This window comes from Chionomys nivalis, chromosome 1 (genome assembly GCF_950005125.1).
Source record: "Chionomys nivalis chromosome 1, mChiNiv1.1, whole genome shotgun sequence".
NCBI lineage: Eukaryota > Metazoa > Chordata > Mammalia > Rodentia > Cricetidae > Chionomys > Chionomys nivalis.
This window is the reverse complement of record NC_080086.1, coordinates 66,614,904-66,887,671: the sequence shown is the minus strand read 5'-3', so window position 1 is coordinate 66,887,671 and position 272,768 is coordinate 66,614,904. Positions and strand designations below refer to the sequence as shown.

The 272,768-nt window shown below is 49.0% G+C and overlaps 5 protein-coding genes and 1 long non-coding RNA gene across 11 annotated transcripts; 3 read left to right on the top strand and 3 right to left on the bottom strand.

The window, feature by feature from the left end:
- Positions 1-2,968: 2,968 nt before the first annotated feature.
- Noto (notochord homeobox) lies at positions 2,969-8,107 on the bottom strand. Its single transcript, XM_057793111.1, has 3 exons — positions 7,726-8,107; positions 6,151-6,365; positions 2,969-3,115 (listed from the first exon to the last, which is right to left on the bottom strand). The coding sequence occupies exons 1-3, from the start codon at positions 8,105-8,107 to the stop codon at positions 2,969-2,971; spliced, it is 744 nt and encodes a 247-aa protein (XP_057649094.1).
- Positions 8,108-65,242: 57,135 nt separating this feature from the next.
- Rab11fip5 (RAB11 family interacting protein 5) lies at positions 65,243-105,821 on the top strand. 3 transcript variants are annotated; one of them, XM_057774119.1, is made up of 6 exons: positions 65,243-65,772; positions 92,022-92,458; positions 92,567-93,254; positions 98,540-100,237; positions 103,150-103,339; positions 103,560-105,821. In XM_057774119.1, exons 1-6 carry the CDS (start codon positions 65,342-65,344, stop codon positions 103,761-103,763), a joined length of 3,648 nt encoding a protein of 1,215 aa, XP_057630102.1. In that variant the 5' UTR covers positions 65,243-65,341; the 3' UTR covers positions 103,764-105,821. The 3 variants fall into 3 exon arrangements, with proteins under 3 accessions (XP_057630102.1, XP_057630095.1, XP_057630111.1); XM_057774112.1 differs by having other exon boundaries at positions 98,234-100,237; XM_057774128.1 differs by lacking the exon at positions 98,540-100,237.
- Positions 105,822-107,164: 1,343 nt separating this feature from the next.
- Sfxn5 (sideroflexin 5) lies at positions 107,165-228,379 on the top strand. 2 transcript variants are annotated; one of them, XM_057778260.1, is made up of 14 exons: positions 107,165-107,324; positions 122,885-122,953; positions 142,247-142,324; positions 151,067-151,093; positions 151,569-151,623; positions 153,808-153,833; positions 170,514-170,567; positions 171,248-171,304; positions 172,434-172,499; positions 182,947-183,037; positions 202,404-202,519; positions 204,569-204,654; positions 210,480-210,597; positions 225,644-228,379. In XM_057778260.1, the coding sequence occupies exons 1-14, from the start codon at positions 107,223-107,225 to the stop codon at positions 225,719-225,721; spliced, it is 1,023 nt and encodes a 340-aa protein (XP_057634243.1). In that variant the 5' UTR covers positions 107,165-107,222; the 3' UTR covers positions 225,722-228,379. The 2 variants fall into 2 exon arrangements, with proteins under 2 accessions (XP_057634243.1, XP_057635007.1); XM_057779024.1 differs by lacking the exons at positions 202,404-202,519; positions 210,480-210,597.
- On the bottom strand, positions 205,593-222,099 carry LOC130880674 (uncharacterized). 3 transcript variants are annotated; one of them, XM_057781765.1, is made up of 5 exons: positions 221,742-222,099; positions 210,912-210,962; positions 210,157-210,313; positions 208,645-208,710; positions 205,593-207,522 (listed from the first exon to the last, which is right to left on the bottom strand). In XM_057781765.1, exons 1-5 carry the CDS (start codon positions 221,813-221,815, stop codon positions 207,331-207,333), a joined length of 540 nt encoding a protein of 179 aa, XP_057637748.1. In that variant the 5' UTR covers positions 221,816-222,099; the 3' UTR covers positions 205,593-207,330. The 3 variants fall into 3 exon arrangements, with proteins under 3 accessions (XP_057637748.1, XP_057636142.1, XP_057636964.1); XM_057780159.1 differs by lacking the exon at positions 208,645-208,710 and having other exon boundaries at positions 205,593-207,303; XM_057780981.1 differs by lacking the exons at positions 208,645-208,710; positions 210,912-210,962 and having other exon boundaries at positions 205,593-207,303.
- Positions 228,380-235,276: 6,897 nt separating the features above from the next.
- On the bottom strand, positions 235,277-252,988 carry Emx1 (empty spiracles homeobox 1). The gene is made up of 3 exons (XM_057789484.1): positions 252,452-252,988; positions 246,988-247,172; positions 235,277-237,236 (listed from the first exon to the last, which is right to left on the bottom strand). The coding sequence occupies exons 1-3, from the start codon at positions 252,969-252,971 to the stop codon at positions 237,069-237,071; spliced, it is 873 nt and encodes a 290-aa protein (XP_057645467.1). The 5' UTR covers positions 252,972-252,988; the 3' UTR covers positions 235,277-237,068.
- A 1,661-nt stretch (positions 252,989-254,649) lies between these two features.
- LOC130887191 (uncharacterized) lies at positions 254,650-262,065 on the top strand. Its single transcript, XR_009058355.1, has 3 exons — positions 254,650-254,782; positions 258,128-258,442; positions 260,915-262,065. It is a non-coding gene; the product is annotated as an uncharacterized LOC130887191 (long non-coding RNA).
- Positions 262,066-272,768: the final 10,703 nt, after the last annotated feature.

The following is a 272,768-nucleotide window of genomic DNA, read 5'->3' as shown; positions in this document are numbered from 1 at the left end:
CACAAGCAGGCAAAACAATCATACACATAAATTTAAACAAAAAGAAAAAAAATTTCCTTTTTCTATAAACCCTCCTGCCGTTGTCAGACTATTTTATTTTAACCAGGTTGAACCAGTGCCTCTGAGTTGACAGGGACTTTCTTGACTTTGCGGAGTGGGGTTATGGAGCAGGAGTCAGGTGTGAGGAACCCTTAACTAGCTGCAGAAATGAATGCACACAGGCATTGTCCTGAGACCGGAAGAGGGCTGCTCCTGTTCCTGCAGCTAGACCTGACCATACCTTATTTTGTAGTTTTGTGCCTCAGTTGACTATGTAGTCCTTGACAGCTCAGCTATGGTTTCATGGTGACACTTGAGGATTAGGTAACAGCCTAGTAATTATTTCATAAGTGATGTTTTTTACTTTTTGTTTATTTTGAGACAAAGTCTTTATGTAGACCATGCTGGCCTGAAACCCACAGAGATCCACTTGCCTCTGCCTCCCGAGTGCTGGGATTAAAGGCGTGTGCCACCACCGCCTGGCTAATTTTGGTTTCCTTCCAGTTACTGTGTAAGTGTGTCTGTCTCTGTGTGGGTGTGTGCACTGGGGGAGATTGTTATCTCCTTCCATTACGTAGGTTCCAGGGATCAAACTCAGATCTTCAGGTGTGGCAGCAAGAGTCTTTACTGTTGAGCCTTCTAGCAGCCCTTGTTTTTGACATACTAGCATCTCACTATTTACTCTAGGCTGGCCTCGTAGCTCTGGTTGACTTCAAGTTCACCATCCTTCTGCCTATGCCTGCCTAGTGCTAACACCTAGGTTTGCACCACCCTGCTCAGCTCCAAAGGATGGTTTCTCAGGTCACAAGGCTCTCATTCCCTCTAGCCTGCCATTTAATGCCTGCAAGTCCACTGTTCTCTTTTGGTTTTGGGGTTTTTTTGTTTTTTGTTTTTGTTTTTTTAAATGGTTTTTCGAGACAAGATTTCTGTGTGTACCAGCCCTGGCTGTCCTGGAACTCACTTTGTAGGTCAGGCTGGCCTCGAACTCACAAAGATCCGTCTGCCTCTGCCTCCTGAGTGCTGGGATTAAAAGATGTGTGCCACCACCCGCTTCTTTTTTTGTTTTTGCTTTTGTTTTTGGTTTGGGTTTTTTATGACAGGGTTTCTCTATGTTGCCCTGCCTGTCCTGGAACTCACAGGTTAGCCTCGAGATCTACCTGCCTCTGCCTCCTGAGTGCTGGGATTAAAATCATACACTATTGCTCCTTGCTAAAGTCCACTGTCTTGTGTGCTGGTTACTTTCAAAGCTCAGTTCCCACCACCCTCCTCCCTTCCTCTTTCCCCAGAAAATTGGGCCCTGAGAACAAGCTAGTAAAGGAAGATCAGGCCTTCTTTCACCCCATCACCTCACCTCAGCCCAGGAGCTATGGCTGGACTGTCTGCACTACAGAAATCAGTTATTAATGTTGGAAGCTGACTTCATGAGAAAAGGCTCTCAGCAGGCTTCCTGGCAAGAAATCAAACAGGGTGAGAGGGTCATTCAGGGAGGAATGGTATTGTCAGTGCTGGGTGAAAAGAAGCTATGACAAAATGAGGTCAACATAAATTTAGGAGGAAAAGGTAGGCGCTTCAGAGAAAAAGATGGTGCACAAAGTAGTGTCTTGCTCCAAAGGAAACCATTACAATATCCGTGAGCTTATACTGAAACTGGTAACAGAGAAAACAAGAAAATGTTGGGCAAAACATTGAGGCTTTCATCTGTTATCTTAGCACTAAAGAGGCCGAGGCAGGAGAACTTCCACGAGTGTGAGGTCAGTCTGTGCAACATAATATAAATCTGTATATATAAAAAAAAGTTGTCGCCAGGCCGTGGTGGCGCATGCCTTTAACCCCAGCACTTGGGAGGCAGAGGCAAGTGAATCTCTGTGAGTTTGAGGTCAGCCTGGTCTACAAGAGCTAGTTCCAGGACAGGTTCCAAAGCTACAGAGAAATCCTGTCTTAAAAACCTTAAAAAAAAAAAAAATTTAAATTTAAAAAAAGGTGTCATCCCACATTCCAGCATGTGAGAAGTAGAGGCAGGACAGCCAGGAAGGCACACTCATCCTCAGATACAGAGTGCTGTGGGACTATGGTCTTGTACCCTGTAAAGGTTTGTCACTTGTATTGGTTTAATAAAATGCCGATTGGTCAGTAGCCAGGCAGGAAGTGTAGGTGGGGCAACCAGAACAGGAGAATTCTGGAAAGAAGAAAGGCTCAGTCTGTAGTCATCACCTAGACACAGAGGTCGAAAGATGAGAATGCCTCAATGATAAAAGGTACCAAGCCACGTGGCTAAACAGACAAGTATTATGGGCTAATTTAAGATGTAAGAGTTAATAAGAAGCCTGAGCTAATCCAGTTTATAATTAATGTAGACCTCTGTGTGTTTCTTTGGGGCTGAATGGGATCGGGCAGGACAGAAACCTCTGTCAACAACAGAGGGGGGTGGAGAAGATGAAGAGGAGCAGGATTGAAATGTGGAAAATTAGTGCCAAGTGTACTAAGCAATACGCTTCCCTCCAGACTGCAGGAAGTCTGTCACACCCAGATGTTCATTCAAGGGGTCCCTTCTCCACAGCAAGGCCAGGAAGGAGTTGATGAGTCCGTCCTCAGGGCAGAGCTGGGGCAGGTGCTTCCATTCCCTAGGTGAGAGGACCTGTAATCCTCACCCGTTCCACCCTGACCTCTGGGCTTGCACTCTGAAGTGCATTACAGACCTCATCTCCCTCCCGGAGAGATGTGTAAGTCCTCAGTATACCTGCTATCCTAGCCGAGGACATAGATCATTCCAGTAGTCCGCTCCAGGGAGCTCCTGCTTGATTGTCCATTGCTTGATTGACATTTGGTGTCCTTGAACCTTAAGGAAACTCTTTGTTGAGATGTGGGATTGGGAGGTCCAATCGGTGTCCCTGAAAACACTAGCACGTGTAGCATGCCTCTGGCTCAGTCCTTAACTGCCAGCTCCTGATTCAGCATCTTCACTCCGGATGCTGCCATCTGAGCTGCTAGAGGGCTCTTCCATGGCAGAGGAGGAAGGTGATTTCAGTTTTTGCTGCTTCTGATACTTCACCCTGCGATTTTGGAACCAGATCCTCACCTGCAATTGGGGGCAGTGGAAAAGCATCAGAATTTGGCCAGCAGGTCCCTTTTACCCTCCACTCACTTGCAAAAGTGCCTAACTCTTGCCGTCTGGACAAAATTTGTTTTTCCTGATGAGCTAAGCATCTCCTCTAAAATGTCATTTTTGTCACCACCCATTCATCCCAGTGTGTACCTTTGTTCTTTTGAGATGATAGCTCATATCACCCAGGCTAGCATCAGACTCACTATGTAGCTCAGGATGATCTTGAACTCCTGGTCCCCCTGCTTCCGCCCCCCAAGTGCTAGGATTGCAGGTGTATGCCACTATGCCCATTTTATGTGGTGCTGGAAATTGAACCCAGTGCTTTGTGCATTTGAGACAAGCACTCTACCAGCTGAGCTATGCTCTAGCCCCCTGTGATTACTTGTGAGTACACTGTACTGTGCTGTACTAGGTGACAGTGGCAAGTAAGAGAGGCCGGTCCCTGTGCTCTGGAGTTCACTATCTAGTAGAAGAAACCACAACAGAAATAAGTAATAATTAGAAGGTATAAGTGGAGGCACAAACAGAGGCTTGGGTTGGGTGATCCTGGTAGGGACAGAGAGAAGCAGACTGCGTAGAACAGGGAGACAGCTGATAGAATGGCTCTCAGTTGACCTCAAACTCAAGGTGAGGGCCAGAAAGGAGAACACGGCTGCAAGGAAGAAAAGGCAGGGAAGGGAGAGTCAGAAGAGCCAGGACACCCAGGATCTTGAAGGCCCAAGGAGGGAAAGTCCCTTTCGAGGCTTGCGAATGGGATGTAGCATTGTCCTGAAGTGAACTGCACAGCTGACTCATCTGTGCGGGCTTGATGGAGGCAAAGGCAAGAAGACAGTCAGGAGGTCATAGCAGTACCCAGGGAGGGCTGGGATATGTCGGGATATAAAGCAGGGGCAATGGGAAGTGAAGCAATTCCATTAGCAGGTCAGAGGTAGAGGGACAAGGCTTGCTGAGGGTTAGAAGTCGGAGGACGAAGAACAATCTAGGATGACTTCATTTTCAAGTAACTGGCTGGGTGGTCTGACCGTGGAAGAGGAAAGAGATTTGGGGAAGAAAAACAATTAAGAATTGAGGTCTTGTAGACAGGTGGTGGCATACCTTTAATCCCAGCATTTGGGAGGCAGAGGTAGGCGGATTCCTGCGAGTTCAAAGTCAGCCTGGTCTACAGAGCTAGTTCCAGGGCACATAGAGAAACCCTGTCTTGGAAAAAAAAAAAAAAAGAACTGAAGTTTTGTAAAGTTTGCAATGCCTCCCCAGAGACATCTAAGTGGAGATTTTAAGAAAGTGGTTAGGGGCTGAGGATGTAATTTTGTGGTAGACTGTAGCAAGATTAATCAAAACCTAGAACCAGATTTTGGGGTTCAACCTGAAGGTCAGAAAAGCAAACAGCTTGCCATTGGCTCTTACCTCTACCTCAGTATGTAATGGTAATCTTGCCTCCAGGAATCTCAGAATGAGACTGTGTCTGAGAGCTGTCTCCTCCCGTCTTATATTCCTCTCTAGTGCTGGGATTAAAGGCGTGCACCATTACTGCCTGGTTTCTATGGCAAACTAGTGTAGCTACTGGGATTAAAAGTGTGTGTCACCACTGCTTTGTCTGTAAGGCTGACCAGTAGGGCTGTTTTACTCTCTGATCTTCAGGCAAGCTTTATTTATTAAGATATAAATGAAATATCACTACTATAGAGAACTTACATAAGATGAGGTTCAATTCCTAGCAGAGAAGGTTGGACCAGGAATATAAATTTGGGCCATCAGCTTAGAGATGGTTTTTAAAACCATGCTATAGATGAGACCAGATAGCATGAAGTCTCACATGGAAGAGTAGCCTAGAGGGAGACAATGATGCTGGGGAAGTTGGAGGCAGGTCAAGAGGGGGTGTGTCTAAGCTGGGGGGTGTGGTTAACCATACAGAGAGCTGTGCAGCTCAGGAGTCAGCTGAGGGGAGAAGCATGCTGGCTGGCTTTGACAATTTGGATGTTTTGATGAAACAGAGGGAAAATCATCCTGTTGCGATGAATTCAAGAGAACACAGAGAGCCGGGATTTGATCAGTTGGCAGAACACGGGTCTAACACACATAAATCTCTGGATTTGACGTTCAGCACCATGGTAAACGTGTGTCACCTTAGTGCTTGGGAGGTGAGGCAAGAGGATTAGAAGTTCAAGATTATCTTTGGCTAGCTAGTTCAAGACAAGCCTGAGATACATAAGAACCTGTTTCAGCACACACACACATACATGCATGTTCGCGCGCACACACACAGAAAAACAAGAGTGAATGGAAGCGAGGACAGGATGAGTGAGCTTAGCAAACTCCTGAGGCGTCTGCCTACAAGTGGGATGGTGCAGTAATACAGTAACCACAGAGTTTGGGGGCAAGGGAACAGTCACTACTTAAATATTGAGCCTCTTGAATACCTACTTGGTTTTGCTGACAGCCCCTTCCTTAGCATGGAAACAATCAGAAGGTACCAGAGGGGACTGGGGAAATGGCCCAGATGGCTCAAGTCTCAGGCTTGCTAAGAAAGCCTGAAGAGCAGAGTTCAGATCTCCAGAAACTCACCTGTAACTCCAGCCTCAGCAAACAGAGGCAGGATCCCCAGAGCAAGCAGGTCCAAAGAGACCGACCATAAAATCCCAGCTCTGGGTTGGACAGAGATTCTGACCCAGCGAACAAAGTGGAAGAACAACTGAGAATGAGTCCTGACATTAACCTTGGGCCTCCTCCACATGCACACACACTGGCACACGTGTGTGCCTGCACACACGCAGAAACATGCACATACATACGCAAAACACACGAAAAATAAAAAGGAGCTAGTACTAGAGGAATGTGACTCCATGTTGGAATATTATGTGACATACGGAATGTGTCAACAATTAGGCCTGCCTCCCCAGCATCCTAGTCCAGAGAAAAGATGTCATGGCTTCCTCCCAACCCTTACTAATAGCCTATCAGAAGATGGTGACGGTCCTCACACAGCCTGAGCCTCAGGTCCCTGTTCTCACTTGGTTTTCTGTCAAGTGCAGCCTGGCAGCCAGCTGGGCTCTCTTCTTCCCCACCAGGTTGTGCTGCTTCGCAAACACCTTCTCCAACTCTTCCAGCTGCTGAAGGTTAAACATCGTGCGGACCCTCTTTTGCTGTCTCTCTGTGTCGTGAAGGTCCACGGAAGGTGCCCAGTCCAGAGGGCTCCAGAGGCCTGGACAGTAAGGCAGCTCCGAGCCTAGAGAACAACCAACAGCAGAGGAAGTCAGCCGGCAGCCATCTGCCTACTCCCCTGACTCCCCCCCAACACACACACACACACACACACACACACGGAGGAGAGAAAAAACTTAGAGGCTCCCAATCTCTCCCATCCCCTTGGCCAGGTAACATGGGGAAGTAGAAGATGCTATATAGAAATAACCGCAAAAGAGCTGGGCAGATGCCTCAGTCAGTAAACCAGAATGGCACAAGACTGAGGGCCTGTGTTCCATTCCCCAGCACAAGGGAAAAAAAATTACAGGATTGAGCTTATGGAGACCAGGAGGGTGCTTGGGGAGCTTTTTACTCAGCCAGTCCAGCCAACTGGAGAACCTCAGATTAAGTGAGAGGTCCTGTTTTAAAATTAAGATGGAAAAGGAATAGAAAGACAGATGGCTTGGCAATTACAAGCAATTGCTGCTCTTCCGGAGGCCTCAGGTGTGGTTCCCAGCACCCATGCCCAATGGCTTACAACCACTTGTACTTGTAACTGGCTCCAGGGAACCCAAGGTTTTCTTCTGGCCACCTCAGGTGTACATTCACATACACACATAAGTAAAAGTAAAAATATCATTAAACAATAAGGTGGATAAGTGCCCCTTGACGGAAGAATGGATAAGGAAAATGTGGTACATTTACACAAAGGAGTACTACACAGCAAAAACAAAACAACAACAACAAAAAAACAATGACATATTGAAATTTGCGGGCAAATGGATGGATCTAGAAAACATCATATTGAGTGAGGAAACCCAGACCCAGAAAGACAAATATCATATGTATTCACTTGTAAGTGGCTTTTAGACATAAAGCAAAGAAAACCAGCCTACAAATCACAATCCCAGAGAACCTAGGCAACAATGAGGACCCTAAGAGAGACATACATGGATCTAAACTACATGGAACATTAGAAAAAGACAAGATCTCCTGAGTAAATTGGGAGCATGGGGACCATAGGAGAGGGTAGAAGGGGAGGGGAGAGAAAGGGAGGAGGGTGGAGAAAAATATATAGCTCAATAAAAACTATAAAAAGCTAAAAAAAAAAAAAAAAGCTAAGGTGTAAAGGTATTGAGAACACCTGATAGTGACCTCTGACTTCCACACCTATGTGCACTCACCTGCATACATATGAATATACATAAACAATAAGCCAGAGGTGTTAAAGAGCCAGCAGAATAGGAAAAAAATGTGTGAAAAGCTGTCTTCTGGACGTGACACGACATGGTTGTTACAGCTGTGAAATCACAGCAGCTGTGATTACAGGCATACACCATCGCCCCTGGCTCACCCTAGGATTCCCCTTTGATGCCATCTGCTACCAAGCTCCATCCCGGTACCTGTGAGGCTGAGGCCCTGCTGGCAGAAGAGTTGAGCCACATTGAGTCCGGGTAAGCAGGGCATGGAGCAAAGCGGGTGGACGCCCAAGCTCAGGTAGGCGGGCAGCCAAGTCGCTGCAGAGCACACCCAAGGCAGGACCGGGTACTGTGACACGGAGCACAGGTTCAGACTTGTGTAGGTTGAGAGCGGCGGTGGGGTGACCACTCTCTTATGGGTCTCGGGTCTGGCCAGGATGGCTTCAACAGAAAAGGAGGACTCCAGGCGTCCCTGAGGTAGGCGGCGCGGGACCACTGGGGACACAGCCAAGGGACAGGGCTCCAAGTGCCCCGGCTGGACCTGAGCGCCTGAGAGAGCAAGCTGCTGAGGCTCTGGGCAGGACATGGCGAGACCCCTGAGAGGACCTACTCTGGAGAAGAGCGAGAGGATCTCCAGGGCTGTGCAAGGAGCTCAATAAGAAAGAGAGAGGCCACCCTACTAAAGGGACCGGAGATTGGTGAATCACGATCCCAGGGATCAGTTGTTTGCAAGGGCTCTTAAACTTAGCGGGTGGGAGGAGGCGGGGCGAAGGCCGGACTTAATCTTCCTAGAGTGAGGCCAGGCCTCTAAAGCAGTAGCTGCAGGTTGCATCCCACCAGGGCGGAGGGTAGGGGGTGGAGGCGGAAAGGAAACTTCCTCTACCCTGGTGCTTTGGGGGAAGGACCATAAGAGAGTTGCCACCCCTCTGCCGCTCTCTAGTGCACCCTCCTTCTCCCCGCTTCTACTTTTATTTTATAGTCTTACTGTGTAACTCTAGCTATCCTAGAACAGGCAATGTAGATCAGGCTGGCCTTGAAATCACGGAGATCCCTTCATCTGTTTCTGCCTTGTGAGTGCTGGGCTTGAAGGCACGCTCCACCACACCACCACCACCCCCAATCTGTAGTCCAGGCTGACCTCCAAAGCGTGAATCATAGCAGAATCATGGCAGTCCTGCTTCAGCCCCCCAAGGACTAGGATTACAGGCATGTGCCCCTGTGCCTGGTTTCACCGTGGCTCTCTGGTGACCCTGGATAAAAGCTCTCTGCCCCTGCTTCTGCTAAGATGCCAGTCTCCCCTGCTGATACGGGAAGAGTGATCTCAGGAGGATGGGGCAGTGCCTGCCGTCCCGTTTTCCCAACTTTCACCTTTTTCCCCAAATAATTTTGGGCACTGCCTCACTGCAACTGGGACTTGGCCTCGCTCTGGCTAAGCAAAGGCTCTGCCACTGAGCTCCCAGGAGAGCCCTTTTCAAAGCAGAAGCCCTGGTTAGATTCACATAAGGACTGGAATTTTAGAGTGTGCAAGCATTTTATCCATAAACACAGTGAAAAATAAAGTTCATAGACTCTTCCTCCTCCTCCTCCTGCTGCTGCTGCTGTCAGTTTCTTTTAGATCTTTTCAGGAATCTCCTTACCCTCAACACAGGGTCTTGCTAGCAAGGTCTTTCCTGCTGGCCATGCTGGCACTTGGGATGCTGAAAAAGGAGGATCTAGAGTTCAAGGCCAAGTCTACTCTAAAAAGCAAAACTGTCAGAACAAGAAAAAAGGGAAAGTAAACAAGGGGACATGGTGACATTCTCCAGTGATCCCAGCACTTGGGAGGTGGGGACAACAGCACCAGGAGGACAAGGCCATTCTTAGTCACACAGTGAGTGTGGGGCCAACCTGGGCTACGTGAGACACTGTCTCAAAAACATGAACAGAGGCCTGGACAGATTGTTCAGAGGTTAAAACTTCTTTCTGCTCTTGTAGAGGATCTGGGTTAGAATCCCAATATCCACTTGATGGATCACATGTAATTCCATTACTCAGGAGGCAGAAGCAGGTGGATCTCTAAATTTGAGACCAGCTTGGTGAGTTCCATGCTATCCAGGTCTATATAGTGAAACTCTTTCTTTCTTTCTTTCTTTCTTTCTTTCCTTCTTTCTTTCTTTCTTTCTTTCTTTCTTTCTTTCTTTTTTCTTTCTTCCTTTCTTTCTTTTTAAAAATTAGACTGGTGCCAGGGGAAATGGCACAGTAGGTAAAGCACTTGCCCAGCAAGTGTGAAGGGCCTGAGTTCAAGTTTCCAGAATCACATAAAATCAGATGTGCCAGCAAGTATCTGTCATCTTCAAGCTCCTATGGGGAAATAGGAGTCAAAGAGGGTAAAGTCCCCAGAAGCTGCAGGGCCAGGTAGCCTATGAGAGAAGGAGAAAGAGGGAGATATGAGTGGCGGGAGAAACCTTGTTTCAGACAAGGTAGAAGGGGAGAAAAGACAGCCAAGTTTGTCTTCTGAGCCCCACCATGCATGTACCATGGCACTCATATACACAGGTGTACACATACATGCACACATACACAAACATGCATATTTTAAAAAAGAGAAGGGGAAGGGAGGGAGGGATGAGAGGAAGACAGAAGGGAAGGAAGGGAAGTGGGCAGGAATTAGTTCTCTGTAGGCAGTAAAGAGAAAATGGAAAAAAAAAAAAAGAGAAAATGGCCCATGGTAAAAGGTGAGAACAAAAACAGCACATATAATTTAATTAACATCAGGCCAGCAAAACACTAGCCAGAGTCAACAGATACAAATCACAGATGGACAGAGGGGCTTCAGCATGTGATCCTCTCTGAACTGGACAAACAGTGCATGGACATCTCCTGATTGTCTACCTGGTGACCCTGGGAGCATGCCAAGGACAGGTGGACCCCCACTGCTTTGGCCTGTGATAAGCCCAGAGAATTAACCAGTCTGTAGAAATTACCTCAGTCTTTCCAGTTTCTTCTGGAGGCCCTAGAAAAAGCCCCTACAAAGTAACTCTATAGTTTTCTCTCTTGCAACCCCTCCTAATCTTAGGAATGTCTCTCATCCACCACCACCCCTTATTTTCTCATTTTCCTCAATATTCTCTAATAAACTTTGTTTACTTTATTTTGCTTATTCCCATGAGCCCCAGTATTTAATCATCATTGGCCTCAGACTGAGACCAGAAGCTCAAGAGCCATTGTTTCAGGGCTGGGCAGTGGTGGTGCACAGCTTTAATCCCAGCATTTGGGAGGCAGAGGCAGGCAGATCTCTGAGAGTTTGAGGAAGAAAGGACCATTCCTTGATAGGGAAGCTCAGCCAATCACATTTGGCTAGGGTGTGGCCCCCGGGGGCCAGGGAAGAAGGAAGGGGAATCAAGATGCCTGCCCTTGCATAGGACCAGAGTTCAATTCCCAGCACCCATATTGAGCTGTTCATAATTACCAGAAAAATATTTCGAGCTAGAAGAAATAGATATACAATGGAAGAGAACTGTGAAGTTGTGAGGTTGGGGATATAATTTGTCTCACAGGATAGACTTGACCCTTTTAGGGCCTTTCTCTGTTTCTTGAAATGGATTTTTTCTTTTCTCTCTCTCTCTCTCTCTCTCTCTCTCTTTCTTTCTTTCTTTTTGAGACAGAGTCTCAGGTAGCTGAAGCTGGCCTCAAACTTGTTGTATAGTTGGGAATGACCTTAAGCTCCCAATCCTTCTGCCTCTCCCTCCAAAGTACTGACATAAACCGCCACTCCCAGTTTTATTCAAAGCTAGAAATTGAACCCAGGACGTGATGCATGCTGACCAGCACTGTACCAGCTGAGCTCCACCCAAAGACCTATTTCCTGCTTTGGGTGCAGGATGTTAATACCAGGGTGATGTGGTCTGCCTTTCTGTATACTGTGAATATGTTTTATTACCATTGGTTTATAAAGAAGCTGATTTGACCAATAGCCATACAGAATAGAACCAAGCAGGAAATTCAAACAGATATAAGGAGAAAAGGGCGGAGCCAGAAAGATGCCAGCAGCTGCTGGAGAAGCAAGATGTGATGTAACAATTCACGAGGCTCATGGTAAAATATAGAATAATAGAAATGGGTTAAGTTGTAAGAGCTAGTTAATAATAAGCTTGATGCTGGGCAGTGGTGGCGCACGCCTTTAATCCCAGCACTTGGGAGGCAGAGGCAGGTGGATCTCTGTGAGTTCGAGACCAGCCTGGTCTACAGAGCTAGTTCCAGGACAGGCTCCAAAACCACAGAGAAACCCTGTCTCGAAAAACAAAAACAAAAAAACAAAAAATAATAAGCTTGAGCTAATAGGCCAAAGAGTTTGTAATTAATATTAAGCCTCAGAGTGGTTATTCAGGAGTTGGTGGGCGGAAGAGAAACCTCCAGGGACACCAGGGCCTCCTGTATATGAAACAAGTAATCCACTGACTTACGTCTCGAGCCAGTTCTAATTTTTTAGAAGATAATTTATAGTAACTACTAAAACATTTCAAACATCCTTTAAGGAGTTTTGCATAAGGCTGTTCATTGTCACGCATTTTGTAACACCTAACCGGATGGAAGGCAGCTGGAGATGCAACTCAATGGTAAAGTGTTTGCCCAGCATTACGAAGGCCCTGGGTTCAGTGTGCAGCACCACAAACCAAAACCTGGCACCAGGGTCTAGGGAGATGGCTCAGTACCCAAGGCACTCGCTGGGCAAGAGTAAGCTTAGATAGGAGTTCAAGTTTGGACCTCCAGGCCAGGTAACAGCCAGGTGGGTGTGGTTCCTGTGATTCCAGCCTCAGAGGGTAGAGATGGGATCCTCAGAGCAAGCTGCCCAAGAGAGTGGCCCTATCGGCCAGCTCTAGATTTGATTGAGAGACCCTGCCTCAGTGAATAATGTGGAAGGCCAACCGAGGATGATGTGTTCTAACATTAAATTCAGGCTTCTACATGTATATATAGCTGGACACATGTGTGCCCACATGCGTGCAAACATACATACACACATGCATACCACATACACACACAAACATGAAAATGGAAAAAAGAAAAAAACCCACACTTGGAGTCAGCTTATGAATTCCCCAGATGTATAATACCTGCCTAGAAGATTCTGCAGCCCAGAGGTTTCTGAAGAAGCTAATTTTTGCCATTCACCACCGAGGAGCAATCAGTTTTCTTTTCCTCACTCAATGGCGAACACCCTCCCCCATCATCATCGTGTTTAGAACTCTCACTCTAGTGAGGGGCAGCACTCTATGTTATCAGTACTAACTAGCTAATTCATTGGTTAATCTTATTTTTAAAGATAGGGGCTCACAGTGTAGACCAGGCTGGACTCAAACTCACAGAGTCACCTCTCCGCCTCCAAGGGCTGGAACTAAAGGTGTGCAGTGTTGTGTCCAGCCCTCCCTCCATTTCACTTTTTCCCCCCTTTCTGCCTCTTTATTTTTCAGTTTTTAAATTCCAAGTATAAAAAACATCATTTAGAATTTTAATTGAAATAATTACCTCTATTTATGCAATTGTTATTTTTTAGTTTATTCTCTCATCTATGACTGCAGTTTCCCCTCCCTCTTCTCCTCCCAGTCCTCCCCCCCCCCATCTACTCCTCCTCTGTTTCCCTTAAAAAGGGCGGGCTTCCCAGGAATATCAACCAAAGATGGCATATCAAGTTGCAATAAGACTAGGCACATCCCCTCATATTAAGGCTGGATGAGGCAACCCAGTAGGAGAAAAAGGGTCCCAAAAGAAGGCAAAAATGTCAGAGATAGTAATCACTCCCTGTTAGGAGTTCCACAAGAACACTAAGCTACATAACGGTCACATACATGTAGAGAGTCTAAGTCAGTCCCATGCAGGCTCCCTGGTTGTCGGTTCAGTCTCTGTGAGTCCCTAGGAGCCCAGGTCAGTTGATCCTGTGGGTTTTCTTGTGGTGTCCTTGACCCCTCTGGCTCCTAGAGTCCCCTCCCCTTCTTCTGAGGGATTCACAGAGCTCTCCCCTGTCTTTGATCTGTCTCCATCAGTTGCTGGACGGAGCCTCTCTGATGATAATAGGCTAGGCTCTTGTCTGGCTTCTCCCAGTCTGTGTCCTCTCATTTTTGAGACTAGGTCACTAAATTTTACAAGTCTTGAACTGGCATTCTTCCTGTTCCGGTCACTCTACCCAAGCATTGGCCATAACTTGTTCTGTAACAGCTGCATCAGGCCCCATGATGCAGGTAAACCGCAATAACTCAACCTTTCCTTTGCTGAAGGACATCCTATGGCTTCCTAACTTCTGCCTCTACAAACAAAATATATTTTCAATATTTAACACACAACTGGTAGTCTTATTTCTGTACAACAAATTCTGCAAATAGGATCAATAGGCTTAAATTTATCTGAATTTATATTTTATGTCACATTGATCTCCAAACTAGTCTTTAATAATTCAACCTTTGCTATACTTGCTATATCCAGAGATCCAGCACAATGCCAAGAACTCAACTGGACAAATAAACAATATAAATATTTAAAACTTGGAGTGATGGTGCATGTCTATAATCCCAGCATCAGGAGGTGAGGGCAGGGTGATCAGGAGTTCAAAGCCATCCTCAACCAATAGTTTGAGACCAGCTCCTGTTTAGAACCTGCCTCAAATACACACACACACACACACACACACGAGGGGGGCGCTGGTATATAACTCATCTGGTAGAGTGCTTGCCTTGCATGTATAAAATCCTGCACTCAACCCACAGCACTCCATAAAACTGGGCATAGAGACACAGGCCTGAAACCTAGCAAGGGGACCTGAAAGTAGGAAGATTAGGAAATCAAGAAGATCAAGGTCATCCTCAACGTCATAGCAAGTTCAAGGCCAAGCTGGGCAACGTGAGTCTCCCCTCAAAGATAAAAACACAGGGGCTGGAGAGATGGTTCAGAGGTTAAGAGCACTGGCTGCTCTTCCAGAGGTCCTGAGTTCAATTCCCAGCAACCACATGGTGGCTTACAACCATCTGTACTGAGATCTGGCGCCCTGCTCTGGCGTGTGGGCATACATCGAGGCAAAATGTTGTATACATAATAAATAAATAAGTCTTTAAAAAAAAAAAGATAAAAACACAGGCTGGCAAGATGGTTCCGTGGGTAAAGCACTTGCCACCAGCACTGTCAGCCTAAATTCACTGCCCCGGGGCCTACAGAATGGGGAGAGAACTGGCTTCTGAAAACTATCCTCTGACTTTCATACGTGTGCTGTGAGCTGCACATGCACGCACACACACATACTCACACACATAAATACAAACAAGTATAAAATTTAACTTTAAAAAACAAAACAAGAGGCTGGAGAGATGGTTCAGAGGTTAAGAGCACTGGTTGCTCTTCCAGAGGACCTGAGTTCAATTCCCAGCAACTGTATGGTGGCTCACAACCATCGATAGTGGAATCTGGTGCCCTCTCCTGAAGTAAAGGAGTGCATGCAGATAGAGCACTCATATAGTTAAAATAAATAAATAAAATCTTAAAAAAAAATGAGGGCTGGAGAGATGGCTCAGTGGTTAAGAACACTGGGCAATGGTGGCGTATGTCTTTACCCCAGCACTCAGGAGGCAGAGGCAGGTGGATCTCTGTGAGTTCAAGGGCAGCCTGATCTTATAAGAGCTAGTTCCAGGAAAGACTCCAAAGCTACAGAGAAACCCTGTCTCGAAAAAACAAACAAACAAACAAACAAACAAACAAACAAACAAACACTGACTGCTCTTCCAGAGGTCCTCAGTTCAATTCCCAGCAACCACATGATGGCTCACAACCATCTGTAATGAGGTCTGGTGCCCTCTTCTGGCCTGCAAGCATACATACAGGCAGAACACTGTATACATAATAAATAAGCTTTTAAAAAGTTTAAAGCAAAACAAAACAAAAATAGCTAGGCTTGGTGGCATACACCTTTGAATCAAGCATCTAGGAGGCAGAAACAGGTGGATCTCTGAGAGTTCAAGGCCAGCTTGGTCTTCATACTGAGTTCTAGAACAGTCCAGCTTACATAGGAAACCCTGTCTTAAAAACCAACAACGCAAACAAAAACAAAAAAGTAGTGGTGCACACATTTAATCCCAATACTTGGGAGGCAGAAGCAGGCAGATGTCTGGATCTCTAGAAGTTCAAGAAGAGCCTGGTCTACATAATGAGTTCTAGGACATTCACAGCTACACAGTGAGACTCTGTCTTGGGGGGAGGGGGGGAGAAAAGGAAACAAATACACACAATATTGTGTGTATAGATGTTTTACCTATATGTATGTTTGTACACCGTATGTGTGCAGTGTTCACAGAGCCTCTGGAACTGGTGTTGCAAGTTGTCATGTGGGTCTTGGGAACCAAGCTCTGGTCATTTGCAAAAGCAACAGTGCTCTTGACTCTGAGCCATCTCTCAGCAGCCAATGCGGTGTGTGGCAGGAAGAGAGCGTGATGCCCGCAATTGGTTGTTATGCATCACTGAGCTTTGCTTGGCTACCTCCCTTAAGTCGAGAGCAGGTTTCTTCCACTGGATCGAGAGGTGCCCTCGCCGAGATTTAGAGCCGCTGGGGAGCTGAGAACTGGGAAGATAGTTGCAGAGACCCTTGCCACCCTTTTCCCCAACATCCCTGTTTCCTGTTTTCTTTCTTGACTGTCCTTTTTACAATGGTCCCACCCCACCCCCCGCACTCCCAAAGGGAATCATCTCCTTCCTAAGGCCACATGCTTGGTGATAACCATGACGCTCTATGGAGCTAAAGCCCACAGCCCACAGCCCACACCATAGGCTTCTAGTGGAGCACAGCCTATAGAGTGAGCTTGTCTGAAGGCACCCTGGAGGAGCCCCTCCCTTTTCCCCCTGCCAGGCTTCCAGCCCACACCTGCTCCTCTTTCTCTGCCCCTCCTCCCATTCTGCACCTGACCAAGAGCAAAGAGCAAACAAGATTGTTTGTTCCTCCCTCCCTGGAATGCTCTGGCAAATGAGGTGCTGTGTTGACTCACATGCACTTAGGCAGTTTCCAAGGGTCTTCTAACTTCTTCTTATGTATGTTGCTTTTAAGACCCTCTGAAGTTCTATGCTCTTTAATTAGACCGAAGTTAACAAACATGTATTTGTTTGCGCTCTTTTTTAGTGAGTTGGATTTTACGAGGGGTACAAAGAGCTACGGGCATGTATGTGTTACAGTTTCTGCCTTGAGAACTACCGGTCTCATGGAGGGGTGGGAGATGAGACGGAGAGACCTGTCTACAACTCGCTAATCCAGCTGCCAAGCCAGGGGCAGAGTCTATTGGAGGATGAAAGAGCGGTTAGGGAAACTTATTTGATTATTATTATTATTAACTTTTCTTTTTCAGCACTGGGGAATAGAACATGGGGTCTCGGTGAATGCTAGGCTAGCTTTCTGCCATTAAACTATATCCCAGCACACTTTTTACTTGCAGACAGCCTAAAGTGTTTAGGCTCACCTTGAACTCACTCTATAGCCCAGACAGACCTGCACTATCAGAGATGTGTAAAGGTTTCCCAGAGACTTCCCTCTGTAGTTAAGTCCAAAATGAGCAAAGCCCACCAAAGTACCAGACTCTGGGTGAGGCCCAGCAGAGGAGGAATTCTGTAGAAGGAAGAAGAGCTGGTCTGCACCTTGGAGACTTTAAGAGTGAGTAAGACAAAGGAGGATTGGACAGAGAGGAGGGCAAGGATGTAGCCCAGGCTGCCCTTGCTATGCAGACTTTGAATTGGATGACTTTGAATTCTCAGCCTCCTGCCTCAGTCTCCCAGGTGCTGTGCACATGCCACAATGCCAGGCTTGAGACAGTCCATGTCCTAGCCACTTGGAACACCCTGGTGCTGGGATTTGGCAGCAAAAGAAAGCCCTTTGATGTGTTGAAAAGGACACCGAGGATCCACCAAGGGAGGACACTGCTCCAAAGGCAAATCTTGGTTCATGCTCTGAATGTCCAGGTCACTTTTCTTGGCAGCCGTAGGACAACACAAGGCCCAGTCAGCTCCTCACCCGGTCTTTATCCACAGGCCACGTGGAGCTCAGTGCAGATATGCTAAGTTTCGGTTCTCTTTCTCTCTTTTTCCCCCGACTCAGTTTCTGAAGAAAGAGACTAGAAAGAGGGATGCCCCTGAAACTATTATTGCTGCAACACCACAAGGTGTGCAGGCATTCCCCAGCCCCCACCCCTCTCCCATTTCACATGTAGAAAATAGAAGCTGAACAACTAAAGGACTGGTTCTGTGACAGGGTTTGAACTTTAAGAATGATCTCAAACTTCTATCTCCACTTCCCAAGTGCTGGGATTAAAGGTGTGCCTCACCATGCCCTGTTCATGCAGTGCTGACATTGAAGGCGTGCCTCACCATGCCCTGTTCATGCAGTGCTGGCATTGAAGGTGGGTACCACCATGCTCTCTTCGTGTAGTGTTGAGATTGAAACTAGGGGTCTGTGCATGCCAGGCAGTAGTCCAACTGAGCTACATCTCCAGCCCCATGACTTCTTTCATAGCTAGTAATATCTAAATTCAATCTGGATTTGTCCAACTCTAATTTCAATAAATTCTAGGAATGTGACTCATTTGCTTCATATTTTTGAGACCCTGGATTGGAACCCCAGCACTAAAGAGAAAAAAAAGCATGGTGGCTTATGTGTGAAATGCCAAGGCAAGAGGATGACCTTGAGGGCTGCTGAGATGGCTCAGTGGGTTAAATCTCCAAGGACAAACACAGTGAGAGGAGAGAACCGACTTCACAATTTGTCCTCTTACCTCCACATGTGTTTTGACCTACACATGCCCACACCTAAACACATACAGTTGCTTAAAATACAATGTAATTAAAAGTTAAAAATAAAAGCATTATGGCACATGCCTTTAATCCCAACATGCAGGAGGCACATCTCTGTGAGTTTGAGGACAGCTTGGTCTACACAGCAAGTTCCAGGCCAGTTAGTACTACTTAGTAGGACCATGTCTCCAACCAACCAACCAAACAACCAAACAACCAACCAATCAACCAACCAACAAAAACCAATAGTAACAACAACAAAAACAAAAAAACATTTTTTAAAAAGTCAGACTTGGTAGGACCTATCTTCAGTCTAGCACTTAGGGGAAGAAGCCAGACTGGTTACTGAGAGTCTGCCTAAAACAAAAAAACAAAACCCGGGGCTGAAGAGATTGCTCAGTGGTTAGAATGGAGAACTGCTGCTCTTGCCAAGAGGTAGACCAGATGGCTCTAGGCCATCCAATGCCCCAGGCTTCCCCAAGTCTTTCATATCTCTCTATTAAGAGAAAATCTTAAAACAACAAACAAAGAACAACAACAAAGAACAAACTAAAAATTTGAACTTCAATTGGGTTAACTTCTCTGTACTCACAGCCATTAGAGGGAAAGGTAATTTTTTTCTTTAGAGATTGGGAGATGGGGTTAATAAAAGTTGGGGTGGGGTGTAAATTTCCTTCTGGGCTATTTTTTTCTTTCTCTTTTGAACAGTATCCATGTAGCCCAGGTTGACTTCTAACTCTCAGCAATCCTTCTGCTTTTGCCTCAGGAGAGCTGGGACACCAGGTATGTGCTACCAAATTTCCTAACTCTCCTTTCTTTCCAAAGATCACACAGTGGTACCCAGATTGGTCTGGAATTGCATGTAGACCAAGCTAACCTACAGAGTACCGTCTGCCTCTGTCTCCCAAGTGATACAATTACAGAAATGTACCACCATGTCCAGCTCTAATGGCTCTTTTTTAAAAAGGTCCTGCTGGTCGTGATGGAGCTGGTCTTGAATCCCAGTACTTGAAGGCAGAGGCAGAGACATCAGGGTCTCTGTGGGTTTTAGGCCAGGCAGAGCTAAATAGTGAGACCTCTTGTAACCTTAGTACTTCAGAGGCTGAGGCAGGAAGGTTGCTTCTAGTTCAAGGTCAAACTGGGCTACTGAAGGAGACCCCATCTCAACACTGCCCTTGTCATCCTTGTCTACTCTGAGGATGAGAAGCACCATTGAAATGATGGCGAGAATTGAGCTACGATGCCTTGAAAGCCCAGAGGGTCAGAGAGGAGAGTGTGATTGAACCACCCAGAAGTGTCTGTTCTCAAAGGAAAGAAAAACAGAGGCTGTCGATGGTGTGCCCTGCAGATGCCAGGTACATTCGCACCAGGGGACAAGGACAGATGTCACCGGACTATTGATGAGCTCGGATGGTCTCTCATGCCATGGAACTTTTCAAGCTCGTCTGTGGGGGCTGAGCCTAAGGGGGCAGGCTGCGAGGGCTTTGGGGGGAGGGGTGCTGGAGGTCCTGGGAAAGCTCATTTCCCAGGCCAGGTGCAAAGCCTGACCGGGCCTGCTGGGGGTCTCCTAGTGGGATGGTGGCCTGACTGACTGTTTGCTCAGCACAGTCCTGTGAGGAAGTTTGTGTCCAGACTGATTTGTTTGCTGTTCACACTTGCACAAAGGGCTGCCCCTTGGGGTGGCGGCCTAGGAAGGAGTATAGCCTGAACTCAGAGTCCCCAGCATCCAGAGAATAGCTTGGAAAAGCCACTGTCTCCATGCTACTGGAGGGAGAAGAGAAGGTTGAGCTCGGTGGGAAGCTGTAAGAGATGTGTGGGGTTTGGGCTTTGCAGGGACTACCTAGCAAGGAACAAATGATCTATTCTGATGTCCTACCTAGGAGGCTCTGACTTGATTGGTCTTAACCTATAGCTATGTTTGGAGGTCGAGGAGGCTAGCTGCTCCCTAATCCTTAACTGGAACATGAACCAGTGGGGCTGTGTCCCTACCTACTCAACAAGTCTAGCTTGGGCCCTTAAGATCCTTCTTTATTACCTAGTGCATGTATGCATGTGTGTGCATGTGCCCATGGAAGCAAGAGGCGTCTTCCCCAATCACTCTCCACTGTTTTGTTTTGGTTTTGAGACAAGATCTCACTAGGAAGCCCTGGCTGGCTTAGAACTGTATAGACCAGGCTGTCCTTGAACTCACAGAAATCCATCTGCCTTCCAAACACCGGGATTACAAACCTTCAACACCGTACTCTGCTTTCCTCCTTGTATTCTGAGGCAGGATCTCTCACTGAGATGGATTTCATCTCCCATGGCCAGCAGTGCTGGCTCACAGCATGGCACCAGGCTTTTTCACATGGGGTCTGGGCAGATGAGCTCGGTGTAACTTGTTTATGTCAACAGTGTGGAATCAGTGGTGTGTTATAACTTCTGAGGTCAGGCATCATGATCTGGAGCCTTCCCTCACTGTTGCAATGTTTGGTCTTTGGGTCTAGTGGCTCTGTGAAGATGCTCAAAAAATAATAGAGAGAGAAGAAGACAGACTGGGTGGGGTGGGGCAGGGAGAGACTGAAGTTCATTTAAGATAATTTCTTTGGTTAAGAGTATTGGCTGGCCAGGCGGTGGTGGCGCACGCCTTTAATCCCAGCACTCGGGAGGCAGAGGCAGGCGGATCTCTGGGAGTTCGAGGCCAGCCTGGTCTACAAGAGCTAGTTCCGGGACGGGCACCAAAGCTACAGAGAAACCCTGTCTCGAAAAACCAAAAAAAAAAAAAAAAAAAAAGAGTATTGGCTGTTCTTCCACAGGTCCTGAGTTCAATTTTCAGCAGGCACACAGTTCACAACCATCTAAGATATGGTGCCCTTTCTGTTATGCAGACACACATGCAGGCAGAACACTGTGCACATAATAAATAAATAAATCTTTTTAAAAAAACCCAAAAAGATAATTGGGGGGGGGTGCTGGAGAGATAGATAATTTAGTGGTTAAGATCACTTAACTACTTCTTCCAAAGGACCCAGGTTCAACTCCCAGAACCACATGACAGTTCTCAACTGTCTGTAGCTCCAGTTCCAGGGGATCTGGCACCCTCACACAGACATATATACAGGCAAAACCTTAGTGTACATAAAAAAATAAATATAATCTTTTTTAAAAATATAATTTCTTTTTGTGCATGAGTGATTTGCCTGCAGGCATGTCTGTGTACATGTATGTGTGCCTGGTGCCTACAGAGGCCAGAAGTGGGCATCTGGTTTCCTGGAATTGTAATTAAAGACAATTGTAAGCAACCTTGTAAGTCCTGGGAACTGAACCCAGGTCTCCAATTCAAAGTTAGTGTTATTTATCATCGAGCCATCTCTCCAGCCCCAGTTGGGTTATATTTTCTGGAGAAATGTCTACTCATCCTAGATCAGCCACCCATGACAAACCAAAGCAGCAGTTCCATCCACGTCCAGCTTGGCAGACCAATGAGTTCATTAGACTTGCACATATCTGAGGGCATGGGTGATCCCAAACACTGTATCACCCCAGTGTGTACAAACAACCTCACAAACGCTGCAGAGATGTAGCCCCTCTGCATTCAGTCCACCACCTCAGCAGCTTCTGAGACCTCAGACCGCTGGGGTAGATTGCCTCTGTCTGGGGACCAGGAAGGGGTGTGTGGCTGAAATCTCAGGTGGAGCCTAGGACCACCTGAGGCTCTGCCTTCTAGTGAGGGCATGTTAAAAGACTTGATCTTGTGAAGGCCTCAAGCTGGTAGTCACTGCTGCTCTGCTTTCATGACTTTAATAGTCGTGTCCTTCCCAGACAACAGCATGGACCCATTGCCCAGGCCACCCAGCCAGGACCCTAGATTTATGAATGCAGTTATTATCCTAGACAGTCTAGTTCTAGTTACTGTGTGATCATAGCCAAGACTACAAAACTTGTGGGAGACAGTGCACAATGAAAACGGATTGTGGTTCTAAAAAATCATTGAGGATTCAAGATAGCAATGGCAGAGCATTGACTGAAACTCAAGGTCCCTCTAAGCTTGGGCCTGTGCACCTATAAGGTGCACACCAGAAAAGCCCACTTTCTGCAGCCTTGTAAGACCGACCTGGGCTAGGGCTGTCCTTCAGTTGGTACAGTGCTTGCCTTAGATGTCCAAACCCTGGGTTTGAATCCCAGCAATGCACTGACCAACTGGGGATGGTGGCACTCACATGTGACCACAGCACTCAGGAGGTAGAAGCAGGAGGATCAGTATTTTAAGGTCACTCTTGGCTACATAGTTTTCAGCCAGCAGTGGTTATATAAGACCATGTCTCAAAAAATAGCAAAAAGGACAGGCATGGTAGTATGTATACCTATAACTTTTTAGGGGTTAAATCTACCTCAGGAGGTAGAGGAAGGCATGTCTTTGTGAGTTCAAGGCCAGCCTCATCTACATAATGATTTTCATGACAGTTGGGGCTACAAAGAGAAACTCTCTGTCTCAAAAATCAATCAAACAAAAATTATATTTATTCATTATATTCATATTTATTCACCTCTCTCTCTCTGTTGAATAATGGCAAGTCAGAGGGGCAATTTGTGGAAATTGGTTTTCTGCTTCTATCATGTGAGTCCATGGCCATCTCAGGTTATCAGGTTTGGCAGCAAATGCCTTTACCTGCTGAGTCGTCCTGCTTGCCCTCATTCTCAAATTTCAAGCAAAGAAAGCTTTTGCCACTAAAACCACAGTGTTTAGGGGTGGTTTGTTATATAACCACAGAAAACCAAAACACAGCCCACGAGTCTGAGTCTTTTACGACACAGGAGGTACTTGAGGGGAGATATACTAGGGTGTGACAGTTCATCTAGTTACTTTTGTCTGGTTTTGAGACAGGGTCTTTCTATGTAGCCTAGAACTTGCCACTCTCCTACCTCAGCCTCCTCAGTGCTGGGATTACAGGTATACTTGAATGGATTGAGAAATACCTAGGAGATTTGTTAGGCACACTTCTGAGAATATCTTCGAGGGTTTTCCAGGACATTAGCTAAGGGAGAAAGACCTGCCCTGAGCATTGATATCATCCAGTGAGCTGGGAGGCCAGATGGAACAAATGGGAGAGGAAAGCCACCTAATGCGGGCCCTCCCCCTGCTAGCGCAGACCCTCCCCCTGTTAACTCAGGCCCTCCCCCTGCTAGTGCAGACCCTCCCCCTGTTAACTCGGGCCCTCCCCCTGCTAGCGTAGACCCTCCCCCTGCTAGTGCAGACCCTCCTCCTGCTAGCGCAGACCCTCCCCCTGTTAACTCAGGCCCTCCCCCTGCTAGCGCAGACCCTCCCCGTGCTAGTGCAGACCCTCCCCCTGCTAGCGCAGACCCTCCCCCTGTTAACTCGGGCCCTCCCCCTGCTAGCGTAGACCCTCCCCCTGCTAGTGCAGACCCTCCCCCTGCTCGTACAGACCCTCCCCCTGCTAGTGCAGACCCTCCCCCTGCCAACTCAGGCCTTCCCCCTGCTAACTCAGGCCCTCCCCCTGCTAGTGCAGGCCCTTCCTCTCCGCTTATCTCTCCCTGTCTCCCCTCTTCCTCTCCTTCCTGGCTGCCCCAGAGAAGTAGCTCTGCTCCTCACACCCTTCCACCATGACACTCTTCTTCAACATAGGTCCAGCAACAATAGAGCTGTGACCAGGGACAGTAACCTCTAAAGCCATGACTCTGCTCCTTCATCCTTCTTAGTTGTTAGCACATGCTATTTCATTGCATGAATGAGAAGCTAACTGTCACATGGGTCACTGAGTTTGGAATCTCTTGGGTTAGGATCTGAGCCAGGCCTCTAGGGAAGGAAAATTCCTGCTCACTAAATCCCAGTTCAGACAATAGAGAAGCTCTGTAGACTGCAAGTCAAGGACTAAGTTCAGGCTGGAGAGATGCCTCAGTGGTTAATGACACTTGGTGTGGGATGTCCTTCTGTATATGTGTTGCTTTTATTGGTTGATGAGTAAAGCTGTTAAAGCCAATGGCTTAGCAGAGTAAAGTCAGGTGGGAAATCTGAACAGAGATAGAGAGTAGGCAGAGTGGGGGAAACAATATAGCCACTGAAGGAGAAACATGCCAGAACATTACCTGTAAGCCACAGTCTCATTGTGATACATAGATTAATAAAAACGAATTAATTTCAGATGTAAGAGCTAGCTAGGAATATGCCTAAGCCACTGGCCAAACTGTGTTGTAATTAATATAGTTTCTGTGTGATTATTTGGGTCTGGGTGGCCATGAAACAAAACCACAGTCTCTGTATATATATCCCTGCTTCATAGAAAAGTCTGTCAGATATTCTAGGCCTGTAGGCTGAAGATGGATGCCCCAACATTGCAGAGGAACTTTGGGTGACTGCCCAGGCAGCCACCTGTTTCTGTCATTTGCACAAGGTTTGGAAGTCGTTTGCTAGCACTTCTTGCTTACTCAGTATTATTTCCTTCTTGGGTCTCTGAGAGAGTTGAAGACTAGAGAGTTAGAGTTTTCCTTGTTTACCTGATGCAGAAAGCAAGTTATGATAGAAAATAAATTATGTTTAAGACTTTGGACTCACCAAGATGAGATAGATATGGAATATTTTCTCTGAATTTGTCAAATGCAAATGGACTAGACATAGTCAATGTATTTATTGCCTGTATATATTGTATATAGTCATTATACTTATTATATATAGTTTTTTTTTTTGAGACAGGGTTTCTCTGTGGCTTTGGAGCCTGTCCTGGAACTAGCTCTTGTAGACCAGGCTGGCCTCGAATTCACAGAGATCCGCCTGCCTCTGCCTCCCGAGTGCTGGGATTAAAGGCGTGTGCCACCATCGCCCGGCTATAGTTTTTCTTATATTAGTTACAGCCTTATTTTTTATTTTAGGCAAAAAAGGGGAAACATAGTGTTATTTCATTTGTATTTTAATGAATAAATGAAGTTCAGATAGTAAAACAGCCCAGCTGGTCAGCCTTCCAGATCAGGCAGTGGTGTCACACAACTTTAATCCCAGTAGCCACACTGGTTAGCCATAGAAGCCGGGCAGTAGTGGTGCATCTCTTTAATCCCAGCACTAGAGAGGATTATAAAACAAGAGGAGATAGGTCTCAGCTCAGTTTCATTCTGAGGATTCATGGAGGTGGTATCATTGGGGAGGCAGGATTTTGGTCTGAGGTAGAGGTAAGAGTCAGTGACTGGCTGCTTTGCTTTTCTGATCCTCAACATCTGACTCTAGGTTTTTATTGCTTGTGCTATAGACACTTGCTACCCTTGCAGGGTAACCCTAACGCTATGGTATCTGAGACCCACTTCTGGCTTCCTCAAATCCCCCTTCCCACATTCACATACATACACAGATACACAAACATACACAGTAAAAACACCTGTGTGTGTGTGTGTTTTTAAAAGAACTAAGATGGTGGGCCAGTGAGATGTCTCATCTGCTAAAGGCACTTGCTGATAAGCCAGACAATCTGAGGTGAGTCCCTGGAGTCCACACAGGGGAGAGAGAGAGCCGCTATTACCACTGAACCATCTTGTTAGCCCTCTTTTATTTTATTTCAGACAGGGTCTCACTAAGTAGCCATAGCTAGCCTGGAACTCCCTATGTAAAACAGGGAGGCCTCAAACTCACAGAGATCTGCCTGTCTCTGAGCGCTGGGACTCAAAGCATATGCTACCATGATAGGCTATTTTGTGTTTGAGACAAGATCTCATGTAGCCCAGGCTAGCCTCAAACTAGCCAAGGATGACTCCTGATCTTTCTGCCTCCACCTGCCTAGTGGCAGAATTATAGGCCAATAACAGCCACCACATAGGCTTTTGTAGGCTTTGGGTATTATTTTTCTTTCTCATTATGCTCTGGGCACCTAATATACTAGTGCATTTTTCCTCAGCTAATATGCCTTCCTTCCTTCCTTCCTTCCTTCCTTCCTTCCTTCCTTCCTTCCTTCCTTCCTTCCTTTCTTTTGAAGCAGGGTTTCTCTGTAGCTTTGGGGCCTGTCCTGGAACTAACTCTCGTAGACCAGGCTGGCCTCGAACTCACAGAGGTCCGCCTGCCACTGCCTCCCGAGTTCTGGGATTAAAGGTGTGCACCACTACCGCCTGGTTGCTGGCCTTTATTTCAAACCCTGGAGTGAGGGCATTTTCTTTTCTCCTCTTCTCTACAGTACCACCAGGTGGTACTGAACCCTTTAAACCCTTTAAACTAAACCCTTTAAACCCTTTAAACTATTTTGTTTTGGGAATATCTGCTCTCCTAGGCTATGTCCCAGCCAGGACTCAAGAAAGCACCCAGTAATGGGCCCAGCCGGTAGGTGCTAAAACAAAGACTTGCAGGGCCAGGCCTATGAAGAGCGTCATCGCTCTCTCATAATGAGCAGCAGAGGGCGCTCGCAGACTGTTCGATGGCGGCGCCCAAATTTCTGCAGCGGCCGCTGGGGACGCGACTGCGCTGTCCCAGTGATCCAGACTAGGGATGAGACCCTTACAGAGCAGCCTGGGACCATTTTGGCTCACAGGTCCCTCCAAAGATAGGGAAAATGAAGCTGGCACGGGGGAGGAGAGACAGGGAGGGCCCCGTGCCCAGAAGGCAGCAGAGGGCGGGAGGAAATAGGGATACAACCTCATTCATTCCCAAATGAGGGAGCTCAGAAGCATTCAGTTCCAGAAGCTCTGTAAGTAACTTAGAAGGCAGTGAGATCAGAGAGCACCGAGCCGGGTAGGGACTTATTTGGTCAGTTCACAAGTGTCTGGATAGCAGGAGAAAAGGCTTCTCAAGGGCTGGAGAGATGGCTCAGAGTTTAAGAGCACTGACTGCTCTTCCAGAACACCCGGGTTCAATTCCCAGCACCCACATGGCAGCTCAGAACTGTCTGCAACTCCAGGGCCTAACACCCACACACAAAATATACATGCAAGCAAAACACTCATATAAATAATTAAAAAAAAAAAAGGCTTCTCAACTCCAAGGAGAGGGGACTGATTACAACGGTTGTCCTGTCTCCCAAAGGTGGGGTCAGAGTGAGCAAGGGCAAGCGTCCCTGTGTGACTCCTGAAACGGGAATATATGGCCTGAAGGAAAGGGAGAAGGCTGACACCTCATTGGTGGACAGCTGAGGTGGACGGACGTTTGTGTCTTTGATCTCTGAGATGAAGACGACCTGGAGGGCTTCCTGCGGGAACAGGTTGGGAGGCAACAGTGGCAGGGCAGCTGGGGGAATTATCAGTTTACACGGGGCAGGCGCAGAGAGGGAGGAACACAGTGAGCAGGCGTGGGGATACAGCTGCAGACATGGCTTCTGTGCGAGTCCCATAGCATCCAGAAGTATGCGAGACTGCCTCTCCCGCCTCTGAGATCTCTGAGAAATTTAAGACTTACAAACACACCCCTGGCCAGGACCAAAGGAAGCTGAAAGCTTCAGGGCACCAAGTACTCAGAACTGGGCTGGGGACAAGCCAGGTCTTCTGGACACCATGAATGCCTGTGCCAGGGACCTGCCCTGGTAGCCTGGGGACTGAGGGTGAGAGCAAGAAAGAGCCGTCCTGGAAATAGTGAACTAGGGAGATGGGAGCAGAAAGGGGACCCTTGACTCCCTCTTCTTCCTCCTCTGTCTTTTCTTGTCCCCCCAGCCCACTCTCTCTTCCTCTACTTTCCCCTCCTTTCTCCTCTCTTTCTCTCCCCCTCTCCCATCCTCCTCCTCCAGCTTTTTGAAACAGGACGGCATGTAGCCCAGGCTAGCCTTGCATTCACAGTGTAGTCAAGGCTGATCTTGAATCTGATCCTCCTGCCTCCACCTGCCCACTGCTGGGTTGCAAGCATATGCCACCACCTCTTGCGGCAGTGACCATCTCCTTCATACCTCTTCCTCTCTTTTCCTCTCATTCCCTTATCTTGATATTTGAACCAACCCTGTTTTTACCAGGAGTTGCCCGCTGCCTCCATGTTCGAACTTTAGAAGATAGACAAGCTGCAGGTTTCGTGGCCTTGAAAGAAGAAAGATTTCCCTGGTCCTCAGTGGGCGCCCCTCGGCGTCTCCCCTGGGTGCCCCCCCCACCCCACCCCCGTACCAGTGGTTACACGGTTGATGCCCGCGGGCGGAATCACGGCTGGGGGATTGAGGCGGCCCCCTAATCTCCAAAACACTTGCAAGTCGGCTTCCCGCCCGGGGCTTGCTTTGCGAGCAAACAGGCGGGCGCACACCGCATCCCAAATGCGGCATTTGAGCTGCGGGCAGAGGACGCAGTTGCCTCAGGCTGGTCAGCGCCCTTCTCGGCCTAATCCCCGCAAGGCCCAGTCAGCTGCGGCCGGAGGATTAGCGCACCGGCCTCTCCACTGGCTCCCAAGGGCTGCTGGCTGGTGCTCCCCACCCCCTCCATTCATTTCAGCTGAGACCCTCTGTTCCTGGGAAGGACAGCAAGGTTGTCAGCAGGGAGGTGGGGACACCCTCTGACTTGACTTGAAAAGGAAGCGGGTGGGGGTGGGGGCGCAGAGGCTCCTCCCAGGTTGGGGAGGACAAGCCTGACCACACTGTCCGCCGCCGAGGTGTACAGGCTACAGGGACCCATTGGTGCCGGTGGGTTACACACCCTGTGAGCTCACTGTGGGCTGGGGGCCAAAACCACCATCAGGGCCTCAGCACACTAGCAATAACCAGGCCTGCTCGGTCAGGTCGACCATGAGCCCTCACTCAGTCTTATGGTGGAAGGCAGGGTGTTCAGGGGCTCCAAGGTAGAAAGACACAGGCTGCTCCACAAACAGTTAATGAGAAAGGGCATGCCAGGAGGAGAGAGATGGGCTCGTGGGAGTCTCGAGAGCTGGATGGCATTGCAGAGCTAGACCTGTCCTACCTGAGTGAGTTTTGTCTGGTGGCTCTCACCTTCCTGTCTGTCTCACTCCCAACCCAGGCCAGGAAACCTGAGCACAGCCTCTCTGGTCCGAGCTGACAGTGTGGTTTTTAGAGACAGAGCAAACTTGGTGCTGTGGCCTCCTCTTGCCATCTGTGTGGGTGACAGAGACCCGATTCCCCACCACTGCCCTCAACAGCCTGAGGAGTTAGTTCCCTTGGAGTTTTAGAAACCTCAGCTTAGCTGAAACAAGGTTAGTCGCTTTGGCTCAGCTAATGACTTCAAGACTAGGCAGTTTTATGAAGGAGAGTAGGAGATTTTATTGAAGATATTTTAATATAGGCTTAAGCATGAGGATTAGGAGGAAATGGGCACCCAGAAGAAAGGAAGGCAGATCAAAGAGCCTAGACGGGGGCTTCTCAGAGTTCTCATCATTGTTTTTTACAGTATCACTGGGTGGTTCCTGAAGGGCAAATGGCAGGATTACCAGAGGTAAGGGGAAAGTCTAGCCCACAGGAATGCAGTCAACGGTTTTGTCTGAGAATCTTAGGAGATGGCTGGGCAGAGCAATAAGACCTTTCCCCAGGTCATAAGCCTGAAACCTGGGTCACTGTTTTTTTTTTTTAAAGCTTTTTTATATTTATTATTTATTTATTATGTATACAATATTCTGTCTGTGTGTATGCCTGTAGGCCAGAAGAGGGCACCAGACCCCATTACAGATGGTTGTGAGCCACCATGTGGTTGCTGGGAATTGAACTCAGGACCTTTGGAAGAACAGTCAGTGCTCTTAACCTCTGAGCCATCTCTCCAGCCCCCAGCCTGGGTCACTGTTATTTTAACATAAACTATCTATATATGAAAGGAATATTGCAGTGGTTTAATAGAAAATGACCCCAAAGGGAGTGGCACTATCAGGAGGTGTCGCCTCTGTCAGAGTAGGTGTGGTCTTGTTGAAGAAAGTATCACTGTGGAGGTAGGCTTTGAGGTCTCATAGACTCAAGCCAAGCCCAGTGTCTCGGGCCACTTCCTGTTACCTGTGAGTCAAGATGTAAGAACTCTCAGCTCCTTCTCTAGCACCATGATGCCAAGCTTCCCGCCATGATGATCATGGACTATGCCTCTGAACTGTGAGTGAGTCGCCACAATTAAATGTTTTCCTTTATAAGCGTTGTTGTGGTCACGGTGTCTCTTCACAGTAATAGAAAACTAAGACAATTATCAGCTTCGTGTTGGCAGCCTTTACAGCACATGCTGTTTTATAGAAGTTGTCATTGTTAGCTGGCTGGAGACTTTCATTAGCCATCATGTCCCTGTCTGTGTAACACTCCTGGAAGGGAAGCCCCAGCTGGGAGCAGGGATATGCTGGGACAGAAACACCAGGACAGATAGAGGAGGACTCAACAGCAAGCTGACCCCATCTCTCGCTAAGAGGCCAGCAAGGCCTCTTACAAGTCCCACTTACAAGGTAGCGTGAGCCCCTGAGAGGGAGTACCTCCTTTCCTCACCATAGTCTCAGGCCCAGAGAAACCCTTTCTGCCTCAGACAGTCGTCACCTATCCACCACCAGCGGGTCTGTCTCAGCACCCCCACCCTGCCTCAGCCACTTGGCTGGTATGACCAGAGGACTATGCCCCAGTGAGACAGCCCACGGCAGAGGCCTCATCTTGTGTCCTTACTGTGAAGAGCAGTACTGGCTCAGGACTTAGTAATTCCCCTGACGCCACCAATGCCCTCCAGCCACCAGATGCAGCAGCTGCACCGCCACATCTGACTCACTTGTTCTCTGCAGGCAGGTTTCTTCTCCTCTGACACCAAGTCCAGCTTTGAGATCCTGTAGCACTTAATAGAATGGGCCTCGCTCACACTTGCTGATCTGGCGCCTTAACCCCCACTTTTTGTTTTGTTCTGTTTGTTTTTTGGATTTTTTGAGACAGAATTTCTCTGTAGTTTTGGAGTCTGTCCTGGAACTAGCTCTGTAGGCCAGACTGGTCTCAAACTCACAGAGATCCACCTGCCTCTGCCTCTGAGTGCTGGGATTAAAGGTGTGTGCCACCACTGCCCAGATCCTAACCCCCACTTGTGTGTGTGTGTGGGGGGGGTGAGACAGGATCTCTTTACATAGCGTTGGCTTTCCTGGAATTCACTATGTAGACCAGGCAGGCCTCTGTAGTCGTATGGGAGGAGTTAAAGGAGGGACAATTTCTAGGTCTCATGTAGGTAGATTGGCTGGTGAAGGTTTCTCAGCTGTGTTTCTGTTTTTTGAGACAGGGTTTCAAAAACCCTGTGTAAGAGGGTTGATAGTCCTGGAACTCACTTTGCAGACCAGGTAGGCCTTGAAGTCACAGAGATCCACCTGCTTCTGTCTCCCAAGTGCTGGGATTAAAGGTGTGTGCCACCACACCCAGCTGGCGTCTGAATTCTTATAGCCAGTAGCTTCAGTGAGTGAAGCAGCATACATGTGTGTATGAGAGCATTGGAGTGTGTATGTATGTAATCTCCTGGATGTGTGGGTTTCTGTTTCAGTTGATGCGGTCTTTGGATTCTGTAGGTGAGTGTAGGCTTACAAGGGTCGCCTTAGGGATCTACCTGTGAGGCTTTGGTGTGCATGCGGTATGTCCTGAGTTGTCGGTTTTGTCATGTTTGTGGAAGGTGAGGGGAAGCAGTGTCAATGGAATGCACACACAACGTGTGCAGGTCTAGGAATATACTCGTGTCTCGAGACATCTGTGTGTGGGGGTAGGTAAAGGTGCCTGCTGGCTGCCTCAGGATGCTAAGGACTTGCTGAGATGTCCCCACCACTGGCTCCGGTTCTTCCAGGCAAGCAGTCAGGGTCTGTGAGACCAGGCACTGAGGGAAAGCAGTAGCTGCCATAACCAAGGCTTGGGACTTAGTGACAGGCAGCAGCTGCAGAAGCAGGCGGAGGCCATAGCCGGGGTGTTTAGACCTTGCTAAACCACATGGTTCTAGGTGTAGTGGCTTATGTCTGTGATCTCAGCACTCAGGAGGCAGAGGTAGGAAGATGGTGAAATCAAGGCCCCTGCCGGCCTACATAGTAAGACCCTATCTCAAAAAACAAAAACTATCAAACAAGCAAGGAAGCAAACAAACAAAATCCCCAAAACAAAACAAAACAAAACGAAAAACCTAGCTGGGCATGGTGCTAGATGCACAGTAAGTCAGTGCTCAGGAGGCAGAGGCAGGAGGGTCAGAAGTTTCAAAACCATCTTAACCTACGTAGTGAGACCCAAGCTGGGCTACAAGAGACTGTCTCAAACAACAAGATATCAAGGCCCCATGTATCACATACCCCAGAGATTCCAGGCTAGGAGATGATAAATAATAAAGTTTGTGTCTCAATCCAGACATCACACTGAGACTCAGGAGAGGAAGTCTCCTAGAAGCCTGAGCCCAGGTGGTTGGAGAAGGAGAGACAGTAAGCCAGTTCTGCAGGCCCAGGCTTGTCTGTGCACCATCCTCCTGGGCAAAGACAGCCCCACACCACGGCACAGGACTCTGAAGAGGAGCCGGACCTGGATCCCAGCCCTTTACCCTCTAGCCAGGTGCTCCTGTGCAGCCTGCATCCTGCCTGACAGAGGCTGGCGAGCAGCTCAGTAGACAGCTCACACTGTGGAGGAGGGGAAGGTCTGGAGGACCAAAGGTGGCTGCAGGGTAGTAGAGACCTAGTGCCTGAGGCCTGGGGAGATGGCACAGAACCCAAGGACTTCCTAAGAGGGTCAAAATGGCTGCTCACTGGTCACAGAACTGTGACTGTGGAGGAGACTTATAACTGATGGTGACCTGTGGCTGTGCCTACTGTCTGGCCATGGCCTTGCCATTGCAGAGAGGGTTGTGATGAGAATTGCCCTTTCCCAGGCCACATCCTTATTCCCAAGATGAGCTGGGAGAGGGTGGAGAGGGGAGAGAGGGGAGAGAGGAGGGAGAGGGAGGAGAGGGGGGAGAGGGGGGAAAGGGGGGAGAGGGGGGAGAGGGCAGCCTCTCTCCAGGCTGAAAACCAGCTTGTGGCTGTATCTGATGGGATAAAATCTGAGGCTCCTGTGTGAAGACAAATGTGTGGCTCTTGCAGTGTTTCTGCTCCAAGAAAGGCCTCTCATCCTTCCTTCTCCACCGTCCCTCCTTACCTCCCTCCCTCTCCCTTTTTTCCTTCCAATAGTGTCTCACTATGTCCACCAGGTTGGTCTCAAACTCTTAGTCTTCTGAGCACTGGGATTAAAGGCATGAACCACCTCACCCAGCTAGACCTCCGATCTTTCTTTCTTTCTTTCTTTCTTTCTTTCTTTCTTTCTTTCTTTCTTTCCTTCTTCATTTCTTTTTTTTGGGGGGTGGGTGGGTGGGGATTGGTTTTTAGAGACAGGGTTTCACTGTGTAGCTTTGGTTGTCCTGAAACTCACTATGTAGACCAGGCTGACCTTGAACTCAGAGATCCACCTGCTTCTACCTTCAGAGTACTGGGACTAAAGATGTAGGATACCATGCCTGCTTTTTTTTTTTTTTTTTTTTTTTTGTCTTTCCTAACCCTAAATAAAGTTTAGGGCTTGCCTTGGTGGCACATAGTGTCACGTGATCCCAGCACTCAAGAAGTAGAGGCAGAAAGAATGGACATTTGAGGCTATCCTCAGGAATGTCAGCTTCTTGGCCATCCTGGGCTACTTTCCAGTGATGGGGTTATTTATCTGCCATCCAGGGCTCAGAGGACACAGAAGGGCAAGAGGCAGAGAATCCCAGGCCTTTGGAGGTCATGGAGAGCATGAAAGAGGAGAGAGCTGGCTGCTTCTTTTGTTTTTTTTTTTTTTTTTTTTTTTTTTTTTTTTGGTTTTTCGAGGAAGGGCAAGTGATGGGAAAGATTTTTCATTCCTCAGTGAAACAACAAAAATTTATTTCTCCCATTTCCTTCTCTGAGATTAATGATAAACTGTCTGTCCCCTAAAGAAAATGATAACGACTTTAATTTTACTTGCAGGCTTAGAAATGCCATTTCCACGCAAAACAGGGAGCCGTAATCAGAGCTGAGCCTGGCATCACTTTGATAGAAAATGGTTTCCTTTCTCTCTATTGCTTCCCTCCTTTCCCATGCAAACCAAGATGCCCGACAGCTAAGAACAATGCTCAATAAAGTGAAATCATATTTTAGTCAAAATAGGCTGAGACTGCTTCCAGCCAACTGTAAATTAGCATTTTGAGGGCAAATATGCAGACAATTTGAGATAATGAAGGCTGATTATTCAATCCAATGAATGTTAACTAGGAAGCAGGGCCTCAGCAGCCTTATCTCGCTCTCTTCGATTTATTTTTTTAATCGTTTCACATTTGAACTCTTTATTTGTTTCTGTTTTCTGTGCAGCACGCACACATACACACACACACACACACATGTCCCTCCCTCCTCATTTTGCCCAGGTTGTAGCACAGTGTCATTCAGGGGGTTGTCCGTTTGTCTATACTGACCTTAGGAAGGATCAACAGTCCTCACTGAGCCCCTGCAGTGTTTTGGATCCTTTGGGGGGAATCGGAGGGGGCCTGAGGTCTGTTGATGTTGTTAAACACAGCCTTTGTTTCTCTGGGCTCAGAGCAGCAGGCATTGTGCAGGACCTGGAAACCTGATTCTTGTTTATAAAAGAGGATGCCAGGGTGTGCAGGCTTAGGGAGTATATGTGTCCTTGAAATCCAAAACAGTGAGAGGAATACAATCCTCCAAGGCCTTGAGGAGGCTCCTCTGCCCCCATCCCAGACATGAAAAACTTCCTCAAAATGGTTTTAGCTGTAGTCAGGACAGACTTCACAATCTGTGGGCCATGGGTACAAAGCCAGAGTTCATAGAACCTTGCTGAAAATGGTTGTAAAAGTTGGTGATGCGTGCCTTTAATTCCAGCACTAGGGGGTTAAAGGAGGGCGGAAGCCAGACTGGTCTACAGAGTGAGTCCCAGGTCAGCTAGACTACATAGAAAGACTGAGGATTTTAAGACAGCCAAAACAGAATACAGGGCACACACCCAAGCAGCTGAGTGTGGCTCTTATAGCCAAAGAGGCATCAAGTGGAGGCTCAAGGCACGCAGGTATATACCTGCATTCTCCATGTTCTGGAGGCAGAGGCAGGAGGGTCATTATCAGTTACACAGCCAGTCTGAGGCCTCCCTGACTCCGCCCCAAACAATGCAGGTGGAAGGGCTGGGTTTGGTGGTGCACACTGCACACCTGCAGTCCCCAATTCAGAAGGCGGAAGCAGGAGGCTTGCCATAAATCTGAGGCAAGCCTGGTCTATGAAGTGAGACCTTGTTCAAAATAAACAGGGCTACTTCTCATTCTCAGTGGGTAAGAACAAGACAGCCTGAGTTCAGACCTACCTTAATACCCTGGTGTGGCCATCATGGTAGGCCTGTACCCCACTGCTGGGAGCGTGCAGAAGGAGGATCACTGGGGCTGACTGGTCACCAGCCTTGCTGGTGAAAACAGCAAGCTCTGGGTTCACTGAAAAAGTGTTTCAAGAAAATAAGGCAGACCTACAGAAGAAAATACCTGAGTTCTTCCCTGGCCTCAACATGCATGTACACACATATGCAGATACCATACATGTTCCTCACTATACACACAAAAGGACACAAAGCCAAGCGAGCAGAAAGTCTGCACGAGAGTCAGTGCACCCCTCCCCCCAGGTCCTGTGTGCCACCATCATATTCCTATGTCTCTGCTCGTCCTGGGCCCTCACTGAGTCTTCCTACAGCCTCTCCTCCCTGCCCTTGTTGTTCCACACCTACCCCAGGGCTCTGTCCCAGCCTCAGTTGTCCCACTTGTAAATGGGATTGTGGTGGGTGGGACCTGCTTGACGCGGTCGTGGGAAGCTGGAGTGTTTGATACAGGTAACGAAGTCTCATCTAGGCTAGCCTCAGGAAAGTGCCCACAATGCTCACTGCTCTGGGAAGCCTCTCATACTGCAGCCCATGGAACCAACTGCCCTCTTGTCTTGGATTTCCACATTTCGAAGTCCCCTTTCCTCAGCTTAAGGTTATAGAATTTTCTGGAACTCTCTCCTAAATGTCTAGGTGTTCAGCTGATATCTCACTTTTATGTCTTGCTTACTCTTCTTGCTTTGTCTTTCTTTTTAAGGAAGTCCTAGTTTATGGGTGTGGGTGTTTCGCCTACATGTATGTACCACGTGTATTCCTGGTGCCCTCAGAGGTCAGAAGAGGGCATCGGATCCTCTAGAACTAGAGCTATAAGAGGTTGTGAGCCACCATGCTGAAAACTGAACAGGCACCTCTGGAAGCTTTATTTACTTATTTTACATAAGTCTATGTAGGTGTTGTGCAGGCATGGGGCTCATGCATAGCAAGCACCTGTGGGGAGGCCAGAGATTAACACTGAGTGTCTTTCTTAGTTGATATCCACTTTATTTTACAGAGGGTCTCTTGTTGAACCCAGAGCTCGAACATTTGGAGCCAACATACTCTAGGGATTTGGTCTCCATCTCCTGAACCCTGCGTGCAGGAATTACAGTCAGGGAGTCATGGAACATGGCTTTTCTTTTAAATTTCCTTCCTTCCTTCCTTTCTTCTTTCTTTTCTTTCTTTCTTTCTTTCTTTCTTTCTTTCTTTCTTTCTTTCTTTCTTTCTTTCTTTCTTTCTTTCTCCTCCTCCTCCTCCTCCTCCTCCTCCTCCTCTTCCTCCTCCTCCTCCTCCTTCTTCTTATTTTTCCTGAGACAAGAGTTTTCTGTAGCTTTTGGAGCCTGTCCTGGAACTCGCTCTATAGACCAGGCTGGTCTTGAACTCACAGAGATCCACCTGTCTCTGCTTCCTGAATGCTGGGATTAAAGGTGTGCACTACCACTGCCTGGTTTGCTTGCTATCTATCTATCTATCTATCTATCTATCTATCTATCTATCTATCTATCTATCTTCCTTTTTTTGAGCCAGAGTTTGTGTAACAGTCTTGGCTGTTCTGGAACTTGCTTTGTAGACCAGTTTGGCTTCGAACTCACAGAGATCTGCCTGCCTCTACCTCCCGAGTGCTGGGATTAAAGGTGTGCACCACCACTGCCCAGCTTATTTTCATTTTTTAATGTGGATGCTGGGTACCCTGAACTCTGGTTTTTATGATTATGGTGCAATCCCTTTATCCATGGAATCATCTTCCTAGTGTCTTTTTTTTTTTTTTAAACAAAGCCTTGAACTCACTACTGCGAACTCACTTTGTAGACCAGGCTGGCATCAAACTGCTGATAATCCTGCTTCAACTTCCCACATGTTGGAATTTCAGGGTGTGAATCTACTATGCCTAGCTACACTTTTAGAAATATCTGTTTTTTCCATCACATCTTTCCTTGGGGATTGGAGAGATGGCTCAGCAGTTAAGAGTGCTGATAGCTTTAGTAGGGGTTTTGTGAGGTTCTCAGCACCTACTTTGGGCCACTCACAACTGCTTTTAACCCCAGCTCCAGGGGCCCCAATGCCTCTGTTCTCTTCAAACACCTTTACTCAAATGCAAATACCCACACAGATATGCATAATTTTAAAAGATAAAAATAAATTTTATAAATAAGTTGGGTGTAGTGACAGATGACTTGTTTGTTTTATTTGTTGAGACAGGGTTTCTCTGTATAGTCTGGAACTCTGTAGACCAGGCTGACATCAAATCAGATATCCACCTGCCTCTGCCTCCAGAATGCTGGGAGAAGAGGCAGCCTTCCCCATGCCTTTCTAGCATCTGTCTTGAATCCCAGCACTCACTCAGGAGGGATAGGTGCATCTCTGGAAATTTTCGAGGTCAGCCTGGTCTATACAGCAAGTTCCAGATCAGTGAAGTACACAGTGAGAATCTGTCTCAAAAATACCAAAGAATTAAATTAAAATAAACAAATCTTTGCGTTGTAAAAATGCTCAGTAGAGTTTTCTATACTGAACCCTGACAGGCAAAGCACAGAATAAGACAGATATCTTCTTCAATTCCCTGACACTGCATACAAGGTGGATGCTTCCTCTCCTGAAGAAGCCTTGTCCTGTGCACAAACTCCCTGACTCCATCTTGACTTCCTTCACCTCCTGCTGTCCCTACAGGGCTCTGTGCTCCACAGCTGGTCAGGGAAGCTCCTGTACTCCTTAAACATTGTCCTTGGAGATCTCAGGAGAGCCTGTATGTATATATGTGGAGTATGTGTTCATGAGTGTGTACACATGTGCTTGCAAGGGGTGCACATGTGTGTGCATCTAGAGGTCCGAGGTTGATGTTCTATGCCTCCCTCAATCACTTTCCACTTTATATTTTGAGCGTTGGTCTCTCTGAACCCAGAGCTCATCAATTTAGCTAGACTAGTTGGACAGCAAGCTCCAGGGATCCACTTGTCCCTACCTCCCCCAGAGAAAAGGTGGGAGGTAACAGCAACACCCCTCATGTCCACTTCTTTAGCTTTATTTTACTGTTGTTGTTTTTGAGACAGGCAATCACTATGCAACTCTATGTAGATCAGGCTGGCCTGGAATGCACAGAAATCTGCCTGCCTCTGTCTCCCAAGTGCTGAGACTAAAGATGTGTGCCACTGTGTCTGCCTTAGTTTTGTTTATTTTAGATTTGTGTGTGAGTGTGCGTGTGTGGGCGTGCGTGCGCGTGTGAGCATGTGTGTGTGTGTATATAAGTGTTTCTGCCTTCGTGCGTATGTGCACCATGTGACTGGTGGCTGTGGAAGTCGTAAGAGGACACTGGATCAGCTGGGTGGTAACTCACGCTTTTAATTCCAGCACTTGGACCATCCTGGTCTACAGAGCCAGTTCCAGGACAGCCAGAGCAACACAAAGAAACCCTGTCTCAAAAACCAAAACAGGGCTGGAGAGATGACTCAGAGGTTAAGAGCATTGCCTGCTCTTCCAAAGGTCCTGAGTTCAATTCCCAGCAACCACATGGTGGCTCACAACCATCTGGAATGAAGTCTGATGCCCTCTTCTGGCCTGCAGACATACACACAGATAGAATATTGTATACATAAATAAATAAATAAATAAATATTTAAAAAAAATTAAAAAAAAAAAACCAAAACAAAACAAAAAAGTGGGCATTGGATCCGATGGAACTGGAGTAGCAGGCAGTTGTGAGCTGCCATGTGAGTGCTGGAAACCAAACCCAGGTCCTTTGCAAGAGCATCAACTCCTCTTAACTACTGAGTCATCGCTCCAGTTCTGGCTCATTTATTTAGAAACAGGGCCTCACTTTTTAACCCTGGCTGTCCCAGAATTCACTAGCTAGACTAGGCTGGTCTGGGAACTCACAGAGATCCTCCTGCCTCTGCCTCCTGAGTGCTGTGATGAAAGGCGTGCGCCATGAGTCTAGATTTATGTCTGTCTCTTACACGGGTGTAGGAGAGTGAACCAAGGTTCTGACGTTTGTACAGCTGTCACTGTACCATGACGCCATCTCCCCAGCCTCAGATGCTCACTTTTGAGGGGTGAGCACCCTGCTCCCAGCTCTCTGAACACAGTTAAGGGTCCAGATTCATTTCTTTTTCTTGGCATTCCTGAGAGCTCCTTACCTCCCGCTACAAGGCCAGCTCAGGTCCCTGCCACAGCCTCCCACCTTCTGGCCACAGTCTGTCTCAGAGGCTGCTTGGCCAGCCTCGCCTGGTCCTGCCTGCAGAAACATCTGGGCAGAATCCACCAGGGTCTCCTCCTCAGCTGGAGAATGGGAGCGGAGCGGGAGTGGGAGCGGGGGGAGGAGCCAGGGTGAGTGGCAGCTTTCAGGGACACCTCACTCTTCTTGACATGTTTACTCACAGGCTGTCTGGGAAAGTGAGAATCCTCTCTAATGGGTGTTTCACCCAATTAAATAATTAACTCTGAGTGTTGCTAAGCATTCTGGGCTCAGGCTCCCCTTCCTGGAGGGGCCCTCCTGTCAGGCGGAGGCTGCTGCCAACCAGGGCCTGGCCTAGGCCAGGAGGAAGCTGCCCGGAGGGGCTGGGAGAGTGCCCAGCTCCTGGGAGCTCACTAGACAGGGAAAGAATGGTGAGGAGTTCAGATAGGGAACGAGAGTCACAAAGGGATGGCAGAACCTTCTAGAGATTTTCCATTGGCTTTCTAAGTTTTACCCTCCCTGCCCCCATCCTACCCATACCCCACTACAGGAAAAAGAAGAGGAAACTCCCCTCTACATGTATTTAGGAGAAAAGGCACTCTCCCTGCTGGGCAACCAGGCTAGAAGTCTACAGGGAGAAGCTAAATGCATTTGGCTCATTCATGCTATAGAATATCACTCAGCCCTCAAAAAGAATGGATTGCTAAGCATGGGTGCCACATGTGTACGGTCCCAGCACTTGAGAAGGGGAAGTAGAGGCAGGAGACTTAGAAATTCAAGGTTATCCTTGGCTATATATGAATTTTGAAGTCAGTCTGAGCTACATGATACTTTATTTCAAAACAAAAACAAACAAACAAAGAGATCATTTATGTGTGGATGTGATTGATGATTTGAAAGAATATAGACCCATAAGGAATGGCACTACTAGTAAGTTTGGTTTTGTTGGAGTAGGTGTGGCCTTGTTGGAAGAAGTGTGTCCCTATGGGGGTGGACTTGAGGTCTCCTATGCTCAAGCTATGCCCAGTGCGGCACACAGTTGCTTCTGCTGCTTGTGGGTCAAGATGTAGAACTGTCAGCTCCTTCTCTAGCACGTCTGTCTGTCTGCCACCATGCCACCAACCATGCCAATAATGAACTAAACTCCTGAACTGTAAGGCAGTCCCAATTTAAAGTTCTCCTTTTTAAGAGTTGCTGTGGTCATGGTGTCTCTTCACAGCAGCAGAAATCCTAAGATGGTGGACAAGCAAAAAAAAAAAAAAATCCCTTTTTGTAAAGGGATTACAAAGAGATTGTAAAGAAGAGGAAGAAAGGAAGCTGGACTGGAGAGATGCTTGAAGGGTAAAGCAGCGGTGGCGGGTGTGCATTCATGCACACACATGCTGTGAGATAATGCTCTTGTGCCCTGTAAAGATTTGTCATGTGTATTAGTTTAATAAAACACTGATTGGCAAGTATCCAGGCAGGAAGTATAGGCGGGGAAACCAGACTAAGAGAATTCTGGGAAGAGGAAAGGCAGAGAGGCAGTCACTAGCCAGACACAGAGGAAGCAAGATGAAAATGTCTCACCGAGAAAAGGCACCAAACCATGTAGCTAAACATAGATAAGAATTAAGGAGTTAATTTAAGTTGTAAGAGCTAGTTAATAATAAGCCTGAGCTAATAGGTCAAACAGTTTATAATTAATATAAGCCTCTTTGTGTTTCATTGGTACTGAATGGCTGTGGAACTGGGTGGGACAGGAACTTCAGTCTGTACACATGTAGATAATGTATTTAAAAAAACAAAAATAAAGTTTAAAAAAGCAGTGAAGAATTATTGAGAAAAATAGAATGACATAAGATAACTTAGAAAACAGGTTCTTGGGCAGGAGAGACAGCTCAATGGTTAGAGCATTGGCTGCTCTTGCAGAGGACCTGGGTTCATTTCCAAGCATATACAGGGCATCTCATAATCTTATAATCCCAGTCCCAGGAGATCTGACAACCTCTTTTGGTATCTATGAGTACCGAATGCTCATGGCATACATAATACATATAAGCAAAACCACTCATGCACATAAAATAAGAAAAAAAAGAAAGAAAATAAGATTCCTAACCTAGGGAGTTAAGGGTATTTTTAAAAAATATTTTTTAAACGTTTTGTTTATTTATTTATTTATTTATTTATTTTGTATACAGTGTTCTGTCTATATGCTTGCTGTCCAGAAGAGGGCACCAGATCTCATTACAGATGGCTGTGAGCCACCATGTGACTGCTGGGAATTGAATTCAAGACCTCTGGAAGAGCAGTCAGTGCTCTTAACCTCTGAGCCATCTCTCCAGCCCCCAACGGTATTTTTTTTTTTTTTTTGTCTTGTTTGAGACAGGGTTTCTCTTTGTAACAGTCTTGACTGTCCTGGAACTTGCTTTTAGATCAGGCTGGCCTCAAACTCACAGAGATCTGCCTGGTTCTGCCTACTGAGTGCTGGGATTAAAATTGTACACCATGACCAGCCAAGTTAAGGTTTTTGGTTCTTGAATCTGCATTTATCTCTCTCTCTCTCTCTCTCTCTCTCTCTCTCTCTCTCTCTCTCTCTCTCTCTCTCATTTGGAGACAAGGTTTCTACATATAATAACCCTGGCTGTTCCATGTTCCAGAGCGTATTCTGTAGACCAGGCTGGCCTTGAATTTACTGAGATCCACCTACCTCTGACTCCCAAGTACTGGGATTACAGGCATGAGCCACCACTGCCCTGCTGAATCTGTATTTTTTTTAAATATTTTTTCGATTTATTTATGTATACAATGTTCCTCCTGCATGTACACCTCTATGCCAGAAGAGGGCACCAGACCTCATTACAGATGTTTGTGAGCCACCATATGGTTGCTGGGAATTGAACTCAGGACCTCTGGAAGAACAGCCAGTGTTCTTAACCTCTAAGACATCTCTCCAGCCCCTGAATCTGCATTTTTTAGTAATATTTGTTTCAACTCAAAGTAAGATACGAACACTACAGTCCTGTGTTCGGTGACTCAAAATATCAAGTTTCTATCTTGTATGGGCAGACCATGACCCTGGTATTTATTTTCATTTCTTTTTCCTTGTTTATGAGACAGAGTTTCATGTATCTCAGGCTGTCCCTGACGTGTGCTACCATGGTAGTTCCGATCACTTCTTCCTTTAAATTTCGTTTTTATTATTTCATTTTAAAAAATGTGTTGGGGTGTTTTACCAGAATGGACGTCAAATTCCCTGTAGCTGGATGGTTGTGAACGGTCATGTGGGTGCTGGGACTTGAGCCTGGGTCCTCCACAAGATCTGTAGTACTGTCATCTTAACCCCCGGCTACCTCTCCAGCCCCCGGTTTCTCATTTCTAATCTTCCCTTTGAAAATACTGTTTGCCTGGCAGAGTGCATATCTTTAATTCCAGTTCTTGGGAAGTAAAGACAGGAGGATCAGAAATACAAAGTCATCCTTGGCTACCAATAGTTTGGTGTTAATTGTCTTTGGACAGACTCTAGAGCAGTGGTTCTCAACCTGGGGGTCACTAGCTTCTCAAGGGGTTACTTAAGATCATCAGAAAACACAGATAGTTACATTGTGATTCATAATTGCAGCAAAATTGCATTATGAAGAAATAACAAAGATAATCTTATGGTGGGGATGGGGGTTCACCACGTCATGAGGAACTATATCAAAAGATCACAGCATTAAGAAGGTTAAGAACCTCTGCTCTAGAGGCTGGGCCTCTGGATGTGTGATCTTTTGGGGGGTGATCTCAATTGCACTAATTGATGGGGAGAAATCCATCTTGACTGTGGGAAGGACCGTTGCCTGGGCAGAGAATCCTTGTTTTCACAACATGGAAAAAGCCCACTGAGTGCTAGCATGCATTGGCTTGTCTCTGATCCGGCTCCCACACTGTAACCTCCCCACTATGACACACAGGAACCTGAACTGTGAGCCTTAATAAACTTTCTCCCTTGAGCTGCTTTTGCTAGGGAATTATTACTGCAGCAGAGAAGAAACTAAGACAGCAACATAGAGAGTTTGAGTCCAGTCTGGGCTACAGACTGAAACCTGGTCTCAAAAGACCCGAATGAATGAATGAATCAATCAATCAATCAAGCAAGCAAGCAAGCAAGCCTGGTTGTGACCTTCTCTATAGATCCAATCTTTACACAAGTCCCAAAATGAGCAAGGAGCTGTCCTTTAGGACTCGGCCACTGGATGGCATCCTCGATACACTTGCCACCACTGCAGGGTCAGCCCAGATGATGATGATGATAATCATCGTGATTTGAGACAGCCTAGGGCTTGGAAGCCAAGACTGGCTCAGCCTCCCCAGTTTACGAGCGTGCTTCACAATGCTCAGGGAGGTTATCTTTTAAACCATGTAGGAACCAAAATTGAACTATTGCTTACCTCCCGCTCTGCAAGTCCCAGAGGTTCCTGAAATGAGAGATGTTGTTGTACCCAAATAGAATGGGACTGGGAAGCAGAGGGTGAGGTCAAAAGAACTCAAAAGTAATTTAAAGAGAGCCTGGATCTCTCCCACTGCTATAGCGGGCTGAAATGGAAGCAGAGGGTACCTAGTTTCAAAACTCAAAACCTGCACCAGCTGTGTGGCCTTAGGCAAGTTCTGTATCCTCTCGGTACGTGGTTCCTCAGCTGTGAACGGACTTAGGCAATGGCGGCAGCTCTTTCCTTTGAGGAAATGTGTTTAAAAAGTACAAACAGCAGTGAATACAGAGCTACACCCCACAGGCAGACAGCACTTGGAACTGTTACTAACTCTGCTCCCTGCTCTGGAAGTAGAGAAGTGTGGTTACAGGCCCATTAACTGCGGAGTAAATGAAGCTGGGTCTTGTTCCCACGCTCCCTGGGGCAGGCAGCCGGCTGAAGCTGGGGTTGGGCAAGTAGAAGGGGGCCCTTTGAGGGGATGATAAGTCATGGCTGGTGAGGTACCCTGCATTCCATTCCCTCTACCACACCTCCACCAAAGCTACCTCCCCCTCCTGGAAGTCCCCAGCTTCTCTCCTTTCTCAAATCTGACTGAAGGCCTTCTCTGAAAGCCTGTTTCTGGAAGTCCTTGACTAATTAAGGTTTCTGCTACACAGCTATACCCCAGACATATTAAGACATGATGGTATCTACCTGGATGCCTGACCTGAAAACTGCCTCTTAAACATTAACAGTACAGCTTTATAAGGGCCTCAGGACGTCTTCTGAAATTGTTTCAATGAATGTGAAAGACCCTACAGACCTCCTCCTCAGAACCCGCAGCTAGCAGGCTCCTGGGAGAATGTCCTGTTTGCTTGAAAGATTCTCAGGATCAGCAGCTAGCCTGCTCTCGTGAGAGGAAAACAAGATATCTATAAGATAGGACATCTACAAAGCAGGATGACTGCAAAGTAGGATATCTGTAAGATAAGAACAGGATGTCTGCTGCCAGACATCCATGCTGGGAGAGGAAAACCATTCATGCCCCCCCCGCCCCCGCCTCATTCCGATAACCACGGTTCTGCTTCTGTAAAACTTGCTTTTGCTGCCCTCTTTCCTATAAAAAGACCTCCTCCCAGTCTGCAGGTGCGCAAGTCCTCCGAAAGACTTTGCTGCCCGCAGGTACCTGGGTCTATCTAATAAACCTCTTGCAGTTTGCATCCAACCCGTGGTCTCGGCCTGGTCTTTGGGTCCGGGGGTCTCCACCTGAGGGAAGGTCCCTGCTGGGGTCTTTCAAATGGAAGCACAACAGTGGAAAGCCGACTCAGAGAAGTAGGCCTTTGTTTAAATGTGAACCCTACCTGTCATTTTTTTTTTTTTTAAATACTGGGCTGGAGACTTGGCTCAGTGGTTAAGAGAAGTTGCTGTTGCTGCAAGGGATCTGTTGTAATAGGAGCGGCGGGCTGCGTTCTGGCACCTGGCCGCCCGCATGGCTAGCTTATACCCCGAAATAATTACACAGAAACTGTATTCTTTTAAACACTGTCTGGCCCATTAGTTCCAGCCTCTTATTGGCTAACTCTCACATCTCGATTAACCCATTTCCAATAATCTGTGTAGCACTATGAGGTGGTGGCTTACCAGGAAAGATCTTAACCTGTGTCTGTCTTGGAGAGGAGAATCATGACGACTGCCTGACTCGGCTTCTTTCTCCCAGCATTCTGTTCTATTTACGCCGCCTACCTAATTTTCTGTCCTATTAAAGGGCCAAGGCAGTTTCTTTATTTAACCAATGAAATCAACACAAAACAGAAGACTCGCACATCAGGGATCAGGGTTCAACTCCAGCACCCACATGGAGTCTCACTATCTCCTCGGGCACCAGGCATGAATGTGGCACACAGATATACATGTAGGCAAAACACTCATATACATGAAATAATAAAAATAAATGAAAAATTAAAAAAAAAGTTCCCAGTAGAACACAAACCCCACATACTCATGAGAGAAGCCATTGTCATTTTGTAGCTTTTGTAGGATTTGGTAGCACAGCTAGGTAGTAGGCTGGTCCAGAGCCTACTCACTGAGGTGACCTTATAATGGGCTGCATGGCCCCCAGACCATAACAAATTCAACTGCTCTCACCTCATATTGACCTTCCCAGAGTGTTGGCCCAGTGAGATCCAAGCTGATCCAAAAGTCCCTCCCCGCAATAAAACCACTTCTGGTGTCATGCCTGCCATTCTAGCACCTGGGGACATTGGGCCCAACTCACTGCCATCTGCACCCTACCGCACTGTCCCTGTGTGTCCTCATCATTCCCTTCCTGGAGGGCCAGTGCCCCTCCTTTAGGTCAGCTTAGGCTAAATGCCACCTTCGTGGTTCAGCTAAATGTCACTTCTTCCATAAAGCTTCCTTTCCTGAGGAACTTGCCAGCCATTCATAGTGATACATGCCTATCATTCCAGCAACTGGAAGGCTGAGGCAGGAGGATTGCTTCCAGATAGAGGCCAGCCTGAGTTACATAGTAAGTTACAGGTCAATCTGTGATCATATCAAGATGTTTAGCCAGGCAGTGGTGGCTCTCACCTTTAATCCCAGCACTAGGGAGGCAGAGGGAGGTAGATCTCTGTGAGTTCTAGGCCAACCTGATCTACAGAGTAAGATTAGGACAGACTCCAAAGCTACAGAGAAACTCTGTCTCGAAAAAACAAAACAAAACAAAAGATGTTAAAAAAAATAAAAGGTAGGGTTGCTGGAGAGATAGCTTAGCTTAGCAGTTAAGAGCACTGGCTACTCTTCCAGAGGGCACAGTTCCCAGCAACCACATGACAGCTTACAACTGTCTGTAACTCCAGTTCCAGAGGATCTTATACCCTCTTCTGGCTCCTTCAGGTACTGCACACACATGGTGCTCTTAAATTCAGGCAAACACATGATAATAAATAAAATCTCAGCAGCAACATAAAAAACCAGGCATGATTGTACAGGGAAAGAAATGCAAAGTTTCCTCCTGTGTTCTTGCTAAGGGCATATCAGCTTTAACTAGAATTTGATCTTCCTGATGGAGAATCCCATGAAAAATCACCCAACTCTGTTTTAGAACCTGAGGTCAAAATGCCCCAACTAGCTTAGCTTCTGTTAAATCACCTATTTGTGCAGCCTCCTCCTGCAGCTGCTAAGTGAGACAGCAGGATATGGCTTTTGCCTTTAAAGCCCCACAGTCTGAATGCTCAGGGATACCCTAGTGTCATCCCATCCATCTGGAATAAAGACTTTCAATGGCTATAAACTGTGTCTGAGTGGGCTCTGATGGGCTCTCTCTATCACCTGTAATCCTAGAACACAGCCAGATGTACATGGAGCAGGACCATGTACAAAATGAGGTAACAAGCCATGAACCACGTGGAAGCACATAGATTAATAGAAATGGGCTAATTGAGATTTTAAGAGCTAGTTAAAAATAAGTCTGAGCTATTGGCTGAGCATTTATAAGTAATATTAAGCCTCTGAGTGGTTATTTGGGCACTGTCAGGAGGGAGAGTTGCATTTGTGCTTGCTAGGTAAGCCCTCTATTAACTGAGCTATATTCCCAGCCCACATAGCTCGGGCGCATGTGTGCTTGTGTTTGAACATACCTTATTTAAGTCATATAGTAGTTTTTCTTCTCACTCATTTATTTATTTACATGTGTGTAAGTGCAAGAGTGGTGCCACAGCATACAGAGGTCAAACTAGAGGAGGTTGGTTCCCCCTTCCACCATGTGGGTCCTGGGGATTGAACTCAGGTCATCAGGCTTTGTAGCACTCACTTTTGCCTGCTGAGCCATCTTGTCTCCCCTATGTGGCAGAATCTTAACACTAAACTCACTGTGGACAGTGGGTGAAACAGGAGGCTATGCTGTTACTGATAGAATTCTGTTCAGTGGTAGCCCCAAAAGATTGCATATCCTATTGGGGCATTGTTGTGGGATAATCTTGTTGCACACTGTGAAAATGTGTCTTTGCCAAGGCACCTTATGATTGGTTTAATAAAGAGCTGAATGGCCAATAGCTAGGCAGGAGAGGATGGGCGGGACTTCAGGGAAGAGATAGGAACTCTGGGAAGAAGAGAAGTAGAAGACACCAAGGAGACACTGAGGAAGTCTGACATACAGTATGGAGGAGAGGTAATGAGCCATGTGGCAGAAAGTAGATTAATATAAACAGGTTAATTTAAGTTATAAGAGCTAGTTATAAACAGGCCTAAGCTAAAGCCAAGCTTTCATAATCAATAAGAAGTCTCCATATCATTATTTGGGAGTTGGAGTCCATAGAAAGGCTGGCCCTAGGACATGGCAACACAAGTTTTAATCCCAGCATCAGGAAGCTGAAGTGGCAAGATCCTTTGAAACTCAAGGTCAGCTTAGGCAACATAGTGAGTTCCAGCTCACCCAGGGCTACACAGCAAGATCCTGTGGTAATAATTTTAAAAAATCTATAGCTTAGCCTAGTGATGATGTGGTTTTCTTGGTTAGTGTAAGTATACTCTGAGATGTTCACAGCATCTAAAAGCGTCCCCCAACCATGTTTCTCAGAATGCATACCCACAGTTAAGCAACATATGACTGCTTTCTCTGCAAGGTGACGGCTGTCTTGTGCTTAGGAACACTAGACAGCATGTTAGCAAGGCACTTGCAGGCTTTGAACATCAAAGGCAAGCCTGTAGGGTGGCGCACACCTTTAATACCAGTGCTTGAGAGGCAGAAGCAGATCTCTGTGATTTCCAGGCAAGTTTGGTTTATACACTGAGTTCTAGGCCAGTCGGGTCTACATAGACAGAGCAGTGGTTCTCAACCTGTGGGTCACTGCCCCTTTGGGGGTCTAATGACCTTTCACAGGGGTCGCATATCAGATATTCACATTATGATTCATGACAGAAGAAAAATTACAGTTATGAAGTAACAACAAAATAATTTTATAGTTGGGGTCACCACACCGTGAGGAACTAAATTAGAGGTCACAGCATTAGGAAGACTGAGAACCAATGACACAGAGGGACCCCGTCTCAAAAAAAAAAAAATACTATAGGACTCCCAGTTACAGGTTTCAGGGACCTGTCACAAGTCTGTGACCTTGTCAGGGTCTCTCTTACCTCCAGGAGAAGGAGGGATGTCTCTTCATGGCATGTGCTGGGCCTCGTCATAAGGGCCATGTCTTTCTGTTTTTTCTTTTTTTAAAGATTTATTTATTATATATACAACATTCTGCCTCTATGTATGCCTGCACCAGAAAAGGGCATCCACTCTCATTACAGATGGTTGTGAGCCACCATGTGGGTGCTGGGAATTGAACTCAGGACTTCTGGAAGAGCAGCCAGTGCTCTTAATCTCTGAGCCATCTCTCCAGCCCCATGTCTTTCTTTTTGAAAAAGCTGTGTTTATTTACTCTCTCTCTCCCTCTCCCCGACCCCTCTCTGTGTATATACAACTTTTTGGAACTGGTTCTCTCCTTCCATCCTGTGGGTTCCAGGAATCAGGCTTGGTGGCTGGCAATTGCTTTATCCACTGAGTCATCTTAATATGCCCATAGGGCCCTGTGGCAATTTGAAAGAAAATGGCCCCCCAAAGGGAGTGGCACTATTAGGAGGTGTGGCTTTGTTGGACTGGGTGTGACTTGTTGGAGGAAATACATCACTGTGGAGGTCTCATATATGCCCAAGCCACACCCCGTGTCCCAGTTCACTTCTTGTTGCCTGCTGATCAAGATGTAGCCAGCACCATGTCTTCCTGCATGCCACTATGTCCTGCCATGGTGATAATGGACTAATCTCTGAAACTGTAAGTTAGCCCCAATTAAATGTTTTCCCTTTAAGAGTCGCCATGGTCACTGTGTCTCTTTACAGCAATAGGAACCATCTCCTTCTAAAGCCTGAAAGCCCAACTCTCATTCTGACTCCACCAGGTTGAACTCAAGGAAAGGTGGTTCCTGTGAGCCAGAAGGAGATGGGTCAGCAAGGCATGGGGCAACTCCGTGCTGCCTGGAGCACTTTAGGCAGAGGAACCGGCCAGGGATCAAGAGGAGAGATGGTCGGTGTCTTGGTTAGGACTTCTACTGCTGTGACAAAACCCTATGACCAAAAGGAAGTTGAGAAGGAAAGGGTTTGTGTGACTTTCACTTACTTCCAAATTGTAGTTCCTCATTTAAGAAAGCCAGGACAGGAACTCAAACAGAGCTGGAAGCTGGAGGCAGGAGCTTATGCAGAGGTCATGGAGGAGTGTTGCTTACTGGCTTGCTTCTCATGGCTTGCTCAGCCTGCTTTCTTATAGAATCCAGAACCACCAACCCAGGTGGCAGCACCCACAATGGACTGAACCTTCTCCATCAATACCTAATTAAAAAAAAATGCCTTATAGGGGATCTTACGGAGGCATTTTCTCAATTGAAGTTCCCTCCTTCAGATAACTAACTCTACTATGTGTGTCAAATTGACATAAGACTAGCCAGCACAGCCGGTTTGCTCAAAGTGCACAGACCCTGCTGGGTGTAGCCTTGCAAGCCAAGGCAAAGAGTTTTATTCCCTTGGAGAGATGGGGAAGGGGTAGGGTGGGACTCCAAACCTTGTTCAGGCTGGCAAGTGCTGTCCATAGAAATTGCAGTTCTCTATATGAGCAGTAGAGGGCGGACCCAGCTAAGTGCAGAGTGAAGGAGGGCAATGGGCCTGGAAAGAGCTATGCTTTGGTCCTGAGCAGAACTTTGGGCGTGGACTCTACAGTTTCTGATAACCAAGCGGTGAGAAGCTGGCCTTGGTGATGCAGGTTGTCTTGTCAGCACTTGGAGGAGGAAGCAGGGGAATCAGGAGTTCAAGGTCATCAAGGTCTTCCTTGGCCAATCTGGGCTATGTGAAATTTTGTTCCAAGAGTAGAAAAAACAAACATATATGAAAGCTACATAAGTGGCTATAATCCCAATACTTGGCAGGTTAAAGCAGGAGGATCTCAAATTCAAGACTAAGGCAGGTGTGGTGGTATTGCCCTGGTCTACTTAGTGAGTTCTCCTATCTCAAAAAAAAAAAAAAAAAAAAAAAAAAAAAAAAAAAAAAAAGAAAGAAAGAAAGAAAAAATATCAAGGCTAACCTGGTCTACACAGTGTAACCTTGTCTTTAGAAGAGGGGGTGGGGTGTGTGGAGAAGGAGGAGTGCCCTCCCACCCGTGGGAGCTCTCTAACAAACCCTTTGCCTGCCTTGTCTCCCTTGTCTCAGTTTTTTGTTTGTTTGTTTGGTTTTATAAGAAATGGACCAGAGAATTCAAAGACAGAGATAAATCAAGAGGCTGGATGGAAGACTGCACCTTTACCCTGAGAAGCTAAAATCATCAGGGTTGCAAAAAACTTAAAACAAACAAACAAACAAACAGGTCAGAGGGGCTGGTAGACTGCAGGGAGAAACCCAATCATTTGCAGACAAACAATCCCAACAAAACAAAGCATGAAGGTCACATTATACAGTGGTGGAATGGCGGGAGCACCACTTAGCTATACATTTGTTTGCTCATTATTTTTTTCTTGGATCTTTTCTGTCCTCCTGAAGAATACTCCTTAGCAGGGTTTTGCACCTGCTTACCGGCTAAGCACAGCTTTTGTTTATTATGACTGAATCCTCAATTCACCTCACTCTTCAAGGCTAGTTATGCTGAATATTTAATTCTAACATGGCAGTTGTTTTCTTTCCATCCTTTGAGGATATTATTCTATTATGGTCTGTTTACCCTTGCCAGCAAGAGATTTGTCAGTTCAGTGGTTGTTTCTTTGTAGATGATATGACTTTACTCTCTAATTGCCTGGGGGGGGGAATCCTTTTTGTTGTGGAAATTTTCAAATACCTTAAAACAGGTAGAATAGTACAATAAATGTCTTCATTTCCAATATCTAGTTTCAAAAGTTGTCAACATGTCTCTGTTCTGCCCATCTCCCCACAGACCTTCCCCAGACAGAGTTTCACATAGCCCAGGCTAGCCTTAAACCCCAGATGTAGCTGGGAATGATCCTGTATTTCCCATCCTTGTGCCTTTATCTCCCATGGGTTGGGATTAAGGGCAAATACTGCCATGCCTGGTTTACGAGTTTCTGGGACTCAAACCTGGGCCAGGCAAACACTCTACCACCTGAGCGACAGCCCTCGCCCACCCCAGGCCACATCACAAGCCAGAACTGTGCCCTGTAACTGCCATTCTCTAAAGGCTGAGTTAGGAGGATTGTTAGGAGGTCAAGGCGGGGGTCCAGGACGGCCAGAGATGAACGCGTAGCAAGACCATGAAACAAACTAGACTGAGCCTGACTGTGGAGCCAGGTGTCAGGGAACCCGTCTGCCTTTCAGCTTAGAGAGAAGCGTCTTGTCCCAGACGGAGGAGAAGAATCCATTCCCACTCCCCTTGGAAGAAAAAAGGCACCAGCTTCGATGCCCTGAGTTTAGTTATCTGAAGCCAACTTGGATCCTGAAATATTAAATAGAAAATGTATGGGGGAAATGGTGAGACGGGAGATGGTTCAGCGGGTAAAGGCACCTGGCCCCAAGCCTGAAGGCCCGAGTTCCATCCCCCAGAGCCAATCAATGAGAAGAGAGAGCTCTCTCTCATCTTCACACGTGTGTGCAATACACCCTAGCTTTCCCCTTCCCACGTGTTTCTTTATATTTTCCTTGTCTTCCTTTCCTTCTTCACTTTGGGTCTTACTATGTAGCTCTGCTGGCCTAGAATTCACAATGTGGATCTACCAGCCTCTGCCTCACAGTGCTGGGACTGAAGACATGCTCTCCCACACATGGCTTTAAAGATATTTAAATAAAATAGTTTTCGCTAATGGCAAAGCTTGGGAGACTTTATAAATGCTGTAAGATATAGTATAACACATTTCTCTAAGAATTTCAGAATAATGAATGATGAAAAAGTTCAAACCTATCTCTAAAACAGAACAGCGACAGAGTTGGCTTGTCAACACCTTGATGAAATACACGAGACAATCAACTCAAAGGAGGAAAATATATTGGGGTTGAAGGTTTTGAAGGTTTCAATTCATGACCACTTGGCTCTGCTGTTTCTAGGACAGTTAGGGAGGATGTGGTGGACAAAGCTACTTACCTCCTAGGGGCCAGGATGAGTTACAGTCCTTCCACGGATCAAGACCCTCAGCTGGGTGCAGACCCCTAAGTCTTCATGGCCTCCCTCCAATAGCGTATCCAATTAGGACTCTGTCCAAAGATCAGTCCCCTGATGGCATCAGAGCCTTGCCCTTGAACACTCTGCTACAGTGGCAGCTGAATCCTCAATAAATACATAAGCCTTGAGGAGACACTTCAGATCCAAACCATAACAGGAGGCAGAGTAGGTTTCATCTTGTGAGCTTTCCCTGGGGAGATTTAAAAAAAAAAAAAAGTCTAGTCACCGCAGGCACAAACAGCAGGACAAAGTATTTAGTGATTCCAAAGTCCAGCTCAGTGAACCAATGATTTTACTGGGTTTTCTTACAGAGCATGGGTGAGGGGTTACTTAACAGAATTGCGGGTGATCTCTCGCCCCAACAACCATGCCACTAGAAAGTCTTACCCCAGCTGGGATGATGTTTTCCCCACAGCTGCGTGGGTGTCACCTCCCCTCCACAAGCAAACATCCACCATCCGTGCTGTCCTTTGGTGTGTTGTTTTTATTATTCCTAAAGTATTTTGAAACAAAGTCTACACTCAGTGTCTCTCTAGTGGGTAGCCATTGTCTTATATTATCCCTATGTGTTGAGGACAGCTAACAACACCCCTTCATACTCGCTACTTCTGGGTCACATTCAAATTTCCCTAATAGGCTCAAAAATGGCTTTTATCTCCAGTCTGTTGGCATTGGGGTACACATATTTTGCATTTAGTAATTATGGCTTATAAATTTCTTTTAACCCAGAGTAGTCTTCCCTTTCTTTAATTTCCTGCGATAATGACACGTTGGAAAACTGGATCAGTCACTCTGTGGACTGCCCTCATTTCTGGTTTTGTCTCTCACCTTCCTCATGGTACCACTTAACCTGCTTTTCTCTCCCCTCTCTTGCTGCTACCCAGAGCGCAGCTCTCGGGGCTTGATCAGACAGACTTCTCGTGTCGGGAGACCACCAGCATAGGTTCTTTAAGGTTAATTTTTATTTTATGTGTATGAGAGTTTTTTTTTTCTTTTTTTTTTTTTTTTTTTTGGTTTTTTCGAGACAGGGTTTCTCTGTGGTTTTGGAGCCTGTCCTGGAACTAGCGCTGTAGACCAGGCTGGTCTCGAACTTACAGAGATCCGCCTGCCTCTGCCTCCCGAGTGCTGGGATTAAAGGTGTGCGCCACCACTGCCCGGCTGAGAGTTTTCTTACACAAATGCATGTGCACAGTGTGTGTGCCTGGTGCCAGAGGTACCTGGCAGGAGGAAGTGTCAGTCCTCAGAGTCTGGGGTTACAGGCAGTTAGTTATGAGACTCCCTATGGGTGCTTGGAACTGGACCTGGGTCCCTTCAACAGCAACTAGTACTCTTACCTACTGAGTCCACAGGGTAGTTTTTTTATTTGTTTTGAGTCGGAATCTTGCTACAAATTTGTCTTGGTTTCTCTCCATGTTTCTGTGATAAAATGCTCAGACAAAAGTAGCTTGAAGGAGGAAAGGGAATATTCGGGCTCACACACAGTCCGTCGTGGTGGGGAAGTCAAGAGTGTAGAGATTCAAGCAGTGGGGCACATCACATCCACATCGGGAGGCAGAGATCTAGGAATGGATGCAGCTGCTCAGCTAGCTTTCTCTGCTTATACAGGATCCAGCCGAGGAAGGGTGCTCCCCACAGTGGAGAGGCCCCACCTCAATGAGCTTAGTCAAGATAATTCTCCACCCAAAAGCACTGAGGCCCACTCGCAGGTGATTCTAGGCCTTATCAAGTCGACAGTGGAGGTTAGCCATTATGGGGATAATTCTGAACCACCCTTAAGGGTAACTACAAGAACCTTTATGGTAGGAAGAGGGAGGGCAGAGGGGACGATGGGTCATGACGCTTGCCGTGAAAGCCTGGCAACCCGAGTTCAATCCCTGAAGCCCACATGAAGGTGGAAAGAAGGAGCCAACTCTGGAAAGCCGCCCTCTGACCTCCACAAGGGTCTGCTGTGTGCACGCTCCTTCCCATTCCCAGGTAACAGTAAAATTAACACTTTACAAGGAAAGAGATGGAAATTAGGAGCGGGAAGCTGGAGGGGCTGGAAGAAAGGGTCACAAAGAGAAGGTAAAGAAACAGACCCTCTCCGGGGCTTCCAACAGACACAATCCTGTCTTCACTGGCCTGGGCCCGGTGAAAATGATTCTAGATTTCCATTTCCACCAGAAGAAGAGAATACATTTGTGGTGGTTTTTTTTTTCTTTCTTTCTTGTCTTTTCTTTTTTAGACAGGTTTCTCTATGTAGCCCTGACTGTACTGGAATTCAATGTGTAGACCAGGCCAGTCTCAAACTCAGAGATCTGCCTGCCTCTGCCTCACAAGTGCTGGGATCTGAGGTGTGTGCCACCATGCCTGGCTTAAATTTGTGGTGTTTTAAGCCACTGTTCATTAAACACAATAAGAAACTAACACTAAGTTCTCAAAGGTGTTTTATTTAGCTAGGTGCTATGGCACATGTTTATAAACCTAGCACTAGGAGTCTGAAGCAGGAGAATCACAGGTTCGAGACCACCATAGGCTCCATACTGAAACCTTATCTCAAAAGGAAGAAAACTTAGGGGCATGAGACATGAGAGCACCCTACCCTATCTCAAAAAAAAAAAAAAAAAAAAAGACAAGAAAAGGAAAAACAAAATGAACCCTTACCAATATCCAAGTTTTATTTATATTTTATTTTCCTTTAGGGAACAGAATCCAAGGCTTTGGGATGCTGGGCAAACATTTTACTTGCACTGAATACACTTCAGTCCGGATATATTTTAGAAATTTTTGAGATTATAATTTAATTGTATCATTTACCCTCCCCTTTCTTCCTTCTCAACCCTCCTGTATACCCTTCCTTGCTCTCCTTCAGATTTGTGGCATCTTTTCTCATCAACTGTTACTGTCAATATAGCTTTTGAAATAACAGAAACCGCATAAACTCTTTTGGATTTCCCATTAAGAATGGATTTATGGCTTCACTGATGTTTTACTGGAAGACTGAGTGGCCCAGGTTGCCCTCATGAGTAGGGCATTCTAGTTGGGCCTTAGTTCTAGTGCCTGTCCTTCCTTGTGTGAGAGCCAGCTGCTTCTCTTTGGTGTCTGTGGCTCCTATTTTCTGACTGGCTATTGGAGGCTTTCTGCAGCCATGTTTGCATCTGGGTGGGAGGATGTGGCTCAGGCCCTTTGCATGACTGTGACATCGCTTTTGCCAGCACAGGTTATAACTGTCCACTTTTTTTAAAAAAAGATTTTATTTATTTATCATGTATACAACATTCTGCCTCTGTGTATGCCCGCATGCCAGAAGAGGGCGCCAGATCTCATTACAGATGGTTGTGAGCCACCATATGGTTGCTGGGAATTGAACTCAGGACCTCTGGGAGAGCAGCCAGTGCTCTTAATCACTGAGCCATCTCTCCAGCCCCTAACTGTCCACTTTTTGAGATGTCTTTTTGCAGGTTTATTTCCTGTACTGAACTCAGGACTCCATGAATGCCAGGCAAGCATTCTGCCACAGAGCTACCGCAGGAGTCTCTGCGACCTCCACAGCCAGCAGAGTGACATCCGAGGGAGGCGAGGAGGCAGTTTGTTTCATGATGGCCAGTATTGGTTCAAACTCCAGGAGTTTCACCGTGAGTGGCTTATTTTTAAGCATATTTAAGCACAGCACAATTTGGTGAACTTTCTTGGTGATAACTCAACCCTGCGTGCACAACAAAGCAAATTAAATAAAGATTGGATGTGACTACATCAAAACTCTTTGTAAAGTCCATAAAGAGAGGTTCTACAGACTGACTGAGAAAAACAAGCTTAAGATAAGAATCTGGGGGAGGATCCAGAGTGGTTTCTGGCCACTCGGACATCACAGGGATCAACAGGCCAGTATGCAGGTCTTCTCCCAGCCTCTTGAGTGTACTGTATTCCTTTCTCTTGAAGGAACAACCCTGTGTGCTAACATCCCAGGTTCCCCTAGTGCTTATCTGTTAGCACAAAGACCTCTGGCCCTCCTCCAAGCCCTTTTAGAGGTTCTAAATTGGGAACAGAAAGGCTACCTCCCAGGCTGTGTTACTATTGTTACTATTATTTATTGGACAGGGCCTTATGTAGCCCAGACTGGTTGCTATGTAGCTGATGACCTTGAACCTCAAACCTGCCTGCTTCCACACCTGGAGTGTTGGGATTACAGGCATGCACGAACACTACTCATTTATCCAGGGATTCTTGCATGCTGGGCAAGTGCTCTTCAAATCAAGCCACATCCCCAGCCCGTCTGAGTATTCTGTCCCATCAGCTGCACATCTGGCTGAAAATCCCCCATGGAGGTAATCAATCAGGAGGGTCATTCCCTCTGTCATGTTTCTGGCCTCTCTAGGATATTTGGGAGTCAGTAGTCTCTCATGTGTGGCCTCTCTAGGATATTTGGGAGTCAGTAGTCTCTCATGTGTGGCCTCTCTAGGATATTTGGGAGTCAGTAGTCTCTCATGTGTGGATCTTGCTGTTTTTAACACGGCACTGATAGCCTCTGGGAGCCCAGAGCCTCCATTCACTTCTGCAACCCCGTCACTTTGAGGGTGGAGAACGTTGTTCTGTGTCTGGAACATGAACAACACACCTGTCTAGTTCACTTCAGCACTGGTGGGAGAGCATCTGCTCAGCCGATGAGGTACAATACACAGTAAAGATACCTTAAAAGTCTGTGTTGGAGCCGGGCGGTGGTGGCGCACGCCTTTAATCCCAGCACTTGGGAGGCAGAGGCAGGCGGATCTCTGTGAGTTCGAGACCAGCCTGGTCTACAAGAGCTAGTTCCAGGACAGGCTCCAAAACCACAGAGAAACCCTGTCTCGAAAAACCAAAAAAAAAAAAAAAAAAAAAAAAAAAAAAAGTCTGTGTTGGAGCTGAGTTTGTGATCCATGCCTGAAATCCCAGAACTCTAGGGGTGGAGATAAAAGTGCCACAGGTTACATAGAGGTCAGCCTGGTCTCAGGGTGACCTCCAGGTCAGTAAGGGTTACATAGTGAGACACTTACCCTCCCCACGAATAAAAGAAAAAAAATATTCAAAAGTCAGGTGTGATGGTGCACACCTATCATCGTAGTAGTTGGGAGGTATAGACAGGAGAGGTTCAGTCACCCCTGGCTCCACGGTTTGAGGCCAAATGACACTGGGAGGAAGAGGAAGAAGGGGAGGAGAAAGAAAGAGAAGGAGGAGAAGAAGAAAAGGGTGGAGGAGGAGGAGAAGGAGGGGGGAGGAGAAGAGGGAGTTGAGGGAGGGACACGTTTATCACTCAGAGGCTAAGTCCTCAGGACCCCTTCTATTGTCCCTTGATAAGTAGTACCCATTGCAAGGCTGTCCACCACTTAGCATTTCCTGCAGTGCTTGTCTCAGGTCGGCTTCTCACACTCTGTCCCATCCCCATCCCCATCCCAAATGACCAATAGTTTTGCATAATCTTACCCACTGTCTGCCTTCCCACCTTCACCAAAGCATCCCGCCAGTGCGCCTCCCCGCCAATGTGCCTGCCTCCCCACTAGTGGCCTCCCCGCCAGGGGCCAGTGCGCCTGCCTCTCTGCCAGGGCACCTCCCTGCCAGTGCGCCTCCCCTAATTATCACCTTGACAGCTGTGCCACTGCTCTTCCAGGAGAGTGACTTAGAGTCCCTTGCTGCCTTATGGCTGCCTTCCTAATCTCTATGGGTAACTGCTTGCACCAGGACACACCCACAGTCTTGCCCAGAGCACAGCTGCAGAAACTCTGAGGGCTGAACAATATTTTTAGGAAGTATCCCCCTCCCACTATTGGGAAATAATTAGAATCACCCTTAGAAAATCCCAAATTCTGTTGGGTATGGTGGCATACACCTGTCACCCCAAAATTCAGAAGGCAGAGGCAAGAGGATTGTAAGTTCCAGGTCAGCCTGGGCAACAGAGTAAAACTGCTTCAAAACAAACAAAAAACAACAAACAAGAAGCCCCAAATGAACAAAAAAATAAAGGAATCACTCTGAGTGAAATGTAGCAGTACAGAGAACTGGACACTCAGAGGCCATAGCTTGCCCTTATTTATTCATTCAAGCATTTACTGCTATCTTTACAGACACGTAGAGTTTTTGTTTTGTTTTGAATGGGTTAAAATCCAATTCTGTTGAGACATATTTCTGGCTCTACTGCACCAGCTCTGGGCACCTCTAGTCCTTCCTGGTTGGTTCCTTTGTTTTTCTGGCATCCCCCAGACCTCTTCCCCTAAGGACATCCTTATTTTCCACGATTACAAAACGATTCGGGCTCATCCTGTTTTCCTTCCTCTGGTTCTAGAAGCAGGGATTTCTCCAGGTCTGCAGTGGGTGTGGTGGGTGGTCTCAACTTCTAATCTAGAGGAAGAGGCCCTCTGGAGGGTCAACTCATGCCAGGGCACAGATAGCAAGTTGGCAGACTCTTTCCTCTTCGGGTCACCAGGCAAGCACTGCCAAGCTCCATGGCCCTTTTATGGCCTCAGTCCTGAGCCAGCAGGAAGCCCAAACTTGCCAACTGTTTAGGCCAGGGCGGAGGAAGAAGGGTAGGGGGCAGGGGTAGTACATCTGGGCTCCCTTTGCCCTTTCCTGGAGGCTGCCTACAACTGTGGGGAAGTAAGAGGGCAGGAGGTGGGGGCGGCTCTGCGGCCAGCATGAAACAGACTCTAATGGAGCATAACAGATTCTTGGTAGTTGAAAGTTAAGAAAGAACTTTCATTTGAAAAACTCTGGGAGTGTACTGTTAAAAAATGGGAACTTCAGCTCAGCAAAGGGCGTGTGTGTGTGTGTGTGTGTGTGTGTGTGTGTGAGAGAGAGAGAGAGAGAGAGAGAGAGAGAGAGAGAGAGAGAGAGAGAGAGAGAGAGACTGGTGGTCAGTGTGAAAGGCCAGTGAGTTAGTGTGAGGAGTGGAGTGGGGACTTCCGAGTCTGTAACCTTGGGCCAGTCAGCTGACCTGTTCATACCTCAGCTCCTTCTCCAGCACCACGTCTATCTGTACGTCACCATGCTTCCCACCATGATGACAATGGACTAAACCTCTGAAACTGTAAGCCAGCCCCAGTAAATGTTTTCTTTCATGACAGTTGCCTTAGCCAGGCATGATGCTAAGTCCCAGGACTTGGGAGGCAGAGGTAAGTGGATCTACACTGAGTTTGAGGCCAGCCTGGCTTATTAGTAAGTTCAAGGACAATCAGGGCTGTACAGAGGAACCCTGCCTCCCTGTCTAGAAAACTAAACCAAAATAAAACAAAAAGTTGCCTTGGCCATTGTGTCTCTTCACAGCAACAGAACATTGATTAAGACTCCACTGGATCCTGTTTCAAAAAATTAAAAGAAAACAACTAAGCCTACACAAGTTTATAGTGTGTAGATGGCTAAGAAGCCAGTGTGAAGGCAGAGTGACATAGGCAAGAAAATCACTACAACTCTTTTTTTTTTTTTCTTTTGTTTTTCAAGACAGGGTCTATCTGCAGCTCTGGAGCCTATCCCGGAACTAGCTCTTGTAGACCAGGTTGTCCTCAAACTCACAGAGATCCGCCTGCCTCTGCCCCCCAAGTGCTGGGATTAAAGACGTCGCCATCACCACCACCCGGCTCACTACAACTCTTTTAACTTCAGTTTGCAGTTTTCCAGTTGGTGACTTCGGAGAAATGGCGTAAGCTCTCTGCTTGGGTTTCCCTCCTTGTTGAACTGAGGGTAGCAAGAGAACACTACTTCACTCCTGTGGTTGACTTTGGGATCAAATGAGATAACACAGAATGTAAACAGGAGGTTCCCAAACCCACAGGTTTAACCTTTACTCTTTAGGGCTCTCAAATTATATGCAGACAGTGTTAAGATTAGAAAGACAACAAATTGCTGGCACTGTTGATTCTGGGTGGTACTTTTATTTTTCTTTATAGTTTATGTTTTTTCCAAATAGCTTAAAAGGTTTTTTTGTTTGGTTTTTTTTGGACAAGGTCTCCTGTAACTTAGGTTGGACTTAAGTTCACTTTGTAGCCAAGGATGACCATGGACTTCTCTTTTGTTTTTTTCAAGACAGGATTTCTCTGTAGCTCTGGAGCCTGTCCTGGAACTAGCTCTTGTAGACCAGGATGGCCTCGAACTCACACAGATCCTCCTGCCTCTGCTTCCCGAGTGCTGGGATCCGCCTGCCTCTACCTGCTGGGATTAAAGGCATGAGCCACCACCACCCGGCTTGATCATGGACTTCTGACCCTGCTGCTGCTTCCATCTTCCAAGTGCTGGAATAAAGGCATGTTCCCCTCCGCCCGACCCAGTATATGTGGTGTTGGAGATAGAAACTAGGGCTTCATGTATGGTAAGCAAGCTGTCCACCCCAACTCCAACAGTGGAGATGGCCCTGAGTCTGAATCCCTAGGACCCACGTAAAGTTGGGTGTGGTGCAAAGCATACATTCGTACTTCCAGTGAGTGCCCTTACCGTGAGAAGAAAGGTAGAAAAAGGAGACTCCCAGGGAGCTCAAGGTCCAGCTAGCTCAGTGTACTCATGTCTAGGAGAAAACAGCAGGGCCCCTATCCAAAATGTGGTGTGAGGAATGACACTGGAGGTCACACACACACACACACACACACACACACACACACCCTACTGTGGGATTCTGACCAAATGGGTTGTGGTGGAGTGCTCCCAAGAGTTTCTTTCCCCTGCCAATCCTCCCTGTGCCCCCATAGCTTTTGCGTTCCTGTTGAGTATTTGGCCTGGCAAGTAGAAATTTGTGTGCTAGCACACAAATTCTTTCCTAATAAATAAAGGAAAACAATAGTAGAACTAAGAAGATTGAGGGAGGAGAGCGGTTATTAGCCAGATAAAGTTTGTATCTATCTTAGCAGGAAGGCAACAGATTACAGCCAGTGCCAAATTTAGATATAAGCACAGAAGCGATTTATGCAGCTAGGTGGGGTCAACCTCAGGCCTGGAAACACAAATGGGTCTATGAGGTATATTCTCCGAGGTGGGTCGCTCTTGTAGAGAGCCTGAGTGAGGCCCTGGGATTGATCTCCAGCATATCATGGGAGGTGGTGGCTCAAGCCTCTAACTCCAGCCTTAGGAAGAGGAAGGCAGAAGGACTAGGGGTTAAAGGTTATTCTTGGCTACATTTCATATGCGGGGCCACCCTGAGGTAGATGAGATCCTGTTTTAAAGAAACAAACATAAGTATGTCTGGATTGAAGCTGAGCGTGGTGGTGTTCATCTGGAATCCCACCCAGTAGGAGAATTGGGAGTTTAAGGCCAGTTGATGGTAATTTCAAGGCCAGCTGGGCTACCAAGGGAGGACTCTATCTCAAAATAAAAATAAGTTGATAAAGAGCATGGTGGGAAACACCTTTAATCCCAGCACTTGGGAAGCAGAAGCAGGCTAATTCTTGTGAGTTTGAGGCCAACCAGGGTTATGTTAAGACCTTGGCTCAAATGAAAAAATTTTTTTTTGTTTTGTTTTTTTTGAGACAGGGTTTCTCTGTAGCTTTGGAGCCTGTCCTGGAACTAGCTCTTGTAGATCAGGCTGGCCCTCGAATTCACAGAGATCCACCTGCCTCTGCCTCTCAAGTGCTGGGATTAAAGGCACGTGCCACCACCGCCAGCAAAAATTTAAAAATATGATTGGGCAGGATGATTCGGCCAGGGAAGCAAGTGCTTGCTGTGGCCCCTGATGACCTGGTTGGCCCTGGGAGGAGAACTGAGTGAATTGTCCTCTGACTGCTACACACGTGGGTGCATGTGCGCACACAGAGACAGCTAGACAGACAGACTGGGCGGGGGAGATAAAGTAAACTAAAAGAGATAGCCCAGGATATGGGAAGCTTTCTAAATCTCTTCCGATACTTTTAAAATTTGATTGTGTTTGGTGGGAGAGGGTGTGCTGCAGCCAGTGTGCATGTGGAAGTTTGAGAACAATTTGCTGGAGTTGGCCCTCTCCTATCATGTGGTGCTTAAGGATCAAACTCAAGTCATCAAGTTTGGTGGAGCCTCCTGATTTGTTTGGGTTTTTTGATCTGAGTATATTATGTACACATATTTGAAAAATATTCTAAGTCAGGTGGTGGTGGCGCATGCCTTTAATAACAGCACGTGGGAGGCAGAAGCAGGGGCAGGCGGGTGTCTGTGAGTTCAAGGCCAGCATGGTCTACACACACACACACACACACACACACACACACACACACAGAGAGAGAGAGAGAGAGAGAGAGAGAGAGAGAGAGATCCAAGGGTAGACAGAGAACTCTGTCTCAAAAACAAACAAACAAAAAACGAATCTGTGTAGGCTCTGAAAGTTAACAACAGCAAAAAGTAAAGGCTCACCAAGCAGCCCCGGCTGGTGTAGCCCGGCTGGCCTTGGATTTGCCTCTGGAGCCCTAGGATTACAGGCTGTGCTGCCATGACTTCTTGGCTACGAATCCTAGGCAAATTTCTCTAGTCTATAATTCTGTCTTCTGGGAAACTAAATTCACATACAGGATGGCTCTGAAGATGAAATGAGGTTGTACACATACAACTCATGAGTGAGTGTTGGCCAACTCCTGCCATAATTTAGCATCCAAAATTATTAATCATCATCTTCAACCAAGCGTGCTGGCAGTACTCAGGACACTGCACAGCAGGCATGTACGAATGGATTCAGATGCTGAAGATTAGCTCTGGAGAAGGCTTGCCTACTACAAGAAAGACCCTGTGTGAAATATAACTCTAACATAAAGTTTGTGAGTTTTGTTTTGTTTTTTGGACAAGTCTCACCATGCAACTTTGCTGGCCTGGAACTCACTATATAGACCAGGCTGGCCTCAAACTCAAAGGATCTGCCTGCTTCTGCCTCTCAAGAGCAAGTGCTTGAGTTTTTGACAGGATCTCACATGGCAGTCCTGGTTGATCTAGAACTCCCGTCTGGTTCTATTTCCAAAGGGCTAGGATTAAAAGTATGCACCACCACACCCGGCCACACAAAAAAGTTTTAAAGACGGTTGGGCACGAGTTAGAGCATGTGCAGGGCTACCATGTGAGCCCCAGGTCTAAAAAAAAAAAAAAAAAATCAAAACAGTGTGGAAATAAATTAAAAAAAATCCTGTCGTGGGGAGCATGGAGGCAGGAGAATCTGTGAGATCGAGCCCTAGTCTATATATATAGCGAATTCCAGGACAGCCAGGACTACATAAAAAAAAACTCCGTCTCGAAAAAAAATGGTTGTTGGTAGCCCCACTCCAAGAGACTTCTCAGCACACAGTTGGCTGCTCCAAGTCATCACAGATCCTCAACTGCAGTGTCAGCGAAGGCTGTGATGCCGGGTAGTCACGTGGAGCGGCGGGATGAAGGATGGGAGAGCATTTGTGATTTAGGGGTTCTCCGGAGTCGGCATCTACCCTCAAACCCACGCTGAGTGGGGTCTTCGGAACAGCGAGGGTTTTCGGGAGTGGAGGAGCTCGCAGGAACACCTGGGACTGCCCATGCAGAGCGCCGCGAGTAGTAATGCAGAAGTCGGGTTTTCCAGCTTGAGGGTCGCTGCCAACACGGGGCGGGGCCCAAGGATAGTCACGCCTACCTCTCTGCAGAGGCTGTTAGCAGCCTTCACCCGTTACCCCTCCGTTTCTTCTCTTGCAGATCCTCACATGCACACGCGAATCTCGTCGTGAATAAGGCGTGGCCAGCTCCCAATCCCCACTTCAAATTCGTGCCCGTGCTCCTTCCGCTGCGGTCGGTCACCTTTTAGTACCGCAGTACTAGCTTGAGGGTCGGCGAGAGGGGCTGGGCCCGTGAGGGTGCCCCGCCCACATCTTTGCAGAGACCGCGCCCCTCTCTGGGCTTCTAAAGCTCCAAGACAGCTATAGGCTGGTGGAGCCAGGGGGCGGGGACTGGGCGGGGCCTAGGTGGGGCGTGACGTCGCTGGGCGGGCGGCCGCCCGGGAGGCGGGGCGGCAGGGAGGCGGCGGCCCTCTCGGCCCAGGCCAGCCGGCAGCTGAGGTGGTCGGTGCGCTGCAGGCGCACCTCCTAACAACATCCCGCGGTGTCACTCGGTCCCGGGGTCAGATATGGCCCTGGTGCGCGACGCCGAGCCCGCGGCCGGGTCCTCCCGTTGGCTGCCCACGCACGTCCAGGTGACTGTGCTGCGAGCCAGCGGGTTGAGGGGCAAGAGCTCAGGCGCTGGCAGCACCAGCGACGCGTACACGGTGATCCAGGTGGGCCGCGAGAAGTACAGCACCTCGGTGGTGGAGAAGACGCAAGGCTGCCCGGAATGGTGCGAGGAGTGCTCGTTCGAGCTGCCGCCCGGTGCCCTGGACGGCCTGCTGCGGGCACAGGAGGCAGATGGGTCCCCTGCGCCCTGGGCCTCGGGCCCCAACGCCGCCTGCGAGCTGGTGCTCACCACCATGCACCGCTCGCTCATCGGTGTGGACAAGTTTCTGGGCCGGGCCACCGTGGCTCTGGATGAGGTCTTCCGCGCAGGCCGCGCCCAGCACACGCAGTGAGTCTGGGGCGCTGGGAGGGGGTACCAAACGGTTGAAGGCCTAACCGAGCAGGGTTGGTGGTACATCGGGACCCCAACCTCGCGCTCTAGGACATAAACCGACCCATTAGTTATTACTTTGTGTTATTATTATTATTTTGGGGTCCCCCCGCGACTGCTTCCCAAACAGCCTGGTGGGCCTGGAAGGCCTGATGGAGTTGGCTTAGTGACCAAGCGTTAGGAGTAGTACATGGCCAAAGAAAGTTCGGAATGGGATTCTGAGACTGAGAATTCAAGAAGGGAAGTTTCGGGCTTCAGGGCCTGCCTTTCTGTTCTCAAAGAGGTGTCCAAGCCCGTAGGTGAGTGGAGGGACTGTCTCACCTTGTAGACGCATCAAGGTGAGTTGTTGTTACCTTCTAGGGAGATTGAAGTGAGACGCCCCAGCAAAACCTAGAGGTTACACAGAACAAGTGCCTCTTGAATGTACAGGGATGCCCTTCACCATCTGGACATTCTCCCTGACTCTGCCCAGGGTACCAGAACTGAGAGAATTGGTCGACCTCCTTAGAGTAGGAAGGAAATGCCTGGGTCAGCTTGCCTCCAGTGAGGCAGTGGCGTGGTTATAATGCCCAGCCGTTCTCCAGGATGTTTTTTTCCCTGAAAAGGTTGGAGGGGTTTTTGTTGTTATTTTGTTTTGTTTTGAGACAGGGTCTTTTTTTGTAGCCCAGACTGTCCTGCAATTTGTTATGTAGACCAGGCTCCCCTTGAATTCAAAGAAATCCTGCCTCTGCTTCCCCAAGGCTGGTCTCCAAGGTGTGTGCCACTAAAACCTGGCTGTAAGGATAGGGTATTTTAATCATTTATTTTGACAGGGTTTGGCCTTCCTAAAGTCAAGATCTAAGACTTAGCTGAGCAGTGTTTTTTTTTTTGTTTGTTTGTTTTTGTTTTTGTTTTTCCTCAACACTTGGGAGGCAGAGACAGGCTGATCTCTTTGAGTTTGAGGCCAGCCTTGTCTACTAGTGAGTTCCAGGCCAGCCTGGGCTACACAGAAAAACCCTGTGCCGGGCGGTGGAGGCATAAGCATTTAATCTCCTCAGCACTCTGGGAGGCAGAGGCAGGCAGATCTCTGAGTTCAAGGCCAGCCTGGTTTACAAGAGCTAGTTCCAGGACAGACTCCAAAGCTACAGAGAAACTCAATCTTGGAAACCCCCCTCCAAAGGAAAAACAAAAGAAAGAAAAAGAAAAACAGGCCATAAGACTTGGAGCACCTTTTCCTGTTTGAGCCTGTGCTCATCTGGAAGAGTTGGTCTCCAGGGCTGACCACCTCCTGTGGCTTGCTGGAGCAGTTTATTTCTAAGCCTCCGGGGTGGGGGCTGTAAGGGAATGGGAGAGCGGCTGGAAAACCTTGCTGGGTTTGAGTAAATCAAGGAAGGCTTGCTCTCTGGAGGGGTGAGCCTTGAGCCAGGTACAGACAAGAGGGAAGCAGGATTTGGATATAAAAAGGGCCCGACTTTGAATGATTTTTTTCCCCCTAAAGGGAAGGGCTTTCCTGGCTGGCCTGCTGCGACTGGGCTGGGATAGAACCCGGCACATTCCAGGCAGGGCTCTGACCTGACTTCACCCCCCCCCCCATGACGTGCCCACCTCCTTCCCTCCTGACTTGCTGTTTGACTGCTGGGTGTGGAGTCACGTGGTACAGCTTGGTCCCTGTTTTGTTCTTTTCCTTCTCTCTTCCGTGTGCTTTCCCTCCTTCCTGGTCCAGGCAGACCAGGGTACTGGGTGTGGGATGGAAGGCTCTCCCTTGACCTCTTAGTTCCTTCCTTTTCCCATTCCCGTCATCCCTTTGCCATTTGGCTATTCCAACCAGGATGGTAATTACATATGGAATATGTTTTAGGGGGAGGGTGAACTAAGGGTACAGATTAAAACAAACCAACTCAAAAAACAAAAACAGCAACAACAAACAAGTTTGCAGGGAAGCGTCTTTGATTTTTTCCCCCCTTTCTTTCCAATTCATGCCCTTGCTTCTCTCTTGGCCTTGAATCTTGCTTTGTGGAGCTGGCCCAGCCTGCAAGTCCAGGTGGGCCTGTTTTCTGCCAAGAACAGTGCTCCCGGGAGACTTTGACGTGCTATTCCTTGATCTGAATAGGAGCCTTAATTTACTTTCAGAAGTCATCTTTTCCACAAGCCTTCTTCACGCCCACCTGGCTGCCTTTCTGCTGATGCACTGACCCGGCTTATTTATAGAGTTGGAGAGGGCGGGAAGGGGGGCACTTAGGGCGGGCAAAGGAAAAGTCCACACTGTTGGCCCGCTCTGTACCTTTAGTCCCTGGACCTCACAGCATGCTCACTGACAGAGAACCAGGGCAGCCACTCCTGCTCCATGTCCCAAAGTCTCTAATGGCCACTCCTGGAGGCATTTCCTGACCTCACCCTGGCCTGAGCCACTGAGGCAGTGAAGTCTGTGCAAAGCCCAGGTGGTGAAGTGGAGATTAGGGGTAGCATCCTCAATTTTGGATACTGGTGGGAAAGTACTGTGTTCACATTAGTTCTAGGAGGCAGGGGTGAGGAGAGCAGGTGGTGGGCTCCTGGTAGCTAGAGAATCTGACTTGAGAGGAGGCGGCTGAGAAGTTGCATGGAGCAGAGCCCTTTCTCAATTTCTGAGTGTCTCAGTTTACTAGTCCTTAAAATGGGGTAACTTCTACCTCTCCAGGGTTGATGTGGGAGACGAGATGCAGGTCCCAGGCACACACGCGCGCGAGTGTGTGTGTGTGTGTGTGGTCAGTGAATGGGAGAGATGATGAAAGGACATGTCAGCAACACCATGGAAGAAGTCCTCTGCCTTGGAAGAACTGCTCCAGAACTCAGAACTTTTAAGTCTGGGAAAGCCTCATGACCATGGGTGGTGACAGGATGAGTGTCAGAATTCCCAGCTGCCCTCTGGAGGCCCAAGAACTTTAGTTGCACCTGGGAAGCATCCATGCTCATTAAGCCAAGCTTAGGTCACCCAGTGGCTCTGCAGCTTTCCCTGTCAGCCTTGCTTGGCACTGCCCATGCCCTGGAGGAAGGAACGCTGGCACAGTGTTGGTTCCTTAACCTTTTCACCACATCTCTGCAAGGGTCATAATGATAGAGATCAGCTATATAGGTTGGTATGATGATGCCATCTGTGAAGGCTTGGTGTAATTCTAGATGGCTGCTTTCCTAAGGGTAGGGTTGGAGTTGCTGTGGGATCTTGCTTCCTGTGCTGTGGCTTTAGCTACCCCAGGGACCCCTGAAAGTTACTTCTCTGTGAGGCACTCTTCACTGTGAGAGGCTTTACTAGAGGCTTTCGAAATACCCCAAGAGGAAATCTACCCTTACCCCTCCCGCACCAGGGATGGAACTCGGTGGCTGGTGTGTGCTAGGCAAGCACAGTATTGCTGAGCTGTGTTTCCAGCCGTCAGAGAGGAAGCTCTCCAAACAAAAAACATGGTGCATATGACATTTGATCAGAGCTACTTCCCATCTGGAGCACCATCTTCCTGCGTGACACCAGTGTAGTGTAGCTGGGACAATTCCAAGGTGCTACCCACTTCTGTCTTTTACCACCACTGCTCCCTGTCCTGGAATGCCCAGTGGGTGCCAGGCTTGCTATTCTGCCTCCTAGGACCTAGATGGGACATGGGATAATGACAGTTCTCTTTGTTACCTGGGGGGTCAGATGGGAACACTTGAACTTTTCTGGATGTCCTGCTTTGAATGTGACTTGTACCTCAGGGGAATGATCCCAAATAACTTGAAAGAGGAAAGCAAAAGCGGCAAGAATTTTTGAATGAGGTTCGGGAGTCTGTCACAGAGATTTTTGGGAGGGGAGACATGCTTTTGGCTTCCTAAGAGTGTTGGTTGGTCTGTACTGGGAAAGGAGAAGACATAGCACCATCTTGTGTGGAGCCCCACATTTGCCTTCACCCTGACTTGGTCCCAGCCTTGAAGTCTGTGGTACAGAAATAAATAGGGCTGGTCCTCTGGTAGAGCCGTGGCTGTGTGTGTCGGCTGGGACCAATTGTTTTCTCTCCTTTAGTCTAAAACTGTTTGTGACCATGACCAGGCTAACTGCCCCTTGAGAGGCTTCATCAGTTCCCACCCAGCCTGTGCCACTGTTAAATTATCTTTTAATTTTTGGAGAGAGCAGGCCCAGGGAAGCTGGTGGGTGTGGAGGTCTGAGGGCAGAGGGTCTTCCTGGCTGCTCATGGCCATTTAAACTCCTGGTTCTCCTGCCTCTGCCCCCAGGAGCTTGACTGTTGGGGGTCTCTGGGGCTTTTCATCCCACAGCCCAACAACCGTCTCTCTACTGACTTCTAAGTGTGACCTGGTTTCAAGAAGCAGCCGAGACCCATTGAGGCCCCTGTTTCTGCCCCTGTGTGAACCCCAGGTCTGGAGTGGAGTCTGGGGAGGGGTGTGACCACACTCAGAAGGTGTCATTAGGATGAACAAGCTTCATCTCTCAATTGTGGTCTGGTGGCCTACCCCTATTTGGGGTTGTTTGAGCAGCATCGTGGTGGTGGTAGGGGGGGTCAGAGAAGGTGTAACTCCTCCCTGGCACAGTGGCTTCCCCTTTCCTTTGAATCTGCCCTTGGCCCTGGGCCAGACCCAAGCAGTTACCGGAGGTCTGTCCCCTCCCCACTGTACTGGGCAGATGGGGACAAGGTGTAAGCCAGCAGAGCCACTATCCTGGTTGACCTTGAGGCCTGGTTTTGCTTTAATTTTATTTTCTTTGCAATGGTGTTTTCACTGCATACTTGAGGCTGACCTGGAACTTGCTGTGTATCCAGGCTGCAGCTGGCCGCTCCTTGTTATTGCAGTCACCCTGGCGCTGTGACGCTTTCCTTGCCGCTAAACTGCTGGTCTGGCCTTCTCCAGATGTTTCCCTTGTCCTTCCCACCCTGTTCGGGATAGATGACTAACACAATGACAGGGGTGGCTGTTGCTCTGTGGAAATCAGCCCCCGCACTTTACTTCCCTGTTTGGAGTGTGAGCTCAGGCCGGATCCTGGAAGCCCAAGACTGAAAGACTGGTCACTTTGTTCCTTTTGAGCTGGCTACCTTATGGATGCGAGAGGTCCTGATACATGGTCGAGAGGCCCTGCAGGGGTTAGGCCCAGTGTCTCCTCAGTCAGCAGTTGTAGAGAGGAGTTCTAGCAGGGCACTGCCCTTCAGCCTCACCTTTGGTCTCCTTCCTACGCAGTGGGGCAGTGGGTTTTTACTCAGGAAATTCCAACCCAGAGCTGGAGGAGGCTGGAACGTGTGGAGACTGGCTGGGGATAAGAAGAGCACCCAGGAGCTATCCAGTAGTCAGGGAGAGCCTGGCTCTCTGTGACGTCTGTTCAGCTCTGGCAGCCGGAAGAGTTCCCAGTGAGCAAGAGCTGGCATTTGGGGGTCCTATGTGCATTGATGGGTTTCTGTGAGTTGGGAAGCAGAGGGGTCTCTGAGTTCTCTGCAGTTCTGGAGGGCAGTTTTCTCTAGAGGCATCCCTGGAGCACATGCAAAGTTCAAGACTGGTCTCTAGAGGGGAGGAACTCCAGATGTAGGGACATGGTCATCTCTCTGCATTGGGAGGGAACACTTTAGTTAAAAGCTGTGTTTAGGGGCCCAGACAGAATCCTGGATGTGTTCTGGCAGATGGGTCGCTGGGTTTGCTGTAGTCAAGGCCAGCCTTCTTGAGGAGGTGACACACACTAGAGACCAGTTGGGTGGACATCAGAGCGCCTCTGCCTCCCAGCCCCACATCAATGGACATTTTGTTCTAGAGAGTCAGTTACTAAATCCCTTCTAAGACTTCCCTTACCTCAGAGCAAGCTTGTGAGCTTTCATTGCTGTTACCTCGCTTCATGGCACACAGAGGTGAATTGACTTTGACACAACACTTGACAGAATTAGGACTTGAACCTGGCTGGGCTCTTGACCACACACCATAGGAACATTGGTCCACCTCCATTTCCCTACTCCCACCTTGCATAGGTCCAGGTGTTTGGGACGGGCCTGGTTGAGGCTTCCTCTCACTCTCCCGTATAGATCTCCAGATCTTGGGGTTGGCCTTGGGGACCTGTTTCTCCTGGCAGAGCCCTGAGTTTATGAGCTAAGCAGTTTATGGGTGTCTGTGGTTCTAGCTGGTCATGTTCATCCCAGGGGTTGAGTGTTGCTGCTACCTAGTGAATCACAAGGGTGGGGTGAGTGAGGCCTGGGCTACTGCTCAGACTTGGATGCCCGTCCTAATCTCCGCAACTTCTCCCAAGGTATGGCATGCCTATTTGATGTGACAGAAGGCTGCTAGGCCTCCTTCCTCTCAGAGATGCAGCCGTTTGCTGTTTGTCTCCCACTTTTCAATATCTGGGAAGCCTTTCCTGAGGTCCCCCTGTAACCACTGTGCCTAGGCAATGCTGGGGAGGAAATGATGGAAGGAAAATGGGGTGCCCCTTCAGGAAAGGGAAAGCAGTGTGTTTGCGAGGAAACTTCTCAGAAAGCTTTTGCCCACAGTCAGCAGACACCCCCAGAGGAGAGTCAGGAAAAGATGTGTTCACAGGATTAGAGGAACCATGCTTGGCTTCCTGGGGGATGCAGAAGAGACCTGATGTGGCCTGGTGAGGAGAAGGCAGGGAAGGGACCACTTCAAAAGTATGGGGAGGCAGGAAGGGGAGCTGAGCAGAGTTTGGGTACATCTTGCCCCCCACCCTGAGTCACCTGCTCCCTTTCTCAGGCAGCGAGTTTTTCCAGCTCTGGGGTGAACTTCCAAACTTCCTGCATTACAAGCAAGTGAACTGCATATTTTCTCCTTCCTCCCTGTTTGCCCACGTGCAACATTCTCGAATGCAGCTCTGCACCCATGACCCTGCTTCACCTTCCCACACGGGAACAATTATTGGTGTCTATCTATGCTGGGGTTCAAACAGAGGCTCCTGAGAAGGACAGTCACCACTTGGCTAAGGTTCCTGGAGCAAGAGAGGTCAGCACCCCAGAAGCCTGGTAAAAGGCCTTCCATAGACAATAAACCCAAAGCTTTTATATGTGGTTGACCTATTTCTCAGCATGCTTTTCTGGAATTATCTCATTTTACTCCCTGCTGAGGGTAGCGAAGTGACCCCTATTTCCACAGACATGGACGACTAGGGTCTCAGGACATGGAATGACCTGTCCAAGGTTTCAGGGCTTGTTAGGGGTAGACAGGTTCCTTACCTCGAGCCCAGTGCACTTTCCACTGCCTTTGCTCTGGGCCCTGCACCCTGAGTATCTGCCCTTGTTGCTTGGTGGTTAGACTTGCCTTCTGGCATTTTTATAGCACGGGGCTCCCAGCCCCTGCTGAGGCCAGCTGACATGCAGACCTTTGGAGCTTCAGGCAGTGGGACAAGTACTAGAGGAGATGTTTATATGAAGGAAGTGGGGGTGGAGGCTAAGCCTGGCTGGGGTGTGAAGTGACACAGGGGTAACCACAGGGGTAACCAGTGAATGCTAGTCTGGGTCTCCCCAAGGGGTGTGGCTGCCAGGCCTGGCATGATGCCAGAGGAGACGATAAGATTAGTCCTTGGGCCTGATAAAAGGCTCAATCGCGTCCTGGGATTCTGTCTGGCTTGTAGTTTTAAGTATAGAAACCAAGTCAAAGAGTAAGTTGTGGGAATTAGGAGCATGGGTTGGCCTGAGAGCCCCCAACTCCTGTCCACACTGACTGCTCTGTGGAGATGTAAGATGAGAGAAGGCAGAAGATGGAGGGAGAAGGCAGAGGAGATGGGGGGTGTCTCCTGGTTGTCTCTAGACTCCAACTGTGTTTTCTCATTTTAAAATCTATTTTATCACTTCATTTTGGAGAGGCAAATAGCTTTTAAAATCTACCCAAGCCAAAAAGATATGAATAAATCTGCTAGTAGAATTATTGCATTGTTTATTATCTCAAATATTATAGTCTATTTAACTTATTCTATGCTTAATCGTTTTTGTAATAATATGAAAGCTTTTGTTTAATTGACATCCATTTTATTGATAGTAATTTTAAAATTGTATCATTTTATGAATATTTTCATTTAATTTTCTTGTATAAACAATGACAATTTCATAATAAAACTACAAATCCTAAAAAAAAAATCTATCCAAGGTCACTGGGCAGTGGTGGCGCATGCCTTTGATCCTACCACTAGGGAGGCAGAGGCAGGCGGATCTGGTCTATAAGAGCTAGTTTCAGAACAGACTCCAAAGCTACAGAGAAACCTTGTCTCGAAAAGCAAAAACAAACAAAAAACAAAACAAAAAACAACAACAAAAAAAGAGAAACAAGCTTGCAACACATTAGCTTTTTGGGGACACTTCCTATCCACACCCACACAGGTGACAGCCTGGGTCGTGGGAGAGAAGCGGTGAATGAGCATTGGTGTCTGCTGTCAATTGCTGGGAGAATCCAGCATGGAGTTGTGCTGCCAGGACACCAAGAAGATCCCCAAGGAAGCCCTTGTCCCTCCTGCTTCCCTGTTTGAGACAAGGCCTCTGTATAGCTCATGCTGGTCTTTTTTTTTTTTTTTTTTTGGTTTTTCGAGACAGGGTTTCTCTGTGGTTTTGTAGCCTGTCCTGGAACTAGCTCTTGTAGACCAGGCTGGTCTCGAACTCACAGAGATCCGCCTGCCTCTACCTCCCAAGTGCTGGGATTAAAGGCGTGCGCCACCACCGCCCGGCTCATGCTGGTCTTAAACTTGCCCTGTTGCCAAGAATGACCTTGAAATCCTAATCCTCCAACCTCCCCCCACAAATGCTGGGATTACATGCATGTACTACTGTGCTCATCTTCCCAGAATTGTTTCTTATAGTTATTACCTTTACTTGCTATTTTGTTCTGGTGCCTTCTGTGAGCAAGTACTGTGTGCTCCAGTGTGTATGTAGAGGTCAGAGAACAACTGGAGTTGGTTCTCCTGCCCAATGGGGGTCAGGATTTTCTCTTCTTTCTTTTCTTCTTTTTAAAATTTTATTTATGTGGGTTTATGTGGGTATGTAAATACCATGGCACATGCTGAGGTCAGAGGACAACTTTCTGGAATGGGTTCTCTCCTTCCACCATGTAGGTCCTTTGGATCAAACTCAGGCCCTTTCGCCTTCTGAGCCTTCTCTCTGGCCTAGGATTGTGTTTGTTTTTACCTTCTGTTTTAGACAGTTAGCTGCTGATACTTTATTAATTTATGATCAGAAATTGCTGTTAAAATATAAGGTGTTCAGGGATCAGCCAGTCTTGGGATTTGCCATGGTTATGCTGACCCCACGTTTGCCTCTCTGTGTTTTCTTTCTGTGCAACCCTTCCATGAGATCCTCTCTCTGCTACACCAGTGTCCATCAGTTCTGCCCTAGTCATATCCTCTAGCATTCCAGGGTTCACAATGAAGCCACAGTTCTCCAGACACCTCTAATCTCAGCGCTTAGCGAGGCCAGGGGAAGAGGACTGCTGAGAGTTCCAGGCCAGCCTATGCTACAGCATAAAACTGATTCAAAAACCAGATAATGGACTGGAGGAATGGCTAAGAGTACATATTGCTCTTCTAGGGGACCCGAGTTTAGTTCCAAGCACCCGCAATCAGTGGCTTACAACCACCTCTATTTCCAGCTCCAGGAGATCCAATACCCTTTTCTGGTCTCCATGGACACTTGAATTCATGTGCACAAACTCATACACAGATGCATACACATAAGTAATAAAATAGATCTTAAAAAACGTGAAAACAAGAAAAGAAATCCTAGTTCCTTTGTGTGGTGGAAGCTGGCTCCTGTCTCCCCCATCTGCCCCCAGTCTATCTCCCAGTCTGCCCCTAATCTATCCCCCAAGCTAACCCCCAATCCAACCCCCAGTTTATGCTCCAAGCTGCCTTCAGTTTGCTCCCCAGTCTTCCCCCAGTCTACCTCCCAGTCTACCCCTAGTCTATACCCCAGTATGCTTCCAGTCTACCTCCAGTCTGTACCCCAGTATTCTTCCAGTCTATCCCCCAGGCTACCTCCCAGTCTGCCTCCAGTCTACCCCCCAGGCTACCTCCCAGTCTGCCTCCAGTCTACCCCCAGTCTACCCCCAGTCTACCCCCCAGTCTGCCTCCAGTCTACCCCCAGTCTTCACCCCAGTATGCTTCCAGTCTACCCCCCAGTCTGCCTCCAGTCTACCCTCCGGTCTGTACTTTGCAGCCCAGCCCAGTGTCTGTACTTGCTGTTCTTTCTATCTGGAATGTATTCTACCTTCCCTTTCCCTCCCCATCCTTCAAGCCCATTGTAAGTACCTGATCTTAGGGCCCTTCTCAAGTCCCCTGACCCGTCTCAACTCCTTTTTACCGTGTTTTCCTGTGATGACTATCATCTTCCTTTATTTATTTGCCTCTTATTTCCCCACCAGGGTGTGAGTTCCACAGGACACTGTTCTTGTCCCTGGAATATTTGAGTGGAAACCTGGCTGGGTAGACTGTTGCTGGCAGGACCACTATATCTCTGGGAGGGATGATGCTGGCATGTGTGCAGTGTGCCAACCTGGAGTGAACAGACGTCTGTTCGCATCATCGTCAGTCACACAACAGGGAGCAGGGCAACAGTGGAGAGCCCACTGCTGAGTCTGAGCTCCTGAGTTCATTCAGGAAGCCCACACCCACACAGGGAGGACTCATGTCTAGAAGGCTTGTATCTGGGGACGTAGAATTATGTTGAATGCCATCATGGATATCTACTTTCAGGGCCACAGAAGGCCCACTTCCTCTATCTGATGATGTATGGGGGAGAGAGAGAGAGAGAGAGAGAGAGAGAGAGAGAGAGAGAGAGAGAGAGAGAGAGAAACGCTGGAAAAGTCTCGAGAGAAGATAGACAACCAACAGCCATGAAGAGATTTTAACTTGGGGGGGGTTGTCACGGAACTGCTGTGAATGGCACCATTCCTGTGCTTTCACACAGCACCTGAAATATGGCTCCAGAATATTCTGGAGCATTTAGATGACCCTGATTCATTCCCATTCCTTTTTGTCCTACTAGGGACCTATGATGGGGTTACCTTAGACCCTTGTAGAGGTTAGGAGTTTAGCCTTTCTCTTGTTTTATGGCTGGCCCCAAACTCCTAACGATGCTCTCCAACTCCTGAACCTTGTGCTCAACTGTGAACACCTCAGTCGCACCTACTCACCAGTCCAGCAGATGTCCAAGTGCAGCTTGGCAAGCCAGTGGCTCGTTGGGCTTCCTTACAGGAGCATGCTGTGAGTACACCAAGGGATTGTATACAGGAGTGTGGGTGACCCCAGAGTAGCTGCCTTCCCTCAAAGCCCCATTCCAGCATGACCTCTCCAAAGCTGTGCAGGTGGAGTCTCCCCTTTAGTGAACCTACTACTTAGATATTCTAGTGCCTTCTAAGGTCACCAGCAGCTGGACATCATTCTGTGCAGCTAGGGTGTAGGAGATAGGATGGAGGGAGTGTCTGGAATCTACTTCATCTCTTTTTTGTTTTGCTTTTGAGGCAGCATTTCTTTATTATATAGGTCTGTCTTGGAACTTGCCACATAGACCAAGCTGGCCTTGAACCCAGGGATCCACCTCCCTCTGCCTCTTAAGTGTGGGATTAAAGGCTTGTGCTACCATTCCCAGAAAAATTAGTGATTTGTTTTTGTTTTTGAGATAGTTTCTCTGTGTCGCTCTGGCTGTCCTGGAATCTGATCTGTAGACTAGGCTAACCTTGAATGAGATCTGCCTGCCTCTGCCTCCCAAGCGCTGGGATTAAAGGCATGTGTCACCATTGCCTGGCTAGTGCTTTTAACTGCTTTTAATAGGAAGCAGGAATGTATGATATTAGTCACATGATCAATAATAGCTTCTGCTCCTTAGCCTGGTCCCCCCCCACCGTCACCTTCATTGGTACTCAGGGTGTTTGAAGACGAAGCTGATCACCATGGCCATGGTGTGATGCTGGGGGCCCTGAGGGCCATTGAATGACTTCTTGCTGACTCCAGGCCCTGTGTGCTCCTGGGTGGGAAGTGACAGAGGTGTGTGCCTTCTGCTGGAACCCCTCAGCCTAGAGGTTATGCTGGATAGGGAGACTGGTCCTCTGCTGAGCTCCCTTCCTGGGCATTCACAGTCTTCCTTGGGCATGGGCCTATTTGGCCTCTGAAACCCACAGGCCTCTTTTTTTCTCAGAGTCAGGTCTCTAAATAAACAGTTTACAAGCTGTACACATCACAGATGTTGAAGACAGTAGTCAACATGGGAAAAGACATACTCTTTAGGCCTATGAATCCAGTGATCTGGTTCTGTTCTCATTGCTATGTAGGTCACAGCAGTGGTGGGTATGCTTTAAACAGCTGTTAGTCGATAGGAAACAACTGTTATGTGTGTGACAAACATCTATATTGCCACTATGCTGTTATAGTATCTCACACACACACAAACCTATTTGGGGTATGTTTTAGTTAGAGGGTCTAGAGAGATGGCCCAGCAGTTAAGGTCACATGCTTTATCCCCTACATGTTTTTATAACTCAGGATTGTCTTAGGGGATCAGGGCATTTCAGTGTGCTGTGTTTAGTATAGTGAGGGGCTGTGCTTGGTAGAGAAACGGTGTTGAGCTCAGTGGCTTTTCAGGGCCAAGTGATGGGCTAGAGGTCAGCATCTAGCCTCTTCCTGATGGAGGAAGGTCATTGGTTAATAATAAAGAAACTGCTTGGCCCTGATAGGTTAGAACATAGGTGGGTGGAGTAAACAGAACAGAATGCTGGGAGGAAGAGGAAGTGAGGTAAGACACCTCAGACAGACGCCATAGCTCTGCTCTCTGAGGCAGACACAATGAAGCTCCAACCCAGGATGGACGTAGGCTAGAATCTTCCTGGTAAGCGCACCTTGGGGTGCTACACACATTATTAGAAATGGGCTAGTCCAGATACGAAAGTTAGCCAAGAAGAGGCTAGATATAATGGGCCAAGCAGTGTTTGAAAGAATACAGTTTCCGTGTAATTATTTTGGGTAAAGCCATGCCGGCGGCCGGGTGCTGGGGACGCAGCCCCGCTGCTCCTATTACAACAGAGTGGCGCCCAATGTGATTAACTAATACCACGTAATACCCGAGAGGACTTGTTCCCATATATTGTTTATAAATGTTCTTTTACATTTAAAGGGGGATATGATATAGATATGAATAATTTGCATAGGTATGGATTTGACTTTATTGATATAAATTTAAGGTCAATTTTGTTATATGTATATGTATTTCTGATCTTGATTAAGGTATTATGATTGTGTAGTTCATGTAAAAATGTAATGTATATAGGTTGTTAATAGATAATCATCTATAGTAGTCAAGTTTGTAGTCATGCTAGTTAGATTTTCTAGATGTGCATGGATATATTTCAGATAGGCATTCATCATATCTTTCAAAGGCTAGAGAATATGGCATTTTAAATGTTTTAATAACTTAGGGTTTCTCATGACAATGAGACATGTCTGCTCCTGACAGCACCAATCTACTTCAAGAAAAAAGAAGATGGGCATCAAAGAGGCACCTTATAGAGTTTGATAGCCATTTGGGCAAGAAACTGCTCTTGCCTGGACTATTACATAAACTGGACACAAAAAACCCACAGAGAAAGGACTGCTGAACTTGCCTAAAGGTGAGATGATCTTTCGGGGTTCCTGATTCATGAAAGAGTCTGTGAGACATTCTGTAGGACACAACAGATAATGACTGAACTGCTTTTGAAATTTCCTGCTTCATGGAAATGTCTGCTAGAAACTATGGGCCTGTAGGCCGAAGATGGATGCCCCAACGGTACAGAGAAACTTTGGGTGACTGTCCAGGCAGCAAGATGTCTCTGTGATTTCTAGAGTTTTGTAAGTTGCTTACTTCTTGTTTGATTAGGTAATATTATATCCTTCTGGAGTCTTTGATGGAGTTAAAGAATAGTTAGTTATAGTTTTCCTTAGTTATAATAAAGATAAAATAGATATAAATATTGCAATTTTTACTTGATAACTGTTTTGTTATATGTAATTTTGCTATGTTAAAGTTAAAGCCTTCCTTTTTTTTTGTTTAAACAGAAAAAGGGGAAATGATGGAGGAAGGTCATTGGTTAATTAATAAAGAAACTGCTTGGCCCTCATAGGTTAGAACATAGGTGGGTGGAGTAAACAAAACAGAATGCTGGGAGGAAGAGGAAGTGAGGTAAGACACCTCAGACAGACGCCATAGCTCTGCTCTCTGAGGCAGACACAATGAAGCTCCCACCCAGGATGGACGTAGGCTAGAATCTTCCTGGTAAGTGCATCTTGGGGTGCTACACACATTATTAGAAATGGGCTAGTCCAGATACGAAAGTTAGCCGAGAAGAGGCTAGATATAATGGGCCAAGCAGTGTTTAAAAGAATACAGTTTCCCTGTAATTATTTCGGGTAAAGCCATGCCGGCGGCCAGGTGCCGGGAACGCAGCCCCGCAGCTCCAATTACAACATCTTCCTTTCCTGATCTGGGTACTTTCTGGGTCTGTATGGGCATCTTCTCACAGTGGGTAGGTGTGAAGACCAGGCTCCTTCACAGCGGTCACAAGATCCCAGGACCTAGCCCTGAGAGGACACAGAGGGAATGAGAGGTCTGACCCGACCATGGCCCGTCTAAATCTTGCTGAAGCTGGGGCTGTAGCTCATTTGGTGGCTGAGTGCCTGCTTAGCATGCATGAGGCCCTAGGTTCCCTCCCAGCACTGCATAAAGCTAAGAGTAATCCACACGTGAAGTCCTAACACTCAGGAGGTAGAGGCAAGAGGATTGGAAGTTCAAGGTCGTCCTTAACTGTGCACCACACTGGAGGCCAGCCTGTGCTACACCACATCTTGTCTCAAAAGAAAACAGAAACAAACTTGTGGAAACAAACAGCCTTCTGCACAGAGTCATAGAGGCCAGGCCTAGGCTTTGGGGAAACTTTCCAAGAACCTTCATCTGAGTCTCCTCCCCAAGCCTATCTCCTTAACAAAGTCTAGTGGTCACGTTGTAGACTTGGGACTCGACTCTCAGGTCAGATTCTTCCCCATGATCCCAGGGGCAGAGAGCAGCAAGCAGTGTGTGGCAAATTCCTCAGGAGGTTAACTCTGGTTATAGTCTGGCCTACTTGTCTGCATCTCTTCACACAAATGTGCTCCAGACAGCAATAGCCGGATCACCACTGTGAACTGGGCAGACATGGAACCTTTTGAAAAGATCTTATGCATTCCATCTTCTAATTTTGATATATGTGTATAATGTGTGTGCATAAGAATGTATGCCTTGGCACATGTGTGGAGGTCAGAGAACACCCTCAGGTGTTAATGCTTACCTTTCATCTTGATTGAGTCAAGGTCTCTACTGTATACACCAGGCTAGGCGGTCCAAGGGATTCTGAAGATTCTCATGTTTCCTCCACCAGCACCAGGCATGAAGCCAGTGCTTTTTGTTTGTTTGTTTTTTGTTTTGTTTTTGAAACAGAATTTCTCCAGACCTGGCTGTCCTGGAACTTACTCTGTAGACCAGGCTGACCTCAAACTAACAGGGATCGGAAGTTTTGCACCACCACCGCCTAGCACCTCCTTTCTCCTTATGGGAGCACTGGGCTCCAGATGTGTGTTAGTATGCCCAGCTTTATATGGGTTGTGGGGATTTGAATTCATGTCCTTACATTTGCATGGCAAGGGCTTTACTGACTGAGCTAGCCCAAGACCCAGCCCACAGCCAAGGGCTTTTCTGCAGTATGAAAGGCACTAACTTGTCTGTATTACTTGTACCACTGACTTGTATTAACTTGACTTGTATTACATTGTGTATGGCATTTTTGGGTACAGGTATGTGGATAATGACAAACTACAGGGACTGAGGAACCTGTGCTTTGAGGACCAGTTATATGTTAGGGGGTCATGGATCAAGTGGGGTCACTGTTTTTCCTGTGGCATTTCAGAAGTGGTTTTGGGGAAAAAGAGGATACATCTTAGCATACTTAGTTTGTAGGAAGTGATTTATGAGGCTGGTCCCTACCAGAAGTGTGTATATTTTGGTGGGTTGCCTCCTGGAGAGGGATGGGCACATCTAGGGTCAGTCATCTCACAAGAAGTCTGTCTTGGCTAGGCCAGGCGCCATAGACCTACTAAGAAAGATGGATCAGAGTTCAAGGCCAGCCTGGGTTACAGGGCAAGTTCAAGGTCAGCTGGATCAATTTAGTGAAACCCTATTTCCAAAATGAGGGCTGGAGAAATGACTTGGTAATTTGAGAGCACTGGCTGTTCTTTCAGAGGACCTGGATTCACTTCCCAGTACCTACATGGTGGCTCATAGCCATCTGTAACTCTAGTTGCAGAATTTGACATGCTCCTCTGGCCTCCAAAGGCACCAGGCACACACCTGGTACACAGACATATGTGCAAGTAAAACACCCATACACAAAAAACTAAAAACAAGCAAATAAAGGCCGAGGTGTAGTATAGCTCAGTGGTAACACTTGCTCAGAGTGCATGAGGCCTACATCCAGGAACAGCAACCCAAACAAAAACGGCATGTCCTGTTGGGAGCGGTGGCTCACAGATATATGCCCAGCATTGGTTAGCTGAGGCAGGAGGACTGAGAATTTGAGGCCAGCATATCTTGACTTGGCCGGGCCTAGAGCAACAAAGGGTTCCTCTGGTTCCACCTGAATGCCTTTGAAAATGAAACGTGTGGAGGGAAATTTGGTCTCTGACTTGGTAAACTGATAGAGATAAGGCAGGGACTATCCATTGTGTTCCCACTAAGGCTGAGTGTAGTCGTCTGAAGTGCCCCCACCAATCTATCATGGTCTTACTTCCAGTCCAGACTTATACTAGGGAGAGTCTTGGTGTCTCTAGAGGGAGTGATTAACTGACTCTGCACTATGATGCCTAGCTAGTTGGGGCCTTGACTATAGATCTGGCCTTGTCCAACAAAGCCACTGCCCAGGCTTTGTTGAAGATTTAGCCAAATCCTAATGGATTTTGGCTGGGTCTCAACCCTGAATGGGTCAGGCATCAGAATGAGCCTTGAGGTTCTCAGGGCTGTGAGAAGCCTACTCAGGCAGACCTGGGAGGGGCCAGGAGGGGAAGGGAGAGTACCCTATCTTCCCTGTCTAGTCCTGGAGACAAGGAGAGAATTACATGGCAAGTCATGACTGTGGCCACCTTTGCATGGACAGAGCTTTGGGAGCCTCAGTCTGTAGGGAGTTGCTACTCCTAGCGCATTTGCTGTTGGTTCTGTGGGGTGTGTCCAATTGCATCTGCCCAGTCAGGCAGTGTCTGTGGCCGCCTTTGCCCTAGGCATGCAGTAGTTTGGGACCTGGCAGGTCTGGGTGGGGTGTATTTGAGGACTTATCTACTCCAGGAATGAGGAAGCAAGAATTTTGGTGAATATTCTTGCTATCTCATAAAGATTAGGGTCACCTCTCTGGTGGAAGGCTAAGCTCTGGCCAAGTCCCCAGGGTACTCAAGATACCCAAATTGACGGCCAGAGAGGTGTCAAGTGAGCTTGGTGAGGGGCAGGAGTAACCATTTTCTGTATCCCAAGGCGTTTTCAACCCCAGACTTCTCTGGAGAAGAGAATCTGAGAAATGCTGAGGATCTTAACTACTTCCTTCCCTTGGCTGTTATAAAATACCCTCACTGAAGCAACTGGAGGGACAAAAGGTATGTTTTAGGTCACAGTTGGAGGGACAGTCCATTGTGGTAGTGAGGTCATCCTGGCAAGAATGTGAGGCAGTTGGTCACATTGTCTCTGCAGTCAGGAAGCAGTGAGCAACAAATGTAATGCTTATCTGCCTTCCCTGGTGCAGTGTCCTCAGCTAAGGCATGCCTTCCTGTATTGAGAGCCCAACAGATAATCCTCGGAGACTCACTTACTAGGTAACTAACTGGCCATCATTCAGACCAACAGTTAATATTAACCATCACATCGGGCAAAGCAGTTCTTCCATCCTGGCCTCCCAGAGAGAGATTTGAATTTCCTAGGAGCAGTATGAGATGGGCAGTGGCCATAGAGGAGAAGGTCAAACTCAACCTGGGCTATGAGACCCTGCCTTTATCTGGGGAAGTCCGGAGAACCACCCCTTTTGGTGGCCCTGGAAGCTGAAGAGGAAGATAGAAACTCAAGCCTTGTATTTCACCTTCCTATTACAGCACTGATAGATGTTCCTTATAAAAGATTCAGGTAGTACAAAAATAGCCACATAGGATGAGATAGCTCCCTGCACCTTCTCACTCTGGCAGTCTCCAGTGCTGCATGTGACCTTCAGGCCAAGCACAGAGGATGTCTGTGGTCCACCTACTGTCTTACTGGACTGGCTTGGATTGAAGTCAGAGTCCATAACTTCTCTCTTTTTTTTCTGTCTCAGGTGTTGCTTCAAGATCCCTGTCTGGATCTGGGGATAATGACTGGGACCTTGATCTTTAAAGACCTAAAGGCTAAGAAACCAGATATCATGCTCATGCATTAATCTCAGTACTGGGGAGCTGAGGCTGGAGGATCCTAATTTAGAAACCAGCCTAAGCTATATAGTAAGACCCTGTCACAAAAGGCAATAAAAATCCCTTCCCAATAAAACAAGATTATTGCCATCAAGTCATGTGGTGAGTTAATTCTGTATATTTGGACGAGAAGCTTTACTACTCTCACCCACATTGAACAGGATCTCACCATGTGCCGACCGTGCCTAGCTACACAGAGGATTTCCTTTATTCTTAGACAAGGTTTCTCTGCAACAGCCTTGACTGTCCTGGAATTCCCCTTGTACACCAGACTGGCCTTGAACTCACAGATCTACCTGCTTCAGCCTCCTGAGTTCTGGGATTAAAAGTGTGTACCACCATGCCCAGCAAAAACAGTTTTAATAAACTAAAAAAATGTTTAAAAAATAAAATATTTGAAAATATTAACTAAGAAGGGAATGGTTGTGCATGCTTGGAACAGTGTTCTGAAGATTGAAACTAAAGGACTGGTCAGAGTTCAAGGCCAGTATGAACTACATAAAAAAAGGTCTCTAAAAAATAAGTTGTATCACCTGGCTACGGCAGTGCACGCCTTTAATTCCACTCAGGAGGCAGAGGCAGGCGGATCTTAGTTTGAGGCCAGTTTAGTCTATAGATTAAGTTCCAGGACAGCAAGCTACATAGAGAAACCCTGTCTCAAATAACCAATTAAAATAATAATAGTAGTAATAATAATAATAACAACCTGTATTACTTTCAAAAGAAAAAAGAAACTGAGCTTGATAGTGCACACCTATAATCTCAGGAGGCAGAGACAGGAGGATTATTACAAATTCAAGACCAGCCTGGGCTATATTGTGAGTTTCCAGTCAACAAAGGCTACAGTGTAAAAATCTGCCTCAATAAATAAATAAATAAATAAATAAATAAATAAATAAATAAGAGAAAGAGAAGGAAAGAGAGAACACAGCAAGAAATTGTAAAAGAAACAATACAAGAAAGTTTTCTTAAACTGAAAGCTACCAGCCCAATGCAAAAGGCCTCAAAGTATGCAGCACATTGAACAAAGACAGCACCACATCCAAAGATAACGCTTGGAGACTTCCTAACAAGAAGCAAATAAAGGAAACCCTAAAGGTCTCCAAAGGGGAAGCTGGCTCGCGATTCCAGAATGAGAGCAGGATCTTGCCCTCATTCTCAATGCCACACACAGGGCAATGCATGTCAAGACCAGTCGCTCAGGTGAAGGCACAAGAAAGACAGGTCAAGGTGGTTAACATTGCTGCCACAGGCTCAGAGCCCTTGTCCACACCTGCAATGGACATACATACATGCCTCAGAATATGTCAGCCGCTTCACACTGGAGTCACCCTTCCGCATAACACAATTTGGGGCTTCTGGATGCAGTGCCTGCAGAGGCCAAAAGGGGAAGTCAAAGCCCCAGGGACTGGAGTTATATATGTTTGTGAGCCACGATTTGAGTGCTGGGAATCGAACCAGTGCTGTTAACCACTAAGCCATCTCACCAGCCCTTAAATATTTTATTTTTAATGTGTGTGCATTTGTGCGTGCATGTGTATGTGTGTGTGGTGTATGTACAGTATCTGTACATGTACAGAGACAAGATGAAGACACCAAATGTCCTACTTTATCGCTCTCTGCCATTATTCCTTTAGACAGGGTCTCTCTCTGAACCTGGAGCAAGGCTGGTGTCCAACAAGCCCCAGGAGTACCCATCTCTACCTCCGACAGAGCTGGCTCACATCCACATCTGTCTTTTTATGTGAGTTCTGGAATTTAAACCCAGGTCCTCATGCTTGTCCAGTAAGCACTCTTACATGGTGAGCCATCTTTCCAGCCCCTTGGGAATTTAAAATTAAAAGTCCCATTAGAGGGCAATGAAGTGGCTCGGCAGGTAAAGGCAGTTACTGCCTGACCTGACCACCTGAGTTTAATCCCCAGGCCCCACACCTTAGGACAAAACCAACTCCCAAAAGTTGCTCTCTGAGCTGGGCGGTGGTGGCACACGCCTTTAATCCCAGCACTCGGGAGGCAGAGGCAGGTGGATCTCTGTGAGTTCGAGGCCAGCCTGGTCTACAAGAGCTAGTTCCAGGTCAGGCTCTAAAACTACAGCGAAACCCTGTCTCAAAAAACAACAACAACAACAACAACAACAACAAAAAGTTGTTCTCTGACCTCACATTTGCACCGTGGCACATAAACACATATTCTCTGTCTCCCTCCACCACCTCAAACACTCACTAAATTAAAATGTAACTTATTTTTTGAAAGACCTGAACCCATCTGAAAGGCCAGTAACGGAAAAACCATATGTAAATGTACAGCATGACATGTGACGGGTTCCATGTGGTGACTAAGCATGTGGTTCTCTCCTTCCTAATAGGACGCTTCATAAACCTGCACGCTGTCCTCGTGGAGGAGTCACGATGCTCTCTGTAGCTGGAGTTTTAGCATCTGCGCTGCCGAGCTGGGCGCTTCCCACCCAGCTCCACAGAATGAGTCTTCAAAGAGGAAAAACAGAGGGGCTGGAGAAATGGCTCCCTGTTTAAGAGCTCTGCCTGCTCTTGCAGAAGACACAGGTTTGGTTCCCAGCACCCACGTGATGACTCACAACTACCTAACTCCAGTTCCAGGAGATCTGATGCCCTCTTCTGGTCCTGGAGACACATGCACATGTGTGGTACACAGTCATACATGCAGCCAAAACTCCCATACCTATAAAATAAAATGTTTAAAATGTTAATTTAAAAAAGAAATTTTCTCTAAAACAATTTTATATACATATCATTTTTCTATTAAAAATGAAAACAAATTTGCACACTAATGAGATGAAGATGTTTATTTTTGCATAAAGAACTAAATCTCAGTGGGGCACAGCATGCACAGCTGTGATTCCAACACTCAGGAGGCAAAGGCAGGAGGATTGCTGCAAGTTCCAGCCCAGCCTGGTCTACAGAGTGAGTTCTAGATCATCCTGGTCTACATAATGAATTTCAGGCCAGCCAAAGCTATATAGTGAAACTTTCTCCAAAGGCCAAAACCTAATAATACCAACAATAAGTCTTGGCTGGGTGTCTGGTATTGCAGAATGTAGAACATCTTCAACAGTTGTCAGAGCTGACAGATATTTTGATTTCATAAGCAATGCTGAGATCACCACAGAAATACATACTGCAAAATGGCAAAAGTATTTTTTTTAGGGCCATTTCAAAAATTCCTAGAAAGTGTTCAAATTCCACCAAAATTTATTTATTTTTTTCAAGACAGGCTTTCTCTGTAGCTTTGGAACCTGTCCTAGAACTGACTCTGCAGAACAGGCTGGCTTCGAACTCAGAAATTCTCTTGCCTCTGCCTCCCAGGTGCTAGGATTAAAGGTGTGCACCACCACCGCCTGGCCACCAAAATTCATTTAATGATTTTTCAATTTTTTTTTGTTTTGTTTTTTCGAGACAGGGTTTCTCTGTATCTTTGGAGCTTATCCTGGAACTAGCTCTTGTAGATCAGGCTGGCCTCAAACTCACAGGTCCTCCTGCTTCTGCCTCCCGAGTGCTGGGATTAAAGGCGTGAGCCACCACCACCCGGCTCTGATTTTTAATTTTTAAGCATTTGTTAATGCATAGATTATATGTTGAACATATTCTTTCTAATAATTTTAATCTTTGTTTTTAAATGAAACTCAAGTCAACTCTAAAAGGAATTTTATTTGTGTACATATATGTAGAAATGTGTTTTGTGTGTTGTGTGTGTGTGTGTGTGTGTGTGTGTGTGTAGAGGCCAGAGGACAACATTGAGTGCCATTAAGCCCTCCTCCTTCATTTTTTTAAAAATATTTATTTATTATGTATACAATATTCTGTCTGTGTGTATGCCTGCAGGCCAGAAGAAGGCACCAAACCCCATTACAGATGGTTGTGAGCCACCATGTGGTTGCTGGGAATTGAACTTGGGACCTTTGGAAGAGCAGACAATGCTCTTAACCTCTGAGCCATCTCTCCAGCCCCCTCCTCCTTATTTTTGACAGTCTCTGGCTGACCTTAATGGTAGGCCAAGCTGGTTGGCCAGTGAGCTCGAGGATCTGCCTGTCTCCACCTCCCTGGTGCAAGATTTACAAGACATCCACTCAACTGGCTGCTTTTCACATGGCTGCTGAGGCTCAACTCAGTCCTCGTGTTTGTGTGGAGAGCAGTTTACTAACTGTGCCATCCTCCCAGGCCTCAGTCAGACATTCTCAGATGTCCCAGAGACGCTCTGTGACACTCACATGCAGAGAAATGGAGGCAGGGAAATACGAAGTCTTTGTGCTTATGATTAGGATTCTCTAAAAATGGAACACTTTGTGTATGCAGTAACAACATGGAGATTCATAGCATATAATAGTCTCAAATCTCAGCTGAGGTATTTTGGGCAGCATTGGCTGGTGTGTCACTGGTGTGATGGGTGTGAACAGTGCAGAGTGTGCTTGTTGGGTTTCAGACCTGAGGCTGCAGCAAAGGTGCCTGAGGCAATAACACCTTGGATTCATCACAGGTTTGATTTATCCATTCGTGGACCTTTCTTGTCAAATTTTTCATAACTCCACATTCAGTTCCCTCTGTGGGGGTCACAACCCCCAGCTTAAGACCAGTTAAAGGATATGTTCCAACCTCTTTATAAAGATACCTTTTCCTCTTTGTAATTGCTAAATAAGAAATCTGCAGTTGTGTGTGTGTGTGTGTGTGTGTGTGTAAATGCATAGAATGTAGTGGGATGGGTATGTGTGTACATGTAGTTGTGTGTGTGTATGTATAGGTCAGAGGTCAATTTCTGGTGTCTTTATTGCTCCCACCTTACTTTGTACAGGGTCTCTTTGAACCTGGAGCCCTCAGACTATCCACAGCGACTGACCACTGAGCTCATGGACCCTCTCCTCAGCACTGGGGTTACAGACACATGACACCACATCCAGCTCTTTATGTGGGTGCTGGGGACCCAAACTCAGGTCCTCATGTTTGTATGCTAGACACCTTACCAACTAACTGACCATGTCTTCAGCCCCAGCAGCAGATGCTTAGAGAAAATTAATGTCCTATTTCTGAGAACCCCTACTTTCCAGTGTTAGTGTCCCCAGTGAACTTGATCTAAATCCACTGTTTAAACAAGTTCACCAGGTTGCTCCATAGCTTTATTAGATCCAGAAGGACCTGGGACACTAGGGAAGCACACTCTGAGCACTTCTGTGAGCGTTCTGCTTCCAGAAGATTCCCAAAGCCAGGGAACGCTGTCCCGAGTGTTGCTGGTGATGCTAGTCATGCTGTCGTCCCAGAGGAGATGCCACTAGTCAGGGTGGGCAGCCTCACCAAGGAGTTAGAATCAAGGGAGGCACGGACCATGAACCGAGGCCTCTGACACCATGCTATAAAATAACCCTTTCCTCTTTTTTTTTTTTTTTTTTTTTTTTTTTTTGGTTTTTCGAGACAGGGTTTCTCTGTGGTTTTGGAGCCTGTCCTGGAACTAGCTCTTGTAGATCAGGCTGGTCTCGAACTCACAGAGATCCGCCTGCCTCTGCCTCCCAAGTGCTGGGATTAAAGGCGTGCACCACCACTGCCCGGCAACCCTTTCCTCTTGAAGCTCTTGGGCAAAATAGCATCAAAGCTACTGCCATGGAACCCACTAATCCCATGTTCGTGAGCGTGTGCATGTGAGTGCAGTGCCTGTGGAGGCAGAAGACAGCATCCTTTGGACTTTGAGGAACAGGCCTTTATAAACCACTTATTGTCGATGCACTGCGAAGACAGTGTATGCTCTTTAACATCTGAACTATCCGGCTAGCCCCATTGAGTTACCTTTTTAAAGAGCAGTTTTAGTTTTAGATTTAGAGAAGTGAATTAAAAGTTTGAATATTGTCTGTCTCCCTATTCCATTCCCCAAACCACAAATTCTTTTGTTGCTAACATCTGGCCAGTGTAGTGCATTTGTTAAGGCTGAGGCACCAATATCAAAGCATCAGAGATTTTTATTGCATAGTTTTTGAGACGGGGCCTCACTTTGTAATCTCAAACTAGCCTAGAATCTCTGTGTAGCACAGGCTGCCTTTGAATGTGTGGCAGTCCCCCTGCTTCTGTGTCTCTGGCTGATTGTACATCATGGCTTATTGCACATTCTTTGGGTTCTGACAAACAAAACGACACCATTTCCCATGATGGTGTCATTTGGGTAGTCTCACCCTTATACAAATTCCCCATTCTTCATAAAAATTCTTTCTGTTCATTCCTGTTTTCTCTCCGTCAGTTCCCTGCCAACCACTGATCTCTTTGTTTTATTTTGACCTCCAACTTTCAGTGATCCTCCTGCCTCAGCATCCAGAGTGGTAGGTTTCAGATGTGCACTGCCTGTCATGATCCACTTTGATCTTTTTGTTGTCTTGATATTTTGTTGTTTCTTGAATATCTGTCATACCATGGAATCTGTGAAGCCTTATCAAGTTAGCTTCTTTCTCTTATGTGTTTACAAATCTTCCTGTGTCTTTTCATGGTTCTGTAGCTCATTTTTGTTTATTGTTACATAAAATTCCACTGTCTGTCTGGGTAGTGGTGGTGCACACCTTTAATCCCCACTCTCCAGAGGCAGAGGCAGGCGGATCTCTGTGATCTGAAGCCAGCCTGGTCTGCAGAGTTTCAGGAAGGTCAGGACTGAAGCTCCACTGTCTGTAGCAGTGTTTATGCACGTACCTATTGAAGGGCATCTTGGCATTTCCAGGTTTGGTGTTGTCAACTTCTGTGAGAGAGTTTTCAATTGACATGAGTTTGCTCTCCAATAGGTAAAAGTCAAGAAGTGCAGTCCTTGCATGGACAGAGAAGTACAGAGTTAAATGGGTGTGGTGGTGCACACCTGTGATCCCAGCACTTGAGTGGTGGAGTCCACAGTAAACCCTCAGCTAGATAGTGAGTTCAAGGCAACCTGGGGGCTCTAAAACAAAAACAAAGCAGAACACCTGAGCCATTATTGCCAAGTAGGGATTGTCCCTGTGACTCTGTGGGAAGAGAGTAGCTGAGGAACACGGTCTTGCGAGTGATGAGAACCTGGCTCCGTGTATCCCTTTTCTTGCCTGTCTGCTGTGACTCCAAGCCTCACCCCCATCTGTAGAACAGGGTGATGACTCCCTTGGGAGTAGCTGCCAGGGTGAGAGTAGGGGAAGAGAAGTGGATGAAGGCACTCCTTCCCCCCGACTCTCTTGCCTCAGGTCTCAGTCATGTCTGTCTGCTCCTCTGCTTCCCAGAAATATTCTTGGCCGGACTTGGGGTGAGTCAGTGCATGAGTGAGGAGTGTGTGTACATACTCCTCCCCATGTCTTGGGCCTCGGTGTCTGTTTTGGTGGCTCAGAGTAGACCTTCTGCTGGGACTGGCCAGAGGAGTTAATGTGAATCATGGATAGGACTCTTTATACCAGGGGCCGAATACAGGGCAGTTCCCAACAGGCCCAGCCTCACCCTTTGGACTTCAGAGTTACGGGTAGGGGATGATGAGGTCCTGTGGGGCCTATGAGCTCCAGGAAAGCACTGGGCAGGAGGGACTGTGGCCTGGTCACTGCTGCCCTTCCTGCTCAGTGGCCCCTGAGGAGCTTTCCTAATTCAGGATGTGGTTTTCTCCATCATAGACAAATTAGGGAGTTTCTTGGGTATACTTCTAGTTCCCAAACCCAAGCTCGTGTGCCAGGACAGGAGCTGGTGGGAGTGGAATGGGTCAATAGTTGGTCTCAGAAGTAAGGAGGGGTTCAGAGGTGCCTGTGACCAGAGCTCTGCCCTGCTTCTTCTCTTAGGTGGTACAAGCTCTACTCTAAGCCAGGGAAGAAGGAGAAGGAGCGCGGTGAGATCCAGGTGACCATCCAGTTCACACGAAACAACTTGAGTGCCAGCATGTTTGACCTGTCTATGAAGGACAAGCCACGGTCCCCCTTCAGCAAGCTCAAGGACAAGGTGAAGGGCAAAAAGAAGTATGAACTAGAATCTGCCTCAGCTATTCTCCCAAGCAGCGCCCTGGAAGATCCTGATCTGGGCAGCCTGGGCAAGATGGGCAAAGCCAAAGGCTTCTTCCTCCGCAACAAGCTACGCAAGTCCTCGCTCACCCAGTCCAATACCTCGCTGGGCTCGGACAGCACCCTGTCCTCTACTAGCGGCAGCCTGGCCTACCAGGGCCCTGGAGCTGAGCTCCTCACCCGCTCGCCAAGTCACAGCAGCTGGCTGTCCACTGAAGGGGGTGAGCATGGGGAGAGGGTGGGCTCTTCCCAGGTGGTGAGGAAGGCCTTGGGCAGAGACACGGGACTCTTCTTTCCAAGTGCTGACATGGTTCTTATTTCTTTTCTAGGCAGGGATTCTACACAGTCCCCCAAGCTGCTCACCCACAAGAGGACATACAGCGATGAGGCCAGCCAGCTACGTGCAGCTCCTCACCGGGCTCTTCTTGAGCTCCAAGGCCACCTTGATGGTGCCTCCCGCTCTTCCCTTTGTGTCAATGGGAGCCATGTGTACAATGAGGAGCCCCAACTCCCCTTACGCCACCGTAGCTCCATCTCGGGCCCCTCTCCAACCTCAACCTCCTTACACAGTGCCCCACCTCGGCCCTCTGAGGAAGGGCCTCGGGCCTCACATGACTCGTGGGGCAGAGGCAGCCATGGCACCAGTAGCTCAGAGGCTGTGCCTGGACAGGAGGCGCTGGGCACTCAGGCTAGAGTGTTGGCCCTGGGGGCTGGTTGCTCTGGAGAAGAAGAGGGGGCCCGGCCTTCAGAGGGAAAGCCAGTCCAGGTCGCCACACCCATGGTGGCCTCATCTGAGGCTGTGGCAGAGAAGGAGCGGAAGCCCCGCATGGGCCTCTTCCATCATCACCATCACCACCAGGGGCTGAGCCGGAGTGAGCTGGGGCGCCGCGGCTCAGTTGGAGAGAAAGGGAGCCCTTCTCTGGGAGCCTCCCCGCACCACTCATCCACAGGGGAGGAAAAGGCCAAGAGTAGCTGGTTTGGCCTGAGAGAATCCAAGGAATCAACTCAGAAGCCCAGGTACATATTTAATAAGGCTACTTCTTGCTCTGTGTGGAGGAGGTTGGGTGTTTTCCCGGGGGGAGGGGGGGGCGAGGCTGGGAGGAGCAGGGAGCAGACTGGCTGAGCTCTAGCTTTGCATGGTCAAGTGAGGTGTCCTGTCTTCCTGAGCCAAGGCTCATATCGTGCCCACCAACACAGGTGAGTTTCAAGGACATAGTGCCATGAGGGTCCCATGGATCAAGGTGGGCCCAGGCCCCATGCTTGAGTTGTTAGTACACAGGAAGGGAGGGGCATTCGTGTGCTTCTTGGTTTCCTGACCCCCATCTCTTGCTTCCTCACCTCAAGGTAAGGAAGCCTTGAGACTGGAGACTGTGCCTTCAGACACCTTACCCTGCCTGAATGTAGATGATTTCCACCTGTCTCTGGGGTCTTGATCCCTTGAGGGACAGGAATTAAATAGTTGTGGCTGCATCCTTCCTCTTCAGCAGGCTTCCTAGCCTGGAAAGAGATCATAGCAACTCCTTTGAAATAAACCCCCACCAAGGCCTAGTGTTCTTTGACCCTCTTGGGAGTGCTGGCGACTCTACTCTGTTGGGAATATGCCCAGCCCTCTCTTTCCCTTGGTCCTGGTCAGAGCCTCTGGACTCCACTCTGTGTTATTCTGAGATAGGGCAACTGCTGTGTTGTTTGGCAGGGACCTAAGGAGGGTCTTCACGGCAGGTCAGCAGTCTGTCTCGTTGCCCTGCATTGGTGGCAGGCCTACCTAGTGTTTTGAGCCCAGTTGTTTCTCTCCTCAGCAAGTCTACCTCTCCCACTCAGTGGGTCTAGAGAAAGAAGACTGGACCCAGTTTTGACGATGCTGCATCTGTTTCCCATAGAGGGGAGGCTGGACCTTGCAGCTCTAGCTTCATTTCTATTTTCCTCCCATCTCTATTTTCCTTACACTTCTCTGACTCCTAACAGCCCCTCAGACTCCAGAAAACTCAAGTCTTTGGTTGACAGAAGGTAGAGGGGATTTCTGTAGGGGTCTTGTTACAGACCAGGCTGTCTAAGCACCCTGCCTGCCTTGGGCCATTTGTAGGTGGCAGCTTCACGCAGGCAATGGGCCTGGCATCCAGGTAGGCCTGTAGCTGGAGGGAAAGCTGGCCCAGGAGGAGCAGTTGTTGGTTGGAATGCTTGCTTAGAGTTCTAGGGAGAAAGTTGAGCGACAGGACAGCTCAGGGCAGCACCTGCAGGTTAGAACCAGAATTGCCGTTCAGCTGGAGCATCTCTACTGGAACCTGGAGAGCCAGCCCACAGGCCTTGGGACTTGAAACCCTTGTACCCAGGGGCTACCGTCACAAATTCTGAGAGTTTGAGTAAGGGCAGCAGCGCCCTCTAGTGACTCTGTGTGGCACTTGTGCTCCGTGGAAAGGCTTGAGGCAGTGTAGAATTCAGTGGTTATAAGATGATCCTCCTGGTCCTCCTGACAAGGTGTGCCTCTGGTGACATGTGGCTGTTGATCCCTACTGATGTGAGGCTGAGAGGTGTCAGAATGGGACTGAGCCTCACCTGGGTCACAGGACCTGCTGAGCCATTGGTGTTGGTCTGTGGCATAGTTCTGTGCTGCAGTTGAGATAGGCCACGCGTGTTAGGTCCTCTTGTGCCAGAGTGCCTTCTTTTTGTTGCTTTCTCTCACAACAACCTTTGAACACAGGAAGGGATCAAATACTAATGCAAAAATATACTTAACTTGGGGGCAAACCTGGTGCAACAGAGAGCCAGGGATGTTAGTAAATGGCACTTAGCAATTCGATGTCTGCCCAGTCTCTTCCAAGGTATGGTAGACAGACGCCTGGTGGTCGCAGAAAGAATGGGTCATCTGAGGTGCCCTCTGGCTGGTGTTAGCATATTTCCTGTCCCGTCTGTGGCTGTTTTGTGGCTGTTTTCCTGAAATAATTACTCTCTAAGCAGCGATCTGGTTGGAAGATGATGTTAAGATCTCTGCTTAAGCTTGGAAGGCCCCTCTGTGTCTGCTCATTTGTCCTGATGATAAGAGGATACGCACTCCTCCTGGACGTGTTTCCTGGAAGATAGGAGCTGCCAAAGCTCAGGAGGGATGGTTGGCCAGGGGATACATTGTCTATAGGTTCTGTCTCAAAGGCTGGCTTTAACCTTTGAGGACTGCTGGGCAGCCTTCACAGAAACACTTGCTACCTCTGTGACTAGTGTATGGAACACAGAGCTCACCACATCCCAAGGAAGCCCCAGTGAGTACAGAAAACTGCTTTCTCCAGAGATGGCCCCAGGGTGTGACATTCGAGGAGGAGAAGGGCAGCTGGGAATGGTGGCACGTGCCTGTAATTCCATCACTTAAGAGGCCCTGACAGGAGGATTACTTGAGTTTGAGGCTAACCTGAGGTCCATAGAGAGACACTACCTCCAAAAACTTTAAAGGGGGGTAGGTGGGGAGAAGTATTGCATTGAATTGGTGATTGACATCAAGTGGCAGGTTAACCAGTCATCCTTAGGTTCCTGCAGGCCCTGAAGCTTATTTCCATGGGCTGAAGGGACAGAGCTGCTTGGTTTTCTTTCTCCTTCTCTTCCCAATATTTGGCCCCGAGGGAGACAAATCAGCATATGTTGTACCCTGCTTGGGAGGGAGAGGCTGTGCCAGGCTGGCTGGGTAGGCTCCAGAGTACAGGGGTGTTCTCAGGGCACAGCCTGCATAGAAGACCACAAAGGAATATGCTTCTCCTGCCCTATGCCATGTACACTGGTAGGGCAGGAGCAATGCCCTTCAGAACGTGTACTCGGTTGCTGTAGGGATGGCTAAGCTGTTAAAGGCTAGGCTCACAACTAAAAGAATGTATGTTTGGTGTGGAGCAGGGAACGTGAAGATGGAGGGGCTCTGAGGTCAAGAACAGGCAGGGTGTTAGCAAGCCCTGTTGGCTCTGGGAAACCTGCTGGGCCTGCCGCCTAGAACCCTGGCCTCAAGGGAGAGCACTTTGCTTATTCCATACCAACCAGTTTGTGTGCATCTCTGGGGAGCCATTGTGCAGAGGAGATTGCTGACAGAGCCCAGGGCTCCTAGTGGTGCTTCCCTGGTGCCTTCTCCCTGAAGTTTGACTGGCAGCAGATTGCTGGGAGCCTGAGGGTGAGTGTGTATGTGGGTTTGTCAGACAGGGTTGGGCTTGCTGCTGTGCAGTGCTGATGGGGTCACTAGGGCTGCCATCATGAGAGGCCTGGAGAGAGGTTGTGTCATTCAGAGTTTAGAGTGCTCCAGCCTTGTTACTGGGATGCAGCTCGGGTGCTATGGATGTTCTAAGCCTGGCTGTGACCCAAGTGGTCATTGGCGTGTTGCTGCTCATTCCCCTAACTTCCAGGAGTAGACATGCCTGTGCCTTTGCCTGGAACCTGCCTGAAATGAGGGAGAGGAGACATCTGTGGGAGTTGGGACCCCTTTCAGTGCCTTCAGAACAGTGCTGGGAACTGGAGGTGGGACGTGGGAACTCTGCCTCCCTTCCCTCTCCATCTCTGTCTAGAGGTGGGGATCAGACTGAGAATCCACCCTCCAGCATAGTTGTAGCCATTCTAGGGGAGAAATAAGGTCACAGGAATCTTTGAATGCTGGATTTTTAAAAATCACTTTTTGTTGTTTTAAGACAGGGTCTCACCCTGTAGCTCTGGCTGCCCTGGAGCTTGTTATGTAGACCAGCTGGCCTCAGTTCAGAAAAATTCTCTTGTCTTCTCGTGCCTCTGCCTCTCAACTGCTGTTTAAAGGTGTGTGCCACCACACCTAGCCTTTATCTTTTATTTCTTTTTAAAGGCAGGGACTCGGTCCCTCACAGATTGTCTTTGAACTTGCTGTGTATCTTGAGGATGACCTTGGTCTTCTTCCCCAGTGCAAGGGTCACAGGCTTGTGCTTCCACACCTGGTTAATGCAGTGCTGGGAATGGAGACCAGAGCTTCATGCATGTTGTGCAAGCATGCTGCCAACTGACTTATAGCCCCAGCCTCCTTTAAAATATTTTGGTTTATTAAGATAGGGTGTCATGTAATCCAGGCTGGCTCTGTAGGTGAGGATGATACCACGCTTCCAATCCTTCTGCTTCCACATCCCCAGAGCTGGGGCGTGCACCACTGTGTTCAGGTTTGAAGTCTAAATCCTTAGGAGAATCTCACTGTGTCCTGTTGAGTAGGCTGAACTCCCCCTGCATGCTTGACTTTGGAGCCTCCTCTGCTCCTGGTGGACCTGGACTTTTTCCTGTTGCCTATCAGGCCCTGTGTACAACCTGTCTCATTCCTGGGAAGAATGTGGCAAACTTCAGATAGCTCAGCCTCCTGCCCTCCTGTGACAACACCCCTTGTTTTCATGAGCAAAACTGCCTCAGCTCACCACCAGTACTTTCCATAGAGTTGCTGGTTGAGTGGGAAAGATGGATAGGAGGAGGTTCCCTGGTTGCTCTCATTTAGGTAGGAGGGCTGAATTCTCTTCATGTGTTCTAGGTTCTGTCTGTATCCTGGGGGAAGTGTGTACCCCGTTATCTCATTTCCCAAGGCTGCCCCACAAGAGGGGTAAAATGAGGGTACTGTTTCTTGGCAGTAGGTGTTCGCAGCAGATGCCATATGCTCTTTAGCTAGTTTTTCTGCCCCCCTCCCCATGAAACAAAAGGGGTGAGCTCTCTTGGACACCTTGTCATGCCCGATGACAGCCCTATCCTTACCCCTTCCTGCAAGAGTTTAGTGGAACATTGTCTATTTCTGTTTGCAATCCCAGGTACCCTGCTTGAGTCTCTTAGTTCTGTCTCTGTCCATGAGCTCTCCCAGCATCTTTCCCTTTGGTGCCTCATAATATTGGGGTCTTCCTTCATTTGGTCCCTGGGTCGTGTGACTGCATATAGTCCTTGTGATGGTGTGGTACCTGGCTTGGAGGTGGGAGTAGGGATGGTACTTGGCAGGGATATTTCCAGTCTCAGAATTAACCAGGAGGCTCATGGTTTTGTCTTCTCCACAGCCTGGACGTGTCTCCTCAGGTAGAATCTGACCCAGCTGCTCCTCCTCACCCCTGCTCCCCCCAGGCTCTGGCCCCCCTTACTCCTGCTCCCGCTGCTGCTCCCATGCTAAGCACTAACCTTTTTGCAGCCACCTCCCCTGCTGCTGCCACTGCCGCTGCTGCCACCATTGTCCCTGAAGCCACCCCATCTGGATTCTTGGGGGTCACCAACCCGTTCCTCACCTCCTTGCAGAGCAACCCCTTCTTCGAGGAGCTCAAAGCCGACATAGCACTAAATTCTCCTTCACCTGCTCCCTCTCTCCCCAGTGCCTCGAGGGCCAGCCTGGCCCCCCTGGCCTCCCCTGGGAAAACCCTGCCTGAGTGGGACGACACCTTCAACATCTTTGCTGCTGACAGGCTGCAGCCAGAGGCCAGGAGTGAGATTCTGGTCCTTGCAGAAATGGGGCTGGAGGAGGATGGGCTGCAAGACCCAGGCCCTGGGACCATGGCACTGAAAGCAGCAGAGCCCCAGAGAGACCCTGGGGGAGAAAGAGATGGAAGCAGGATATGGCTGGAGCCCAGGGTGCCTGTGGACTCGGGACTGGAGCAGCCAAGCACAAGTGTGTCTGACCCAGGACCCCTTGGGTCTTCAGGAACTCACCCATCTTCCAGAGCAGCCCAGTTGCACCTGCGAGCCTCAGCCTCAACGCCAGACCGGGAGCTTCCTGCCTCAGAAGTGGGAGCTGGGCAGAGTCCAGCAGATAGCGGGGCATCTCTATTCAGCTCCCCAGAAGTGCTCAGTGTGTGGGAGAGACTTCCTGGTTCAGATGACATTCCTGGGGGCCAGGATGAGGAGGCTCCGCAAGATGGAGGCCAGCTTTTGCAGGAGCTGAACACAGTGGAGGATTCTTGGCCTTGGGATGTGCTCACCATTTCTCCTACAGCTGAGACTGCGTCATCCATCATACAGGGAGAGTCGGATGAGGCGCCTCCTCTCCAGGTGCAGCCTGGATCACCAGCCGCTGTGCATCCCGTGGAGAGTGAGGGGCACCCTGCATTGCAGCTGGAGCCAGAACCAGAGCCTGACCAGGGATTAGATGAGGGGCCGTGGCCTGGCCCACCACCTCCCAAGCCACCACGCCTCTTCACACCCACAAATTCCCAGGTGGAGGAGGAGGAGGAAGAGGAGGACCACGAGGAGGAAGAGAATGCTACAGGGGGTTTGGATAGTGGGGGGCCAGGGATAGAAGAAGAAATCACCCCAAGTGCATTGGTTGTTGGTCCTCAAGAGTCCAAGGAGAAGGGGGCAAATCCAGAGTTGGAGGGATTGCACAGCCTGCCCTCTGGGACCCTGATGGGTGAGCCAGAGCTTGAAGAGCTGGTAGGAGATACTGGTGCTCCTGAATCCAGGGCCAGTCCCACTAGGCTCACCAGCTGCCTTGAAGGGCCCATCCTCAGATCCCATAGCTCAACCGGCTCTACTCTGCTGAGTCAGAAGGTCTGGGGGACTTCAGATACAGGTGAGAACCTTAAAACCCAGAGCCAGGAGCTAGCCAAAGAGGGGTTTGGGCCTCTCTCAGTCACCCCTCAGCAGGCTGATCTGTGGGCCTCAGAGGAGGAGGAGGATGCCTTGAATCCCTTCTTATGTCAGGAGAGCCAAGATCCCCCCAGTCTCCCATCCATATCACCACCAGGGTCAAGGGAATCCTCTATCCGCTCTGGTCCAGAAGAGTTGCCCACACCCCCAGAACCTGCCTTCCCACCTCCCCCTCTTCCACCCTGGGCTAGCCACCGCCATGGGGTGCCAGGCCCTCCATGCCCTCCCCTGCCTGTAGCCTGGCCCTTGACCTCTTCTTCCTCACCTCCCGAGGAGTCAGCTTCACCCCTTGGTCCCCATGAGCTCTCCCCCACTGGGGGCTCCCCTACACCATATGGGGAAGACCACGCTGCAGCCACCCCAGCCTCCCCGCTTGCGCTTCTGCCCTTGGAGACACGACCAGCTGAGGAGCTCCAGCCCAGTGGCAGGTGAGCATCCACTCAGAACCTTCCCAGGAGGAAGGTACCGGGGAGGGCAGGGTGGGGGGCATAGTGACACAGGAGTAGAAGTGTTTTCCAGTCCAGCTTTATCTTTGCCAAGGGCACATGGCAACAGTCTGCTCTGTGTGGAGGTAAGTGGTGATGGCTTTGAACCTGTGAGCTTCTATAGGACTAGTTCTGAAGCTGTTTATTAATAAATAGGACCTTGCACCATCTGGGTGACCCCACAAACTGGGGGTTTGGAAAATAGCATCTGACAAGGATAGTGGTTGAGGAATGAGGTTTGGGGGAGTCAGAATGCCCTGGCAGGAGATGGGGGTGAAAACTGTATGTGCTGCACAGAGATGCCATGGTTGGGGGTGGGGTTCCACAGGTGGGCAATACTTCTTTAGGCCTTGAGAATATTAGCAGGTAGCGGTGGGCCCACAGCACTTTCCTGTCCAGACATGGTGAGGAAGCAGAGGGCTGGCAGAGGGTCTAATCTGTAGGAAAGGCTCTCTGGCTGCAGCAGGTGCCTCACTGGCTTGTCTTGTCATTGGTTTTCTGGGCTGGGCTCCCATCCATTTAGGGCAGCTGATTGAACAGCTGTGCATATGTGGCTGTGGTCTCTATGACATTAGGCCTTGGGCAGAATGGAGAGGCAAGACTTCACCAGAGGGTAGTGGGGGTGATGAGCGCAGCGGTCACGAGCCTTGGGCTCAAGCCTCAGTGCGTGTGACTTGGCAAGGACAGCAGAGTCCAGAGGGACAGTGGTGCTGTAGGGGCCTGGACAAAGGCGGCAGGAGCAGAGCAACTGGGCCAGGTGACGTGGTGAGCATTAATTAAAGCCATTAATTATCCTCAGGATCTAGCCCTGGCCTCTGTGAGGCCCCCAGCCTGCTCAGGCAGGTAGCTGCTGGCTCATGTTCAGTTGCCCAGGGTTTGCTGAGCATCTATTTTGTGCCAGATCCAACAAACTCCCAGTCTAGGTGGGTGAACAGGGAGATTTCAGTGAGGGAAGCAGTAGGACCGGTTGGTGACACCCAAGAAATCAGGTCAGGGAGGGAATTGACCCCCAAGTGATGGATGGGGCTGTGTCCCTCTCCCACCCCCATGTGGGGAGAAGGAGCTGGTGACTATGGTTCCCTCATCTCCTGATCATACTGTATTCATCTGGCCCAAGTCTTGCAGTATAACTTCTATGTATACACACTGTTTACAGGGTCCCTTTTCAGAATCGCTTTCAGTTCATGTTTATATGGAGCATGACCTTACCCTGTGGAGTGATGGGTGCATAGAGCTGTCTCTTTCTCGGTTGAGCGGGGGATCATGCTGACAGCCCAGCACTCTAGCTGCTTCCCGAGGGGGTACCTCCCTGCGGTTGAGGGTAACTGTTCAGACTGGTGGCCTTAGAGCCATCTTCTTTCATACCATCTCCAGTGCAGACCCTAAGGTGATGGGACTGTTCTGCCCTGTGTGGGGACTTGACATGCTTTCATATTTGTGAGACTAAACACCAGCCCTGTCCTTAGGAGCAGTGCTATTTCAGGTTGGCGGAGCCTGAGTCGGCAGAGACTAAGTGGCTTTGCTTCCTATTCATTGCCTGAAGGCCTGAAGCCCCTGTAGGGTGAGAGTGGATTTATGAGGTTCCCCCAGGTCAGGTTAGCTGGTTTATGGGCCTGCTGCTTACAGTTTACATAAGTAGGTGCTAAGGCACCCCAGGAGAGGATTATTTTAGCTTCAGGGAATCAGTAGGCTTCCTGGAAGAGGGGACTGCGAATAGGTTTGAAAGAGCAGTAAGAAGTTTTTGGAAGGAAAGTACCCCCAGGTAGGGAAATATCTTTTTTTTGTGTGTGTGTGGGGGGGCTGTGCATTTCACCTAGCAGAGGCTTGCCTTGAACTCCTGATGCTTCCACTTCTGCTGTGCTATTTGTATAGGTGTGCACCACCATGTCTAGCTAGAAATAGTTTTTGTAAGGGCTAAAAGATCATCGTTGTTTATGGCCGGCAGGGGTGGAGTTGTGGGCCAGGAAGCACAGCAAAGCCCAAGTTTTCTTAAGAGTTTGTGATCTTACCTAGAAAAGAGTCATTAAAGGAATTTTCAGAAGTGGAAAGCCATTAATTATCCTTTAGCAGAATAGGGAGTGGGTGGCTGGAGGGCAGGTGCAGCTAGGAGAGGAGGAAGGTAGAGGGTCTCCCAGAGGGCTGCTGCTGGAAAAGACAGGTGTGAGAGAAACTTGGTACGGCTAGGTGGACCCCACGGATACAACTGTCCTCGAGGTAGCAACTGGGCTGCAGCTGGGAGATAGCAGGTGTCAAGGAGGAGAGCGAAGCCAGAGAGCTAGCAGCTTAGCCTGAGAAGAGCGCTAGCTGCAGGTCTTGAAGAAGGAGAGAGGTCTGTAGCTGAGCTCTGAGGTGGAAGAGGGGACACCACCAGTTCTCTTGGCCTGGGCTACCAGCACTGAGGTCTTGGCTTGAGTGCTCTCAGGGGAAGTGAGGAGTGAGAAACTAAAGTCAGTCCACGGGCTCTGGGCAGGTCGTGAGAGGAGGAAGGGTCAAGGTCGAGAAGAGATTTGCAGTCCTGTCCTGAGCTTATGGTAAGCCACCATTAGAGAGGGGTGATGGCAGGAAGCCCATGTGTGGGTCTCTCCTGCTTTTAACCTGACATTTTCATACCCACGGGCTAGGCAGCTGGGAAATGGAGAAAGTGGAGATGACAAGGGAAGGGAAATGGCTGGTACAGGTACAGGAGTCCGTAGGCCAGTTGTCCGCACTGGATTGCAGCTGGTGGACTGAGGTGTGCAGGACCCTGTGCCCTGAGGACATCAGCTGTCCAGCAGGCCAGGTGGCTGTGCAGAGACAGTGACTCCACCTTTGTGCCGCCCTTCCCTCCTGCAGCTCACCTCCCATTTGTCTTGCAGTCCCCATCCCGTGAAGCCCCTCAGTGCTGCCCCAGTGGAGGCCAGCCCCGACAGGAAACAGACCCGCACCAGCCTGAGCACAGCCCTGAGCAGCGGACTGGAGAAGCTCAAAACTGTCACATCTGGTAGCATCCAGTCTGTGGTTCCAGCATCTCAGCTTGGCCCATCTGTGGACACCAAGAAACTGAAGGTAAGGCCCAGCAAGGGGTGAGGAGGCCCCCGCGAGAACAGGTGGTGCCAAGGGCAGAGCAGCTAGCTGTGTCTCAGCTCTGAAGTGGGGTAGGACACCTCTGACCTTAGAGAGGGGCTGCTGCAGAGTCTGGGCTTCTGCAGTGGGGAAACAGGTTTTGTGGGCTAGCTGGAGGAAGGTCTGGGCCTCCTCTTCTTAGTTCCATCTTGTCTGGCCCTAGGACTCTGCTGTGCTGGACCAGTCGGCCAAGTACTATCACCTGACTCATGATGAGCTCATTGGCCTGCTCCTGCAGCGTGAGCGTGAGCTGAGCCAGAGAGACGAGCATGTGCAGGAGCTGGAGAGCTACATTGACCGGCTGCTGGTGAGGATCATGGAGACCTCGCCCACATTGCTGCAGATCTCCCCTGCACCCCCCAAGTAACCCTTCAGTCCATCCCTGGAGGGTTGGTGAGGACCTGTGTAATGCCCTCCACTGACCTGTCTCAACCTGAGTAGGGCACAGCCTGCCCTCATGATCACTCTCTGCTCCCTTCCCCATCCTGCCTCTGCTGGGGTTGATGGACGGGACCCTTTTGAACTTCCACGAGAGCCCTGGGTCTTTCCTACCTGCCCATTTCACACTTGTAGCTTTGGGTCCCCCCCCAAAGAATTGGAACAAGGATATCAGATGTTAAGATGGCGCAGAAATGAGCTGTGGGTTCTGGGGTGAGCTGTGGTATCTAGGGCAACACTGTTGCCAGCACAGATTTAACCACCTATGAGGTTAGTCAGTTGTTTCTTCTTGGCCCTTCATCTCCATTTCCCTCCAGCACCTGGAGGGCCTCTAGTATTTTACTGGGACTAGGATGGGGACCAAGCTGCTTGCTTGTCTGTGCACTGTAGACAACCGGGGCTCCTACACCTCAACCTTGTGCCTGTACCCTAAGAGTAGGGAGCCTGTGTAGTTTAGTCTTGTCTTTCTTTCTGTCTGGGGCTGTGTGTGTGGAGCATGTATACAGTGTGGTGGCGGTGGTGGTGGTATTATGTGTCTTTGTGTTCTTCAGCTGCTCCCTGCCCCTCTTCAGACCCTCCCACTCCATGTCCCAGTGATGATGGGTGGTGGGCTGGGTGCAGGGAGACTGACTCCTCACTCCTGAGGTTCTCCCTACCTCCCTAACATGAGACCCAGGTTGGCGCTTTGGACTGCTCATGTTTTGGGGATCAGGCCTCCATGTCTGTTGTTATCATTTGTCCAGATGCCAAAACTGTGCTGCTGTGGGGTCAGAACTTTTAGAAACCAATTAAAATGTGCCTTTTGTGGGTGAGGGCAAGAGTCTGTGGGTGTAGACCTCTCTCTGGCCGTGGTGTCCCCGCCTTCCCACTGAGCACATGAAAATGGCTGTTAGGGTCCTGAAAGGGGAATATGGATCAGATTTCTTGCTTCCCTAAGAAGTACCTCATCTAAGACTCTGGCAAACCTGCTGCCACCCCCTAAGTCTTCCTCCCACCTCCTGCTCCTCCCTTGCCCTCCATTTGGAGCATCATGGGATAAAAATTGAGCATGCAGTAAGCCTGGGGATACCCTGCAACTTACAGTATCTGACCTTGGGTCCCAGATGTGCTGACCCTGTGGGCTTGTCTGGAAGTGGGAGACTTCCCTCTGCCTCAGGAGACACCTGTGCTTAGGAAACGCCTTGTGGCTCTCCAGCTGTTCTGTAAGCTGCTGTGCAGCCTCCCTCTTGCTCACCAACCCCTTCCATCTTTCCTGGCTTGGCTAAGTGCATTTTGAAGCCAAGTATCTACCCTGTGGTTCAGCTTCTAGTTCGCTTGTGAATACAGCAGGTCTCCTCATGGCATCTGTAGGGTCCTTGGTGGCTTTGCATTAGCAAAAAGTATGTGTGAAAGAGGTGGGATGCTGAAAAGATGCTTTTGGCCCAGTGGAAAGGCAATGACTCTCTTAATTTAAGGATCATGAGTTCACTCAGAACACCTCAGGAGGATATGCTCTGTATGATGTCAATCTTCTGCCAGCATAGAGCAGATGAAACCCCACAATGGGGGCCCCCACAGTGTAGTTACCAACTCTAGGTCAACTCAGAAATGGGGAAAGTAACCACCAGTTCCAAGACTTTTGACCACTCTGTGTGTTGGGGGGCGGGGTGTCACTGGCATTGGAGAGTGCCTCTTGAGGAAGCAAGCCTCTCTGCTAGGTATTTCTCTGGGCTTTCTGTGGTTCCAGCCCTGTCCCTCATCTTTCACCCACTCCTGCTGTTTGGCCTCCCTATGTGGCCGGGGCAGGGGGTATCTTAGCACAGAGGTTCTGAACTGAAGCCAGGGTTTTGCTTGTGTCTGCTCCACACCACACATTGCAGAGTGCAGCTGGCAGACAGTGAGCAGGCACAGTTCTGCTCGGCCGTTTGTCTTCCTAGTTGAAACTCCTGTCTATAAAGAGCTTGTTCTTCATGTTTTGAGCACTTTATGAAGAATAAAGAATCCGTGTACCACAGCTGGCCTGGTGTGTTCTTGTTTTGAAATGAGTTGGTGAATGAGACTGCCTATGGGAAAAGGCAGTGTGGTTCCTGGGTGATAATGCCACTGTCCCGAAATCATGGGCAATGCTGCCTACGGTGCCTGTGTTAACTGGGCACTGATCACTGGCATATATTTAGTGAGTGCTGTGGGGAAATAAAGAGGGCAAGGTTTGTGATTTCTGTTCTGAAGTCACCAAGTTTAGTGAGGGGAGGTAAGATACAAACCAAAACCAAAAACTGTTCTTTAGTTAGCCATCTTTCCTCAACTTTAGGATCATTTGTGAGTTCTGTTCCTGTGGCTCAGCCATTAGTGAGTGAATGAGCATGTGGGCCACCTATTGCTCATGCAGTATCTGGAAGGACAGGAGGGCAGCCCCAAGTTAATTCTGAAGCCCATCAAGAGAGGGAGGCTTCCCTAGAATCAAGTAGTTATGTCCTGAGTGAGCCCAGCATCCCCCACCATCAGCGCTCTCGTTCCCCGCCATCCTGCAGGAGAGTATGTTTATTACGCGGTGTGCTTTGTACTCCCAGTGAATCCCTGTTGCTGGTATTTGATAATTAGGCTTGGGAAGGAACTTCCTGAGTCAAAAAAAAGGTGTGTGTGTGGGGTCTCTCAGGATGCTTAACTCACCCAATACTATTTGAATTCCTAGTGTGACCCCTCCTATACCTGCATTGAAGATTTATCGAACCAAAATCACTCCACACACACCATACAGTGGAAAGATAATTAAACCCACAGTTGGTCTGCTAGACTTGGAAAGCAGAGGAAGGAGGATCACGAGTTTGAGGCCAGCCTGTGCTACATAGTTTAGTTATGTAGCTAGGCAAAAGAATCCTGAAGCAGACTTTGTAGAAGTAGGGCGATGGAATCTTAACACCATCAAACCATGGTAAAAGTATGAGTAGCATGTTGTTTAAGAGAGAGGCAGAGTGACAGAATGTCTCAAGCCAGGGTTATGATAGAAGAAACTGCAGAAAAATCCCGCAGTGCGACTCCTTGCTGAAGGCCTTCTGAATTAACCCCACTCTGCCTGGAGTCCTTGCCTATCTAGTCCCGGGTCGGGCCCGCGTTTGTAGGAGGTTCCTGGTCGTAAGACTCAGGACCACGGGTACACTCGCACCTTCACACATTCCCAGGAATGCCAATGCCTGCTGCTTTGGAGGCGGGAACCGAAACCAGGTCTGCGTGGGTGCAGCTCTCTGCAGTCTGGGGTTGTCAGGCTCAGAGCTGGGGAAAACTACACTTCCCACAAGGCCCTGCGCGCCCTGCTTGCTGCGGTTGCTCACGGCCAATCGGGAGAGGCAACTGTGGCGGGGGCCGAGGAGGGACATTTTAAAAGGGCTGGAGATTGCGGGCGTCAGTGGCCATGGCGGATACAGCGACCACAGCCTCGGCGGCGGCGGCCAGTCCCGCAAACGCCTCTACTGATGCTCCCCCTTTCCAGCTGGGCAAGCCCCGCTTCCAGCAGGTGAGGCCCGGGCTGCGGCTCGTGGGTGGGAAGGAGGCACAGGGGAGGGAGTCGAGTCAACTCTCCTGCAAAGTCACTTCAGCCCGAGGGGTCTTCAACCCGCGGCCACCAGCGCCTACAGCTAGTGCGGGGGACCTCGGCTGTAGCCGCTCTTTTCCCATTGGTCAACTGGATGGGCGAGGTCTCCCACTGTGGCTTCCTATTGGCGGGTGGCGCAGTCACTCCGCGGATGCCCGCGCCCTGCCACCGCCCCCGTCCGCGTCGCGCGGTGATTGGCCACGCGGGTCGCGGGTCCCGGGTCCGAGCGGCTCTGAAGGGTCTCTCTGGCAAGTGCGCCTTTGGCGCAAAGTTCCGGTCCTGCGCTGCTTTGGTAGGTGGTGTGGCTGGGACGCTTCTCAACTTCTCCCCGAGTGGAACTGGCCTTCCTTGTGAGCTACGGGATAGTCGCGGGGCAAAACTCCCTGGTCACGCCCCATGGTCACGCTCCGGTTCCTCGACCTCCAGCAGGGTGCTACGTGCACCCCAGGATGGGACCACATGCATGGGTGCAGCGACTCAATCCCTATCCCCGGGCCGGGGCTTCAGTGACGAGACCTGCCGGCCTGCTAGCGGTCTCTGCGGGGATGCGGCTGGGACGCGGGAGAGAGCCGGGTGAGGGGAAACGCTGTGTCATCCTCCGGAGCCGCCGCGCTCCTCCCGAGGGTCTCAAGCGCGCCCTAGTCTCGCACTCGATGCTCCCTGGCGCTGCGCAGCCCTGGCCCCCATCCACACCCTCTTGGGCTCTTCGGGGTGCACCCACCGTGACTGGTTAGCCTAGCCCCCGGACACAAACCCAAGAACCCGGCCAGGCACCACTAACTCGGCTATGAAACTGGAGATCTAGGTCTGTGAGCCAGGGGCCTGGGGGCGCGTTCCAACGCCGCAGACCCTCTGCCTCCAGAACTGAAGTGAGCCTGGGTTTGCCAGGATTGGGGGTAGCAGATGTGCTAGAAAGAACTTTGAAGGAAGAAAGGAAATGCCACAAAGGTGAAATGCAGTGGCTTTTTTAGAGTGGGGCGGGCGCGGAGGTGAGATTGGGTCCAAATTCAGCCCACAGCTTCACCGAGATGAGCTTTCTGAGAATATGTCCCCAGAGTTTTAAAATGGGACTTGATTTCTTTTAAAAATAGTCTCAGTATGTAGGAATCTGAAGAGGCTTAATGTCCCCGCTAGTGTAAAATGCCAACTATGGCGACGCGGTTAGGGGTGCCTGTGCCTGGCCTTAAGTGACTCTCCATTGGTCTTCACCCCCCACTGGGAAACATTTCTGTCTTTGGAGCCACTGGTCCTATTAGACCGCCAAACTCCCCCCTGCATCCCTAGTGCGATCCTCGCAGCTTACTTTTCGGTAGTATTCCCTGTGACCCTTCAACTTTGAGAAAAGGGCTTTAGGCAGTTAGGCTTTAATGACATGCCCTGAGTAAGTGTTTCTTTCCCTGGTGTTTGGTATTTGGGTGGCACTTGGGACATCTGTTTACCCAACAGACATTTAGTGGGTCACCTTTTATTGGCTCTCTGCTGGTCTATTTGCTCTGATCGTTGGTGGAGTGTGTTTGAGGAGGTTTAGTTCCTGCAGTTGTTCATGTCCCGTTACCTCTGCTGAGGCCCCCACTGCTGGCAGCATAGTAGCCTTATAAGAAAGGGTGCTCAGTAGATCTGATTCACCCATGCTGAGAACTTCTCTTTCCTCCACACCTGCCCCGGCCTCTGCAAACTGCTCGGCCTACACCCATGTGCTAGGGTCATAAACCTAGATTTTTCTCCGTATTTCATAGTCCTCTCAGTCCAGTCAGAGCTGTGATTGCTTCTCCCCAACAAGTCTCATAGCTGGCCTATCCCAGGCTAAGCCAGACCCCGCCATGTATTTCTTGAGCCAATGTGGGAGCCTCCGACAGGGCTTCCAGTCCTGCTCTGGCCCTCTTCCAGCCTTTCCCTTTTCTCTAAGGCAGAGTCCCAGCAATGCGGTCTGATCAGGTGATTCCCACACACGCAGCATCCTTAAACACCTGCAGTGTTCTTCCCTATTTTTGAGGTACAGATTTTGTATCTGAAGGGACCTCAAGTTCTGCAATGCCCACTCCTTGACGTGTGACTCCTCACTTGCACCCTTCTTTCCACCATACTGGTTGGTTTTCAGCCCTCAGACCTCTCCTGTTCCCTCCCATCTCTGGGCATCGGCTGAAACACCTCTCAACTCTTTTCTGCGCCTCCTCATCTTTACAGTGTCTACAAAGAATCATTTCCTTGAAGGATCCATGGGATCAGGGACTGTCTACCTTGTCACGTAGTCCTCCTCCACTGTTAGGTTATCACATTGGCACAGTGTCTGGTGGCAGAAGGGTGTCACCGAGCTTTATGGATTAGTGAGACTCTGCAGTGCGGTTTGTGGAACTGAATGGAATTGACTTACGAGTCTGATTGGGGCGATTGGTCAAATTTTATTTAAACTGTCCCTTGGGAATCTTGTAAAATGGCAACACTGTTCCACTCTTCAAGAGGTAATTCTAAAGGCATGGTAGTTTGTTACATATATTCTGAGTGAGCAGGGTCCTTCAGGAGCTGGTCTCTAAACTTTGTAGCTGAGGATGACATTGAATATCTCATCCTCATGTCTCTACTTCCCTGTCTGGGCCCAGCCATCTTTGTCTGGGTCCTGTTCTCAGTCTTTGGTACACAGTAGGTATCTACTACTGTAGTAGCCTGCACTGGCCTGACAGATGTCTGTAAACCATGGTCCTTTCCCAGAGCCCACTCAAGGAGTGCTCGGATCCCCACCTAGTCTCTCTCAGCTCCTCATCCCTCACAGAGTCTCTGTAGCTCACAAGACTTAAACTTACCACGTAGTCAAGGATGACCCTGAACTTCTGATCCTCTTGCCTCCACCTCTGATTAATGCGGGGTTACAGGCATTCAACACTACACCTTGTTTTATGCGGTGCTAGGGGCCAAGCCCAAGGCCTTGTGCATGCTAGACAAACATGCTACCAACCGAGCTACAGCTCTAGTCTGAGTGCTTTTTGTAGGACTGGCGACTGAGGTCTTCCTCTCTCTCTGGAAGCCCTTCTCTCCGGGTTCTCTCTGTGAAGGTAGTGGGAGGGGCAGCAATGAGCAGGATCAGAGCAGAGAAAGGGGAATGGATGGGTTTTGTCCATGGCTGCTTTTCTCTCCATAAGATGATAATGGTGGCCAAACACCCCCTCCCCCCTTTGCATATTGGCTTATGAAAATTTTACAGCTCTTTGTGACAGGTTCAAGGTCCTCTAATTTCAGGCGAGAGTTGCAGTTCACAGATTCAGTGACTTCCCAGACAGCCTAGCTCCGGAGTCCAGGCTTATTTACTATCAACTATATTTTTTAAGGTGTGGGGGGTGTGAATTAATGTTTTATGAACTTTTTTTTTTGGTTTTTCGAGACAGGGTTTCTCTGTGGTTTTGGAGCCTGTCCTGGAACTAGCTCTTGTAGACCAGGCTGGACTTGAACTCACAGAGATTCGCCTGCCTCTGCCTCCTGAGTGCTGGGATTAAAGGCGTGCGCCACCAACGCCCGGCTGTTTTATGAACTTTTAAAGCAAACAAAAAGGAGATCCAATGAGGCAGGTCAGCACTTTGCATGGCTGCAGTCCTGTGGGCAGGCTAAAGGTACTTGTATCAGGGAGATTTGCTTATGTCAGTGTTCCTTATTCAGGAGGGTTTCAACCACAAATCCAGAGCCTTTCATCTTCTAACCCTTGGCTGCCCATCATTCAGCATCAGCTTTGCCACTTTAAGGCCAAGCTATTTCGCCTGTGTTCTTCCCCACTCACAGGCAATGAATTGCTTTGATGCAAACCTGAACATCCTGCTGTTTCAGTTACTAACCGGTCAGGGGGTAGATCTAAAAATAAAGATTTGTGTATGTTGTGTGTGTGCATGTGTGTGTTACATTTGTGTTCCCCTGAGTGTGGAGAACAGGGGAAAACTTCAGCTGTGGTTCCCCAGGTATCACACCCAGTTTGGTTTGTTTTACAAACTTAAAAAAGAAAGAAATGCTTTTAGGTTTACAGAAGTTTGAACAAGGAATTCCCAAACTACTCTTACACAAGGTTCTTTATTATTTCACAGAGCCAAGGTACATTTGTCAAAAGTAAAAAATCAAAATTGGTGTCTGGAGAGATGGTATAGCAGTTAGGGATGCTTGCTGGTCTTGCAGAGGACCCACATCCAGTTCCTAGCATGCATGTTAGGTAGGTGGCTCACATAGCCTGTAACTTCAGCTCCAGGGGATCTGACACCCTTTTCTGGTGCCTGTGGGCATCCACACATGTATGGCATACAAAGAGTTAAATATGTGGGTGAGGTGGTGCTTGTCTTTAATCCCACCACTCTGAGAGGCAGGTAGAGCTCTTTGAGTTTGTGGTCAGTCTGTCTATGTAATGAGTTCCAGATCATCCGGGACGAGGTGTCTCACAAAAATGGGTGGAGGCTGTGGAGAACCAAGGTTTGATTCCCAGCATTCACCTGGTGGCTGACAACTATCTCCAGGTAATTTGGTGCCCTCTTCTGACCTCTGCCAGCACCAGACACACATGTGAACATACACAATATCCAGGCAAGATAGTCATACACATAAAGTAAAAGTAAAGCCAAGCATAGTGGTGCGTGCCTTTGATCCTAACACTCTAGAGGCAGAGGCAGGCAGATCTTTGTGAGTTTGAGGCCAGTCTGGGCTACAAAGTGAGTTCCAGGACAATCAGGGCTATTACACAGAGAAACCCTGTCTTGAAACTGCTTCCTGCCAAAAGTAAAAACTAAAAAAGAAACAAATTCAAAACCAAAAATCTATTTAATGTGTGAATAATAAAAAAATAAATAAAAATCAGCACACTCCAGACTGAATTGTACTATTTATTTATTTATTTTGAACAGAATTTCTCTGTGTAACTTTGGAGCCTGTCTTGGCACTCACTCTGTAGACCAGGCTGGTCTTGAACTCACAGAGATCCACCTGCCTCTGCCTCCTGAGTGCTGAGATTAAAGGCGTGTGCCACCACTGCCTGGTTATACTTTTTGTTTTTTATGTTAATGTCTCTTTTCATTTCTAGGGTTCCAGAGTGCTTTTGGGTTACATATCTTTTTAGTATCCTTTGGTCTGAGTTTCTCAGACTTTTCTTCTGTTTTTACCTTGACTGTGTTGGGAAGAACTGGGGTATTTTGTAGAATATCTTTAGTTTGGGTATAACTAGTGCATTTCACATGGATAGAGAGATAGAGCCTCAGGCTTTGAAGGAAACGTGTTCCAGAAGCAAGTGTTCTTCACATTGCAGCTTGTAGGGATTTGAAAACTGGGGGCTGGAAAGGTGGCTCAGCAGTTTAGAGTGCATACAAATGGTTCTTCCAGAGGACCCGAGTTCAGGTCGCTCAGTGGTTACCACCACCCTCATCAGGGGTCGGCCTGTAGCTGCAGCTCCGGGGGATTTAATGCCCACCCTCTTCTGATTTCCAGAGCAACACCACACACACAAATTTAAAAAATTAAATCTTTAAAAAATTAATAAAAATTAGTGTTAACATCAGCCTCTCCCTACTCTTTATTTTTTATTTTTTGAGACAGGGTTTCTGTGTAGTTCTGGTTGTCCTGGAATTCACTCTGTAGACCAAACTGGTCTCAGAGATCTGCTTGCCTCTGCCTCCTGAGTGCTGGGATTACACTGCCACTACCACCCAGCTTTTTTTTTTTTTTCTTTTTTGGACAGGGATTTATGTAGCACAGGCTGGCTTTGCTTATGACTGAGAATGACTTTGAATGACCTCCTGATCCTCCTGCCTTTATCTCCCAGGACTGAGGTTACAGGCATGTGCCACCAATACTACACTTATTATTATTATTATTATTTTGAGACAGGGTTTCTCTGTGTAGATTTGGAGCCTGTCCTGGAACTCATTCTGTAGAGCAGGCTGTCCTCAAACTCATAGGGATCCGCTTGCCCCTGCCTCCTGAGTGCTGGGATTAAAGACATGCACCATCACTGCCCGACCTATTCTTTTTTTTTTTCCAAAAATGTTTTAATATTTTATTTATGTTTGTGTGTTTATATTCACACAAGTGTACAGGTGTCCTTTGGAACTGGAGTTACAGACAGTTCATTGCAAGCTGTCTGACATGGGTTCTGGGGACAGAACTCAGATCCTTTGGAAGATCAGCAAAAGCTTCTAACTGCTAAACTATCTCTCCAGTCTCTCATTATTTCTATTTTCTTTTCTATTTTAAAAGACTTATTTATTTTATTTTCTGTATATGAGTGTTTGCTTGCATGTTTGTCTGTGCACCATGTGCATGCCTGGTGCCATTGGAGGTCAGAAGAGGTTGTCAGATCCCTGGAACTGGAATTACCAATAGTTGTGAACCACCATGTGGGTACCGGGGTTTGAACCTGGGTCCTCTGCAAGAGCAGCAGTGCCTTAACCACCGAGCTATCCCTTCAACCCTCATTATTTTTAGCATCAAATAATGAGTTACCTGCTTTTTGAAATTGTTGGTTTGTTTGAATCACACTCCCTGTGCAAAACTCCACTGTTGCTTAAACGCCTTCCCTTTAAGAGATGGGAACAGTGCCTATCCTTGCTCCCAAGGCCCCAAAGACAAATCGAGGTGTGATTCCCCTGGAGTTCACTCTGGGGAACCAGTGTATACAGCTTACAGAGCCCGGCAGAGGCAAGAGGCGGCAGAGACAGGAGCCGGAAAGCTGCCATGCTGGAAGATCCTACCTAGTATGGATGAGTGCCTCCCCCATGGCTGTGTAGGTGGGGCACCCTCCCCTCATTGTTCCCCAGCTATGCCCTCTAACCTGAGACCATGCGCAGTTAGGACAGAGCTGCTTATGACTGTTTGGGAGGCGCAGGGACTGGATACGCAGGTGAGGGTTCCAAGACCTTCCCTGCTGTTCCTTCTATGAGCCGATGACCACACTCAATAAGCTCAGCTGTGATGGTCTCTTTCAGGTAGTCACGGTGATCTGACGAAGGTGGTGGCAGCTTGGCTGGGAGGATAGGCCTGTGCAACACCCACACCCCACAGTCTCACGTGATGTTTTCCTGTGGAGCCCAGCGTGACCTGGGACTTGCACCTCTCTCCCTCCAACCTCGGAAGAGTGATTGCATGTATAACATGCGATAGCTTTCCTCTTCCTTCTGCGTATTGCTTTGCTCCCTCGTCCCCCCTCACATATGCTGAAGGAACTGGGGTGTTTGTCTTGTAGAATTCCCTCCATAAGGATGTGGCTGGTTGTGTCTCTGGTGCTGGTTGACCTGTTCCTTTGTCCCTTTTTTTCTGCCTTGTTTTTGCTACCCTGCATTCCTAGTGAAAAGAGGACAGCTCACCTCCCAGGAGCCTCTGAGACCTTCCTTCTATTTTCAATTTCTTTCTTTCTTTCTTTCTTTCTTTCTTTCTTTCTTTCTTTCTTTCTTTCTTTCTTTTTCTTTCTTCTTTTTTTAATAGTTTAATGCTGGGCATAGTGGCACATGCCTTTGATCTCAGCACTCGGGAGGCAGAGGCAGGTACATCTTTGTGAGTTCAAGGCCAGCCTGGTCTAAATGGGGAGTTGCAGGACAACCAGAGCTACATAGTGAAACCCTGTCTCTGAGGGGGGAAATGTCTTCATATACACTGGGGGACTGGAGAGATGCCTCAGTGGTTAAGAGTGTGGACTGCCCTTGAAGAGAACCTGAGTTCTATTCCCAGCACCCATGGCAGGCGACTTGAAACAGTCTATAGCTCTTGCCCCAGGGGATCTGATACCTCTGGCTCCATTTGGCACGTACACTCATGTACACATACCTGCACACAGACATACAGCTTATACATAATTAAAAATAAAACCTTAATGTGTGTGTGTGTCTTAGTCGTAGTCATATCCAGCCCCATTTCCCCTCCCACTCACCCTGGACCCCACCAGACATGTTCCTCTCCCACCTTCATATTCTTTTTTGTTTATTTTAAAATAACTCTGAGTCTAGTTGGGGCATTTCTTTGGGGTGATCTGCCAGCAGCCACACCCTTAAAGGACACGGCTCTCCATCCCCCGCAGTAATCAGCTGCTTGTAGCTCCTTGTTAAGGGTGAGGCCTCATGAGCCCCTCCTCCACCCATGCTGGATGTTGACTGGCGTGGTCTCACGTGTTCACAAGTGTGACAGCCGTGTATCTTGAGGACGGTATTTCACGCATTCCGCTCCATCTGTGGAGCTACTACATTCTTCTCCAGCCCCTTCGCATGTTCCCTCCTCCTTTCCTTCACCCCCGCCCCAATCTTTCCTTCAGACTCGGGTTAGGCCCCAGAACAGGAAATAAGCACACAGGCCTCTTCCTGTTTGTCCTTCCACCTATGCGGAATTACAGTTGTTGGTTTGTTTACTTCCCCCTCCATGTCTGTCTTTTATTTTGTCTTTTTTAATGTGAATGGATGTTTTGCCTGCATGTATGTCTTTGCGCCATGTATGTGCCTAGTACTCATGGAGGCCAGAGGAGAACATCAGATCCTTTGGGACTGGAGTTACAGACAGTTGTGATTTGCCGTGTTGGTGCTGGGAATCAAACCTAGGTCTTCTGGAAGAACAGCCGGTGCTCTTAACCACTGAACTATCTCTCCAGCCTGGTGCGTTCAGTTCTTTAATGTTCTTGCTCCTTCAGAATCTCATTTACCTGTTCAGATGCCTGGGGGGTCAGAGCATATGCTCAACCAGCAGGCCAGGCTGCCTGTGGGATTCAGAGAGACTTCGGGTGGCAGAGAACACCCATCACATCAAAGTTGAGAGGTTGATGCAGGCTGAATCGTGTGGCTGTAAGCCTGCTTCTCATTTAGTTTGCTTGGAATGAACTTCTAGAATCCTTCCATGAGCTGACTGTTGCCAAAAGTAGCTTTTGGGGGATGTGCTGAGGAGGGGACTCAACAGTTCCCCAGAGCACTGGGCAAATATCATTTTAAAAATGTACCTTTTAATTATGAGCGTGCATATACTTGCACATGTCAGTATAAGTTCCCCTAAGGGCCAGAAAAGGGCATCAGATCCCCTGGATCTGGAGTTATTGGTAGTTTTGAGGCGTTCAGTGTGGGTGCTGGGAATCAAACTCAGGTTTTCACTCAAACTTTAAGCCGTCTCTCTAGCCCCTGGGTAGGTATCCAATAGATGCCGGTGTCTGAAGCCCACCCCAGACCAGTGGAATCAGCCCTGGAGATCTGGCCTGCCGGGGAAGTCCCTGGTCGTCCCTGGTGCTGACGCAGTGCAGATGCCTCGGCTGCTAATAGACTCGGCGAAGGGTCCTGCCGATGCCCACAGTTGACCCTGTGCAAGTCCTTCCTGAAGAAGGGTAACTTAGAGTCTGGGACCGGGGCGAGCAGGTCTCTCAGGCAATTTCTAGGCTGTACCTGGGAATGGGGGTAGCTTGGGGCTACAGGGGGCGGGCACTACCCACAGTGAGCTGACTCATCTCGCTTGTGAAGAGAAAGGGAAGGAATTGGTTTCATTGACTCATTCTTCCAGTAAAGAAGAAAACTGCCCGGTGTGGTCGAGCAAAGATGGGGCTGAATGGGGGCGGTGGAGGAGGAGATGACTATACATTTTTAAGTACTGAGAAAGTAAAATGAAGTCAGACTGGGAAAGTAAAAACCACATTCCATTCAACAGACAGAGAGGGGCAGACACAGATAAATTTTTTTTTTCCCTGCAGGGAAACAATGTTTTTTGTTTGTTTGTTTGTTTGTTTGGGGTGTTATGTGAAGCTCTGGCTGACCTGAAACTTTCTCTGTAGACCAGGCTGGCCTCAAACTCACAAAGAGCTGCCTGCCTCTGCCTCCCATATACTGGGATTCCGTGCCTCTGCTACCCCTGGCTGGAAACAGTGTTTTTGACAAAACTCAGAAACACTGTTTATAATAAGAACTGATACCAGCAACTAAGTACTGACGCTGCTCAGTCCTGCTTCTCCATTTTTCCTCTGTGTGTGTGTATGTGGTTGACATGTATGTGTATGTATGTTTCTGCATGCTTCTGCGTGTATGTCTGTGTGCATACACATGTGTGAACCTGCATGTAGAGACCTGAGGTTGATGCCAAGAATCATTCTCCATCATCCTCCCATCTTACTCTTTGAGCTAGGGTTTCTCAGTCAAACCACCTTGCTTTGGGACCCCCATCTTTGCTTTCCAAGGCTGGAGTTATATGTGGACCACCCTGCTCACCTAGCATACATGCCTGAAAGCAAGTGTCCTCCTACAGATCAGTCTCCCAATCCCCAAGAAACTCCATTCCCTGAGATCATGATGACCGTAGCCGGAAGTTGGCTGCTTTAGTACTGTCAGCAAAAATCAAACATACAGAGCTGGACAGATGACTCAGCAGTTAAGAGTGCTTGCTGCTCTTGTGGAGGACCCAACTTAACTTCCCAGCACCCACATGGCCCCTTACAATCACCTGAACTCCAGTTCCAGGGTTTCTCTGTGGAGCTCTAGCTACAGAGAGTCCAATGCCCTCTGGTCTCTTTGCGCATCCGCACACATGTGGTGCACATAAATTCATGCAAGTACACAGATATACGTGTAAATGAACACACACATATGTATATATACTTTAAAAAGCTCGAGGCATGCACATTTTCCTTTTGTGCCTCTCCTGTGATAGGTAAGCATTCTACCACTGGAGGCAGCTCCTCCGCCCAGCCTATTCTGATTTTATTTATTTATTTTCTCACAGCACTAGGGGTCAAATCCTGAGCCTTAGCCATGCTAGGCTCTACCACTTAGCTACATCCCTAGCTCCCACATATACTTCAGATTGGCAGATCCAAGCCATTCTGCTTCATAATCACCCCAAGCATCTAGTGTTATCGTGTTTCTGGTCCCAAGACTGAACACTGATCTTAACTTTGTAGTTTTCATGGAAACAACACCCTGTGATCTGCCTCAGTCTAGACTTAAGTCAGCTCTTGTCCTGGTAACCTGGCTTTGTTTCTATCTTAGCACACCATTAGCAGGCCTTCTGTGCTGAATGTTCTTGTCTTTTTCTGGCAGAGTCCCTACCGTTCCCTTGCTGTATAGTCCCGTTGTTACAGTGAGTCAGGAAGACTGCTAGACTCAAGAGCAGGCCTCTGGGGGACCAGGCTGTGTGCTTAGCATCCCAACTCAGGGTGCCTTTTATGAGCCTCTATTTCTAAGCGCTTATTGAAAAGATCTAGAAAGGCCTTTACATATCTCAAATGTAATTGATTGCTGCGCCAGCGCGGGCTGGAACCAAGAGTCTCGGCGGAGGGTGTCCAGGTTGAATGAATACACAGAGCAGGAGGTTGAGGTGGAACAGCTTTCTTTATTGTCTGCTGGGCTGGTTTTATACCACTGCACCAAATGAGGAGGGGGCTGCGAAGGGACTGTAGCCTGACCCTGGCAGGGATCAAGGACCGGTCACCATGCACTCAAAATTCCTTCCTTCCCCGCTCCAGGAGCAGAGGGAATTTATTATGTTTTCCTTGCAGATAAGCACCTCAAATGGGGGCAGGGATATCAACTCGGGGCTGCAATTCCCACAATTGATCATTACAGGATTTTTTTTATCTTCTCCATGACAGTAACATGCTTCTTGCTCTCATTACCCTGGTCAATGGCCTTAGATTATAGCTGGAACACTAGACATCCCATGAGTTCCTCCCTCTCTGGTGGCCAGTGAGCTTGGCTCTCTTCTAGCTGCTGGCACAGCGTGGAGCACACAGTAGGTGTTCAACAGTGGATGAAAATCAGGGCATGGTGTGGGACTCCCCTCTGTATGCTATGATTATATTTTATTGCCATGGGTTATTAAAGGCCAATGGCTTAGAGTAAAGCCAGGCAGGAAATCCTAATAGAGGTACAGAGAGAAAGTAGGCAGAGTCAGAGAGATGTCATGTAGCTGCCGAAGGAGATGGCCATCAGATGCTAGCCAGAACCTTACTGGTAGGGCACAACCTCATGGCGATACACAGATGAATAGAAATGGGGTTAATTTAAGATGTAAGAGTTAGTTAATAAGAAGTCTGAGCTAAAGGCCAAAGAGTGTTGCAATTAATATAGTTTCTGTGTGATTATTTAGGTCTGAGCAGTCGGGAAACTAATGAGCAGTCTACTTCGACATGGGTATCGATTTCTGACCACAGTCTTTCCCGTGGGCTCAGTGACCTTTGCCACCTCTGGACCATAGCCCGTAGCTCCTTGCACATGTCTCCTGCTTCACCCCGGGAAGAAACCAGAGGAGATCTGGGTGTTTCCGGTGTGCTCTGTGATGTCTTCTTTGAGCTCTGGTCAGGAAGTTTGTTGCTGGTTATTGGTTGTTGTCTGTAGTCAGTTCTTGATGGCTCTCAGCAACTGCAAGCCTGCACTGTGTACTTTTCCCAGGCCTGGCTCAACAGCCATCTGCAGAGGTCTGCAGAGCAAATGCTTTATTTGGGACCTTCCCCCCATTCCCTACACACACACAGTGGCTGTGGTAGGGAGGAACGGGTGACCTTTGGAGGTTGAGACAGGATCAAGATAGACCTCAGGTGACTCAGCAGGTGGAAGTGTCGTCTGGGGTGTCTTCCAGAAGTCCCATCACTCGGCCATGCCCTTCTCACCTGCACCCGTGCTCATCCGCATCTCCCTCAGCCTGATATTTCTAATCCTACCTTCGTGTGGAAGCTGTGCTCTGCCACAGTCCCTTCAGGAAGCCTCAAGACTGTTGGTTGCTTACCCGTCACACTCACTGTATGTCAGGTCTGTCTGGGAAGCCAGCAACCAAAGAGAAGAGGGAGCACCTGAGCGCCGGCCCAGTCTCCTCGAGCGTGCCATCAGGTGTGTCTATCACTGGTAGGAGAGATGGCGAGGTGCTTAGGAGCATGTGCTGCGCTCGTCGGGACCAGAGTTCTGTTCTTAGCACTAGGCATGCACGTGGTACACATATGCGCAGGCAAAGCACTCGTATAAATTAAATAATTTTTTAAAAAGAAAAATGCATTATTTAGCTTACCAGCTTGTACTTTATGTCCATTAAAATAGAATATTACCTTTTTATTTTCTTTTTTTGAGGCAGGGTCCAACTATGTAGCCCTGACTGGCCTAAAACTTCTTGTGTAGACCAGGCTAACCTCAAACGACTCCCAGTGCTGGGACTAGAGGTGCGCGCCACCACACCAGCTTGTCTGTTGGTCTGTAGTCTATTTAAGTGACCTTCTAGTTCTAGCAAGGGGCGCTTGAGCCACCCTTGTTAGAGGTGACCAGAGAATCTGGAAACACAGCAGAGCGGAGGCCACTGTCAAGGACGTCTTTAATCTGGAAGGAAACAAAGCAGGGCACTTGCTTGTCGGTCGTGTGGTTGCCCTACACAGTTAGGTATTTTCTTTTCGTCCCAGCTGCCTGAGGGCAGGTCACGTCCATCCCCGCTTCATGCTAGAACTCTGGTCGCTGTGCTCGGGACACTTGACTTGGATACAGTATTTTTTATTATTATAGTATTTTTTATGTATATGGGTGTTTTTGTGCGTGTATGTCTGCACTGTTGGGTCCCCTGGATCTGGAGTTATGGATAGTTGTGAGCCACCATGTGAGTTCTGGGAACCACATCCAGGTCCTCTGCAAGAGCAGCCAGTGTGCTTAACCTCCGAGCCATCTTTCCAGCCACGTTACCACTTTCTCGAACTACAAAATATATTAGTTTCATCTTATCCCTTCTCTGTGCCAGCCTGAAATAAGCCACTTCCTGGGGGGAAACCTTTTTTTTTTTTGAGAGGCTGGATATCATTTGGGCCTTTTGTTCATCTTTTTGTATCTCTGTGTCTTGGTAGAGTACTTGCTTAGCATGCCTGATGCCCTGGATTTGATCCCAGTGCCACAAAAAAGAATCCATCCGTCTGTCTCCTTCCTTATTAAGTTGGGCCCTCACTGCTGAATACATTTTATGAAATCAAAATCATTTTTTATATCGTAACTGTCACTTGAACACACGAGCTGACATGGTGTTCACACTTATAAACTGTTGGTCCAATCATGGACGGTGCAGTGGGGGCTCTTCTTGTATTCTTAGGGATGAAATTTTGCCAGGATGGTATGAATGAACATCGTGTGTGTGTGTCTCAAGTGGAGACTAGTTCCCTCCACTCGGGCTGTGGGAGGTTAGGAAAGAGCATCTCTGACTTAAGATGCTGCTGAGGCTTAGTCTGGTCTCTGCTCCGTCCCAGGGGTGGGATGGAAGTCGCTGTGGAGGAGCTGCCCCCGTGCAGGCATGGCAGGTGGGCAATAAATGGAAGTAGAGACTAGGCTTGGAATGAGACCCTTGACATCCCTCAGGGACCTTGCAGGGTCTTTTCCGGGAAGAACAAGGGCTGGAGTCACTGCAGTGCCCTGGGAAGCCCTGAGGGGGTGAGTGGGGCAGGCCTGTTTCCTTCTCAGTGCAGAGAGTGGTACTTGGAGAGCCTTGCTCTGCGGAGGACTTTGGGGCCAAGCCCAGAGCGCAGTGAGGCATGAAGCCCCCAGCGCTTGCATCTTGCCCCTTCATCCTTGAGCCAATACCTTCTCTTTTCCCTCTGAGCCCAGTCTTGCCCTATTGGCTCTGTCCTCAGGCAGAAGGCCCAGCAGCCCTGTTGCTTAGTTCCCTTTCATCATGTTTGAATGCCTGTGGCCTGCTTACAACAAAGCCCTCCTTTTCCAGGGCCCCTGCTCCTGGGCAAGGCTGGTCTCCTGTTCCACACTTCACTGTGGCAACAGGGCAGTGAGCTGAAGGAGGGTCTGGGCTGTGAGCTGGAACTGCCATACTTGGGCTCTGCCTGTGGCAGCTGCTTTCTGGAGGCAGAGCAGAACCTTGGAGAGGGCCTATGAGGCTAGGCAAGCTCTCTCTCTCTGGATTTCCTGAGTGAGGAAGGTGCCCGTGTACCTAGGGATGCTTGAGTGTTACAGAAGTGCCCAGACTAGATCTTGGAACAGTAGGAGGGAGGGGACATGGGGGACACTCGGAGGAAAGGTTGGAGAACTCATGAGATATATATATTAAAAGATGCGTGTCTGTGTGTCTGTGCCCATGAATGCAGCCACCCACAGAGGCTGGAGGAGGACATTGGATCCCCTGAATCTTAAGTTACAGGCAGTTGTGAGCTACCTGATGTAGGTGCTGGAACTAAATTCAGGTGCTCTGAAGAGCAGCAAGTGCTCTTAATGCTCTTAATGGCTGAGTCATCTCTTTAGCCCCAGTCATGATCTCTCTCTCTCTCATAGAGAAGAGTCTCTCTCTATAGCCCTGGCTATCCTAAATATTACTCTGTAGACTAGGCTTTCCTCAAACTCACAGAGATCTGTCTGCTTCTGCCTTCTGAATGCTGGGACTAAAGGATCTTAATAGTCTCTCTGCGTTGATTTTAGGAAGCTCCCATCCCTGGGAGGAGGACTGAGGGCTTGGTAGCCTCCATCACCCACGTGGGGGGATCCTGGGTACTGTGGGTGAGGCCGTCAGTGTCCTGAGCTTGGGTACAGCCTCTGACCTCCTCTCCTCTCCTTCCGCAGACATCCTTCTACGGTCGCTTCCGGCACTTCTTGGACATCATTGACCCTCGGACACTCTTTGTCAGTGAGGTGAGTCACAGCTGGCACTCTCAGTGGAGGCCCCTGGCTTTTGTGTCTTGTCACTCAGGAATGTACGGGTGCTCAGAACCGATGAGGGGGTGAAGAGGGTAAGGAAGTTCGAGGTAAAAGGAAAGTCATCCATCTCTGTATTTGTCTAGCTCAGTCAATCAAGAGGGCGTTCCTACATGTGCCCAAAGCCTTCTCCCGTGATTCCATTGGTGCTCACTGTACTCTTTTGAGAGAAACAGCATTTATGTTTTTGAAAACCTCAATGATGTTACCAATTATGTAAATTATATACCCAGCACAAAAGTTCAAACTGGGCTCAAGGTGGGGCTCAGCGATATAGTGTTTGCCTACATGTGCAAGACCCTGGATTAGATCCCCAGCATGGCAGGAAGGGGGTATCAAGCAGTCTAGATGTGGTTAGCAGAGCAAAAGGTAGGTACCTTTCGTTATCCTCCGTGCTCAGTTCCCGTCTCTCCGAGGCCACCATTGTGCATGGCTTTTAATATCTAGTTTATTATGGCATTGTGTGCCTTTAAAGTTGCGCAGGTCAGTGTATTCCATCAGTGAGTTCCAGCCCAACGAAAGATCCTGTTTTAAAGGAGGTAGATGGAAAGCCCAAGGATGACTTGAGGTTGTCTTCTGGCCTCCACCTGGACACACACACACACACACACACACACACACACACACACACACACATGCATATAAGCACATGTACAACTGCACACACAGGAACATCATGTACACATACATTAAAAAAAGCCAAGTGCAGTGGCCTTCCTGTGTAAGCTGGGGAGGTGGAGACAGGAGGATCGCTGTGGTGTTTACCAGTGCAGTAACATGGATGAGTTCCCTGCTCAGTGAAACACCTGCCTCTAAACAATAAGGTAGTCGACTGAGGAAGGCACCCAGTGTTAACCAACCTCTGGCCTCCACGTGCACAATGCACACACGAGTACACATGGTGTACTTGTATATGTGCAGGTGCACACTTGTACATGTATGTGTAAGAGTGTAAAGCATTCCTGTCATCTTTTTGTTGGTTTATTGGTTTGTTGGTTTTGTTTTTCCAGACAGGGTCTCTCTGTAGCTTTGGAGCCTGTCCTGGAACTAGCTCTTCTAGACCAGGCTGGCCTCAAACTCACAGAGATCCACCTGCCCCTGCCTCCCGAGTGCTGGGATTAAAGGCATGCGCCACCACCGCCTGGCGCATTTCTGTCATCTTAACAGCTGGCTTGTGCTTTGTTGGAGCCAGTCCTCTCTGTCCCCAGCTCCCACTAGCTTCTCATCTCATTTGCTGTTTCTAGGCTATAGCGTGTTAATGGAATTCCACAGCTTCACCGTGTTGCCTTGTCTGTTGGTCAGTCATCTCGTAATGCTGAGAAGTGTCCCACTGAGTAAATGTTCACGGATTTATTTGTCCATTGACTTGTTTGAGGACATTTGGACCTTCCCCAGTATTTGGCTACTATGAATAAAGTTGCTATGAACGTCCTTTGTGTGAATGTATGCTTTCTTCGTTCTTTCTCTCTCTTTTGTTTTTTGTTTTTTTTTTTTTTTTTGGTTTTTCGAGACAGGGTTTCTCTGTGGTTTTGGAGCCTGTCCTGGAACTAGCTCTGTAGACCAGGCTGGTCTCGAACTCACAGAGATCCGCCTGCCTCTGCCTCCCGAGTGCTGGGATTAAAGGCGTGCGCCACCATCGCCCGGCTCTCTCTTTTGTTTTTGAGAGGAGGTCTCATGATGTAGCCCTGGCTGTGTTGTAACCAGGTTGATCTTGGGAACAAGATGGCTAGCTTGTAAGGCAAGTGTGGAAAATAGATAACTAACTTCTCGGGAGACTATCACAGGGCTTTTCAAAGGAGCTTTCCCTGTGACAGTCCCATCAGCGACGTTGAGACTTTGAACGGCTGCGCTTCCACACATGATGCTTGCTGTTATCTCTTCGTCTTATCCTAAAGGCTGAGAAGCATTCAGTATTATTAAATTGAAAAATAATTCTTTGCAGGGGCAGCTTGAGAAGTGTGTCTTTTTGTATGAGTTTGGGAAATAGATGTGGGAATTTATGTTCATATGAGATAGCACTCGTTTATCGAACACATGCTGAACGGATATTTCGTGGGTTTAGTTTTATTTATTTTTATCATTTTTTAATTTATGTGTGTATGTATAAACGTGTATGTATGAGTATGTATGTGCCACGTGTGTTCTGGTGCCTGTGGAGGCCAGGAGAGGGTGTCAGAGCCCTGGGGCTGGAATTACAGGCAGTTGTGAGCTGCTGAATACAGGTGCTGGGAATTGGAAGAGAAGCAAGACCTCTTAGCTGTTGAGCCATTTCTCTAGCCCTGTATTTTTATTTTGTGTTACATTTATTTGTTTATTTTATGTGCAGGTGTGTGTCAAGGGTGTGAGCTATGGCACAAGGTGCAAGAATTAGTTCTCTCCTTCTATGGGTCTCGGGCTCAGGGGCAGGTGCTTTTACTCACTGAGCTCTCTCACCAGCCCTGAATGTTTAAATTGACATATAACACGCATACATTTGCAGTTCCATGTCATGATTCTATCCCTGTGTAACTCTGCCATGTTCATAGCAGAGTAAATATGTTGGTCCTTCTCAAACATTTGTCTTTTTTTCTATGGCGATTGTAAACATTCCACATCCATTAGCTTCTCAGCATCACAAAAATCCGCCCCACCAGCGGCTGCTGATACACATCCCATTCTACAGGGTGGAAAGTTGAGGCTCAAGTGCACACAATGCTGCCCCGGGGCAGGGTAAGAGCAGGTACACTGGTCTGTAGACTTGGTGCTCAACAGGTTTGCATCCCTGTTCAGAGAATCTGAGTTCAACTGAGCAGTGGTGGCGCACGCCTTTAATCCCAGCAAGTGGATCTCAGTGAGTTCAAGGCCAGCCCTGGTCTACAAAGCAAGTTCCAGGACAGCCAGAGCTGTTACACAGGAAAACAAAACAAAACAAAACTGAGTTTTGGCTAAGATCACTCAGGCAGCAGCAGAACTGAGCTCAATCCCTGCATGCCCTGTCCCTGCAGCTCCTCACTGAGCCTGGGGAGGCAGCCTCCCGACTGCCAGGGCTGCCCTGCACCTCTCAGCCTGCCGGTAGCTCACAGACCCCGGGGTGGAGCTGCTCGCAAGCCATGTCTTCACCTGTTGCCTCTGTGCTGTCATTTGTTTGTGGGTTTTTTTTTTTTTCTTTTTAACAGGACCTGGAACTCACTAGCCCAAGCAAAGCTTTAGACTCATAATCTTCCTGCACAGGTTCAGCTCTTATATTCTGAAAAACCCCAATACATTTGTGTATCACTAACTCAAAGGCATGGTGGGAGAAGGTACAAGGCTTTCTGGATACATGGCATTGGGACCCCTAGTTTTATGAAGTGAGGGGTAACCTGATATGTGGTTTCCTACTGTACTTAAACAAGAACATAAGGCCTGGATATTTTGCTATCTGGTTTGATTGGCCCTAAAGGTTACCATCCCTTAAAGGCCAAGTCCACTGCACACCTAGGCTTTGTCTGGTTTCCTGTAATGGAGGTAATTGCATATACATTTGGAAGAGCACCACACTTGAAAAGAAAACCCACTTTTCTGGCTCAGTAATATTTTATCCTAAAAAGTTCTATGACTGACTGTCTTAGTTAGGGTTCTATTCCTGTGAGGAGACACCGTGACCACAGCAACTGTTGTAAAGGAAAGCAGTTCATTGGGGGCAGCTTACAGTTTGGGGGTTTAGTCCATTATCCTCATGGTGGTGCCATGGTGGCATGCAGGCAGACATGGCATTAGAGAAGGAGCTGAGAGTTCTGCATCTTGATCTGCAGGCAGCAGAAGTGACTGTGTGCTGCACTGAGTGCAGCTGGAACAAAGGCCTCAAAGCCCACGCCCACAGTGACACACTTCTTCCGCCAAAGCCACACCTAATAGTGCAACTCCCTTTGGGGGCCATTTTCTTTCAAACCACCACCTTGTCCAAACCCAGATGCAGTCAGTCATAGATCGGAAATCCCAACAGAAATGCCACTTGCTTGGTGAGGAGTCTATGGGGGCTAGTGCTTAACTTAAGGCTGGAGATGTTGTCGGTGGCCTTGGGGGTCTGGCGGGGAATGTGTTAGGGGACTTGGGAGCCCCTTCATTGCTCCTCGGATGGCCACGAGCAGGGTGGTTTTGGGAACAGAGCAGGTGCTACAGGACCCGATGCTCCCGTGCTAGGAGCTCACTTCCCTCCTCCAGGGAGCCCTCCACCCTCCTCCAGGGAGCCCTCCACCCTCCTCCAAGGAGCCCTCCTCCCTCCTCCAGGGAGCCCTCCTCCCTCCTCCAGGGTGCCCTCCACCCTCCTCCAAGGAGCCCTCCTCCCTCCTCCAGGGAGCCCTCCACCCTCCTCCAGGGAGCCCTCCTCCCTCCTCCAGGGTGCCCTCCTCCCTCCTCCAGGGAGCCCTCCTCCCTCCTCCAGGGTGCCCTCCACCCTCCTCCAAGGAGCCCTCCTCCCTCCTCCAGGGAGCCCTCCACCCTCCTCCAGGGAGCCCTCCTCCCTCCTCCAGGGTACTCTCCTCCCTCCTCCAGGGAGCCCTCCACCCTCCTCCAGGGAGCCCTCCTCCCTCCTCCAGGGAGCCCTCCTCCCTCCTCCAGGGTACCCTCCTCCCTCCTCCAGGGAGCCCTCCTCCCTCCTCCAGGGAGCCCTCCTCCCTCCTCCAGGGTGCCCTCCTCCCTCCTCCAGGGAGCCCTCCTCCCTCCTCCAGGGTGCCCTCCTCCCTCCTCCAGGGTGCCCTCCTCCCTCCTCCAGGGAGCCCTCCTCCCTCCTCCAGGGTGCCCTCCTCCAGGGAGCCCCCCTCCCTCTTCCAGGGAGCCCTCCTCCCTCCTCCAGGGTGCCCTCCTCCCTCCTCCACTCAGCATTTCATTTGCTGTTGCCCTCCATCATCTACATCTTGCTTCAAATCTTGCCTTTTTGCTATTTTTGCTTATTTTGATTTTCTTTTACTATTTTGATTTTCTTTTTCTTTTTTTTCTAAAACAGGGTCTTGTTATTTAGTCTAGGCTAACCTGGAACTCACTCTCTACTCCTGCCTCCGCTTCCTAAATGCAGGGATTACCGGCATGCACTGCCACACCTAGTGGAACGCTTACATTTGAAAGACCACAACCTACTTATACACTACCAACCCATTTAGGGCTGATTTCTTGTATTAATTAATAATAATCAAACTGCACGCCTCCCTTTCCCATTAGCAGTTAAAATGTCAAAGCAACTCAAACACTTACTAATTAGAAGTTAACCCACGTAAAAGCAATTTTCGAATGTTCGAACCGCACACAAACTCTATCCTTATAGAGCTCTGATAGGCTTCCAGTAGGGGATCTGCCTTTCCCGTCACTGCCGCAGCAGCATGGGGGACTGTCTCCAGGAGCACATGCCAACCTCTCGGGAAGTTAGTATTCTCAGAAAATCTTGAATCCCTGCCCCCCAAGTCTACAAGAGCCCTGCGTGGACCTCCAGGCCAGCAAGGCAGCAGTCTCAACCCTCACCAGAAGCAAAGGTAGTGAGAGGAAAGAGTCTCTAACTTTAGTGTGCTCGGCTGGGCTGCGGGACACATGGCATGCCAGGTCCCCTGTAGACTAGAACTCACGTCTAAAGGACCCTGTGACTGGTGTCCAGAAGGGAAGGTGGGGTATGACTGCTTGGTTGGAGATCTGAGGGTGGGAGGGCAGTAGAGGACACGAGAAGGTGGCTGTGCACAGTGAAGGTCCCCAGCGAGGCAATGATCCCAGGCAGCTTGGGCCACCTGCAGTCCCAGATCTGAGGCAGTCTTGGAGTCTGTGGATAGGATCGTCTTCAGAAGGTTTTGCAGCTGTTGGCTTGCAATTTATAACTGGCCAAGCTTTAAAAAGATTCCAACCCTTGTATGTGTAATGAGGCGGAGGCAATTTTATCCACCGTAATTTCTCTTAGGAAGAAGGCTGTCTTTGTTCTCAGAATGCCTTGAACAAGGCTTCAGAGGAGGAGGAGGTGGCTCTGCTTGACAGCGGGAAAGAATGGTGTGCTTGATTCTAAAAGGGGAGAGGTGGGGGATGGAAGGAGAGGCTCAAACTGGGGAGGGGAGCAGGAAGATGGGTGAGCTTTGGAAGACTGGCATATGAGGTGCACAGTGAGATGCGGCTGAGCTCTGATCTCATTCCGTGCTGGAGAAAGTTCTAACGCATGCAATGGTCCACTCCATGACTGCCCCAAGGAATCCTTGGCACAGTCAATATGGTTCATGAAACCGCTGCAAGAAGATTACCTGGGAGTTCGGAGGACTGAGACTCCTGTGCAGGGCACAGTGTACAGCATCCAGCTCAGCAAGGGAAGCTTGCAGAAACGCAGGAAAGGTGTCCCAGCTTTCCATGTGGGCTATGGAATGCAGAGACCTCTGAAGGCAGGGCTGTGCAAATGGCACCTATGTTTTTGTTTTATTTGGGGAAAGGGAGGCAGACAGGGTCTCACATTCTAGGCCATGTTAGTCTGGAACTCAGAATATAGCCAGGCTGACCTCAAAACTCATAATGTAGCTGTCTTAGGGTTTCTACTGCTGTGAAGAGACACCATGACCATGGTAACTCTTATAAGGGAAAACATTTAATTGGGGTGGCTTAAAGTTTCAGAGGTTTCATCCAGTATTGTTATGGTGTAGTGAGAGCTGCGGGCAGGCCTGCTTTTCGTCCTGCCTGGCTCCCGCACGACTAGCTTAGCCCCAGAATAATTACATGGAAACTGTATTCATTTAAACACTGCCTGGCCCATTATTTCTAGCCTCTTATTGGCTAACTCTCACATCTTGATTAACCCATTTCTAATAATCTGTGTAGCACCACGAGATGGTGGCTTACCAGGAAAGATTCAGCATGACTGACCTGGCGGCTGGTTCCATGGCGTCTGCCTCACTGCCTTCTTCCTCCCAGCATTCTGTTCTGTCTTCTCCGCCCACCTAATTTTCTGTCCTATCAAAGGGCCAAGGCAGTTTCTTTATTAACCAATGAAAGTAACACATAGACAGATGACCCTCCTCCATCATCATGGCAGGAAACATGACAGCTTGCAGACAAGGTTCAGGAGAAGGAGCTGAGAGTTCTCTATCTTGATCCACAGAACTGAACTGTCTACCATGCTGGGCATAGCTTGAGCATATACAAGACCTCAAAGCCCGCTCCCACAGTGACCTTCTTCTGCCAACAAGGCCACACCTCCTATTAGTGCCATTTCCCATAGGCCAAGCATTCAAACACTAGTCCTTGGGGGCCATAGCTATTCAAACCACTGCTGTAGCTGATGCTACCTTTGGACTTCTGATCCTCTTGCCTCCACTTCCAAAGTGCTAGAACTACAGACAGGTGTCTTCCCCCATCCATGCTGACTTTTGCCATTGTTATTTTGTTGTTTTGAGACAGATCTTATAATGTAGCCTTGGCTGGCTTGGAACTCACTACATAGACCAGGCTGCCCTTGAACTCACAGGGATCTGCCTGTGTCTGCCTTCTGAGTGCTGAGATTAAAGTTCTATACCACCACATTTGAGGATTTTTTTCTTTTTAAAGACAGTCTCTCATCTTGTAGCATAGGCTATCTTGGAACTCATTATGTAGCCCAGGCTGGCCTTGAACACATAATAATTCTCTTGCCTGTGCCTCCCAACATGAGACAACACACCTGGGTCTAAGTTCTTCTTAATTTTGTCTTAAGGTGGCATGAGTTTTCTTATTTCAGTCATCACTTAAAGGTTGACAAATTATCATCTTGAAAACAGTGCTAGCCAAATGGTATGATATATATGTGTGTATGTATTTTTATGTGCATGGGAATTTTGCATGCATGCATGTCTATGCATCTCTTGTTTACCTGGTGTTTACAGAGTTAGAAAAGGGACATTAGATACTCTGGAACTGGATTTACAGACAGTTCTAAGCCACCATGTGGGTGTTGGAAATTGAACATGGGTCCTCTGGAAGAGAATCAAGTGCTCTTAACTGCTGAACCTTCTCTTCAGTCTCAGAAATATTACTAACACCCACTCAGTACTAATATTAATATAGTAATTCAGAACTATGCTGAGTGCAATGTAGGTTAGAATGAATAACTGCAGTGGGGGGAATGGGGTGTTGGCTCATGCCTGCAATGCCAGCACTTGGGAGGTGGAGGCAGAAGGCTCAGGGATCCATTCTAGTCTCAGGTACGTTAAATCCTGTCAAAAACAAGTAGACAAACATTAGTGCTGGAGAGATGGCTCAGTTTTCTTCCAGAGGTCTCAAATTCAGTACCTAACATCCATGTTGGACAGCTCACAACTTCCTGTATTCCAACTCCAGGGGAGCCTATGCTCACTCCTGGTCTCTATGGGCACCCCTATACACATGCACATACACACAAAAAAAGAGTAAAAAATTAAGTATAAAGCAAACAACTCCAGTTAACTGCTGGTGTTGGGACCTGGGGCTGTCACTGTAGGAGTAGGGAGAGGAGCCATGTGGTGCTGCTGCATTTGAACCATGGGCACCAGTGTGAAGCCAGAACTTCACACCATGTGTGCGCACACATACTTCTAATGTATTTCCCAGCTTCCTGGTTGTGCTCGCTGGAAGGGTGGACGATGTGGCACACTGGCATTCAGTGCCTGGGTTCTAAAGGCCATTACACGAGAACACATAGGGCTTATTGAGAGACGGTGAATCCAGGTTTGTGGCCGGGGATCATAGGATTCAGTAAGAGACATGAATCCATGTTTGCGGCAGGGGAACGGCAGGGGAATGTAAGGCCCATTGAGAGACCGCGAATCCAGGTTTGCGGCCAGGGATTATAGGGATCAGTAAGAGACGGTGAATGCAGGTTTGTGGCAGGGAAAGCGGCTGTGGAAAGCGTGAGACTGCTATGGAAGTGAGAGACGCACACAGTAACTGGAAACACTGTCCCTGTTTGGACGAATGGCCTTAAAAGGATGGATAGATTCTAATATCCCCAAACAGTCCCCAAAGGCTGGCAGGATGGCTCAACAGCCAAAGCACTTAAGCCTGGTGATCTGAGTTCAATCCCTGGGTTCCAATAAGTGGAAGAAGCAAACCAAGTCCACACAGTTGTCTCCTGACATCCACACACACACTGTAGCATGTTCCACACACAATGATAATAAATAAAAAGTCTACAAGTCCAGTTACACTAAATGTGGGACTTTAGGGGGTTTGGTGGCAGACACTGTCATGTTATTTTACCCTGATATTAATAGCTTAAGGGGAAAGAATTTCTTTTTTTTTTTTTTTTTTTTTGAATTTTTCGAGACAGGGTTTCTCCGTAGTTTTTAGTTCCTGTCCTGGAACTAGCTCTTGTAGACCAGACTGGCCTCGAACTCCCAGAGATCCGCCTGCCTCTGCCTCCCGAGTGCTGGGATTAAAGGCGTGAGCCACCACCACCCGGCGCGGGAAAGAATTTCTTTAGCTCATAGTGTCAGAGGCTTCGGTTCATGATCCGTGCCTCCCTCAATTCTGAGTTGCTGAGGAGGCTGCAGGAGCATGTGGTAGAGGCTTGCTACTGGTAGACATCTCTGGGTCCCCAGCGTGATGGCTAACTCTGCTTATATTAGGGACAGCGTTCCCTGGCTTTGGGGATCCTCTGGAAGCAGAACGCTCACAGAAGTGCTCAGAGTGTGCTTCCCTAGTCTCCCAGGTCCTTCTGGATCTAATAAAGCTGTGGAGCAACCTGGTGAACTTGTTTAAACAGCGGATTTAGATCAAGTTCACTGGGGACACTAACACTGGAAAGTAGGGGTTCTCAGAAATAGGACATTAATTTTCTCTAAGCATCTGCTGCTGGGGCTGAAGACATGGTCAGTTAGTTGGTAAGGTGTCTAGCATACAAACATGAGGACCTGAGTTTGGGTCCCCAGCACCCACATAAAGAGCTGGATGTGGTGTCATGTGTCTGTAACCCCAGTGCTGGGGAGAGGGTCCATGAGCTCAGTGGTCAGTCGCTGTGGATAGTCTGAGGGCTCCAGGTTCAAAGAGACCCTGTATCAAAGTAAGGTGGGAGCAATAAAGACACCAGAAATTGACCTCTGACCTATACATACACACACATAACTACATGTACACACATACCCATCCCACAACACATTTACACACACACAAACACATTTCTACACATATGTACACACATAAAATTTCTTTTAGAGTTGATTATGCTTCATTTAAAAACAAAGATTAAATATATTAGAAAGAATATGATCAGCATACAACCTATATATTAACAAATGCTTAAAAAATTAAAAGTCATTAAATGAATTTTGGTGGAATTAGAACACTTTCTAGGAATTTTTGAAATGGCCGTAAAACATACTTTTGCCATTTTGCAGTATGTATTTCTGTGAAGTGGTGATCTCAGCATTGCCTATGAAATCAAAATATCTGTCAGCTCTGGATCAGTTGAAGATGTTCTACATTCTGCAGTACCAGACACCCAGCCAAGATTTATTGTTGGTATTATTAGGTTTTGGCCTTTGGAGAAAGTTTCACTATATAGCTTTGGCTGGCCTGAAATTTATTATGTAGACCAGGATGACCTAGAACTCACTTTGTAGACCAGGCTGGGCTGGAACTTGCAGCAATCCTCCTGCCTCTGCCTCCTGAGTGTTGGGATCACAGCTGTGCATGCTGTGCCCCACTGAGATTTAGTTCTTTATGCAAAAATAAACATCTTCATCTCATTAGTGTGCAAATTTCCTTTCATTTTTAATAAATGGAAAATTATTTGTATATAAAAGTTGTTTTAAAACAAATTTCTTTTTTAAATTAACATTTTAAACATTTTATTTTATAGTTATGGGAGTTTTGGCTGCATGTATGACTGTGTACCACACATGTGCATGTGTCTCCAGGACCAGAAGAGGGCATCAGATCTCCTGGAACTGGAGTTAGGTAGTTGTGAGTCATCACGTGGGTGCTGGGATCCAAACCTGTGTCTTCTGCAAGAGCAGACAGAGCTCTTAAACAGGGAGCCATTTCTCCAGCCCCTCTGTTTTTCCTCTTTGAAGACTCATTCTGTGGAGCTGGGTGGGAAGCGCCCAGCTCGGCAGCGCAGATGCTAAAACTCCAGCTACAGAGAGCATCGTGACTCCTGCACGAGGACAGCGTGCAGGTTTATGAAGCGTCCTATTAGGAAGGAGAGAACCACACGCTTAGTCACCACATGGAACCCGTCACATGTCATGCTGTACATTTACATATGGTTTTTCCGTTACTGGCCTTTCAGATGGGTTCAGGTCTTTCAAAAAATAAGTTACATTTTAATTTAGTGAGTGTTTGGGGTGGTGGAGGGAGACAGAGAATATGTGTTTATGTGCCACGGTGCAAATGTGAGGTCAGAGAACAACTTTTTGTTGTTGTTGTTGGTGGTGGTGGTTTTTGAGACAGGGTTTCGCTGTAGTTTTAGAGCCTGACCTGGAACTAGCTCTTGTAGCCCTGGTTGGCCTCGAACTCACAGAGATCCACCTGCCTCTGCCTCCCGAGTGCTGGGATTAAAGGCGTGTGCCACCACCGCCCAGCTCAGAGAGCAACTTTTGGGAGTTGGTTTTGTCCTAAGGTGTGGGGCCTGGGGATTAAACTCAGGTGGTCAGGTCAGGCAGTAACTGCCTTTACCTGCCGAGCCACTTCATTGCCCTCTAATGGGACTTTTAATTTTAAATTCCCAAGGGGCTGGAAAGATGGCTCACCCTGTAAGGGTGCTTACTGGACAAGCATGAGGACCTGGGTTTAAATTCCAGAACTCACATAAAAAGACAGATGTGGATGTGAGCCAGCTCTGTCGGAGGTAGAGATGGGTACTCCTGGGGCTTGTTGGACACCAGCCTTGCTCCAGGTTCAGAGAGAGATCCTGTCTAACGGAATAATGGCAGAGAGCGATAAAGTAGGACATTTGGTGTCTTCATCTTGTCTCTGTACATGTACAGATGCAGTAACACCACACACACATGCATACACATGCATACACACACACACGGCCATGTTGCCAGTCAAGTTTTTGTTTTTGTGCTGGCAGTTCCGTCATACCTAGCACTCTGAACATAATAGGTGCTGGGAACCGAACCCAGCTCTCCTGTGTTAGCGGCAAGTGCTCCTAACTACTGAGCTATCTCTCTTCTGCTTTTGGTCAAAGTGTTTCTGTGAGAGCGATAGAAAGGAGACTAAGACACCCTAAGAGGAGGTCTGGAGACTGCTTGCAGTGCCAGTATCTCTGGCCCTAGGTCACACACACAGACCAGCCCCCAGGAGAGAGCCAGCTGTTGAGTAGTCAAGGCAGGAAGTGGCGTAAACCTCAGGCTTCCTACCAGCTGTGGACCCTACTGCCTACTGGTTCTCCCATGCCAGTCTCTCCTGTTTAGCCCTCACACTCTCTGCCTGGCACATTGTGTGGGCTGTTTTTTCTTTATTGTATGTGAGTGTGTGTGTGTGACTTAGTTCTGGGAAAGAGTTCTCTCTTCCACCATTCTGAGTGTTAAACTCAGGTTGCCAGACCTAGTTTTAAGTACCTTTACCTAAAACGTCATCTCGCAGGCCGTGGGTTCCAGTTTTAAATGGTAGTTTGAAAAGGCCTTGTCTTTCTTTCTCAGTCTTCTCTTCCTTCTCTCTTTCCCTTCTCCCCTCTTTCTCCTCCCCCTCCCTCCCTATACGCCCTTTCTTCCCCCTCTGTCTGCCCTCTTTCTTTTCTCCCCTCCTTCTGCTTTCCCCTCTTTCCCTCTCCCCATTTCTCCTCTGTCTCTCACTTCCCCTCAGCTCTTGGCCAGACGCTCCTGCTCCCATCTTGTCTTATCACCCTGAACAGTAGATGGTAAGGTATCTATTTGGCATTCCTGCTTAGCTACACAGGGCACACTAGTCCAGGTTATCTAGACAAACAAAACTAAGAGGAGGAATATATACTATACAGATGGGATTTATTATTTATAGAGTGCCCTACAGTCAGTGGCCTGACTATTCCAACAATGGCTGTCTTCCAACAGAAAGTTCAACAGTCTGATAGTTGTTTGGTCCAGGAGGCTGGATGTCTCAGCTGGTCTGCAGTATACACTGGAATCCTGAATAAGTAGGCTCCAATGCCAGAAAAGGAATGGGCTTGACAGATAAGCAAGGGCTCCTTCCATATCCTGTATATAGGCTGCCACTAGAAGGTGTGACCCAGGTTTAGGGGGGCCTTCTCACCTCAAAGGATGTGGATTTAGGATGGGTCTTCTTGACTGGAATGATGTAATCAAGAAGAGTCCCTCACAGGTGCACCCAGCAGTTTGGGTTTGGTTAATTCCAGATGTAGCCAAGTTGACCACCAAGCATGGCCGTCACACAGTTACAGAGAAGTTTGCATGTTACCTGGAAATGAGTTGTGATGCCAGGAAAGATTATTCTGGATCTCTGTGAGTTTGAAGCCAGCCTGGTCTACATACTGAGTTCCAAGGACAGTCAGGGTTATGTAGCGAGGCCCTGCCTGAAAAATAAAAATGAAAATGCAATATTTTTATTCTACTTATTTATTTATTTATTAAAGATTTCTGCCTCCTCCCCACCACCGCCTCCCATTTCCCTCCCCCTCCCCCGGTCAAGTCCCCCTCCCTCGTCAGCCCTAAGAGCAATCGGAGTTCCCTGCCCTGTGGGAAGTCCAAGGACCATGGATTAAAGACCTCAATATCAGTCCGAACACACTGAACCTGATAGAAGAGAAAATATTTTTATTCTTTGAGAACTTCATACATGCATTCAATGTAGTTTGATTATATTCATCCCCAACTCTTCTACGTAACTCCTCCAAGATCCACCCCCACATCCTCCCAACCTCATCTTCTGTCTTAGTCACTGTTCTGTTATTGCAAAGAGACTCCAAGACTAAGAAACTCTCTTTTTTAAAAAGAATTTATTTATTTTTATCTTATGTGCATTGGTGTTTGGCCTGCGTGTATGTCTGTGTGAGGGTGTCAGACCTTGGAGTCACAGACAGTTGTGAGCTGCCAAGTGGGTACCAGGACTTGAACCGGGATTCTCTAGAAGAGCAGTCAATTCTCTTAACCACTGAGCCATTTCTCCAGCTCCCAAGGAAACTCTTAAAAGAAAAGCATTTAACTGGGGCTTGCTTACAGTTCCAGAGAGCCAGTCCATCATTCTAGTGGAAGCATGGCGGTGTACAGGCAGGCGTGGTTCTGGCGTGATAGCTGAGAGCTCTGCATCCTGATACACAGCAGAGAGAGGAGACGCTGGGCCTCGTGCGGATTTTGAAACTTCAAAGTCTACTCCCAGGGATACATTTCCTCCTGCAAGGCCACATCTCCTAATCTTTCCAAAGAGTTCACCAACTGGGCACTAAATATGCAAATCTATAAGCCTATTGTGGGCCTGTCTCATTCAAACCATCACAGTCTCTATATATCTTTTTTTTTTTTTTTTAAATTGCAGGGTGGTAGTGGCGCATGCCTTTAATCCCAGCACTCAGGGGCAGGTGGATCTCTGAGTTTGAGGCCAGCTTGGTCTACAAAGCAAGTTGTAGGACAGCCAGAGCCAAACAGCAAACCTTGTCTTGAAAACCAAAAACCAAACCCAAACAAAAAATAACCCACTGATTCCAATACGCTGCTCAGCCACTCAGGTGTGGGATCATTCACTGGAGCATGGTCAGCTTACACAGGTCACAGCCTCAAAGAAAATGGACTCCCCCTTTCTCGGGAGCCATCAACTATCAGTAACTCTTCTGCTAGGGGTTGGGGCTCACGAGTTCCTCCCCAGCTCCAGGCTGGAGTGTTGACTGGCTTCATCTTGTGCAGGTCTCGTGCAGGCTCAGACTGCTGTAAGTCAGGAAGGCAGTGTCCTGTCATGTCAAGAAGACACTGCTTTGTCCCCTTCCTCCCTAACTTCTGGCTCCTTCTGCCTCTTCTTCAGCGATAGGCCCTGAGCTTTGGGGCTGGGGCTTGACACAGATGTCCCAGTTATGGCTGAGCAATCCACAGATTATGGTTGAGCCCTCCACAGACACTCATTCTCTGCATTTAGACCAGTTGTAAGATTTCAATTAAATTAAATTAAAGAGATTTAATTAAACCTCCACTGTACAAAGAAACGCCTTTGATGAAGTCTGCACTAATATACAGGTAGATAGGAATTTAGACAATGTCCATTTAGCAGAGCATTAGTAGTTTCTCCTCTGGGCTATGAGCTGGCTGTGGGCAGGTTGGTGATGGGGAACTGGGAAGCAGCATCACTGGCCAGGCTGCTCCCAGCCTGGGGCTTCAGCAGGGGCCACAGCCCAGCAGCATCCCCTGAGCCAGCTGGGCCCCTCGGAGCTTTTCCATTCAGGGGCTGCCTGTTTGTTCCTGGTTAAAAAGACTTCCTGCCAGGCTCACCCAGCGCTGACCTCCCAGCATCCTTCTCCTCAAGGGCCTTTTGCCAAGCACCATAATACAGTGGCTGGGGAGCAGGGCGTAACAGGGACACATTTCTTGTGAGCACCAAGCCTTTCTGAAAAAATCCCCAGAGTGACCAGCTCTTGTGGCCTGTCCACACAGGTGACTGTGGCCATGTCCAGCCCACAGGACCTCTGAGCAAAGCTTAGTTAGGTCAGCTCCAGCCTAGAGGTCCAGAGCGAACAGGTTCCTCTGGCTGTCTTCCCTTCTGGGCCCTCAGGCCTGTCTGCAGGAACTCTGGCTCTCCTCCCTTACACTCTTTGCCAAGCTCAGGGCTTTAATGGAACTGATTCTTTTGGCTTGAGGCTGCCTTTGATGACTGTGTCAAATGAGATGGAATCTGGCCAGGTTGTTATAGGAACCCAGGAGAATCCCTGGGGTGGGAGAAATAACGAGAATTCAGGGCTTTTCACCGCATTTCAGGAGAAAGTAGAGCGTGATTGTCCAGGTTCAAAGAGGCCCAGGCAGCAGGAGGAAGCCATCCAGACTTGGGGAACCTGAGCACCTCTAGGAGGTTTTGGGGAACTGGGGGTCAGGGGTGCCTGGCAAAGGTTTAATGAAACTTGGTTCAAGTGCTAACTCCCTCACTCTACTCCTTACGCTGCCTTAAGCGAATTAAATACAATGTGATCCAATTTTCCTGAAACACAAGGCCTATTGTGGTGGTGCACACCTCTTGACCCAGCACTTGGGGAGTTGAGACAGGGGGTGAGATCTAGGTTAGCCTGGGCTACAAAGTGAAACTCTCCTAAAACACAAACAAAACAAAAACAAAGGACACAGAAAAACCATTCCAAGTCTAGAATAAAAGTTAAGATTTGCTGTGGTTATCTTGGTGTTGTGTACCGTGGTTGGAAATGAGGTTTTTTACGCTTTCCTGCCTCTTCTGATTTCTTTGTTTTCCTTTTTTTTTTTTTTTTAAATCTTCTTTTGGACTCAAACTTGATCCTCCTGCCTCAGCCTCTTGAGTGCTGGGATCCCAGGCATGTGCCACCATGGAGGCCAGAAGAGATCCTTAGATCCTCTGGAACTGGAGCTGCAGGTTAGCCCTCTGATGTGGGTGCTGGGACTCAAACTTGTGTCCTCTGCAGAAGCAGTGTGTTTGCTTAACCACCGAGCCATCTCTCCAGCTTCCAGTCTTTGTTGTCTTGTGAAGCGGGGTCTCACTGTTGTAGCCCAGGCTGTCCTGTAGCTCACTGTGTAGCCCAGGCTGGCCATGGACTTCTGATCCTCCTTCCTTCACCTCCCAAGTGCTAGGATTACAGGTGTGTCCACCAATCCCTGTGCTTTAAACATCATGGCATAGTCTTTGAACATCATAAATTGCTCATGTCTTTGGAAAAGAGGGGCTCATGCAGGTGGGGGTGAAAGCAAATTCAGATGAAGGAAAGAATGTGGCGGCCATGTGTGTGCTGTTGTTGGTGAGCAGCTCAGCTGGAGCAGTGCGCTAAGGGCTTACTGCCGGAGCGTGTGGGTCTTTCCTGAGCTGATCGGGCTCCCTTGCAGCATGGTGGCTGCTTCTAAGAGAGGGACAACCATCCTGAGAGCGAGGTGAAATTGTAAGACTTTATGGTCTAGCCTTAGGTAATACCTCCTTTTATCTACCACCTTCTGTGTGTCGAGATAGTCACAAAGTCTGTCTGGAATCAAAGTGAGGGTACATACATTTTATTGCTAGACTTGGATATGGAAATATTCTAGAAGACTCTGGGACATTGGGATAATGGGTGACTATCCTTAGAGTGTCCATTATGCCAGTGAGAGTCATCTATGTGGCAAGGTAGTCATTGTTTTTATATATGGATCTCATATAACACAGGCTGGTCTTGAACTTGCTGTGTAACCGACCTGATCTTTTGATGCTCCTGCCTCCACCTCTACAGTGCCTGGATTACAGGCTACTACCTGTAGCCTGTACTGCACACTACCCTGCCAGCTTACTCCTTTTACTTTTAAAATTGCTGTATATTCTCCCCTCTCCCCCGTCCTCCCTCCCTCCCCCCGTATCTTCCTCCCCCTCCTTCCCCTTCCCTTCATTTGGTTTCTTGTGTAGACCAGGCTGTATTCAGATTCTGCCACGTAACCAAAGCTGGTTTGAACTCCTGATCCTTCCGACTCTACCTTACAAGTTCTGGTGTTAGGTGTACGTAATTTATCATTCTCTCTCCCTGCCTCAAGGGATCTTTGTAGCCTCACTCTGTAGACCAGGCTAGCAGCGAACTCACAGCCATCTGCCTGCCTCTGCTTCCTGAGTGCTGGCATTTAAAAATGTGTGCCGTAGCATCTGGCTTGTTTGCCGCCTTTTGAGATAGTATCACTGTCTAGTGTACACTGGCTTGGAACTTAGTCTGTAGCCCAAACTGGGTTGGAACTCATGATTCTCTGCCTCTAATACTGGTATTGCAGGCGGACACCACCACTCCTGGAGAATTATTGTGTGAGGTTTTTATTTTTACTGGGTGTGTATAGTTCACTTTATGTATCTAGGCTTTTATTAGTTGTCTGTGTGTAGTCTTGGCCATGTGTAGGCGCTGTTGTCTTTATCCCAGTCTCTTGGTGAATGAAAGCCACTTCTATCGCCTGGGTTGCTTCTAAGAGTTACTTGAATAGGTAAATCTGTCACTAATTTTTTAATTTTATTCACTAATTTTGATTGTGTGTGTGTGTGTGTGTGTGGTGTTCACATGCCTCCGTGCATGTGTGGCATTCAGGGGACAGCTGGCGAGAACTGGTTCTCTCCCTTCTTCTGCTTGGATTTCAGGGACTGAACACAGGCAGACAGACTTAGCTACAATCACTTTTATGTACTGAGCCATTTTGCCAGACTTCTGCCTGTATTTTTTAAATGATAAAAATAAATCGTGGAAGTGCAATGTGATTATATCCACTTAATAAAAACGTTTGGTGTTGCAGCTGAAGTTAAGTTTTTCCTGACCCATGTCAGCCTTGGTCCTTTTTTTCCTCCAAATTAAAAGTTGCTCTGTTATGAACTTGGTGGGCCTGCTTTTTTTTTTTTTTAATTTTCATAAGCACATAAATATACTCCTAGAAAAACCTTGTACCTGCTGTCCCTTCATGCATGTCTGTATGTCTGCATGTCTCTGTGTGTGTTTGGTCCAGTGAATGACGTTATACTGCTTGGCCATTTTGTTCTCACCTGGAAATCACCCTGGATGTGGCCAGGAAATGCTTGCTTGGTTTGGTGTCATTTTCCCTCCTCATTGTTGGGGGTGAAACTCAGAGCCTAAAGCTTGTGCAGCAAATGGTCTGGCCCTGAGTTACACCCCAGTCCTTACTTCACGTCTCTGTGTGTGTGTGTGCGTGCATGTGTGTGTGTGTACATGCACATGGGTGTGGAGGTTAGAGGTCAACCCGTGTGGTTTCCCTCGGTACAGTTGACCTTTTTGTTTTGAGACAGGATCTCTGTTGACCTGGAGCTTACCTAGTGGGCTATGTTGTCTGGCCAGCGAGCCCCAGGAATCCTGTTTCAACCCCTCTGGCTCTGGGATTGCAAGTATGCACTACCTCGCTTTCATTTTTAGTGCTGTCTGGGGATTGAACCCAGGTCCTTGTGCTTGCAAGCATTTTACTGACAAAACCATCTCTGAATTTTACTTCAGTTTTTGGGTGGGCTGGTCTGATCTGTTGTGTATCACAGCATGGCTGTTGAGGCAGGTCTCTGTGGGAGGACATAGGCCAGATCCTTCTACTGTTTCATGCGTATTCTGAGGGCTGTGGTCACTCACTGTGAACACTGTCACTCTGGTTGAAGGTGCTGTAAGAAGTACCTGTCTGATGCCACACAGTGTCTCTTCTCTTTCCTCCACAGAAACGTCTCAGAGAGGCCGTGCAGCTGTTGGAGGACTACAAGCACGGCACCCTACGTCCAGGAGTTACCAATGAACAGGTACCTCTGCCGGGGGTAGCAGGGGCCAGAGGAGGGATCCCAAATCTTGTGGGTAATGTGCCAACATGTTTCTTTTTGTTCACATACTTTATTTCCAAACTTAATTACATATTTTTCAAAGAAATATTTACACATAGTTCAAAAAGGCCCTTGTTAAAAAGACCAAAGCGTTGAGTTGTCACGGCCCAGTCCTATTTCTCCTCGTAGCCGCATCTCAGGTGTAAGTCTGTGTCTGTCCCCTGAACTGCCTGTTCTCCTACTCAGCACTGGCAGGTGAGATCGCTGAGGACTTGCCCCTTGTCCTTCACTACTTACAGAACATCTTCCTTCTAGTACCTCCCCTCCTCACACATTGAATCATGGTGTGAGAGCTGTGTTCCAGCTGTCATGGCATTCCGATTATTAAATAACATTTTCTGAACAGTCAAGTTGTTTGTACCATGGCTGTTTTTTTTCAACTTTATGTTTTATCTGGAGTTAATTATTGTCTGTGTTTTTCACTGATGAACTTTGTTCCATTTCTAGCTCTTGCTGTTGTTAGGAACAGTCCTTAAGACAAGCCTCTCTGCCAATGCCAATAATTCCAATCAGACCAAATTAGACCTAATAAAAGATGCCCACGTTTACTGCAGTGCTCCTGGGTGTCTGGGAAAGCACGGAGAGAGATCAGGGGAGACCACGCGAAACCCTGGAGACCACGTCTTCCTTTTCTAGGCGGCAGCCTCAATAGCCTGTGGAGTAGTCCTGACCCTCCCTGGAGAGGAGTCAGCATTTGGCAGGCTTTCCTGGAGGCGGAGTTCAGACCAAGGAAACTCCCAGGGGAGGGGACCCAAAATGGATGATAGTGGCCAGGGTGATGCTTTCAGTCAATCATCCCAGAGTCCTTAGATGTAGGGGTATCAGGGGACTGGGGTCTCACTTTTGACCAAACAGCTGTATCTTCTGCATTCGGTATTTTACTACCTCCTTTTAATGTGAAGGCCCCTGTATTACCATTTTCCCTTTCCTAAGTCCACCCAGTCCCAGGTCTTTCTTTTCTTTGTGTGTCTATAGTTATGATGAAATACTTTTTGTAGCTCCCCGAAAGGGGTGGAAGAGAAGAATGTTTAAATGTTTGGAGGCTTTTGTTCTCGTTTTTTGAGATAGGGTCTCACTGTGCAGCACTGACTGTCCTAAAATCTCCATGGAGACAAGGCTAGCCTCAGAGATGCAGAGATCCACCTTAAAAACATGTGTCCCCACTCAGATGGAACTGAGAGATGGGTGAGAAAGTCCTCATAATTTTGAAGACCATTACTTATTTTCTCCTGGTTTATAGTATGGCTTTTGGAGATTCTGATGCCATTTAATTTCTGATATTTCTGAAAGTTGCTGTCTCAGTTAGGGTTTCTATTGCTGTGACCACGTCAACTTTTATAAAGGAAAACATTTAATTGGGGCTGGTTTACAGTTCAGAGGCTTAATCTATTGTCATCATGGTGGGAAGCATGATGGCATGCAGGTAGACATGGTGCTGGAGAAGGAGCTAAGAATTCTATGTCCCGATCCAAAGGCAACAGGAAGAGACTGAGACACACTTCCTCCAACAAAGTCACACCTACTTCAGCAAGGCTACACCTCCTAATAGTGCCACCCCCTGTGATGGTTGGCCATTACTCCTCAAGGATCCACTCGGCTCTGACTATGATAATTGGTCATTGCCCTTCAAGGATCCTCCAGTCTTCACCCCTTACATCACTGGGGTCACAAGTGTACACTGTCTCATCAGGTTTTTACACAGGTGTTGGGGATCCAATTTCAGGTGTTCATGTTTGTATGGCCAAGAGGATCCCCAAGAGTGTCATCTCCCGAGTCCCACATGTACATCTTAAACTGCCACTCAGGTTCCCTCTTTTCCTCTACTTCTAAGTACTAGGAACTGACCCAGGGTCTACTGAACCAAGTCCTCCACTCAGGTCTCCTCAGCCCTCCTTCCCCTTCCATCCCATCACTACAGACAGAGAGCAAGGATGAAGCGGGGTGAGGATCTTTCCTCATAGGATACCCCACCCCCACCCCTAGACAATGACAGTGAAGAAAAGTGATGGTGTGGAAGGTCAACAGGAGCAGAAGCTTGTCCAGACTCAGGGCCGCTTCCTCCCTCCCTCTCCCCCTCTCTCTTTTTCTGTTTCCTTCCCTCCCTTTATCCCTCCCTCCTCCATTCCTTCCTTTGTTTTTTAGTGTTTTGAGACAGGATCTCTCTATGTAATCCTGGCACACATTATGTAGATCAGGCTGGCCCCGATCTCACAAAGCTCTTTCTACCTTTGCCACTTGGGTGCTGAGATTAAAGGTGTATGCTACAATACCTGGCCTGGAAGAGTTTTCCTACTTGAGGTTGGCTGATGAGAAGCCAGCTAGTGAGGGGGGAGCGGGCTGGGAGGGGTCCATGCAAGGGTGAGAAAGGAATGAGCTAGGCACATTTGTGGTGGGTTTGGTCCAGACAGAGATAGACGCTATGCTGAAGGTCCGGGGAGGAAGCACCCCAGAAGAAATGAACAGGGCAGATGTGCTAGATGCTAGCATGGCAAAGTGACCTCAGTGTCTTGGCTAAAAGCCCGCACAGGGCCCTGAGGGAACGGTGAGACAGGAAGCCTAGGCAGTCAAGCAAGTCTGTCTGTCTTGATGTATTTGCCCTCCAGCCCTGGCAGGGAGGCAGGCTGTAGTCTTGTTCCCCAGTACTGTCGTTTCTGGCTGGCATTGAGTCTGCATGGTGGACCTGAACCTCCAGCCCTTCTAGTGTCCTTGTACCTGTGAGAAGTAAGGCCACTTCCTGACTCTGGCCCATTGCCTGTCTAAGCTCCCTCGTGCCCATTCCCTCTGAGCTGGGCCTCTTGGGACCTCTCTCTGCTCCCAGAGTTTGGGGATAGAGGCCACATTATTCTCCTTACTCCCTCAGAGAGCTGAGAGCTGCTGTCCTGTTTTTCAGCCTGCTTTGTTTTCTGTCCCCAAAGCCCTTATTGGCCTCCTGGGAGTGGGGGAAGGGCCTGGAGCTTGGCATTTAGCTGTTTCCTGAGCTTCTGCATTCTGGCTGGCAGTGGTAGTGCCTGATGGGTCCATCTGGTGGCTGGGTGGCATGGTACTCCGGGTGTGAGCTGCCACGCTGGTCCCCAGAGCAGCAGCTCCCTCTTCAGAGCCTGAACAATTGGGCTGTGTGTGGTGGCTGTCACAGTGCTTGCTTCCCTCGGCCACAGTCATTGAAGTCACATGCCACTGGCCTTCACAGACTGGAGATATAGGGCACAGAGATGGCATATCGGCTTCACGGCAGTATGAAATTGTTCAGAAATGGCTCTGCTCAGGCATCACGTCTGGGGCATCTGAAGAGCCCCACAGAGTTCTTAGACTTGGAGCAGACAGTAGTCTCGCTCTCTGCACCTGCACACTGTCTGCTCCAAGGTCCTTTGGCAGGTGGATGGGTCAAAAGCCCGCAGCTGGCCCTGAGACCTGCAGCTGTTACTGATGTCCTGAGCTGCCTGGATACCTAGTGAGGGCTTAGTCATCCGAGCCATCTGAGGTGGTTTGGTCCTGTAGTTTCGCTTGCTCTTCTGCTCATGGACAACTGATAGCTTCTCCACAGGCGGTTGACTTCTTAAATGATTGCCACACCAATGAATGATGCCTGACTTGCAGGAGCTCCATAGTCTAGAGTCTCCCTCAGCCTGCTTGGCCAGTCTTCTCCCCCAGCAGTTATATTCTGTTTCGATAATCCTTGAGAAACACCTCCTAGAATCTTCCAAGTTTCTGCTTTCCCAGATATGTGACCTTTTGTTTACCTCTTGAGTTTCATGGTCCTTTCTTCCTCCTGGAATGAATGTTATAGTTTGGAGGAAGCTGCTGCACCACAGATCTCGTGTTCCAGGCTGGCTTTAAACTCAGTATGTAGCTGAGAATGACTTTGAACTCCTGCCTCACCTCCAGAGTGCTGGGATTGTAGGCGTGGACCACACACCTGGTGTATGCGATGCTGACATGGAACCCAGGACTTCGAGCGTGCTAAGACAGCATTCTGCCCACGGAGCTGCCACCGTATTGTTCTGCACTGAGATATCTTTAGTGCTTAGTGTGCAGTAGATGCGCGCAGGGAAAAAAAAGTTTGGGCCGACAGTAAAACAACAGAAACCAAAACATTTGCTCACTAAATAAATAATTTTATAATAAACATGAAAGTAAATATCCCTGTCTTCATATTACGGAAGAGGTATTGGAAGCTCAGAAAGGTTAAGTAAATCACCCACATCTAGTGAGCCAGTGGAGACTTTGAATTCAAATCTGGGTTCCTCTGTAAGGCCTGACCTCTACTGGGAGAGAAGCTTCAAGTGTGAAGAAGCCACAGCTGCTGCTGGTTCAAGGCTGCAAAGCGGGCAGAACATCCCTCTTTATTCCTGTGTCTGTAGAACTGGGGGCTCCCTTCACCCCACATAGGCTTGCATAGGTACAGGGTACCTGGGAGTTACCATGGCAACACAATTAACGATGCCGCTATAATACAATGGGCCCAACTGATCAATTAGGAAGGTTTTTGTTTGTTGAATGGAGGCGTCCCTCCCGTACAGAAGGGTCCCCTTCAGGCTCCGTTTAATTACCTTCTGGAGGTTGTTTTAAATAGGCTCTGTCTTTGCTGCCTTAGGAGGTTTAGAGAAGCAGCTTGCTAGGAGACAGAGGGGAAGTAAGCGAGCCAGACTGGGGGTGGGGCCATTGTTCTCCCTCTGGGTGCTGGGGTGTGTCCTGTCTCCTAGCAGCCTGTAGGACCCCAGCCCACCCCGCTTTGGTCTCCACTTGGAGACTGAGGCAGGTTCAGCTGAGACACTGACCACTTCTGAAATCAGTAAATCTGTGCTGCCACAGCCACCCAGATGGCTTCCCCACACTGCCCTTTTGTCCCTGTTCTCCAAATGAGCCAAACAAATGGAGTCTCAACTCTCAGATCCCTGCAGGGTCGTTCCTAAAGCCAGTCCGTCCCACGGGGTCAGGGCTGCATAGATCCATGTTCAGCCAGAAGTGCAGAGGGTGTGGCACTGAGCACAATGGCGGTCAGTGCTATACCCGGGAGTGCAGTTCAGAGTCAGGGTGCCTCCTGTGCATCTAGGAAGACCCTGGCCTGGGCTCTCCATGTGGGTGGCCGTGGCCTTCCATGCATGGCTTGAGGAACTGCAGCTTTTTCTCTGTGGGCAGTACCTGCTGCCTCTTCCGAATCCAGTTCATGGGTCCAGCAGGTCGTGGGGGAAAGCCCAACCCAAACTGAAAGCCCAGGGTCCTTCACCTGCCCTTTCGAGTTGGTGTGGTAGGTCGGGCAGGAAGGGGGCATGCCGTTCACCTCATTCCTCTTCTGACTGATTATTGTTGCTGCTGTTTGAGACAGGGTCTCCTGTAGCCCAGGATGACTGGGATGACCTTGAACTCCTGATCTTCTTTCCTCTGTCTCTAGAATTCAGGGGTTAAGTAGGCATATGCCAGCATGCCCAGCTCTGGTTAATTTTTATTTGTTTCTGACTTGTGGAGACAGTTGTTTTCCATGCAGTCCAGGCTGACCTGAAACTTGCTGTGTACCTAAGGTTGGCCTGGAATCAGGCTCCTCCTGCCTCAGCCTCCTGAGTGCTGGGGTTACAGGTGTGCTTTGACTTAAAAAAAAATTACAAACGAAAGTGTGTGGGATTTTAACCAGGAGTACAAGGCAACATGGTGGCTGTGCCAGAGCCAAAGTGCTGGACCCTTTGCTCTTGGCAGAAATAAAGTACCTGCTAAGAAGGGAGGGGATGTTTGTTTTGGCTGGTGTGACTCTACCCTCCCTCGTGGTGTCCTGCTAGCATCTGTGAGACTGACACATAGGAGGGAGCAGAAAGTCGAGGGTGGGGAGCACTGGCCTGGGAAAGGTACTATCACATCTCTAGCTCAGTCACACAGACCCCACCTGGTCAGCCAGCCACCAGCCAGCTGTTGCTCTCTAGATATGGGGATTTTGTTGGATATTTAATCTTCCATATACCATAGGAGTCAGTAAAGGACTTGGATGCTGGACATCCTCTGTCATTAAAACCAAAACAAGAATAAAAACAAAAGCATTTTTCTTGTTTTTTCTTTTTCTCTCTCCTTCCTTCCTTCCTTCCTTCCTTCCTTCCTTCCTTCCTTCCTTCCTTCCTTCCTTCCTTCCTTCCTTCCTTCCTCCCAAGACAGGGTATCACTATGAACAAGCTGGCTGTGAACTCACAGAGATCCACCTGCCTCTGCCTCCTGAGTACTGGGATTGTAGGGGAGGACAGCCCCTGGTCCCTTGGAGTCCGTACACCCAGACACCAAGTTCTTGGCACAAAGGATATTTATTACCCCAAAGGGGCAAGCAAGGTAGGGTTTGGTGGGAGGGGACACCTCTGGATTGGGCAAAAGCAGCTAGCCAGCCAGCCAGCCGCAGCAGCAGCAGCAGCTTTCTTGTAGGACTGGGTTTTTAGGGAGAAAAGGGTGTCTGTTCCAGGGTGAGCTGGTAAGACATTATTAGACAGTTTAGCCAATATAGTCAGTGAATTTTGATTGTTGGACCTTGGAGTTTTGTCTCAGGAATGAGTCAGTAGCCAAATAAGAGAATGGACCTTGAGGGCTAGCTAAAGGAATGTAATCTAATGGTTTTTAGCAATGGAGAGAAAAGAGTAAAAGGACAAAACCTGTTGGCCCATGTTTGCAATGTTTGGGCCTGTGTTTGCCTTGTTGGAGAGCCCTTCAGTGATTAAAGGTGTGTGCCACTAAGCCTGACTCATGAAAAATTATAAATGCACATTGTTTATTTTTTCTAGTGGTTGCCTTTATTATATTAATTAACTAATTGATTAATCTACAGTGTGAGCCCAGGGTCTTGAGCATACTGGGTAAGTAGTCTTGCCCATTACAGCCATATACACATACATAAATTTTGAAAAGGTAATATGTGAACAAGACAGAATTCTAGAAGCATAAAAAGAGCAAAGAATAGATAAAGATGTTCTGGGGGTTTTGGAGATGGCTCATTCAGTAAAGTGCTTGCCAGGCAAGCGTAAGGACCTGAGCTGACGCGCTAGCGCCCATGCAAAGGCCAGGCATAGAGGGCGGCAGACATCTTGTGTCAGGCACTGGAGATGCAGAGATAAGAGGATCCGCGCAGCTCACTGGCCACCCTTTCATCCCCTGTGTGCGGAAGTCTTAGTTGGGGATGTAGCTCAGTTGGTAGAGTGCTTTGAGTTAGCTATGCAAGAGGGTCAGTATTTCAAGGCCATCCTGGTCTATACAGAGAGTCGGAGAGCAGTCTGGAATATATAAGACCGTGTCTTGAGAAGCAAAACAAAACATGGGGCTGGAACGACGACTCAACAGTTAACGGTACACCCTGCTCTTGCAGAAGACCTGAGTTTGAGTCTCAGCGCCCATATTGGGAAGTTCACAATGGCTTAGAACTTCAATGCCAAGGGATCTGGCGCCCTCTTCTGGCTTCTGTGGACACCTGCACTCATACACACATACATTCCCCATGTACACATATACACATAACTAAAAATAAATATTTTTAAAAGAAAAGAAGAATGACAGAAGAAACAGGAAAAGGCAGACAGGCAGGCAGACAGGCAGGCAGCCTAGCTTCCCATCCAGGAAATGGTAGAGCGAGGATTTGTCCCCTCCTCTTTTCCTTGTTCCATCCTGTCTTTCTCTAAAGATACTGCAGGATTTTCAAAGTTTGCTTTAGTTCCTGAGTTGTCTTTTTTCCTCTGAATTCTTTCTGTATGTGTACATATCCAGGCTCACTGAGAAAGGATCTTTTTCATTTAGGTATTTCAAACATCAATTTGAAATAGGGTCTCAAGTATCTCAGGCTGGTCTTGAACTCCTGATCGTTCTGGCTCTACCTCCTGAGTTGCTGGGATCACAGGCACCCAGATCAGTCATCTTTCCACAGGCTACGATTTTATCCAGTGTTGATCTTTTCTTGTCATGTTTGCTTGATTCAAAAAGTACACGTTCTAATGGTACCCACCCGTGGCCCCAGCCCTTGGGAGTAGAGACAGGAAGATCAGGTGTTCAAAGGCATCCTGTGCTAAAGGAGACCTTGTCTCGAGATTCCCTTGGTTAGGAAGCATGGCACTGGCCAGGTACAAGGACATATATGCATGACTGTCATAATGAAGATGGGCTAATTAAAATTTTTTTATTTAGCAAAAAGAAGGAAAGCAAAGGGTGGGCTAAGGATGTAACCCTTTTGGTAGTCTCTTGCCTAGCATGCTCAAAGCCCTGAGGTCCATCCTCAGGACCCCCTAAAGGCATGGTGGACCACCTTAACCTGAATACCCTGGAAGTGGAAGCTCCAGGAGGGCCACGAATTCGGGGTCATTGTATTGAGGTTGAGGCCAGGATAGGCTATGGGATAGCCTGTCTCAAAAATCAATAAATTGGAGGCTGGAGAGGTGGTTCAGTGGCTTGAACACTGGCTGTTTTCCTAGAGGACTTGAGTTCAGCTCCCAGCTCACACACTGGGCAGCTCATAACTGTAACTGTCTGTAACTCCAGCTCCAGGGATCAGAAGTTCTCTTCTGACCTCTACAGGTATACACACATGTGGCATATACTCACACAGATAACATACATATATACTCATAAATAAAAATAAATCTTAAAACAATAAAAAAATTAAAAGAAAGCATGGCCCAGAGAACTTAAACTTCTTATTTCTCTCTCTCTCTCTTCCAGCTCTGGAGTGCCCAGAAAATCAAACAGGTAATCTAGTTCTGGTTTTCTTTTTTCTCCTCTGTGCTTTCCTGGACCCCTCCTTTCCCTGTCCCAGGGGTCTAACAGAAGCCCTAATTCCATGACTAATGGGTACCCAGCCTCTCCTCACCCCTTCCTTCCTCCCAGCATCCCGTTCTGGCCTTACTGGCCTCATCCCAGGAACTCTGGGAGTTTCAAGAAAAGAAACTCTGGGTTCTGTCCACCAAGTCTGGGTCTGTGCCAGGCCAGGGCAAGGAGACTTCAAGGTGGGCACAGTCTTGGCCCCCATGGGCTTGGAGGATGGGTAAGGAGGAGGACGCTGACCATGGCTCATGTTTGATTTTCCTTGATCCTGAAGTGGTGAAAACCAACTGTCCAGAGCAGTGCCGAGTCACTGGTGGGAGGGTCATCTTGGGGAAGCTGTCCTAACTCTCATCCTTAATCCTCTGCCTGTTCCTTTCCCATCTCCTCTCCCCACCATCAGGCTATCCTACACCCGGACACCAATGAGAAGATCTTCATGCCTTTCAGAATGTCAGGTGAGCTCCTCCTGGTTCTGCCCAGCTTGGAGTGCTGGCTGTGGCCCCCGCTAAGAGTAGTCACATGCTCAGATATTATATGACCTTTCCTGGGAAGATATGAAAGAAATCTATTCACCCCAGAAAGGGGACTGATGACTCCCAAAGAAACAGTGCACTCAAATCTCTTGGTGAGCCAAGTTTTATCAGGGTTACTTAAAGGAGCATTTCTGGCTCTCAGGCAAGAGCATTACCCCAAATCCCATCCCAGCATAGGTGGCACCTACGACAGCTGCATCCCTGGCACTCCCTGATCACCTTGCACCTTGCTCCACCTGAAGAGACTCGTCAGCAAGTGTCTAGAGCTCCTACAGCCTCGGAGAGGCCCCTGGGCATCTTAGAACTTTCTGAGCATTCTATGCCGTGGTTCAAGTACCGCCATCTTCTGAGCTCCCTTCCTCCAGAAATGAATATTTCATTTTGGAGGCCGTAGTCACAGCACAGCACCAGAGAAGGGCATAGCCTGTCACACATACAGCCACACTCTTGTCCACCTGCTCATGTTAGCTCCACCCTGTTAGACACTGGCCAGGCTCACACCTGCCTCCCTTCCCCCCTGTGTGGTTGGGGTGGCGCTGTGGCCTCTGCAGTAGATTTTGGCCTCTACTGAGTCACAAACCCCTTCCTGATAGCAGCCTCATGTCACCTGTCCTGGGCAAGCCCTGGCAATGCACTTTTTCTCACTGTCTACTCCCTGTTCTAGGCTGTAGCATTGAGACGGAGTCACTGTCCTCTGACGTTGTTGTTAAATAACCTCCCCTTTTGGCCGGTGTGCAGTGTGTACTCACGACCCTTGTCTGGATAGACAAGGCAGGGCTCCCATTCTGTGGAATCGATGCCCATGGGGGTTATGAGTTTCTGCCCCTAGAAAGTCCCCATCTAGTAGTTGTTAGAGGGCTATGTTGTGTGATTCACTCTTGGGACTTGGAATACAATTGTTCAGGTTGAGGTGGGGGCTCTTCCCCTGATCTGAGAGGTTATGGATTTTGCTCCAAGTTACCCTGCAGAGGGATAGACTCACACCAGTGTGCTACCATCTCCTCGTGGCCATTTTACCCATTGATTCATGAGAATGCTGCGAGGGTTACTGTCTGCTGCCTTGAAAAGCCTCCACCTGGCTGCAACAGCAGACCTCACTCAGGTGAGGACATCCTACCTGCCTCAGCCTGACCTCACAGACTCGGCCATGATGTGACTGCAGGATGCCATTTTGTAAATTGGGCACTGGCGGCTGGGAGCCCTGGCTTCGATGTGAAGGACTCAGGCAGCAAAGGCTCTGAACATACAGGACCCAGAGTTGGAGCTGTCCGCTGTCCCTCTACTGGGCAGAACAGGCTCTTACCCCAAGTTGCCTTTTTTTGTAATTTTGGACCTTTCTGAGGCAGGCATGCATTTCAGCCCTCTCATTTCCACCACCCCCGCTCACCAAACTTGGCCCAGTCCCCAGAGGGAGGCGCAGGAGAGCCATGGCACCAGCACATAGAGCTGTGTTTGCTCAGGATGTGAACCTGGGTTCTCCGTGCCAATCAGATAAGTGTGGTCCCTGGTGCCTGACCATCAGCTGGTTGCCTGCTGTAAGTCAGGCCAAGGGATAGGAGTCTGCTCCCGGACAGCAGTGAGGAAGCCTTACACACAAGACCTGGCTGAACCTCACCCAGTGTTCTCCTGCTCCCCGAGGCTGGCCAGCCAGAACACTAGGTGCTCTAGCATCTAATACATGTCATCTCCTGTCCCAGGATTGGCTGTGAAGTGGAAGAAGTCAAAACGGCTAAAGGAAGAAGGAAGATTCTTAGGGCTCCTTGGGAGATTAAACCATGGGGATGGGGATATTGTGCCTTAGGGGAGGAAAAGGTTCAGAGACCACTGGTGACAAGGAGCAGGCTATTCTGTCTGCAGGTCAGCCTCTGGATTCTGGGGGGAGCTGGAGTTATCTGGCAGCTGGAGAAAGAGGGGATGGAATTTGAGGAACCATGAGCCCTTTGCGCGGGAAAAGCTGAGTTGAAGGAAGACTGTGGTGTCTTTCTGTGATTGTCCTAGACTTCTTCACCAGGGTCATGGAGCAGAGCAAGCCCCAGAGGCTTCTGGGTATCTCATGAGACCCAGAAGGTTCATGAGACCTGACTCTTTTTCTCTCCCCACCCACAGGTTACATTCCTTTCGGGACGCCAATTGTAAGTCTTACCTGCAAAGGGTTTTCTTTGCCAAAATGAAACATCATAGGTCTAACAGCATCATTGCTTATAAACACCTGGCAGAGGACCTAGTTTACTGTCCTGGTGGGGCACTGCAGGGAGAAGGGGCATGCATACCCTTCTGCCCTTGGTGCTATGCAGCACTGCTCCGGGAGTTGCGCCCACTTGATGGGGCCTTGGACCCTCCTTGGAGACTGGAAGCTTTCCAAAGGAATCAGGGAAGTGGGAAGACAAGGGCACCTTGGGGAAATTGAAGTTGCAAATTAATTCAGAAAGGGTTTCTGGTGTTCTTTTTGTTTGGTTTTGGAGTCGGGTTTAGCCCTGTGCATGGTTCCTTTCCTGTGTTAAGTATTCTGTGTTATGAATATGGATTAAGTCTGAAAAACAGTGTTGAATGAGAAAATAGTGGCACAGTAGTAATACTCGCTGATGTCATTTATATCATGTTTAAAAATGTGCAAAGTGATAGTATATATAGTGTATGGGTGTGTGTGCCGCGTGTCTGTGAGAGCGGCCCCGGGAATGACAAGCAGGAGCCACTGTCCCTTTCGCTTTGGGTTGAGGAGGGAACCCAGCAGGAAAGCCGTGCCATCGTTCCTGTGGGCTCTTACGGAGAAGGCAGCACGTCGTCCTCTGAGGAAGTGATAGCACCAGCGACAGAGTGCACATTATGTTACCCCAGACGTGTGTGCGCTTGAAAACTTCGTCTTGTACATATGCGATTTAGTTTTGAAGATTGTTTGTTCCCCCATATTTCATCTTCCATTCAGCTTTCTCCCCTATTGCTTTCTGTCACACCTAAGAACTTCTTCAGTGCCACATCCACGGTTCTGGGGTGATTTGCTTTTTTTTTTTTTCCTGACACTTTCTCTGCCTGGCCCGGAACTCCTGATCCTCCTGTCTCAGCCCCCCAAGTGCTGAGGCTACAGCTGTATACCATTACACTTGGCTTAAAACAAATAATCTTTCTACGTATCTATTTTTTTTTAGATAAAGTCTATGTAGCCCAGTCTAGCCTTGATATGTAGTTGAGGTCAACTTTGAACTGGCGATTCTCTTGCTTCTTCCTCCTGAGTCCTGGGATTACAAATGTGTGCAGTTGTACTTGGCTTGTGTGACTCTGCAGTTGAAACCCAGGACCCCCTGCATGCCAGCACTCTACCCACCCTTGCTAAGCCAGGCTTTCAATTTTCTTTTCTGGCTTGTTACTTATATTTGGTTAATTTTTCCATTTTATTCCTGGTTTATATCGGAGCAATTGTTTTCACTGGTTTTTATTTGGTCCTCTGGAAGGGGACCCTCCGAATTCTGGTGATGGCCATTCACTCACATTGTTTATAGCAGATACGTGACAGTCTATATGTAAGCATTATAAATATCAAGAATCAAATAGTAGATATGCGGTGTGTCCTATCCTGTGCCAGGTGTGTGTGTGTGTATATGTTTGTGTGCATCTCTGCTTGTGTGTGTTTGTGTGTGTCTCCACCTGTGTGTGTGTTTGTGTGCATCTCCGCCTGTGTGTGTATGTGTATGTGTGCATCCCTGCCTGTGTGTGTGTATTTTCACCTGTGTATGTGTTTGTGTGCATCTCTGCTTGTGTGTGTTTGTGTGTGTCTCCACCTGTGTGTGTGTTTGTGTGCATCTCCGCCTGTGTGTGTATCCCTGCCTGTGTGTGTGTATTTTCGCCTGTGTGTGTGTTTGTGTGCATCTCTGCTTCTGTGTGTGTGTGTGTGTGTGTGTGTGTATCTGCCTGACCAGGGGCATTGCCTGACCAGGGGCATGAGGAAGGGCAGGGAGTGGGGGGCGGGGCGTAGCATACTATTTTGTCCTGTTTTTTTTCCAGTTGAATAACTATTATTGCAGGTGTTCAGAGGCTCACTTAGTGGAGACTCCTAGGAAAGGGAACTTCCTAAGGTTGCATTTCCCTAGGACTCTGAGTAAGGTTGGGGACACAAAGGTGGAAAAGACAAACTCTGCCCTTGAGGACTCTTGTCTGCTGGAGAAGGCTAAGAAGCCTGGCCTCCCAATGTCCCCAAATACAGAGAGAGACCAAGGACTCCATTCACATTTTGGGGCGTTGTCTTTTTGTTGAGATGAGTTCAGCTATGTAGCCCAGGCTGGCCTCAAACTCCCAAGCTTGTCTCAGCATCCTGAGTGCTAAGATTATCCTGTGCCCCCAAGCCTGGCGCTTCCTCTAGCCTTTGCTTCTATACACCTGCCAATTTTTTTGGAAATGATTTGGAGTCTTATCAACAATTGTCTCAAGCATCATGATTATGTAGAATTTGGGCTTGGCTAGAATGCTCTTTTGAGTAACATTTGGGCTTGCGGATCATCCACTGTCTGCATCATGGCTTTGCAGGCAATGTCTTTTTTCCCCTTTTAGGCATGAACAATATTTGGCTCAAATGTGTTTTCTTTTGTAAGTAAATTTTTTCATCTCTTTGGGAATCATTTGATATATTTTTCTCTTATCTTTGGTGTTCAAAAATATCTCTAGGATTAAAAGAAAAAAGATGTATATTTTATACAAGTAATATATGAATATGTTCTTTGGGATTCAAAAATACCACCAAGAGTTTTTTTTTATATATATATAAAGAATATTTTAATGCTAGCACATGCCTGTAATCCCAGCATTTTGGAGATGGGGACAGGAGGATCAGGAGTTCAGGGCCAACTTCAGTCACACAGAGTTCAAAGCCCTATGACACGCGAGACTGTGACTGAAAGGAGTTAACATTTAAAAATGAAGTCATTAGCATTTATATAAGCGATACATGAGTGTCTTCTGGCCGGGTTCAGACAATACAGACAGAAGCGCGAGTCCTCACCACACGCATCAGCCCTCGTGTGTGTACACAGAAGTTATCGTGGACAGTTATTCTTTTGAAGTCAGATTCCCCTGCTTGTGCTTAGCATTAGAACTCCAGTGAGGCAGGAGGATCACTTGAGCCGTGCAGTTTGAGACCAGTCAGGTCAACATGGTGAGGTCACTTCTCAAAAAGAAAAGAAAATGGAAGAAGGGAAGGAAGAAAGGTTTCAGTTGGCAGAATGCCCAGTAATAGTAGCCCAGGTTGACCAGGTAGATGAGGATGACCTTGAATTTCAGATCCTTCTGCCTTCAACTCCAGAGCCCCGAGATCACAGGGAGGCATTGCCACACCTGGTTCATGTGTTGCTGGGTGCATGCTAGTCAGATACTTTACCAGCCGAGCTATTTCTGGCCTGGAATCCTTAAACAGTGTTTTTATCACTGTGTTTATTGGGGCGTTGTGCACATGCCATGGAGTATGGGTGGAATCAATTCTCCCCTTCTACCAGGTAGGTTCCAAGGCTCGAACTCAGGCCATGGATCTTTGGGGCAAGCACCTTTACCCACTGAGCCGTCCCTCTCAGGCCCCAGCCTGCTTTTCTTATTTTTTGTCTTGAAAGTGTTTTTGACTGTTATTTGCCTTTTAAAGGTCCTGGTATCATATATTTTCCTGTGTATAGATATATAATGTAGCAGCCCTATGCTTTTGTTTTCCAAATAAGTTTGAAATTATAATTTTGAATCCTTAGTGGAGATTTAAAAAAAAAAGATTTCCTTTAAATTTTTTGTGTGTATGCATAGGCGTCCAGGTGGCCACGGAGGCCAGAGGTGTCAGATTTCCCTGTAGCTGGGTCACAGGTGTCTGTTAGCCACTTAGTGTAATGCTGGGAGCTGAACTTGGGTCCCTGCAAGAGCAGTGTGTGCTCTTAACCACTGAACCGTATCTCTGACCCCAAGATTTTTTTTTAATTATGTGTCCTTGTGTATGGGTTTGGACATGTGTGTGCAGGTACCTACACATGTCAGAAGAGGGCATGGGATCCCCTGGAGCTGGAGTTCTGGGAGTTTGTGAGCTGCCTGCTGGGAGTGCTGGGTACTGAACTCAGGTCCTCTGTAAGAGTGGTACCAGCTCTAAACTGCTGAGCCATCTCTCCAGCTCCTGAGTTGAGATTAATTGGTTTCTTTTAGAAAAGTATTATTTGTTATCACTATAGCTTAATCCTGCTCAGAGAACGTGACTTTTGTCAGTCTGTCATTTAGAATTTAGTGTGGTTTTCTTTGCGGCACAACTGTCATCAGTTATGAGTAGGCTCATCTGCATGCTATAGAAAATCCAGGCTAACAATGACTTGAACAACATTGTTTCTCTCGAATGTCAAAGAAGTCTGAATGTGGCTAGAACTGCCCAAGGCCACCAGACACCCAGTCTTACGGTTTTCATCGCTCACTCTCTGTGCTGGTTTTTGTTGTATTTGTCACCTTTCAGCCCACATGACAGCTGCTGGGATCCAATCGTGTGCACATTTCAAAGAGGACAAAGAAGACAGGAGTGAGATATCTCCCAACTGAGTCATTCATCTTTGAGGACTTTTCTTGGGAGTCCCACACAACTGTGGCATTTCGTGGAGAATTTAGCTGGTGCATAGTTGACTCTCAATCATACAGAGATTTTTTATGAATGAGAAAGAAGTGTAGGATAGTTAATAGGTAGGCACGCGAGGTTCCGTCATAGTCATTTCTGTGTTTGCACATGTGTCTAGTGTGTGTGCGCACATGGTTGTGTTTGTGAAGGTCAGAGGTCAACCTCAGGTGTTGTTCCTCATGTGCCATCTTGTTTTATTTTTAAGTTTTTTTTTAAAGATTTTTATTTATTATGTATACAGGGTTCTTCCTGCATGTATCCTGCAGTACAGAAGAGGACACCAGATCTTATTACAGATGGTTGTGAGCCACCATGTGGTTGCTGGGAATTCAACTCAGGACCTCTGGAAGAGCAGCCAGTGCTCTTTACCTCTGAGCCATCTCTCTAGCCCCATGCCGTCTTGTTTTTGACACAGGGTCCTTCACTGGCTTGGAACTCACCAAGCAGGCTAGGCTAGACAGTGGGCCCCAAGGATCCTCCTGTTCCCACTTTTCCTGTGCTGAGATAAGCATGTGCCTTCACTCCCCATACCTCATTTCTTTTTTAAAGTGGGCCATGGGGGGATTGAACCCAGGTCTTCATGCTTGTAAGACAAGCACTTTACTGACTGAGACATCTCTTCATCCCTGACGTAATAATTTTTATACACATTTACGCTGATACATCATTTGGCAACATTATCAAACCAGAGACCTGGGCATCTGAACTGGTGGTCACTCATGGGTAGATATGGGCCCATGACTCACTAAATGGCCAGGTAGATTTTTGCAGAGTCAGTGGCTGCCCTCAGCCAGGACAAATCAACAAAGCTAAGAGCTTCAGCTCTGTTTTGTTAGGATGGCTTTGTATTTGTTTTAAGACAGGATTTCACAGTATAGTGCAGTCCGGTATTGAACTGTGATCTTCCTGCCTCAGCCTGCTGTGTGCTGGAGTGTGTGCTTGCAGCTCTGTCTTGGAGTGCCCCCAAGGTGCTCCCCTCATGCCGGAGACAAACCCTTTGTTGCAGGGAACTGCAGCCCTGTTGGTTGGTGTCTAAGCTTGGGATGCTCATCTCTGTTGCCTTGGGCTACGCGCTGTGAGAGCAGATGTCCAGTGTGGACCAGTCCTCGGGGCCTCTGAGTAGCGTACAGCGTGGAGATGGGACACCTCAGAGCAGTAATGATCTCTCCACTGAGGCCAAACTGGCAGCCTGACTTGGGACATGATGTCCAGTAGATAGCCCAGCAGTGGACCTTCTTCTGAGCCCCAAATAGCCATGTTCTGAGATTCAGAGCATTGGGCCGAAGGTGGATCTCCAGTTGAGCCCATGGATATGGAGAAGCCATGGCTCTCTGTCTCTGGGCTTGGACTCCCACTGCCACCAGATCAAAACTTTAACCTTATGTAGAAGGAACATGAGTGCTTCTCCAGCACTTCCACCTGAAGCCTGGAGCTCCTCAGCCACAGTGGCCCCTCGAATGCCCCGTTGTTGCCTGACAGCCTTGAACATTCATTCATTACTGGCCCTACAGGGTCTGGAAGGTTCCAGTCCACACCTTCTTGAAGCCCGTGGTCAGAATAAGAAATCATACGCATGTAGAAGCCACTGAAAACGCTTACCGAAATAGAAACAAGGGTGCCAGCGAATGTGCTAGGAACTGGGCCCCTGAGTGATGAAGGGAAGGGGCGAGCAAGGCTGGCAGGTAGCTCAACTGAGAAGCTTCTAGATGCCACATCCAAGCAACCTCCTGCCTGCGTGAGCATCCCTGCCTGACCCCATGCCCTCCTGCGTAGCCTGAGAATCACCTCACTGCCTACCCAGGGGCTCCAGAGGGACGAGCTGGTTCTCTCACCACTGCGGGTGCCAGTTTAGTCAGCAGATTTCACAGATCCACTGGCACCCGTGTCGGGGCTTATTTTAAGCTTAACATTTAAAGATGGGAACTTTCCCCCACTTTAGTGTGTGGCAAAAAGATCCCAATTTATACAGAAGCACGGATGCTAAGCCAGTGTGCCCAGGCCACTTCTGCGGCTGCTGTGGCCCGGTACCCATTGTCTCAGGGTATTCCAAGAAGCTCCCACCGTGGGGGTGCTTCCTACAATCAGTAGCTCTTTCCCCAGCTTCCCCCTGCCCTGGGGTCTCTTCAACTCTTCTGCCTGTGCCCTGCACGCCTCACATACCAGGAGCTCTGGCCTTCCTGGGCCTCAGGCTCCCTGAGGACATTTGCACCTCCCTCCTCAGCTCCGTGCTCCCATCCAGTCTGGAACTTTCAAATCTCAGGAGAATGAGGGACACAGACTATGAGCCCCTGGTCAGTGAGTTTGGTGCCCTATCTTTCTGTCTGTCTGCCTGTCTGTCTATCTATCTATCTATCTATCTATCTATCTATCTATCTATCTATCTATCTATGAGACAAAATCTCAGAAATAACTGAGGCTGGCCTTGAACTCCTGATCTCCTGCTCCATCTCCCAAGTGCTAGGCTTGCAGGAGTACACCATCACATCTGGCTTATGCAGTGCTGGGTGTGGGACCTAGAGCTTTGTGCCTATTAGACAAGCACTATACCAACCCAGCTACCTTCCTGGTCACAGATTCTGACTCTTTGGGGACATTTCTACCCTTGGGTTACACACTCTGAACCTTTTCCTACTGCTACAAATACTCCCTTGAGTATAGAAACCACAAGACTCAGAAAGTATCCCCGAGGTCACTGAATGTCCACTGTGGGGGAGCAGCATAGGGTGTTAGGGTTTGTCCACATCCCAGGGCTTTCCTGGCATCCCGAGTCCTCCTTAATCTAAACTTTCTCCAATATCCTAATCCCAATCTTTGTTTACCCTCAGCCCACCTCCAGTGTCACCAAATAACAGCCATTTTGACCCCATCCACACCATGCAAGAGGTGTCAGTCCAGTTAGAGCTAGACCCCAGCAGCCAAGGCTAGACACAGTCTTGATGAAAGGTGCTCCTTGAGATGGCTGCGTCCTTTGAATGGCAGCGACATCCCCGATACACCAAGTGTCACTTCTCATTCCGATCATTGCCATATAAATCAGAAGATGGAAGCAAAGCACAGGGAAAAAACCTAGCACATGGTTGGGTGCCCCAGCTGTGGCGGGTCTGTGGGAGACAGCTGTTGAGGAGGAGGAGGAGGTGGTGGAAAGGGGCGTTATCAGAAGACAGGTGTTCCACTAGTGAGGGTTGTGAACGTCCTCTGGCTTCTCACTTCCAAAGCCGAGGGCAGTTCTGGGGAAATAGAAGCAAACCTAGTGACAGCCGAGGTGAATGTCGGGGGGAGCCTGCAAAGGAGCGGAACCTCAGTCGGAATGGAGACCTGAGGAGTGGAGAGGGGTGTTGAACTCCAGTTGACAGTGGAGTGGAGGGTAGAGGGACACTCACTTCTACCCTTTTCTTGTCAGTTGGGATAGTTTGGTGGTACCCTGTGGTGGTTTCACCTCCCAATTGTTTGATTGTTGTGTTGTTTGTGTGTGTGCGCACACATGCACATGCTGGGGTACAGACTTGTGTTTGGAGGCCAGAGGTCAACCTCAAATGTCTTCCTTAATTGTGCTCCGCCTTACTGTTTGACACAGTATCTCTCCCCGGGCCTGGAGCTAACCAATTGTCTAGACGGGCTGGCCAGCTAACCTCTAGATGACGCCTGTTTCCTCCTCGGCGATGGGATTACATACTGAATCTGCATCCGATTTTCTTTGTGAGTGCTGGGGATCAGACTCAGGTCCTCATGTTCGTACAGCAAATCATTTTCTAACAGCCATCTCCCAGTGGCCCCCACCTTTAGATTTGTTTATTTATCTTTTGTGTGTGTGTTCTACCTGCAATATGTGCATGCAGTGCCCATGGAAGTCAGAAGAGGGCATCAGATCCCTTAGAACTGGAGTTAAAGACAGTTGTGAGCCACCGTGTAGGTACTGGGAACTGAAGCCAAGTTTTTCTGCAAGAGCTAGTGCACTTCACCACTGAGCCATCGTTCCAGCCCCCCCCCCCACACACACGGCGGGGGGGTCCAGTCTCATGTAGCTCAAGCTAGCCTTGAACTAGTTATGAGCTCTGTACAAAGTCTTTCCCCCAACCGAAAGTGATATGGGAAGTGGGAAGCTGTAGGAGCTGCTCAGGTCTCTCCAAGGTCAGTTATTGGTGCCCTGCTTGGCCCATGCCCCACCTCTAGCAGCTCAGATAACATATACACACACAGACACAGACACACACACACACTTCAGCACCTCAGGTAACACACACGGACGGACGCACACATGCGCGTGTGCGCACACACACACTTCGGCAGCTCAGGTAAGGCTTCCGGCCAGAAGACTGGGGTGTATGAGACACTGTTGGGCTCAAGAGATGACTCAGAGGCTAAACAACACTACCTGCTCTTCCAGAGGACCTGAGTTCAGTTCTTAGCATCCACATTGGGCAGCTCACAGCTGCCTTAAATTCTACCTCCAAGGAATCTAAGCCTTCATCTAGCCTCTGTGGGCACCTGCACTCCTGTGCACATACCCACACATATACACATAAATACACATGCAAATAAATTTTAAAAAATCTTGTCTATCTATAGCTGTGAGGACACTGGAGGAGTGAGTTTTCTTTTGAACTGTCTTCCAGGTGGGAGCCACTGACCCCATTCCCTGTTCTGTCCTTAGAGTAGCACATTGTCCCTCTCCAGCCCCAGAGCCCAGGTGGGCGGGGGCTCGGGAGCCGACAGCATGAGTGAAGATGGCGATGCAAGGCACACTGATCACAGTGCCAACAGCAGCGTAACTCTGATGTGCTGTCCTGAGACAGTCAGTGAAGGCTGCAGCGCCTTGTCACAGACACCTCACACTCCGCACACACTCGCAGGGACTCTGGTTAGTTGGAACCAACCTCCGGAAGAGGTTCAAACAGCTGGTTCTGATCCTTGCTGTCTGTCTGATCCTTGGTCCTCCCAGCCTCCACAGGCTTGTGCTTGCATGTGCACACACATGAACACATATGTACTCACGCAAAGACTTATGTTCTGCCCAATTATGAGGCGCAGGCTGTGGGGCCTGTAGTTGGGGGGCAGGCAAGACTGAAAGAGGAACTAGACTGGAAGAGGAATGACAGCGCCACCTGACATCCGGGAACATGTGCCAGACACTGAGGCAGATTCTGTCTGTGCTTTTCTTCCTCTCCTGAGGCTCCCAAGAGATGCCAGGGCAGCCCTTTATTTAACAGGTAAAGACAGGTGTGAAGACCTCAGGTAACTTGCTTGGGTCAGTCTTGGCTCCAGCATCCACTGATCACTAGGCCACAGCAGGACAAATGATGGGACTACGTGGCCCATGGTACCCACAGATGTGCAGAGAGGACAGCCAGCAGAGGGCTGGAACTGTAGAGGGGACTCCAGCCACTGCATGAACTGTAAATGCAAAGATGGATGTGTGATTTGGCCAAGGTCCTGCGGCGCGGGAGGGTGGGGGCGGGAAGAAAGCCTGGCTGTTGGCTCCTGTTTCCTCTACTTCCACTTTCCCTGGTCCCCATGCATTCTGGGCACTCTCCACCAAGTGTGGCCATGCCTGCCGCGCTTCCCTCTTGGAAGAGGTGTGATCCACTGGCATCAGCCGGGTGGACTGGCTCCCTCTCTCCCTCTCTTCCTTCCCTTCCCCTGCCATGTTCTGGAAAGGGCAGCAGGAGGGAATGTGGGCAGGCTGCACCAGAGATATACATCTGAGAGCTGAAGGGAACATTTATTTTTAATGTAGACTGAAAAAGAAAAGGAAGTTATAAAATGCCTGCTCTTGCTCCTGGGACTGTGCAGATGGTGCTGTGCATTGCCTAATAGGGAGAGAGGCTGCATTGTGTGCTCTGGTCCCTCCTCACCACAGGGACCCAGAGGGCAGGGGCCTACAGAACCTTCCTCAGACCCGGAGGCTCCTTGGGGTCTCTGGTCTCCTATCTTTACCCTCTCCAGAATGTCTTTTGTCGATTTCTGGGACATTGTCCTCAGTCAGACCAGTAACTTTGTTGTCCCTGATGCCTCTGTTGCCTGACTTCTGTCACACACACACAAACACACACAGACACGCATGCACTCACATGCCTCAGCAGAAGTTGGCCTCTTTTGCCTGTAGTCAACCCTGGCCGTCTTAAAGTCCCATTTGAGTGTTAGGGTCCATCAGCCCTGCTCACTCCCATGTACTCATCGACCCGCCTAGCTATCTTCTGCTCTTTATGTTTTGTGATTAGGGAGTATTTTGGTTAGTTTTCTCTTCACTGTGACAAAATGCACAATAGACACAATTTAAGTAAAGACGGGTTTGTTTTGGCTCGTAGTCTGAGGACATTGTCCCTCACGGTGAAAAGTCGTGGCAACAAGAATTGAGGCAGCTGGTCACATGACAACCACTTCTCAGGAAGCAGCTAGCTCTCTACTTTATAGGGCTGGCTACATTTGAGGGGCATATCTTCCCACCTCAATTAAATATTTATGGAATATATCATGAAACACCCTGAGGTGTCATTCTAAATTCAATTAGCCAAGTTGGCAATGAAGATTAACCCTCACAGGGACCATCTAAGCTCCCCACTTCCCTCCCCTGCCCTCACAGGGACCATCTAAGCTCCCCACTTCCCTCCCCTGCCCTCATAGGGACCACCTAAGCTCCCCACTCCCCACCCCTGCCATCACAGGGACTACCTAAGCTCCCCACCCTCTACCTCAGGACACACTACATACTACGTCCCATCAACTAGATTAGTAACTGAGCCCCCTCTTCCTTGAAGCTCATGGAGATAAGCTGGAGGAGTACCCTAAAATCAGAACCAGAATGTCAAGCTGGAGATTGAGAGACCTGGCTCTTGAATTCACTATAAAGGTTTGGGAAGATCCCTGCACTTCTCGAGGCCTCAGCACAATATGGAAGGCTGTCTCCATTTTATAGGGTCCTCGTTATTATAAGGTTATGGTAAGGGGTTCGTGCTTGGCAAGGTCATCCAACAAGGTGATCTCTTTAAGAAAAGCATGGAGAAGTTTCAGTGGTTTGAGGCCCTGGCATGGACCCCAGGTTTGTGTTATAGCAGGTAACAAGGTTTTCAACACATTCAAACACTTGTTAGTCAGAATTATGTGCAATGGGAGTGTGCCTGACACAGCCTAGGTACACGTTCATTCGGGGCTCTGGAGTATTCTAGAAAAGAGTATATGTCAGTTTTTAAAATGCATATATAGAATAAAATGAGTAAAGATAAAAATGACACCCAAGGGCCAGGCGGTGGTGGCACACGCCTTTAATCCCAGCACTTGGGAGGCAGAGACAGGCGGATCTTTGTGAGTTTGAGACCAGCCTGGTCTATAAGAACTAGTTCCAGGACAGTCAGGGCTGTTCCACAAAGAAACCCTGTCTCAAAAAACCAAATAAATAAATAAATAAATAGAAGGTTAAGTTAGAGAGGGGAAGATCATGAGGCTGGGAGTGGGTACAGAAATGAGCAGTGTGGATCTCTGTCCATGAGAGCTGTGGACAGAGAACGCTGGCCCAGGCTTCTTTTAATTGTATTTATTGTTATTATTATTATTAGTGTGTGTGTGTGCATGTGTCTGTGTCTGTGCATGCATGTGTGTGCATCTGTGCGTGTGTGTCTGTGTGCATGTGTGTCTCTGTGTGTGTATGTTTGTGTGCGTGCATGTGTGTGTGTAATACCACGTATGTGTGGAGGTCAGAGGACAACTCTGAGGACTCAAAGTGTGAGTAGTTCTAAGGATGGAACTCAAGTTGTCAGACTTGCATGGCCGGCATTTTACCCACTGAGCCATCTTACTGACCTTGGCCTAGGCTTCTTAATAGCTAGACACAGGTAAATGGCCCAGGGACTGCAAGACAGATGTGAACCAGTTGTTTGGACATACAACCTCTGACTCAAAAACCAAGAAGTGTCTCTGAGGTAATTCAGTGAAGGGACCCTGCAGCATGATTAATAAAAATCCAGAGACAGAAATTGGGGTCCAACCTGAAGGTCAGAAAAGCAAAACAGCCATCCATGACTCTGACCTCTACCTCAGTCCGAAATGGCAATCCTGCTTCTGGGAATCTCAGAATGAGACTGTGAATGAGAGCTGTCTCCTCCCATCTTATATTCTTCTCTCGCGCTGAGATTAAAGGCGTGCACCACCATCACCCGGTTTCTATGACAAACTAGTGTGGCTACTGGGATTAAAGGTATGTGTCATTGCTGCCTGGTCTGTATGGCTGATCATTGTGGCTGTTTTACTCTCTGATCTTCAGGCAAGCTTTATTTATTAAAATACACATGAAATATCACTACAGGACCCCATCATTCAAAGTACAGTGATCATCCTGGACAGCAGGTACCTTGGTGACGATACACAAAGTCCCAGGTAATGGTGTCTGAGGACATGCCTGGTGGCTTAAGCACCATCCAGAAATCTGGTATTTGGGGGTGAAGGGTGTACTGCATAGTCTACAGTATGATGATGTATAAACCGCAGATGGTGGAATACCTGAACACTCATCAATGAACACATTCTACATTTCCCCCAGGCCTCCACATGTACCTACACACAAACATAGACCCAAGCACACACAACACAGCACATACTGGGGTGGGGGGTGTATGGAACTGATAGCATAGAAAGGTCATCATTCAAGGGAATCATGGATCTGAGACCACCAGGCTAGAGCTGCAGCCGAGGCTCATGGTCTCCTGCCTGGATTTTAGTTCATTGCCCTATGTGGCTGCTTCACAAAAGAATCAGAGATTTCATCCTGGAAAAGAATTACTGTGTGTAGCTCCTGTTGGAGCTGTGGAATGGCTTCACATTATATAATTTTATTCAAGCTGATATGGGCCAATAAATATAAATGTGCGTGTGTGCTCGCTGTTTTAAAACATTTTAATGTTTAAAACATGATTTACTAATGCTGCTAAGGATGTCTAGAATTTGATTTACTGCATAGTATTGGATGTTTATACTTGTTCCTTGCAGAAATTCTTGCCAAAGAGCCATTTTATCTACAGGAATAATAAATAAGTCAATATGTGGATGGCTGTGCACATTTTCCCCATATGCAGCAGTACTTAGTAGATGCTGCTTTGCACACAAACACTCCAAAGGTAAACTTAAGAGGCTCACACAAGTCTTTGATGTTCAAGGTGCAGTCAATGTCAAGATCAGCCAGCCATGGTAGTGCATGCCTGTAAGCTCAGCATGTGCGAGGTAAGGCAGGAGGATCAGGAGTTCAAGATCTTCCTCAACTATGTAGGAAGTTTATAGCCAGCCTGAGCTATATTAGACTCAGTCTCAAAAAAAAAAAAAAAATAGCAAAGGGCCAGGAAAATGACTTAGTGGGTAAAGCACTTGCCTTGATGACCTATGTTCAGATCCTTGAGCCTGGATCCATGGATCCCATGTAGAAACCTGGAGACAGCAGCATACATCTATAATCTAACCATTCCCATAATGTGATGGGAAGTGGAGGCAGGAGAATTGCCCAGAGTATATGGGCTAGTTTACCTGGAGCATGCAGTGCAGGGACAGAGACAAAGAGCTCACTTCAAAACAAAATGGAAAGTGAGAACTGACTTGTAAAAATTGTCCTCTGACCTCTAAACTCATGAGCCTTGGTGTCTGTGTGTACACACATGGACACAGTCACAGGCATACAGACAAACACACAGAGACACAGAGTCACATACAGACAGTCACAGATATACACACAGACACACAGATGCACACACACACACATGCACAGATAAACACATTCACAGATACACACAGAGAGACACAGATGCACACACATTCACAGATACACAGACACAGATATACACACATACACAATCAAGGCTGGAGATGTAGCTTGGTGCTTGTTCAGCATGCACAGAACCCTGGGTTCAATCCCCAGCACCCCAGCATGGTTCTGTTTCCTGCAATACCAGCATTGGGGAGACAGAGGCAAGACAGGGACTTCAAGATCATCCTCAGCTATACAACAAGTACAAGGCCATCCTAGGACATATAAAACTGTTCAGAAAGTGTGTGTGTGTGTGGGGGGTGTAGAGACGGTTCAGTGCAATGGTTCTCAACCTGTGGACAGCAACCCCTTTGGGGTTCAAACAACCCTTTCACAGGGACTGCGTCCTTTATATCAGATATTCACAGTACGATTCGTAACAGGAGCAAAATTACAGTTATGAAGTAGCAACAAAATAATCGTATGGTTGATGGTCGCTACAACATGAGGAACTGTATTAAAGGGTCACAGGGGTTGAGAACCACTGGTTTAGTGGTTAAGAGCGCTTGTTCCTCTGCCAGAAAACCTGAGTTCAGTTACCAGCACCCACATCAGGAAATTCACATCTGCCTATAACTTCAGCTCCAGGGGATCCAATGATCTCTTTGGGCCTCCATGCACAGAAACACACACATCCAAATAAATAAATAAATAAATAAATAAATAAATAAATATAAATAAATAAATAAATAAATAATACATTTTAAAGGCAGCCAGCAAGTCTAGATTCCAGGTGCTGTTTGGGTTTGAGGCACAATGGGTCGACAACCATACCTAGTGCATTTGTTTGTTCATTCATTCACTCAAAATGTTAGCGTCCCGTTGTAGCAAAATGCAATATAAAAGAGAAAAGGGTTTACTTTGGCTCATGATTTCAGAGGTCTCAGTTCATGGTCACTTGGTTCTGTTGATTTAGGCCTGTGATGAGGCAGATGTGGAAGGGAACACATCCGTGGTTGAGCAGAAAGCTCAGTGCGTGGTGAACAAGAGGCCAAGAGCGTGTATGAGGGGAAATGCCTAGAGACAGGATATGCCTCAACGGTACCATCTCAATGACCTACTTCCTCCCCTGATAACTCAGGGATGAGCTTTTAGCACATGACCCCGGGGGCAGTGTAACGCCCATGGAAACCACTGCTTGTTATACTCCTGTGGCCCAGGCATTAGGCTAAGCACAGTGTCAGTTTTCTCTTGACGAAGGCTTAGTGATAACAATTCCCCAAATTCTGTGTATGAATTCCTTGGGGGACTTTGAGATTATTTAATTATCACAAGAATCATATAGGAGAAAGGTTTAGTCTACTTGAGAGGAAGGTGTGCGATTCCTTTGTTTGCTCACTTGTTTTTATGGCTCACTCCAGTTATGGAAATAAATAAAATCCATTGTTAAGAGAAAGGCAGTAGTCAGACTATGAGGAGGTCGTCTGGAATGGCTTCCATGGAAATCCTCAGCTGATTCTGCTAACTACAGATGCTGTGTGTGTGTGTGTGTGTGTGAGCGTGAGTGTGTGTGAGAGTGTGAGTGTGTGAGTGATGTGAGTATGAGTATGTATGAGAGAGTGTGTATGTGTATGCATGAGTGTGTATGAGAATGTGTGAGTGTGTATGAGAGTGTGAGTGTGTGTGAGAGTGTGAGTGTGTATGAGAGTGTTGTGTGTGTGAGAGTGTGGGTGTGTGAGTGTTGTGTGTGAGAGTGTGGGTGTGTGAGTGTTGTGTGTGTGAGAGTGTGTGTAAGGGTGTGTGTATGTGAGTGTGTATGAGAGTGTTGTGTGTGAGAGTGTGTGTAAGGGTGTGTGTATGTGAGTGTGAGTGTGTGTTGTGTGTGTGAGAGTGTGTGTGTGTGTGTTGTGTATGTGAGAGTGTGTGTAAGGGTGTGTGTATGTGAGTGCGTGAATGTGTGTGAGTGTGAGGATGTGTGAGTGTATGAGAGAGTGAGTGAATGTGTGTGTAAGTGTGTATGAGTGTGAGTGCATGAATGTGTGTGAGAATGTGAGTGTGTGTAGACAGCTATATTTTTTCTTTCATATAATCAGGATTGCACAGTGATGGAATTCTGCACTCCGGTTGTTTCGCTACATGCAGTCTCACCGTGGGCATCACTGTTCACCTGCATACCCGTGTCCGTATAGCTCCAAGTCCCTCTATTCCATGGCTATATACTTTTGCTTTGCAAATTCACGGGGTAAACCAGGCATGGTGGTAGACACCTGTAATCCTAGCATTCAAGAGGCTGCAGCAGGAGGTTTGCTATGATTTCAAAGCCAACCTGGGTCAGCCTGGATGTAGTGAGACTCTGTCTCAAAAAAAAATAAAAAAAGAAAGAAAGAAAGAAAGAAACAAACAAACAAACAAACAAACAAAACAAAAAAAGCATTGGGCATCTCTGTTGCCTTCCCTAACCTACCCCTCTCACTTTCCTAGGTGGTGGGTCTTCTCTTGCCCAACCAGACTCTGGCATCCACTGTCTTCTGGCAGGTAAGAATCTGTGGAGAGGGTTTCTGAAGGCAGGCACGCGTGCATACACATACACACACACTCACACACAAGCTGTTCTGGAACTTCCCATTGTCTCCTGCTCCATTCAGGCCCAGCGCTGGGTTGTGAGCTCCTGCCCCCTACCCCTATCCCTAAAGCACCAAGACCTTGTTTCTGCCACAGGCCCCCGCACCTCAGTGGGATGCCGGCCATTTTGTGTCACTTCAGATGGAGGTGATGAGGGGCCAGGTACCCTCGCCTGGAACACAATGGCATGTCACTGGCAATTCATTCTACCACTGGTCAGTGACCAGGGGCCTGTAGCCCCTTTCTCATGCCAACATCATGCTAACCACCAAGAAATTCAGGTTGCTTCTGACAGGGCCTCTGGCAGGTAAAGAGGGGTCAAATAACAGGGGCTCTGTAGGAGGTGACTTTCACTAGCCTCTGGATTCTTCTGGGACAATTTGTACATTCAGATCTTGAATGCAAATGGTATCTGCATCCTGAGGACTGTACCCCGCACCCCAAACTTCTGTGCTCACTTAGACATCACCGCAGTGTTCCCAATCTCTATATACATATAGAGACAGTTTTCCATGATTTCTGGCAGGAGTGGAGGTGGGGTCTTCCATAGAGATGACCGTGCCTTCCCTCACTTCTCTCCCTGTTGCCTTCAGTGGCTGAACCAGAGCCATAACGCCTGTGTCAACTATGCAAACCGCAATGCTACCAAGGTGAGTGTTGCTGTCTTCTCTGTACATGGTGGTTCAGGTGGGAGTGACCTGGTCATTCTCTCTACAGTGTGATAGGCTACCATGATTGGTGCCAAGCTCTGCCCCCTTTGTGCTGCCAGCTCCACAGGCAGGTAGCATCCAGCTTGTGTGGTATGGGTCAGGGAGCCTCTGGGAAGAGCCCAGCCATAGGTGGGTAAAATGAGGGAGGTCTGTAGGAGGTGAGTTCTGCTGGCTTCCAGGTGCTTCTGGAGGAGAAGCTCATACACTCAGAGACCACATCTAGACGGTGTCAACATCCTGAGGACAGAACTGCCCTAAGCTTCTGAACCCACTTAGAAGCCAGCTCAGTGTCCCCAGCTCTTAGGTTGCTGATGACACAAGCTGATGTCTGATAAGGCCATCTTTCCTTCTGGGCCATCCTCGGATCCAGAGGAATCTGGGTTCCCTCTGCGGGGCTGTTCTTAATATTTTCTGACAGAGGCAAAAAGAGCAGTTAGAAGCTCGTCTTTGCAGTGGGAGCTTGAGGGGCCGGAGACTTTAAGGGCACCGTCTCATCTAGCCCTGCATCCCTCATCCCTCTGCAGGCTTCACCTATGTGGCTCCACTCAGTTACCTCCTACACAACCTTAACCCTGTCTCCAAACTGCAGCTGTAGCAAAGACGGGCTCTTAGCTTTCCTTTAATTCTATTTAAGTAGGGACTTGAGGTCTTTTGTTCTATGGGACGACTGGGCAGCAGTACCCACAACGAAGCTGCCTGATGGCTGGGCTGAGGGAGCTGTGAGAGCCAGCTTGACTGTCGCTGGTGAGACAATGCTATTTCACATAGAAGTGTGCCAGGCCTAAACACCTGCTCACAGCACAACCTTCCTACTGGGACCCTGAACAGCCTGGGCATAAAGGGCCTGTGTGGGCCCCTGCTGTTTCCCACCTTCAGCCCGCAGTGTCTGCCCAGATCTTCCTAGAACAAAGCAGGGGTAAAAGGGCCCAGCGATACCTGCCCCGCCTTTTATGTTCTGTTTCGAAGGCTGTTGAGGGAGACCTGGGCCCCTTCGGCTTTCTGGGGAGTGCTTCTCATGGGCCAGGAACTTTGGATACCCAGTGTGTCTACCTTTCTGCGTGTCTTCCAGCCTTCACCTGCATCCAAGTTCATCCAGGGTTACCTGGGAGCTGTCATCAGTGCTGTCTCCATTGCTGTGAGTAATCCCTACCCAGTTCCCATGAGCTGCTGCCAGGGCGTGGGGAGTGGAGTCTGCAAGGGGACGCCCAGCCATTTTTCCGAGAAGAGTCTCTGATAGGAAGAACACAGATTGGCAGGCACTGCAGGGTATTGGGAGGATGGGGATGCGTAGTTCAGGGTAGGAGGGCGGCCATCTCTCTTTCGCTGCACTGAGCACTCTCTTTGAACAGCTCAGCTGTTTGTCTCCGTATTTTCCTCAGAGCAGCCTCTGGGGCACAGTTTATGGCTGTCTACAGTCCCAGTTCACTGCTCTAAACTTCCTTGGACCCAGATCCTGAATTTCCTCTCCTAACTGAGCTAAGGGTCCCTGGATAGCAGCCGTGTGAAGCTGGAGGCTCCATGAGTTAAGGGGGTGTGTGTCTTTTTCTTGGTCTTTCACTTAGAGGAGGCTGTTGCCTTCAGTAGGATTGGCATGGAGGGGACAGAACTGTGTGCAATCTCTTCAGTCTTGCTTGGAGGGTCACCGTCCAGCCTCCCCAGAAGGTTTATAAAACTCCTCAAGTCAGGCTCGTGCTGAGCCTTTGCAGACCTGAAAAAAGAAAGCTGGAATTGTTACAGGAATTTGCAATTGACTGAGTGAGAGTGGAATTGGTGATTCCTAGGCGGGGGCAGCAAGCAGGCCACAGAGAACGGTGTGGGCCACAGCCTCTGAGACAGTGTCCAACCTTGTTCCTACCCCTGCATGGCTCTTCCCAGATCCCCCTTGGGGTGGCTTCTTGTAACCAACTCCAGAGGCTGAAGTGCCTTCACAACTGTCAACTCTGAACTAGTAACACAACAATCATTAACTGTTAAAAAAGAAAGAAAGTACAGATCAGGGCTGGGAACGCAGCTCTGCTGCTGGAGTGCTTGCCTAGCATGCAGAAAGCTTTGTTTCAATCCCCAGCACCTCATAAATCAGGTCATGGTGGCCCATGCCTGTAGCCAGCACTCACAGGGTAGAGGCAGGAGGATCAGAAACCCAAAGTCATCCGCAGGCTTATGGCGAGTCTGAGGTCAGCTTGGGCTCCCTGGGACTCTGTCTTGACAGCAAAGATGGCTGAACAGTCAAGGGCACAAGCTGCTCTTCTAGAGGACCTGGGTTTGATTCGGCACCCTCGTGGTGGCTCACAACCATCCATAACTCCAGTCCAGAGAATCTCGCACCCTCTTCTGGCCTCTGTGGGTGCTGCATATACATGGTGCATGTCCATGCAGGCCAAACACGCATAAAAGCAAATTTTAAAGGGAAAGAAAATGCAAATTGACACAAAGAAAGAACTTGTATACACTAATCTTTTGATAAATCCTTCTTTCCTCATCTCCTGTCACATAATTGTACACACTGTGTGACAAGCCATTCATCCTACATGCTCACTGCTATTGCTGTCTTCTAAAGCAGAGCTTCGGGGCTGTCCTCAAGTGGCCTCTTTTATTTCACTCCCACACAGACCAAGCCATCTCCAAGTGGCTGTTAAGTGGGGCATCCCTTCTTGTGCCTGGGATCTCATTCTTTCCCTAAATCCTATGCCTTGCTGCCAGTGAGAAGCCATATGCAGCCAGACCTGTGTAGACAGCTCACTGTAGAAAACCTGCAAATCCGCTCGGTTGCCTTGCAACTCTGCATGGGACTTAATTTGGGAGTCAGAAAAATTGAGGTTTCCTGTCTCTGCTGAGGAGAGAGGCCTCATTCAAGAGGAATTCGGAGCCTCCCTGGCCCAGCTGCTTCAACAGCTTTCCCCTTCCTGGAGATGTTCTGATGAAGTAGAAGGATCTGGAAGGAGAGTGGGGGCCACACAGGGAAGGGCTTCAAAGGAGAGGTCATTGCCCTGGTACCTTCCCCTTGGGCCTGGGGCTCAGGAATTCTACTTATGAAAGCTTGGCCTCTCTTGAATCCCAGCCCTTAGGCTTCTAGCGGTGCTGGGGTTCCCATTATTCCATTCCTATCCTTCCCAGACCCGTGCCGCCCTCAGATTGGTTAGTGGAAAACCACAGAACGCAGCAGAGTTTCTTGGGACTTGGTCTTCACACGGGGCTGTGCTTGCACGGTGTGGGACACCCTCGACCTCCTCCTCTTTGCTTGGCTCCAGAGGAGATTCTCTTTGACCTAAGTCCCAGAAACTTCTTGTTCTTCCCACACTCAGCCACACCCTGTCGCCGGCTCTCATTGTCCCCAGTAGGATTGCGAGTTAGCTAGGGACAGGCGTCTGTCTTGTACCCCACAGAGGGAACCATAGAGCCCTGAGCCATAAATACCTATTAATTAGGCTTCTGATTGATTGCTGGTCTTGAGAGGCCCCTCCTCTCCTCTCCAGGAGCCTGAGCCTTAGCAGTGGCATGTCCCTCTGCCTGACGGCTTCACACAGCGAGGGGCTCACTCGGGCAGATGGACTGGAGTTCCCGACTTGGAAAATCGGCAGCTTGTTTTCTGTTCTTTTGTGTGTATAAATCACAGAACTGCCTAAGACAGGGCCTTGATTTTATTTTCCTCTCCCTTGTTCCCCGGAACCCCAGGCCCTGCAGGCTCATTAACTGATTTCGGCTTCAATTAGAGACAAATCCCCTCCCAGGGCGAGCCTGTTAGGAGCAGATGACCTGCAAACAGGTGTCACGGCCCCGGTGGTTGGCCCAGGGCTGGCATTAATTAAAACGAGTCCCTACAAGCAGGTGGCTGGATGGAGCCTGACGAGCTGAGAGCAGGTCCCGGAGACTCCGCTGAGCTGAGGCGCAGCCTCCTCTGCGAGGTCTTCAGAGCCCTGGCTCTCTCTCAGGAGAACCCTTAACCTTAGCGGGTAGCACCCCCTGGCCAATCAGACATTCCCCCAAACGAAACCTCATGCTGGGCCCCAGACTGTTGGGGTGAGAGGCTTCTCTGGGGCCCTCCTAAATAGATTTGGCAATGTCTGGGCACTTGCTCTAGAATAAAAAAGAAATCCCGTCTTAAGTTATTTTTGAAACCTAACAGTTTGCCGTCTTTTAACAAAGGAAGCCTCTCCCCGTCTTTGTGTTTTTGTTCTGAAGTTCGTGTGGAATACTTCTGGGCTGGCCCTTGCTTGCGTTCTCAGTGAAGGAAGAGAGCAGGTTGGACCCTGACTCCTTCTGCAAAATCTGTAAGGTCCAGACTTTGCAGGAGCCAGGGCTGCGATTATGGCTTTCAAGATGCTGGGAGGGCGAGTGGAGAGCATAGGGCAGTCAGAACCCTGGTGGCGCTGACTCTGAGTACTTAACTCAGTCCCAGGGATGGCACAGGGGACAGATGGAGAAAGCCAGCAGACGGCAGGGCTGGGTGTCCTAGAGAGAAGGCACAGTAGGTTCAGAAAGATGGGAACGGATTCTGGACACCTTCAGAAGCATGTCTGCTGTATAGAGAATAATGGTGATGGGGACGATAGAGTGAGAGCAGCGCTCTTCCCTAGGGGCTGTGAATGCCGTACGAGGAGTCCAAGGCTAGGCGTTGCAGGTTCTTGAGCAGAAGTAGGAGGTGGCCGATACAACCCACTGACCACTGGTTCCTGGCTGGGAGGAAGGCTGGGAGGAAGGTTCAGTGCTGATGTCTGTGATTTGTCAGGAGCTGGTTGTGGGAGCCTAATGACAAGAGACACGTCTGTGTCCTGTACCTGACTCTTTATCTGCAGTTAAACCTTAGCTACACTGACCTCTCCTTAAGGAACAATGCAGACTTCCTTCCCCTGAGTGGTCCTTCCTGTGTTGGATGCAGCGTTTGACTGTAGGGAGAGGCCCAGGGAGTCTTCCAGTTCTCATTGCTTACTGGCAGCCCCACATGCCCTTGGTCAGGTTGGTAAACAGCTATGCGGGTAGTAGCAGTGGCTGATGCTTCCAGAGTGCTGGCACTATGCTAGTTCAACCCCATTTTACAGAGGGGGAAACTGAGCACAGACTGAAGTCAAGGACAGAGCCTCTGCACCTCACCCCAGGCCTACTCACATCCTCTTCTGTTAACACAAAGGACCTTTTGTCCTGCTCCTACTGGGGCCCCTTGATAGGCTGCTCCCCCCACGGGCATCCTAAGAGCAGTAGAGAGTAGAGGTGGTTCTGTAGATCTACCACCAGCCTTCCTGCTTGGTTTATAGACCTCTATCTTCTGCCCAACATTACGTCAACGGTATGATCCAGGCCACACCCTGCCTCTTGAAAGACAAGGTCTGGCTGTTTGCAAGGACATAGCCAGGCCTTTCTGTTCTCCTCAGAGTTCCCAGGGTAGTTGGGACATACCCATGAATCCTGGTCCAGTCTATTGTCATGCTACTTTTCCTTCAAGTGACTTCTGGGTTGGAGGGGCCATGGCATAGACCCAGCAGCCGTGAAGTGTTCCAGAAGCCTGCAGATGGTGGTGCTGGCAGTGGCGAGTCAAACAGGAGAAGCAGCCCTGCATCTATTCTTGGGAGGACAAGGGTCTGACGTAGTTGGTTCCTATCGAACACAGTTCAGGCATTAGGTGTGAACACTGTCCCTAGCAGAGAAGCCCCTCCACTGCGGCTGACGAGAACTACGACTGTTGACTGTCCCGTTGTTCTCCTTTGCTTCTTGCCTGAAGCTCCTTGCCAAGCAACCGGCTGGCTGAGGCTGGAAGACATTTGACCTTCATGAAGGGTCACCAGTCAGTCCACTTGGTAGCCAGGTTAAGTTTACAAAGCTGTGCCCTCTGGTGGGTATTTCTGGTACTTCAGTGATTTCCTGACCCACCCCTTGCCTTCCGGGACCCACACAAACCCAGGACCATTTGGGCATATGATTGCCCAGTCTCTTCAGAGAGGTCTAAGGTCTGATTTCATGCATCCCTCCTGTCAGCATGCCTCCTCCTCATTGTTCTTCAGGACCACTTAGACTTCACCGGCAGGCGCAGAAGAGTTTGCAGAGCCCTGCTCCCTCCTCCGTCTGCCCTCCTCCCTCACCACCTAGCTACCTCCTTCTCACACCCAGGGTTCAGTCAGATGCACTTTGTTTTTGAAGCTTTGGTGACCTTCAGGGCCTCCTCCTCAAGCTGAGTATGAAATGAACAGCTTGCCACAGACCTGGGCAAGCTCAGTGTCTGCAAAGGCAGATGCAGTGGCTGCAAGGCAGATGCGGTGGCTGCAAGGCAGATGCAGTGGCTGCAAGGCACATGCGGTGGCTGCAAGGCAGGTCTGCTTTGGGACTTCATGCTTCGGACATCATTCATTTCAGTTTATTCTAGAAGCATCACTAAGCCCACACTCATTTTACCACATACTGGGAACTCAGTGGGTGGGTAAGAGAGGTAAGCCCTGGGCCCTGGGACTCAGTGTCTTTGGGGGGAGATGGGTTTCTATTCAAGTCCACAGATACAAAATATTGCAGTGTTCTTTCAGTTATCAGATAAGTGTATTATTTTGATTCAGGATGTGTAAAAGGCAAGCACATATGTACTGGAGACTGAGATACATGGAAGAAAGTTCTGGCCTTGGGCCAGGGAGTGGGGTGAGGCAGAGGGATAGCTCAGTTGGAGAAAATGCTTGCCTTGCAAGTTTGACAACTGAAGCTTGATTTCAAACTCACGTAAGCATCTGAGTGTGGGGCTGGAGAGGTGGTTCACTGGTTAAGAGCTCTTGGTGCTTTTGTGGAAGACCAGAATTTAATTCTCACACTGGGGTAGTTTATGACTTCCTGTAACTTCAACTCCCAGGGATCCCAAGCCCCCTCTGGCTTCCACAGGCACTCACATATAAGTATACACACGTACGCACACACACACACACAAATATATATGAACACATGCGTGCATGAGTACACGTGAACAAAAGGCGCATGTGCACACATGCATACGAGCATACATGAACACAAACACTCCACATACAGTTCCAGTTCCACGCTCTTCCAGAAACTGTTAGTTGAGCACCCTGAGCAGAGAGGAAGTCTGACAATTAGGCTGAAAGAGAGGCCTGACTGTTGAAATGGGAGCGGTGGGGCTGCTTCCCACTGCCACCCGGTTAGCTTTACCTGAAATAATTACACGGAAACTGTATTCTTTTAATCACTGCCTGGCCCATTAGGCCCAGCCTCTTATTGGCTAGCTCTTACATATTGATCTAACCCATTTCTAATATTCTGTGTAGCACCATGAGCTGGCTCACCAGGGAAGATCTTAACCTGCGTCTGTCTGGAGTGGGAGAATCATGGCGACTGCCTACTCGGCTTCTTTCTCCCAGCATTCTGTTCTGTTTACTCCACCCCCCTAAGGGTTGGCCTATCAAATGGGCCTAGGCAGTTTCTTTATTAATTAACCAATGAAAGCAACAGATTAATACAAGACTCACCTCCATCACCTGACAGGAACAGTGCTCAGAGGCCCTGGTGGGGGTGGGAAGGACTGGTCCACAAGAGGAGCCTCCAGATCAATAGAGTGAGGTCATTCAGGGCTCTGCGGCTCCTAGGATGCCATGAGACTCAATGAAGGCTGTGAAGCAGGGTGGTGTCCGTTTCTTTCTTAACTGTGTGTCAGCTTTCACAAGTCAGTTGTCTTCCTCCAACAGGTGGGTCCTGGGGCTTGAACTTGGGTCGTGAGACTGAACAGCGAGTGCCTTTACCCACTAAGCCTTCTCACTGGCCTCAGTGCTCACTTTCAGAAGATGCCTTCTGTCACTTCTGTGAAGAACCAGTGGGGGGATTGGAGGTGGAAGCTGCTTAGATTACAAGGGTGAGAGGGGCAGAGGCAGGCAGAGCTTTGTGAGCGCCACTTGAGTCTGTTCTACACAGTGAATTATAGACCAGCCAGGGCTGCAGAGTGGGACCATGTCTCAAAACATAAATGTATACATAAAAATGAAATTAACTTAAAAACGTTAAATGCAGTTCTTTTTTAAAATGGCGGAGTGGGGAGCTAGCAGGCTTCTCTGACTAGAGCTCAGTTGTTAGAGGACTTGCCAAACATGTTTGAAGATCGGGGTTCAGTCTCTAGCATTAAATAAACCAGGTACACACCTGTTCCTGGCACTGAGGAAGTAGAGGCTGGAGGATCAAGAGTTCAAAGTCATCCTCAGCTAATTTGAGGCCACCTCAGACTACATGAACGCATGTATCAAAAAAATAATAATAAAGTATCAAAACAAAACTAGCAGGCCCCAGCTGGCTGGGGCTAAACAAGAAGCACGTCTGTCTGAAGGTAGACCAACATCCCACACCCACAGAGGGACGGAGACTACAGAGTGCAGAGAAGGTCCTTGCCGAGTTGGGGGTTCACTGGGAGGCAATATGGCTACCTCGCCCACCCACTGGCAGTGGGTGTGGGGTCTGTGCCAAAGACACGGAGGCAAACGGCCACTTGCTCTCACCTCCTCGACACCCAGCCGTACTGCCCCAGAACCTTGGACAGGGACAGACAGTCTGGGAAGGCTCCCAGGGAGGGCTGCAGTTTGGGGGTTGAAGCCCGTCTGTTCTTGTTTCTCGGGGTCCTTTGGCCTGGAACATTTGGTGGAGCCCATTAAAATTAAAAAGCCAAGTGGCTGGAGGCTCGGAATGCCAGCTCATTTTCCCTGGCATGGTAGGTCCTGTTTAAGGGAACCAGCTGGCATTAATGGCACACAACTCATCACGAACAGCAGCTAGCGATCAGAAGAATCAGAGCTAATAATCGGGTTCAGGAGAGATAATGAGATATGGAACAACCATTGCCGAGGGTCCCCCAGGGTCTGTTTTAACAGCCTCCAAATAAACTACAAAACAGAAATTAACCAAACAGGGGCTCCATTTGGGCAGGGGGGAAAACAAACAAGGTAGAGATTTGCAGCCGGTTTCCTAGTGCGGCCATGCCCATGCTCAGGACCCGCGGGACAGCGACCACTGCCTGAAGGAGGCCCGGGGCCTTGTGAGGTCAGAGCTGCTGGTGGGAAGCCTAGAGACCAGCTTCCACGGCTTCAGGAAGACTCTGGCCGCCCTTCTTTCCTACCCCCATTCCCACTTGGCATGGGGCAAACCAGCTAGATTACCCCTTCAAGACAGTGGCAGTCCTAGCCAGGGGGAGAATGGCCATCCAGGAAGGGGTCAGTCTCAGGTTGGCACAGCAAGTTTCAGCACTGACTACAAACAGTTATCTCTAGTCTCTGTCTCCCTCCCCCTGCACTTCAACTCTGCCTACTCCCAGAAGGCTGCCAGTCATGAGAAAGCTTGGGCCTCCTTGTTCCCTTCCCCCATGACTCCTGCTTCCCATTCCCCAATACACCATCATCTTTCTAAGTATGTGTGCAGGGCCTTGCCCCCTTCCAGGACAGGGATACGTCAAAGGCCCCACCTCCCATTTACACAACACCTGGACCCCAATGCCTCGTGGGCCTTTGTCAGGGATTCTGTGTTCAGCACACGCTCCATGGTTTTGGGGTATCAGGCCGTTGCTTCTTGAGAGAAGGCTGTGTTAGTTGCTTTCTCATTCTGTGATCAAACGCCCGTAAGGATGCCCTAAGGGAGGGAGGGTTTGTGGTTGGGCTCTCAGTTTGAGGATACCGTCTGTCATGGCAGGAAAGGCGTGGTGACACAGAGGTGGTGTGTCATTGCACCCACAGTAGGAGGAAAAGCAGGATGAATGTTGGTGTCCAGCCTGCTTTCTCCTTATGCAGTCCAGGACCCTGGCCCACATTTAGGGTAGCTTTTCCTAGCTCAGTGGACCCAATCTAGAAACTCCCATACAGACAAACCCACATGATTATTTCCTAGGTGATTTTAGATTCTGTCAAGTTAATGGTGTTAACTATCACAGAGGTCAGTTGGAAAGTGGGGGTGAAGCTTTGGGATCAGCAGGCCCTGAGTTCAAATCCTAGCTTTGCCTGCCACGACATGGCTGGCTGTCCTGGGCAAAGTCACCAATCCTTTCTGGGCCTGCCTCTTCTTGGTGAAAATATTTTGTTAAGACATTGTATGTGATAGCGGCGGTTTAGCTCTGTGGTAGAGCGCATGCCCAGAAGCTAGGCATCCTGGGTTCAGCCCCCAGCATTGTGAAAATAAAAAGCTCTTGCAAGTAAACATGCTGACAATACATAGATCTCCAGACAGTCCACTCCACTTCCTCTTCTTCTGCAGCCCGCGTTCTGTTCTTCATGCTTTCCCCTGTGCTTTTGTTTTTTGTGGGACTCAAGATGCCATTTCTGAGTCACTCGCTGCTGAGAGCTGGGGCTCCCTGGACTGCGTGAGCTCCATCCAAGCAGCAGTACCCAGGACGGGCCGGTGGCATTCGGAAAGGTCCTCCAGTATCACTGGAGTATGGATAAGCTGTCAGTTCCTGCCACTCAGCTTGCCCTGACTCAAGCACACAGTGAGGATGCAGACAGGGCTCTGAACATCACCCTGACAATTAGGATATGCATTCAGCACTCAGAGCCTGGACAGAAGTGGCTGGCTGCCTAAGGGATGGTTATCAGGAACACCCTTGTCCCATGCCCCTGCACTGGAGCCCAGGCCCAGCTGTTCCTGTTCTCCTGCAGGCTTTCAACCTCCTGGAGACTTCCTAAAGCCCTGGCAAACAAAAACCCTGAGTCCAGAGCCAGGCTACGAGCACAGGGTAGCCTGCTAAGCCATCAGGAGTCCAGAGCTGAATACAGCCCGGATCTTGCTATGCCCCTCACTGCCTCCTCTTCCCAGGATGTACCATCAGGACAGGGCTGGCTGGGCATCATTCCGGGGTACCATCTGGGTCACATCTGCTTCTTCCCATGCCTGCTGCCTATCTAGCTTCTTCTAGATAATCCTCGGATGGCCTAATTCACCTTCCTGTCCCCCAGAGAAGGCGTCGTTCACCTATGGGAGCTCTCCATCTAGTTGTCTGCTCGTACCTATTCCTCGACCACTAGCTCACTGAGCGTGTGCTCAGGGCTGCTAGACACAGCATTTAGTGCTGAGTGCACAATGAAAAGGCCTGTGGTCCTTCCCTTTCACGGGTCCAGGGTCAGGGGCCACACTGATGAGCCGAGGACTCAGTGCTTGGAGAAAGGTACCAGGGAAAGAGGATTCATGGTCTGCCTGCCTGGGAGAGGTGACTGCACTTACTGAGTTCTCTTGTGTGTCAAGCTCATTCCTTTTATGTACATTCTTATCCTGAACCCTGAACGTGGTAGAAATAACTGTCCTTTTTCTACCACCAGGCAGTGAAGTAGAGAAAGGATAATGAGTCACCTGCATAAGGTCCCACTGCTAGTAAGTGACAGAGGTGGTAGACTTCAGAGCTGGTCCTGAGGGAACAGGTGTGGCCTGAGGTGGGTGGGTCACCCCACATCTAGGGACCGGGTCAGCAAAGGCTAGAGGCTAGAAGGCCCAGTTGGCCTCAGAAGGGCTGCACCTGGGTGTGGGGTTGAGAGGGAAATTGGAGGGAATTCTTCCCTCCTGCCGTCCCGCCAGTTCTGTTCCTTCATCCCATGAGCCCTTGCAGCATCCTGCATCTTTTTCTGTGTTCTTTCCTTTCCAAGGTGGGCCTTAATGTGCTGGTTCAGAAAGCCAACAAGTTCACCCCAGCCACTCGCCTTCTTGTGCAGAGATTCGTGCCCTTCCCTGCAGTAGGTAAGATGTGCACACAGGTGTGTGTGTGTGTGTGTGTGTGTGTGTTTGGGGAACTTGTGAGAACCTGGGTGAATGGTGGCTCTTCCACATCATATCTCCCTGATGTTTGCAGACTTGTAGCTGGGAAATCTTGAACAAAATTCACTCAGACAGAAATGCAGGACCCACCAGCTCAACTCATGAGATGCAGTTTTAGTAGAAATTCTTGTGTGTTTGTTTTGTTTTGTGGTATTGGAATGGGACCCTGGACTTCATGCACACAAGGCAAGCATTCTACCAACTGAGCTCCACTCCCATTGTGCTCACTCTGAAGAGCTGAGTCCTCCAGCACCCCACAGTGCTCATTCTGAAGAGCTGAGTCCTCTGCACCCCCCCACAGTGCTCACTCTGAAGAGCTGAGTCCTCTGCCCCCCCCACAGTTCTCACTCTGAAGAGCGGAGTCTTCTACCCCACAATCCCCCCCACCTCATAGCCCTGATCTGACCTTCCCCTCAGGCCTCAGCTTCCTGTATGTAATATGTAGGCTTGATACTCTCCATCTATGACCCAGAACTGCCCGGGAGGCCACAGACCAGACTCCATTGACAGGAACTTGCTGTGGAGTACCTACAGAATGGGGTGACCTCACCCACTCCATGCCCAGCGGCTAATAAACTCCCAGAACTAACCACCCAGTGGAGCCTAGCCAACCCAGATAATTGCTATAGCAACTCCACACTTGTAATGAACTCTTAGCTATTTCTGCCGTGGGCCATTAATGGAATAGCTCTTTAAAGCTGACTTTGTCATGGGGTCTAATTGAGCAAAGAACGAGGCTACTCAGAGGCTGGGCTTTCAGCTGCCAGGGCTGGAGGGTCCGAGGCAGACTAGACTGGCTCGGAGGCCCCACCAAGATGTAATTGGGACTTGGGGTGGGGGTGGGGGCAAGCCTCAGATAAGAACTTTGCCAATGGCTTGTTCCAGCCCTGTCCAGCATCCACTGTGCTGTGTGACCTTGAGCTGATTTTAACCTCTCTGGGACTCTGGAGGAGAAGCCTTTCCTCCTCTGGAGACACTCTGACCTGCTCCTGCTTTAGCCTGATTCTCCTCCTGTCTTCATGGGACAACCTTCAGCCCTCCCACCCAAGTACAGCCTCTGCCACACAGCTTGAGGCCCCTAATACATAGCCAGTTGTATACATCGGGCTTTGCTACTTGCTAGTTCTCATTCCCAGGACTTTGGGAGAAGCAGGTCCATCTGCAAAGAGGATTCTGTTCATCTCCCTGGTGAGTGATTGCCACAGTGTACTGTAAGGTCAAAGTCATCATCTGCTCCCTGCACTCGGTCTCTCCCTACCATGTCCCTCCGTGCCCTGGCCGGGACGGAGCATCTCAAAGCCATTTGGCCCTTGCTTTCTGCAGCAGGCTGGCTGGCGCTGTTAGCCTCAGAGAAGGTTGCTCAGAGCCTGCTTCACTGTGTAAAAGGCCGCTTTCCCTTTAGGGCACCAGCATGGTGGGAGGACTCTGTCATAGGAAAGAACCATGCCTCTCTTCCCAGGCAAACAAGGAAACTGGGACTGCTGTGTCCCCCACTTCTCTGGCTTGCTCCTCTAGATGCTAGCTGGAAGCTGAAAGTCTAGGCATCTAGGCATCTCTGGGGCCTCTGCACTGTCCGGAGCCCAGGTTACTAACCCACCCCACCCCAGCCTGGAATGCTTTATCCCTTTGTTTAAGTCTGCTGCTCTATCCTGGGGCCACCCCAACAATGTCACAGGCCTGCACTAGGTTTGCAGATCCCAGAACTCCCAGGGACCACCTAGTCCTCCCACCTTTGGCCCTTCAGTGTGTCTCATTCAGTGCTGGGAGAGACCTAAGGCAGAGCTTACCACCCCATTGCAAAAGAACATACAAATTCCAGCTCGGATCTACACCTTGCACCTAGAGCTGAGGCCTCCCAATCCCCATCCAGGGCCACTCAGTCTTGTGGTGAACAGGCCTTTGGAGTGGAGAAACTTAGATGTGTGTCCTGGGGGTGGCCAGGCTATGCTGTGTCTTGCAGTGAGCATTCCATCTCCAAGATTGCCCCTGATTTTTCATCTAGGATTGTGTGAGCGCTTGTGTGCACGTAAGTGCCAAGTGCACAGGAAGCAAGCTCGGGATGCTCCCTGCAGCCATTGCTCTCTCTCAGGGAGGTTTTCTGCACCCACAATCCCGTGCTCTGGTCTAGAACAGCAGTCACGTGGGAGATACTGGTTTCTATTTATACATAGAGACGGTAGGAAAGAAGGTGAGCCTGGGAGCATGTGTACTGGCATCAGAATCGATTGGGGACTGGTAATTAATTTGTTTAGACCTTAATTAATTCTCCAGTTCTTTCTTATTTGTGGACTGTCACGCTTAATTGTGTTCAGGAGCTCAGGCTTGGAGCAGGCCCTCCGTTAATTGATGTGTGGCTGCTGGGAGGTGGAAGTTAATGGTTTGGGAAGCTGGGCAAACAGTGCCATTAGAGGTCAATAGAGGAGATACTGGAAAAATACATACCCCTGGGTCCAGTCGCTGGTCTCCTCAGCTGAGCCGCTCTACAGGGGCATGTCCCATCGATAGCCTTTCTGCGAGGCCGTGGAGGAAATGTGTAGGGAGGGAGCGCAAGGCGTGGGTCTCCAGATAAGACAACTGAGAAAACAGGTGGGCCTGTGGTCAGAGGTGAATGGAACGAGGCCTCTAGAGATGCGGAAATGCCAGTAGTCACCTTGGTGCACTAGTAAGAGCTGGTGCCCCCGCTCCGTGTCCTCCTGACTGTACCCAAGGAGAAGGAAATAGCAGCAAGGGCTCTTGGGTAACGAAGACCTTATCTGAACTCGGTGCACCTCTGAACTCAAGCCTCTGTATTAGTTACTGTTCTTGTGCTGTGACAAAAACATCCTAGGGTCAGTCAGGGTTTGCTGTCGTCCAGTTTGTTGGTTTGACAGTATAGTCCGTCATGGCAGGACATCACGATGGCGGGAGCTGGAGTCTCTTCGCTAGTGCAGTGAGCAGTGGAGGGAGATGAGCGCTACTGCTCCGCTTGCTTGCTCCTTTTCTTCCAGTCCAGAACGCAGCCCACAAAATGGTGCTGCCCATATTCAGGGTGAGTTTTCCCACCGCAGTTAGTTAACCTAGAGTAGACACTCCCTCATAGACAGATCAATCTCTTAGGTGATCCTAGATCCTGTCAAATTGAGAATCCGTATGAACGTCCCAGCTGTCCATAGGATAATAATCTTTCAGAAACCAGAAAGTCCATCCTTAGCTAGGAAGTCTTCTATGTCCTCCCAAGGGGTCCCTTTCATGAGTTGTCAAAAAGTGTTTCACTGCCATTAAAAAAGGTTTTTTTCTATGCTCCCTGGGGAGCTGTTGCTTAGGACTTCTAGAATGTCTGGGACTGGGGGGTGTTTCCTGATTCTTCATATGTGGGATTCCCCTCTGTATTCTGTGAATATCATTGGTTAACAAAGGAACTGCTTTGGGCCTATAGCAGAGCTATAGGGGAACAGAGCTAGGCCGGGAAAACTAAGCTGAATGCTGGGAGAGAGGAGGCGGAGTCAGAGAGAAGCCATGGAGCCACCACCAGAGACAGACGGATGTGCTGAAACTTTGCTGGTAGGCCACAACCTCGTGGTGATGCACAGATTAATGGAGATGGGTTAAATTAATATGTAGGAGTTAGCCAATAAGAAACTAGAGCTAATGGGCCAAACAGTGATTTAAATAATACAGTTTCTGTGTGATTATTTCAGTTCTGGGTGGCCGGGAAGAACAAGCAGCCTCCTCTAACATTCATACCCAGTGAGCCTTAGATCTCCCTTATGCCCTTCCCATGTCCCAGAACACCGAGATCTCCATGACATTGACTCTCCCTTTGCTTTACTTCACGAATTGGTAGACTGGTGCTGCCTGAGCTTCAGACCCCCCATTAAAACATAGCTTCCCATTACTCTTCCCCTGTGAGCTGGAAGGCAGCGGGGACATACCTGTGGCAGCTGTGTCCCCCACGGAGGCCAGTGGTGCTTCATGAGGCACCCGTGTCCCTTTGAGGGTCCTCTGGTGGCCGGCAGAGCCAGCTTGAGCCTGTTCTGTGCTTGCTCCTGAACCCACCTCTACTGCGGCTGCTGTCTTCCCTTCTACCTCCTGCTGAGCTTCAGGTGCATGGCCTGCTGGCCCAGATGTTCCTTTTTCCCCATACTCAGCCTTCCACTTGGCTGCCAACTACTCTGTGCCTGTCCAGGACAGGCTGCCTAAGTTCAAGTTTGCTTCCCTCGTCAGACTGTGTGGGTGTCTCAAGTACTGTTCCTCAGGCCCCTCAGCCCACCACATAGTCAGGGTGTAAGTAGTTACCTTCTCGTTACTGTGACCAAATCTCTGCCTAGAACAAACGTGTTGCAAGGAGGCCACTTGTTGGTTCCCAGCTGCTCAGCCCTGAAATAATCACACAGAGACTGTATTATTTAAATCACTGCTTGGCCCATTAGCTCTAGCTTCTTATTGGCTAACACTTATATCTTAATTTAACCCATTTTTAGTAATCTGTATATCGCCACGTGGCTGTGACTTACTGGCTAAAGTTCTGGTGTCTGTCTCTGGCGGAGCTACATGGCTTCTCCCTCACTCCACCTCCTTTCTCCCAGCATTCAGTTTAGTTTTCCCTGCCTACCTCTATTCCCTGCTCAGGCCCAAGACAGTTTCTTTATTCACAGCATACAGAGGGGAATCCCACATCACTTAAGGGAGAAAGGAGTTCTGTTGGCTTTACAGTTTAAGAAAGAATACACCAGAGGAGTTTCAAGCTTCTGGTTTCTCTCTCAAGGATCCCCAAACCCACTCTAAATGGCATCTACTGCATGAGCAAATGAGGCCTGGGTGTTTAAAGATGAGGTGACAGCAGAGGAGCCCAGTGCTGCTGCTCCTCCCCACACTGGAGTGATGAGGATACTTTTGCATGGAAGAAATAGATTAGAGACCCCCTAGGAAACCTGTGCCCTGTGCATAGTGTCCCTGGGGCTCCCCCAGCAGCCTTGGATGGCCCTGATCCACCTGGCTCTGCCACATCTAAAGGAGCTCTTCTACCCTGTCCTTGTGCCTTACGGCTGGAAAATCCCCTCCCACAGATTAGCAGGGTTGGGTATTGTGTATTGTGGGGGTTTTGTTTTATTTTATTATGAAATTAAAGTATGCAAAATTAAAAAAAAAAGAAAGAATACACCTTGGTGGTGAAGTCATAGCAGCAAGAGCCTAGGATGGCTGGTGACATTGAGCCTACAGTCAAGAAGCAGGGCGGGGGATGTTAGTGCTCAACTTGATACACCCCCCATTTTCATGTGTGTGATATGCATGTGCACATGTGTATGTGGAGAGCTGATGCTGGGAATCGTCCTTGGTCCCTCTCACCTTATCCAACAAAGCAGCATCACCCAACCAGATTCAAAGCTTGCTAGATCTCCTGTCTGGGGATCCCCTTTGGAGGCTAGAATGACAGGTGGGTTTCTGGGAATCCAAACTCCTGTCCTCACCTACTTGCATAGCAAGCACTTAAACTGTTGAGCCACCTCCCCCACCCTATGCTTTCTCTTTTTCATTTAGCCTAAAACTGCAGCCCATGGCTTGGTGCTGCCCACGTTTAGGGTGGATCCCCCCTCCTTAATTGAACCCCTCTGGAAGCACCCTCAAAGACACATCCAGCAGTTGTTTCCATGGTGATCCTAACTCCAGTCAGGTTGACAGTGAAGATTAGCATGACAGAGTTTTATGCAGGTTTGTTCACGCTCAAACAAAGTGCTTTGGCATGGAAGGTTTGGGTCCAGTCTAGCCTGAACGTTCAGCAGTTTGCTCTCACTCCAGCTACAGGGGATCTGACACCTCTAGCCTCTGCAGGCACCCACACTCATGTGCACACACCTGCACACAGACATACACACACCTGGCATTATGGAATATTAATTTGGAGGCAATCATTGGTCGGATGGTCAAAATGGCACAAAACCAAATGTTTTTGGGACATGTACTCTAACAATTCATGGAGGCAGATGCTGGGACTCAGTGCTGGGGTGCTCATCTAGCATGCCTAGGATTTGATTACACTACCACAAGGTGTGTGTGTGTGAGTGTGTGTGCGTGCACACGTGTGTATGTGTGTGTGTGTAGGTACCCTAAGAGCCCAGAGGCATCAGATCCCCTAGAGCTAGAGTTATAGGAACACACCTGCAGAGCCAATGAAACATTGTTTCCGGACAGTCTTCCTGTACTTCCTAGATTTTAGGAATTTAGTGTTTTAGGACATGCATGTGTCATTTGAGGGAGATCAGCTTCTCCATCAGAGGAATGTGTGGCTGATTGACATGGAGTCTGATCACCCATAGGATCCTTAAGTCACAGCTTCCGGGAAGGATGACCAAGGACCCAGAACTGGGGCTGCCTCAGAACTGACATGAACTCCCAGCATGCCTCAGGCTTCCAGAGAACTTGACCAGGGGGTCCAAATGGAAAGAAGTCTTTAGTAGTATGCCCCGAGCTCAATCTACAGTCTTGTCCTCGAGTTAATTTATTGACTGCCTGGACAGAGGAGGCCTGTGGCTCAGATTCAAGGGATAGGATCAGTAATATAGAAGGGCTGTGAATGCATGGGGCAAAGGCATAATATCTGAAAAGATCTGTAGGGGGCTGATATTAAGCATGCTGTTAAAACTGGAGGGGAGCCCTGGCATGGTGGCACACTCCTTTAATCCCAACACTTGGGAGGCAAAGACAGATGGATCCCTGTGAGTCTGAGGCCAGCCTGGTCTACATAGTGAGTTCTAGGGTAGCCAGAGCTACATAGTGAGACCCAGTCTCAAAAAACAAAATTTAAGAAAAAAAAAATAGAAAGTTGCAGGGGCTAGGAAGATGGCCAAGGACCTGACATTCAATCCCCAAAACCCATGTAAAAATTGTAGGCATGGCAGCATGTACCTGTAATCCTAGTACTGGAAAGGCAGAGACAGGAGACTGCCCGGGCAGCCTAGCCCAATTGGTGAGTTCCAGGACAACAAGAGTTCTTGTCTCTAAGGAGGTGGGTGGAGTGTCCAAGGGTGACACCTGAGGTCGTCCTCTGGCGTCCTGAAGCACACACACACATGCACCTGCACACACATGAATGCACATTATGTATTTAAACAAATGTCAAGGTGCCACATGACTTGGCTGGAGGTCAGAGGGGTTTCCTGGGCTCCTTTCAGAGCAAGCCCATTCGTGGTTTGTGGCTCACACTAGTTTCCATTGTGTCACTGAAGACAGGACATTCAGAATGACGGACTTGGTTCCCAGAATAGCCCGGACACGTGGAAGCCTGGCCCTCCAACAAAGTGATTGTCATTGGAATGACAGGGGTGACCCCTGAGTGTTAGGAATGTATCTAGTTAGCAGCCCGACCTAGAAATCTCTAAGGTCACCACTTTCTGGGCAGCTTGCCTAGGTGCTGACATCCCGTAGGTGCTCCATAAATATTACTAAACAAATAGATATTTCACTCAAGAAATTTCTGAAACAATGACTTCTCAAATTTTGCATGCAAATGGATGGAAATAGAAAACACTATCCTGAGTGAGGTATCCCAGACCCAAAAAGAGGAACATGGGATGTACTCACTCATAATTGGTTTCTAGCCATAAATAAAGGACATTGAACAAAAGAAAGAAAGAAAGAAAGAAAGAAAGAAAGAAAGAAAGAAAGAAAGAAAGAAAGGAAGGAAGGAAGGAAGGAAGGAAGGAAGAAAGAAAGAAAGAAAGAAAGAAAGAAAGAAAGAAAGAAAGAAATTTCTGGAAGGCAGAGAGATCCAGAGGAGAGGAGGTAGAGAAGCTCAGGAGAAGGGCAAGGAGGGGAGGAGAGGGTGGGACAGCTGGAGGGGAGGAGAGGATGGGGCAGTCGGAGGGCAGGAGAAGGTGCCTTGGAGCCTTGGAGTTTAGGGTTTAAACTTCATCTCATCACCTGGGGAGCCACTGCAGTCTCCAGCTAGGGAACTGTTGGGCCACGGGAGCCTTTAGAAGGTCAGTGCTCCCTTTCTGCTCCCTTCTAGTATATTTAGAAGAGGGGTGTCTTAGCAGGAGTCTCGTTCACTGTGCATATGGAAGCCAGAGGACGACCGTTGATGTCATTGCTCAGGTACCTTCCACCCCTCTCTCTCTCCTTTTTCTCTGTGTTGTCTCTCACTGGCCTAGGACTCCCTAAGAGGACTAGGCTTTCTGTCCAGCCAGCTCCGGGGATCCCCTATCTCTCCAACACTGGGATTACAAGTGCACACTGTCACATCCTTCTTTCTCAGTGGAAACTAGGGATTGGGTTTAGGGCCTTGCGCTTGCGCAGCAAGGACATTCGAACTGTCTCCCCAGCTACCTTAGTGGGATCTTATGGACAGAGATTACACGCTTCCGAGTTAGCTATACCTAGAATGTACAAGCTGATTCTTATTCCAGTTTAGAAATTTCCAGTCCTGAGTTGTTGACACTTCAGCATGGGCTGTGAAACTCTCCCCTGATTCTCAAGCTATTTAAAAGAAAATCTGGGCCTTTTAGAGCTGCCTCTCAGATGCAGTATTGAGCCATGCTGTGAAATTAAGCAAATATTAAGGTCAGTGCGCTTGTGTGGTGAGCAGTGTTCTTCCAAAGACAGGCGCCGCGTTTGAGACAGCTGAGAGAGTATGCGAGTCTGTCAATGTGCGCATGCGTGTGCCTGACCGTGCAGGTCCTTGCTGCTTGGCCTGAGGACCAGGCTACAGTAGCTGCCTCTGAAGAGGGCATGGGGCTAAGGGTGAGAGGAGACTCACTCCTGTTTGATTATCCTCCTTTCTGTGTGGTTTGAACTGCCTACCATGCTGTGATGGTTAATACTGTTGCCGATCTAACAGGACCTAGAGTCACCGTTGAGACCAGCCTCCGGATTGGGAGGGATTTTCCCGATTAGGTTTCCTGAGGCGGGAAAATCCACCCTGTGTAGGAGCAACACAGTGCCAGGGCTGGACAGAATGAGCGGAGGACCCAGGAGTCGGTGCTCTTTCGTTTCTTACTGTGGATATGAAGCGACCGGCCGCTGCTTGCTCCTGCCTTCAATGCTGTAACTACCACGATGGACTGTATCCCCTGCAACATAAGACAAACGTACAGCGTGTGGGCTTCATTTCCCCATGAAGTGGTGGAGAGGGAAGGAGGGCAGGGAGCAAGTTTGCGTGACCCTCCTTGAAGCTGAGGGGGTAGAGCTTGGAAGAACTTCAGCCGACTCTATTTGTAGCTAAAAATGGTAGCTACTTTCTGTTGCTACCACAGTTCTTGGTTTGTTTATAGGAAAAAGATGATTTTTCCTGATAATATAGAATTATTGCATAAAGTAAATGCTGTTTCCAGACACAATTTTGTCTGTATCCTTCCAAAGTCAAGTAAACACCTAAAAGTTTACAATCAAACTAGGTGGGGTGATGTCTGCGTATATCCCCAGGATTAAGAAGGTGGAGGCAGGAGGATCAGAGGTTCAGGGGCACCCTTGACTACAGAGCAAGCCAGCCTAGACTACATGAGACTATCTCAAAAGATAAACAACAGCAAAAATGTAGAATGCTATTATTTATTGTATCCATTTAAATATAATAAAGTTCAATGGGATCACATAAACACTATCCTCACAACAGATTTTTTATTTTCTTTGAGAGGACTCTCACAGTCCATGCTGGCCTTGAACTCACTATTGAAATGGGAACGACCTAGAACTTTCTGATACTTTTGACTCCAAAGTGCTTGAATTATAGGAATATATCGCTACACCTGGCAAATTTTGGAAATCTTTCCATGAAAATCATAAAATTCTAACTTGTCCCCCCCCCCTCCTTTTTTTGAGTCAGGGTTTCTCTGTAGTTTTGAAGCCTGTTCTGGAACTTGTTCTGTAGACCATACTGGCTTCAAACTCATAGAGATCGGCCTGCCTCTGCCTCCTGATTGCTGGGATTAAAGACGTGTGCCACCACTGCCCGGCGCCCCTTTTCAGTCTAGCCACAGTGATTCTTTCCATGACAGCTCTTTTCTCTTTCTCAGTTTTGAAATACTGTAGCCGGGCATCATGATGCGCACCTACAGGCAAAGCCAGGATCCTAGCTCGGCAAAGCCAGGAGGATCATGAGTCTGGGGCCAGCCTGGGCTACACTTCAAATTCTAGGACATCCTAGGTTATATAGCAAGACTGACTCCAAATATTAAAGTAAGTGAATTAATGAATAATAAATTATGAAATATTTCAAATGCAAAGAAAATCAACGAGGTAACAGAAAATGTTAGATATACTTGAAGCCCCGGTGTCCATCACCTTCTTGATGGGGACCTCTCCAAAGCAATGGCTGGCCCGTCACCAATGGGCCCTGCTCATTCTGATTTCTAGATCTCAGGATAAGCATATGCTCCAGAAATGACTGCTTCTGCCCTTTATGAATTGTGCATGTAGGATTTGGGTTGTGCGTGTGCTGTCCAGGAGCTTAGGGGTTTTTCTGTCCCTGCCTCCTCAGCACAGGCAACCACATATGACTATTTTTTAAAACATGGATTCTGGGGATCAAACTCAGACCCTCATGCTTCTGCAGCAGACACGTTACTGATTAGACCAACCCCAGTCCTGTTTATGCATCTGTTACTTTTCTATTGCTGTGATAAAGTACCATGACCAAGACAGCTTACAGGAGAAAGTATGTGATGGCTTGAGGGTTAGTCCATGGTGGCAGCAAAGGCATGGCAGCAGGAGCAGCTGAGAGCTCACATCCCATGCAGCATGCAAGAAACAGAGAACACTGGGAATGGCTGTCTTTTTTTTTTTTTTTTTTTTGGTTTTTCGAGACAGGGTTTCTCTGTGGTTTTGGAGCCTGTCCTGGAACTAGCTCTTGTAGACCAGGCTGGTCTCGAACTCACAGAGATCCGCCTGCCTCTGCCTACCAAGTGCTGGGATTAAAGGCGTGTGCCACCACCGCCCGACCTGGCTGTGTCTTTTTAAAATGTGGGTTTTTTTTTTTTTTTAGTTTTACTTATTATTTTATGTGCATTGGTGTTTTGCCTGTGTGTGTGTTTGTGTGAGGGTATCAGATGTTGGATTTACAGGCAATTGTGAACTGCCATGTGGGTGCTGGGAATTGAACCTGGATCCTCTGAAAGACTAGCCAGTGTTCTTAACCACTGAACCATCTCTCCAGCTCCTTAAAATGTGTTTTTTTAAAACCCAAAGCCCACCCCTGTGACACCCCTCCTCCAATAAGGCCCCACTTCCTAATGCTTCCCGAACACTCTAAGTGGGAACCAAGCACTCAATTGTGTGAGCCTAGGAGGGCCATTCTCATTCACACCACCACTTTTGTGTGTTAGTCCTTCGCTCTGTTGTGCTCAGTGTGTGTGTGACTGTGCACGTGTGTTCAGAGGTGAGTAGACAACTTCCAGGAACTGGTTTTCTCCTTTCACTATGTGGATCTCAGGACTGAACTCAGGTGGTCTGACTTGGTAATGAGTGTCTTTACCCTCTGAGCCATGGCACCACCCTTACACCTTTCAGAAACTTGCTTTGGAGACTTTTTTTCTGTGTTACTATACACAGCTCCATTTCAGCTGCCATTTGGGATCTACAGTGACGTCCACAGCTGATAATTTGGGACTGTTTCTTTTTTCTTTGTCCAGCTGTGCGCGCACATCCATGTGACAGGGATGGGCTTTTTCTGGACTTCGCTTTGAAAACCCTCACCTGTATGTCTGCCCGGGGAGCTGATCTGAGCCCTGCCTCGGACTGTGTCTCAGCAGCACGGCCGTGCTGAGAAACCAGGAGCCTGCTAGAAATGGAGGGAGTGTTTCTGGTCAGGCTCTTACCAGACAGAAGTTTTTCAGATTCACAAAGTCCCGATTTCTGTTCCCCAGTCCTGTGTCCTCTTGAGTATCTCTCAACATTCAGTATTAGCAACGCTCTAAATGTTGTGTGCAGTGGAAATGGTCTCTTCTCATATGCATGTCCTTGCAAACTTCAGTTTTGTAATATTTACTTTTTATTTTTAATTGTATGTATTTGTGTGTGTGCACATGTGTGCGGGCATCTACAGAGGCTGGAATTGAGTGTTGGATCCCCTAGAGTTTGAAGCAGTTATGAAGTATCTAACATGATGCTGGGGACCAAATCTTGGTCCTCTGTAAAAGCAGCGAGTGCTCTCACCCTCTGGGCCATCTCCTCAGCCTCGTCTGTTCTCTGTGCTAAGCTGTGAGGCCTGGGCTGGGCCTGTGTTCATCCTCCTGCCTCTGCCTCCTGATGCTAAGGCTGTGTTCTCACATCCAGCTGCTGGTTCTCATTTTCACTGACTTATTTTTCCTTTTAATCCCTGGTGTAGTTGAGAATTTTCTTAACTTTATTTGACGTTTGGGTCTTCAGATAGAAGAAATAAGGTGATCTGAATTTCATAGAGACAAATAAATTCCAAGGCAGATTAAAGGCCTAAATATGAAAAGTAAACATTTTAAATTATTTCGAGAAAATACAGATGAGCACTGACAGTTTCTTAATGACACAGAAAGTGCTGGGGAAGGGAAGGGCTGCTTATTCGAGGACGTATTAAACTGCGACAGACGATGCCATTCACAGAGTGGGAGGACCAGGCCACAGCCCAGCGGCAGCCCTTCGCAAACCATTTGACCAATGAGGATTAGTTTCCAAAATATAAAGAGCTCTTGCAAATTGATTTTTTTCTTAGATTCAGAAGTCTGTCTTTGACTATTCATAAGATTGAGTTCATGTTTATCAGGTTTTTTATATTTCATTTCATAAAACTCTGAGTCTTACATTTTTCTGCAATTTTGACCACTGGATTTTTCCTCTTAATGTGTGTGTGTGTGTGTGTGTGCATGTAGGTCAAAGGTCAACCTCAAGTATCCTTCTGTAGGCACCATGCACCTTCTTATCTGTGTGTGTGTGCGTTGTGTGTGTGTGTGTGCGTTGTGTGTGTGTGTTGGTTTGAATAAGAATGGCCCCCATAGGCTTATATGTGTACATGCTTGGCCCCCAATTTATGAACTATTTGGAAGGATTAGGAGGTGTGGCCTTGTTGGAGATGTCACTGGGAGTGGGCTTTGAGGTTTCAAAAGTCCATGCCAGGCCCAGTGTCTCTCTTTCCCTGCCTGCCTGTATCTGGATGTAGCTCACGCTGCTGCTCCAGCTCCTGCATGTGTGCAGCCATGTTCCCCACCATGACGATAATGGGCTAACCCTCTGAAACTGTAAGACCCAAATTAAATGCTTTTTAAATGAATGTTGCCTTGATCACGGTGTCTCTTCACAGCGAGAGAAACCCTAACTAAGCCAGTGTGTGTATGTACACACACGCACAATGTGACATGAGTGAGTGCAAGGCTGGCGGGGATGGGGGCGTGTTGGATCTGCTGGAGTAACAGGTGGTTGTAGGCTAACCAAGTGTGTGCTGGGAACTGAACTCAGGTCCTCTGCAAGAGCAGAACTCACAACCACTGAACCAACTCTGCAGCACCACCCCCCACCTTTTGAGATGAGTATCTCACTGACCTGGGATTCACCAAGTAGGCTACCTGTCCTTGGTGCTGAGGTCACAGGCTCACAGCGCTTATGCTGGGCTTTTTACCTGAGTTCTGGGCTAGAACTCACGTCCTGCATGACAAGCGCTGGGCCAGCTGAGTATTTCCCCAGCTCCTTTTCTTAATCATTTTTAAAGCTCTTTATCTTGTGTGGATGTTTGGGTCTGAAATTAACGAAGTGACTTAAATAGTCAGAGAATGTCCTGCTTCACAGCTGGGGCATCTCAGGGGACCCTGGAGCCCTGCTGCCTTTGTTTCATCCCTGCAGCTGTCCAGTGGCCTTTTTCTAGACTAGAGCTCTCATGGTCACTGTGGCCACAGCAGCTCCGGATGTCACATCCCAACCTGACTCTTCCCAGGAACCAAGGGCTCTGATTCTTGTCTCTTACCCTCTAGATGGGAGGAGATCCTTCACAGTACCCCCAAAGACCTTTCTCACTAGCTAGAGTTTGGGTCACATGGCTCTTTCTAATCACTGGCGAGGGAAGTCCTCTGAGTTAATTTTGGGGGGTAGAATAGCTCCTTGGGAGTCAGTCACCTTCACCTCCCATAACTTCATATAAGTAGACATTTGTTTATTATATTTAATCAGTATATTTCCCCAGCTTCTCACTTATAATATAGGCTAAAAATAGACCTTAACTTCTATATTTCTTTTTTTAATTAAAAAAGTTTTAATTCGTTTTTTTTTTCCTGTTTTTCTTTGTGAGACAGGGTTTTGCTATGTAGCCCTGGCTGACCTGGAATTTGTATAGGTTAGCTCACAGGGCTCCTTCTGCCTCTGCCTCTGCTCTGCTTCCCAAGGCCTGGGATAAAAGCATGTACCAGTATACCTGGAGACTTCTATATTTTCTCAGATGGCTTTTTAGGTAATTAAACCACAATTACATTCCCATTATAAAATTTAAATAATCTAGAAACTTTAAGTGTAGAAAATACAGAAATCTCTCGAAACAAGCCCTAAGTCTCAAATTGCATTCTTTCTTCCGTGGGCAGCTCTGGGAGACAGGTACCTTCCTAAACATTACCTGTCTGTCTGTGCACACATGCACTTGGCTCTGTCAGTGACAGGGACTGACACAGTCACCTGTCTGCTCTCACCAGCGTCCTTCATGTTGTGATTTGTGTTGGAGAGAGTCCAGTGTGGGTTCCTAATGGCGGACATTTAGCTTGTTTCTAATTATTTGCTCCTTACAAACAGCGCTATAATTAACATCCTTGTAAATGTCTCTTTGTGCATATGGGCAAGCATTTCTTTAGGGTAGCTATCTATGGTTTGGCAATTTCTACTGCCTTTAATTGCATTGCCTGGTATCTGGCAGACGATCTTCTGCATGTACAATAACTTTTCGTGTCCGTGCACCATTATAGTGTAAGTTTTAAAAAAGATGTTTCAGGCAACAATTAGGAGTCTAAGTTTGAGCGCAAGTTCTGTGTGGATTGCTGTGGTCGGCTGAGGTGACAGCTGAATGGAACTATCCTACTACCCATGTGAAACTCACATGGGGCCTGTCAATTGTGTTGGGTGGCAGGAAGGGTTCCCCTGCACCCTGACAGCCATTATGGTGGTGTGTGTACGTGTGTATGCACATGTGTGTGCATTCATGTTGTACACTCATGTGCCACAGCACCTGGGTGGAGGTCAGAGGACAACCTGTAGGAGGTGGTTCTTTCCTTCTACCGTGAAGGCTTCAGGGACTAAATTCGGGTTGTTGGCCTTGGTGGTAAGTGCCTTTACCCACTGAGCTATCTCACATGACCGTACTTTGTCTTTTGAATCAGAGTTGTTCACTGACACCTAGCATTTGCTTATGAGGTTAGTGAGGCCAGCCAGCCAGCCAGCCAGCCAGCCAGCCAGCCAGCCAGCCAGCCAGCCAGCCAACCAGCCTTAGGCATGCTCCTGTCTCCGCCTCCCCTGCACAGGGATGTCAGGCATGTAGCACCATTACCATGCGTTTTGTGTGGGCTCTGGGGATTGAACTCAGGTCCTTGCCCTTGCACAGCAAGCTCATTACCAGCTGCACCAAATCCAGCCCCACATCATCATTTTAGGATATCAAGATGTGGAAAAATGCATCTCAGAGTTGAAGAGTTATGGGATCTCATTTTCTCCAAGTCAGTGGCCTACAGCTCTTCATGAGTGTGCTTGGACAGTCCTCCTCCTGTGTGAGTTGATGTCAGTGTCTCACAGAGGTGTGTGCTGCCTGTCTGTCCTGTGCAGGTTCAACGGTGGGCTCCTGAGAATTTCCCTCACGCTTTCCCATGGCTCTCTCTGTTTCTCACACTGTCCCTTTTACTGTGGATGCTGCTTCATCAGCTCTTCCCCATCTGCATGGGTTTGCATGGCGGTGGGTCCATGCAAGAACATCTGTGGCAGTCAAGAGCTTGTTTTCCCCTCCCTTCATTTCGGGATGTCTCTCAGTATTACTGCTCCAATGTCAGTCATGCCTGCGTCTTGAATGGTGTCGATCTGAGTTGAAAATGTGCCAGTTTTTGTAACATTATCGCTAATAGACTGCTTAATTAACCTGTGATATTGTCAGTGGTGGATCTGTTGGTATGTCAAAAGGGAGAGCCATGCATTCTCTCTCTCTCTCTCTCTCTCTCTCTCTCTCTCTCTCTCTCTCTGTGTGTGTGTGTGTGTGTGTGTGTGTGTGTGTGAAATGGGATAGGGGAGATCTGGGAAGGTCTGGGGGACAATGGCAGAATCAAACAGTCTAGATGAGATGGTACAAGCGCAGTCCCTTCAGGGGACATGTGTCCTTGTTTATTGCTGGGGATGATTACTACAAAGGCTGGTTGTAACCAGACAACCGCTGTAGCGTCAACAGAAAGATGGTAAGGCACATGCCACCTGTACGGTCAGTCACCTCAGAGAATGCTTGTTCCGGGTTGGGGTGGTGGTGCCTCTCCTTTGGCATTGGGCATCTAGCTCTTCCATCCAGCAGCTTAGATGTCAGGGTTACTGTGTCCTGGTGGTGTCCTGGAGAGGCTTGCTGAGGGCACAGTGGAAGGCTGAGCTTCACTCTCTTTTGTGATTTGGGGTGGGGGGTGGGGGTTGAAACAGGACCTCATGTAGCCCAGGCTGACTTGGAGCTCAATTTGTAGTTGAGGATGACTTTGAATTTACCATCCTCCTGCCTCTGCTTCCTTCCCTCTGGACTGTTAGAATCTCATCTCCACATCATCACTCCTGGGAATACTTTTTTCTTCTTTTGGTCTCACTTGGGTTCTGTGTTTGAGCTAAAGTTCTCTGCCCTGCTCTCCTTACACCCACATTTGGAGACCGTGGAGAGAGCGTGAACTGCCACCCCGCTCCTGGGGCTGGCCCCCACCACCTCCAAAGCCTGCCCACCCTATTGTCAGCCCTCCTACACTGTATAAACACCCACGGTGGAGGCTGCAGGCATTTGAGTTGCCTCAGGCCTGAGGCCTCCTGCTTCCCTGGTGGGTGCAGAGGCTGGCATTCAGTGTGAGTTGTCCTGAGAGCCCCTGGAGACCCTAAGTGCAGTACTGAGAATGCCCAGCAGGGGGGACAGTGTTCAGCTTCCTGCTTGGGGACAGGAACAGTGGTGCTGGCACTGGTGAAAGACATTCTTAAAGGCAAGAGTCATCCTCTCAAGGCAGAAAACCCCACTTTCCCACTCAATGATGGTCTCATGTCTTCTGAGAACTCAGAGTCTGGCAACCCAAGGGGTTGCAGAGTATTCCTGTGGCCACTAGAGGGCGTGTCACCAACAGAGGCCAGGAGCAGCTTCCCAAAGCCACCCTAGGAGGCCTATTTGGGTCCTGGGCATTCTGGGTCTATCAGGAGCTCACCTTTGGGACTGAGCAGAGAGAGAAACAAAGCCAGGAATGACCCCAAGTTTGGATGTTCCCAAACTCAGGCACCACGCCCATCTTCCTTGACCTTCCCTGCTGTCCCAAGTCTTTACCTCAGATCTACCCTCCTACTTCTCTTTGGATGTGGTTAAGTCATTCTCAGACATTGTGGAACTGTACTTGGGAGGCTGAGGCAGGAGAATTGCCAATTTGAGAATGGCCAGGGCTACACAGAGAGACCTGATCTCAAAACAACCCAGGGTGTAAGGTTCTCTGTCTGTGCATTATTGACATTTGGGGCCAGGTGACACCTTATTGTGGTACTTCCCCGTGCACTATCGTGTCCTTCCACAGAAGCATCAGTGGTTTCTACCAGCCATGTGCCAGTAACACTCCCATCCCAGCCCCCAAGCCACGATAACAAAAAAATTCTCCCCACACTGGCCCTTCTGAAAGCCACTGCTTAGCCAGGTAAACGTGTCTATTGTGGGGACGGAAGCCACAGAAGGTCTGCCATGGTGAGCCTTGATCAGCATCATGTGGGAACAGTGGAGACGCTCAAACATAGCATATGTGCTCGAAATACATTTCAGAGCTTGCTGCTCTCCTGCTTTCCCTCTCCAAAGACTGCAGAGCCTCCTGGTCGTCGCCTCGGCTTATCCCACCTCCCTACTTTACTGCAGTAGGAGAATGAGGCTTGGAGACCCCTGGGCCCCCACACCAACCCTCACCTGCAGAACCCTGTCCCCCCAGTTGTGAGCACCCTGCCCTGCTGGGCTCCCCAGCTGTTGGCTCAGGTCCCAGGAGCATCTGTGGGCTCCCTCCCACTCCACTTGCCCACTGAGCCCCACCACCCTCCAGCTCCCCAAACCCGGGTGCCCCCCCACTGGAGAGGGGGAAGCAGCAGGTGTTGATGCTAATCAGCGTTCACAGCCCAGAACTGCAGTCGCTCCCAGGCTCACACACTCCCCAAAATTAAACACTCATTATACAAAATTAATTGACATTAATTAGCAAAAATTAAAACTTTAAACACAGCAAGGCGCTTTTGGGGGAGGAGTGGTGCAGGCAGACTCTGCATTTGTCACCCCCCCACATTTCCCACCACCCACCTACCACCCCCAAGTCTCCCCATTTTCATCGTGAAGCAGGACTGGAGGACTTCAGGCCAGATCTCTATCCGTACACCGCCATGAGTCTGGGTCTGGCCTATGAGTCCCAGTTCAGGGGAGCAGGGCAACCATACCGGCCACCTTCTTCTGCTGCTTATGTAAGGATCCAGGACCATCTGCTCAGCCATAGGTCCCCAGAAGCTCAGGTGAGACAGGGAAGGTATGGATAAGTGAAACAGCTCAGCCACTGGAAGAACTCTGCTTGTTCTCCGACCCCCTGTCTCTGGGTACCTGGAATTCAGACACCGCAGCCTTTCCACTCTGTCCCCCTTGTCTGTGTGATCTCAGTCGAGTCCCCGTTGCTCTCTGAGCATGTGTTCTGTTCCTATGATGAGGGGGCGGTGCTGGGTGAGCACAGGGTCTGCTCTGTCACCTGCTGCTGTGGATGGAAATCTCTTGGTTTGCTGTAGTGGGGCATGAGGGACTAGATATGAGGAGTGGCATTTAAGAGCAAGGGACTGAGTTGCTGGTAGTGGGACATCAGGCCCCAGGGGAACACATCCCAGGGACAGAGAGCTTTCTGGTGCACATCTGTTTCCCTGCCTAGGGACCCGCCCCAGAAGCGAAGTGAACAGCGCCCTCTATAGGTGGCAACTCCCAAAGCCTTCACTATTTCCACCTGTTACTTTGTGCTTCCTGGGTCTCCAAGGAGCTTAGCGGAAAGCACAATAGAGTAACTCCACCTGTCACAGAACTCTTGGGGGCTGGGAGCCCTGGTTGGAGGGTGAAGCCTGGTAGGAAGCTATCTGTGCCTCACTGAGCTTCTCTGTATTCCTCTCTCTCCAGCCAGTGCCAATATCTGCAACGTGGTCCTGATGCGGTATGGGGAACTAGAGGAAGGCATTGATGTCCTGGATGCTGACGGCAACCTCGTGGGCTCCTCAAAGATCGCAGCCAGACATGTGGGTTTCCCAGGGGCTAAACCCTGCCAGGAATGGATGGGTGTTCTCATCCATAACCGGTGCATTCCTTGAGATCTTCTGGTCACCGAACCTTGGCTTGGTTCTTTAGATGTCTCCTCCTCCTCTTCCTAGTCCCCATCACCCATCTGTGTGAGCCCTGGGTCTCCAGGTCTGCTCTCAGACTTGTTCTCCCGGACAGTCAGTCCCTCCCTGCTCCTCAGCATCCCTCCCCATCTCCACTGTGATATGTCCTCCTTTTTTATCCCAGCCCCTCAGGGTGCAGCTCCTCTAAGAAGGTGTTAATTGGAGAGGGCAGAGGAGCCTCCCCTGGGCTTTCTCTCCATGCCCTGGGCCTTCACATTCCCATGGCTTGTGAATGGGAAGCTGCAGGCAGTAGAATGAGGCAGCTCCCTGGCTGGGGAGCAGCAGCGCTGTGAGTGCTGGGTGTCGGGGCTGTGGAAGATGTGTGGCCCCTGCCAATGGTTCCCTATAGGGCCCTCTTCGTTAGCCCTGCTCACTGTAGCGCTTGTGTTGTAAACACACACACACACACGTCCTGTGCCTTCTCAGCCTTCCTTTGACAGTGGTGGGTAGCTTGTCCTACCCTCCTGGTTCTGGCCTGGTGTGGTGGGAATGAAGGATCAGCCATGAGGGGCTAGAACATCACGGATGTTCCACTCTCTGAGGCTCAGCAACTCTCACGTGGAGACTGAGATGTACCCCTGTGCACGAAACCTTGTCGATAAGCCTCTGATCTTCTCTTCCTTCTTCATCCATCCTAGGGGAAGACAGGGCCCATCTAGACCTGTGTGGAACCAGGGCTGGGTGCCATGGCAACAGTACACTGTTTCCTGCCTGGCTCTAGGCCTCCCCTCCTTCCCACAGCTGTTCTGGGGCCTGGAAAGATTCTCTTCTGGCCCTCCCTGAGGATGACTATAAGGGGCAAAGTTTCCGGGAGAAACTTAAGCCCCCAGCCCATCACCAGAGGGAATCTACCCTCAGGTTCCTACTCTGTCCCAACCCATCCTTTCAGAGTGCCCTGTGAAGAGAGCAGAGGTGACAGCCCTTTCTAAAGGCTATCCAGGTAGGTTACCCAGCTCCTCTGCAGCCCCCTGCTTCTTTCAGCCATGCTTGAAAGACATCTTAGAGAGACTTAGAGATCTGTGAGCTGTGAGCCAGCCATTCCTGGACATTCCCCAAAGGGCAGGCACCATGAGGCAAAGGGTCTCTTCAGGGGCTGACTCTATAGTTCAGACAGGACGGACATTAGCTAGGCCTCAGGCTCAGTCTCCCAGCATCCTATGGAGTCCCAAATGAACACTTAGATCCCCATTGGTTCCTGAGCATGCTCAGCCAAAGCTTGTACCCCTTACAAAGCTGCCCTTTTCTCCCTAAGGCTCATCAGGGCTGGGGATGTAGCTCAGTTGGTGGAGTCCCTATCCAGCACACACAGAGCCCTGGATCTAATCCCCAGCACCACATACGTCCAGGGCTGATGGCACAGCCTGTAATCGCAGCACTCAGGAGGTGAAGGCAAGAGAATTCAAGGTCAAGCACCCTTACCTACCAGTCCAGGCCAACCTGAGCCATAGAAAGAAAAATTGAAAAGACTTAGATCCAGAAGGCAGAAGATCTTGTAGATATGCGTCTTTAAGGGATGCAGTTTTAAAAAGTAACCCCCAGCTTCGTTCAGCTTGGGCACCCCCTGGCTTTGCAGGTTCCAGAGATTGTTCTGGCTCTGTTTTGACAGCATCTTAGGCCCTCTGTGTACTGTTCTCCCAACCCCTGATCCCTGCACATCCTGGGGAGGGGGGGGCTGTCCTCTACTGCCCTTCCCTCATGTAGAGAATCTGCTCTTTTCAAACACTTGTGGGTGGGGGTGGGGCAGCACTGTCTGGTATCTGTGACCCAGCTCTGTGTGTACTGCTGTGAGCTGCCAGATGTGCTGAATAGCAGTGCACACACCTCAGACTCTGGGTGGGACTTGCTTCCCTAGTGACTGTTCCCAGCTCGGAGCCTCCCTCTCACCCAGCCTGTCCCCATCCTCAGGCCCTGCTGGAGACAGCACTGACACGTGTGGTCCTGCCTATGCCCATCCTGGTGCTCCCCCCGATCGTCATGTCCATGCTGGAGAAGTAAGTCAGGCTGCGGGGACAGAGGGGATGCTGGGAAGTGACCCGTGGGACCCAAGGCAGCCTACCTGGTGTGTTTCTGGGGTGGAAAGCACCCACTCTCTCTGCTGCTGTACTGGACAGTGGTGTTGAAACTTACGACTTTTCCTATGCAAACTAGCTGGTGCCCAATGCCACCAGGTTGCCCATGGATAAGCGTGGTTCTGCCTTGGCAAGAGGAGGCAGGGTAGCTGGCAGTTTTGGAGGGAACCTGTGTGAGCTGTGAGTGTGAGGGTGTGGACACGTGCACATGGTCTGTTAGTGAGTAGCCTCAGCCTATCGTGAGGACAGTCTGAGACCGGAAGCCTAGATTTTCAACCAGACTGAGTCTGTACTTACAACTGGAACAAAAATCTGACTGTGCCTCACACCAGAAGAAGAACCAGGCTTGCCATCCATGAGTGTGAGAGAACGTGAGGAATTCTGGCCAGCCTGAGCTACATTGTTAAGAGCTTTTCTCCAAAAAACAAACAAACAAGTAAAAAACAAAAAGTAGGCTGGAAGTGGTAGCACGTGCCTTTAGCCCAAGCACTTAGGAGGCAGAGGCAAATGGATCTCTGTGAGTACAAAGCCAGCTTGGTCTACATAATGACACCTGCCTATAAGTAAATAAATAAATAAACAAACATAAATAAAGCAAACCCGGAACAATAATAATCTCCCTGGCTCCTTCAGAGGAGATCAAAAGACAACTATTTCTCATGTCACTGTCCACACAACATAGGGAACGCCGTAATGGACGGCTTCTGCCTCTTTACTGGTGAGTTCGTAATAGGATGGTGAAGACCAGGGTGCAGCTGGGAAAAGACCGAGCAGGGAAGGAAGGAAGAACCATGGTCCAACTGCACACAGAGGCCTAGCAGGCCTGGTGAGGACAGGGATGGGCCCTGGGTGGAGGGACCTAGAGGCACAGAGCCTGGTCGGTACATGCATGTGCTGTTAAGCAGGTGGTCACCTCTTTCTTTTGGACACCTGCCTTGTGGGGACCCCCTAGGACCCAGCTTGCTTGAAGGAAAGCATTGCCCATTGAGGCAAAGGAATGAGGGTCCTGTGTGCCCATCAGAGAGACCCTCTAGTCCATCAGAGAGACCCTCTGTATCTGAGCACTGAGATTGAAAATTATTCATCTGGAACTGGGATGGTGGCCTAGAACTCAGAAGGCTGAAGCAGGAGGATTGTCATGAGTTTGAAGGTAGCCTGGACTACATAGTGAGTCCCAGCCTGGGCTAATATATGAAACCCTGTTTTAAAAACACATTAAGAAAGGAGGAAAGGAAGGGAAGGAAGGAAGAAAAGAAAGTCAGTTTAGTCTGGAAACCTACAACAAATAAGCAAGAACGAAAGTAGATTTGAGGAGGGTAATCCTTTGTGTCCCGGCCTTGCGTATAAGCCCTGAACTAAGGCTGTCCCCAAATACCAGTGACTGCAAGTACAGACATGTAGGCCAGGAGCAGGTGAAGCGGGTATGGTTTTCTTCAGTGCTGAAGCCTGGGGGTGGGGGGAGCATGGAGGATGTTAGTCACCTGTCACTTGTGCAAATCTGGTGGGACGGAGCCCTCACCTGGCAGATCAGGTAGATCTTAGACACATAGGCATCAAAGGACAGTGGAAACCAGCAAAGCCTGGGACTCGCTGCTATCTAAGGCTCAGGAAAAGCTGCTGAGGGAGAATGGGGTCTCACCTGGCCAGTCTGCTGTCATCAAGCAGCCGAGGAATCCAGAAACCCTGACTCTGGGTTTTATGGCCTGAGAGAACATGGCTTGCTGGGATAAACTAGGCTAATCCATTGCAGACAGCAGGAGCAGGCCCCAAAGCTCCAAACCTCATCCCTGTCTGAGTATCAGGCACCCTCAGTACAGTTCACAGGAACCTGGAGACTCATGCAGAAGTGAGTAGAAAACTGGTTCCGCCAAGGCCAGCCAGAGGCTCGTCCTTTGGCAGAAGTTTTCTGGAGAGGAACATGATCTGTGATGCTTCCAGTCCGCGTAGGAACGGAGTCTGTAAAGAGTTGAAGGAGAGTTGGCAGGCCGTTGCTTTGCCGGCTTGCATTGGTTTAGGAGTTATGGGAGGTGGCATGAGGATTATTTTGGCTGTGCGCCCTTCCCAACCTAGTGTCTGGAGTGCTGCATGACCGCCTCTTCCATCCGCTAAGGAAGCTCCAGGGTAGGCTAATAAGAAGTCAGTAGTCTGCCCCCCCCCATGCAGCTTAGAAAGTAGTTGATCCTTTCTGGGGGCTCCTGGGATGATTTTGAGGGAGAAAAGTCCAGTCCCAGTTCCCTCGAGAATATGAAGATAGATAAGATTCAGTTTGTACGTGCAAAGATTTATTAATCTCACACCCACTATAAAACCATGGGACTGGATGACGGGAGAGGCGGGGTCAGCTGAGACTTCTAACAGGAAAGCATGCTTTTCCAGCCTCAGTTTCCCACATAGAAAGCGAGGATGCTGTTGTCTTCCTGTTCCTCCACGCTTGGCATCTGGCACCATCCAGCCTCTCTTTCCTGTGGAGTGGTGCTCTGCTGCCCAGAGTTCTTTGGTGGAAGACTTCAGGGCTGGTGGGAGGGGTCCCCTCACCCTCTGGAGCCAGGTTGGGTGGGGAAGTCTGGACAGCTAGGGATAGGAAAGACAAAAGAACACTTACAAAGCAGACTTGCAAATTAATGGAGCGCCAAGTAGGGCTGCGCAGCAAGTGCTGAAGGAATGCACAGCCACGGGGGCTGGGGAGGACCAGCTGTTGTGTGGCAGCGGGGTGGGACCTGCCTTGCTTGCCTCTGGCCTCAGTCTATCCTCTCTGGCAGGAGCACTGGGGTCTGGAGCCTGGGCCGCCAGCTAGGATTAGACAGAGGTGGGAAAAACTGCCTGTGCGCTCCATTTTCCTTGCCCCTGAGATGAAAAGAAGTCTGAAGTGTGAAACTGAGGGACCTCCACCTATGCTGGAAGCATCCTCTCTCCTTTCCTGCACACACCCAAACCTCATACTCCTTACCTTCCCTGTAGCCCCTACCAGCCAGAAGTTGGGTTCAGATCCAGGGCTGGGAGGCCACAGATGTAATCCATCATCACAGAGACAGGCTTTGGTGTAGGGACAGAAAGGCTATAGTTTGCTCCCAAGCCCTGCAACCCTGGCTCAGGATACACTGAAAAGTGCACCTGGGTAGGGGGAAGCTGGATGGGGGTCCTCGTCCCATCCATGGTAGATGCCCGAGTCCGCTGCTCCAGCTCCTTCGCTGCCTGTGATCCGGGTCTTTCCTTTTTCCAGGCATTCGCACATCTCTCCATCTGCATATTTTAACTCCCCAGCTGCCTTTCCAATCCCTGCCTGCCATTTCCCTCTTCTCCCTTCCCCCCATCCTGCTGTGTGTTCTCTTGGGGGCTCTGGACCAGACTCCCCTGGCTTCCCAAAGGGTGCTACCCTGAGTCTCCCTGAACCCACTTGCCCTCCAGGGACTTCAGCCAGCCTCCTTTGAGAGAAGCCAAGGCCACAAACTTTATGGATGGAAATTTGTCCAGCATTACTTCCAGGAAGTCCCAGAAGACCTTCCCCTGCCCTAGGTGACCCTCAGGGCTGTGCCTCCAGGAACCCTCTCGCCACCAAGAATGACTACAGAACCAGGAGACAGCCCTGAGTCCTGGGCATGAGACCTTGATCAGAGCTACAAGCTTTACAGGACTGGTCTTGGCCTCATTCCAGCCCCTGTGTGACTCCAGAGGAAGCCTGTGAGGCCTTGGGCTAACACAGACTGCAAGGATAATGGGGTGCTGCTCCTCTGGGTGTTGAGCTTGATTTCAGCACCTTTGTCTTGCTCTTCTTATTCCTTGGAGATTCCTTACCCCAGTCCCCAGCAATTGAACCTCGAACACAGAGAATGGGGTCTGGGCCAGCCAAGAAGGGCTGTCGGATTCCCATCCCCTGTGCACATAAGGGCACCAGCAATGATGCTGCACACTTACCTGCTGCAGAGCTGGCTGACCTTTCCGTTTGCCTGGAATCCATAAGCAGTTGGGTCTTGGTAACACCTGAGTGAGAACATTGGAAAGGCAGCCGCCTCCCTGAAGTGTGATCTGTAGATTCCTGAATGCCAGTTCCTGGGTCTAATGCCAGCTGAGGGAGGGTCCCATGGAATCAAGAGCCCTTGGGAAGTCACACTTTTAACTAGACCATTCTGGGATGCACTAAAGATCTGAGAACTGTGGCTCCCAGCTGTGCTGTCTGCTGGGGGCCAGGTGTTTTTGAGTTTGCCCTTAGAAGGGAAGGGTGACAGGCGGTTTGCCTGTCCCCAACACTGGGACCCTGAGCCAGAGGGATGGATTAGTCCGTTTCCCCTTATTTGAATAAATATCTGAATATCTGAGGTAACATAGGAAACTTTTTTTTTTCCGAGACAGGATTTCTCTGGGTAGCCCTGGCTGTTTTGAAACTCTCTCTGTAGACCAGACTGGCCTCAAACTCACAGGCATCCGCCTGCCTCTGCCTCCCGAGTGCTGGGATTAAAGGCGTTTATTTTGGCTCTCAGTTGCAGAAGATTCAGCCTGACACCCAGCCTTAGCCCTGGGGCTGCAGGCCAAGCTGGTGTGAATGGGCAGCAGAGCACCCGATCCCTTATATAGAGTGAAAGAAGCGGCAGGAGAGGGCCTGGAAGTCCCTTATGCTCTTGAAGACCCACATACCCTAGCGCTTTAGTTTCTGCCGTCTCCCAGCACGGTCACACTAGAGACCAAACCTTTAAAGTGTGGCAGTTTGGAGACACTTAAGATCTAGACCGTGTACAGCAAGGGCCTCTCCTTTATGACTGGGACCAGCCCTGCTCCAGTGGAGGAGGGTAAGAGCTCCTGTTGTACCTCTCTCACTCGGGCTGGTCGTGTGAGGCTGCTGTGGCCACTGAGGTCAGGTTTAGTGCCCACCTAATATCTCTAGCAGATGATCCAGGTATTCATCCTGTGGAATTGCCTGGTCTCCATGGGTGGAATGTCATTGCCAAACGGTGGTTCCTGGTAAGTGTGGTGAATAGGTGTTCGTCTGCTAGGGTGGCCCCCCACTCTGTCTCAAGAAATCACTCAAGCTTAGCACATCGAAGGGAAGTTTTTCATACTCCTCTCCTGCTCAGCAACCAGCCCCCCAAAACCTGCCATAGGGAGTGGGTGACAACTGCACCATGTTTGGGGGTGTAGCTGTTCAAAGGATCCTGAAGTCAGGAGCTAGCAGCAACTCAGGATAATAGTAACCCCAAGAGTCCAGGCAGCTCCTGCAGTTACCTTCAGCCATGCCTGCCCTCCCCATGGCTCTTGGATGGACGCGGTAGTCAATGGAATGTCTTCCGTTCTCATGTGTCTCTCCTGATCACATGCATGTGTGTGTACGCACATGTGTGTATGTACACAGTATATTTTGTGTTTTCCCCCAGATGGCATATACTGGGGCTTTCCTGCTGTTGAGTTCATCCAAAGGCCATCTCACATACTCACGTGTTTCTCCAGGAGCCAGGCATGACAGTCTCTTCTGCTCCTCACTCCCCCCCACGCACAGGGCCAGACCATTGTGGATGGGTATCCCCCTGTAAGAACTTGTTTATGATTCAAGTAGCTGAGGGTTCCTTGCTGGGTCCGGCCATGTCCTTCAAAGCTGGGTGTGGGAAAAGCAGTGATGATTAGTGAGGGCCCCAAAGATCGTGTTCACTCTTCTGCTTAGCTAGAGATGAGCTGGGCTGAGGTAGCTTGGGGCCCAGGTTGGCAGCCCATGGTCATCCAGCCTGGCTGTGCACCTCACATGGCCCTCCTTCTCTCCACAGGACAGCTCTCCTGCAGGCACGCCCGCGGCTACTCTTGCCTGTGCAGAGCCTTGTGTGCCTGGCAGCCTTCGGCCTGGCCCTGCCACTGGCCATCAGCCTTTTCCCGCAGATGTCAGAGGTCAGTGGGGGTAAAGGGCAGGGCAGGAAGGAGCCATTTATTAACAAAGACTTAACCTGTACTGACTGCCAGTACTGAGCCAGGCTGGGTGGTGAGAAATGAAGCCAGGTGTGATGGCTCATGTCTGTAATCCCAACATTTTAGGCAGTGGCTGTGTGGGGTGGAGGAAATGAGGCAGCCGGACTGCTGTGAGTCTGAGGCCAGCTTGAGCTACGAAGTCGGTTGGAAACCAGCCTAAGCTACAGAGTGAGAGTCTTTCTTAAATAATAGTAGTAATAATAATACATAAAGGAAAAACAAGGACTGAGACTGACCCAGACTTAGACCTCTCAAAGACTGCTATCAGGCAGCAACACGAGGATGATCTGGAATAGCAAACGAAGTTCAAAGAAGGTCAGGGTGGGTAGAAAGAGGCAGCTGAGCAAACAGAACCTGAAGGGAAGTGGTTCTTCCCTGGGGCCCGGAAACTGGGTTGGAGTTGGCCCACTGAGCAGGGACTTTGAGAACACACAGGCTAGGGACCAGTTGGTATGAAGGTTCTGAGGTAAGGCAATATGTGACATTGGATACCTGTGTGAAGTCTGCCCTATGAGCAATAGTGGGAAGAGATGAGGTAAACCAGGTAAAGCCCGATGACCCTGGGGGATGTTGGGAACTTGAAGGCTGAAGCACAGGGGAGATGGCTTCCATAGGGCCGCACAAAGGATTCTTGATTGCGAACGGATGGTCTCCATGGCTGCTTCATGAAGCTGAGTTGGAACTCTGGAGAGGGAACCATCAGGAAGCTGTGGCGGGCGTCCAGTGAGAGATGATGGCGGCTTGGACCAGGCTGTTGGCAGTGGGCATTGAGAAGCAGGGCCATTGTGAGAGTGGGGCAGCCGCATGTGCTGGGAGGGGAAGGGAGCCTGCAGGATGTGTGCCTGGCTTTCTGATTTTGAAACCAGAAGGCAGATGTAGCCATGCTGTCACAGGATGGAGATGGGAGAGGGGAGGGTCGATGGAGGGCAGAGAGTTGAGTCAGTTCGACCTGTGGGTGGGAGGAACCTGTGCACCGTGTCAGCAGAGGTGCCCTGTGGGGTGCTGGCTCCAAGTCTACAGTCAGGACACTGGAACAGGATCGAGGCCACCAGGCAAGGGCAGAGCCAGGCTCACTGAGATCGGGATGTCCATGAAGTTAGAGAGTAGTGCCCCTTGTCCTTACACTATAAAAGCAAACCTTGACCCCAGTGGTGAAGTGTGTGGCTAGATGCAGGGGTGGGGTGGGGGTGGAGTGAGCTTCAACAGACCTCTAGAGCTTTTATTTGTTTTTTTGAAAATGGGAGCCAGACAGTGATGGTGCACACTTTTAATTCTAGTACCCAGGAGGCAGAGGCAGGCAGATCTCTGTGAGTTCAAGACCAACATGGTCTACAGAGCAAGTGCCAGGACAGGCTCCAAAGCTACACAGAGAAACCCTGTCTCAAACCGCCCCCCAAAAAAGAAAAGAAAGAAAGAAAGAAAGAAAGAAAGAAAGAAAGAAAGAAAGAAAGAAAATGGGAGGGAGAAAGACTTGCATGCATTCAAAATGGAAACACCAGGAGAGAACAGAGGCCTTCAGGGAAAGAGCAAAATCCATGAGAGAAAAGGACTAGCATGCAGACCAAGGGACCAGCCTTGGCAGAGACAAGCCCTGTGCTCCGGGTATCTGGTGGAGAGGGTGGGCAGATGGCAGGTGCAATTGTAGGTGAAGAGTACAGATGATGGCAAGTCAGAGGCAAGGGCCCAGAGCGCAAAGAACCAGCTGTTTAGGCCACTGTGGTACCCATGTGGATGCTGAGCTTGTGCCTAGAGGGGGCCGCTTCTGCATGCGTGGTTTTAGGGCAGCCCTGCCTCAAGGAATGCCCAGATGAGGGACAGAGGGCAAACCAGGGTTCCTGAGGGGGGTTAGTGAAGACTGGAAGCTTGGGGCCTTAGTGTAGAGGCTGGTGTCGCTGTCCCCTACCAAGCCTAGAATTTGGGGCATACATGTTTGAGAACCTGGTGTCCTTGTGCCGCAGGCTCTTCCAACCCGGAGAAAGCTGAGCTTGGGAACTCCCAGTGGAGCCCAAGGCTATAGGCACCTATCAGCCCTGGAGACTGGGCAGAGGTCATTCTGAGGTCTCTGAGGGTAGCACTGTGCTGGAAGTTCTGCCTGTGGAGAGGATCCACAACAGAAAATCCCCAGATCACCAAATCAGAGCTGTCCCAGCTAGAAAGGCTCATTTCACATATCATCATCCTGGGTCTGCTGGTCCAGCCCCCAGTCACAGAAGCTCAGCAAGTTGATATGAGGGGACGCTCAACAGGCTATACCCCAGTACAAATAGGGGTCCAGTCCGCTGCTCCAAGAGGCTCTAGTCAAGGTGCAGACTCCTCTGTCCCCCTTGCCTGCCCAAGTAGATGTACATGTAGTGCTTCCAGGAGTCTGGCCAAATTCATCTTACTACAACCCAAACCTCTTAGAGGTTGGGAAGAATTGCATGAGGTCTTTTGGCCTTCAGAAGGGAGGGCAGTAACATGCTCTTCAGAGCTCTCTGCTCAGCTACGCCTTCCCCAGCAGGGTGCAGGCCAACCTGGATATTATAGAGTATCTTGAGGCCTGCCTGCCACCCAAGGTACCAAAGCCATCAGCCACTGGTTGGAAGGCCCTCACTCTTCCGTTCACCTTCCCAATTAATTCTAACGAGGTCCTGTTTCTGCAGTGCAGGGATCAAGTCTCACATCCCAGAAGCCAGGGGAATTTACCATATGAGTCTGGACTTGCTTGAGCTGACCCAGCCTTGCCAAAAATCACCAGGGTTGTCAACAGAAGCCATCGCTGAAGTACTAATTAATTAAGTAGGGGACTTGGAGACCAAGCTCAGGAGCTGGTGCCGTGGATGGTTAGCTTGCTGTGGCTGGTGTGGTGGCCGACTCTCCAACCCCAGAGCTTGAGGAAGAGCTTTATTTCCCCTTCCATGCCTGGGAGAGAGCTTTGCTCTTCTCAAATGAGTGTTTCTGTTTATTGAAATGGCATCATATGCCAATAGTAATTATAGCTACCTTGACTCAAGGTTGCATGTTAGCTCTCTGCTTGCCTTGTGTTTTAAGTTCTTCGAGTATCAAGAGATGTTACCTAGTCAGTCAGAGGTCATTGACAGCTCTGGGGAGAGATTTGGCTGGAGACAAGGAACCTTTGGTGAAGGGATTCTAGCCAGCCTGAGCATGGCAAATGTGGCTCTGGCAGGCCTTGCCCTTCCCCCATTCCCTTTGCCTTGCTAAAAAATTTCATTCCTAAAGCTATCCACCAAGGTCCATTCCCTTATTTGGCCACCTCCTCCTCCTGAGGCTGATTACCAAGGTCCAGCTATCAAAAGCCCTCCTTTGACTGCCCTAATTAAGATGCCCAATGAAAATTAAACACCTCATCGTAACACAGGGTTTCCCCTTTTGCCTTTACCTTTGTCGTTTGCCTATGGGCCAGGCTGTCTCCTCTCTATCCAGGGGCAGTCCTTTGTCCCTCTGGGATAAATATCCCTTCCCCTCTCCTTTGGTTCTTTCCCCTTCTCCCTTGTCCCCTCTCTCCTGTCTTTGTCACTTACCCCTGCCCTCTGCCCCTCTGGGACAAATAAATCTCCTTTGTACTGAGAACTTGGTCTTGGGGTGTCTTGTACCTACTATCTGTCCTTTTGTTTGGTGCATTGAAAGGACTGAGGAGGAGATGTGGGAGAAAGGAAGGTCAAGATCAACCAGAGGTAGGGAGTGAACCCACAGAGTGGATTCAGGAGAGCCAAGGGTGAGCACAGGGGAGGAGGAGCTGGGAGGGAGCGTAGGGGTGGAAACAGCAAAGGAAGTTTTCCTGTTTACAAAGGAGGGCCCTGAGGCAGCTTGAGGTTAAGTGTGTTGTCCAAGGTCCATGTTGGTCATAAGAGAGGCAACTTTCCCAGACAGGATTCTGTTACCCTCTCCAGCCTGCCCACACCCTACTATAAGAGAAAGCAAGGCCAGGCGATGGTGGCGCACGCCTTTAATCCCAGCACTCGGGCGGCAGAGGCAGGCGGATCTCTGTGAGTTTGAGGCCAACCTAGTCTACCAGACCTAGCAGGACAGGCTCCAAAGCTACAGAGAAACCTTGTCTCAAAAAAAAAAAAAAAAAAAAAAGATAAAGAAAGAAAGAAGGGAGGGAGGGAGGGAGGGAGGGAGGGAGGGAGGGAGGGAGGGAGGGAGGGAGGGAAGAAGGAAGGGGAACCAAGTATGTGCCCTAGACTGCCCACTGTTTATCTATCAGCAGAACAAAACTCCTGCCTTTCCTAGGGCATCTACCCTCACATCTCCAGGACCTCAGTGGGCTCCTTCTTTGTTTTCTGACACAGAACTAGGCCGGGTGGAGGCTTCTCGGAGCCATCAGGAGGGAGCTGGAATAAGCTCTGAACTTGGGTATGGGAACTAGGTCTGTCCTCCTGCTGGGCCTCAACTCACCGACTGGACAGGGAGAACAGGATCTTCTCTTTGACCAGGAGGGTGAGGGTTCAGTGGAGCACTGGCTAGATGGTGGTGTCCCTAGAATAAGATGCCCCACGGTCTCCCATGAAGACGAGGCTACTCTCTTGTGACTGGGACAGTCTTCTAATCTCCAGAAGCAGGTATTCTGGTGTTGAAACAAAGTTAGTAACTGAATGTTCCTGGCTGTGGTGTCTCATACATGTAATTCCTCCTATTGGGAGGCAGAAGGAGGGGATCCCCACAAATTCAGGGCCAGGTTGATCTACATAGGAAGTTGTGGGCCAGTTAGGATCACACAGGGGAATTCTGGGTCAAAAAAAAAAAAAAAAAGCCATCCTTGGCTACACAGTGAATTTGCACCCAGTTTGGGCTACATAAAACCTTGTCTCAAAAAAAAAAAATCTGAAATAAAGTCATATGAGGGTGGGAATTATGATGGAGGTCAAGCCAGGGGCTGTGCTGTGGCTCACTCACTCCAGGGCTCCTTGAGATAGGGTAGGTTATGGAGGGCTCCCTAGTTGAAAAGGTCCTGATTTAGAGTGGCCTTTCAGGCCCTGTCCATTGTGAATATTAGGCCTCTGAACAAGGCAAATGTAGCCACCTCCATCTTTCTGCACATCTGCAGTCTACACTGGTGTCTTAGACTCTCTTAGGATCATCCAGAGTCCAGTCTCTGGGTCCATGGGCTTGGCTGTCACCGGAGTCTGGCCTGGGCAATGACAGTGGGTGTCCTCTACCTGGGAATGTATCCAACCCAACGGTTTAATGAACCTTGGCTCTCCCAGGGAACAAGAAGCAGTGCCCTGGCCAAGCCTCCCTCACCCTAGCCTCTGTCTTTCTTAATTCCTCGAGTCCTCTGGGACTCCCCATATCCAGGTTCTCCCCTCCCCCTCTGCTCCCGGGGAGCTCAGGGGCTAGGGGATGGGGCTGCTGTATGAGCGGGAGCTATTGTTCCACAATCTGGTTTTGTCCTCATCTTGTTGGCAGGCGGCAGGAGAGGAGCGAAAGGTTAATGAGGCGCTGTGAACGGGGGACTGCAGCGGGCGGGCGCCGGCTTGGTGACAGGGAGCTAATTAGGAGCAGTTTAACAGGAGGAAAAAGTGAAATCTCCTCTTCACCAACTGTCAATAATTAGCCGATTTGGTGAGGTTGAAATGTGTCCACAGAAGAAGGCGGGGCTTGTCTGGGGACTAGTGGGGGGTGGGGTGGGGGGCAACTGAGGCTCAGCCCTGTCTCTAGATGTGTGTGGCAGGGGAATTGTACTGGCCTGTCCTGTACCCTTGGGCCTCCCTGCTGTCCTCTGGTTGGCTTTTCTCAGCTTGAACCTTATATGGCCCCAGTTAAGACCTCAGTCGAAAGGCAAGTATTAGAACTAAGTTTCTTCCAGTCTCTGCCCTGTGGGAACCTGGAAGTGAAACTAAGAGGCAGGTGCTCGAATCAGAAGGATGGCAGCTTTGCTACCCCTGAGTCTCATGCTGATCCTTAGGCGCCTGCCTTTCTCACAGCATGAGTGTGCCCTCTGAATGGGAGCTGAATATTGCCAAAAGGAGGCTGGGCAGGGCCCTTAGCCTGCTGTGAAGCATGCCTTTCCTAGAGTCCCCTGGGCCCTGTCCTCCCAGCTACTCAAAGGCAGGGCTGGAGAGGAGGATCAGGGCTAGTGTTTAAGCTGCGGCTGGAAGGATGCGCCTGGAAGGATGCGCGGCAGAGGCCTCCCGGGGGCAAGGAGTCATGTTCACAAGCCAGAAGATTGTTTCCCGTTGGGCCTGTTTGCTTGTCTTTTGTTGGCCCCTGGCCTTTGACCTTAATGACACCTCAGCAGATGGAGCCTCCTCCCCTGTCTCTAGCTTTTGCTGAACACCTTCACTGGAATAAAAGGCGTCAATCAGCCCTGCCAATCCCCCAGCAGCCTAACTGCTCCCCAGCTCAGCTCTAGACTGCCCCTGGGGCCAAGGCATGATGGGAAGAAGGCTGAAGTACTTCTGCTGTCCTCAGCACTATATGCAAGTCTCCCAACTTGGGACTCTGAAGTAATTCTTAGGGCCACATTCAGTCCCTACTCAGTCCCTACTCCTCACCTCTTCTCGTCCCTCTATAGTTTTCAGAGAAAAGAAACAAAGATGTACCCCCCAGGTAAGAATGTGCTCCTCTTGTGGGTACTAGAACCACTCTTTCTACCTTCGTCATCCCTGCAGAAGGTGGTAGCACTGGTGACCCGCTTGGCTAAGCAGCGGGACACATCAGAAGCCACTGCCTTCCCCAGTCTGTCTCCCATTCTCTGAGAACAAATTTGAGGGAAGAGTTGGGAATCTTCTAGAATGCCTTGTCCCTGGGACATTTTTCTCGCTGTTCAGGATCTATTCTGCCTCAAACATGTAGGCTGTGGTCCCAATTTCCAGCCTTAGGACAGAGCATCTCACTCCCTCCATGTAAGGCTGAGAACCCAATTCTGTCACCACCTGACATTTTGACTCACCTTGAGGCTGTTGCCTCCTGCTTCTTCTGTTCTTCCAGGACCAAAACAAGACAGACAACAATGCCTAGCGGGCACTGTGTCCCTCCTGTGTCCGCAGTACCTTCCACTGTCCCTAGAGTATTGTCCCTCTTGCCCGCCAGTCTCACATCCATCTTTGCTTAGAGATGTTTGTTTGGGGTTTTTCTCTCGTTTGCTGCTTTAATCAATCCCCACTGAACACCGAAGCAGGCTATTTTTGCTCAGAAATCTGCCGCCTCCCTGCCCGCTGCTTTCTTGGAATTTGCCCACAGGACCCCCCAGGAGGGACAAACGGGGATGGCAAAGCCACTTGGATCCCAGGAACGCCAACGCCACCTGTCATATTGCTGTTCCCCACACCCCCATCCTAACCCATGCATGCATACAGGCCCACACACGTGCATACACACCAGTACGCACATATTCTCAATGACAGGCTTCAGGAAAGCCACCTCCCAACCTGTCCTTCCCAGGTCTCCCTCCCAGAACCTTCTAGAAAGTTTCAAGATGGAGTGTAGGCTTAGCTGGGCAAAACTTCCACAGAGTGCAAAGCACTAAGAGAAAAAAGTGTTGGAGCTTGCCTACTGCAGCGAGGGCCCAGCTCTGAAAGAGGAGTTATTGACTAGGGCTGGGCAGGATGGTCAAGACCTCGCCATTTCTCCACAGCATCATGTGAGTTTCTTACCCCCTCCTAAGACTCTCCCACCCACTTCTAGCTGTTATCTTTGTCCTAGAAAAATTTCCCTACCGTATATGTGGGGAAACTGAGTCCTCAAGGCTGAGGAGACATGGAGAGAGACTCAGGTCAGTCCACCAGAGGGCACCCAGGAACAGTGTAAAGTTCTGAAATGAGGATGGGGCTTGGGGTACTTGCTGGGTCTACAAAGTTCAGAGGAAGAGCCCCATGTTGGGGGGGGGGGGGCTTTAGTTCAGTTTGATTGAGTTGGAATATCGAGCCATCTTGAGAGGCTCTCTGTGGTGTGGATGTGGAAGCTGTAATCTGTCTCCTCCCTGACTTAGGTTTCACCAGAGATGTGAAGAAGATAAAAACAAGGGTACTTAAGGCCTGGGGTGTGGTGAGATCAGGGGACCCCTCCAGGAGAAGGCAGATATAGCCTAGACTCATACCTCAAGAGCAGAGCATCCAACGAACCCAGAGAAAGCCCCAAGAGGCCTTGAGTAGGCCAGACATGCTCTTCACTCGGTAGAAGTTTTGCCTACCCAAGCTTCTCCACCAAATTTGACAGGTGCACTATAAGGTTCTGGAAGGGACAGGCTGGGAGGTAGTTCTGCTGAGTCTGGAGTCAAGGAGTTTGGTTTTGTTTTGTTTAAGACAGAATCTTGCTGTGTAGACCAGGCTGGCCTAGATTCTCAATCCTCCCGTCTCTACCTCCCAAGTACTGGGCTGATAGGCATGTGCCCCCATGCCTAGCTGGAGTGTGGCCTCCATTAGGAAGATTGTTGGGGGCAGTCATGGGTACCAGAGGCCTAACCCAGGCACTCAGGGGTCCAAGCTCAGGCCTCAGGTACTCCTGTATCCCAGTTTACCCTGGCCCTTCAAAGACTCTCCAATGTGCAGTGTGTATATGAGCAGAACCTGAGGTTAGCTCAGTCCTGGTTAGAAAAGTGGGATTTGGCTGCCTGGTGGACCAGCCAGGCTTTGGGAACCTATGTCAAGTGCTATGCCACCTGCCTGCCTCAGAGGCCCAGACCCCTGGGCAGGCACGGAAGTGGCTTTAGGCTGTGTCACAGGGTCAGGCTGAATGTCCCACCCCTCTGCCCTTCTCTTTGAAAAGGAGGTAGAAAAGCCTGCCACAGCAGCAGAGGCAGGAGGAGGGAGAGCTTTGTAATAGGGAAAAGCCCTTGAGAGTGGGGCACGGCTGGGGGATCCAGTTTCCTGTTTATGTCTCTGCACCTTAGCTCCAGGTTCAAATATGTAAACTATCCACTGGGCCGGCTGCAGGTGTGTGTGCTCCCAGGCTGGGAGGCAGAGGTGCCCCCAGTGCATTCCTGACTCCTGGCCCCCACCCCAACACAGGGTGTCTGGCTGCAAATAACTCAAGGTTAACCCTTCCCAGGCCATGAAGGAAAGCTGTAGGGAAGAGGGCTCTGGAGCTGGCTAGGCCTTGGGGTATTTGGGGGAGATACTGGACACGGTACTCTGCACTTGGGGGCATCTCCTTAGAGGGGTTTTGTGGTTTAAACTTGGTCTGCAGGATGGAGATGGGGCTGATTAAGCAGGCCCAGCCGAGTGGTAGTGTTTATTCATGGCAGGCTGGACATATTCATGGCATCACAGGTTCTGGGGCAAGAGGTACCAGCCAGCATGTACTGAGCAGTACTGTCAGCGTCCTCCATGGTCCCTGCAGCTCCTGCTCTCAGAGGCTCTGTACCTTTTTCCAGACACTTTTCTATGAGGGCCTCCATTCAGCTCTACCCGCCTGGGCTTGAAGGATCCCACCAGGTTAGACACACAGATTCCTGGTTGCCTCAGCCAACAGTCTGAAGCCGGGTGATCTCTTTCCCGTGGCTGTTCAGCACTATCCCATCTCCCTGGAGCCTGGGGGAGTTGCCTTGTGGGTATAGCCAAGTCCCAGCCTTCTCAGGCCAACCCCCTGGGCTCTGATGCTGGTGTCCTTCTGACTGTACCTATGCCTCTCTGAGCCTTCATCTCTCCATCCCGCCGCAGCCCCATCTGCCAGCTACTGTGGCCACTGTGCCGTTTCCAATGTGGTATATAAAGGCGAATTATTGCTTCCTACCTCTCAGTCCTGCCCAGCAGCAGAGGAGTCCTTAAAACAAGGAGCAGCACTTTGCTCTGGGGAGTTGGGAGGTCCTGGAGCTGGTGAGGGTAACTGGAAAACCTGTAGTGTCTGACCATAAACCACAGGTTTAGACGACACTGCCAGGCAGAGCCTGGAAAAATTCTTTTGGAGAACCTTGCCTTCCTGCCTTCATCTCAGAAAGGTGACCTATTAGAAGTACACTTGGTTATAGAAAAGAGGAGGAAACGGTGGCCTGTTGACATAGGGGGTGCTGGGGTCCTTGTCCTGGCTTCCCCCAATTGAGCCCAATGGTGAGGCCCTCAGTGGTCTCCATACACATGAGATCTGGAGATGGTAGATCATTGGCCCCAAACCTGGCCATGGCCAAAGAACGAGAGGGGTCCTCACAGATGGCTGACTGACTTGCCTCAGAAAGGAAGTAGGACTACATGCCCCCAAGGTCAGCACTGAGTTGGCACTGGGAAGTCTCCGTTTGAGGAGGTTCCACAATCTAGCTACTAGGGGCAAGGCCATCACAGGCACCACTGTGAGACATCATTCACTTGGTACTGAGGGCCTTGGGGTGTCTGGGTACCCTATGCCACTGTTCAGCTGCTTGTGCTGGCCGCCTCATTCCCTTCCCCACCCCTCGAATGTGCCTGTTCCCCTCCATCTGCTCTCCCGGGCAAGCTCCCCCACTCTGGAGGCGCTGGCTGTGCACACACATCCGGCTCCCTCTTGCCCAGAGCCCAGAACCCTGGGCCCATCTGCTGCTCAGGCCGGTCCACCCAGAAGACCCACAGGCACCCCAGCCTCTGCATGGCCAGCCCACCCCTTGCCCAGATTCCTTGCCTCTGAGAATGGTATCACCACCACCACCTCCACCTCCACCACCACCGCAGCTCCCGAGCTAGAATTAGGAGTCATCCAGCGCCCAGCCCAGTCATCCTCGACACCTCCCTCTCACCCCCACATGCAATTGGTCATCAACTCTGTAGATGTCATCTTCAGAAAGGCTCCTTGGCACACTCTTCCTCCTGCCTCCGTGGACAGCATCAGAAGGCAGGACCTAAGAACTTTCTGGTTCCAACAGCTGCTCCTCTGGGAGGCTCCCTTGCCCCCTTGCTCTCCCTCCCCCTCCCCCCACCCTGCCATGGCCAGAGAGGCCTTTCTGAAATCTGGGTTGCCTGTTCCTGCTCACAATCCTCCCATAGCTCCCTGATTCTCTTAGATAATGACTGACACCTCCAGGTAGTCTAAGATGCCTCCTTGCCTGTCCTAGGCTGACATCTGATGTCCCCGTGACCACCCCTGCTCTTCTTCCTTCCCACAAGGCACGCTGACTGGCCAGCTGGTTTCTTCCCCTTAACTGAGCAAGTATTGCCTACCTTCTCTTATCCAGATCCTCCATTCTCTTCCAGGCCCACCTCCTCTGAGAAGCCTCCCTTCCTTGTTTCTTCATCACACATGGTAACCCCAAGGCCCTCCCCAGTTTCCATGGTACTTTGCTTGTCTCTCAGGAATCCATCTGCTTTCACTTTCTGACTCCTCCCTTAGACTTCCAGCTTCTCTGGGGCAGTGGGCTGGCCCTGTCCATCACCGTTCACCCAGCATGAGCGTGTGGAGTTGGCTAATGTGAACATGTGCCCACACTGAATGAAAATGAGCAGGAATCGCCGCTCTGTCCCCAAGACCCTAATCCCGAGTGCCTGGACCACCTCCCCTAGGAGGCTTGCACTGCCTGCTTCTCCCCACACTTGTTTCCATTCTACCTGGTGCCCCCAGCTCACTGGGGGCCCAGGGAAGCCTGGGTGCAATGATGGAGAGGCCTCAGTTTTGTGGGGGGGGGGAATGGGAGGGTGCTGTGTTCTGTGGGAAGCGGGCCCTGCAGGCCGTGGCCCTGGACCTCGGTCCTCCACCTCAGTGGTGAGCAGCCTCTAGGATTTTAATGTGGGCCTCAGTGCTTCAGTGAAAGCTGCATGGGGAGCTGCTAATAATGGCACTAAAATAAAATATGCTACATCTGTTATGGGTAGCAGAACAAAATTAGCTGCTCACACCTCTGACATCCAAGATGTCTTAACTTAAAATACTCCTTGGCTTGCTGTACATCAGTTACTGATTATATTTAAAAGAAATACAATTTTGCAATTACTGTTCTTTCCAGTGTGGTATCTATGCATCATTTTCCTTTTATGTTTATATATTTCTCCTTCATTAGTGCAGTCTGAAGGGTGATTAGGATTCTTCAAACATTTTACAGAGGTTAAACGTTGATTAAGATTTAATTATTACTGTAAATAGCTTGGAATGACATATGGTGCAAAAGCCTGACATATGTGCATTTGAATAAATGAAGTGCTATTTCCCAGGATGCCTCGGTAGCTGTTTAACAGCTTTCCCGAAGGGTTATGTTACACCTCATGGTAAGATTGCTGGGATGTTATATTTTGTTGGTTTTTGCAGCTGAAAGCTAAGAACAGTTTTCCAGTTTTTTAAAAACATTGAATATTTTAAATACCTAAATTGTTTTGCACAAATTTTTGCTAATTTGTCTAACTAGGTTAAACATTTTCAAAAGCATTTAGATTTTTAAGCGTGGGCGCTGTGCATTGTGTCAGTGCAGCATGGGGACGAGGGGAGCTGGTGGAGTGGAGGGGACTCTGGGTAGAGGGGTGGGGCAGGAGAAGGCGGTTTCAGGAGAGGGTCCTGGGTCCTGAGCCTAGCTCTTGTCTCTTTGGCCATCTCAAGTAGCCAGAGTGTTAGGGTATCTGTGAGTACAGAGGATAGGTGCCCCTTCTCCAGGTTCCCCTCCATGCCCACCAGCTCCAGTCCTCACCAAACTGCTTGCCTGGACCTTGACCTACAATGCCCTGGCTGAACTCTGAAATCTCCCTGGTTTGTGCTGCCCTCTGGCCACATCCCAAGGCCTCCATGACTTTACATGACATGTACCTAGGATCACGTTCAACTGAGCTACAACATAAAGGCCTGGTAGTTCTACGATCTTGCCTGGGTCACATGCCAACCTGGGTCACATGCCAACCCAACAGAGCACCTCCCTCATTGATTCACCTCATGCTATCCCTTCTGGCTCAATGTGGAGCTGAAAGCCAACATCTGGGCCGCTGTGGTTTCTAGAAGGATTTAGTCTCCAGGAGTTTGCTGCCCATTTTCTTTCCACTCATTAATTCATCCAGAGAGAGTCTAGAACTGTGCTAGACCTCAACGATTCAGAGTGAACAAGATCCACAGGTCTGCCTTAGGGGGGCTCTTGTGATCTGACATAGAAAGGCAGAGGGTGAGTGAGCAGTCAGCCCCCCAGCGCTGTGATGTCACTTGGATATAAGAAGCACAGGGGTCTTGAGCCAGAAAGATTGTCCTACCCAGCCTAGATGAGTGATGGTGTACAGCGAGGCCTATAAAAGTGACTGAAGGCAGAAAAACGGTGGGAATGAGAATGGGGGTGGGAGGATGCCTCTAACAGACAGACAACCCAGGCAGTCTTGGGGTGAGGCAGGGAACAGCCCCGTTTGTCTAATGAGCCCAAAGAAGTACATATGTCCGTGGGGACCGAGGGCATGGTTTCAGGCCACTGGACCATTTTTTTTTTTTAAGTGAGGATAGGGGCAATCAGACCTGAGATTCAGAAGGCAGTAGGCTGAAGTGATAGATCTCAAGGGAAGGAAGGGAGGGGAGGGAAGGGAAGGGAGGGGAGAGGAGGGGAGAGAAGGGAGGGGAGGGAAGGTAGGGGAGAGGAGGGGAGGAAGGGAGGGGAGGGAAGAGGAGGGGAGGGAAGGGGAGGGAAAAGAAAAGGGAAGGGAAGGGGAGGGAGGGGGAGGGGAGAAGAAGGAAGGGAAAAAGGCCCAGGGTCTTTGGTTGGACAGCTATTTGATAAGGGTGTTATTGCCCATATCATAAAACTGGATTTAGGACAGCAGGAAATAGCAGACTCAGTTCCTTTTCAGAATGGTTGAGTTTATGTACCCATAAAGCATCCATCATCTTTGTGACGTCAACAGTCAGCTGTTGGCCTGTGGCTCCAGGGAGAACCACAACTGGACTCCCTTCAGACATGATGGCTACCGGAGCCCTGCCAGACCAAGCCTTGAAGTACTACAAGAAGTGTCCAGTAGGTGTGAAATGAGGGTGACAGTGACCTTGCAGAGAGAGCTTTCTATAGAGGAGAATGGGAGCAGGAGCCAGATTTGCTGTGGGCTGAAGCCAGTGGGAGTGGACAGGTGGACTTGACCAGAATGGACAATTTAAAGCAGTGTGGTTGCTGGGGAGAAGAAATACCAGGCCACAGGCAAGCTTGCCACGGTGCAAAAGGAGTTTCCTCAGATGCAAGGTTCCTATGGCATTAGACACTCATGGAGAGAAGTCAGTGGACAGCAAAGTTGGGAGAGACAGACATCTAGGAGAAGGCTGTGCAGAGGCAGGAGGGAGGTGGAGCTGGGTGTGTTTCTGCCTTCTGAGGGGGCAAGAGGGAGGGGCAGAGTGTGGACCCTGGTAGGCTATGGGTTTGATTATGGGAGGCTGAGAGCCGCTCCACACTAGTGTAAGCGTGGAGTAAGCCACTGAAGCGAGCAGGCTCAGCAGCTCCTGAGGGAGAAGCTTCAGGTGAGCTGCTGAGGTGACTGAGAAGATGGAGCGTGGCCTCTATAGGCTGGGAGGTGGGGAGGTGGACTTGAGCAGGCGCTGGGCCTGGGGGAAGCTGTTGCCAGCTGCCACAAGGGTCGGGCTGAAGTCAGGGACAGTGGGTTTTGAGGATCTCTGTGAGGTAGTCAAGTTGAAGGGCAGATACATGGGCAGAGACCTCTAACGCAGGGCTTCTACCCATCAGGGCTAGAAGCATCCTTGTGTCTGGGAAGGAGCTGAAGTAATGGTCCCTGAGTTCTGAGTTGGGGTGTGTGTGTGTGTGTGTGTGTGTGTGTGTGTGTGTATGTGTGTGTATCTGAGACCTTCAGTCCAGGAGAGCAGTGAAATGGGTGCTGTCAGGGGAGAGGCTTGGGGGGCAGGTAGAGGAGGGGGTTTCATATGTGCTGGCAGTATGGGGAACAAGGGCATTTGCAATGAGGGACACCCAGAATCTAGACAAGAAAAAAAATCTATCCCTGAGTTGGGAGGGTGTTATGTAAGAGGAAGCATGCATACCCCTCACTAGGACATGTGGGCTGAGGGACATGCACAGGGCAGAACTGTGGGTACCAGGGCAATCCTTAGATCCAGTGCACTTCTATTCCTGTGCATTCCCCCAACTTCTTCACTTTTCTCTTTCTCTCCTCAGATTGAAACCTCCCAGTTGGAGCCTGAGATAGCCCAGGCTACAAGCAGCCGGACAGTGGTGTACAATAAGGGGCTATGAGTGAAGATCAGCCGGCCTGGAAACACAACACTGTCCAGGCCGGATGTTTAGGGCGGGGAAGAAGTCTCATGAGCTTTCTCTGCAGGGAGGGGCTGCCTGGGGAGCAGTCACCCTCCAGCAGAAGGGAGACTAACCATTCACATTTTAACATAGAGGAGAGAAATTCTGACACATTTCCTACACAAAAAGAATCAAGTGCATCCCTGGACCTTACATGGAGTGGACAAACTCCGCTCAGCACAGTTCCGTCTGAGCTGAGGAACTGTAGAGTGTTCCCGGGGTAGAATTAGGATCCTTTTATATGTTGGGTTTTTTTTTTTTTCATTTTAATTTTTTTATTAGAAGCAAGTCTGAGCCTTGGTTGCAGCTGACCAGAAGCAGCAGGTGGACAGGTGGACAGGCGGTGGAGGGAGGCAGGGGGGCCTGGGATCTGGTTTGGATTGATGGAAGGGAAAAGTGTAATGGCTAGGCTCAATGGGCCCCTGAGTTAGAGAAGGGAGGGGAGGTGGTCTGCACCCCCACAGCATGAAACAGCCATGATCAAGGTCCTCAGGAACTGGCTCACTTCCTAAGGGAGCCTGAGAGACCTCTGGAAGATTTCGGGGGCAGCGGGCTCTGAATGTAGCCAACTCCTGTCCACACCACAGTGGAATGGAAACCAGTGAGCCCAGGCCCCTGAGAGCTCTCCAGCTCTAGACAGGGAGCCCCACGAAGGAACATTGTTCTGTGTGAACAGGAAGAGGAGCCTGTCTGGGCTCTCTGGGGAAGGTTCTTTTCCAAGAGTAGCTAAAGTTTTAAACTGGGACAAAGGAAGGCTGAGCCCACTGCTGTGCAGTCTGTAGCCACCGACCCTGTTCGTCCCACCCCACACCTTCCTGCAGAGGGGAACCTCCTGCTTGAGGGTACAAGGCCAGATCTCTGGCAGCTGCCTGAGAGGTAGCATCCCCCCAGCCCTGGCACTGGTGGGCTCTGTGGCAATCAGTAGACAAGCCACCCGCATCTCTGAGCTTCCATCCCCTGCCTGGAAGCAAATGACAGAATCGGGTTCCCACCAGGCCTTTGACTCCTCTCTGCCTGATTCACTCAGATGCTGTACATTCCATGTCTCTGCAGTGGATTCTGGTCTGCAAATGCACCAGGCCCCTTTGGAAATGGCCAGCACTTGGCCTCATAGGCAGATTTTGCTCTTCTGTATGTGATCCCACATCCTGGAAGACCTTGACTTGTGCCAAACACCTCCTGGCTGTGGAGGAGGTGGTACGGATGCCCAAGGCAAGCGTGAGGTGCCATTCCACAGGCCACTTCTCCATGCTGTAGACGCAGAGGGCTCTTTGCTGCTGGCTCCTGATCCCATCTCATTGGAGGCCTTTGAGGAAGATGTGGCTCTACCCCGGGGGGAGGGGGGGTGAGGAGATGGAGGCAGGGTCTGGGTGCGGGTCGGTAGGGTGACTCCTGGTCCAAAAGATCCACAGAAAGGAGATACATGGTCTTCACACAGCCCTCATCTAGTGGGGTCACCACTAGAATGGGAGCCCTGGATTGTGACGCTGGAGCCACCCCATGGTGACTCAGGAGGGGTAAAGCCGAAGGTGACCATGTATGGTTGTAGTAAAAGGCTGGCACAGGACAGAAGGGACAAGGCCACAGGTTGCCTGCCAGAATCTTAAAGCGGGTGTAGCTGCAGTTACATCTGCCATGGTCATTGGCACCATGGTCTCCAGACTTTGACTAGGGACCAGATCTGTCTGGAACCTCTTTTGAAAAATTCATTCCCAACTCTCCCTGCCCACACCTGTCCTGGAGCCTTGTCCTTACACAGTTTATCTTGGGACCAAAACTGCCCTCAGCTAGCCCCACCTCCTCCAGAGGCTCCACAGACCAGGGCCTCCCCCAGCTCTCTTTGTACTGGCTGTCACTGCAGGGCCTCAGCATCCTTCATCAGTTCGCCTGTGTGTGGAGGTGATTTCTATCACACTCCTGAATACAAGCCCAGGTGAGCGGAGGGGGCTGCTCCTTCGGAGCAGTGAGAAAAGGTCCTTGTCGTTCAGCGTGATAGTTACTGAGGGTCTTGAGGCATGCTGCTAAACCCTGTTCTGACTTCATAAACTGCACGCGGGAAGCTTTCTGTGACTGCAAATGCCCCTATCTGCCGAGGCTACAGGAAACAAGCCAAGGGGGAAAGGCGCACAGATGAACTCTCTCTGGATTTTCTTTTGCCAACCGTCAGGGTGTATCTCCAACAGGCTCTCCAGCTCTGACATTCCTGACCACCTCTCCTCTGGTTACTTTAAACATTCCCTAAGGCTCCAAGGTTGCTCTTTCATCTCTGGAAAGCAATTTGAGAGTGCAGGAACCAAAAGTCCGTGATGCCAAGATGGCCACCAAACCGGGACATCTTCACTCTGTCTCATTTCCTGATTGTGGATATCGTCCGTCCGTCTGAAGCCTCTGGCCTGGGGAAGGGTGGGGGGATGGAGGAGAAGAGCCAGTATGTGTGGGGGGTGGGCAGAACCATGGTAGGCTTCCAGCCTTGGGCAGGTATGGGTGAGGCCCCAACATATTGCCTCAGCATACCTATGGACTTCAGACTGTCTTTTTAACCTCAGAAAATTTCTCAATTTACATGATTTATGTCATACTAATGAGCTGTGGGCAATAAACGTGGATTTAAAACACACGGGTGTGGCTTTGTGAATTATAGGACGGTGAGAGGGGAGGAATGAAGGAACACGGGGCAGGTAAAGGCAGCCTGGGAACTTTGTGGAAATGCCCCCAAAGGAAGGTACAGGCCCAGAGTTCAGGAAAGGCTCAGAAAGGGGAGAGGAGAAGAGGAGGAACATGTGAGGACAGGAAGCTGGACAGGAAGCTGGTGGGTGGAGACCATGGAAGAGGACCAGCTCGGATTGGCTCAGGAAAAGAGATTGCCCTGTAAACCTGAGCCACTGAGTTTAATCCCCAGAACCTATGGGGGTAGGAGAGAACAGATTCCTGGAAGTTGTCACCTGATGGCCACACACATGCAATAGCATGTGAGCCCCCAGCCTCTGCCCTCCTCTCCCACACACAGAAAAAAGAAGGAATCACAAAAGAAGCCCAGTGGCCAAATGGCTACTGAGGAGACTTACCTTAAGGAACCGGAACACATTTAGTATTTCAGTAGATTCTTGTGCTGTGTGGACCCAGGAAACTGGGGATGAAGGAAAGGGAACCACCCTGGCCTGCCTAAGGCCTGGAGACCTGTGAGGGATCTGTACGAAGTGCAGGTGTGTTTTCTATGTGTACGACTGTAGCCCTGGGCCTCTGCCCCTATCCCCACGTGTTGGCTACTTCTTATGTTACAGCTTGACACAGTTATAGTGATGAGAGGAGGGGACCTTCATTGAGACAATGCCCCCAAAAGATTAGGTTGTAGGGTGTTTTCTTAATTGGTGATTGCTGCAGGAGGGCCCAGTCCATTGTGGGTGCTGCCATCCCTAGGCTGGTGGTCCTAGGTACTATAAGAAAGCAGACTGAGCAAGCCATGAGGAGCAAGCTGGTAAGCAGCATCCCTCCGTGACATCTGCATCAGTTCCTGCCTCTAGGCTCCTGTACTGTTTGAGTTCCTATCCTGGCTTCTTTCAGTGATGGATCTGTTATATGGGAGAATAAGTGAAGTAAATCCAGGAACTGACTGCCCCCTAGAAGTCTCCAGGAGGAGGCCTGCCTACTTCTTTGGGGTCACTGAGCATCCTCCAGCCCTGAAGAGAGAAGCTGAGGTGGGTAGAAAGCGTGTGGTAGGCAGGTGCTGGCTCAACCTCAGCGTAGCCAGTGGCTGTTGCAGGCACTTCCTTTTATGTGTGTGTTCAGGTGTGTGAGTATTTGGGTGCACATCTGTGTGCACATGTGTATAGAGACCAGAGGTCATTCCTCAGGAGCCATTTGCCTTGATTTTAAGGTCTCTCAGTAAACTGAGGCTTGCCAAGTTGCCTAGTCTGGCCAGTGAGTGAACCCCAGGATCTGCCTCTCTCTACCTTTCTACTGCTGGGACAAGCATGGCTCAGCACACCTGGCTTCTTCATCATCATCATCATTATTGTTATTATTATTATTAGTTGGATTTTTTTTGAGACAGGGTCTCTCTACATAGCCCTGGCTATTCTGGAACTCAGGCTGGCCTCAAACTCAGAGAACCACCTGCCTCCCAAGTCCTGAGATTAAAGGCATATACCACCACACCTAGCCCCCTGGCTTTTTAAAAGTTGGTTTCATCACTTTGCCAACTGAACCATCTCCCCAGCCTCTGGTGTAGGTTCTTCTGAACTGAGACTTGGTGTACTTATTTACCAAATGACAAGGACAGGGTCACCCACTGGCTTGTTGTAAGAGTAGAGAGACCAGCGAGAAATGCACCAGACCCTTCTCTCCTTCCTCCTAGTCATCAGGGGTATGAGGAGGAGATTTGGGCCCTGGGCCTCACTAAAAGGGCTAAAGAGGGAGAGGATGGGGGTCTCTATTCAAAGTGATACTCTGAGGTCAGGAGGCTACTGGTCTCTGGGGCGGAAATCCTTGACTCTCAGGACCCACACAAATCCCTCCTAGGAACTGTTTGTTGTTTTTAGCTAGATGGGGACTCAGCTCCTGCCCAGATCTGAGATCATTAACACTTGAAGAATGCAGCCTCTCCTCTCCATCCCCGTGGACTGGCCTGGATCTCATCTTCCTCCCACTCAGTCAAAGACCAGGAGTGTTAGCATGCTGGAGCGGGGGGAAGGGTGTGAGAACAGTGAGGAGTGACCCTTTCCTGAGGCCTGAGGATCCTGAGTTATATTCAGACCAAGGCCTCCTTCTGCACCTCCTGCCCCCACCCCCAGTTTCTGCCGTCTCATCTAGGCACTAGTGAGCCCTTAGATGGGAATTTCTCATACTTCTCCCAAGTCCTTTTTCCACCTTTTTCTGTAGTACCAGGTATCCCCAGTGGCAGTGGCCAAGAACTGTGCCCCCACACCTACACCTCTAGGCAACTGCTCTCAGCCTTTTCTAAGGTCAGAAGATGCCTCTCCAGTCAGTTCAAAGACCTGGGCCTCACTGCAAAGCTCTGGGAGAAGTGGAGAGAAGGAAAAATAACAGATGGGAAAAGAGGAGACAATGAACAGACTGGTAGGCAACTGATTCTCCCCTGGGAGAGTTCATGCACCCCTAGTGAGGACGGAGGGGCTGGTATCAGTCCCAGGCCACCCAGCATCGCTCTCTCTTCCTCTTCCTGTGCAAGTGTGGGAGAGGCAGAGGTGGCACAGAAGGCTCTGGCCACTCCAAGAATGAGCCGTATGAAATCCAGTGTATTTCCAGAACAGACGCAAGATCCTGGGGAGGTGAGCAAGGCCGCTGAGACCTTGTGGAGAGAGTGGCTTCATCTGAGAGCAGCATGGAGGGGAACGTGGACACAGCGCAGCTGCTGAGAGACAGGTAGGGCACACTGCTGGTCATGGGAGGCTGGGCCTCCCAGGGCTTGGGCAGGGACGGCAGAGACAAAGGCAGAGAGAAGTAAAGTCACTGGGGAGGGTGTGGCAGTAGGGAGCCAGACGACCCTCTGCCCTGTTTGGGAGACTGAGGAGAAAGGATGCTATATTTCCGAGCCTACAAAGACAGAGAGAAGGCTAAATCTGCAGGAGAGGCAGCCATTGCATCTCAGAAGTTCTTACATGTTTCTGGAAGACAGCCAAGTGGAGATGTCAGGAGACCAGCAAGGGCTGGATATATAAGCGTGCATACAGTTGAGGTGGTACCTGCCCGCTGTCATCCCAGCACTTAGGAAGTAGAGGATGGAGAATCTGGAGTGCAAGTCAGCCATTCTCACCAGACCATTTGAGGCCCAATCTCAAAAGCAAAGACATGCACAGGATTTACTTACTGACTGCGTCCAGGAGTACAGTAGGCTAGCAGGAAGAGAAGTCTTAGGGTAAAGCCCCATGGAAGCCCTCCTCTGTGGACGAACCAGAAGCTGCCAAGAAAGCTCAGCCAAGGAGAGCTGAATGGTCAAGAGTGAGGTCAAGGCAAACACAAGCTTTGAGGGCTGGGAAGGCAGTAAGCCTCTGGTTCATAACCTGTGGAGATTGTGTGTGTGTCTGTGTGCTGTGTTTAGGTGCCCTTAGAGGCAGAGGCATCAGATTCCCTAGAGTTATAGGCAGTTGTCAGCCACCCAACATGGGTGCTAGGAAGTAAGCGCAGGTCCTCAGCAAGGACTGTGCACCCTCAGCTGCTGAGCCATCTCCCCTCTCCCTCTCTCCAGCTGTCCATCTCCCCTCTCCCTCTCTCCAGCTGTCCATCTCCCCTCTCCCTCTCTCCAGCTGTCCATCTCCCCTCTCCCTCTCTCCAGTTGTCCATCTCCCCTCTCCCTCTCTCCAGCTGTCCATCTCCTCTCTCCCTCTCTCCAGCTGTCCATCTCACCTCTCCCTCTCTCCAGCTGTCTGTCTGTCTTATTTATTGAGCTAGTGTCTTTTACTGAACAGAGAAGTTACCTATTTGGAAAAGCTGCCTGGCTAACAAGCTTCAAAGAATCCTCCTGTCTCTGTCTCCCCAGCACTGGGGGAGGGTGTTTGTTTATTTTTACATGAGGATCAAACTCAAGTCTATGTGTTTGCATGGGAAGCACTTTCCTAAGTAAGCCATCTCCCTGGCCCTGATTGGAAGTAATTCTTCAGCTTTGGTTGTAAGCTGGCAGAGAGATATGGTTTATATGTCATGTCAGCCCAACACAGAACTCAATGGTCATAGAAGAGAGACTCAGGCAGGGGTGAAAAGAAATTAAGGCAAGAGAAAAACCAGAAAGCGAGGAGAGTGTGTCCTGAGGGACAGATAGACGGGATCCCACTTCAGAGAGCTCTTGAGACCTTCAAGGGAGCCAAGGAGATTACAGGAGGCAGGTGGAGAGGAGGAATTAGATACAGAAGGATCCATGGAGGGTGGAGAGTCAAGGGTAAGGCCCTGTCAAAGGCACATGCACCAGGAGAAGTGGACTCATGAGAGACCTTGTAGCCTAACTTCCACCAATGGAGTCATGAGCAGGAAGATAGGATTGGCCAAGCAAGATTGAGGGGCTGTATTCTTCCTGGACCTCCAACTTTTGCAGATTTCTTTCTGTCCTGTGTCATAGCTTCAGGTTCTGCTGGTCACTGCTCCTGCCCTAAGGCCTAAGGGCTACCCAGCCTTCTCCTTGTTACTAAGGGCTACCCAGCCTTCTCCTTGTTACTAAGGGCTATACTATTCAGGCTCCCCATCTTATAAGGGCTGCTTCAGCATCCTTCATGGCTTTCCAGATTTGTTAATTGTTCCTTTTTGTCAGCTCCCCTCAGTTTCCCAGCCTAAACTTCCTTCTTTTAAGTGATGCAAAGGCATGCCTTTCAGGGTTCATTTTTCTCCCTGAAGATGGAAGTCATGAAATCGGGGATGTAGGTGCATTGGTTGCCTGGCATTCATAAAGCCCTGGGTACAAGCTCCAGCATCACTTAAGCTGAGCATGGTGATCCCAGCACTCAGGAGATAAAGGCAGGAGGATCAAAAGTTCAAGTTCATTTTCTGTTTTTTATTAAATATGAAGCCAGCCTGAAATACACGATACCCTGTCTCAAAAGGGAGGGAGAAAAGAAGGAAGGAGGGAAGGAAGGAAGGGAGGGAGGGAGGGAGGGAGGGAGGGAGGGAGGGAGGGAGGGAAGGAAGGAAGGAAGGAAGGAAGGAAGGAAGGAAGGAAGGAAGGAAGGAAGGAAGATTCTCTGCTGACAGTAGCCAGGAAGAAGCTCTGGGAGAAGGGTGACAGTCTAAGCCCTCTCTTTAGGGAGGAAGAATGGATTTAGCAGAGAATAAGGGCTGCACAGAAAGCATGCAGAGTAGGGGCTGCACGGAGAGCATGCAGAGGGTGTCACCCATGTACCGTCATCAGGTGTCCTCACGGATCAACATGTGGTGCAGGAATAGTCTGAGAAGATTTACTAGCTTGGTACCACCAAGGACAGCAGGACAAGGGCATATCTGAGAGAGAATGGGGGAAACAGCTGGGAGGGTCACGTGGGGTCCCACACTAATGTGGATGAGAGAGTGAACAAGTCAGCAGGAGGAGCCAGCCAAGGGCGTCTGAACATGTGACTTGAAAATGCTCTTCCCAGGCATGAGGAGAGCTGCTGACAAGAAGCTGAAGCACTAGGTAGGTTGACCACTGAGACCCCAAGGTTTTGGGGGTGGGCAGGAAGACCAGAAGCTGCTAGCTTCAGTGTTGGACAAATGAGGGGGCATGGCCAGGATGTGCAGCCACACTCTGCGCACGTGCACAGCACACATGCACAGCCACACACCCACACCCACCCACACAGTCACACTCTCGTGCACGCCCACAGCCCTCCCAGACACTCCAAACACCCTCACATGCACTCACCCTCACACGAACCCCAGACAGCAGATGGGGCGCTCGGGTAATTGGTTAAACCTGTTCCCGATGTCTGGCTCCGCCTTGGCAGCGCCGTCTGACAGGAAAGCTGGCTGGGCCTGCACCACTAAGCCTGCTGCCCTCATCCCCTCCCACTGTGGGACTGCCCTGGAGCAAGGTCCCAGAGAGGCCTGTGGGCAAGCTGGCTCCTCTCAGGCAGAGCCTGGCTCTCCAGTCAAAGAAGGCTTGATGCCCTGTGGGAGGCAACCACAGCACCTGTGAGGAGGAGTTGGTAAAGACAGCAGGCACCATGTAGAGACCAATCTGGGAAAGTTCTGTGGACAAGAGGAAGCAGTGTGACTGCTCCCTGAGAGAAAGGACACGGGTTGGGCTGAAGGGTTAAGGACTCCTGCTTGCTACCCTTGAGGCTTGTGAGGCTGACTCTAGGCTCTTAGCAGCTCAGAAGAATCAGGCCGTCATTCGGTGAGGCTCTGGAGGGCAGCAAACCACTGATGAGAAGTGGCCTAGCAGGCTTGCCTAGGGAGGCCTGGTGCAGCTGTTCACCAGGCATGGATGCAGGGGAGGGGCCAGTGTCCGCTCTCTGGCCCTTTGCAGGCCTCCTTCTCCAGGCAGGAGCTATAGGGAACGAAGGAGCCGCAGTCCTGTCTTCTCCCTGTTCGGCTGCATCTGCGTCTCTTTCGTCTCTTCGGGAGAGACTTCGGTTTGTTCCCTGGAGAGGGCCCAAAAACTCCCAAATTAGCAAACCTGGCAAGCCCGCAGCTCAGAAAATAGTTCATCCTGATTCCATGTTTTTCAGGCTCACAGAAGCCTTTATTAATGAAGTCACAACACCAATATTTACCGTCTGCGGGAGAGGCACAACATGGGGGGATGGAGGGGGCTCCCCGCCCCGCCCCAGCAGGCCTGCCTAGGAAGATTGGCAGGTTTCTGGTCCTTCTAGTCCTTTATCTTCTTGACGGGGCATTCTGCTGTGATCTTCCTGGACCCATCCCCCACCCCACCCCCAGCCAAGCGTGGGAGGATCTTCAGAGGAAGGGCCCACCCTTTCTGTCCCACCACCACTAGCGCTGCGATGGGAACCTCTCCTAACTCCCACCCTACCTGTTCATGCACCCCGCCCCCGACACACAACTACTGCACTTGGTTGGCAGGAAAAGTTGCCGAGGGTTTAATTCAGAATCAGCCAGGTTAAGACTTTTAAGATTTGCGGGATGTGTTCATTGACGGAGGAGGGGACAGGAGGAACAATGTCTTTTGGTTTCTGGAAATTGGAGTGGACATCAACAAGGCAGGCAGAGTAGAAAAAGGTACCCAGAAGACATGGGAGTGTTCTCGGCAAAAGAACCTGTGTTCTTTTCTGCACCTAGCCCAGGCAATACACATGGGCCTTCAGCCTGGATCAGGTGTCCACAGAGTACTCACCAACTTCCCAGATGGAAAGAACAGCACAGGCCAGCAAAAGTCGCGACTGCTCGCTCAGGGACACCAGGAGCAATGTAGGAGAAACCACAAGTCAGCACAGGAGACCCTATTCTGCCTGGTGGGGGATGGCGACAGAGCCCTCCTGGCCACAGCATGGAGGACCTTCTTAGATATTCACAGAAGCCCCTTTATGTCTGTGCTCTTCCCAGAGAGCAGACTGGGGTCAGGCAGGTGGCAGGGATGCTGCAGGAGCTGCATTGACCAAGCTTGACTGGACACCAGTCTGGAATCCAGCTGGGTAGAACAGACGTGAGGTGTGGATGGACCAAAGGAAGCAGAGCCTAGGGACCCAAAATGGAGACATGGGGGGGGGGGGTAGGGAGAAAAGGAGGGCATTCCTGCAGGTGGAGAAACAGATTAACTCAGGGAGGGAGTGGACGGGTGTGGCTGCAAGGGGAACTGGGACAGTGGTTGGTGACTGCCATTTACACCAGCAGAGGGCTAGAGTGGACGGTTAGGGAGTTCATGGGAGATAAAGTAGAGGCAGGCCTGGGTGTTGGCTGGGGAGACTGCTGGAAACACAAATCGAACTTCGATGGAGGAAGTGTGTCAAGGGGGAAGGACAAACAGACAAACTGAAGGGCGGAAGGACAAGAGTTCACTGGATGGACCTGTCTTGTCTTTCTTTGCAAGCTCACCATTAAGCCCATGGACACTAGGTGTGTCCTCATACTTACAATCCAGTACTCAGGAGGCTGAGGCAGGGGGATTGATGTGACTAGGAAGCCAGTTTGGGCAAAAGAGTAAGATCTCGCATTTGAATAAAAAAAGGGGGGGCTGCCTCGGGTTCTCCTGGACATGCGCACATCTGTGCAAGGCCTGGACTTGGACCCGCCTTAACCCACTCCCAGGACTCCTTCGTCTGGATTCTCCTCAGCTGGAGAACACTTGAGTCTGTATGTGTAAGGATTCTCCGCCCTCCTGACCCTCCATGAGTTTGCAAAGACCCAGCGAGGCTTCCCTTCAGGCTCCTGGGCCCTGAGCATCCTTGCTGACCGCCCCCACTGCACTGGGAACTGCAACCCACCCACCCAGGCTCTACAGTTGAAGATGATGGCTGTGTCATTAAGAGAGAGATTTTTATTATTCCCATAGGGAAGGGGGCATGAGAGGATCACTAAGAACTATAGCAGGTACCTGGAAAATAAATTAAAACAGAAATGTCTCAAAACAAAGACAGAAAGAGACATGGAGAGCAGCTGGGAGGCTGCAGTGATGGTGGCCCACCCAAGCAGCAGGCTCTCCACCAGAAGGCTGAGCAGTCCCAGGCCTCAGCCAGCCCATTTTCTTGTCCTTCTGACAGTGATGGCCCCAGGCTCCAAGCCCTATGGGGCCGTGACTCGAGGCCTCCCTGCAGCCTGGCTAGGGACTGGCCAGAGTCCAGCTTGGGCCCCCTGGGGCCCCGGCCAGCAGCAAGCAATGCTCTGCCCTTGTGGGCTCATGATTGTTCCCCTAGTCATTAGAGGTGACATCAATGTCCTCCCCGTTGGCCTGCTTCGTGGCGATACGCCACCGGTTGATATGGTGGGAACCCTTCTTCTTCTGCTCGGACTCAGGCCCTTCCTCCTCCAGCTTCTGCCGTTTGTATTTTGTCCTCCGATTCTGGAACCACACCTTCACCTGGGCCGGGAAGGAGGGGCACAGGTAAGAAACACCCAGAGCAGCCAAAATGGCCTCCACACTCCAGCTAAGCTGGCAGTCAGATGGGGAACTGAGGCTACACAGGTCAGGGTTCTCCCTTCCAAGCGTCTGCCACTTGACAGGTCTGAAGACTGATCGTCATGTGCCAGTGAGGAGGGCAGGGGAAGGACTGGACCAGAAGCAGTTTTCCAGTCTCTCCCAAATAAAGACAAAGCGGGTATAGCTTCTGAGCCTCCTGGTTCCTGCAGCCACAGTGAGCAGACATGAGAAAGCTCTGCCATTCTCCAGAGAAAATGTAGTCACCCCCAGAGGACCTAAAGCCCACTCCATCTCCTGTGCTGGTCCCACAATGCCGCACAGAGGCAGACAAGACTTCATAATCTAGAGGTGGAAGAACACAGTCTGTGACAGCCAGACTACCTCTAAGATCCCAGAACCATTCATGGATACTGAAAACTCACATGCTTTCTGTCACAACCTTGTTCAACCTGGAAGCCTGTCCTAGCAGTTCTGCGAAATTGTCCTACCCACTTCAGAGTAGAACTGGGCAGGCCAGAACTGTGTGGACGAATCCTGTCCCTCAGGGACCAGCTCCTCGGGGCAGTCTGAAATTCACCCAAGAATCTCTGACTCCCTTAGACAGACAAATACAGGGAGAGTTCTGTCTGAGGGCACCTCCCCACCCCTACACACACAGGGTCAGTTCTGAACCTCCTGGTCCAACAGAACCGGCTCTTATGCTCCTCTAGATGCCACGGGTCACACAACAGTCAGAAGAGACATTGGAGGACAGAAGTGAGTGAGGACATAGGGAGTCCTCACTTCTGTGCCAGGCAGTGGGCGCCCCTATAAGAAGAAGGGTGGGGCTTGCACAGCTGGGCCTACCATCTTCTGGGATGACAGGAATGCACCTGTGATTCTAGGCATCTCCAGGAAGCCCATCTAGTCCTTCTCTACCATCCCTCCTCCCCCTCCTCTCCCAGCATTACTGGGAGTCCATGACTCAGCTCTCACACCCTCCCATGAGTGGCTCCCCATGCACCCTCAGTTCTTCCACACCCCGGAAAAAACGTGAGTTCACTGCTTTGACTGCACACCTCTTCACTTGGCCTTGAGGACCAGCCAGGCCCAGATCCTCTTTGGTGCTAGCAGGAGAAAGTAGGGTACTCTCCTCAGCTCAGTCTCTTCCCTTCTCTGGACTTACATCCCTCTTCCACAGGAGAGACGCATTTGGGAGCCCTTGCTGCTCCAAGGCTCCTCCTGGTCACCTGTGCCAGCGAATCCTATGGGTAGTGGGGCAATGGAGTTGCAAATTTTCCTAGGAATAGCAGCAGGGATGAAAGCAAGCGGGTTTACCCGCCGTGGCTGCGCGGACAACATTGTTCGGTTGTTTTTGTACCATGGTGGTGAACGTTTCAGTTCTGGCAACTGCAGTGACTGCTGAAGGGGGATCTAGAACCCAGGGCAGGGCTGAAGGCAGCCCTTGCAGACAATCACACACAGCTGCAAAGCAGGCAGTGGCAGCCAGCAGTGGGCCTGGTATCCTGGCTGTAGGATGGTTTCATGCCTAGGATGTGCTAAGCTCACACAGCCTTCCTCTCTGTCATGGAGGCTCTCCCAGGTTCTTCTCACAGTCCCAGAAAAAGGCCTCCACTGAGCCATCTGTCCTGACACTAGGTTGGTGGTGGGAACAGTGGTGCTCAGTGCTCCAAATGCCACCAGTCAAGAAAAGAAAGCTGGTCCAGGGAGCATCTGGTACCTGGCCTTGGTGGATGAAGTTAGGGGCAAGGGACTCCTTCCTTCCTAGCCAAGGCAGGGGCCAAACTTGTAGCCCTTATCTCCTTGGGTAGACAGGGAAGGATATTGGGTGCTTTGAGCTCAGGACTTCTGGATTCCATGCCCATCTAGCCCCTGGATGGTTCTCAGCACACCACTGACAGCCAACCCAGCTCCTGCCCTCCACCCCAGAGTGCACTGTGACTGTGCCAGCCAGTGGGTGGATGAGTTTACCCTGCCTCCTGTGTGTGACTCAGATCTGGGTACAGAATGTCACATCTGACAAGTTCAAGTGGGCTGGTTGTGAATGGTTTCGGGTGGCAATGGACAACACCCAGAGACAGAGGGTCACTTTCTGTACCTTTCCCCCTTGCCCCATCCTCAAGACTCCTTCTGGAGACTCATGATTACAGAGGCGTCTGGTGGAACAAACCTAGCATGCTAGCCTTGCCTGGCAACTCTCCCCCAAGGAGAGCAGAAGCCCAGGTCACAGCTTCAGGCCTGGGCAGCATCCTGACAGAGCACATGAAAGAGGCTTCACAACTATGCCTTGCATGCACCGAGCCTTGTATTCTAGCCCCAACACTGCACAAACCAGAGGCGACAGTGTTTGTCCACAGTCCCAGCACTTTGAAGGTAGCGATTGAAGGGTCAGAAGTTTAAGCTCATCCCCAGCTAAACAGTGACTTTGAGGACAGCCTTGGTTACATGAGATTATTTCAAAAACAACACTGGAGACAAGAAAGCAGCTTGCTCGCTCCCTAGAAACCAGAGCACAGGCCTCTTCTTAGGCAGCCTGTCTGTCTTCTGCAGAACAGCCCTGGGCTGAGTATCCAGACGCTGTTTATAGAGCCTGTAATAGCAGGGACAGTTGTGACTTCATAACAGTACAAAAGCCAGGACGAGCAGTGTTGGTACAGTGTACCCACAGCCATGGGAGACAGAGATCTATGCACAGGCGAGAGAGAACAGAAGGGAATGGACCCAAATCACCAGGGACTTTTGTTTGTTCCCTTAACTTTTCTGAATTTTCTTTAGCCCATTGCTGCTATCAAGGGTTCTTTTTCCCACTCTTAGATTTAAAAATAAAGAAAAGAACTGACTTGCTAGGATAATAGGAGATGACAGTGACACCCTATAACCTAACCCACTAGGTGACTCTGGTCAGCCCCTTTGCTAGAGGGCAGTGGCCCCGGGAGGAAGGCAGATCACATAGTGTGTCTACCAGCTCCATGGGAACCAGTTTTCAGAGGCCATACCTGACTATATATTCTCCCCACCAATATGTATTAACTTCTCTTAACCCCAAAGACATATGTGGAATGTTGACTGGAGGCTCCACCCACCAGACTTGACCCCTGTGGTTTGAGGGGAAAGCTTCTATGGTCTCCTGAACTCCAGCTTCACTGAGTATCTCCCAATTTCTTGGTGAAGCCAGATAAACCCTTCTGAGACTCCCCATTTTGGACTGGGCTGTGTAACCTGGAACTCTCACTTGGCCTTCAAGAACCAGCTCAGGCATATCTGGACTTCAGGGAGACAAAGCAGTGTCTTTCTGGTTTTGGAGTTAAGTCCCAGGCCCCAGAGTTGTGTCCATGTATGGCCATCCAATCAGACAGAGGTAGAGGGACCCAGCCCTGTACTACAGGCAAGTGGTGCCAGGAAGAGATCTGGAAAATGGGAGGAGCCAGCAGAAGAGGGACTGGAACGAATCAGAAAAGGGCTGGAGAAATGCTAAGTGCGAAAACGCAGAGTCACTAGCAGACATGCTTTTGCAAGAGGGTTTTTTGTTTGCTTGTTTAGCGGTTTTTGTTGTTTTTTGTTTTGGTTTGGTTTGGTTTTGTCGAGACAGGGTCTCACTATGTAGCTCTGACTGGTCTGGAACACCCCATGTAGACCAAACTGGCCTGAGCGTCAATTCTTAATTCTGTATTAATTGGTTTGGGAGAAACCAAATAACCTTGGTTAGCTTCAACTGCCAATTTAACACACCCTAGAATTTTCTGAGAAGATAGTCTCAGTAGAGGCCTTGCCTAAATCAGATTGACCTGTGGCCATGTCTGTAGGAAATTCTCTTGATGATTAATGGAGGAAGGCCCAGTCCACTGTGGGCCAAGCCATTCCCTGGACAGGCCATCTTGAACTGCATAAGAAAGCCAGCTGAGCATAAACAGCCTGCCTGCCTTCTGGCAAGCAACATCGTCCGTGGTTCCTGATGCACTTCTTTGGCTGTGAAGTGAGTTCCTTGGTCAAAGGCAATCTTGTGTGAAATAGCCAGCAGGCCTACCACTTCTATGTACTTGCCTTGACTCCCTGTCTTGACTTCCCTCGGTGATGGACTGTGATCTGGAATTGTAACCAAATAAACTCTTTCCTCCCTGAAGTTGGTTTTTTGTCAGGCTATTTTAGTAGCAGCCACAGAAATAAAACTAGACTAGATAGGAAATTTGTACACAGAAGATTTGAGACCAGGAAAAGCACAAGGAAGAGAGAGAGTGGGTTAGCTGTTTGCTGGAGGAAGCTGGAGGAGGGAGAGCCATTGTAGAGAGGGGCAATGCTCACCTTGAGTCATGTGTGATGAACAAGAAACTGTTGTGGATGGACCAACAGACCATTTCCTCAGAGGACTGGTCCCTCTACATTACGTGAAGACGTGTGCATGAATACATAAACAATGGACAGCAAGCTTAGAAATGGGTAGAAAGCAGCTCCTGCTGGTGTTTCAGGGCTCATCACTGAACTTTGGAGTGGTCTGTTTTGGACAAAGCACGGCTCATTCAACCTTTCTCCCCATTCCCCCAGCCTCAAGCCTTTTAGCTCCAGGGGCCTGTACACTTTCCAGAGAAGACCCTGTCCCGTCTTCAAGAAGTCAAAACATCCCTGTCAAGATCTTGTAGCTCTGAGATGGGAAGTTCTCCTTATGTTCTACTATGCTCTCTTCTGCTGTAATTTAAGCATGTCTTCTGAGTCTGTCGGTCTCAGACACAGAAAGTCCTCAGAATAGACAGCAGCTTGGAGACATCAATCAAGTCACCCTGCAGCCTGCTCTCTTCCCTGCCCTCTCTTAGGGGATCCATTTCTTGCCATTTGATCATGTCAGTCTTCCTACGCCCAGAATCAACTCAACCCTCACTCCGCCAAGCTAAGGCCACTTCCAACATGCCCACTAGCTGTAGCTCTTTCTCCTGACTCAGCTTGTATCCTGCTCCCTCCACACAGCCTAGATCCTCACCCTTACTCTGTTAAACTCACCTGCTCTCAGGTCTGTGTCCCTGTCTCAGCACCTTGCTTAGCTTCTTTGTAACCCACCATGTAGGTCTTCTAGACTATCAGGAATATGGAGATGTTTGAGCCAAGGCTTAGCAGAAAGGGTGTGTCATCACAGAGCCAAAATGAGTTTGTGTCAAAGGTTTTTTGACTTTTCCCTAAAATTCAAGTCACTAGGATATCTCCCTGCTATCTATCCCTCCAAAGGCAGAACATCCCATGTCAGGAAGCGAGGAAATCCCATAGGTAGGTAAAGACATACTGGAGCCTCTCAAGATCTCCCTCTTGCTCTCAAACCCCAAGATGGCAGCTGGTTTTGACATCTCTATCTCCATTTTAATTTACTACCTTCTTCAAATCCTTGTTTTCATCTCCTTGCACCTATAACCTTACACATCCCTCAAAACCTTTGAGGCCAGGAGCCTGCTGAGAACCTCCTGCCTATCGGGTCTCCTCTGACCCCCTCAGCCTGAGCTTTGACTTCAGGGCACTCCAGTTGCTTACCCTACGCTTGACCTGCAGGCTTGTCTGGTATTCATGTGTTCCCCATCATGTGAAGATTCTCCAAGGTCCAAGACCACATTCCTGCCTTCTCCCTGATGTTTTGGTGTCTGAGGAAGTCAGCCTGCAGGTGTCTCGTATGCTGGGCACACTTCCTCATGGTGTTAGAGGTGCTAGTCTGATCCAGCAGCCACACGGATGCAAGCTTGGAACCTTCCTAGCCATATCCCAGGCTGCACACAGCGGTGAGGAGCAAATAAGCACAGTACAAGAGGGAGCACTGTCTGTGCCCCGGGCCCCATCTTTCTACCTCTCAGCTAAGGTATACATACAGCTCTGCACCAGGTAGCTCAGGCTACCGGCCTCTCAACACGTCCAGATGGAGCTCTGCCAACACAGAGCTCCCTGTCTCAGACTTATCCATAGGCTGCCTTCGTGCCATCAAAACCATCAATCAACTACCACAGTATGACTGGACAATTGGAGGGGCAAGATAGGGAGGGAGCGGCCAAAGCAGAGAGCAGTGGAGTAATTGATAACGGCTAGCCATGTGTGAGGGATCAAAATACATGTGCCTGCTCAGTCAGTACAGTGTTTTATTTGTTGATTTGAGACAGGGTCTCTCATAGGCCAGAATGGTTTTAGTATATCTCAGGATGACCTTGAGCTTCTGAGCCTCCTATTTCCACCTTCTGAGTGCTGGTATATACACCAGCTTGCCTGGCTGAAAACTTTTGAAAAATTTTATGTGTATGAATGTTTTGCCTGCATGTGTATATATGTACCACAAGCATGCAGTACCCACAGAGGCCAGAAGAGGGTGTTGGATCCACTGGAATTGGAATTATAGACGGTTGTGAGCTGCCATGTGGGTGCTGGGAATTGAACCCCAGTCCTCTGGAAGCACAGCTAATACTCTTAACCACGGAGCCATCTCTCTAGCCCCATGTCTGGCTTTTATTCGGTACACAGTCCCTGAATATCTACTCCATGTTGGGCATTGTGCTAGATTCTATGAGGAAATAAACTTGACCTCTGCTTCCTACAATCAAGATGCTAGAATCTATTGTTCACCATAATTACCAGGGAGCTGTTGGAAAAATGTTCTTTCCTTGGAATGCAACTTGGATGTCCTAAGAGCATCTCCTGGGTGTCCCCATATTTTAAGAGCTCCCTGGGAGATGGATGCAGCCCATCTACAGAATGACAAATGGACATGACAGATAATTAAGTCATAACAGCAAAATGTGAGGCTTATTAGGAAAGGCAATGAAGACACTGTGAGTTCTGGGAACATGGAGGAGGGATCTTACACACACACATACACACACACACACACAAATACAAAGGAAAGTCAGAAATAGAAAGTGGATGGATGAGCCTCACAAATTCAAGGTTGGAGAGGATTCAACCACAGCAATATGTCAACTGAAGCCTGGGGATAAACCTGAGCCAAGCTGAGTTGAGAAGGTGATAGGTAATCATGGGCAGGTGTGTGAAGATATTGTTAGTTGCCGATAGTCCTCTAGGGATGAATGGTGGACATACAGAGGACAAAATAGATGAGGTGGGTACATGGAGGTCATTGTTAGGAAGAAAAGCATGTAATTTGGAGAAAACATTTACCAATTTGGGGGAGAGCGTTTAATGAATGTAGACAGAGACAGGTTGCTAGATAAAAGACAATTACCCATGAGGGCCGAGCACAGAGGCCTGACGATGCAGGTGTCATTTTAGAAACACATAGCGGGGAGCTGATTGGAGTAACAGATACTTGGTAGGTAAGTTTGCATGTTGAATACTGAGAGATGGATGGTTAGCTAATTATACAGTGTACGTTCAAACAGAAAGTTCCAAGGACAATAGAAAAGTAGCTCTGACGATGGATAGTGAATGTGGCAGGAAGAATGTCGGCCCAGGGGACACCTAGGAAGGCCTTTGTTGTACTGCTAATTGGGGACACCTAGGAAAGCCTTTGTTGTACTACTAATTGGACATATTACTTTAAGTAAAGAGAATGGGCCTGACAAGGAATGGGAATGGGTGTTACTTGAGTTCATAGAAGATGCCTCTAATCCTCAAATAACTTTTTCCAGAAGAAGACACTGCTGAGAGAGGTTAAGGAACTTGCCCATTGCATACTGCAGGCAGCTGGGCATTCAAAGTCACATCTGCTGACTTGGGTACCTGCTTAGCCTCAAGGTTTTTACCTGGAAAGACAGGACTACAAGGAAGTTTTTCTCAGCTCCTCAGGTAGTTCTGTAATAGGAGAGAGTGCTGTTCTGTATGTAAAAAGAACCATTCCATTCCCGAAGGAACAGGATTAGCAAGAGTCCAGATGATCGGCAGAGCTAGACACATCACATTGTTCTCTTTGGCTTTGTTCTAAATGTATGTTTGAAATGTCCCATAACAAAAAGGAGAGCAGCAAGCAGCCTGTGAACTATGAACCGGCATTGTTAGAAGCTAAAATTGACAGGAAGCTAGATTCAGTTTGAAAGAAAATTAATTAAACATGCTCTCACTGTGCTAAAAATTGGAAACTTTAAAAACAATGATGCGATTTCAACAAGTGCTAATCTGTGGGTGGTAGAATTATAAACTGTTTTGCTTTCTTACATTTCTGCAATTAACATTTAATAAATATTACTTTTTACATGAAGTTAATTATAAACACCATTCTTAAGTTGACACCTTGTTTTAAACAATAATTGTAAAGCACTGTTTGCCAGGAGGGAAAAGAGGTGTTATTTATTAGCTTAGTTTTTCAACATTGCTTCTTTAAAAACAGTTTATTAAATTAACTCTGTTCCTTGGTAAGATTTTTTTTTTCAGTTAGAGCTGTCAACCAGCAACCCCTCAAAACCTCCAGGTTCTGCAGCTCTGTGGTAGCCTGGAAGGAGGCTGTGGTTTAACTGTTATATAGGGTAGCAGATACAGTAGCCAAAATGCCAGGACCGGGGGGGGGGGGGGGGGGGGGGGGGGGGGTGAAATCAGTACAGGGAGCCTGGGGTGCAGTGAGGGGCTCTGTCTACCCCAGAAGCTAATGGGAGGGCACAGGCAGCCCCACTACCTGAAGAGGGGTGGTAGGGAATCATATAGCAGGGTGGAACAGGAGAAAGGAGCAGTGGAAGCATGGAGAACCAGCAGAGATGGAGCTGGGCATCTCGGAACCGGCAGGGTCGGAAGGCCTATAGGGGAAAGCGGTCCAGTATCAGCCAGACTGAGTCACTCAGCTGCTTCAGTCCTTGTACACAGGAATGGACCAAGCATTTGATGGCACTTCCACCCGGTGTTCATATATGGTGAGGTTCTTGTAAAAAGAAAAATTCCTCATGTTTGCCTCCTACCGTTCCCTAGACTTCTCTAATGTTTTTCCTTAAATAATAAATTACTAAACCCTATCTGGGAATTATAATGTCACCTCCATTCAAGTCCCCCAACATCAATGCAGTTCACACCCTCCCCAACTCAGGAGGCCCTGCGTGCTCAAGCCTCCTGCCTCAGTTCCTAAAACACTTTTAGAGGCGTATGTCTTTATGAGGAACATGCGCAGTCCGTAGAGCCCCAGCTCTATGGGATCAGGGTCACCCTCACACTGGAGCTATGGCTGACCTGTACTCACTCATTCCTTCTGTTGTGAAGCTGACACTGGCTTTCTTTGTCCACATACCACAGGTGCTGGAGGTCAGCTAAGGTCTACCGAGCTTTGCGTACTAACATCAGCGCAGGCAGGGCACAGATGATGGGATTACCCCCCCCCCCCCCCCCCCCGCAGACTTTTGGGTGCTGTGTCATTTAGAGTGGAGACAGGCTAGGGATCTTCACAGTCGGGGCGCACTGCGGATCAAATTCCATCTATTATGCTTCTGGTGGGCTCCTCCGTCCTGATTATAAGACCTGGGAAAGCTCCACAAGTTGGCTTATGTCTGTGATGCCAACACGCAGGAGTCAGAGACAGGAGGATTGCTGCGAGCTCAAGGCCAGCCTGGGCTACATAGCGAGCCCCTGTCTCATTACAAAACAACACTCCTGCAACTTATCAGGACAAACAGAAAGAAAGGGTAGAGTTTGGGGGTGGAGGATGCGGCGCTGTAGGTCGCTCTTGAAACCCGAGGGCTAGGGAGACTCCTGCACCCAACCGCCTACCTCAGGCACTCTGAGGCTGCGGCAGGGGGTTGCTTACCTGCGTCTCAGAGAGACTGAGGCTGCCGGCCAGCTGCTTCCGCTCAGCTCCCACCACGTAGTGATTCTTTTCGAAGGCTCGCTCCAGCCTCAGCAGCTGCGAGGGCGAGAAGGCCGTGCGGATCCGCTTGGGCTTGCGTGCGAAGGGCCCGTGTAAAAGCAGCCCGTCCTGGGGAACGTCGTTTGCTGCAGCCCAGAGGCGATAGCAGCACACGCAGGTACAGACAGAGAGAAGGGGCGCGGTGAGTCGCCGGCCTCTGCCGCTGACGCCCTGCCACTTATGAAATCCCGACATCTCCTTTACTTCTCCCTTTTCCCTTGCCGCTACCCCAAAACCTCACTCCAGAGCTACCCTCAGGGGACGACAAGCAGAATCCACTCTAGAACCAATAGGCGAGTCCAGGCCTGATGAAGGCCCTACCGGCCCAAATCCAGCGTTGCCAGGGGAAGCAGAAAGGCCAAGGGATGGCAGAAGCCCCTTAGGTCTTTTCCTGTGCCCTTGCAACTCTACCTCTACCCGGGCCCCAAAGATTGATTAGCTTTTAATGATCTAATCCTGAAGCGTCCCCCTCCTGGACCAGCTATAGAGAGGGCAGGGCTGGGGGTCAGAAAGGTGGTGGCGGAAAGAACAAGACTGATGGGTAGATCAACTAGACTTCATGTAAGACTCTAAAGTGCCCTTAAGCTAAGCGCTCAGGCTACTGCTAGCTGCTGAAAAATCCTGCTAGCAGGCCTAGGCTACACCACGAAGGAGGTAAAAGCAAGCCAGGTCCAGCAAGCAGGCAGACTCTGGAGTTCTCAAATCTACTTTTTTCCTGCCCTTCCCTTCTCTCCTCAGGACTTAAACACTGTGAAGGCAGGCCCATAAGGGAAGGATGGAGGAAGGGGAGCTCTTCTCATTGGAAAGGCTCCTGCTACCTCCCTGAGTAGTCCTGAGCAGAAATAAGTATCTAGAAGCTGTCCTCTCAACACACACACACATACACACACTCAAGAATATTCGTTCCCCGTTGGGTATGTGTGAATACACACTCCAGCCTCCCCTCAGTCTTTTTCTCCCATTACTGTACAAGATTTCAGAGTGTGACTGTCCCTTGGCAAAGGTCCCACACTCTGCTCCTACACTGAAAGGACTGAGTAAGGCTGGGGTGGTGGGCAGGAGGTAGAAAAGCCAGAGCAGGCTTCTACCCAAGCTGCAGCGTGCCCCCCCCCCCCCCACTGGGCGCTCACACAGTTGTATATTCTCAGAGGCCTGCAGGCACTGGTCCTCACACAGTGGCCTGCATCAGTTCCCTGACCCTACAACACAGAGACCTCGATGGGATGTTTTGACAGAGTTAGCTGTTGAGATTGACTGATCCAATTAATTTCTTCAGAGATGGCTACTGGGTTGACTCAATTGGGCCTACTGTTTTATTCTGAAGACAGTAATCTGGACGATTCAGATGAGATCCCCCATTTCTGGAAAGGCCATGTAAGTGAAACAGTCACATTATGAGTGCCCTTGTTAAAATTCGGTCAGTAGACATCCCTGGGCTTTGGGGACCTACGCCAGGCAGTGGGATGGCTGGAATCCTGTTTGGAACACAGTTGCCTGGGACTAACCTCCTGTCTCCTACCCATTTCAAGTGTTGGGTCTGCACAACTACACAGCAGGCTGAGGGGTGTCACTGGGGAGTAAAGGATGGACATGTGTCCCTAAGCCATGGGGGTAAGAGCAGACCCAGGATCTCAGGCCTGATTGAAGAAGAAGGAGTTTCATTAGGTCCTAGAGGGAGAGTGGAGGAGATGGCTTCCCAGAGAGAGAAAGAGGGGAAAGCATTAAAAGCCCGTTCTTGGAGTGAATAAGAAGACTGGAAGTCTTGTATGAAGGCCAGTCTGGAAGTCCACGGAAAGGGGAGAGAAATGGATGAGAAGCCTTTCTTGAATAAATTGCTTCAAAAGCCCACATTGTTCAGAATCCAGGTAAAGCCTCAACTGTGGTTTCCTCTGAACAAATGATCCAGAGAGGAGCCTTGGGGAGCAGCCTGTCTATCTCAGCCTCCCGAGGGTCTGGCCTAACCTATGCAGATGTGAAGCCGCAGCAAGGAGAGGCCACCGGTCTGAGTAAGTAGGATGCAGAAGTGTGCAAGGAAGGGAGGAGCTGAGCAAGCAAGCCCGAGCTCTTCTAGGCTTCCTCTGTTGAGGGAGTGTGCCAGTCACCTGAGAAGTGGAGGAAAGCGCTCTCTTTTTAACCCCATGGGATGAGGATGACCAGAACAAACTCTGTTCTGATCAAAGGCTTCTTTGCCTCCAGTCCTCAGTCTTGCTTCGCTCAGGGAAACTGCATGTCCTGTTGTAGAGGTTAGCATACCCCACCCCAGTATGTGTTCTTATACATGGGTCCGAACAGAGTCTTCCTGACCCAACTATGAAAGAATCAAGAAGTTAGAAAATTACCCAAAATATTGATAAATGGTAAGTTATTTGATTAAAAAATACCAAATCATTTTTCCAGTGGGAAAGATGATGTTTAGCAGAAAACAAAAAATCCGACGATATTAATCAATAGCTACATGTTTCTGTAAAGACAAGGGTGGCAAGGTGTCTGTGTACCTGGGTGCTTCTTTCCTTGACCTATGAAAAGGGTCCACACCTCCCTACCACTTCCAGGAGAGCCTACCCAGCTCTCAACTGGACCACGGGAAGGAACAAGTTTGAGGCTGGGATACAGCCTGTTTGGACTCCACAATTTCAGGCTGTGAGAGAAGGTGTCAGTTTTAGACAACCATCGGAAAGGAACATGAACCTATTCCTCCCCGGAATTAAGAGTTAGGATGTGAAAATTTCCACATCTTGTCTCTGCAGGCCTCTGCAAGGCGATGACTGGGAGCTAGCAATGGAGATTCTAAGGAGCAGGCTGCGGGAAGCAGCGGGAGTGAGATACCGAAGCACCCAGAGCTGGAACTCCAGCCCTAGATGGAGAGGCCGCTTTAGCTAGTGACTTGGAGCCCGGGATCCCAGCAGAACGGCCTGGAGCTAGGACCGGGAGAGGGTGACGGTAAAGCGGAGGTAACCTCTTCCCTCCTCGTCCGGTGTGAACAAAGGCGCCCTTTGAAACTAGTACCCACAACCGCAGAGGGTTGGGAGGGCTAGGTTTCCCTTAGTCCCCTTCAGACGTAGCTTTCCACTCCAGAAAGTTCCTAATCGCTGGGCAGTATCACTAAAACGACGCCAACCTTGCTCAATCTTCGCGGGTTCCTCCCGTTTGGCCCGCAGTTCTGAGGTCCTGACCGTGCACCCAGATTTCTCCTCTTCGCTTAGGGGAGAAGCGGCTTCCAGGAGCCACCGGCTCACACTGCCCGAAAGCGCAGCGCACAGAACGCGGACACCGTTCCTTTTCGTTCTGGTAGGGTTTCTTGCAGCAAAACCGGACTGAAATGAGCAACGCGGAGACCCGGTTCTCTAGAAAACGCGGCGCCGGAGGGCCTGGGACGGCTCAGTTTTTAGCCCCGAGGCCGGGTGGGATCTGGAGGAGGCAGAGTCGTCGGCACACAGGCTTCATGGCTGCCGCATCTCGGAGTTGAGAAGGTCGGTCAGCGCCATCGGATTTCCGAGTTCGCAAGCGCGGCTACACTGGAATCTTTCTCCGCGTCGAGACGCGGTTCTGGAGAGAAAAAACCCCACCGTTTGTGGAACTCCACATCGTATCAGCTGGGATCGATGGCTTAGGGAGTAGCGGAAATTTCCGAGAGGGTTTTGCGGAGAATGTACTGACTTTGTCGGGCTGCGGATGCTCCGAGCCCGAAAACTGGATCTCGCAAAAGGCGCCACCAGCCCAGGGCGAGGCGGATTAGTCCAGAGGTGCGAAAGATGGAGAGAAGGGCAGAGATTCCGGACTAAGGGCGGGAAAGTCCCATCTAGGAGGCACCTTGAATATGCTGAACCTCTTGAGTGTTCCTAGTCTGGAATAGGCTAGGAACCGGCAGCAACCTCTCCTCCAGGGCCCCTGATCTTTCACAAACCAGTTCCCTTCAGCCACGGTCCCTTCAGCCCAGGTCCCTTCAGTCATGGGCTCACAACCTCGAAGACTCAAAACTCCGTTAGCAGGCGCAAAGCTGAAGATAGAGCCTACCGGGGACCGCGGGTAGTTGGCTAAATCTGAATAAAACCTCATTTTAGTAGTAAGCATTAATGTGGAGTGGTGGGAAATGTTAGTTAAAACAACTAATACTAATACCGTAGGCTTTACCCCTCCCGCTTCGAGAAATCTTTGAGGGGAAAAAAACCTGCAGAAATAATTGCTCTATTGGATGAACGGGATTTTCTCGGTTAGTATGTAGTGGCCAGGTGAGGCTGGGGTCATTGGCTGACAAACCAAGGCCCTCTCCAAATAGCTTTCTCCGAGGCAGTCAAGCAACTAAAGCTAAAGCTTCAAATATATTTTATTATATAAATAATTGCATCAAATATCAGATTCACTTTAGCCGTGTAGCCCTGGCTTACTGTCAAAGTAGTTCCTGGAAGCAATGTGCCAACCTTGTTTCTTTTTGCTGCTGTTTCACGGAACGCTGAATTTACCCACGGAAACGCAGAAGACTGAGGTCCAGTCTATATACCAAACTGGGAACTAAAGCAATTGCTATAGGTATCAAGGCCAATTTTTTTCTTAATGAAAGAAAGGAAAAACTACAAATCCAAGGAAGAAAATAAACTGCAATAAACACAACTCTCATTTCTTTAAGAAAGTCAGACGACTGGTGTGTGTGTGTGTGTGTGTGTGTGTGTGTGTGTGTGTGTGTAGGAGCTTGGAGGGGTCTTAATTAGCAAACCAATTGCGGGGTTGCAGATGGGGGGGGGACTAAGACTATCTATGACCTTAAAAGCCCCCTTCTCCTGTCCACCACTCAAGAAGACTGTCCTGAGCTTCTAGCAACCGGAGGAGGTCAGAGATGAAGAAAGCCAGTTTTCTTACTGCAAGCCTTCCCCACTTTAGGTCCATGAGGCCGCTTGTGACTTGGAGGAGTGTGGCCAAGGTTGCTGAGAAACGTTCCAAGACAGCGGAGTGAACCACACTGCCCTGCTTCTCACAGAGCCAGAGCGCGCAGGTGGACTTTCCCCTGCGAGGACGCACCAAGAGTTGTGATGACCGTGAGAGCGTACTGTCACAGCTCAAAGCTCTGGCGCGGGAAGGGCCACGCACTTTCAGGGATGGGACCAGTTTAGTCCTAAAGGAAATTAAGGTTGGCCAAGGGAGGGTCAGAAAAAGCTCCTAAGCTTGTATCCTAACCAGCCACATACTTTGGAAAACGTGGAGGTCCCAACCTCACTTCACGGGTGGGAAACCAACAGAGATCACAGGCTAATCGCCTGCGCACAGCCAAGGCTGATCCCCCCGCCTTGTCCGCAACAACTTCTGAACAGCCCCGCCGCGGCACCGAGCCTCTCCCGCGTCCCCGGGTCATGAACACAACGTGGTCACTCACCCTGGAAGCGGTGGCCGAAGAAGCGATTCCGAAGCACCCAGGGGTAGAAGTGGAGAGGGTCCCGATGCTGGGCGCCGAAGAAAGAGTGAGGGGGTTGCAGCGAGGAGGCTCCCAGCTGGTGCGCCGGGTGCACCGTCAGCGCCGGATGGTTCATGGCCTCGGGGAACACAAGCTCGGGCCCTCCGTAGAGCGAGCGACCGGCGCCCGCGGCGGCAGCGGCCGGGAAACCACTTACGAAGGCCGCCTCGGCCGCACTGGGGTGAGGGTAGTTGAGAGCCGTGGGCCTGAGCGGTTCCTCTGAGGCGGCCACTGCCAGAGGATGGGAGCCCGCGCCCCCACTGCCAGGGCTCCCGCCGGAGCCACCATCCTTGGCCACCAAGGATTCTATGGTGAAACCCCGCTTGGCCGCAGGCTGGAACATGATCGCAGCCGCCGAAGCGGAGCGAGGTAGCGGGGCTCTGGAAAGCGCTCGGTTCCCTGGCGCTGCCGCCCTGCGGGGTGTGCACCGAACCAGGCACATGCACTCACGCCCGCACTCCTCACCTCCCCCGCCCGCCCGCCCGCCCGCGCTCGGCCCTTGCGGGCGAGCCAGGCGCGGAGCGGCGAGGGGCGTGCGAGAGTCCTAGCACCAAGTTGAGCCACTGCGCACGGCCGGGAGCGTGGTCCCCGCGGCCCAGTGGGCAGCTCTCGGCAACCGCCCAGGCTCGGGGCTGCTTCTGCTACTGCGAGTCCCTTCTGCGGTCCTCCTGGCTCTTTCCCTTACAAGTCACCGTGCGACCGACCCCGGCCCACGATCCTCTCTGAACTGCCCAGCCAGGCCTTGGCTGCCGCTCTGCTAGGAGAGAGTTAGCGGGCACCTGCCCCGCGCTCGCCCATTGGCCGCTGCTCACCTGCCCCAAGGTGGGGGGCGGGGCGGGGCGGGGCGATGGATGGCGGGAGGGGGGTGCGGTCCCCAGTCGGAGGCAAAAACCGGACTGGAACATTGGCACGCGATCTAGTGTCTCCTCACCCAGCCCCACCCCACCCCCTCTGCATCTTGATTTTCTGCCTCGGCCCTTTAGCTGCCACCGCAGCCTGGCCTGAAGGGGACATTGGCAGAGCCTGGGTTCGAGGGAAAAAAAAAAACTCTTCTAGAGTGTACTGCAGTTGAACCCCTTCCCTTCGTCCTGCGACATCGTTTCATTTCTTAGGGAACTTGGATGGGTGTTTGGGGTCCAGCCTAGATTCTCCAGAGAACCTGCTACACGTTCGCCTAACCTAAGGGAGCCCTCCGGCTCACCCACCATCGGCCTCTGGAGCCCTATTATAAAGCTGCGGTATGTTCCTGAAATTTCGCGTTTTCTGGATGTTTCTGAGTACAGCGCTTCAAATAGAACGTACATTCTTTTCACCAGGGGCCAGGTTCGCACTGTCCGGAAAGAAGCCGCAGAACCTATCGCTCCGCAGCTGTCCAGCAGCCCCGGCGCTCGCATGCAGCGGTTTTGCCAGGCCCCGCGCAGCGGCTGTCTCCCACCGGACTGCGGTCCTCAAGCGTTCTATGACCAGGCCAAAAGGGGGTATTTGGATCACTGTTTCCTAAATTGGGGCTGGTCTTGCTGCTCGCCTGCCACTCGTGAGGACAGGCCAGCGGTCCTTCGATAGCAGAGGCATCCTGGCCCCTCAGACATTTCCCTTCCACCTGCGACCGCAGGGCAGTGTGCCAATCTGCTTAGGCTAACTAAGCCTAGAGGGCAAGAGGGCAGTTGACTATTAGAAACTGTATTCTGTAAACTTTCCACCCCAGCCCTCTAGGGCACTGTGGCTTAAGAGGGCTCTGACTTAGGGGGTCGGGACCCAGCTCGCGTATGGCGGGGAGGAGATCGAAGAGAATTCTGCTTACTTGTCTCTGACCAGGTGAGTTCTACTGGCCAGATCATGGCCCGAGTGCTCACGTCCGAGCTGGCCTCCCGAGACCCGAAGTGCAGTGCGATCTCCATGCTCTACAACTCTGTGGGGACTCCAGGCCAGGTCTTGGCAGCGGCCCGCCGGAATGCCAGGAGCCTTGGTCCAGTTGAGCGCTCCGGGCGCCCTCGCAGCTACAAAGCGGGTTAAAGTCTATTTTCCAGTCGACTGCTCCGAAAAGCCCCCGCTCCTGGTGCCATTCCGGCCCCCTTGGGCGAGATGGGGAGGAGGAGGCAAGAGGAGATTGAAAGAGGACCGCACCTTGCAGCCCCTTCCCATCCTGGACGACCTAGGGCCGGACCTTCGGACTTCCCTGGGGACCCACTCGTTTACCCGTTCCGCGTTGAGCGCCTAGTCTCTCGCTGGTTTCTCCGGATCTCTGCCGCTTCTGTGAGGCTTCCCCCCCCCCTTCTTTCGTTCTGTGAGACTGCCCCCCTTCACCTCCCGCTTCACTGTCCACTTAACGCCCAATTCTTCCCCTTTTTTGCCTGGGTCAAAGGGACGTGCCTGGCTGGTGGGGCCTTGATCACCAAAATGGCAGAGGTGAGGATCTGGGAGATGGTCTTGTTGGAGCAAGGCCTGGGCAGAGACGCAGGTTCCAGTGAATAAAATTGTCTAGGCCTATGCTCTGGGGAGACAACTAAGTGCTGGGCTCTCTGTGAAGACAGAATCCATACCATTGCTGGTTTCTGGGGCTGAATCCGATCGGCCCATCTTTAGGCTCCCGTTTTCTACCTTCACTTCTGGCCTGGGTAGTAGCTAAAAGCTAGTTAAAGGAGGCAAATCAGGTCGGGAAGCTGGGACTGTCTTCACCATCCCAGTCTTGTATCTAAAGTACCTGCTTTGGTTCACGACGACTCCTGAATCACAGACTTTCTAGACCACAGCTTTCCTTGTAGTGCTTTTGAAATTCTTTGACACCCATCGTCATTTTTTTTAACCCCCCAATCTCCTACAGATGATGAAGTAGAGCGCAGAGGAGCTTGACTTGAATCTGGTTACTGGGTGGAGGAGGAATAGCTCAATGGTCCTGGCCCATGCCAGATTCCACCCCTAATCTGTTCTCTGGGGCTACGGTCGACCCAGACTCATATCCCTAGGATGAGATGATGAGATGCTGTCGTGCTCTGGGCAATTTCTCACTTACCCTTCCTCACTCTTCCTCTCCTGTAATTCCCCATTTCCCTCCCGTCAGTCTGCAGACATTAATCCCCTGCCTGATTCCCTGTTTCTGTCCCCCTTAGGGCCTCTTCGTTCTAGCTACTCCCCTGCAGCAACTGGAGAACTCGCTAAGGCTTCCATCCCTGTATGGATTTTGCATCAAAGTACCAACCTTCTCTCATCATGCCGTCCACCCTACTCTGCCCCTCCACAGATTGCAAGCCTCTCCTACCACACCTTCCATTGCAAAGATACCCCTCCTTCCACCCTCGGACTTCTGCCCACCCTAGTCAAACCTGCACTCTTCCTTCCCATCCAAACTGATGATGAGCTCTGCAGGAGACTGAAGCACCTCTCTCTCTCTCTCTCTCTCTCTCTCTCTCTCTCTCTCTCTCTCTCTCTCACACACACACACACACACACACACACACATCTGCCAGGCTGTTTTCTTCTAATCTACATCTGTCCAATCATTTGCCATGATTTCTTCAGAGAAACTTGGCTCCTACTCCGCTGGTCAAACCTGAACCACCCGTACTAGTTCTGTCTCTTTCTCTTTCCTTGGTCTCTGAGATGGCATGCACCCAAATCCAGACTCTGAACCTTGAGACTTGATCAAGAATCTTGCCTTGGACCTGGAGGTGGCAGCGCTTACCTTTAGTCCCAGCACTCAGAAGATAGAGGCAGGAGATACTCAGGAAACAGAGAAGACAGAACTGAGTTTGAGGCCAGTCTGGTTTACAGAGTTCCAGGACAGCCAAGGTTACACAGAGAAACCCTGTCTTGGAAAAACAAACAAAACAAAACCTCAGTTGCATACCCGTTAAGAGGCCTGCTTTCTATGGGAAGTCTGCAAAGATTAAATCGGGTAACACATAGTGCCCAGGGCCAACACCCCCACTCCATAGAAGCCCTGGATTAAAGTTACTATTGCTGCCCTCTTTGTTGTGATAAACTAAGCATCTCCAAGTCTTCCCTTTAGCTGCGAGGCTGTGGTGCAATGTCTGGCCAAGTCAGGCAATCTCTGCATCAGAGCCTCTGCTAGTGGGAAACTCCATTCATTACAGTGCCCTCATCCATATCCCTTGCAGTTCCCATCTCCCTGCTTCCTCTGCAGCCTCCCTCCCCTACAGGTCTCTCCACCCCTCACAAGATTTTTCTTGTGTCATGTTTCCCTCTGTCGTCACTTGATTTTTTTCTTAATAATCCACCTTTATTTTTTTTCACTTTGAGACAAGATCTCATTCTGTAAACCTGGAACTCACTATGTAAATCAGTCTGCCCTTAAACTCAAAGTGATTCTCTGCCTCTGTCTCCTGAGAGCTGGGATTATAAGTGTATGTCATCAAGCCTACTGACCGTCTAGTTTTCTGAATAACTTTTGTCTCTGGCCAATTCTCCCACTTCCTCTGTACTCAAACCCTGCAGCCAGATTTCTACCCCGTCATAACAGGAAAACGGTTTGCAAGACTCCCACTCTTTCGTGACCATTTCCTTGCAAGAGTAATATATGCTTAAGATGACGACAAATCCATTCCCCTGGAGTTATTGTGAGGCGGAATGAGTTGCGGTGCCCACATAATGGACTTGGGGCAGTGCCCAGCACATAGTGAACTCTTGAAAAACGCTAGCTGCTATTGCTTTACCGAGCTGTGTTCTCCAATTTGGGAGTCAAGAGCCACATATTCTAACTAGGTGACTAGGATGTTGATGACCCAAATTTAAATGTTCTGAAAATGTAAATATGTACTATACTTGAACACACAAGCAAGAAGTCTAACAATGTAAAATAATATACACTGTGTTGGCTAATTAGGTATTAGGCAGACTTAGTGTTTTTAAAATGTAAAATATCATATTAATATTGTCTGTATTAGTTGTATATTGCAACGAACATATCAGGTTAAATGAAATTTATTAAGATTTTTCTGTTTTCTTTTGAGTTTAGTTTGTTTGTTTTTGATGTTGAGATAGAATCTTATTATGTAACCCTGGCTAGTCTAGAACTCACAGAGATCTGTCTGTGTCTGTTACCACACCTGCCCTGTTTTCTTTTTAACTATTTAATATGGCTCCTATAACACTTAAAAATCTGTGTCTCATATACATTTCTATTGAACAGAGTTGCAACAGAAAGTAGATTTAAAAATAAAAAGGATAGGGCTGGAGAGATGGCTCAGTGGTTAAGAGCATTGCCTGCTCTTCCAAAGGTCCTGAGTTCAATTCCCAGCAACCACATGGTGGCTCACAACCATCTATGATGAGGTCTGGTGCCCTCTTCTGGCCTGCAGACATACACACAGACAGAATATTGTATACATAATAAATAAATAAATAAAAAGGATAGGTGGGGGTAGCGGTGGTATATACCTTTATTCTAAGCACTTAGAAACCAGGGACAAGTGGATCTCTGTGAATCCCAGGCCAGTCTAGTCTACAGAGTGAGTTCCAGGACAACCAAGGCTACACAGACAAGGCCCTATCTTGGGGCACGGGCAGGGGAGGGAGGAATTTGGGAGCAGGGAAAATGGATTTAAAATATTTATTTTTGAGACAGAGTTTCATGTATTTCAGGTTGGCCTTACTATGAAGGATGACCTTGAACTGTGATCTGTCAGTAAACTGTGTTCCCAGCCCTCCTCAGGAAAGTCTTGGAGTAGATCCATAGATGCTTGCACCTCTTTATATGACTTTAAACACTATGAAACAGAAAAAGAAAGAGGAGGAGCTTGGTGACCCACACTTGTAATCTCAGCACTCAGGAAGCTGAAGCAAGATAATCTCAAATTCAAGTCCAGTCTCAAAGGGAGAGGACACCCCACCAGACACTTTTATAGCATGCTTCTCCATCAACTGAAAGCATATTTGCCTCTCACTAAATATTCACTGGTGAATATTTTTTATTCGTTATAACATTCACTGGGTTGAACTATTGTGTGAGTGAGTGTGTGTGTGTGTGTGTGTGTGTATGTGTGTGTGCACGTGCGCGCACTGGGGATGGAGTCCAAGGGCATGCCCTTGTGCATGCTAGATTAAGTGTTCTCCCACTGAGCTATGTTGCCACCTCTTAAACAGCCCCCTACCTGTATCTTATTGCATCTTTATCATATGCCTCTGCATTATTTTATCTATCTTATTTCATCTGTATCATATGTCCATCTTTCTTTTCTATATACATTTCCAGAAGTGTCTTTTTCAGTCATAGTTGTCTTTGGACTCCGCAGCATCAAACACGTCCAACTGCCTTGTCTTTTGGCAATTCCCTTCCCTAATTTCCCAAAAGAGCCCTTACCTGGGTCCACTGCCTGAGAGTTGCTCCTTGTCCATCACGGTGTCCTTGGTTTACGTCCCTTCTCATTCTACTCAATTACTCTATTCTAATCTAATCTATCTCCTCCTCTATCTATCACTGTGCATCTGTGTGCACACAGGTATGCATTTGTGTGAAGGTCAGAGGTCAACACTGGATGCCTTTTTCAACCACTCTCCACTTTCTTGTTTTTGTTTTTAAATACAGTCTCACTATGTAGCCCTGCATGGTCTAGAATTTGCTATGTAGACAAAGCCTCGAACTCACAGAGATCTGTCTGGCCTCTGCCTCTCAAGTGCTGGTATTAAAGGCATGGGTCATGATGCCCAGCTCCACCTAATTCACTTGATTAGGGTCTCACTGAACTTGGAGTTCACTGATTTCACTAGACTGGCACGGTCAGCAAACCCTGGGGATCGTCCTCTCTCTACTTCCCTAGCTGTGATAGTTTTCCATGTCAATTTGCCATAACTTAGAATCACCTGAGAAGAGTCTCAATTCAGAAACTGTCTAAACCAGGTTGACCTCTCTGTATGCCTCTCTATGAGGATTCTCTTGACTGTTAATTGTAGGAAGACTGAGCCCATTGTGGGCGGCACGATTCCCTATGCAGGGAGTCCTAAGCTATATGAGACAGAAGACACCTAAATGAGAGCGAGCGTGCAGCATTTGAATGTTTTGTGTCCCCCCCTCATTTGATTGTGAATGTGATGCCCCAAAGTTCCTGTATTGACTTACCTGGAGCGATGGGCTGCAGTCTGGAAACTGTAGGCCCAATAAACCATCTCCTCTCTGATGTTGCTTTCTGTCAGGGTGTCGGTCAGGGCAATAGAACCGAAACTAGGGCAGCAGAGCCAGGATTCTGGACGTGCTGGGCTTGTCCTCTGCGCTTGTCTTTGTCTGTGGGTGTCGGGGATCTGAATCAGGTCTTCCTGTTTACATGGTACACACTTACTGACTCAGCATCTCCACAGCCCTCTATCTTGATGCAGGCTCCCCACTTTTGTAGGTTTCCCCAGATCACTTGTCATATCTTCTTGGGTACCCCGCCGGCCCCTTAGACATTCCTCTACTCCAAAATTGAGCTCTGCTGCTCCCCTACCAAATGGGTGCCTTTCTTGAATTCCCTCTCCTGACAGTGGGCCCACCTTTCTGCAGGACACCAGGACTCAGCCATGCAGTGCTTGTGGAAGCCTCTTTTTCTCAGCAACGCCCTGCACGTTCACTCCTTTACTTCCATTCTGAACTTTCACTGTCGCCTGCCTGATTGGGTCTTCTGTTTCCTTTCCCTAATGACTCCCTTGTAAGAAACACTTAAGAACTTTGCAATCTCTCCCATCTACAGGTCATTTTATACGTCACCACTAGACTCCAACATCACAATTCTACACTGTTAAAGTTTTTTCACACAGTGGTGGGACATAGGACAATTTCATAAGTAAATGATGACTCCAAATTTTATCTGCACTGTGGAGATGATAATAAATGCCTTCTAACTGAGTTAGAAGGAGGCAAACTGATACCCATGCATATATTGCTGTCACACATAGTATGCACTCAACAACATTGACTGTCAGTGTGACTATCTTCTCTCTCTCTCTCTCTCTCTCTCTCTCTCTCTCTCTCTCTCTCTCTCATTTATTTTCCCTCTGGTAGGGCAGGATTTGTCTGGCCTCAAGTGCTAGTCTTAAAGACGTGTGTCACTATACCCAGCTCTAGAAGTTTTAGGATTTAACTTTTTGGTTTGTTTGCTTTGAGACAGGGTCTCACTATGTAGTCCAGGCTCGTCCCAAACTCATAGAGATCTACTTGTCTCTGCCTTCCAAGTACTGTGGTTAAGGGAGTGCACACTGCCCATTGTTTGGCCTGCGTGCATGGTGTCCATGGATGTTAGAAAAGGATGTCAGATCCCCTGGATGTGGGGGCTGGGGGCTAAACTAAGTCTCCTGCAAGAGCAACAAGTACTCAACTTCTGAGCCATCTCTCCAGCCCCCTTGTCTTCTTTTTAATTATATGTTTGCATATTTGTCTATATGTGAATGGGTGTACAGGCCCTTTCAGAGGCAAGAAGAATGTGTCAAATCCCCTGGAGCTGAAGTTACAGGAAGTTGTGAGCTACCTGATGCAGATACTAGGAACCAAACGCCCATCTTCTGCAAGAGCAGCAAGCATTCTTTGCCACTGAGCCATCTCTCCAGCTTGACCTTAAGAACCCCCCAAGTGAGTCTTTCCTTTCTGGTCTCCTGTCCTCTGCTCCCCTGTGGGCAGCATTCACTGGAACAAGATGGTCACAGCCACAGAATTTGTCCATGGGATCTCTGTGTGTGTCCAACATTTTTCTCCTCTAAGCCGAGATTAAAACATCACACCAACTGCAGGTTCCAACTCGAGTGCAGAGAGGAGGGAATTGTCATACAGGCGTGCAGTGAATGACGTGGAAAGTCAGCGTCATGAGAAATTTTCTGTCCTGTTCACTGCTGTGTTTCCAACACTCAGCCCATGGTTGCCTGACATACAATCAATACTCAGTAAAGACTTTTTTTGACTAAATGTATTAATCCAAAAAACACATTTCAAGGTTATGTTTGTTCTGAGACAGTGTGAAAATGTAACTTTTCTGCCCTGGGACATTTGCCATGAAAGAAGAGGTGTGATCTCCTGCCTCTGATTGACGGCTTCCTTTCTAGGACATCTAGGAAGAAGACTCCTCCTACAGAATTCTGGACTACTTTGGAAGAAAACTCAAGACATCTTGAACTTGGAACCTGATCACTAAGGGACAAACTCTTAGTTGATGTACTGGTTAGTTTTGTTTTGTATTTATTTATTTATTTATTTATTTATTTATTTATTTATTTATTTATTCTGTTAACTTGATACAAGTTAAAACCATCTAGGAAGAGGGAATCTCATTGAGAACTTGTCTGTATCATACTGGTTTTTAGGGAAATCGTACTGGTTTTTAGGGAAGTCTGTGAAGCCTTTTTCTTTATTAATAATTGATGTGGGAGGGTCTAGCCCACTGCGGGTAGCACCACCCTTGGACAGGTGTAATAAAGGTAATTGAGCAAGTCAAGAAGCAGAGTTCCCCCAATGTTTTTGCTTCAATTCCTGCCTCCAGATTCCTGCCTTGAGTTTGTGTCTTGGCTTCCCTTAGTGATGGATTGTGATATAGAAGTGTGAGCCCAAGCCCAATAAAGCTTTTCCTTCCCAAGATGCTTTTGGTCATGGTGTTTTATCACAGCAATAGAAGAGCAAACTAGGGCATTGGCGGTGAGTTGGTTCAGCCAGGACCTTGGCAAATCTAGCACCCAGTCATAGAAAGGACATGACGTGATTATCAGAAAGAGCTGGGGTACGACGGTTTAGCAGGAGAGAAATGGGCAGAAGCTGGGAGACGGCATCTCTTCCTTCATTCTTCAAAGGTTGGAACCCTGAAACAGAGAAAGTTAAAGGAAAACTCAAGCCCCTCAGTGGCACTCAGTGGCAAGGGATGTCAGCAGGCTATCTCTTCCAGCCTGCTCAAGGCTCACCTCCCTGCTGCCGGCTCGCACAGATGTGCTCATGTGTCTATGTCTGAGTGACTTTGCATTATTCAACACATACATTTCTTACTCTTTCTCATTGGTTGAGTGATCTGACCTGGTGGCTCCTTTCTTCTGAAGCTTGATGATCTCAACAGGGTGTCAACTTTACTTCTAATGACACGGAAGACTACAGAGAATCTGCCTGCCTCTGCTTCCTGAGCGACGTGATTAAAGGCATACACCACCACTGTTTCTATGAGGAATGCTTTTATTTTATTTATTTGTACATTTTTGTTTTGTTTTGTTTTTGAGAATGTTTTTAATGTGTTCATTTTACTCTTTTCTTTTTTTAATATTGTGTGCACAATATGTGAATGCATGTGTGTGTGTGTGTGTGTGTGTGTACATGCATGAATGTATACACATACATGCAGGTACTAAGGAGTCCAGAAGAGGGCGTCAGATATCCTGGACCTGGAGTTACAGGAAGTTGTGAGATACCTGATGTGGTTGCTGATGTGGAATTGTACTCCTGTCCTCTGAAAGACCCACAGGTGCTCTTCACTGTGGAATCATCTCTCCAACCCCATCCTGCCCCCAGATTAACCTTTTTCTCACGGAAAACTTCAGTCATCCTTTGTAGAGACAAAGGCATAAAAGACAAACAAAACATCTTACCACTCAACATTAACCACCAGTATCTTCTAGTCTTAGAAAGACATCCTTTTCCCAAGATGGCTGAAGTAGTACAAAGTTAAGGAAACCGTCTTCCATGGGCCAGGGATTACAGGAAGCCTAGACTGGAACAAGTAGACTCCAGAACTGGGGTTTGGCTGGGACAGAGCTTGGACCTTAGAAGACCAAGAATGAGAAAGACAAGACAAGGCTTTGGAGCAGCCATGGGAGGAAGTCAGATCCAGATCCCTGAGAAGTGACACCCCAAGGATCAGAAAGAAATCAGGCTCACAGAGGGAGGTGGTGGCCCTCGTGCCTGGCTATCTCTTACTGTATAAAGGGGAGAAGAAAGGAAGACCTGGCTCCCAAGAGTTTCTAGCCATATCCCCACTCTTTCCCAAATCTGGGATCAAAACTGTTAGGAGAGGAAGCTGAAAATGTAGTACTGCCATCTCCACACATAACAGTAGAGGAAGACATTTGAAAGTCAAGTCATTCCTGGGGATAAAGTCCTAAGAAAGGTTAAATATGAGGGGCAGTGCACAAAATACCACAGAGGAGAAAAAAAGTATCATAAGAGTTAGCCAAACCCATAAACTGTGGAACCAGCTTTGCAAAAATCCCCACATAATGCGGTAAAGGGAACACTCCTGCATTGCAAGGTGGGAGTGCAAGCTGGTACAGACCCTTTGGATATCAGTATGGGAATTTCTCAGAAAATTAGGAAGCAACCTTCCTCAAGACCCAGTAATATCACTTTTGGGTATATATCCAAAGGATGCTCAATGGTGCCACAAGGACATGTGCTCAACTATGTTCATAGCAGCTTTGTTTGTCATAGTCAGAACCTGGAAGCAACCTAAATGCCCCTCAACAGAAGAATGGATAAGGAAAAGTGGTACATTTACACAATGGAGTACTACACAGCAGAAAAAAATGACATCTTGAAATTTGCAGGCAAATGGATGGATGTAGAAAGCATCATATTGAGTGAGGTAACCCAGACAGACAAATATCATATGTACTCATTCGTAAGTGGACATAAAGCAAAGAAAAAACAGTCTACAATTCACAGCCCCAGAGAACCTAGACAACTATGAGGACCCTAAGAAAGACATACATGGATTTAATCTACATGGGAAGTAGAAAAAGACAAGATCTCCTGAATAAATTGGAAGCATGGGGACCATGGGAGCGGGTTGAAAGGGGAGAGGAGAGGCTGGGAGGGGAGCAAAGGAAAATGCATAGTTCAATTAAAATTAATAAAAATAAATAAATAAAAAGAAGGAAAAATCCCCACTTAAATTAGAATTTAAAAGGCCGGTGTCTTAGCTCAGGGGTAGAGTATGTGTCCAGCCTTCAAGGGAGCTTGGATTTCAGTAGCCAGTATAAAAGAAAGGAGACAGGGGACAGAAAATATTGGATATCCTATTTTATATGCAAAAAAAGAAAAGCCTGAAAAGTATATTAAGAAGAAACTTAAAGGATTAGCAAGAGGTCTTAATGGGTGAGGGCACCTGTGACAGCCCAATCCCTTGAACCTATTGAAGGAGAGAACCCACTCCCGAACATTGTCCTCTGACTGTAGTTAGTAGAGGGCCGGCTTGGCATGCAGACCTCCTCAGAACTGCATCTGCTGGGTTGGGTGCCACACCAGTAAGCCCGGCACCAGGAAGGTGGAGGCAGGAGATTCAGGAGTTCAGGATCAGTCTTGGCTGCAAGAGATCCTGTCCCTAACCACCACAAATAATCTAGGATAGTTAAGTAAAACAAGACAAAATAACAACAAATTATATATATATATATATATGTATATATATATATTACACTCACACAAACAATATTAAGAGAAAGAGGTCTTATAAGAGGCAGAGAGAAATGATGGGTTTTTAGGAAGTAAAGACAGATTAACTCTTAACAGTACATGCTGGGAGAAAGCAGGGTACATCATCATGTCACTGAGAGAAAATTACAGTCTAAAACTGTATTTTTAGCAAACGGTGTCTTTCAGGAATAAGAATGAAATAAAGATATTTCAGATAAATAAAAAAACTGAAAATCCCCATCAACTGAACCTCAATGAAGAAATTTTAGGCAGAAGGAAAACAAATGGCTGCAGAAACAAACGCTGAGGTGGGAGGTCAACGGCGAACGGCAGAGGCCCGCGATGTTCCCTAAGAATTTACAAACCACAGCAGTATACAGGTTGGGGTGGTGACCAGCGATAAAGCCCAGTGCATCACACATTCTTCTGGAGAGAGGCCAGGACGGTAACAAGCTGTACATTTGTGGAAGTTAGGGGCCAGCAAGATGGCTGACCCAAGCTCTATCCCCGGGACCCACGTGGTGGAAGGAGGAAGCCAACTCTACAAGCTGGCCTCTGACCCCCGTGTGTACACATGAATAGCCACATATAACAAGAATTTAAAATGTGGAAGGAGTTAAACATACTTGATCAAATGTTCAGGGACGTACATGGAGTGCTACTTCCAAAGCAGTAAAGGGGAAAAAGCAGGGTGAGAGGAGTGGGAGGATAGACAATTAAATACCAATGAAGCCTTTCTTAATGAAAATTATAATCAAGGATACTGGAGAGTGGTGCGGGACAATTCTGTATTCTGTCAAGTATGTTTTAAATAAATGCTGATTGGCCAGTAGCCAGACAGGAAGTAGAGGTGGGGCAATGAGAACAGGAGAATTCTGGGAAGAAGGAAGCTCTTTCCCCAGTCCTGTCCAGACACAGGAGAAGGAAGATGTGACCTGCCCTGCTGAAAAAGGTACTAAGCCATGTGGCTAACATATATTAGAATAATGGGCTAATGTAAGTTATAAGAGCTAATAAGAAGCATGAGCTAATGGGCCAATCAGTTTTATAACTAATGTAGACCTCTGTGTGATTCTTTGGGACCTAACGACTGTGGGAACCGGGCAGGACAGAAACCCCAACAAGCAGACCCTCATGTTACAGGAGAGACGGTCGGTCCCTCTGTTCAGAGCACTTGCTGCTCTTGCAGAGGACCTAAGTTCTGTCCCCAGCACCCACACCAGGTGGCTCACAATTGCTTCTGACTCCAACTCCAGGGGATCTGAGGGTCCCTTCTTGATTTTATAGGCACTGCACTCGCATGTGCATACCCACACATAGACACACATGTATACATACACTTACTGCACTCACATGTGCATACTCACACATGTATACAATATACACTTACTGCACTCACATGTGCATACTCACACAGGTATACATACACTTACTACACTCACATGTGCATACTCACACTTGTATACAATATACACTTACTGCACTCACATGTGCATACTCACACAGGTATACATACACTTACTACACTCACATGTGCATACTCACACTTGTATACAATATACACTTACTGCACTCACATGTGCATACTCACACAGGTATACATACACTTACTGCACTCACATGTGCATACTCACACATAAACATACATGTATACATACACTTAAAAGAATAAAACCTTTAAAAGAAACCTATAATAAACAGAAAGCCTCGCATTCAAGGTTTCTAGAACAGTGCAGGAATTTGTCACGAGGCTGAAGGAGCCCCACTCGGGGACACTGATCTGCTTAGAAAACAACTGAGAAAACATGGAAAGCATCTTAACGAGAAGTGTTAGAGAATCTGTCACTGGCATTGTCTTCCCGGAGACGGAACACAATCACTGAGCAACTCTAAATAAACACTTAAGTCACAGGAATCTAAAAATTGATGTCAAAACAAAAGTTTGACTTTCTCTTTCTCACAAAAAAAAATTCCAAGAGTTTATCATCAAATTACAGTGTCAGTAGTAGTAGGGAGGGTGAAGGCAGGATTTCAGCAAAGTAGGGAAGTTGGGCAGACACGAGGGTGGGGGTATAGGTGGTAGCTCATCTCTAACCAAGGCTCTGCACAGATCGTGACCTGAAATTGGAGGGCAACCCCAACAGCCTCTGAAGTGCAGAAAGCTAACGAGTGCAAACTGTTTTGGCTTGCTTGTTGTCATTTCTGTGTGCACACCGTGCCTGTGCAGGTCAGCGGTGACCCTTGGGTGCCGGTCCCTAGTGGCCATTCATGTTGTTTTTGTTTTGTTTTCGTTTTTGTTTTTGGACACAGGGTCTCCACTGAGACTTTAGGCTAGGGTTGCTAGCAAGCTGGTGAGCCCCAGAGATCCGCCCATCTTTTACTCCCTAGAGTTAGGATTGCAAGTACAACCCACCGTGCCCGTTTTTGATGTAAGTTCTTGGGATCCAACCAGAGCCCTCAGGCTTGTGCAGCGAGCATTTATATCATCTGCGTTATTTCTCGGGCCAGATTTTAGTAACTAGTTGAATATGGTAGGACAGGCCTGCCCGCTCAGATTTTGAGGAGAGTAGGAAGATCAGGAGGTCAAGATGATTCTTGACTACACAGTTAGTTCCAGGGCAGCCTGAGCTGTGAGACCCCGACTCAGAAACAGGTGCACACGAACCTTGTTGAGTTGTTCACGGAATACAGCATCATAAAGGGGGTGCTCTCCTGCCAGCCACTCCCGTCCTGCTGTTCAGGAAGAACAATCACAAACTTGGGGAAAGTCCTGGAACATTTTAGAAAACCAGGAAATACATATGATGCTCACTTTGTGACAGCGCAGTTCTCATGATATTGTCTTTTGCAAACTATTACCTGAATTATTATCATCTTTTTTTGAGACAAGGCCTTGAACTCAAAGCAACCTTTCTGCCTCTGCCCCCTGAGCACTGGAATGCCAGGTCTTGCCACCATGCCCACCTTAACTGACTGGGTGATGCCTAAGGAGTAGGAATCGTCTGAATTGACAGCATTCTGTTCCAGCCAAGTGTGGAGGCGGAGGCAGCCTGGTCTGCAGAGTGAGTTCTAGGACAGCCAGAGTTACACAGGGAAACCTTGTACTGAAAAACCAAAAATAGAAAGAAAATATTTTTTTTCATGGAAAACCATTTCACGAGTGTAGTGAAATGATTGTGCAGATTGGCATTGATGAACCTGACATAAACTCGAGTCAGTTGGGAAGGAAGAACCTTAACGGGGGATTGCGTCCACCACGTTGGCCTAGGGGCAAATCTGTGGGGGCATTTTCCTGATGAAAGACTGATCTGGGAGAACCCAGATCACTGTGGGCAGGGTCATTTTGTAGTAGTATTTTTTTGTTGGGACCACCAGTCTGCAAATAAAGACAAAGTGACTTATTAATTATGAAATCTCGACCTTAGCTTAAGCTTGTTCCTAACTAGTTCTTATAACTTAAATGAACCCATTTATATCAATCTACTCTTTGCCATGTGGCTTGGCTACCTCATCTCCTCACTGCCTGTCCTGCTTCCTCCGAGCCTGGCTGGCTACTCTGTTTTGCATCTAGATTCATCCCCAGTTCTTCTCTTTGCTTTGCCCGGAAGTCCCTCCTAATCTCTCCTGCCTAACTACTGGCCTTTCGGCTCAAGCAAACCAATCAGAAGGCGCCTTGGCAAAGACAAATCTTTACAGTGTAAAAATCTCACACCACCACCTCCTGGAAGGTGGTTCTGGGTTCTATAAGAAAGTAGCTCGAGTGAGTCCTAGAAGACAGGGCAGTAAGCCACATTCCCTCATGGTCTCTGTTAGTTCCTGCTTGAGTTCCTGTCCAGACTTCCCTTATGACGGATGGTGATGTGAGAGATTAAGTTAAAGAAACCCTTTCCTTCCCTACTTGGTTCTGGTCAGCATTTTACCACAGCAAGAGAAAAGGAATACAGAAATTGGTCCTGAGTGTGGGGTGCTCCTGTGATAGACCTGACGGTGTTATTTTGTAGGAGGACTGTAGAAAGATTTTGGAGTTTGGGGGCTAGAAAATACCATTGAGTGCTTAGCTTTAGTGTGCTATTATGAGTGCTTGGGTTGTTAAGTGTTGGCAGTGTTAAGAGCGGTGCCACTGATGGAGCCCTGGCTTGTGACGGTTCAGGGGGCAGCAAGCACTCTATCGGGGACTCATGGGAGGATTTGGATTAAGATTCTGCAGAAGTGAAATCTTTGCTTTGCTGGTCAATGGGAGCTGAAAATTCAGCTTTGGTTAATAAGAGATCACCATCACTGAGGAGAAATCACCTAGGATGTTGTAATGGCTAATTTTATGTCAAGTTGACACAAGCTTAGAGTCGTCTGAGAGAAGGGAACCCCAAGTGAGAAAATGCCTCCATACGACTGGGCTGTAGGCAAGACTGTAGAGCATTTTCTTAGGGATTGATCGGGGAGGGCCCAGCCCATTGTGGATGGGATCACCCCTGGGCTGTTGGTTCTAGGTTCTATAAGAAAGCAGGCTGAGCAAGCCAGCAAGTAGTGTTCCTCCATGGCCATGGCATCAGCCCCTGCCTCTAGGTTCCTGCCCTGATATCCTCTGATGATCAACAGTGAAATGGAAGTGTAAGCCAAATAAGTTTCCTCCCCAACTTGCTTTTTGATTATGGTATTTCATCACAGCAATAGAAACCCTAAATCAGAAGTGTTACCCCAGGGTCAACACACAGAAGTGGTGGGCCAGACAGGGTTAAGGCTTCTTCTGAAGATGGCACCTGAATTTGGAATTGTGTAAGAGTCTCCCATGTGATACTGGCTTTGAAAGCAGGAAGGGTGATTTTCTTGACAGCAGCTGGGGCTTGGCACTGCAAGAGATCCAGGAGAGAACACTGGCAAAGGTATAGCCTCGGCTACAATGGAACCCCCAGGATTGAAAGGGTAATAGAGTCTGAGGCTTGGGACCATGGGGTAGATTTGGAGTCCCTAGAGAGAGGTCAGGAGGCCATAGGTGCAACATCAGTTGCAATGGAGATCCCAATATTGGATTGCCACAACTGTGGTAGGTCCACCAAGGGTAACAGTGGAGGTGGCATGGAGCCAGAAGACAAACTGTGGGCCATGAATAGCAGAGCTGGGGAAGGGGAGCTGTCCATCCCCTTTGGAGCTCAGATCACGAGTGAGTCCTGGAGATTGGATATCAATCTATTCGCACTGCTGGACTTTAGTTTTGCTTTGATCTGATTGTAATTGTGCCCTGGTTCATTCCACTTGGAATAAGAATGATTTAACTTGTTTTTAACTTATAGGCACCCACAATTAAGAGACCATGGACATTTAAGAGACATCACTATTTTTCTAAGATGGTTTCACTGTGTATCCCCGGCTGGCCTGGAACTCACAGAGATTCTCCATCCTCTACCTTCTGAATGCCACCACACCTCCTGACCTTGAACTTTTAAAATGTTGAAAAATTGTAAGATTTTTAGAAGTTGGGTTATGTTTTATATTATGATGTTGATCTGAGATTTTGAAAATAAACAAGAAAGAAAAAGTTATGGTTTAATAATGATATATTCGTGTGTCAGGTTGACAAAGGGACAGTTCCACTAGTTAGTTTTTGTCAATGCCATACAACCCAGAGCTACCTGGGAAGAGGGAAGCTCTGTTGAGGAATTACCTCCGGCTGATTGGCCTGTGGGTGAGTCTGTGGGGCATTTTTTGATTAAGGATTAATGTAGGAGGGCCCAGCCCACTGCGGGAGGTGCCATTCTCAGGAAGATGGTCCTGTGTTGTGAAAAAAAAAATTAGTTAAGCAAGCCAGTAAGCAACGGTTTGAGGCCTCTGCCTCCAGGCTGCTGTCCTGAGCAGCCATCCCTCAGTGATGGACTACAAGCCAAGCAAGCCCTTCTCTCCCCAAGCTGGCTTTGGTTGGTTATTTTAGCACAACAACAGAAAGCACATTAGGACAACCAAAGGCAAATGTTTTGAGTTGGAAATCAGAGAAAAACTACAATGCAGTTGTTGGTTTCTGGAAATAGTGCAAACTTGCCGTGAAACTTGGGCAGGTTACTTAACTTATATGGTCATTCCCTTTTCTGAAAAATGGGTCTGAATCATGGAACTCGCCCAGTTTTCGGTTGTCAAGAGCCAGTGAGTAAATGCAGAAGATGCAGTTAGACTAGAGCCTGGTGTACAGCAGACATTTAGAATTTGTTTGTTAAATGTTGTGTGTTTTGTCTTTGTGTGTGAGAGAGAGACAGAGAGAGGCAGAGACAGATAGACACAGAGGAGACAGTCAGAGAGACAGAGAGAGACAGGGAGGGAAAGAGACAGAGACAGACACACAGACACAGACAGACACATAGACGAACAGACAGACATATAGACAGACACACAGACAGAAAGACAGACATAGAGAGACAGACACAGGGAGAGACAAACACACACAGACAGACAGACAGAGAGAGACAGACTGACAGACACACAGAAAGACAGACACACAGAAAGACAGACAAACAGAAAGACAAACACACAGACAGAGAGAGGGTATGTGCTAGTGAGTGTTTGTGTGTGTGCACGTGTGCTCACCATGGCATGTATGTGGATGTGTGCTCACCATGGCATGTATGTGGATGTGTGCTCGCTAGGGCATGTATGTGGATGTGTGCTCGCCATGGCATGTATGTGGACGTGTGCTTGCCATGTATGTGGAGGTCAGAAGACCACACCTGTGGTTATCCTTGCCTTCCACCTCATTTGAGACAGAGTCTTTTGTTGCTTACTGGCTCACAAGGTTTTAGGACTTCGCCTACTTCTGCCCCCCATCTCACAGTAGGAGCACTGTGGTTATAAGTGTGATTACAAAGACTTGAACTCATGTCCTTAAGCTTGCTCTGCAGGTACTTTATCTACTGAGCCATCTCTTCAGCCCATAGATTTAAGATAATTACTATGGATGTTGTTTCCAGGGGTTCCTCATGAGCAACATGGAGACAGCTGACAGTGTCCTGAGGCTTAGCTCTCAACTCCACCATACAGCTGAAGGCAGTCTTGAACCTTTGACCCTTTCTCCTCCTTCTGCCTCCCAGGTACTAGATCTCCAGGGTAACACCAGCACTCCTTAGTTATGCCAGTACCCGCGGGTCCCCAGGTGTGGTGAAGATCACCAGGGAGGCTCTTCTACTTGGTTCTGATGGGAGTGAGTTTTACAAGACACATAACTCGGTCTACACTGGAGCCCTTCACCATTGGAAGGTTTAATGGTGTTTCTGCATCTGCAGAGGTTAAGCCAAGAGCTTCATACACACGTTGTCACGCACATAGTGGGGGATTTAAAGGTGTTGAGTTTGTCAGGATAGGAAAACTCCAGAGCCATCGCACTTCTGTCAATTCTTTGCCTGACACTATTCATGCATCTCCAAAAAGCTGGCAATTTTTCAAAACATTTGTGAGTGGAGTGAAGGCGCAACACACAGAAAGCTCAGGGGTTGCTGGATTACTGTTTGTGACGGAGGGTCTTCTGCAGAGTGTTTAAATCCAGGGAAGCTGGCTCAGGCTATTCTTGATGTGCACAGGTGGCCGGGGCAGACAGGGCTTGGCTGGCTCTGCCTTGCAAAACTATCTTCACCTATTGTTGACGAAGATCCAAAACCATGGGCTTAGCGTGGCAGCCATTTTTTTTTTCCTAAAGAGCTTCTAATTGAAACTACAGACATTTTTCTCTCTATCGTCAAAGGCTGAAGCAAAATTTCATGGCTTGTCATCTGAGAGAAGCGATAAATATTTCAAAACCAGTTGGGACAGAACAGAGAAACCATGCCAATAAGCAATCCCCCAGGGGCTCAAAGTGGGAAAACTGTTTTTCAAGGAAGAAAATGTTCGTGTTGATTCAGGTAG

Bases quoted from the DNA above. Each gene is read 5' to 3' on its own strand.
- Sfxn5 (XM_057778260.1), top strand. From the start codon at position 107,223: ATGGCGGATACAGCGACCACAGCCTCGGCGGCGGCGGCCAGTCCCGCA. The intron at 172,500-182,946 runs GTGAGTAATCCC...TTCCTTTCCAAG, and splicing joins TCAGTGCTGTCTCCATTGCT to GTGGGCCTTAATGTGCTGGT. The intron at 202,520-204,568 runs GTGGGTTTCCCA...CCCCATCCTCAG, and splicing joins CAAAGATCGCAGCCAGACAT to GCCCTGCTGGAGACAGCACT.
- LOC130880674 (XM_057780159.1), bottom strand. From the start codon at position 221,815: ATGAAGAAACAAGGAAGGGAGGCTTCTCAGAGGAGGTGGGCCTGGAAG. The intron at 210,963-221,741 runs GTAGGCAATACT...TTGCTATTCCAG, and splicing joins GAGGATCTGGATAAGAGAAG to ATCATCCTCGTGTTGCTGCC. The intron at 210,314-210,911 runs GTCAGTCTCAGT...TCCCACACCCAG, and splicing joins TTTGAGAGGTCTAAGTCTGG to CTTTGAAGGACATGGCCGGA.
- Emx1 (XM_057789484.1), bottom strand. From the start codon at position 252,971: ATGTGCCTGGTTCGGTGCACACCCCGCAGGGCGGCAGCGCCAGGGAAC. The intron at 247,173-252,451 runs GTGAGTGACCAC...TCTGGGCTGCAG, and splicing joins CTTCGGCCACCGCTTCCAGG to CAAACGACGTTCCCCAGGAC. The intron at 237,237-246,987 runs GTAAGCAACCCC...TTCCCGGCCCAG, and splicing joins TCAGTCTCTCTGAGACGCAG to GTGAAGGTGTGGTTCCAGAA.
- Rab11fip5 (XM_057774112.1), top strand. From the start codon at position 65,342: ATGGCCCTGGTGCGCGACGCCGAGCCCGCGGCCGGGTCCTCCCGTTGG. The intron at 65,773-92,021 runs GTGAGTCTGGGG...TTCTTCTCTTAG, and splicing joins GGCCGCGCCCAGCACACGCA to GTGGTACAAGCTCTACTCTA. The intron at 100,238-103,149 runs GTGAGCATCCAC...TTTGTCTTGCAG, and splicing joins GAGCTCCAGCCCAGTGGCAG to TCCCCATCCCGTGAAGCCCC.
- Noto (XM_057793111.1), bottom strand. From the start codon at position 8,107: ATGTCCTGCCCAGAGCCTCAGCAGCTTGCTCTCTCAGGCGCTCAGGTC. The intron at 6,366-7,725 runs GTACCGGGATGG...GTTGTTCTCTAG, and splicing joins GCAGGGCCTCAGCCTCACAG to GCTCGGAGCTGCCTTACTGT. The intron at 3,116-6,150 runs GTGAGAACAGGG...CCCCAATTGCAG, and splicing joins TGCACTTGACAGAAAACCAA to GTGAGGATCTGGTTCCAAAA.